A 255,470-nucleotide genomic window follows, 5' to 3' on the forward strand; every position below is an offset into this window, starting at 1 on the left:
TGTCATAATTGTCTCAAGGCTTAAAAATCCTTATTTAACCCGTCTCATCTTTCATCTACACTGATGTGGATTTAACATGTGATATCAATAAGGTATTATAGCTTTCAACTGAATTCACACGGTCAGTCTGTCATGGAAAGAGCAAGTGTTCCTGATGTTTTGGACACCCAGTGTATACCTTCTAGCTATGCCGATCTCACTTATCACCATGAGCAAATATAAGCACGACATTCATTCACAAATAATGAGTCACCGTGTGAAAATGCAGTTCATTGGACCACTTCAAATGGAAATGATAAGGGATACCTCAAATGGTCTGGAGGTATCCCGGAGACGTGAGAGAGGGGACTGCATGTGCATGTTGTCAGCTTCTGATGGCTGTTTTCTCTTGGGGATTTTGAAGGGAACTGCCATCTGAAATGAATAATTACTGTATTACGGAGGTGCCACTTAACGCTGACCTGCTTGTAGCTGACTATGTTGTAGCTCTGGTCCAGGCCGTTAGTGCGAATCCGTCCACTAACGTTACTAGACCAGAACTAGCTATTTTCCAACACCTCCTAATCGAGGTAACAACAATGCACAGGTTATGTTCAGAAAGATGTGACACAGTTAGCCAGTTATCCAGTAATATGAAAAGCCTTTGGTTAGCCAACATAGCTACTAGCTAAGTTAACTAACAAGCCAACTTACTTAACTGTCAAGGGTGCTGAATCAGACGGAAAGATGGCTAACGAACGAAAACAAGAAGCATTGTAAAGACGCCATTACGTTGTAATTTGCAACCAATTAAATGTTATCATATTGGTTAGCAAGCAAGGGATGACTGCTTCTAGTAAAATGCTACATCAATCTAGCAGCAAGAAGCTATCAACAACAGAGGCGCCTCTAGCGTTAACAGGAAATTGTTGAAAGCATGTTTACGCGCAACCTGTTTGCACTCTTAAAGCGCAGAACAGGTCTGGTCGGTTTATTACTAGACCTAAAATTGGTGTGTCATGTGTAGGCAAAGGCAATTAAGCCACAAAATCATTATTTATGGATCCGCTCTGGTGATACATAAGAAGTTGATGAATTGCAAATGTGTACAATGCACAATCAAATACAGTAGTAGTGGGACGGCGTAAAGCTGCGGTTGCGCAGTGCAAGACTTCCGTATCTAGCTATCTACTGTAAATAACGTTACAACAAATAGCTGTCTATCACATTTAGTAACTACTAGACAATTTAGCACCTAGAATGTGTTGTATACGAAAGGCTAAGAAGAAATTGATACAATTTGGATTTATTTGTGCGATCGACCGTTGGTGTTGAAATAACCACGTACCATTAGCTACCAGTTAAACAGACGCTGTTGCTAGCAGCTAACTAGCTTTGTGTTAGATCTCGGCTAGCTATCTAATTATCAAAATCATTAGGCCTGCTTTTGTTTTCATCTGATATGGACTTGAGAAACTAGCTAACTTCATCAAATTAATATTTTTTTGCATTCAAATAACTTCAAATATTATTTGGTCTGTATTTGAATATCAAAGAAAATACTTTTTTATATAAACTCTAACCTCAAGTGAAAAGTTGGTATTTTCAAATAAACTACAAATACAACTATTTCCTGCCCAGGTCTGGATGGAATGCGAGCTTCCCCTTATCCCACTTTATCCCTCTTCCTACATATGTAAATAATACCTATGGTATTTTCTTTATAGATCGTTTTTTTAATCATGGTTTACACGCTGCTGTATCATGTGCATATGACAAATAATCTTTGATTTGATTGGATTTGACACATCAACCTGTGACATGTCCCTGAAAAATACAGCAAAAGGAGCACTCTGTGTCTGCATAGATGTTTAGAAGAAGTGCAGTATCATTCCTTGAGCAATACATATGTAGCAGACATGAGTCAGGCTCAAGTTCTGGTGACGTGAGAGCCCTCCTCTTGGTCTAATGGTCAAGACGCTGGAGACCAGGGTTCAGATCCCTCCTGTGACACATACACTGTATGATAGGAATCAAGTAAGCTACAGTACATGCATGTGAAAATGGCATTGTTCCATTGTTAAAGCATTTGTTGGTGCCACACTTTTTGAACTCCCACCGTCGTTCTTTATTGTTTCATAGAAGTATTTTAAAGTATTTAGCACTAGAGCTCTGGCATTGCATTCCTTCATTCTCCATGCAACCCCACATATGGTACAAAGGTCACACCAGTGTCAGACACACACATTACAGATCTATAATCAGTGGTTAGATCATGTGGTTAGCACTTGCACAGTGTGTTCATTCAGACGTCTGAAAATCAGTTCTGTCTCAAAGATCACAGCTCTGAGGAAATTACATATTGTTGCCAGTGTGTTCTGTAAGATCGTTACTTTTTATGTGAATTGACCTGTTCATTTAACGTATTAAGTGAAGTGTTACATGGATTCTTCTGTTCTTAGGTGTCTTAAAACTGTTGGAGCTGAGGCTTTGACAGACACACTGGTGGAACTTGGACACAATGTGACTATAAATTGTACTTTTCCACCCACTAGTGCAAAAAATACATACTGGTACATACAGCGACAACCACAGCCTCCACTGGCCATATTCTGTGTGAGTTCTCGTGGTACTTATTTCCATGATACATTTTTTTTTAAACGGACATATTTATTTTCTATCCTGATGGTAGCACTCCTGTCTTCTATATTTTGCGAAGTAAACTCAATCTTTCCAAAAACTTCTGTAGGCAGATGTGTAAACATAATGTAGCATAGTCGATCCTCACCTGGAGCAGGGTAATCACACCCCATCCAATGCCCTGGTTATTTGAAGTTAGCTTTTCTTATGTCTTTTACATTCATTACCTAGGGTTTACTCTAGACGGGATACAGCTTTTGTCAAAAGTGACTTTTCGCAGAAGGTTTGGGAGAACTCACACAGCAGGTTAGAATAATGAACATAGCAGGTTAGGATACTTAGGTTAAGGTTAGAAAAGCTGTTAGGGTTAGCTAAAATGCACAAAAAAATATATATTTGACTTAAGCTCTATCCTATCCGAGACATGACCCGGGAGCATGAATTAAATGTGGTGGCAGGTGCAGTGATGACTGTGGAAAGGATGTTGAGTGTAGAGGGAAGTAGTGAGGTCAGGAACATGTGCATCAAGTGTAAAAACAGGGACGTGCTCCCGTAGTTCAGTGATGGAACTTGTTGAGAGTGAGGGTAAAGTACCTGCGCCGAGGAGGAACGCCAAGTTCGGGCATCGTTCCAAGGATGATGAGGATGATTTCAGTCCAGTAGGAATGAGATATGTAGAGATATGTTGATCCATATGTGTTGTCAGGTTGGGTGGAGGAGAGGTTGGGGACTGTTGAGTTAGTGAATGTAACTGAGTGGACTGGTGATGATTTGTCGTGTTTCCTGCGCCCAGATTGAGCGGGCGCTCTGGATTACGAGATTAGGGCCAATAATTGTGACGTGCTTTGCTCTCTGGAGCAGGGCGCCATTGAAAGGAGTGATAACGGGGGTGGCATTAAGTGTTGAGGAGGAGCAGTTGAAATGGAAGATTCCCGGTGTCTGTGATGCCCGCCGTTTGGTGAGCAGTAGATCCGGTGGGGAAACGGAGAAGACATTATCTGTCATGCTGAGTTTTGATGCAGAGTCGTTACCAGATAAGGTCAAGGACGTGTCAGTTATCCCGTGAGAGTTTATGTTCTGAAAATATTACGGTGTTTTAGGTGTGAAGGTTATGGGCATATTGCAACAGTGTGTAGAAGTGTGCAGGAGGGCATGAGATGAAGGAATGTGTAGTATCAGTGGAGAAAGTTGTTTGTGTTAGTTGTGGGGGTAATCATGAGGCTGGAGATCGGAGGTGTCCTGTGAGAGAAAGGCAGATTGAGGTTGCAAGGGTCAGAGTAGTACAGAAAGTGTTGTATGCCGTAGCAGTGAAGAGAGTGGCAGAGGAAGATGGTACTGGGTGAGGGATCCTGAGAGGATTCATGTGAGTAGGTAGAGATCAAGAGACAGTGATGGGAAGAATATGTGCTTCAGTAAAGTGGGATCTTTAGCATTTATAGCCATGGTTGTTAATTGTACTGTAGAAATGGATTGAAAGTCACAGAACATAGAGTTTGTGGTGGCAGCTGTTGGGGGTGTTGGTAGTGATATGTCCTCTAAGGCCGTTGGTCTGGAGTACGACTAGATAGGGTTGAATAGTGCAAAGGGTGGTGGATTTTTAGGGATAATAGGTGATAGGGCAATTTTCCTTTTCTCCAAGCTTCTATTATTGTATCAAAGAATATAATGTAGGTAGGCCGTGAATGGCCTCACACACACCAGTACAGTATGTTGGATGCGATCCGCCAACCAAATCCCAAAGAAGAAATTACTCTTCTCTAGTGTTAATATGAAATTGGTGAAAGCGTGTTCAGGCTCAACCTGTTTGCATTATTGGTGCGCAAAATTAAGAGGCCTACAATTGGCGTGTAGTGTAGGCAAAGCAAATTATAACATGTCGTATACGTAAGGTTAAGAAGAAATTTGATCAAATGTAGATTTATTTGTAAGATTGGTGTTGTGAACTGGCCACGTAGGTAACTAGCTAACGTTACCTACTAGTTAAACAGATGTTGCTAGATAACGTTATAACGTTGGCTACAGACAAAGACCCAAGTTAGCTTTGGAGAAGCAGAGATGGATCATAGTTAACCAAACATGAATCATTAGCTAGCTTGCCAACCCACATGTGTTGAGTGTTGTCCCTCCCACGACGTTAGTCCACTCAACAAATGTAGCTAGGTAGGCTAATGTTCAATATGTAGCAAATAGACCTATCAAGGCAGTGAGGAAAGTCCCTGTTATCTCAAACAAGTTGGATAGACCTGTACTACAGAAACCTGTTACCGTTCGTTACCTGCACTCACAGGGTAGCCTATAAAACACACTTCACTGCGTCTTTTGTTTTGGCTAGTTAATACATAGACTACATTGTTGCTTTACACATACTTTTACATATGTCTTGTCACTGTCTTCCTCCTCTTCATCTGAAGAGGAGAGGCGAGAAGGATCAGAGGACCAATATGCGGCGTGGTATGTGTTCATAGTGGATTTTAATAAAGAGAACACTGAACACTAGACAAAAGAGTAAAAAAAAAAACAATAAACCAAATACGACCGTGACGCTACAAATGAGACCTGTGCTGACACAAGCCACTAACATAGACAATCACCCACAAACAAACCCAGGCTACCTAAGTATGATTCTCAATCAGAGACAACTAATTACACCTGCCTCTGATTGAGAACCATACTAGGCCGAAACATAGAAATCCTCAAATCATAGAAAATCAAACAGACTGCCCACCCAACTCACGCACTGACCATACTAACTAAATACAAAACAAAGGAAATAAAGGTCAGAACGTGACAGTACCCCCCTAAAGGTGCGGACTCCGTCCGCAAAACCTTGACCTATAGGGGAGGGTCTGGGTGGGCGTCTGTCCGCGGTGGCGGCTCTGGCGCGGGACGCGGACCCCACTTCACCATTGTCTTAGTCCGCCTTATTGTCCGCCTCCGTGGCTTTCTCACCATGGCCACCCTTCTCAATGACCCCACGGGACAGAGGTGGGGCAGCCGCTCGGGACAGAGGTGGGGCAGCCGCTCGGGACAGAGGTGGGGCAGCCGCTCGGGACAGAGGTGGGGCAGCCGCTCGGGACAGAGGGGCGGCTCCGGCAGCCGCTCGGGACAGAGGGGCGGCTCCGGCAGCCGCTCGGGACAGAGGGGCGGCTCCGGCAGCAGCGCCGGACAGGCGGGAGGCTCCGGCAGCAGCGCCGGACAGGCGGGACCACCTGCAGGGAGGAGACAGAGAGACAGCCTGGTGCGTGGGGCTGCCACAGGAACCACCAGGCTGGGGAGACCTTCAGGAGGCTTGGTGTTAGGAGGAGGCACCTGAAGGACCGGGCTGTGGGGGAGCACTGGAGCTCTGGTGCGCAACCTTGGCACCACTTCCCCAGGCTGGACAACTACTCTAGCCAGGACCATCCAGAGTGCAGGCACAGGTTGAACCGGGCTGTGGGTAAGCACGGGAAATCTAGTGCTTACTACACGCACCTCTCCCTTAGGCTCCATTCCCACATTTGCCCGGCACGAGCGGAGCGCAAGCAGAGGACGCACTGCACCTTCCTAGCGCCCCGGAGACACAGCACGCAGAGCCGGCGCAGGATACCCTGGACCAAAACTGCGTACCGGCGACCAGACCCGCTGAGCAGGCACCATACACCCTGGCTCGATGCCCACACTTGCATGGCACTCTCGGGGGGCTGCCCTATAGCGCTATGGGCACGTACTGGCGACACCGTGCGCTTAACCGCATAACACGGTGCCTGACCAGTAATGCGCTGCTTATAATAAGCACGAGGAGTGAGCTCAGGTCTGCTACCTGGCTTAGTACCACACCTCGTCTGCCCCCCCCCCAAAAAAAAAATTGGGGGCTGCCTCCTCTCGTACCTGTCGCACTGCCGTGCTGCCTCATATCGCCGCCGCTCAGCTTTCGCTGCCTCCAGCTCTGCTTTGGGGCGGCGATATTCCCCAGCCTGTGCCCAGGGTCCCTCTCCGTTCAGTATCTCCTCCCATGTCCAGGAGTCCTGTGATGCTGGCCGCTGTTGTTGCTGCTGCTGCTGTCGTCGCTGTCTTTTACCACGCTGCTTGGTCCTTGGTTGGTGGGGGATTCTGTCACGGTCTTCCTCTTCATCTGAAGAGGCGAGAAGGATCAGAGGACCAATATGCGGCGTGGTATGTGTTCATAGTGGATTTTAATAAAGAGAACACTGAACACTAGACAAAAGAGTAACAAAAAACAATAAACCAAATACGACCGTGACGCTACAAATGAGACCTGTGCTGACACAAGCCACTAACATAGACAATCACCCACAAACAAACAATGCAACCCAGGCTACCTAAGTATGATTCTCAATCAGAGACAACTAATGACACCTGCCTCTGATTGAGAACCATACTAGGCCGAAACATAGAGATCCCCAAATCATAGAAAATCAAACAGACTGCCCACCCAACTCACGTCCTGACCATACTAACTAAATACAAAACAAAGGAAATAAAGGTCAGAACGTGACATGTCTTGTCTGAATGCATTTCAAGTACAGTAAAGTAACACTTTCTTAGGCAGATAAAAAACTAGGCCTATGTAAAATGTGCAATAGGGAGGAACGTAACATCTGTTGCAACATGTCCTTTAGGTTGATTACCCCTTTGGAATACACCCACCTCTCAGTGCCAATATGGGCCATTCACATCAGTATTATGATTGGTTGCTTCGCCTTTCTTTCATGTTCAGCCAGGCCACTGTGTTTCTAAACCTGCTAGCCTCGTTCCCAACCATAACATGCTCTAGCACTACTCCACAGGTGCTGGTTGCCGGTTTGTGTGATCTTGATGATGGAACTCAAAGGTATTACTATTGGAGGCTAATTTTGTTGTCTGTTTTGTAGTCTCCACGGGAGAGATTTAAATGTTTTACAAGAGGGGAGGTTATTTTACCATGTACATTGAGGAAAGAAAGTATTTCATCCCCTGCTGATTTTGTACATTTACCCACTGACAAAGAAATGATCAGTCTCATTTTAATGGTAGGTTTATTTGAACAGTAAGAGACAGAATAACAACAACAAAAATCCAGAAAAACGCATGTCAAAAATGCTATAAATTGATTTGCATTTTAATGAGGGAAATAAGTATTTGACCCCTCTGCAAAACATGACTTAGTACTTGGTGGCAAAACCCTTTTTGGCAATGACAGAGGTCAGACGTTTCTTGTAGTTGGCCACCAGGTTTGCACACATCTCAGGAGAGATTTTGTCCCACTCCTCTTTGCAGATCTTCTCCAAGTCATTAAGGTTTCGAGGCTGACATTTGGCAACTCGAACCTTCACCTCCCTCTACAGATTTTCTATGGGATTAAGGTCTGGAGACTGGCTAGGCCACTCCAGGACCTTAATGTGCTTCTTCTTGAGCCACTCCTTTGTTGCCTTGGCCGTGTGTTTTGGGTCATTGTCATGCTGGAATACCTATCCACGACCCATTTTCAATGCCCTGGCTGAGGGAAGGAGGTTCTCACCCAAGATTTGACGGTACATGGCCCCATCCATCGTCCCTTTGATGCTGTGAAGTTGTCCTGTCCCCTTAGCAGAAAAACACCCCCAAAGCATAATGTTTCCACCTCCATGTTTGACGGTGGGGATGGTGTTCTTGGGGTCATAGGCAGCATTCCTCCTCCTCCAAACACGGCGAGTTGAGTTGATGCCAAAGAGCTCCATTTTGGTCTCATCTGACCAAAACACTTTCATCCAGTTGTCCTCTGAATCATTCAGATGTTCATTGGCAAACTTCAGATGGGCCTGTATATGTGCTTTCTTGAGCAGGGGAACCTTGCAGGCGCTGCAGGATTTCAGTCCTTCATGGCGTAGTGTGTTACCAATTGTTTTCTTGGTGACTATGGTCCCAGCTGCCTTGAGATCATTGACAAAATCCTCCCGTGTAGTTCTGGGCTGATTCCTCGTCGTTCTCATGATCATTGCAACTCCACAAGGTGAGATCTTGCATGGGGCCCCAGGTTGAGGGAGATGGACAGTTCTTTTGTGTTTCTTCCATTTGCGAATAATCCCACCAACTGCTGTCACCTTCTCACCAAGCTGCTTGGCGACGATCTTGTAGCCCATTCCAGCCTTGTGTAGGTCTACAATCTTGTCCCTGACATCCTTGGAGAGCTCTTTGGTCTTGGCCATGGTGGAGAGTTTGTAATCTGATTGATTGATTTCTTCTGTGGACAGGTGTCTTTTATTCAGGTAACAAACTGAGATTAGGAGCACTCCCTTTAAGAGTGTGCTCCTAATCTCAGCTCGTTACCTGTATAAAAGACATCTTTCTGATTTGAGAGGGGTCAAATAATTATTTCCCTCATTAAAATGCAAATCAATTTATAACATTTGACATTCGTTTTTCTGGATTTTTTTTGTTATTCTGTCTCTCACTGTTCAAATAAACCTACCATTAAAATTATAGACTGATCATTTCTTTGTCAGTGGGCAAATGTACAAAATCAGCGGGTGATCAAATACTTTTTTCCCTCACTGTAGGTACAATGCAATGCCTGCTGAAGAGGTCACCATATTTTGGCGATACAAGGATGACCGTAATGTCTACAATACTGTCCTTGGAAAATCAGACTTGACAGACCAAGACCGTCATTTCAGAGAGAACCAGGATTTTCCCTGAGGAATGGGCAAACAGCAACTTCTCTCTCCTACTGACTGATCTCAAGGACTCTAGTGGGAGTTATTCATGTTTCATACCAACAGAGGACATTCTTTGTCAAGTGGAACTTTCTGTTCAAGGTTTGTATTACAACCAAGTGTAACAGACAATTCATAGAGAATGGTCATGATTCTGCCTTTGCTTATCTATACAGTATTGGAATTTCCATGAACAGTTTTAAGAAGTTGATACAGTATTTGTATTTATTAGGGATCCCCATTAGCTGCTGCCAAGGCACACTTCCTGGGGTCTGTCATGCCTGCTCCCTCTCTGGTGCCAGACTGTCTTCATTACGCACACCTGTCACCATCATTACATGCAGCTGAGCAATATTGGACTCACCTTTACTTTGTTGATTACCCCCTCTATATTGGTCTGCTGCTAACTTTATTCCCTTTGTCAGCATTAATGTCGTTATGTTTTCATTTCCAGACGCTTTCCTGACCTGTTCCATGTCCGTTGTTAATTAAATGTTCACTCCCTGTAGCTGCTTCTTGTCTCTACCAGCGTCTGTCCTCACAGAGTGAAAACGCATAAAAGCATTGCATAAAATCATTTAACATTATTACACCACTACTATATCTAACATAAAAAATGTCTGTACTTTGTGTGTCTCTTCACAGTTCCTGCTGTTACATGAGGTGTATTTGTATTATTTTTTTTTAAATCAAATTTTACTGCTTGCATCAGTTACCTGATGTGGAATACAGTTCCATGTAGTCATGGCTCTGTGGCTCTATGTGATACTGTGCGCCTCCCATAGTCTGTTCTGGACTTGGGGATTGTGAAGAGACCTCTGGTGGCATGTCTTGTGGGGTATGCATGGGTGTCCGAGTTGTGTGCTAGTAGTTTAAACAGACAGCTCGGTACATTCAGCTTCTCAAAACTTCTTACAAAAACAGGTAGTGATGACGTCAATTTGTCCTCCACTTTGAGCCATGAGGGATTGACATGCATATCATTAATGTTATCTCTCTGTGTACTTTTAAGGGCCAGCCGTGCTGCCCTGTTCTGAGCCAACTGCAATTTTCCTAAGTCCCTCTTTGTGGCACCTGACCACACTACTGAATAGTAGTCGAGGTGCGACAACTAGGACCTGCTTGTTGATAGTGTTGTTAAGAAGGCAGAGGAGCGCTTTATTATGGACAGACTTCTCCCCATCTCAGCTATTGTCGTTTCAATATGTTTTGACCATGACAGTTTTACAATCCAGAGTTACTCTAAGCAGTTTAATCACCTCAACTTGCTCAATTTCCACATTATTCATTGTGAGATGTAGTTGAGGTTTAGTGAATGATTTGTCCCAAATACAATGCTTTTAGTTTTGGAAATATTTAGGACTAACTCATTCCTTGCCACCTATTCTGAAACTAACTTAACTCAAAGCCGTAAAGACTGAAAAAAGTAAGGGGCCTAAACAGCTATGATAACTCTTTATTTTACAGAGAAACTGCTCCTGAGCCTGAAGGTGATTCTAAGAGGAGCAGCATCAGCATCAGAAGACAGAACCGCACCTTCCTGTTACTCCTCCTCAGTCCAACTCTCCACTTTCTATCACTTACAGCATAGAAATTGGTCATTGTACCTCTTAGGAAACTGTTGACAAGTACTGAGTGTTTAAACTGATGAAAAACTTGGTTTTTGTCTGGAATGTATTTAATAGAAGACTTCAAATATACATCTTGCTAGAACCACCTTTCAAGAGGTCGAGGAAAAAAGCTATTCCAAATTGCCTGTAGCCACGGTGTGTTTACTGATAGGACCACTTAAAGGGAAAGGGGATATCTAGTCAGTTGTACAACTGAAATATGTCTTCCGCATTTAACCCAACCCCTTAATCGACATACACATCTTAGGCGCTTGGGGAACAATGGGTTAACTGCATTGCATTCTGCGTTGCAGAATGACAGACCTTTACCTTGTCAGCTCGGGGATTCGATCCAGCAACCTTTTCGGGTACTGGCCCAACGCTCTAACCATTGCAAACTATATTTAATGCACTTTTAATATAATATTTGTTGCCGAGTCAATGCATAAACCAGGGACATCTGTAAAGTCAAAATTGGAAACGGGATTGAAATAGCTTTGAGTCAGTGTGTCCCTCCTGTCAACAAGATGCAGCTTTAGTAACTAAGATATTGAAATATTTCCAGATCAGTTATTAATATTGTACTACCAAATGACAGATGTTTTGTTGATATCTTGAGATTGAACATGTGCTGCACAGTAAAAACATTGTTATTCTAGTCAACTTTTCAATTAGAAAGTAGTTACTTTGACACTACAGTGTTATTTAAAGGAAACATATTCACTTCCTCAATGCTCTTTATTAAAGAGTGTTTAGATCATGTGGTTGCATTGTGTGTTCAGTCAGATGTCTGTTAGAAGGAGGAAGTCAGTTCAGTCTCAAAGATTTATCACAGCTCTGAGGATGACGAGGATTGTTGCCTGTCTGTTCTGTAAGACCATTTATTTTTCTTATTTATTTTACATTCATTTTACAATAAATGAAGTGTCTCATGGATTCTTCTGTTCTTAGGTGTCTTAAAACTGTGTGTTGGAGTTGAGGCTTTGACAGAGACACTGGTAGAACTTGGACACAATGCAACACTGAACTGTTCTCTTAATAATGTGATAATAACTGATGCACATTGGTACCTACATCGCCAACCACAGCCTCCACTGGCCATACTCCGCTCTTTCACTAGTAGGAGTCCTGCTGCTTTTTATTACAATAATAATTATAGACAGAAATATTCATTAGAAACGGGACATAGATTGTTAATACAGAATGTAACAGTAGATGATTGTGGAGTGTATTACTGTGCAAAGAAAGAAAACGATAGTTTCCTTTTCAGTAACGGCACCAGACTCATGACCCCTGGTAAGTGCATATTTCATTCAATCACCAACATTCTCTATTTTGTCTAAAATATACTTCTGAAAAGTGTTTTTGTTCATGTTTAACACAGCTAGGTGCAAGACCACTACAGTTACATCCACTTTGAGTACCATAACTCAAAGTGAATCTAGGCTATAAATGTTTTCCATAACCCTGCAGTTCTCGAATCAATCAACGAACCAACAAATATAAGTGTGAAGCTCCATAAGTGATTGTGTTTGTCATTTTTCAACTAATTTAATAGTGACTTTAATAGTCTCAAGTCTTTTAATGATTGTAAACATATTGTGCTTATTTAGGCTATCACATTTGGTTGAAATAAAATGCCGAAATTCTAAGTAAGTACATTTGCCAATTTCAGTTGATCCTGAAGCAACAGAGCAACCCAGAGACTTCAACACAACATGGCTAAAGGGTCTTCTCATTGGATCCGGTGTCTTGAATGCAGTGCTCATTTTATTGGTGTCGGGTGTGTTTCTACATTCTTAAAATGGGGTTTGTTAGTTAACCTAGTAACATTGTGGTGGTATGTTGTGGCTCAGTTGGTAGAACATGGCACTTGTGTTGCCAGGGTTGTGGGTTTGATGCCCCGTGCCACCCATATGTAAAGTGTATACATGCATGACTATAAATCGCTTAGGATAAAAGCGTCTGCTAAATGGCATATTGTTATAATTTTTTATCTTACTAAAACTTTTCTTTAGACTGGATACCAGGCTACCCTTTCCTGCCTTTAAAAGCAATGTTAGGACTATCTGTTACTGTACTTTTGACTGCATGGAGACCCAATACACACTGTAAGATGTTACTCAGTGAAGTGTGATCACAATAGTCTATACTAATTCCATCTGTATGGGTCATCTTAGCCATTTCAGTGCTGTGGAAGAGAGCTGCTTGCCAGAAGAACCATGACTCTCCTCCAACCCCTGAACCACCTGAAAGGACAGACAGTCTAGAGGTCAGTATCTGTAGTGAGAATATATATATACAGTATATTACAATATATTATATTTATCTTTATGAGGGATGTTTTCACTCATATCCACATTGTTTTTCAGTATGAAGTGATACAGCTGGTACCCCAAGCGAGAGGACTAAGGCCCGACCACATAGCCTCAACTATTTACTCAAGAGTCCAGTTTCCAAATCATGAACTCACAACTACTACTTAATAAGGTGCCAAATCTTGACTTTGATGGATAATGTGAACTAGAAAATGACTTTGGTAGATAAAGTGAATCTACTCTGAATATTCATATTTTTGTGTAATGTATTTAGTGGTGCTCTTCGTCTATATACCAGTCAGCAATATCTTTGAAGGAAATTATTACTTTTGTCTTGATTCATGTTTTTCATTTTTCATTGCTGGAAATAAGTTCATATTTGCCTGTCTTGAAAGTAAACTGTTACTTTTTTTGTGAAGCAGTTAGGAAGAGGTTTGTGCATTTCTGTAGAAAAAGCCCCCAAGCCTTTTGTAGTGTATTGATGCTGCAACAACCACACATATCCTGTTTGAGAGCTTAGCTACATGTCCCAATTACTGTACAATAAACAATTTTTGATGACTTGTACAAGCTTTCAATTAGTTAATTAGAAAGCCTACTTCATGTGCCCCATAACACCTTTCTCAGTAGAAGGTAGTGTCGCAACTTCTGCAGAGGTCGGTCCCTCTCCTTGTTCGGGCGGCGTTCGGTGGTTGAAGTCACCGGTCTTCTAGCCATCGTCGCTCCACCTTTCATTTTCCATTTATTTTGTCTTTTTTACCTGGTTCACATTCCCTCATCAGATTAAATGTATATTACCATCTGTTTCCCCCATGTCTGTGTGTGGAATTGTTCTTTGTGTAGGGTGTTACGCTACAGGCTGGCTTGCGCTAGGTTTGTTTCAAACCTAGGTTTGTTTGTTTTGTTTAACCCGGTTCCCGTGGTTGTGCTTTGTGCTGCCTCGCCTGTGCCTTTGGGCCAGGGTGTATATTAAAGTTCACCTGTTATGCTCTCCTGCGCCTGACTTCCCGGCAACCAGTCACTCACCCCGTTACAGGTAGTGGTTTCTATATTTTAGTTGTTTAAGTTCAGACCACTATAAGAAAGGTAATGTCAGTGTATTGCACTTTTTTCAAACATTATCTCATTGTTCACTTCATGGAAAAAATAAAGCTAGAATCATTAATTGAAACAATAACAAAGTGGCCTCAATTTTGGTAAAAAGCTGAGGGATGGGCCTGGAAATATGTAACCACTCACATTCGTAGACAGAACTATGGTCAGATCATCCAAGATATCAACATTAGAGTTTTAACCATGCTTTGAGGCTACACAGTGTTTGTTTATATTTTGTGTTCTGATGGGGTAGGACATTTGACCAAGATCATAAGGCATATATAAGTTATATTCCTCAAGAATCAATATGTATATCGTTAATTTATAATAATAGTCCCTAAATGGAAGAAACGACTAAGGATTCTAGCTTCAATACCAGGTAGAGGGGCTGTTTTCAATAGGTTTTCTTGCTCTGCATAATGAGAATGTGGCTTTTATACCGGAGATGAATTGACACTCACCACTTCCTCTTTGCACAGACTTGCGCTTCATGTGGAAACTTTAAGCAAGTTAACAATGACCCGCATCATTGTATTGTTTTTTTTCATCACTTTTTTAAGTTTGAACTTAACTTAAGTAAAGTTAATCTTGAAACTAGCAATCCCGGATCCGGGATCGTAATCATAGCCTCAAACGAATTTGCATAACGCAGCGGACATAAATACCCCTAGAAACTTTTCCTGTTCATGAAAATCGCAAATGAAATGAATTAAATATATTCAAACACAAATAAGAAAAGCAACCAAATTAAATAATTTACCTTTGAAGAACTTCAGATGCTTTCACTCAGGAGACTCCCAGTTAGATAGCAAATGTTCCTTTTTTCCAAAAATATTATTTTTGTAGGCGAAATAGCTCCCGTTTGTTCATCATGCTTGGCTGAGAAATCGACCGGAAAATGCTACCACTACAATGCCAAACCTTTTTCAAAATTTGCTCCATAATATCGACAGAAACACGGCAAACGTTGTTTAGGATCCATCCTCAAGGTGTTTTTAAGATATTCGATAATATATCCGTCAAGGCAATTGGTTTCTCATAAGAAGCGATTGGAAAAATGGCTACCTCAGTAACCACGAGCACAACCGTTCCTTGATTTTAACTGGCGGCTTTATTCTGAGATTTTCTGCGGGAGACACCATGTGACCACTTGCTATATATGGTCCCTTACGGCTATTCTTCAATGGAAATGCGTAAAAAGACGTCACAATGCTGTAGACACCTTGGGGAATACGTGGAAAACGTAAGCTCATTCGTAGCTCATTCACAGCCATATAAGGAATCATTGGCATGAGTCGGTTTCAAAAAATGCGGCACTTCCTGGTTGGATTTTTATCTGGGTTTCGCCTGTAACATCAGTTCTGTGGCACTCACAGACACTATCTTTGCAGTTTTGGAAACGTCAGAGTGTTTTCTATCCAAAGCTGTCAATTATATGCATAGTCGAGCATCTTTTCGTGACAAAATATCTTGTTTAAAACGGGAACGTTTTTCATCCAAAACTTTTAATAGCGCCCCCTAATGCTTAACTGGTATTCCACTAGTAATGAAAGCTAACTGACCATAAAGACACACCTATATGAAAGGGGGGAGGGTCAATAAAGTAAATTGCTATTCAATTCAGGACTTGAATTGAAATTCAGTTATTGGATTTAATAACTGTCGAAGGAAATAATGTGTCCCTGCAATGAGTAAGTCTATATGTGGGCATGAGTATGATACGTCTGACCTCTAGAATGTAACAGTAGGTGATTGTGGAGGTTTTTACTGTGCACAGAAATAAGACCAGGGTCTACTATTCAGCAATGGCACCAGACTCATAACCACCAGTGCAGATTCAATTAAATTACAGATATATTTCATCAAAATATACATCTTTATTTAAATATATCACATTGAGTATTTCTCCTGTCACAACATATGTTGAATGTGGGATGCAGACCACTTTAAACATCCTGTTCATTACGGTCTTCCTTGTTCTGTTACAAATGTGTGATGTCTTGTTAAACTGGTTTAGAATAACCCAGGATATATAACATTGTGTTACCCGGAGTGGAACAGCGGAATCCAAGAGCAGACTCAGACGAGGAGACTGGGATGAAATAACCAAGGTATTTATTTAAACACAGGGGGAAGATGGAGTGCAGGCCAGGGGAAGCTCAGGTGGGTTGCAGGAAATCAGGTGCGGAGGCTGAGGCTGGAGCGAGAGGGGTTGGGACAGGGTAAGCAGGTTAGGAGGGGAATCCAAGGGAGTAGTAGAGTGGAGAATCCAGGAAAAAGTAGCAGGATGACGAGACGTGGAACTGGAGACAGGGACCAGAGCGGGGGTAACTAGCGGAGAGGAAAACAGTGTCAGGCAAGGAAAGCAGGCACAACAGAATAACAGGATTTAACAGTAACAAACAGCTAGAAGTGTAGACTGACTGAGCAGAGATTACAATCTGGCAGGGAGGAAGTGGCAGGGCTGAGTATTTGTAGAGGTCTTGATTATGGAACAGGTTGCAGCTGGTGGGGATCTGCCTTGACTCCAGCACACCTGTCTCTGTGTCTCTATTTTCCACCATAATTTGCAAATAAATTCATTCAAAATCCTACAATGTGATTTTCTGGATTTCTTTCTCTCTCATTTTGCCTGTCATAGCTGAAGTGTACCTATGATGAAAATTACAGGCCTCTCTCATATTTTTAAGTGGGAGAACTTGCACAATTGGTGGCTGACTAAATACTTTTGTGCCCCACTGTAGGTGTTATGTCATTTAAATCAGTGACACAGATCACAGCACCACCAAGAGGATTAAATCCTGAACTTGAATCAATAATTACTATTGCAGTATAATGCATAGTTCCACAAGTACACGCTAACAACTCCAGCTAGTCCAAGTGTGTTATTGTATACATGAATGGTCAATCCATTAGTGCAACTATCTTCTAGTAAAATGTCATGATTACAGTAATCAGCTGCTTAACTTCCTTTTTGTTCTAAAGCTGTGACTTCTGTGGAAATGGCCAATGAAATTGCAGTGAAGATCACAGGAAGAAAAGAAAGGAATGACTCATGACCCACTCAGCAGAAGTTGTGAGAAAGATCTTGCACAGTGGAAAGTAGCACATTTCACCACCATACAAATAGCTCATGTAAATGGTCTCAGACTGGGGTTTTACAATGTTTTGTTCCCCAGTGTGTAATAATTTGTCTGTTGCAATACACTTTTGTAATGAATGCCTTCACAGGGGTTGTTACTCTACCGTAACAAAGTTGTCTTAAACAATAACAAACAAACAAAAATGCTTTGAGATAAGGCATAGCCTACACATGTCCAGGAAATCATGTATAATTATTTAGCCATAGCTTCTAGAACAATGATGCAATAATCACAAAACTCTTCAGATGGTCTGTCCTTGATGACACTTCATTTTCCCGGTTGTGGCAGGGCAAGGTGTGTGTGTGTGTTATGACAGGGTACAGGTGTTAGTTAAGGCAGGTTCCAGGGCCTGGTGCTATGGGGTCTACATATCAGGGAAATTACTCCATCTACAGGGACTCTACTGGGCTTCTAAATACCCCCTGTGACAACATCTGTAACTGACAGTTAGACTTACAGGTTATGTCGTTGTCTTTTGTTTGAATTGTTTATGTGTCCGCTGTGCGGGGGAAATGATAATACAAGCGGAACTACGTAGCTAATACTGTTGTAACAGGGATCCTTATTGTAGCAACACACTTTTGGAGGGAAGGCAATCCTGCGCTGCGTTAGCTAAGTTTTCATGTCATCGGGTGTAGTTCATAAAGGTTGAAGAGTGTTAGGATGAAGTGTGAATTCATGCCAGGAATAATAAGTGTGAAGTTTGATTTCCTCCCTTCTGTAATAAGCAGCCAATGAGGTATTTTTTCCTTTATTCATGTGTTTAATCTGAACCCGTTATAACGCCGGTTAAACTGTTATGTATGTAAGCACTTCAGAGTTATACCAAGCTAATAAGTCACTCGTAAGATAAGGTTGTAAGAGTGTGCTTAACTGTATTTTTCATTTACTTTATAGTTCTCACGGAAGGTGATAATTCTGACTAAAACTACAGAATAAAGCCGCCAGTTAAAATCAAGGAACGGTTGTGCTCGTGGTTACTGAAGGGAGCTACAACATCCTCTCAGGCTGGTTAGGTGTGCTGCAAACAAACAAACTGTAGTCAGGGATTTGAGGTGAGGCAGTGTACACAAACAAAAAATAGAAAGCACTGCATGTGTTCGCACAATGCATCCTGGTAACCCAACAAATAACCAACAGAAACCAGCCACGAGGCAAAAGCCCTAGCATAGAAAAGAGGTGGACACATTATACTCACAAGGGAGTCAAGAGGTAAATCATCGAGGAGAGATAATTGACATACTTAATCCAGCAGCACATTGTCTTTGAACACTGTACAAATAAGCTCTGGTCCAGTACGTCGCGTCACGTCACTTGCTGATCCTGTTTATGGCAGGCTGACCACACCGCTCGTTGCAAAATAAATGTCTGTACACATGTTATTCAATTCCTTGCGTTCAAACTGCTTGCGCGCGTCAACGAGCGACTGTGTAGCCAGGTGCTAACATAGAACTTGGTTCTATTTGTGAAGCTTGATACACTGCAAATCTCCTCATTGGTTTTAGGAGCATATACTCGCATCAGTGATTGAAAGACAAACTGTGGTCCACACTCCAGGCCAGTTGGTGGTGGTACTGCACCTTAAAGTTGGTTGCCTACCGCCATATAAAGTCCAAAGGAGAAGAAGCCCGAAGGAGGAGAGATTACTGGAAACAAACTATTAAATCTGTTGATTAATTGTCAGAGTAGATGCACCTTGTGCACCTTGTGCATTTCAATTGAAATAACAACCCAATGTTCATATCCCAGAACAAATTAGCAAGCAACAGGAAGCTATCTAGCTAAATTGGCATGAATGTTTGATGCTTTTCGACCTGTCCCCAAATTAATATAATTGTTCCGAGTTCGTTTTGATATTTCAACCTGCGTGTCCTGTTTGCATCTGGTGTGGATGGACATAATCAACATTCTCTAGTGTTCCATTCGGGACGCACCTTTGGAGAGTGTGTGACCGACAATGTCCAACTCAAAAGGTTTCATTAGCATGATGATGGGACATGTATAGTATTTGAGTTATAGTATATACTTGCCAGCTATATGGGTAAACCATTTGAATTCAATCTTTTTTTGACAGCACCACTTTAGATTTGAATTGTTAGGTTCAGAGTAAAAAACTCTACGGACACTATGAAAGTTTAACTGAGTTTATTCTTCCCAGAGGGCCAATACAGCTGCATTCAGACAAAGACATGTTCACACAAGCACTGATATTTAACCCTTCCTCCTAGGCTGAGTCTCCTCCTACACATCTGTACAAGCACTGATATTTAACCCTTCCTCCTGGGCTGAGTCTCCTCCTACACATCTGTACAAGCACTGATATTTAACCCTTCCTCCTGGGCTGAGTCTCCTCCTACACATCTGTACAAGCACTGATATTTAACCCTTCCTCCTGGGCTGAGTCTCCTCCTACACATCTGTACAAACACTGATATTTAACCCTTCCTTCTAGGCTGAGTCTCCTCCTACACATCTGTACAAGCACTGATATTTAACCCTTCCTCCTAGGCTGAGTCTCCTCCTACACATCTGTACAAACAGTGTATATTTACTGCTCGGCAGGAAACTAAGTAATACGGACATAAACTTTTCTTTCTCCCGTAACGTGACCTGACCTGACCTCACTTCCCTGCACTCAACACATTCCAAGATGAATTGCACACACTATATACCTTCCTCCTACAGATAACCATTAGCTTCTGGTGTCGACCCTCTAAACCTAAGCCCTCCCTAAGTGACATGAATAAGTATATTTCATACTCTCAGAACCCAACAGAATGAAACCTTGTCTTCATCACTGGAAAAGATAAACGGTTGAGATTGAAATCATTTAAAAGCTTAGAAACAGGGTTGTCAAACTCTTCTATAATTTCTGGGGGGGAAAAAATATTTTTAATACAAATTTGATCTTTTAACCTTTAATGTTAACTAACTCAGATTTGTTTCATATTTGTAGTCGCATGTGTTGTAGTTTAGACCCCATTTGACATCATCTAAGGTTTTGGTGTTGTGCCCGCCATCGGTTGAGACACAACATGCTCTTGAACACAGGGTGGGTGTCATGTTTTGGGTGATAAATGACTCAAATATAAATCAAATGGAACCTCAAAGATGGTTGGAGGTCCACACATCAAAGAATGGTGACTTGAATGGGAATATCTGTTGTTTTAAATTATACTTTCCATCCTCCATAGGAACTCTATTTAAATCATAGAAATAAAAAAAACAGAATAGAGATGACCATTTAAGTTGACCTTCAATACTGGATGGCCCGGTTGGTCATCTTTGTGGTAGTAATTAGAAGTTTCAATTAAATGTACATTTCAATGGTGACTTTTATTTCTATGATTGAAAAACAAATCAATGATGTTTTATTGTCAGTACACTGGATATGTGCAGTGAAATGTGTTGATTTACAGGTTCAGCCATAGCAGAACGGGGCTCCTTTGAGCAAGTTAGGGTTAAGTACCTTGCTCAAGAACACATCTACAGATTTATCAACTTGTTGGCTCAGGTATTCAAACAGGCTGACCTTTCTGTTACTGGCACAATGCTTTATCCGCTAGGCTACCTAACAACCAAATGAAATAGCACCCACCCTGTATTCAAGAGCATGTTGTGTCTGAACCGATGGCAGGTACAACACAAACTCAGATGATGTGGAATAGGGTCTAAGGTACAACATCTGTAAATATGTATATTTTTTTTTTAACGCGTTTCTAGATAATTGACGTTAAAGTTTAAATCTTAACTTGTTGAGAGTGAGGGTGAAGTACCTGCGGCGAGGAACGCAGAGTTTGGGCCTCCTTCCAAGGATGATGAGGATGATTTTGGCCCAGTGGGAGTGAGATTTGTAGAGAGAATAGATCCTTGATTTTTGGGTGATCCATATGTGTTGTCAGGTTGGGTGGAGGAGAGGTTGGGGACTGTTGAGTTAGTGAATGTAACTTGGAGTGGACTGGTGATGATTTGTCGTGTTTCCTGCGCCCAGATTGAGCGGGCGCTCTGGATTACGAGATTAGGGCCAATAATTGTGACGTGCTTTGCTCTCTGGAGCAGGGCGCCATTGAAAGGAGTGATAACGGGGGTGGCATTAAGTGTTGAGGAGGAGCAGTTGAAATGGAAGATTCCCGGTGTCTGTGATGCCCGCCGTTTGGTGAGCAGTAGATCCGGTGGGGAAACGGAGAAGACATTATCTGTCATGCTGAGTTTTGATGCAGAGTCGTTACCAGATAAGGTCAAGGACGTGTCAGTTATTCCGTGAGAGTTTATGTTCTGAAAATATTACGGTGTTTTAGGTGTGAAGTTTATGGGCATATTGCAACAGTGTGTAGAAGTGTGCAGGAGGGCATGAGATGAAGGAATGTGTAGTATCAGTGGAGAAAGTTGTTTGTGTTAGTTGTGAGGGTAATCATGAGGCTGGAGATCGGAGGTGTCCTGTGAGAGAAAGGCAGATTGAGGTTGCAAGGATCAGAGTAGTACAGAAAGTGTTGTATGCCGTAGCAGTGAAGAGAGTGGCAGAGGAAGATGGTACTGTGTGAGGGATCCTGAGAGGATTCACGTGAGTAGGTAGAGATCAAGAGACAGTGATGGGAAGAATATGTGCTTCAGTAAAGTGGGATCTTTAGCATTTATAACCGTGGTTGTTAATTGTACTCTAGAAATGGATTGAAAGTCACAGAACGTAGAGGTTGTGGTGGCAGCTGTAGGGGGTGTTGAGTGGTAGTGATATGTCCTCTAAGGCTATTGGTCTGGAGTAGGACTAGATATGGTGGTGGGTGGTGGATTTTTAGGGATAATAGGTGATAGGGCAATTTTCCTTTTCCCCATTGTTGTAGTATTGTAATGCCATCCTGTTAGGAGGTAAAATATTATTTTATTACAATGGTTCAAATGTATTTTCACTGTGTTCCATGGTGTTATTCGCCCCCTAGTGGAGCTTTCTGGTACTTAGAAAGACGACGCAAACAGGAAGGAGATAAGTCGTTCTGCACGCATAGAAGCAGCTAAAAACAAAGCTGAGGTGCAGGTCTTTCAGTGTAGTTATTTCTTGTCATGTTTCAAGCATTTAGCTAGTGATGCTAATCTTGTTATTGATAGAGTTGCTTACATATCAATGTTGGTTGGTTGCATTTACTCACACAAATTGCAATGCCTTTCATGTATGTCGTTAGCTGTATTACTTTGCTGGTGCATCATGCAAACGAATTGTAAAATATAAAATACTGTAGTTTTGTTACTGTTTCTAGTGTAATATGCTTTGTTATTCTACATAGATGGTTGTACATTATTTGAGTAATGAAAGGAGTTTGGCAATTACCATATGAGTAACACTTAGCCATATGGTTTGGCATCCTGCCAGATGCATGGTACCTGCATGGTAACTTAGCACGTGCTTTGTATTGATGTAACTTCAAATGTATAATGTACAGCTACAGTATGTCAGTGTGAATTAAATACTAAAGTATATTCTTTTCTATATTTTGCAGTTTCACAACATAAACGTTTTCAATATATTAATTCAAGAAAGGTCACGCCTTGGGAGTTTTATTGAAGACTTAGTTGTTAGCAGTGGTGGGCCGTCAGGGCCAGCAAGGCCTTCTCTGCTGGCCTAAACATCATCAGAATATATATTTTTTTTATATACTTTCCCACAAATATGTATTAAATTGTTCCCCAGAGTAAGAGTTATACTCTTCTTTTCATAGCTTTCCTCTTGGTTCCTCACTGTCACCACCAATAAATCTATGATAATGGATCATTTCAATAAGCATTTTTCTACGACTGGCCATGCATTCCACCTGGCTACCCCTACCCCAGTCAACAGCTCTGCACCCCCCACAGCAAGTTGCCCAAGCCTCCCCATTTCTCCTTCACCCAAATTCAGATAGCTGATGTTCTGAAAGAGCTGCAAAATCTGGACCCCTACAAATCAGCTGGGCTTGACAATCTGGACCTTCTCTTACTAAAAATATCCGCCACAATTGTTGCAACCCCTATTACTAGCCTGTTCAACCTCTCTTTTGTATAGGCTGAGATCCCTAAAGATTGGAAAGCTGCCACGGTCATCCCCCTCTTCAAAGGGGGAGACTCTTTAGACCCAAACTGTTACAGACCTATACCTGTCCTACCCTGCCTTTCTAAAGTCTTCGAAAGCCAAGGTAACAAACAGATTACGACCATTTCGAATCCCACCGTACTTCTCCGCTATGCGATCTAGTTTCCAAGCTGGTCATGAGTGCACCTCAGCCACGCTCAAGGTCCTAAACGATATCATAACCGCCATAGATAAAAGGCAATACTGTGCAGCAGTCTTCATCAACCTTGCCAAGGCCTTTGACTCTGTCAATCACCACATTGTTATTGGCAGACTCAACAGCCTTGGTTTCTCAAATGACTGCCACGCCTGGTTTACCAACTACTTCTCAGATAGAGTTCAGTGTGTCCAGACCTCTGGCAGTCTCTATGGGGGTGCCGCAGGGTTCAATTATTGGACCGACTCTTTTCTCTGTATACATCAGTGATGTCGCTCTTGCTGCTGGTGATTCTCTGATCCACCTCTACGCAGACAACACCATTCTGTATACTTCTGGCCTTTCTTTGGACACTGTTAACAAATCTCCAGACAAGCTTCAATGCCATACGACACTCTTTCCGTGGCCTCCAACTGCTCTTAAATGCAAGTAAAACTAAATGCATGCTCTTCAACCGATCAATGCCCACACCCGCCCTTCCGTCTAGCATCACTACTCTGGAAGGTTCTGACTTAGAATATGTGGTCAACCACAAATACCTTGGTATCTGGTTAGACTGTAAACTCTCCTTCCAGACTCACATTAAGCATCTCCAATCCTAAATTAAATCTTCCTATTTCACAACAAAGCATCCTTCACAGCGTCAGTCAAGGAAAACAGGCATAACAGGATCTAACAGTAACAAACAGCTAGACGCGTAGGCTGACTGAGTAGACATTACGATCTGGCAGCGTAGAAGTGGAAGGGCTGAGTATTTGAAGAGTTTATGATTATGGAACAGATTGCAGCTGGTGGGGATCTGCTCTGACTCCAGCACACCTGTCTCCGCCCACACAATCACACACACACAGAGAGATAGAGGGAGAGGGAGAGTGGTGGCATGTCAAGGAGACACAGGATGAGCAGTAGAGGGCGTGGCAGGAGCAGATGTAGCACATTGGCTGTGCAGTAAATCTGTTTTGTTTATGCTGACTATCTAAACCAGCCCTCCAACTGCAGGTCATCATGGGAGAACTGTCTTCTGTCCATTTACAGTGTTCTGAATGTTATTCTGATTGTTATAATCCTGGTTGAGTGAATAAAAATACTAGATAATTAAATAATGTGAACGTTTTAAATAGTTTAACATTTTAGTATGCTGAGAATGTAGATGTTACTTGTGTAATATTGATATAGACTTTTCCTATGATGTTGGTTTGTATTTCAGTACATATCGTGGCCTTGGCATGTCAGAACAGAAACTGTCTTTCAAAACTAAGACCACCTCAAGATGCAGACCAGAGCTAAGAGACTTGTTGTACACCACCTGAACAGTTGCAGCATTCTCCCTCACAAATTGATTAAACTTAACAGTATCAAATACTGAAAACCATACTACATATCATGACGTAACTTTGACTGTAGGTATGGTCTTTTTAAAAGATGAATTGCATTGTTGTTGTTTTTATTAAATCAGTGACACAGATCACAACACCACCAAGAGGATTACATCCTGAACTTGAATCAATAGTTACTATTGCAGTATAATGCATAGTTCCACAAGTACAAGTTAACAACTCCAGCTCGTCCCAGTGTGTTATTATATATGTATATATATACATGACTGGTCAATCCATTAGTGTAACTATCGTCTAGTAAAATGTCATGATTACAGTAATCAGCTGCTTAACTTCCTTTTTGTTCTAAAGCTGTGACTTCTGTGGAAATGGCCAATGAAATTGCAGTAAGGATCACAGAAACAAAATACTTGCATGACTCATGACCCAATCAGTTGAAGTAGAGCCTTTTAGTTACGAGAAAGCTCTTGCACAGTGGAAAATACCACACACCACAACACGCAAAAAATACCAACATGTAAATGGTTATTGTTTCCAGTATTCTAACAGTAGTTGTTTATGTGATGCTTGTGCAATAATTTGTCTGGCAGAAGGTGGTCTGTTGCAATACTACACATCATAATGAATGGTTTCACGGGAACTATTATCCTAACAAAGTTGTCTTAAACCAGAACAACATAGCTCTACCTTTTAGATATGTGAACACCATAAGATGTGTTTCCTGTGTAGAGTAAGTCATGCACAATGATTTAGCCATAGGTTTTGGACAATTAATGCAAAAAAACAACAACAAAAAAACATGGCGCCGACAGAGATGGTCACCTCGCTTCAGGTCCTTAGGAAACGATGCAGTCATTTTTTTAAATGTATTATTTCTTACATACCTTAAGGGAAGAATTCGGCAGTACCTGTATGGTTAGTGAGAAAGTCCATATTGCAAATGTACGGTCCCTTACTAGACGTCCGAAATCGTTTGTAAAATTCGCGGACGGCGTCGGGCCGAGCGGCAGGGCCGGACCTACCAGGAAGTCATCAAATGAACGTTGTCGGACATTCGGTTTCCGTTTTACAAAAATAATAAGATTTATGTCATTTTTCCCATGTCCCGGAAATTCCCACAAGAGGGCATAAGCAATCATATGGCTATTGCTACAAAACATCACGATTCACGACGGGGCCTTATCTCGAAAACTGAAAATATTTAGAAGCCGAAACTCGGTGAGCGTAGGGGCGGCATAATGGGCAGTTGGCCCCGAACAAGATGGCGTCTAGGCCTCAACGGTTTTTGAGTTATGGCCATTTATCTGGGATTAAAGGTCCAAAATGAAAATAGAGAAATTATTTTTCCACTTCACGTCAAAGTCAAGGAGCCTCCGGTGTCAATAAAAAAAAAAGAACCAGCCATTTATCTATCGTCATTTAAGAGAAATCGTACAACGACACCTTGGTGATGTTCACGGATAGGTGTTTTTTTTTCAACGGTTACAGATCCAGTTGCAGGTTGTTCTTACGAATCTTTTTAAAGTGTGCTGCGGAGCTCTGCGAGATTTCTGTGATTTTCTATGATTTTCTGAAATAACACACACTCACTAAACCCTCCGTAAATAACTCAGTTCTTAACGTAAAGACTTAAAACTCGGGATTCTGTAAAGGCATACCCCAATCATGATATGAGTTTATTTATAGCTTCCTGTGCCAACCGGAAGTGCCTTTAATGGTGTCACAGTGGCAGTTTCCATGGGTTAAAAAGGTCAGATCTTTTCAAAACTTCATATGTGTGACTAGGTAACCCTCATGAACTGTAAATCAGTCATTTCTCCCAGCAGATGTCAAAGAAAAGCTCTCACACGCACACACAGCAAGGATGGAGTGAAAAAGTGTGGTTCTTAAAGACACAGAGAGCAGGCAATGGCATAAACATAATGTCTAGGCCGTGCCGAGTTCAACGAGATATCCCGCTTGACCGTAGCTCGCTCGGTCTGAGCGCAGCGACCATTAGAAAAGTAGGCCCAAAATGAAGCCTGCCCCACAACGTCATTTGCTTTTGGGTGACAGTGAGAGAACCGTTAGGGTGAGAAGCACAATTCGACCTCAGGTATGTTCCTAAGGTCCTTCCGATCCGTGCAAGCCTAACGTTGACAGTGTGGCATTAACCCTTAATAGTTAAAAGATGGTGTTTACTTCAAAAAGTTTGCATTGATTTCTCTCCCCATAGGAATACATTGCCTTTACCCCTAAATTCAACCTGAAGTCTATATGGGTTATGAATGCCGTATGAACCTGTCTTTGGTAACAGTCCATCAGGCCAGTATGAGGTCTACCTGTGTTGATTCTAAGCTTCCTGGACCAACCGGAAGTGGTTAAAATCACCCTAAAAGTGTTTTTCCATTACCTGCCTGCAGTTTGATAGACATAGTGCATTCAACCCTGTGTAAATCAGTCAATTCTTAACGTAAGGACTTAAAACTCAGGATTCTGTAAGTTTCTATGTCAATCAAGACATGGGTTTACTTATAGCTTCCTGTGCCAACCGGAAGTGCCTTTAATGATGTCACAGTGGCAGTTTCCAAGGGTTAAAAAGGTCAGATCTTTTCAAAACTTCATATGTGTGACTAGGTAACCCTCATGAACTGTAAATCAGTCATTTCTCCCAACAGATGTCAAAGAAAAGCTCTCACACGCACACACAGCAAGGATGGAGTGAAAAAGTGCGGTTCTCAAAGACACAGAGAGCAGGCAATGGCATAAACATAATCTCTAGGCCGTGCCGAGTTCAACGAGATATCCCGCTTGACCGTAGCTCGCTCGGTCTGAGCGCAGCGACCATTAGAAAAGTAGGCCCAAAATGAAGCCTGCCCCACAACGTCATTTGCTTTTGGGTGACAGTGAGAGAACCGTTAGGGTGAGAAGCACAATTCGACCTCAGGTACGTTCCTAAGGTCCTTCCGATCCGTGCAAGCCTAACGTTGACCGTGTGGCATTAACCCTTAATAGTTAAAAGAAGGTGTTTACTTCAAATAGTTTGCATTGACTTCTCTCCCCATAGGAATACATTGCCTGCACCCCTAAATTCAACCTGAAGTCTATATGGGTTATGAATGCCGTATGAACCTGTCTTTGATAACAGTCCATCAGGCCAGTATGAGGTCTACCTGTGTTGATTCTAGGCTTCCTGGACCAACCGGAAGTGGTTAAAATCACCCTAAAAGTGTTTTTCCATTACCTGCCTGCAGTTTGATAGACATAGTGCATTCAACCCTGTGTAAATCAGTCAATTCTTAACGTAAGGACTTAAAACACAGGATTCTGTAAAAGCATAGCCCAGTGAGGATATGTGTTGACTTATAGCTTCCTGTGCCAACCGGAAGTGCCTTAATTGGTGTCTCAGGGGCTGTTTCGAGGGGTTAAAAAAGTCAGATCTGTCCAAAACTTCATATGTGTGATTAGGCAACCCCATGAACTGTAAATCAGTCATTTTTCCCATAAAATTTCAAAGGAAAACTAAATCACACAGACACACAACTTGGAAGGAGGGACGTATTGGGGGTTGTAGAGACAGACAGTGCCTCCAATAGTTAGCTTTGTTCGAGCTAAAAAGAACCGTCAGACCTAGAGTTCCGAAACTTTAGAAACCTGTTCTAGACCTCGGGTCGATAGTGCGTGGTGAGTTAGGTGGCTCTAGAAGGTTCTCGGACCGAGAAATAGCCTCGTACATTTGCAATGATTTCAATTCATTTTGACCATTACGAAAATGGCGACATTTAGAAAAGTCTCAGAGACACAAGACTAGGTGCATTGGAACCGGCTCGGCCCATAGAGACGGACCCCAACGTTTCGGTCCGATAGCTCATTCAAGGACCCCATAGCAAGGCATGGAAAAAAGTGGATTTTCAGCACCAATTAGGGTTTTACTCGGGCACCGAAGGACCTATCGAGCCGAAACTCGGGATTCGGGGTCGCCTCACATAGGCCTTCACATAATGTCTGACCTGGACCCGCAGCTAGAACGTAACTATGTGTTTTACGTTTTTATTATGTTTTAAACTAAAGGCGCTGTGAATTATGGGCCTGCTCTGACATATATGATAGTTGGCTTCTAAATGAGTTGGAAAAAGTGGGTTTGGTGTCAATTGGTATCAGTTTGGTGTCAAAATGACATCTAATTGACTGATGGACACTGACTTGCTAGTTGACTTTTGTACATTAGCAATATGTTTAAACGGAGAGGGACCATCACCAAAAGTGACATTCTGAAATCAACCCTAACGAGCCATGGAGATGAACCAGAATCACTGCCCAGCTATCCCGAGTTCATCGGGCCAGTCAATTTCACATTCCTGCAGGATTTTATAGCATGACAAATTCGTGATGGTACCTGCCCATTGAACCATATTGCAAATGCACAGTGACTTTGCAAAAGTGAGAAAACATAAACAAATGGACATGATGAAATCAACACAACGAGTGATGGAAATGTACAACTATCACTGCTCAGCCATCCTGTGTTCATCAGACCAGTCAATTTTGCATTTTTGAGCATGTCAAATTTCATATGGTAAATGCACATTGAAACATATTGCAAATGCGCGCGCACTTGCAATATGATTCTATAGTGTAAAAACATCACCTAATGGACATGATGAAATCAACACAACGAGTGATGGAAATGTACAACTATCACTGCTCGGCCATCCTGTGTTCCCATAGCGGGCATTAATATCAGAATGACCGGTAAATGCATTCACAACCATATTTTCATTTTTGGGTTACCAGGTGCCTATTTTCAATCACCAGTTGCACAACATGCATATCCATCAGAATATTTTAAACAGTCCATAAAGCACTCAGACTGCCCCCATAGATAGAGGGCCGTAGTAGGGTACTCCCATAGCGGGCATGGATAATAGGAGTCCCGGTAAATGCATTTACAACCATATTTTAATTTTTGGGTTACCAGTTGCACAACAATGCACGTGCATTTGCAATATGATTCTATAGTGAAAAACATCACCTAATGGACATGATGAAATCAACACAACAAGTGATGGAAATGTACAACTATCACTGCTCGGCCATCCTGTGTTCATCAGACCAGTCAATTTCACATTCCTGCAGGATTTTTATAGCATGACAAATTCGTGATGGTACCTGCCCATTGAACCATATTGCAAATGCACAGTGACTTTGCAAAAGTGAGAAAACATAAACAAATGGACATGATGAAATCAACACAACAGGTGATGGAAATGTACAACTATCACTGCTCAGCCATCCTGTGTTCATCAGACCAGTCAATTTTGCATTTTTGAGCATGTCAAATTTCATATGGTAAATGCACATTGAAACATATTGCAAAATGCGCGTGCACTTGCAATATGATTCTATAGTGAAAAACATCACCTAATGGACATGATGAAATCAACACAACGAGTGATGGAAATGTACAACTATCACTGCTCGTCCATCCTGTGTCCATCAGACCAGTCAATTTTGCATTTTTGAGCATGTCAAATTTCATATGGTAAATGCACATTGAAACATATTGCAAATGCGCGCGCACTTGCAATATGATTCTATAGTGTAAAAACATCACCTAATGGACATGATGAAATCAACACAACGAGTGATGGAAATGTACAACTATCACTGCCCGGCCATCCTGTGTTCCCATAGCGAGCATTAATATCAGAATGACCGGTAAATGCATTTACAACCATATTTTTATTTTTGGGTTACCAGTTGCACAACAATGCACGTGCATTTGCAATATGATTCTATAGTGTAAAAACATCACCTAACGGAGATGATGAAATCAACACAACGAGTGATGGAAATGTACAACTATCACTGCTCGGCCATCCTGTGTTCATCAGACCAGTCAATTTTGCATTTTTGAGCAAGGTCAAATTTCATATGGTAAATGCACATTGAAACATATTGCAAATGCACGTGCACTTGCAATATGATTATATAGTGAAAAAACATCACAAAATGGACATGATGAAGTCAACACAACGAGTGATGGAAAGGAACAACTATCACTGCCCGGCCATCCCGAGTTCATCAGGCCAGTCAATTTTGCATTTCTGCAGGATTTTTGAGCATGTCAAATTTCTTACGTCATTTGGCCCACAAAAAAATCCTTATGCACAATTTAAAAAAATATATAAAAAAATATGATAATAAAATTGGACAAAAGTATATTCATACAGTTCTTACACATGTGTAATTGACAAAAAATTGAAAGAATTTCAAAAACGGTCCAGAAAGCACTTTTTAAGGGTGTGTGAAGTTTTTTACAAAATTTTGACATTTTTGACTTTTGACTTTTGACTTCCTATGAAATCATATTGGAATTGGACAAAACATATTCCTTATGCGCATGTAAAAAAAAAAAAAAAAAAAAAAAAATTATGATAATAAAATTGGACAAAAGTATATTCATACAGTTCTTACACATGTGTAATTGACAAAAAATCGAAAGAATTTCGAAAAACGGTCCAGAAAGCACTTTTTTATGGGTGTGTGAAGTTTTTTACAAAATTTTGACATTTTTGACTTTTGACTTTTGACTTCCTATGAAATCATATTGGAATTGGACAAAACATATTCCTTATGCGCATATAAATTTAAAAAAAAAAAATTATGATAATAAAATTGGACAAAAGTATATTCATACAGTTCTTACACATGTGTAATTGACAAAAAATCGAAAGAATTTCGAAAAACGGTCCAGAAAGCACTTTTTTATGGGTGTGTGAAGTTTTTTACAAAATTTTGACATTTTTGACTTTTGACTTTTGACTTCCTATGAAATCATATTGGAATTGGACAAAACATATTCCTTATGCGCATATAAAAAAAATTAAAAAAATTATGATAATAAAATTGGACAAAAGTATATTCATACAGTTCTTACACATGTGTAATTGACAAAAAAATCGAAAGAATTTCGAAAAATGGTCCAGAAAGCACTTTTTAAGGGGTGATAAGTTTTTGAAAAAAAGTTCATTTTTTCAAAATTTTACTTTTGGACATTAATTTGGGTTACATCTCCAATATGAAAAACCCCGGTGGAGCGCATTTGCCCCCTGTTGAATTTTTAAAGTGTTACAACTGGCAATTACCATATGGCATTTGCAATACACTTTGGATGAATCAACGCCGAATTGGGTGGTATTGGCCAATGTGTATATGGTTTGTCCGATGCCAATGACATGCCATTCATTTTTGTCCAATACAGGGGGGTATTCCCTTACATTGTTAGCTCTGAAAATCTCAAGTGTTATTACATACATCCGGGAAGAACTATTGGATTTTAAAGCAACGTCAATTTACCAATATTACAACCAGGAATACAACTTTCCCGAAGTGGATCCATTGTTCGGACCTCCACCCTGGACATGAGATCTTATCCCAGAGGATGATCCAAAACAACGCGGTCGCCGCAGGAGAGGCAGACGGAGCGGCCTACTGGTCAGACTTAGAAGGCGAGCACACCATCCACCGCTTCCGAGCATATTACTCGCCAATGTCCAATCTCTAGATAACAAGGTGGATGAAGTTAGGGCACAAGTTGCCTTCCAGAGAGACATCAGAGATTGTAACATTGTCTGTTTCACGGAAACATGGCTCACTCGGGATATGTTGTCAGAGTCGGTACAGCCACCGGGTTTCTTCATGCATCACACCGACAGAAAAAAACAGCTATCTGGTAAGAAGAAGGGCAGGGGTGTGTGCCTTATGATTAACCACTCATGGTGTGATCATAACAACATACAGGAACTCAAGTCCTTTTGTTCACCTGACCTAGAATTCCTTACAATCAAATGCAGACAGCATTATCTACCAAGAGAATTCTCTTCGATTATAGTCACAGCCGTGTATATCCCCCCAAGCAAATACCTCGACGGCCCTGAAAGAACTTCACTGGACTCTATGTAAACTGGAAACCATATATCCTGAGGCTGCATTTATTGTAGCTAGGGATTTTAATAAAGCTAATCAGAGAACAAGGCTTCGTAAATTCTATCAGCATATTGAATGCGCAACACGGGTCGGTAGCATTCTGAACCATTGCTACTCTAACAATGCATGCAAAGCCCTCCCCCGCCCTCCCTTTGGAAATCTGACCATGACTTAATTTTGTTGCTCCCAGCATATAAACAGAAAATAAAACAGAAAACACCGATGCTCAGGTCTATCCAACGCTGGTCTGACCAATTGGATTCCACTCTTCAAGACTGCTTTGATCATGTGAACTGGGATATGTTCCGGGTAACCTCAGGCAATAACATTGACGTATACGCTGACTCTGTGAGCGAGTTTATTAGCAACTGCATCGGTGATGTTGTACCCACTGTGACTATTAAAACCTTCCCTAACCAGAAACCGTGAATTGATGGCAGCAGTCGCGCAAAACTGAAAGCGTGAACCACCGCTTTTAATCATGGAAAGGCGACTGGAAACATGACTGAATACAAACAGTGTAGCTATTCCCTACTTAAGGTGTAGGGAATAGCATAATAAGACTCATTCCAATTTTCTTACCGCCCCAATAGGTCCACAGACGACGCAATCACCATCACACTGCACACTAGCCTATCCCATCTGTACAAGAGGAATACCTATGTAAGAAGGCTGTTCATTGACTACAGCTCAGCATTTAACACCATAGTACCCTCCAAACTCGTCATTGAGCTCGAGACCCTGGGTCTCGACCCGGCCCTGTGCAAATGGGTCCTGGACTTTCTGATGGGCCGCCCCCAGGTGGTGAGGGTAGGAAACAACATCTCCACGCCGCTGATCCTCAACACTGGGGCCCCACAAGGTTGCGTTCTCAGCCCTATCCTGTACTCCCTGTTCATCCATGACTGCGTGGCCATGCACGCCTCCAACTCAATTATCAAGTTTGCAGATGACACTAGAGTCGTAGGCTTGATTACCAACAAGGACAATAACCACCCGAGCCACTGCCTGTTCACCCCGCTATCATCCAGAAGTTGAGGTCAGTACAGGTGCATCAAAACTGGGACAGAGAGACTGAAAAACACCTTCTATCTCAAGGCCATCACTAACATTGAGGCTGCTGCCAACATACAGACTCAAATTTCTTGCAACTAATAAATGGACTTAAAAGTTTTCACTAGTTACTTTAAATAATGCCACTTTAATAATGTATACATATCCTACAATACTCATCTCATATGTACAGTTGAAGTCGGAAGTTTACATACACCTTAGCCAAATACATTTAAACTCAGTTTTTCACAATTCCTGAAATGTAATCCTAGTAAAAATTCTCTGTCTTACGTCAGTTAGGATCACGACTTTATTTGAAAAATTTGAAATGTCAGAATAATAGCAGAGAGAATGATTTATTTCATCTTTTATTTCTTTCATCACATTCCCAATGGGTCAGAAGTTTACATACGCTCAATCAGTATTTAGTAGCATTGCCTTTAAATTGTTTAACTTGGGTCAAACATTTCGGGTAGCCTTCCACAAGTTTCCCACAATAAGTTGGGTGAATTTTGGCCCATTCCTCCTGACAGAGCTGGTGTAACTGAGTCCGGTTTGTAGGCCTCCTTGCTCACACACGCTTTTTCATTTCTGCCCACAAATCTTCTATGGGATTGAGGTCAGGGCTTTGAGACGGCCACTCCAATACCTTGACTTTGTTCTCCTTCAGCCATTTTGCCACAACTTTGGAAGTATGCTTAGGGTCATTGTCCATTTGGAAGACCTATTTGAGACCAAGCTTTAACTTCCTGACTGATGTCTTGAGATGTTGCTTCAATATATCTACATACATTTCCTTCCTCATGAAGCCATCTATTTTGTGAAGTGCGCCAGTCCCTCCTGCAGCAAAGCACCCCCACAACATGATGCTGCCACCCCATGCTTCACGGTTGGGATGGTGTTCTTCAGCTTGCAAGCCTCCCCCTTTTTCCTCCAAACATAACGATGGTCATTATGGCCAAACAGTTCTATTTTTGTTTCATCAGACCAGAGGACATTTCTCCAAAAAGTATGATCTTTGTCCCAATGTGCTGTTGCAAACCGTAGTCTGGCTTTTTTATGGCGGTTTTGGAGCAGTGGCTTCTTCCTTGCTGAGCGGCCTTTCAGGTTACGCTGATATAGGACTCGTTTTACTATGGATATAGATACTTTTGTACCGGTTTCCTCCAACATCTTCACAAGGTTCTTTGCTGTTGTTCTGGGATATATTAGCATTTTTCTCAGCAAAGTATGTTCATCTCTAGAACGCATCTCCTTCCTGAGCGGTATGATGGCTGCGTGGTCCCCTGGTGTTTATACTACCATACTATTGTTTGTACAAATGAACGTGGTACCTTCAGGCATTTGGAAATTGCTCCCAAGGATGAACCAACCTTGTGGAGGTCTACATTTTTTTCCTGAGGTCTTGGCTGATTTCTTTTGATTTTCCCATGGTGTCAAGCATCGAGGCACTGATTTTGAAGGTAGGCCTTGAAATGTATCTACAGGTAAACCTCCATTTGAATCAAATTATGTCAATTAGCCTATCAGAAGCTTCTAAAGCCATGACATAATTTTCTGGAATTTTCCAAGCTGTTTAAAGTCACAGTCAACTTAGTGTATGTAAACTTCTGACCCACTGGAATTGTGATACGGTGAATTATAAGTGAAATAATCTGTCTGTAAATAATTGTTGGAAAAATTACGTGTCATGCACAAAGTATATGTCCTAACCGACTTGCCAAAACGATAGTTTGTTAACAAGAAATGTGTGGAGTGGTTGAAAAATTTGTTTTAATGACTCCAACCTAAAGTGTATGTAAACCTCTGACTTCAACTGTATATACTGTATTCTATACCATCTACTGCATCTTGCCTATGCCGCACGGCCATCGCTCATCAATACTTTTACATGTACATATTCTTATTCATCCCTTTACATTTGTGTGTATATGGTAGTTGTTGTAAATGTGTTAAATTACTTGTTAAATATTACTGCACTGTCAGAACTAGAAACACAATTATTTCATTACACTCGCAATAACATCTGCTAACCGTCTGTATGTGACCAATACAATTTGATTTGATTTGATATTAACTAAACTCCTCAAATGGTCTGTCCTTGATGACACTTCAGTTACCCAGTGTTATGGCAGGGTAAGTTGTGACACTGCCTGGTGTTATGGGGTTTACATAGTCTTGAAAACTGACCCTATGCAACACAGTGACCAAGGTCTGGTTTCAACGATGGACTCTTTTGGCATAGAGGAACTACCTCACTGCCATAACTATCTTCACTGTAAGGTTGTTGTATTTGGTGCATGTGACAAATAAAATTTGATTCGATTTGACTAGGGTCTACATATCAGGGAAATGGCTCCATCTACAGGGACTCTACTGGGCTTCTAAATACCCCATGTGACATCATCCTCTCAGGCCCTTATACACAGTCTTAGAGTAGGAGTGCTGACCTTGGATCAGGTTCCCCCTGTCCATGCAATCTTGTCCATTATGATCTAAAGCTTACAACTGATCCTAGATCAGCACCCCTACTGAGATGCTTTATGAATATGGGCCCAGCTAGGGCCCTTGTACCAGTCCAGAGACTGACTCTGTTACTCCACAACAAATACATTTATAGGCTTACATTACTATGTAACAAAATGTTATTTATATAGAACATTTCTTACAAAAATGCAATTCAAAGTGCTTAAAAACAATGCTTTCAAAATGGAGTGCTTTGCTGTTTAGTAAATATAATCATGCAATGTAAACTCAGAAAGAAAGAAAACGTCCCTTTTTCAGGAGCCTGTCTTTCAAAGATAATTCGTAAAAATCAAAATAACTTCACAGATCTTCACTGTAAAGGGTTTAAACACTGTTTCCCATGCCTGTTCAAGGACCTGTTGGATCGGAGGGTGAGGGCTAGGGCCATTCCCCGCAGAAATGTTCGAGAACTTGCAGGTGCCTTGGTGGAAGAGTGGGGTAACATCTCACAGCAAGAACTGGCAAATCTGGTGCAGTCCATGAGGAGGAGATGCACTGCAGTACTTAATGCAGCTGGTGGCCACACCAGATACTGACTGTTACTTTTGATTATTTTGACCCCCCTTTGTTCAGGGACACATTATTCAATTTCGGTTAGTCTTGTTCAGTTTATGTCTCAGTTGTTGAATCTTGTTATGTTCATACAAATATTTACACATGTTAAGTTTGCTGAAAATAAACGCAGTTGACAGTGAGAGGACATTTATTTTTTGCTAAGTTTATATCATACATATACAGGTAATTGTAGTTAAACAATATGCAATATTCCTTTAATATAAGTGATAAGGGTACAATATGACACAATATGCTATTCAAAATAATATTATGGTTATCCAGCAAGAGAGTCCTCTCTTGGTTTATTAACATTCTTGAAAAGCTGTCACCCCTACGGAACCCAGACATTCCGTTTATTCTAGAACGTCTTCTAGAACCACCTCGTTCTGTTCTAGGTCCTCAAACTGAGTCAGGAGTTCCTTGTGGATGATTGGGATGGTTTTGTAGCTGAACAACGGTGGAGGATCGACATTCACTGGTTTTAGTTTGATCTTCAGGATTTCTTTAACTTCCTGCGTCGAGCCATGCCGGATCCGGTAGCGTAATCATAGCCTCAAGCTCAATACCATAACGCAACGTTAACTATTCATGAAAATCGCAAATGAAATGAAATTAATATGCTATCTCTCAAGCTTAGCCTTTTGTTAACAACACTGTCATCTCAGATTTTCAAAAATATGCTTCTCTACCATAGCAAACTAGCATTTAGCATTTAGCGTTAGCATTTAGCATTAGCATTTAGCGTTAGCTTAAGCATGCAACATTTTCACAAAAACCTGCAAAAACATTCAATAAATAATTTACCTTTGAAGAACTTCGGATGTTTTCAATGAGGAGACTCAGTTAGATAGCAAATGTTCAGTTTTTCCTGAAAGATTTTTTGTGCAGGAGAAATCCGTTTTGGTGCGTCACGTTTGGCTACCAAAAAAAAACGAAAATTCAGTTATCCAAACGCCAAACTTTTTTCCAAATTAACTCCATAATATCGACTGAAACATGGCAAACGTTGTTTAGAACCAATCCTCAAGTTGTTTTTCACATATCTCTTCAATGATGTATCATTCCTGGAAGTATGAGTCTCCTTCTGTATCGCATGGTACAAGGATTGCCACTGGGAATTACGCACCGACTTTAGACAAAGGACACCGGACGGCCCCCTGGCAAATGTAGTCTCTTATGGCCAATCTTCCAATGATATGCCTACAAATACGTCACAATGCTGCAGACATCTCGTCTCCTTATATGGCTGTGAATATGCTGTGAACGAGCTTATGCGGTCTGCCGTTCGTCCAAGATGTCTGCAGCATTGTGACGTATTTGTAGGCATATCATTGGAAGATTGGCCATAAGAGACTACATTTGCCAGGGGGCCGTCCGGAACGGCAGAGCGCATAAGCTCGTTCACAGCATATTCACAGCCATATAAGGAGACGTTAGTAGAACAGAGCATCAAAAATCCTGATAATTTCCTGTTTGAAGTTTCATCTTGGTTTCGCCTGTAAGATCAGTTCTGGGGCACTCACAGATAATATCTTTGCAGTTTTGAAAACGTCAGAGTGTTTTCTTTCTAACGCTGGCAATTATACGCATAGTCGAGCATCTTTTCGTGACAAAATATTGAGCTTAAAACGGGCATGTTTTTTTATCCAATAATGAAATAGCGCCCCCATAGCTTCAAGAGGTTCACAGGGGAGTTCTTCTTCTGATGCTTGGTATTGTTATTGAATTTGGTCATCAGGTCCTGTTGTGACCGGTAGCTGTCGTGGTCAATAAGGAAAGCAAAGGTCCTGTTGCATGATCCTTGGCAGGACCTTTGAGAGAGGTAGTTAGCAAACCAGGCCAAAGACCCCTCAGAAACACCAATACTCCTTAGCCGGCCCACAAGAGTGGAATGGTCTACCGTATCAAAAGCTTTGGCCAAGTCAATAAAAAATAGCAGCACAACATTTCTTAGAATCAAGTGCAGTGGTGACATAATTTAATTTAAGGTTGCAGTGACACATCCATAACCTGAGTGGATACCAGATTGCATACCTGAGAGAATATTATAGACATCAAGAAAGCCAGTCAGTTGATTATTGACAAGTTTTCAACACTTTTGATAAACAGGACAAAATAGAAGAAAATATTGGCCTATAACAGTTAGGATCAACTTGATCTCCCTTTTAAATAAATGATGCACCGTGGCTGCCTTCCAAGCAATGGGAACCTCGCCAGAGAGGAGAGACAGGTTAAAAAGGTCAGAGCAATGGGAACCTCCCCAGAGAGGAGACACAGGTTTAAAAGGTCAGAGCAATTGAAACCTCCCCAGAGAGGAGACACAGGTTTAAAAGGTCAGGGCATTGGGAACCTCCCCAGAGAGGAGAGACAGGTTAAAAAGGTCAGAGCAATGGGAACCTCCCCAGAGAGGAGACACAGGTTAAAAAGGTCAGGGCATTGGGAACCTCCCCAGAGAGGAGACACAGGTTTAAAAGGTCAGAGCAATTGAAACCTCCCCAGAGAGGAGACACAGGTTTAAAAGGTCAGGGCATTGGGAACCTCCCCAGAGAGGAGAGACAGGTTAAAAAGGTCAGAGCAATGGGAACCTCCCCAGACAGGAGAGACAGGATAAAAAGGTCAGAGCAATGGGAACCTCCCCAGAGAGGAGACACAGGATAAAAAGGTCAGAGCAATGGGAACCTCCCCAGAGAGGAGACACAGGTTTAAAAGGTCAGAGCAATTGAAACCTCCCCAGAGAGGAGAGACAGGTTAAAAAGGTCAGAGCAATGGGAACCTCCCCAGAGAGGAGACACAGGTTTAAAAGGTCAGAGCAATTGAAACCTCCCCAGACAGGAGAGACAGGATAAAAAGGTCAGAGCAATGGGAACCTCCCCAGAGAGGAGACACAGGTTTAAAAGGTCAGAGCAATTGAAACCTCCCCAGAGAGGAGAGACAGGTTAAAAAGGTCAGAGCAATGGGAACCTCCCCAGAGAGGAGACACAGGATAAAAAGGTCAGAGCAATGGGAACCTCCCCAGAGAGGAGACACAGGTTTAAAAGGTCAGAGCAATTGAAACCTCCCCAGAGAGGAGACACAGGTTTAAAAGGTCAGGGCATTGGGAATCTCCCCAGAGAGGAGAGACAGGTTAAAAAGGTCAGAGCAATGGGAACCTCCCCAGAGAGGAGAGACAGGTTAAAAAGGTCAGAGCAATGGGAACCTCCCCAGACAGGAGAGACAGGATAAAAAGGTCAGAGCAATGGGAACCTCCCCAGACAGGAGAGACAGGATAAAAAGGTCAGAGCAATGGGAACCTCCCCAGACAGGAGAGACAGGATAAAAAGGTCAGAGCAATGGGAACCTCCCCAGAGAGGAGACACAGGTTAAAAAGGTCAGAGCAATGGGAACCTCCCCGGACAGGAGAGACAGGATAAAAAGGTCAGAGCAATGGGAACCTCCCCAGACAGGAGAGACAGGATAAAAAGGTCAGAGCAATGGGAACCTCCCCAGAGAGGAGACGCAGGTTAAAAAGGTCAGAGCAATGGGAACCTCCCCAGAGAGGAGACACAGGTTTAAAAGGTCAGGGCATTGGGAACCTCCCCAGAGAGGAGAGACAGGTTAAAAAGGTCAGAGCAATGGGAACCTCCCACAAGCAGGAAACCAACCTAATCGACAACACACATTTGAGACGATGCTGAGAGTTGTGGGACATCTGTTGTGTAAGACAATTATTTTGTTACTACATGTACTTAATAACTTAAGAAACAAATCAAATGTGTAATGAATGACCTGATCTGTTTCTAGGTCTCTTTATATGCTGTCGGGGAGCTGGTTGCTTGACAGAGACACTGGTGGAACTTGGACAGAATACAACCATTAACTGTTCTCTTAACATAGAAAGTGCATACGGGTACATTCAGCACCAACCACAGCCTCCACAGGCCATACTCCGCTCTTTCACTAGTAGGAGTCCTGCTGCTTTTTATTACAACAAGAATTATAGACAGAAATATTCATTACTAACAGGACATAGATTGTTAATACAGAATGTAACAGTAGATGATTGTGGCGTGTTCTACTGTGCAAAAAAAGAAGAGGGTAGATTGATATTTAGCAATGCTACCAGACACATGACGGCTGGTAAGTGCACATTTAATTCAATGATGAATTCCTTTCAAAATAACATAAATCTTCATTGAAATACATCCAATTTTGAGTATGTACACTCAAGCGTATGTTGTCCCAACGCTGCATGTGTGATGCACTGTACACCAACTTAATGTACTTGAATTGTAAAGTGGCATTGTGTGGATATCACTACATGCACATTTAATATAGTGATTTTTCAATGTGCATTATTGCACAGATGTTTATGCTGACTATCCCAATCAGACATCCAGCTATCCAAACCAGACCTCCAACTACAGGTCATCATGGGAGAACTGTCTTCTGTTCATTTACAGTGTTCTGAATGTTATTCTGATGGTTATGATCCTGGGTGAGTGAATGGAAATACGAGATTTGAAATATTTTAACCTTTTTTGTTGTTTACAGAGAATTTACATATTGATTTTGTTCATCAACTTTTCCCATTTTGTTGGTTTATATTTCAGTGCTAATCTTGAACTTGCCATGTCAGAACAGGAACTCTCCTTCAAAACTAACATCAAGACGCCGAATAGACCAGAGGTAAATTACTTTTTGTAAAGATCCTAAACAGTTGCATCAGTCTCAGCTAATTTGGACCAATAATTTAGCTTAAATCTGCAATATATACTTTTAGGGCTATCCAACAAAATTCACATAGAAATATGAGTTATAGATCTGTCACTCATTAAAAACAAGTCTAAGAAGCGGTAGATCTGTTCTGAGTGTGCTATTTCTATGCATCCCATTCTTAATTTTTTTTTTGCATCTTTTACTTTCAGTTTTGTACAGCAGCTTCAAACAGCTGAAAATACAGTCTTTTTGGTTATGGAAAATATATTTCACAGCGGTTTAGATGGTACAATGTTTATCAACACTATGCTTCTTTGTTTTGTCACAGAAACTGAAATTAGGTGAACTATTAGAATTTTAGCAACCATAGTGCAACTTCAACAGTATAACGTGCTGAAAAGCATACTGATATATCATAACACTGATTGCATGCAAGTTTAAAATAATTAAATAAATGGTCACTGCATTGTTTATTACATTTACTCCTGAAGTCAGTGACACAGTGTAATGAATTTCCTCCTCCTCTTCCGAAGAGGAGAGGCGAAACGGATCAGAGGACCAATACGCGGCGTGGTAATTGTCCATGGTTCTTTTTAATGCGTTAAGGTACACATGAACAACTGACTACAAAAAAAACAAGAAGTGTGAAAACTCAAAACAGTCCTATCTGGTGCAAAGACAGAGACAGGAACAATCACCCACAAACACACAGTGAAACCCAGGCTACCTAAGTATGATTCTCAATCAGAGACAACTAATGACACCTGCCTCTGATTGAGAACCATACTAGGCCGAAACATAGAAATACACAAAACATAGAAAAACAAACATAGACTGCCCACCCAACTCACGCCCTGACCATACTAACTAAATACAAAACACAGGAAATAAAGGTCAGAACGTGACACACAGCACCAAGAGGATTAAATCCTGAACTTGTATCAATAATTAGTTTTGCAGTATAATGCATGATCCATAAGGGCAAGCTAAGAACATGCTTAGAAAATGCTGGTAGTCGTGTGACATTGTTACAGTGATGATAAGAGTCTACTGAATATGCGTCACCCCTTTTCACTGCTAGTCAGTAATTATATTGTTTGTTAACGTTCCCATACTTTGCCATGAGTTGTACTTTACTAAAATGCGATGATGTAGTGTGTCCATTTATACATGAAGGGTCAATCCAGTTGTATTGTAACTGTCTTCTATTCAGAGATCCCTCAAAGCCAACCGTTAGGAGTGCTGCAAACAAGCAATTTTTCTTCAGGGCTTTGAGGCGAGTCTGTGGTCAAAGTCTCTGCAACATCTCTTTAACATTGGTTTAGATATAAGAGTAATAACCCCTTGCTTCAGAGAGGCAGGTAGTTCTCCCTTCTTTATAGTCTCCTTAAAGGTTTCAAGTAAAAATGGTGCTATTTCTTCAGAGGTTTTGTCAAATTCAGAGGTTAATCCACCACAACCTGGAGATTTGTTATTTTTTAACTGAGCAACCTCGTACTGGATGTCCATAATGGATGATTCTTGACAACATGACCGATTAATTTCTTCACTAACCGAATTAACATTCTCTATAGAATCAAGGAGATCCTTAGAGTCACTCAAATTGTTATCTAAGGAGTAAAGATTCTCATAAAACTTAATGGTAAAGTCTGATAACAACTCTCTATCCTCAGTGGTAACCCAATTAATCTTACATTTCCGAAGTGTGTTGAGTTCCCCTCTACTCTCTTCCAAATTAAAAAAGTAGCTACTGCTCTTTTTGCCTTTTTCAAGCCATTGTTTTCTGGATCTTATGAAGGCTCCTCTAGCCTTTTCCTCATACAATGTATCTAGTTGATTCTGTAAATCGTTCAATTTAGCTTCCTCATTAAAGATCAAGATGCTCAATCTCTGTGATATCAGCAGTTGTCTTAGAGTTCAGCTACCTCACATCTCCTTCTTAAAGCAAGCTGTTTTCCATAAGTAATACAGGCTGAGCAGATTTTACATTTCAGCAGTTCACAATATTTCCCATATTCTGCATTAGATGTAGGTAAACTCCAGTAAACAGAAATTAGATTCTTATTCACATTTTTCATCATGCAATAACAATGAGTTATTTAATTTCCAATAACCACCAGAGTATTTCTTATCATCATTACTGCACATTCTTACAGTCAACCATATGACTTTATGATCCGTCAGGACTGCAGGAAGTATTTTTACCTCTACAGTGTTGGGCTCAAGACTAGAGGTTATCGCCCACAAGTCAATTCTTGATTGTAGAGAACGATCTCTATTACTCCATGTGTTGTTTCTCTCCAGGGTTTTTAACTCTCCATATGTCAATTAAGTCCAGCCTTTGGCAGAAACTCATCAACTTGTTCACACCAATGTTAGGCCTATGGGACAATCTATCAGTCTCATTAGAATAAACCATATTAAAATCTACAACTAAAATCTGACTGGATGGATATTTTCTCAGAAGACTTAAAGAATTTCTTCAATTTCCTCTAGAAGTAAGTTATTTGGAGGACTAGAACAGTATCCATATTAGAGGTCGACCGATTATGATTTGTCAACGCCGATACCGATTATTGGAGGACCAAAAAAGCCGATACCGATTAATCAGACATATTTTTTTTTGTTGGTAATAATGACAATTACAACAATGCTGAATTAACACTTATTTTAACTTAATATAATACATCAATGAAATCAATTTAGCCTCAAGTAAATAATGAAACATGTTCAATTTGGTTTAAATAATGCAAAAACAACGTGTTGGAGAAGAAAGTAAAAGTGCAATATGTGCCATGTAAGAAAGCTAACGTTTCAGTTCCTTGCTCAGAACATGAGAACATATGGTGGTTCCTTTTAACATGAGTCTTCAATATTCCCAGGTAAGAAGTTTTAGGTTGTAGTTATTATAGGAATTATAGGACTATTTCCCTCTATACCATTTGTATTTCATGAACCTTTGACTATTGGATGTTCTTATAGGCACTTTAGTATTGCCAGTGTAACAGTATAGCTTCCGTCCCTCTAGTTAACTAGCTTGCCATTTCACTTTGGTTACAAAATGCATGAAAGTGCTGTTTGAATTAATGTTTACGCTCCTGCTTCTGCCTACCACCGCTCAGTCAGATACTTGTATGCTTGTATGCTCAGTCAGATTATATGCAACGCAGAACACGCTAGATAATATCTAGTAATATCATCAACCATGTGTAGTTATTGTGATTATGAATGATTGTAGCAACTTACCTTGGCTTACTGCATTCACGTAACAGGCAGTCTCTTGTGGAGTGCAACGAGGGAGGCAGGTCGTTATTGCGTTGGACTAGTTAACTGTAAGGTTGCAAGATTGGATCCCCCGAGCTGACAAGGCGAAAATCTGTCCCTGAACAAGGCAGTTAACCCACCGTTCCTAGGCAGTCATTGAAAATAAGAATGTGTTCTTAACTGACTTGCCTAGTTAAATAAAGGTATATATTTTTTAAATCAGCGCCCAAAAATACCGATTTCCGATTGTTATGAAAACTTGAAATCGGCCCTAATTAATCGTCCATTCCAATTAATCGGTCGACCTCTAATCCATATACATTACACAACACAAATAATTTGTCCATGTGGTTGATTACCACTACTAGCCAAGGTCCATTGGTGTCCATTTGAGTAAACAAAAATGTCCCTTTGAAATTGTGTGCTAAAATTGCAACACCAGCTGAATGATTAGTCCCGTGGCCCCAAAAAATGACATTGCCCCAATAATTAGAGTCCTCTTTGCATGAATGTGTTTCTTGAACAAGATCTGCTGTTGCAGTCCTTACAAAAACAATAAAAAATCCAGACATCAGGTTGACAATGCAGCGCCTTTAATTATTGTAAACGCAAAAAAAAGAAGTTCCTGGAGTATCCTTTAAGGGGTTCTTCAAATTGAAACTGTGGGGGAACCCCTATATCTTCTTCCAACATTTTGAATAAACTTTTGGGTTTATTTTTTTAAATAATAATACACATAATTACACAATATTTTAGTTGTCAGTGTTTATAATGGTTTTAGTGGCAAAGCAGAATTAGAAGATCAAAATATGAGGTTAACTCCCAGCAGAGCCCAAAGTGTAATGGTGCGGCAGGTAGCCTAGTGGTTAGAGCGTTGGGCCAGTACCGAAGACGTGGATGTCGATCATGGCAGCCCCCGCACCTCTCTGATTCAGAGGGTGGGTTAAATGCGGATGACACATCTCAATTGAATGGATTAATTTTTTAATAGTAATTTAAAAAATAAATTAACAGTAACATGCAAAACATAACAGCCAGAGGTCTTCCACAAAGAACAACTGATTAGGTATAGGTATGCCTTGCGTGTTGATGTTCTCTGTCTCCGTAGCCAGAATGATTTTGCAGTGCATGGTGATCGAACAGGTTTCCTTTTAAACCATTATCAAAAACCACAGTCTAACATACCAATACCACTTGACATAACTTTGTATGCCTCTTCTTCTGTATACCTACAGACACAAAAGTGAGGAGATCGTTGTAGGCCTCCTCTTCTGTATACCTACAGACACAAAAGTGAGGAGATCGTTGTAGGCCTCCTCTTCTGTATACCTACAGACACAAAAGTGAGGAGATCGTTGTAGGCCTCCTCTTCTGTATACCTACAGACACAAAAGTGAGGAGATCGTTGTAGGCCTCCTCTTCTGTATACCTACAGACACAAAAGTGAGGAGATCGTTGTAGGCCTCCTCTTCTGTATACCTACAGACACAAAAGTGAGGAGATCGTTGTAGGCCTCCTCTTCTGTATACCTACAGACACAAAAGTGAGGAGATCGTTGTAGGCCTCCTCTTCTGTATACCTACAGACACAAAAGTGAGGAGATCGTTGTAGGCCTGTATACCTACAGACACAAAAGTGAGGAGATCTGTCTTCTGTATTACAGACACAAGATTAAAACCTACAGACACAAAAGTGAAGATCGTTGTAGGCCTCCTCTTCTGTATACCTACAGACACAAAAGTGAGGAGATCGTTGTAGGGTTACCTACAGACACAAAAGTGAGGAGAGTAGGCCTCCTCTTCTGTATACCTACAGACACAAAAGTGAGGAGTTCTGTTCCTCTGTCCTTTCAAATTAAAACCCCAGGTTCCTACTACATTTATTAACCCGACCTACTACATTTATTCGATTAACTTTGAGGATCTTAGAGAATAACCCTTATTGAAACCCTAATTTTAAGAGTGTAGGCCTGCATTGACAGGCACAAGCGGGCTTTCAATCATGCAGTCGATATGCGTTTTTTTTTATCAAAGCGAGCCTAGCCGTATGCACATTTGTTGATATTCATTGCTAGTTAGTGATGTTGGGTCTTCAATCAAATTCCTGGAAAATTCCTGCTGTGTGCCAGTAGGGCGTAGCCAGAGGAGAGAGAGCGAAAGAGAGACATTTGTGCAGCAGGTAAAATAATGACATACAACCAGACTAACTAGCCAATTCAAAACATATTGTGTCGTTTGCCTGGTTTTCTCGCTAGTTAACAATACATGTATGAATGTCATTGTCATGTCCTAAAATAATTTTCCACTGGCTCTCGCAAATACCCGGAACCCAGTTGATACTGGTGCACGGTTGATGTTGATGAAACCACGGCTGCATACTCAGGTTATAAAAACATATCTCAAGCCTAAAAAAATGGTTAAGATTCTCTATTCAATACTGGACATGTAATTCTGACAATGTTTTTAAAATATTCTTAGAATAGCCTAATTGACAAGTAACTCCTATGCTGTCAAGAACTCCCCTGAACACTGAATATTTTAACCTTACAAATAGATTAACATTTTATCTGGTTATCTTGCCCAGCTTGAACAGAGGTTATCCAAAGCTGTGGATTGTTTCGATGTACTTTCCTCTGTATCTGGTTTGACTTTAAATGTTTTTTAGAAAGTGTGATTTATTTGCTTTAAAGGCTATATGTAATGATTTTGTTGATATTGCCGTTATTCACATAAAAAAACTAATACATACCTGGGAATTAAGATATGTAAAAACCAAACAAAGGGCGCATTGAATTTGAATCCCACCACTGATAATGTTAAGAAGAGGTTTGTTGCTTGGTTGTTAAGGGAGTTGTCTTTAAACGGTCGTGTATTGCTGTCAAAAAAGTGGAAGGATTATCGAGACTACTATATACTGCAATGGCATTGGATGTTCCCAAAGCAATGATTAAACAGGTAGACTGGCTGGTTTAAATGCCTGGTTTAAATGTGCTTGATTTTGGTACATCCTATTATCATTAAGACTAGAAGGATCAAGAATTACATACAATTTAAGGATAGGATTTGAAATATATTCCAAATCTTGTTTTTACAAAGGTTGGTGGAATTGAATTTCTCCTAAAATATAACAGAGCTAAATATAAGACCCCTTAAATTAAACGGCGAAGTAGTACGCCATCGTTGTTGATGCAATAGCTCCATGCCTTATAAGACGTATACGGGGGAAATACATTCTTCAGAGGAATGTGGAATTCAGTTTCAGCGTCCTATTAGATGGTTTATGCGTTAAGGATAAAAAGTGCACTAATAATTATATTAGGAAGATGAGTACCGAGCCTTCTTTTCCTCCTGCAAAAGTATACTATAATTATATAATTGAAGTGCGGTATGGAATTTAAGGAGAACATATTGTGTCAATAACGAAGTCCGCGAAGTGTCTTTAAAAAATATTAATTTAATATATCCAGTAAACTAGGTACTGACAATTTAAAATTGATATCGATGAAGTGTGTTTTGTCAAATTGAGAATGAAACTACAAGTGGTGTTCTTTGAATGTATTTGCAGTAAGATCTTTTGGATGGATGTACATGTATTTATTAGATCAACTGGTGCTAGGGTTCGTCTTGATGGTAAAGGTGTTCTACTTTTGTTTCATGATTTATGATTTATATTAGATTAAAGAATATACAATGAATCTGCATGTGTCACATGTATTGACGCTGGAGAGACGAAGCAGGTAGGGAAGAGCGGTAGCAGACGTGACAGCATGGTAAATATTATTTACAGTACATGCATGCAAGTGGGCAAAAAAAAACATTCGTTTTAAAAAAATGATTGAACTCAAATTTTATTTTTAACTGGTGCATGCTTTTCAACCGTTCGCTGCCTGCACCCGCACGCCTGACAAGCATCACCACCCTGGATGGTTCCGACCTTGAATATGTGGACATCTATAAGTACCTAGGTGTCTGGCTAGACTGTAAACTCTCCTTCCAGACTCATATCAAACATCTCCAGTCTAAAATCAAATCTAGAATCGGCTTTCTATTCCACAACAAAGCCTCCTTCACTCACGCTGCCAAACTTACCCTAGTAAAACTGACTATCCTACCGATCCTCGACTTCAGGATGTCATCTACAAAATAGCTTCCAACACTCTACGTTTTGTTACTAAAGCACCTTATACCACCCACCACTGCTACCTGTATGCTCTAGTCGGCTGGCCCTCGCTACATATTCGTCGCCAGACCCACTGGCTCCAGGTCATCTACAAGTCCATGCTAGGTAAAGCGCCGCCTTATCTCAGTTCACTGGTCACAATGGCAAAACCCACCCGTAGCACGAGCTCCAGCAGGTGTATCTCACTGATCATCCCTAAAGCCAACACCTCATTTGGCCACCTTTCGTTCCAGTTCTCTGCTGCCTGTGACTGGAACGAATTGCAAAAATCGCTGAAGTTGGAGACTTTTATCTCCCTCACCAACTTCAAACATCTGCTATCTGAGCAGCTAACCGATCGCTGCAGCTGTACATAGTCTATCGGTAAATAGCCCACCCAATTTTACCTACCTCATCCCCATACTGTTTTTCTTTATTTACTTTTCTGCTCTTTTGCACACCAATATCTCTACCTGTACATGACCATCTGATCATTTATCACTCCAGTGTTAATCTGCAAAATTTTAATTATTCGCCTACCTCCTCATGCCTTTTGCACACAATGTACATAGACTCTCTTTTTTTCTACTGTGTTATTGACTTGTTAATTGTTTACTCCATGTGTAACTCTGTGTTGTCTGTTCACACTGCTATGCTTTATCTTGGCCAGGTCGCAGTTGCAAGTGAGAACTTGTTCTCAACTAGCCTACCTGGTTAAATAAAGGTGAAAATAAAAAAATAGTCAAACTGTAAAGCAAAACGAACCCTAATTGCCTGTGAAACCTTGTACATTTTTGTTTACGTATGTATACCCCATAATCCATAGTTTCGGTGTTATTTGGTAGATTTCTTTGTAAGATGTTTGTATATTGTTGTTAATAATGAAAATGTGTATTTTTTTTAATTATTAGCCATTTATTATTAGCCATTTGATCCCTGGTTCATTGAGTGAGAGAATTATTTTATAAAGACAATGTTTTTGCTTGTAATTATGTTGCAGGGATGCAAACAATCCTCCTGGTGATTCCAGGAGAGCTACTGGATGTGCAGGCTTTTGCTCCAGCCCTGCTCGAACACACCACATTGTAAAACATCAGCTGCTCAACAGGACCTTGATAAGCTGGTGTGTTCCAGCAGGGTTGGATCAAAAGCCTACACATCCAGAAGCTCTCCAGATGGAGGTTGAAAGACCACATGTGTTTTACACAGTAGCCCATCAGTGTAGTATTTTACTTTGTGGGGGCCTTGATCAAGGCCACAACAGCAGGAGATACTGTATAATAGATGGGATCAGAGACCAGCGGCCTTCCATTGTCAATACCAGTGAAAATAATGAATGTTATTTTGTGAAGTGGTTCCATGCATCATACAACACAGTTTTCAGTCACCTTTTTGGCCCATGGCTTTACAGACCTTTTTGGCCCATGGCTTTACAGACCTTTTTTGGGGGGGAGGGACAAGTGACTTGCTCCTCAATATATTTACATATTCTTAAGTCCATTCCTTTACTTAGATTTGTGTGTATTGTGTATATGTTGTGAAATTGTTAGATATTACTGCACTGTCCGGGGCTAGAAACATACGCATTTGCTACATCCGCAATAACATCTGCTAAACACGTGTATGTGACCGAAACCATTTGATTTGATATGATTTGAGCCTTCAAACAAGTAAAACATGGTTACTATATCAAGCCCTGATAACACAAAGGGTGATTGATGTCTACCTTCGGTGATAATAAAATTACTAGATGAAGGCCTTGAAAAACGTGGAGGGGAAATATATTTGTGTTGTAATTCATCATTGGACAGTAACGGAAATGTGTGTTATTAATGATTAAATCCATAATTTCATTTAAAAAACATGCTGTGTTGCCCCTCCCATTTCTGTCTACCGAACAAATGTAACTGTTCTTATGTATGTAAGAAGTGTTTTGTAAAGACGGTCCGTCCCTGTTATCTCAATGTTGATAGGCCTGTATTAGTGGTGCGTGGGTCAGTTGTTTGTTCACACGCAATTTAATAACCCATTGGCAACCGCCCGACTATATGTGATAAAGTGAAAATAAGAGGTCCTCACCCAACCCAAACCCGCTAATATAGAAAATGCGTGTATGCTATAGTCAGAGACCGCAGAACTATTTTTTGACAGGCGTTGCAGGATTTGGTTTATTGATGCCTGATATGTTTCTGCTTATCATTTCTGACATTTTGGTAGGCTATTTGTAAGTCAACTTGTCTGTAATTAGATACTTGCAGCTTCTCTTCTGTCATTCTCCACTCCTGTTCTCCAGTCAAAATGTAGCCTATGTGTGTAGGCCTATAATTTTACTGCAAGAAATTCTTCATTCTGCAGTAGGAGTTAATAATACGACTATGTGTGAGGTTATAGACCTACGGTAAATGTCCAGATATCAGTTTCCATTGAACCCATCTGAACAGTAGGCTACAGTTCCCTTGATGTGCCATAGGCTTATTTTAAATCCCTGTGTTGTGACTGTGGAATTTGTATAGCACCTCACAATCATCACACATAACATAGCCAGCACTGATAGCATCCTCTTTAGCCACTTCATCAAATCTTCCATCTCTACTATTTTTATTCTCAACTGTCCATTTCGCAGCTTTTCTGTTATTGAATTAAACATTGCCCTTTTTGCCTTCTTGGATCAACAACTGTTTGTGTCCTTTGCAAAAGCATTAGGCATGTATGTTATTTGGCATGCTTGGCACACATATAGTTATTTTAGCCTTGGACTTCGCACTAATGCCAGGTAGCCTTAAAACCTCATTGAGTATATTAAAAGTAACATAATAAAAACATCCCTATCAGAATCCCTAAATTTAAGCTACAGATAAAATAAATACATGCGTGGGCTGTGTCGCAATTGACCACTCCGCCTATGTCGCCCTTCCACAGCTGTGGTGGAAAGTGGCAGAGCTATAAGCTGTTTGTCAGACCATGAGACATCCCAAAAATCGGTCATCTCACCAAAGCTTCTGTAGCATCCGAACGGTTTGGCCTACAAACTAATATGATCACTGTATAGAAAGGGGAGACTCATGAACACTATGGAGTTCTTCGTTTTGTCATGGGACTGGTCTAAAGGTAACCCATACACATGAATGGAAGTATGGAGGTAGTTTTGTTCCAACAGAAATAAGGGGTTAAATATGTGTAAAAATATATAGCGAGATATATTTCCTGAGCTTTCTTATATCTCTTAGATATAGGACAGTGTCACGCCCTGACCATAGACCACGCCCTGTTTATTCTCTGTTGGTTGGGGTGGCAGGGTAGCCTAGTGGTTAGAGCATTGGACTAGTAACTGGAAGGTTGCAAGTTCAAACCCCGGAGGTTACAAATCTGTCATTCTAACCCACAGTTCCTAGGCCGTCATTGAAAATAAGAATTTGTTCTTAACTGACTTGCCTAGTTAAATAAAGATAAAATAAATCAAATAGTGACTAGGGTGGGTCATCTAGGTGATTAGTAATTTATGTTGGCCTGGTATGGTTCCCAATCAGAGACAACTGTTTATCGTTGTCTCTGATTGGGGATCATATTTAGGCAGTCAGTTAGCACTATTATTTAGCGTCACGTTTGGTTTGGTATTTTGTTGTGTGTACATTTAATAAAGGAAACCACGCTGCACCTTGGTCCACTCATTCAAACAATCGTGACAGACAAACACTTCAAAAATGTACAAAACACAGGTGGGAAAAGGCTACCTAAGTATGGTTCTCAATCAGAGATAACGATAGACAGCTGCCTCTGATTGAGAATCACACCCAGCCAAACACACAGAAATAGAAAACATAGAATGCCCACCCCAACTCACGCCCTGACCAAACCAAAATAGAGACATAAAAAGGATAGCACAGATAGTGGGAGTTATTCATGTTTCATACCAACAGAGGACAATCTTCGTCAAGTGGAACTTTCTGTTCAAGGTTTGTTTACAACCAAGTGTAACAGCCTCTTATCTATACAGTATTGGAATTTCCCTTAACAGTTTTAAGAAGTTGATGATACAGTATGATAACACTATAAAAATGTCCCTCTGTATTATACAGAGAAACCAACTCCTGAGCCTAAACCAACTCCTGAGCCTAAACCAACTCCTGAGCCTAAACCAACTCCCGAGCCTAAACCAACTCCCGAGCCTAAACCAACTCCCGAGCCTAAACCAACTCCTGAGCCTAAACCAACTCCCGAGCCTAAACCAACTCCCGAGCCTAAACCAACTCCCGAGCCTAAACCAACTCCTGAGCCTAAACCAACTCCTGAGCCTAAACCAACAAATATCAGCGTGAGCCTCAGAGGACAGAACCTCAGCCCCTTCCTGTTTCTCCTCCTCAGTCAAATGGTCTACCTTCTTTGACTCACAGCATAGAAATTGGTCATTGTGCCATTTTATGTGGCTTTGTTTTGCAGCTTCTCTGTGTTCAATTGTCTGAAATATATTTTCTCGTTATATGTATGAAATATGAAACTGAAAATATAGGCTACCACTTGCTAGAAGTCTTTATTGATGTGATGAGTAAATGCATAACACTTTTTTAAACATGGGTAATCTGTGAAATCAAAATAGGAAATACTCTTGAATAAAGTCTGTTGCTATTCCTTTTTGCAAACTATGGTTTGATTATGTGGTTGCACACTCCGTTCAGTCTCAAGGTCTCATCACTCACTGCTCACCGGTGGTGCCTGTCCATTCTGTAAGACCATTATTATGAATTCGCTTATTCATTTTACATTCATTTTTACAATGAATGAAGTAAGTGTGTCTTCTGTTCTAAAATGTATTTAGAAGGACTGAGAAGCTCAGCTCTGGTGACTTTTCAAAAGGACATTCTACTTCCAAATGAATGAAAATAAAATTATACTGACACCATCTGAAATATAATTTCCACCTCCAGAAATGAGCCCAACAAACGTATTGGTAACATTTTTGTTGAAATGATTTTAACATATTGGACCATGCATATAGCCTATGCATGGTCCATATTATCAGGTATCATATTCGCAATAAGTAATATCATCTGTAGCCCATCTGATGCAGCAGAGTGTTGATAAATAAATAATAATAATAATATAATATATGATAATATATGAGTGGTCCTTCTGTAGCTCAGTTGGTAGAGCATGGTGCTTGTAACACCAGGGTAGTGGGTTCAATTCCCGGGACCACCCATACGTAGAATGTATGCACACATGACTGTAAGTCACTTTGGATAAAAGCGTCTGCTAAATGGCATATATTATGATAAATAAATAGGTAAAGCATTGGGTTGCCTGTCTGCATTTAACCTATTGGGCTAATCATTAGCTCGATCCCAAATGTGAACTTTTAACCATTTAGAATCGTATTGATGTATTTTATGTCCACAAAATGTTCATAAGCACAGTGAATTTAATGTATATATAAGATTCTCTGGTCTCATGAAACCAAGATTGAGCCTGAATGCCAAGTGTCATGGTTGGAAGAAACTTGGCATCATCCCTACGGTGAAGCATGCCAGAAGAACTATAGATTTCCTCTAACCTCTGAACCACCTGAATGGGTAGATGGGCCAGAGGTCAGTGTCCGTTGTGGGAATATGAATATACACTTGAGTGTACAAAACATTATGAACACCTGCTCTTTCTATGACAGACTGACCAGGTGAATCCACGTGAAAGCTATGATCTCTTATCAATGTAACTTGTTAAACCCACTTCAGTCAGTGTAGATGAAGGGGAGTTGACAGCTTAAAGATGGATTTTTAAGTCTTGAGAAAATTGAGACATGAATTGTGTACGTGTTCTTTCAGAGGGTGAATGGGCAAGACAAAAGATTTAAGTGCCTTTGAATGGGGTATGGTAGTAGGTGACAGGCGCACCGGTTTGTGTCAAGAACTGCGACATTAAATCAAATCGATTGATTTATAAAGCCCTTCTAACGTCAGCTGATATCAAAAAGTGCTGTACAGAAACCCAGCCTAAAACCACAAAGAGCAATGCAGATGTAGAAGCACGGTGGGAAAAACTCCCTAGAAAGGCGAGAACCTAGGAAGAAACCTAGAGAGGAACCAGGCTTTGAGGGGTGGCCAGTCCTCTTCTGGCTGTGCCGGGTGGAGATTATAACAGAACATGGCCAAGATGTTCAAATGTTTATAAATGACCAGCAGGGTCAAATTACAATAATCACAGTGGTTGTCAAGGGTGCAACAGGTCAGCACTTCAGGAGTAAATGTCAGTTGGCTTTTCATAGCCGATCATTCAGAGTATCTCTACCGCTCCTGCTGTCTCTAGAGAGTTGAAAACAGCAGGTCTGGGACAGGTAGCACATCCGGTGAACAGGTCAGGGTTCCATAGCCGCAGGCAGAATAGTTGAAACTGGAGCAGCGGCACGACCAGGTGGACTGGGGACAGCAAGGAGTCATCAGGCCAGGTAATCCTGAGGCATGGTCCTAGGGCTCAGGTCCTCCATGAGAGAGAGAGAGAAAGAGAGAAAGAAAGAAAGAAAGAAAGAAAGAAAGAAAGAAAGAAAGAAAGAAAGAATTATAGAGAGCATACTTAAGAACCTCTAAGGGATCGATATGACAACAGCCAGTGAAAGTGCAGGGCGCCAAATTCAAAACAACAGAAATCCCATAATTAAAATTCCTCAAACATACAAGTATTTTACACCATTTTAAAGATACACTTCTTGTTAATTCCACCAGTGTCCGATTTCAAAAAGGCTTTACAGCGAAAGCAAACCAAACAATTATGTTAGGTCAGAGCCAAGTCACATCACAGAAAAACACAGCCATTTTTCCAGCCAAAGAGAGGAGACACAATAAGCAGAAATAGAGATAAATGAATCACTAACCTTTGATGATCTTCATCAGATAACACTCATAGGACTTCATGTTACACAATGTATATTTTGTTCGATAAAGTTCATATTTATATAAAAAAATCTCAGTTTACATTGGCGCGTTACATTCAGTAGTTCCAAAACATCTGGTGATTTTGCAGAGAGCCACATCAATTTACAGAAATACTCATAATAAACATTGATAAAAGGTACAACTATTATGCACGGAATTATAGATACACTTCTCCTCCTAATGCAACCGCTTTGTCAGATTTCAAAAGAACTTTACGGAAAAAGCACACCATGCTATAATCTGAGTACAGCGCTCAGAGACCAAAACAACCCAAACAGATATCCGCCATGTTGTGTAGTCAACAGAAGTCAGAAATAGCATTATAAATATTCACTTACCTTTGATGATCTTCATCAGAATGCACTCCCAGGAATCCCAGTTCCACAATAATTGTTTGTTTTATTCGATAATATCCAACATTTATGTCCATTTATGTTAGCGTGTTTAACAAGGGTGCGTTTTGAGCCCTCTCCTGTACTCCCTGTTCACCCACGACTGCGTGGCCATGCACGCCTCCAACTCAATCATCAAGTTTGCGGACGACACTACAGTGGTAGGCTTGATTACCAACAACGACGAGACGGACTACAGGGAGGAGGTGAGGGCACTCGGAGTGTGGTGTCAGGAAAATAACCTCACACTCAACGTCAACAAAACAAAGGAGATGATTGTGGACTTCAGGAAACAGCAGAGGGAGCACCCCCCTATCCACATCGATGGGACAGTAGTGGAGAGGGTAGTAAGTTTTAAGTTCCTCGGCATACACATCACAGACAAACTGAATTGGTCCACAGACAGCATCGTGAAGAAGGCGCAGCAGCGCCTCTTCAACCTCAGGAGGCTGAAGAAATTCGGCTTGTCACCAAAAGCACTCACACACTTCTACAGATGCACAATCGAGAGCATCCTGTCGGGCTGTATCACAGCCTGGTACGGCAACTGCTCCGCCCACAACCGTAAGGCTCTCCAGAGGGTAGTGAGGTCTGCACAACGCATCACCGGGGGCAAACTACCTGCCATCCAGGACACCTACACCACCCGATGTCACATAAAGGCCATAAAGATCATCAAGGACAACAACCACCCGAGCCACTGCCTGTTCACCCCGCTATCATCCAGAAGGCGAGGTCAGTACAGGTGCATCAAAGCAGGGACCGAGAGACTGAAAAACAGCTTCTATCTCAAGGCCATCAGACTGTTAAACAGCCACTACTAACATTGAGAGGCTGCTGCCAACACACTGACTCAACTCCAGCCACTTTAATAATGGGAATTGATGGGAATTGATGTAAAATATATCACTAGTCACTTTAATGTTTACATACCCTACATTATTAATCTCATATGTACATGTATATACTGTACTCTATATCATCTACTGCATCTTTATGTAATACATGTATCACTAGCCACTTTAATCTATGCCACTTTGTTTACATACCCTACATTACTCAACTCATATGTATATACTGTACTCGATACTATCTACTGCATCTTGCCTATGCCGCTCTGTACCATCACTCATTCATATCTTTATGTACATATCTTTATCCCTTTACACTTGTGTGTATAAGGTAGTAGTTTTGGAATTGTTAGATTAGATTACTCGCTGGTTATTACTGCATTGTTGGAACTAGAAGCACAAGCATTTCGCTACACTCGCATTAACATCTGCTAACCATGTGTATGTGACAAATACATTTGATTTGATTTGATGAGCCAGCATCCCTGTGGAATGCTTAAGACACATTGTAGAGTCCATGCCCCAACGAATTGAGGCTGTTCTGAGGGCAAAAGGGGGTGGAACTCAATATTAGGTCTTTATGATATCCACATAGTTTTTCAGTATGACGTGATACAGTTGATATCACCACCAATTACAAGGACATCAAGGTTATTATTGTTTTGTGACTTAAAATATTAGTTATTATTTATGTCATCTTTATTTTGGTTTAAATTCAGATTAGTTTGTTAGTTTTCAGACTCGATTCACTAGTTTGTATTTAGTTTGATAAAAACATTTATATTTCGTTTTTATACTATTTAGTTTCAGTGTGAGTGTTGAGGACAGAAAGTAGGCTATTTGTGGGTGGCTTGGAGACCTTTATGCATTGTAGGCTTATAGTTTTTTGTGGGGGTGTCACTTCTTGCCACTGGGGGGCAGTACTACATAAGGTGATGGACCAGGACCATAGACTTGGATAATAATAATATATGCCATTTAGCAGATGCTTTTATCCAAAGCGACTTACAGTCATGTGTGCATACATTCTACGTATGGGTGGTCCCGGGAATCGAACCCACTACCCTGGCATTACAAGCACCATGCTCTACCAACTGAGCTACAGAAGGATCACGGATAGACTTAACATCTCTGTATCTATGTAATGATGGCGTCTGTGAGAGCATGGGTAGTGCCATTGAGGACATCGCCACCTTGAAATTGTACATTTTCTCCTTCACAAGTCAAATCTATTGGCTGATCCCTCCCATCGACCTGGCTGTCACGACTCCAACCGAGTCATCAGGTCATGCCAACTGTGCCACCAGAAGGGATCAGCAAATGAAGTTGGAAGTCGCCTCAATCAAAATGGTTAGTCCTCAATGGCGCTGCCCATGCTAACGAAAGCTTTTGGCCACTAGAGGAACCCATACAACTCCTTCGACAGAACAGAGGTTTGGTTAGGTTCAAATTATAAATCAATATTAAAGGTGCACTATGCATAAATCGCTCCGCCATTTCCTGGTTTCTAAAATTCGAGTAGTTCACCTAATTTCAGTTTATGTGACGAAACAAGCATAGAGAATGTAGAGAATCATTGTACCATCTAAACCGCTGTGAAATATATTTTCAATAACCAAAAATATTGTGTTTTCAGCTGTTTGAAGCTTGTGTACAAAACAGAAAGTAAAAGACAAAAAAATTAATGAATTACTCAGGATTGGTGGGTCCCCAGCGGGACAGTTGAGCTAACGTAGGCTAATGGGATTAGCATGAGGTTGTAAGTAACAAGAACATTTCCCAGGACAGACATATCTGATATTGTCAGAAAGCTTAAATTCTTGTTAATCTAAATGCGCTGTCCAATTTACAGTAGCTATTACAGTGAAAGAATACCATGCTATTGAGGAGAGTGCATGGTTTTAAACATGAGAAGTTACAAACAAATTAGGCCCATTTTTTATGGAACCGAAATGCAATGGTTCATTGGATCAGTCTGAGAATCTAAATTGCACCTGGGTTGAAATAATAAATGATGGCCTTTCTCTTGCATTTCAAAGTTGATGGTACAAAAACAAAATACAAAAAAAGTTGTTTTTTTCTTTGTATTATCTTTTACCAGATCTAATGTGTTATATTCTCCTACATTCATTTCATATTTCCACAAACTTCAAAGTGTTTCATTTAACATTTAAGTCATTTAGCAGACGCTCTTATCCAGAGCGACTTACAAATTGGTGCATTCACCTTATGACATCCAGTGGAACAGCCACTTTACAATAGTGCATCTAAATCTTTTAAGGGGGGTGAGAAGGATTACTTTATACTATCCTAGGTATTCCTTAAAGAGGTGGGGTTTCAGATGTCTCCGGAAGGTGGTGATTGACTCCGCTGTCCTGGCGTCGTGAGGGAGTTTGTTCCACCATTGGGGGCCAGAGCAGCGAACAGTTTTGCCTGGGCTGAGCGGGAACTGTACTTCCTCAGTGGTAGGGAGGCGAGCAGGCCAGAGGTGGATGAACGCAGTGCCCTTGTTTGGGTGTAGGGCCTGATCAGAGCCTGGAGGTACTGAGGTGCCGTTCCCCTCACAGCTCCGTAGGCAAGCACCATGGTCTTGTAGCGGATGCGAGCTTCAACTGGAAGCCAGTGGAGAGAGCGGAGGAGCGGGATGACGTGAGAGAACTTGGGAAGGTTGAACACCAGACGGGCTGCGGCGTTCTGGATGAGTTGTAGGGGTTTAATGGCACAGGCAGGGAGCCCAGCCAACAGCGAGTTGCAGTAATCCAGACGGGAGATGACAAGAGCCTCTGTAGCTCAGTTGGTAGAGCATGGCGCTTGTAACGCCAGTGTAGTGGGTTCGATTCCCGGGACCACCCATACGTAGAATGTATGCACACATGACTGTAAGTCGCTTTGGATAAAAGCGTCTGCTAAATGGCATATATTATTATATTATTATTATATTATTAGGACCTGCGCCGCTTCCTGTGTGAGGCAGGGTCGTACTCTGCGGATGTTGTAGAACAAATGTTTCATTTCAAATGGTACCAAGAATATGCATATCCTTGCTTCAGGGCTTGAGTTACAGGCAGTTAGATATGGGTATGTCATTTTAGGCTACTTTTTTTTTTTAAGGGGCCAATCCTTAAGAGGATCATTGTACGAGATCTTCAGATTCTTGGCAATTTCTCGCATGGAATAGCCTTCATTTCTCAGAACAAGATTAGACTGACGAGTTTCAGAAGAAAGTGCTTTGTTTGATAGTTTTTTTATTCCTCTCATCAATTTACACACAATCCCCCTTAATGACAAAGAAAAAAAAAGCTTTTTAGAAATTGTAGCAAATCTATTTAAAAATATATATAACTGAAATTTCACTTACAGAAGTAATCAGACCTTTTATTCAGTACTTTGTTGAAGCTCCTTTGACAGCGATTACAGCCTCGAGTTGTTTTTGGTATGAAGCTACAAGCTTGGCACACCTGTATTGGGGAGTTTCTCCCATCTCCACAGAGGAACTCTGGGGCTCTATCATAGTGACCATCAGGTTCTTGGTCACCTCCCTGAACAAGGCCCTTCTCCCCCGATTGCTCAGTTTGGTTGGGCGGCCAGCTCTAGGAAGAGTCTTGGTGTTTTCAAACTTCTTCCATGTAAGAATGACAGAGGCAACTGTGTTCTTGGGGACCTTCAATGCTGCAGAAGTGTTTTGGTACCCTTCCCCAGATTTGTGCCTCGACACAATCCTGGTTCGGAGCTCTACGGACAATTCCTTCAATCTCATGACTTGGTTTTTACTCTGACATGCACTGTCAACTGCGGGATCTTATATAGACAGGTGTGTGCCTTTCCAAATCATGTCCAATTGAATTTACCACAGGTGGACTCCAATCAAGTTGTAGAAACATCTGAAGGATGATCAATGGAAACAGGATGCACCTGTCTAATTTTTTGGCAGCAGCGAATTAAACAAATACAATTCTGTTTTTTATTTGTAATACAATTGCAAAAATGTCTAACAACATTCTTGCTTTATCATTATGGGGTATTGTGTGTAGGTTGATGAGGAAAAAATATATTTAAAAAATCAATTAAATCAATTTTAGAATAAGACTATAACGTAATAAAATGTGGAAAAGGTCAAGGGGTCTGAATACTTTCAGAATGGACTGTACAAGGCATGATCAGAGAGGGAGTGAAAGAGAGGTCATAGCCTGAAAGGCCCAAGAGTCCCTCTTGTTATTATTCGACCATGCTGGTCATTTATGAACATTTGAACATCTTGGCCATGTTCTGTTATAATCTCCACCCGGCACAGCCAGAAGAGGACTGGCCACCCCACATAGCCTGGTTCCTCTCTAGGTTTCTTCCTAGGTTTTGGCCTTTCTAGGGAGTTTTTCCTAGCCACCGTGCTTCTACACCTGCAATGCTTGCTGTTTGGGGTTTTAGGCTGGGTTTCTGTACAGCACTTTGAGATATCAGCTGATGTACGAAGGGCTATATAAATACATTTTATTTGATTTGATTTGATTTGGGTGGAGAGAGACAAAAGGAGAGTCTCTCACCACAACTGGTCAGGAACAAACAGAAAGAGACAATGAATCTAAGACCCTTTTATAAGCATTTAACCATGTTTAGATTCCAAATCTGAGTCGTTGACCAATAGCATTATTATTGAGTTAACTAACAATCAGATTGGCACTCCCTTTCTGAGAGCGCATTTGGAAACTATCAGCTCTTCATTTCTCTATCCGTATAAATATTATTCAAATGCATCAGACTCTCTCATGGCTTCACGTTGAATGTAAATTACTATCCAGTCTTCTGATTTTCTTCAGGAATGTTATATATATATATACACACACACAAGTATTTTTCAGGACAGTTAGTACATAGTAGCAACATGCATAACCTCCAAACCAGACAGGCAAATTCATGACATCTAAGACAACCCAAGCCAAGCACAAATCGCCTTAAATCTACAGTTTTATATAGAGCCATAGCTGAATGGAACTCTTTACCAATCCATATTTCTCAGGCAAAATGTAAATCTACCTTCAAGGAAAATAAATAAATAGACCCCATAGACCATATGACTGGACAGGAAGTAGAAAGCATCAACTGAATGTTTAATGTGTTTCCTGTCAGGAATTTTAATTGTCTCTATTGTCTACTTCTCAAATGTTTGTAAAGTCTTAATTTGTAATTGTTTGTAATGTCTTATTAATTGGTGTTGGACCCAAGGAAGATTAGCTAACGTTACGGCGTTAGCTAATGGGCATCCTAATAAAAATTCACAAAATTCCCATCAGACCTACAGGATGTAAAAACAGAACTTCTTCTAGCCAGAGGTGTGAAAGAATGGGGGATGGTGAGATCAACAAAGAGAAGGCTGAATTCCAGAGAAGACCATGAACCCTCTTGCATACAGTTGATAAGAGGAACTTGGGGGTCAGCCTTACACCCGCCAGATTCAGAACCTCGAAAATCCCATTTGTTTTTCATTTTTGTTCAGGTTACTACAATAACCGTCTTTTTTTTCACGTGCCGAACACAATAAGTGTAAAGTCGTAGCCAATCGTTTTTTAGAATGACACAAATATTAATTTCCACAAAGTTTGCTGCTTCAGTGTCTTTAGATATTTTTGTCAGATGTTACTATGGAATACTGAAGTATAATTACAAGCATTTCATAAGTGTCAAAGGCTGTTATTGACATGAATTACATGACGTTGATGCAAAGAGTCAATATTTGCAGTGTTGATCCTTCTTTTCCAAGACCTCTGAAATCCGCCCTGGCATGCTGTCAATTAACTTCTGGGCCACATCCTGACTGATCCTGCCCATTCTTGTATAATCAATGTTTGGAGTTTGTCAGAATTTGTGTTTTTTTGTTTGTCCACCCGCCTCTTGAGGATTGACCACAAGTTCTTAATGCTATTAAGGCAGTAGTTCTTAAACCTTGTTGGAGGTACTGAACACCACCAGTTTCATATGCGCATTCACCGAACCCTTAATTGTAAAAATAAATTATGATTTTTTCAAATTCAAAACATAGGTATATATTTTACTGGTGCACAAAATGAACCGTGCGTCAACATCACTGTGTTCAAAGAACAAAATCATCAAAACATGATTTTCACACAAAAACAAAAACATAATAATGAATATTTACTGCAAATCAGTGTGACTTCTGCTGTTGCCTTTCAGAGACCAGTTCAGAAATGCGCGGCTTCACCTTGGCAAGTGCCACTCTCATGTCATTTTCGCAACAAAGTCTGTTCCTTTTCTTCGTTTTTATGTCCAGCATCCTCAAAGGATTGCTCGCAAAGATATGTTGTAACAAACGGTATGACAATCTCCAGAGCTTTCTTAGCAATAACAGGGTACGTTACCATTTGTTGACACCAAAACGTTGAAAGCGTTGTTGTTCTGAAGAGTTGCTGTTGAACCTGGCTCTGCTGAATTTCAATGATTTCATCGAGGTATTCATCATTGACATCTGTTGTCTCAACACTAAACGTGAACGGATGTCTCACCCATGCTGGATATGACTCTCTTGTAGGGAAGTATCTGTCGAGAGACTTTGGAAGCTCATCTAAGTGTGTGACAATTGCTTGCTTCAGTTCCGCAGGTACAGAAATGTCTCCGATTCCAGATACATCTTCGATCTTACTTACACAGTCGTCCAGCAGGGGAAAGTTTGTGAAGTTATCGTTCTCTGTTAGTCGTTTCCATAACGGTAGCTTTTTTTGAAAAGCCTTCAGGTTTTCCTCCGCTTCGATGATGTTGACCTCACCGCCCTGCATCTTTTGATTGAGATGATTGAGAGCTTCGAAGATATCAGCCATGTACGCTAAAATGAGAATTAACTCATTTTTGTAGCAATCTGCATGACAATGTTGGTGCTTTTGCAAAAACAGGGCTAATTCCACACGTACGGCAAAAACACGATTCAGCACCTGTCCCCGGGACACCACCGAACGTTAGAATGGTACAGAAGTACCTCGAATTCAGAGCCCATTTCTTTACACAGCTCACTGAAGATGCAGTGCCTCAGAGCACTAGTTGGCACATAGTTCACACATTCCACTACAATATTTTGGTTTTATGATTGTTTCACCAATGGTGTGTGGTTTACCTTGCTTTGCGATCAGGTAAGCAACTTCGTACGATGCTGTGGGGATCAGTTTGTTGATGGGTACAAAGCCGAGAACAGGCAGAGTAGCTTTTACATCGAATCTGGCTCTCTTCACCTGTGTTCTTGTATTTTCCATCTCCATGCAGCTTAAGGAAGTGTTCTCTTAGTTTTGCCGGTGCTAAACTAGAATTACTCAACTTGGCATTGCAAATCATGCAGTTAGGACGCTGACTTCCATCACGTTCCGTTATACATGTGAATCCATATTGTACATATTCGTCCGACCACTTTCATTTTTTGCTCGACATAGTAAGTATGAAAGGATTCAAATATTAAGAAAGAAATCACAAGACATACCATCACGATGTAACGGCGTTCTTCGTTTGTAGAAAGAGAGTCGGACCGAAATGCAGCGTGGTGGTTACTCATGACTTTAATGACAAAAGCGTCACATGAAATAACTATTACAAAATACAAAACAACAAACGGAACGTGAAATCTAATTACAGCCTATCTGGTGAAACTACACAGAGACAGGAACAATCACCCACGAAATACACAGACAAACCCCGGCTACCTAAATACGGTTCCCAATCAGAGACAACGAGAATCACCTGACTCTGATTGAGAACCGCCTCAGGCAGCCAAGCCTATACAACACCCCTACTCAGCCGCAATCCCAAATACTACACAACCCCAATATGAAACACAACATATAAACCCATGTCACACCCTGGCCTACCCAAACATATACCAAAAACACAACATACAATGACCAAGTAGACTACTGGGCACACCAAATTCCCTGCAGCACAGATAGGCCAAACGTTGTAGCGTGATCACCTGCAGCCAATGATGGCCAAGCAGGGCGTGTCATCACGAATCATATGAGTCGGATGTGTGTCTTGACCTCCGCCGAACCCCTGAGACTGACTCACCGAACCCCTGGGGTTCGATCGAACCCAGGTTAAGAACCACTGTATTAAGGTCTGGGGAGTTTCCTGGCCATGGACCCAAAATATCGATATTTTGTTCCCCGAGCCACTAAGTTATCACTTTTGCCTTATGGCAAGGTGCTCCATCGTGCTAGAAAAGGCATTGTTCGTCACCAAACTGTTCCTGGATGGTTGGGAGAAGTTGCTCTCAGAAGATGTGTTGGTACTTAATTCATGGCTGTTCTTAGGCAAAATTGTGAGTGAGCCCACTCCCTTGGCTGAGAAGCAACCCCAATGTAAATAGTCCAGGTGGCCATTTGATGAATTTCTCAGCAGTCTCATGGCTTGGGGGTAGAAGCTGTTCAGGAGCCTTTAGGACATAGACTTCTCTGCTACCGCTTGTCGTGTGGTAGCAGAGAAAACAGTCTTTGACTTTTTTGGGCCTTCCTCTGACACCGCCTAGTATATAGATCCTGGATGGTAGGAAGCTTAGCCCCAGTGATGTATTGGGCCTTCTTCTGACACCGTCTAGTATCTATGTACTGGATTGCAGGAAACTTGAACCCAGTGATATTTTGGGCCTTCCTCTGACACAGCCTAGTATATAGGTCCGGGATGGCAGGAAGCTTGGCCCCAGTGATGTTTTGAGCCTTCCTCTGACACAGCCTAGTATATAGGTCCTGGATGGCAGGAAGCTTGGCCCCAGTGATGTTTTGAGCCTTTCTCTGACACAGCCTAGTATATAGGTCCTGGATGGCAGGAAGCTTGGCCCCAGTGATGTTTTGAGCCTTCCTCTGACACAGCCTAGAATATAGGTCCTGGATGGCAGGAAGCTTGGCCCCAGTGATGTTTTGAGCCTTCCTCTGACACAGCCTAGTATATAGGTCCTGGATGGCAGGAAGCTTGGCCCCAGTGATGTTTTGAGCCTTCCTCTGACACAGCCTAGTATATAGGTCCTGAGCCTTCCTCTGACACAGCCTAGTATATAGGTCCTGGAGCTTGCTTGGCAGGAAGCTTGGCCCCAGTGATGTTTTGAGCCTTCCTCTGACACAGCCTAGTATATAGGTCCTGGATGGCAGGAAGCTTGGCCCCAGTGATGTTTTGAGCCTTCCTCTGACACAGCCTAGTATATAGGTCCTGGATGGCAGGAAGCTTGGCCCCAGTGATGGTTTGAGCCTTCCTCTGACACAGCCTAGTATATAGGTCCTGGATGGCAGGAAGCTTGGCCCCAGTGATGTTTTGAGCCTTCCTCTGACACAGCCTAGTATATAGGTCCTGGATGGCAGGAAGCTTGGCCCCAGTGATGTTTTGAGCCTTCCTCTGACACAGCCTAGTATATAGGTCCTGGATGGCAGGAAGCTTGGCCCCAGTGATGTTTTGAGCCTTCCTCTGACACAGCCTAGTATATAGGTCCTGGATGGCAGGAAGCTTGGCCCCAGTGATGTTTTGAGCCTTTCTCTGACACAGCCTAGTATATAGGTCCAGGATGGCAGGAAGCTTGGCCCCAGTGATGTTTTGAGCCTTCCTCTGACACAGCCTAGTATATAGGTCCTGGATGGCAGGAAGCTTGGCCCCAGTGATGTTTTGAACCTTCCTCTGACACAGCCTAGTATATAGGTCCTGGATGGCAGGAAGCTTGGCCCCAGTGATGTTTTGAGCCTTCCTCTGACACAGCCTAGTATATAGGTCCTGGATGGCAGGAAGCTTGGCCCCAGTGATGTTTTGAGCCTTCCTCTGACACAGCCTAGTATATAGGTCCTGGATGGCAGGAAGCTTGGCCCCAGTGATGTTTTGAGCCTTCCTCTGACACAGCCTAGTATATAGGTCCTGGATGGCAGGAAGCTTGGCCCCAGTGATGTTTTGAGCCTTTCTCTGACACAGCCTAGTATATAGGTCCTGGATGGCAGGAAGCTTGGCCCCAGTGATGTTTTGAGCCTTCCTCTGACACAGCCTAGTATATAGGTCCTGGATGGCAGGAAGCTTGGCCCCAGTGATGTTTTGAGCCTTCCTCTGACACAGCCTAGTATATAGGTCCTGGATGGCAGGAAGCTTGGCCCCAGTGATGTTTTGAGCCTTCCTCTGACACAGCCTAGTATATAGGTCCTGGATGGCAGGAAGCTTGGCCCCAGTGATGTTTTGAGCCTTCCTCTGACACAGCCTAGTATATAGGTCCTGGATGGCAGGAAGCTTGGCCCCAGTGATGTTTTGAGCCTTCCTCTGACACAGCCTAGTATATAGGTCCTGGATGGCAGGAAGCTTGGCCCCAGTGATGTTTTGAGCCTTCCTCTGACACAGCCTAGTATATAGGTCCTGGATGGCAGGAAGCTTGGCCCCAGTGATGTTTTGAGCCTTCCTCTGACACAGCCTAGTATATAGGTCCTGGATGGCAGGAAGCTTGGCCCCAGTGATGTTTTGAGCCTTCCTCTGACACAGCCTCGAATATAGGTCCTGGATGGCAGGAAGCTTGGCCCCAGTGATGTTTTGAGCCTTCCTCTGACACAGCCTAGTATATAGGTCCTGGATGGCAGGAAGCTTGGCCCCAGTGATGTTTTGAGCCTTCCTCTGACACAGCCTAGTATATAGGTCCTGGATGGCAGGAAGCTTGGCCCCAGTGATGTTTTGAACCTTCCTCTGACACAGCCTAGTATATAGGTCCTGGATGGCAGGAAGCTTGGCCCCAGTGATGCTTTGAGCCTTCCTCTGACACAGCCTAGTATATAGGTCCTGGATGGCAGGAAGCTTGGCCCCAGTGATGTTTTGAGCCTTCCTCTGACACAGCCTAGTATATAGGTCCTGGATGGCAGGAAGCTTGGCCCCAGTGATGTTTTGAGCCTTCCTCTGACACAGCCTAGTATATAGGTCCTGGATGGCAGGAAGCTTGGCCCCAGTGATGTTTTGAGCCTTCCTCTGACACAGCCTAGTATATAGGTCCTGGATGGCAGGAAGCTTGGCCCCAGTGATGCTTTGAGCCTTCCTCTGACACAGCCTAGTATATAGGTCCTGGATGGCAGGAAGCTTGGCCCCAGTGATGTTTTGAGCCTTTCTCTGACACAGCCTAGTATATAGGTCCTGGATGGCAGGAAGCTTGGCCCCAGTGATGTTTTGAGCCTTTCTCTGACACAGCCTAGTATATAGGTCCTGGATGGCAGGAAGCTTGGCCCCAGTGATGTTTTGAGCCTTCCTCTGACACAGCCTCGAATATAGGTCCTGGATGGCAGGAAGCTTGCCCCAGTGATGTTTTGAGCCTTCCTCTGACACAGCCTAGTATATAGGTCCTGGATGGCAGGAAGCTTGGCCCCAGTGATGTTTTGAACCTTCCTCTGACACAGCCTAGTATATAGGTCCTGGATGGCAGGAAGCTTGGCCCCAGTGATGTTTTGAGCCTTCCTCTGACACAGCCTAGTATATAGGTCCTGGATGGCAGGAAGCTTGGCCCCAGTGATGTTTTGAGCCTTCCTCTGACACAGCCTAGTATATAGGTCCTGGATGGCAGGAAGCTTGGCCCCAGTGATGTTTTGAGCCTTCCTCTGACACAGCCTAGTATATAGGTCCTGGATGGCAGGAAGCTTGGCCCCAGTGATGTTTTGAGCCTTCCTCTGACACAGCCTAGTATATAGGTCCTGGATGGCAGGAAGCTTGGCCCCAGTGATGTTTTGAGCCTTCCTCTGACACAGCCTAGTATATAGGTCCTGGATGGCAGGAAGCTTGGCCCCAGTGATGTTTTGAGCCTTCCTCTGACACAGCCTAGTATATAGGTCCTGGATGGCAGGAAGCTTGGCCCCAGTGATGTTTTGAGCCTTCCTCTGACACAGCCTAGTATATAGGTCCTGGATGGCAGGAAGCTTGGCCCCAGTGATGTTTTGAGCCTTCCTCTGACACAGCCTAGTATATAGGTCCTGGATGGCAGGAAGCTTGGCCCCAGTGATGTTTTGAGCCTTCCTCTGACACAGCCTAGTATATAGGTCCTGGATGGCAGGAAGCTTGGCCCCAGTGATGTTTTGAGCCTTCCTCTGACACAGCCTAGTATATAGGTCCTGGATGGCAGGAAGCGTGGCCCCAGTGATGTTTTGAGCCTTCCTCTGACACAGCCTAGTATATAGGTCCTGGATGGCAGGAAGCTTGGCCCCAGTGATGTTTTGAGCCTTCCTCTGACACAGCCTAGTATATAGGTCCTGGATGGCAGGAAGCTTGGCCCCAGTGATGTTTTGAGCCTTCCTCTGACACAGCCTAGTATATAGGTCCTGGATGGCAGGAAGCTTGGCCCCAGTGATGTTTTGAGCCTTCCTCTGACACAGCCTAGTATATAGGTCCTGGATGGCAGGAAGCTTGGCCCCAGTGATGTTTTGAGCCTTCCTCTGACACAGCCTAGTATATAGGTCCTGGATGGCAGGAAGCTTGGCCCCAGTGATGTTTTGAGCCTTCCTCTGACACAGCCTAGTATATAGGTCCTGGATGGCAGGAAGCTTGGCCCCAGTGATGTTTTGAGCCTTCCTCTGACACAGCCTAGTATATAGGTCCTGGATGGCAGGAAGCTTGGCCCCAGTGATGTTTTGAGCCTTTCTCTGACACAGCCTAGTATATAGGTCCTGGATGGCAGGAAGCTTGGCCCCAGTGATGTTTTGAGCCTTCCTCTGACACAGCCTAGTATATAGGTCCTGGATGGCAGGAAGCTTGGCCCCAGTGATGTTTTGAGCCTTCCTCTGACACAGCCTAGTATATAGGTCCTGGATGGCAGGAAGCTTGGCCCCAGTGATGTTTTGAGCCTTCCTCTGACACAGCCTAGTATATAGGTCCTGGATGGCAGGAAGCTTGGCCCCAGTGATGTTTTGAGCCTTCCTCTGACACAGCCTAGTATATAGGTCCTGGATGGCAGGAAGCTTGGCCCCAGTGATGTTTTGAGCCTTCCTCTGACACAGCCTAGTATATAGGTCCTGGATGGCAGGAAGCTTGGCCCCAGTGATGTTTTGAGCCTTCCTCTGACACAGCCTAGTATATAGGTCCTGGATGGCAGGAAGCTTGGCCCCAGTGATGTTTTGAGCCTTCCTCTGACACAGCCTAGTATATAGGTCCTGGATGGCAGGAAGCTTGGCCCCAGTGATGTTTTGAGCCTTCCTCTGACACAGCCTAGTATATAGGTCCTGGATGGCAGGAAGCTTGGCCCCAGTGATGTTTTGAGCCTTCCTCTGACACAGCCTAGTATATAGGTCCTGGATGGCAGGAAGCTTGGCCCCAGTGATGTTTTGAGCCTTCCTCTGACACAGCCTAGTATATAGGTCCTGGATGGCAGGAAGCTTGGCCCCAGTGATGTTTTGAGCCTTCCTCTGACACAGCCTAGTATATAGGTCCTGGATGGCAGGAAGCTTGGCCCCAGTGATGTTTTGAGCCTTCCTCTGACACAGCCTAGTATATAGGTCCTGGATGGCAGGAAGCTTGGCCCCAGTGATGTTTTGAGCCTTCCTCTGACACAGCCTAGTATATAGGTCCTGGATGGCAGGAAGCTTGGCCCCAGTGATGTTTTGAGCCTTCCTCTGACACAGCCTAGTATATAGGTCCTGGATGGCAGGAAGCTTGGCCCCAGTGATGTTTTGAGCCTTCCTCTGACACAGCCTAGTATATAGGTCCTGGATGGCAGGAAGCTTGGCCCCAGTGATGTTTTGAACCTTCCTCTGACACAGCCTAGTATATAGGTCCTGGATGGCAGGAAGCTTGGCCCCAGTGATGCTTTGAGCCTTCCTCTGACACAGCCTAGTATATAGGTCCTGGATGGCAGGAAGCTTGGCCCCAGTGATGTTTTGAGCCTTCCTCTGACACAGCCTAGTATATAGGTCCTGGATGGCAGGAAGCTTGGCCCCAGTGATGTTTTGAGCCTTCCTCTGACACAGCCTAGTATATAGGTCCTGGATGGCAGGATATGGCCCCAGTGATGTTTTGAGCCTTCCTCTGACACAGCCTAGTTTAGGTCCTGGATGGCAGGACTTACAGTCAGTGATGTTTTGAGCCTTCCTCTGACACAGCCTAGTATATAGGTCCTGGATGGCAGGAAGCCCACTACCCAGTGATGTTTTTGAGCCATCCTCTGACACAGCCTGAGCTATATAGGTCCTGGATGGCAGGAAGCTTGGCCCCAGTGATGTTTTGAGCCTTCCTCTGACACAGCCTAGTATATAGGTCCTGGATGGCAGGAAGCTTGGCCCCAGTGATGTTTTGAGCCTTCCTCTGACACAGCCTAGTATATAGGTCCTGGATGGCAGGAAGCTTGGCCCCAGTGATGTTTTGAGCCTTCCTCTGACACAGCCTAGTATATAGGTCCTGGATGGCAGGAAGCTTGGCCCCAGTGATGTTTTGAGCCTTCCTCTGACACAGCCTAGTATATAGGTCCTGGATGGCAGGAAGCTTGGCCCCAGTGATGTTTTGAGCCTTCCTCTGACACAGCCTAGTATATAGGTCCTGGATGGCAGGAAGCTTGGCCCCAGTGATGTTTTGAGCCTTCCTCTGACACAGCCTAGTATATAGGTCCTGGATGGCAGGAAGCTTGGCCCCAGTGATGTTTTGAGCCTTCCTCTGACACAGCCTAGTATATAGGTCCTGGATGGCAGGAAGCTTGGCCAGCCATAGGTCCTGGATGATGTTTTGAGCCTTCCTCTGACACAGCCTAGTATATAGGTCCTGGATGGCAGGAAGCTTGGCCCCAGTGATGTTTTGAGCCTTCCTCTGACACAGCCTAGTATATAGGTCCTGGATGGCAGGAAGCTTGGCCCCAGTGATGTTTTGAGCCTTCCTCTGACACAGCCTAGTATATAGGTCCTGGATGGCAGGAAGCTTGGCCCCAGTGATGTTTTGAGCCTTCCTCTGACACAGCCTAGTATATAGGTCCTGGATGGCAGGAAGCTTGGCCCCAGTGATGTTTTGAGCCTTCCTCTGACACAGCCTAGTATATAGGTCCTGGATGGCAGGAAGCTTGGCCCCAGTGATGTTTTGAGCCTTCCTCTGACACAGCCTAGTATATAGGTCCTGGATGGCAGGAAGCTTGGCCCCAGTGATGTTTTGAGCCTTCCTCTGACACAGCCTAGTATATAGGTCCTGGATGGCAGGAAGCTTGGCCCCAGTGATGTTTTGAGCCTTCCTCTGACACAGCCTAGTATATAGGTCCTGGATGGCAGGAAGCTTGGCCCCAGTGATGTTTTGAGCCTTCCTCTGACACAGCCTAGTATATAGGTCCTGGATGGCAGGAAGCTTGGCCCCAGTGATGTTTTGAGCCTTCCTCTGACACAGCCTAGTATATAGGTCCTGGATGGCAGGAAGCTTGGCCCCAGTGATGTTTTGAGCCTTCCTCTGACACAGCCTAGTATATAGGTCCTGGATGGCAGGAAGCTTGGCCCCAGTGATGTTTTGAGCCTTCCTCTGACACAGCCTAGTATATAGGTCCTGGATGGCAGGAAGCTTGGCCCCAGTGATGTTTTGAGCCTTCCTCTGACACAGCCTAGTATATAGGTCCTGGATGGCAGGAAGCTTGGCCCCAGTGATGTTTTGAGCCTTCCTCTGACACAGCCTAGTATATAGGTCCTGGATGGCAGGAAGCTTGGCCCCAGTGATGTTTTGAGCCTTCCTCTGACACAGCCTAGTATATAGGTCCTGGATGGCAGGAAGCTTGGCCCCAGTGATGTTTTGAGCCTTCCTCTGACACAGCCTAGTATATAGGTCCTGGATGGCAGGAAGCTTGGCCCCAGTGATGTTTTGAGCCTTCCTCTGACACAGCCTAGTATATAGGTCCTGGATGGCAGGAAGCTTGGCCCCAGTGATGTTTTGAGCCTTCCTCTGACACAGCCTAGTATATAGGTCCTGGATGGCAGGAAGCTTGGCCCCAGTGATGTTTTGAGCCTTCCTCTGACACAGCCTAGTATATAGGTCCTGGATGGCAGGAAGCTTGGCCCCAGTGATGTTTTGAGCCTTCCTCTGACACAGCCTAGTATATAGGTCCTGGATGGCAGGAAGCTTGGCCCCAGTGATGTTTTGAGCCTTCCTCTGACACAGCCTAGTGATGTTTTGAGGTCCTGGATGGCTGGATGGCAGGAAGCTTGGCCCCAGTGATGTTTTGAGCCTTCCTCTGACACAGCCTAGTATATAGGTCCTGGATGGCAGGAAGCTTGGCCCCAGTGATGTTTTGAGCTTTTCTCTGACACAGCCTAGTATATAGGTCCTGGATGGCAGGAAGCTTGGCCCCAGTGATGTTTTGAGCCTTCCTCTGACACAGCCTAGTATATAGGTCCTGGATGGCACGAAGCTTGGCCCCAGTGATGTTTTGAGCCTTCCTCTGACACAGCCTAGTATATAGGTCCTGGATGGCAGGAAGCTTGGCCCCAGTGATGTTTTGAGCCTTCCTCTGACATTAGTGCTGTATTGACAAGAGAAAAACAAACACCTTATTTTTGACTTTCTTCAGAATGAGAATGTGGTCATTTTACAAGTATACACCAATCACCACATCCTCTTTTGTCAGATGTTGTGTTGATTACGGCTGCAATGAAATCGGTTGAAGGATGAGAAGAAAAGTGCAGAAGAAATAATAAAACCTCCACTTTGTCCCTTACAGCCAACAGAGCCTCGTTATAACACACCCCTTCTTGCATGTGTCTCTTGAGGTCAATCTACTCCAAACATATTAAATACACATTCTCACTTGACACAGTCAATGTAAATCAAAAAAGTTAAATATTCAAAATGACACATACACTGACTCGACCTGACTCTGACGTGAGATGTCATGACGGACCAGACAGATTGAAGTGTACTATGACTACTTGTAGTGTCTTGTACGGTGATCCACTAGTAATGTAAGTTGAAGTTGAAAGTTAACTGACAATCTAGACATGGCTACTGTTTGAAGGTGGTGGTTGTGGTGGTAGTGGGGTCAATGACATATATTGCTATTCAATTCAGGACTTGAATTAAAATTATTTGATTGAATTTCAAACTTGTGATAGTAAATATTGCATGCCTACAAGGAGTATGCCTATATAAGGCAAAGTCAAGTGGACTTGCCTATGATTGGTCTGACCTCTAGCACCCTATAAAACAACTTGTGGTTTGTCTGTACAGCAGCAAAGAACGCTCAAACAGGCAACTGCTGCACAAGCAGGACAACAACCCATTCACCACCACAAATTTGAGACAATGCTGAGAGTTGTGGGACATTTGTTGTGTAAGACAATTATTTTGTTACTACAATTAATAACTTAGGAGTCAAATGTGTAATTACCTGTTTGTTTCTAGGTCTCTTTATATGCTGTCGGGGAGCTGGTTGCTTGACAGAGACACTGGTGGAACTTGGACAGAATACAACCATTAACTGTTCTCTTAACATAGAAAGTGCATACTGGTACATTCAGCACCAACCACAGCCTCCACAGGCCATACTCCGCTCTTTCACTAGTAGGAGTCCTGCTGCTTTTTATTACAACAAGAATTATAGACAGAAATATTCATTAGAAACAGGTCATAGATTGTTAATACATATTGTAACAGTAGATGATTGTGGAGTGTACTACTGTGCAAAGAAAGAAGACCAGAGTCTCCTATTTAGCAATGGTACCAGACTCATGACCGCTGGTAAGTGCACATTTCATTCAATGATGAATATGTATGGTGTACAGATATGTATGGTGTACAGATATGTATGGTGTACAGATATGTATGGTGTACAGATATGTATGGTGTACAGATATGTATGGTGTACAGATATGTATTGTCTATATATGAGCTACCTTTTGGGTATGTTCCCAATAATGGAAAGTAGTGTTTTTCAGTTTTAGATGTGGTTTATAATAACTCAGGACATTTGACATTGTCTGTGGGTTATTTATATTTTTTTCCACAGACTATCTAAACCAGACATCCAGCTGCAGGTCATCATGGGAGAACTGTCTTCTGTTCATTTACAGTGTTCTGAATGTTATTCTGATGGTTATGATCCTGGGTGTGTAAATGGAAATACTAGATAATATCAAAATGTAAAAGTTTGAAATAGTTTAACATTTAAATGTTTGCTGAGTAGCCAATGTTGCTTGTGCAATGTTGATATTGACATATCCTATGATGTTGGTTTGTATTTCAGTACATATCGTGGCCTTGGCATGTCAGAACAGAAACTGTATTATAAAACTAAGACCACCTCAAGATGCAGACCAGAGCTAAGAGACTTGTTGTACACCACCTGAACAGTTGCAGCATTCTCCCTCACAAATTGATTAAACTTAACAGTATCAAATACTGAAAACCATACAACATATCATGATAACTAACTGTAGGTATGGTCTTTTTAAAAGATGAATTGCATTGTTGTTTTGACAGAAATCAGTGACACAGATCACATCACCACCAAGAAGATTCCATCCTGAACTTGTATCAATAATTACAATTGCAGTATAGTTCATGCTTCCACAAGCGCAAACTAACAACTTCTGCAATGGGTATATTCTTAGAATCACTTCCTGTAGAATGATACAAGTCATGTGACAATGTTACAGTGAACAATGACTAAAATACTATTGTGAATATGCCTGTATCCTATCACCCCACCCCTTTCTACCGCTAGTCAGTAATGAATAAATATGTTTCTTCATTTCCCCCTACTTTGACATTTAATTGCACTAAAACACATGCATGATGTGGGTCTACTGCAGTGTTTCCCAAACTCGGTCCTCTGGACCCCAAAGGGTGCACGTTTCAGTTTTTGAATTAGCACTACACAGCTGATTCAAATAATCAACTAATTATCAATATTTGATCATTTGAATCAGCTGTGCAGTGTTAGGGCAAAAACCGAAACATGCACGCACCCCTTGGGGTCCCGAGTTTGGGAAACGCTGGACTAGTGTGTTATTGTATTCATGAATGGTCAATCCATTAGTGTAACTATCTTCTAGTAAAATGTCATGATTACAGTAATCAGCTGCTTACCTTCCTTTTTGTTCTAAAGCTGTGACTTCTGTGGAAATGTTCAAGAAAATTGCAGTGAAGATCACAGGAACAAAATAAAGGTATGACTCATGACCCACTCAGTTGAAGGTAAAGTAGAGCAGTAGTTGTCAGAAAGATATTACACAGTGGAAAGTAACACACCACACCACCACACAAACAGCTCATGTAAATGGTCACAGGCTGTGGTTTTACAACAGTATTTGTTCCAGTGATGTTTGTGAAAGAATTAGTCTGGCAAGAGGTTGTCTATTGCAATACAGTTTCATAATAAATTATTTCCTATCAACATGGTCTTAAACTCAAAGAAACACAGGCCTGCCATGTAGATATGAACACTATTGGATGTGTAGAGTAAATCATGCAGAATGATTTAGCCGTAGCTTTTGGACCATTAACACAATATTCACCAGGGTTGTAGAGTAAATCATGCAGAATGATTTAACCGTAGCTTTTGGACCATTAACACAATATTCACCAGGGTTGGGGTCAATATTCACCAGGGTTGGGGTCAATACCATTTAAATTCCAGTCAATTCAGGAAGTGCACTGAAATTCCAATTATCTTCTATGCTTTTCAATGAGGAAAATTTGGAATTGGAATTTGGTTTACTTTCTGAATTGCCTGGAATTAAAATGGAATTGACCCCCACCCTCATATTAACAAAGCTCCTCAAATGGTCTGTCCTTGATGACACTTCAGTACCCAGTGTTATGGCAGGGTAAGGTGTGACACTGCCTGGTGCTATGGGGTCTACATAGTCTTAGAAACCGACCCTCGGCAACACAGTGACTAGGGTCTGGTTTCAACGATGGACGTTTTTGGCAAAGAGGAACTACATATTTCCTCTGCCAAAAGAGTCCTTCATTGAAACCACACCATTGTGTTGCCTAGGGATAGATTTCAGACTAGTTTCTATGTATCAGGAAAATGGCTTTATCTATCTACAGGGACACTACTGGGCTTCTTCCAAATACCCCCCTGTGACATCTTCCCCTCAGTCACTGTCTTGGGTCTTTGGGGGTTCTCCCTTTCCACTGCTCTCCAGGGGCCATATTCATAAAGCATCTCGGAGCAGGAGTGCTGATCTAGGTTCAGGTCCTCCCTGTCCATGTGATCTTTTTCATTATCATCCAAAAAGCTAAAACTGATCATAGATCAGCAACAAGACACTTTATGAATAAGTGGCCAGTTAGGCCACCTGTTTCAAGTTGTATTAGACTTGTGTGCGGATACACATAGTATACACTGTCCAATGAAATGATTACTTGCAGGTTCCTTCTCGACAATGCAAAACAATAAGAAATGAGAAAATACAAGAATAGCAACATGAAGTAATGGCTCAGTTGAATAGAATAACCATCGTAGCATAAGTATAATATAGGAAGGCACACTTTATAGCCCAATATGTACACGTGTTTTGGAGAAGGGGGGATTGCGGGCAAGTGTTAATGCAATGTTGATACGGTGTAATAACAGTGCCACTACACGGGTAAAAGACTATGGTGTTGCACTCTTTTCTTCGTGTGCCAAATCTTAATGAACACAACTGTCCAGACGGTGGCAGTAATGCACCATCACAGATGGTTTGCACCATAACGGGCTCGCTTGAACCTGGTGTTGGGTTGCGACCGGTTTTCCATTGCAAGGCGTCCATCTGTCTTGAAGTGGCAACCCGCATTACCACTACCATGCGCTTGATGTTGGTCCAGTGTCATCTCAGTGTTTTAGGGAGCACCAGCTGATATAAAAGGAATATTCCATTTTGATAGCGCTCACACATGTAGGCCTACATGTAACCAGGACTAAATACATGGAGAGCCTACAGGTCATTTTTCCTTCATTAGGTGTTGACTGGAAAGAATCAACAAGCGTCTGACACAAACCATTGGGATAATGACGCACGAATCTTAATGCGTAGGCCATTACAAATGCGCAGACAAATAAGATACATAGACTCGTCTTAGTATATAAACGCAACACACCCCATTACCCCACCGTATTTCTGGCGTGATTTATAAAGCCCATAGGCCTAAGCCTACAGTACCTGAGGGGAGACAGCTTTAATGGAACTTGAGCAAGCGACCACAGGCCTGTGTGTCGAGCGCACTGACAGTGCCATATAGTTCCAGACCTGTAGCCTATGTGCCATAAAAGGTCCAGAGGGCATGTTCACAAGAAGTCGACAAATACACTCACTGTCAATAGCAAGTTTGGCTTTGATGCTGAGTATTGCTGACAAGGGCTTTGCCAACTTGTTTTCCTCGCCCCTTTTTTCGACACACCCCCTTCGCGGATCGCGCCCATCTCATCATCTGTGTGTACATTCTCAGAATAAATTAAACAATCTCCAGGTACTTCATTATTCATTATAGTCAACAATTTAATCTAATAACATTTGACACGTTTGGATTTAACTTTATAGGCAAACTAATTACAATGTTGCCTCATATTCGGTTGACAGTAATTGTTAGTTAGGCCTATGTGGCGGTAGGATAAAACGGTTTAATAGAAATCCCTTTAGAAAGGAACGGTTATCTATTCAACAACCGTTTCACCACTGCGTATCGATCGCATGTAATGCCTTTACTGTGTGTGCATTCATCGTGCTCATGTGAAATCCACCGCGGTGCAGAGCGCAATGAAGCGGCATAACCCCACGGGTTAGTTCCCATGGGACTGTAGGGGGAGAGTTGTCTGTCATTAATAACGGCAATCCAATTACGCGGACCCGGTTTGAGCTATTATGACGCTTCCTTTTGCACAGTTTTAAACGAAAGGGGTAGTTTTTCTCATGACGCAGCGCCAAGTATTGTATGTCTCTCTAGTCTGTTTCCATTATATTCCATTATATTCTAGTCCTTAGATTTAGGATTGATTTGGGGTCAGGTGATCGTAGATCTGTGGTTATAGACCTGGGCAATAGATTATGCTATATGTCTAAATATATGTTTTGCTGTCAGTGTTGGGTATGGTATATTGTCCAGTCTATGTCCCAATGATTCCGGGGATAGATAATATTATAACATTTTCTATCCCAATTATACTGTATCATTTGTGTACTTCTACTTTGAAGAAAGCAACCAACAGAATACTTCACACTCGAATTTACCCTACACTCTTAGAAAAAAAGGTTCTGGGTGAACCAAAAATGGTTATATTTCTTGTTTCATATATGGCACCCCTAAAGGTTCTATATAAAACCCTTTTGTAGGGTTCTTCTTTCTGAACCAACATTGGGTAATATAGAACCATTGGGTTTCATATACTGTTCTATATGGAACCAATTTCGGGTTCTATATAGAACCATAAGAGCAAGTACCATATATGTATGTATGGTATAGTACCATATATGAAGCAAGCATAGAACCCTTTTTGGTTCTATCCAAAACCTTTTTTTCTAAGAGTGTAGGGTAAATTCGAGGATGAAGTCTTCTGTTTGTTGCTTTCTTCAAAGTATAAGTATACAAATGATACAGTATAATTGGAATAGAAAATATTAGATATACCTGGAATGGGACATAGACTTGACAATATGTCATACACAACACTGAGAGCAAAAATAAATAAATAAATGTCGGCATATAGCATAATCTATTGCCCAGGAAGAAAAAAACGAATATGCACAGTAACCTATTTACCTTCAATATCTCCCTCGCTCGCTGGCGTTCTCTTTCGCTGTCCCTCCTCCCTCCCTTTGTTTTCGCTGTAGAGAGCGCTGGTGGAGCGAAGCGTGCTGGAGGTTTATGGTAATTGCGGTTCCCCGATTGGCCTTCTGGGTAGAGTCTGCGACTGGAACCAAGGCGCAGGCACTCATTCTCCGCTGTTCGTCTGGAGGCGGTAGTTGTGCGTGCTCCGAATGGTGCCATACGGAAGAAAACGGAACAGTAAAACTAGGACGAAATAAAAACTAATGGGAACATTGACAGAAACGCCCTAGCCTCTCACTGAAGACAATGGGCACTGTTAGCATTCTTTATTTGTTGAAAACGGAAATTCTCGCCATATTTTTGAGGTGGCGTGTGTGCTGTATGGCGATCTCAACATGGCGTTGCAATGCATAACCAGACTGAATTAGTTTATTGTTTATTGAGACCTACGACCGTTGTTGCCACCTGTGCTCCTTGAAACATTCACGACAACGATTCACTTGGTGTCTTTTTACTAATGGATATATTTACTGGGAGCACTGCGACTCCGTGGATCTGTTCGTTCATTGTCGCCGACTCGTCATTCCCGGATTTTTACCAACTGGAAATGTATAAAGACTAAGGATGTTTTCGTAGTCTAATCTTACCTACATGTCATTTAACAAGCACAACATTGTCACCCCTATTTGCTGTAAAGTTAAATTACAAAAGTGATATTAACCCCCGACGCACGAACTCTCGCTGGGTCGTTTTGACTGACTCGTGGAGCCTAGAGAACACGGCCAAAAAGTTCCAACTGGACATTTTGCGTTTTGGCCAAGAACAATAGAATTTAGAGAAATTATTCTGGAATTTCTATCAGGTAGGCTAAGATAATTTTTGTGAACGTTTGTGCCTTGGTTTTCCTTTCTATGTTTCGTTTTGTTTGCTTTTCTGTCTTGCTCCAGTCTGAAGACTCGATGTTGTTCGGCGTCGCTCTGACTATATGGAGACTTGGCCATCTGATAAGGGCTTCTACAAAGAACTGCGTATTTGCGTGGATTATTTAGTTGCTTGCCAATGTTTTGGTGTACTGCGAGATATGGGTTAACCTAGTAGAATTCATGTTTCACATAGGCTTTGTATAAACCTAGTCTAGCCCTACACCCGTTTCTATAGAAAGATTGTAGCCTAAAATGGTGTAATATTGGATGGTTTGGTCACGGAAATGTGTTGATTAAGCCGAAATGTTTGATCGTTCATCCAAACTCTTAGTAAGTCATAATGAGAGATCCAACGTTGTCACGGGAGTTTCCAGCTAACCTTTTTTTCAGCCAGTCAGCTAAATTTAAAGGAAAATGTCAAATAAAAAAATAGCGTGTAGCGCGTGTGTGATTTCGATGTAGGCTAATCTAATTCTCATGTTTCAAATGAATGGCCTGGCATACACAAATTAGTTGAGTCTCTGTGGGAATCGGCTTATATGCGTTTTTCTATATATATATATATATATATATATATATATAAAAGATTCAGTCTTAATTTAGTGCCTCGCCCATGTTTGACACCATCCCATATACGTTGTGGAACGACTTTGCAGATAAACGCTTGTGGAGGTCATCTGTGTAATTTCACTGCGCATTTCAGCGAGTGGATGATGGTGTGGTGGGCTGTATGGTTTTCCATTCATGAACGACTTCATGGATAGAATGCGGCAATCATGTTTTAAAATGAATTGTTATAACGGGCTCGGTGATCGAGCGCATTGAGACGGGTGTAGATGTCCTGCAGGATAATGTAAGCCTAAGTAAAACGTGTCTAAGGCTTCTGTCCCACATTGGACGATGCAAGGTCTTTTCTTGTACACTATATACTCTTGTCATGTTGGCAACTTGACGTGTTCTGTCGCCTTAACTTAAACGAGTCCGAACTGAAGTCCTCCCCTCGCCCCGGGGACGGGAAATGACTCTGGTCACAGGCTGCGCTACGGAATTCGACCCGTTGCATATACAGTACTAGCCACAAGCAAGCGCAGACGCAACAACTGAGTGCAGTGTTTTTGGACTCATAAAAACGCCTCAATTTGTGTTTTTAAACTTTTACTCCAAGAACAGAGCGAACACAGTGGAGAAGCAACTTACTGCGCTTTAGGCTCATAGGAAAATAATACAGGCCTAGGCTGTTTTTTTTCACAAAAGTTATCTGGAATTTGTTGGTTCCTACTTGTATTTCTTGTTTCCTGTTTCCTACTTTGGTACCATAAATGAATCCCGAATACTTGGTGGCCTAACTGAAAGCTGAATGTGGCATTAAGACCGAGGGGTTGGTTTAGTAGGCCTATTGTCACAGAGCTTATTCACAAAATATTGTCATTTATTGGCCTACTGAAGAACCAATTTCAAACTGATTGCATTTCAAGACTAGGAATGTTTTTTGTTTATATTTCAATTGAACCAACTTGGTATGGGGGCGATGAGAGCGCAATTTACTCGCATTGTTGTTTGCATTTGGCATAAATGAAGGCTATCATGCTGTTGACAACTATCTAGGCATATTTCATATGACAGTCGAATCTAATGAATGCTGTCACATACGAACAATTAGGACATCCATTACAACAGTTACGCAAGTACCTGTAGACCCGTTATGTTCAAATAACAGATTTCAGGACACAAGAACGGATTAAACAGCTTGCCTAACCAATTGGTATTGTCAAAATCATACTTTTAAAATGATTTATCTGAGAAGAGACCTCCCTACTCGCAGTCTGCATTTATTTGGTGAAGGCCTACGCCCCCCATTCTGTCAACCCGGGTTGTTTATTTTTAGCGCAGCCATCTCGGTCTGCTGGAGCCTTTGTGCACTCAACGCAGGCAGACAGACGAGTCGTGTCCAGAGAGACGGTGGTTTTGAGTATATTTTTTTCCTTCATCCACCAGCTTGTGATATGGAAATAGTAAGTCGTTGGCCAACCGCCGAGAACATTCGGTGTCAGATAAACATTTATTTCGGCTTTTTCTTTTGAACAATGGGAAGAGTAATAAGGCATCAACGATAAGCGTGATTGACTCACGGTTGTCAAGCTTTTTCTGCTGTCACAATATTAGCTGGTTGTTGTCATGTAGGCCTAAATGAGGCCTTTCTCTGACAGTAGGCCTATAGACTACTTTTAACATATGCCGAATTTATTAATAGGATATAGGTCCGCTATTTTCCGAGTTTGACATAATCAGTGGAAACCCTTGAGAAGGAAAATAAACCCACGGCACTGCAGTGAGCTGTAGAGAGAATTGCTTCGTCGACTCCCGCTGGAGATGTCACAGTTTGATTGAAGCTTTTCCTCTACAAGGCGAGTCTCCCCTGGGACTGCGGTCCCGAAACAGGAGAGCTCTTCTCTCCGCTTCAGAGCGCTTTTGTGCCGCAGCAGGAGCTCTGTGTTCACGGTTCTCTGCGCTCTCTCGTAAAAGGACGCCTCCTGACGCCCACACATTGTTTTCTTTACGCGACGTTCTCACCAGCAGCCAGAATGCACCTAAGTAGAAAGGATAACAGCCCCGAGGTACCTTGCACTAGGGGCACATATTTTATTTAAATGGAACCCGGGGCCCGTCGAATTGGAGCAGCCAAGTTTGAGGTCAAGTGAGGGACACCTTCGTGGTGTTTGGCTGGCTGTTTCTGCTCGCCACCCATTGATTTTGTGAATTTGTCACGCCGTGCTTTGAATGACACGTTTATGATTCTGTAATACAAACGGTGCAATTAGACGGCATCTCGTACAGGTCGCATGATATCTGTTGGGTGCTCGTCTTATACTAGGCCTATAGCCTACAAATATCCTAGGTCGTTGGATAAAGTCTAGCCTACATGTTTACGTTATTGATGAATTTGTTAGGCGAATCCACATTGTAAAACCACCACCATGCCCGCAGCCAGGGGTGTTTCCGTGTTTCCTAAATCCCGACTGTCATTGTCAAAACGTGTCTGTGTAGGCTGATCCCCTGATGCAATAAAAAACAATACAAACTGTAAAATGAAGTGAAACCATTTGAACTACTTTTTGGATAGGCTTAGGGCCGTATTATTTTGGATTGGTTTTATGCACCAACAAACAAAGCCGTCAACCTCCAGAAGGAGTGAGGGAGAGCGCAATGGTTTGGTTTCACATTGAATTGCCTACAGGAAACGAAATAACACGACCATTAAATGATTGCGCATACGGGGACTTGTTTTTCTGACCAGCAAGGTTTTATCCGTTCGAATAATGGCGCGCCCAACGCATCCATGGTTGTGATCTGAAGTCTGGACATGCTCGTTTCCCTGAAAATGATTAATCAATCGGAATACAACTAATCCATTTTATTTAGTAATTTTATTAATGAATTCAATTATGTTAATGGTTATGTAAATAAATATTATAATATTATATTGCCATAATGCAGAATGCCTAGACAATCACACAAATGTGTGCATTGGCCAATGTCACAAATATAAGTGTTCTATTGAAATGTAAATGAATGTAGACAGAGGGACAAATGACAGTTTAATGACGAATTGCTTGTCTCACATTGCGGTGAGTGGGACAATTCCCTTGGCTGCGAACCTCTTCACGAAAGAACATTGCACGAGAGACCTCTGTTCTATGTGACGAGATTGCACGAGAGAGTTCTGTGTGAGGAAGGGGGGGAAGTTGTTTCGTAACAGGCTTATCAAATATCTGCGGTTAAGGAGCACAGGCAGGCTGCTGCTGGGGCGAGTCGCACGAAACAAAACCAGACTACAGGCTGCTTTGTCTGGGGCGCTGCTAGGGCATCCAAGCGTCATGAGAGTTGGAGCCAAATTAGAGATAGGGGGAGGGACTCCAAATGTGAAAGATAAAGGGAAGCAAAGCCAAAGCAACAAATGGCTCAGCTGGCACTTTGCATTTTAACTGGATAAAAAAAACACGAGTTCATTTCTGGCCATTTGTGTCACACCAATAATAGGGCCCGCTTGATTTTCTGTAAAAAACACCAGTAAGACAGCTCAAGAGGTATGGTTAGATATGATATATATATATATATATATATATATATATATATATATATATATATTAGTACCCATCAAAAGTTAGGACTCACCTACTCATTCAAGGGTTTTTCTTAATTTGTACTATTTTCTACATTGTAGAATAAATGTGAAGACAACACTATGAAATAACATGTATGGTATCATGTAGTAACCAAAAAAGTGTTGAACAAATCAAAATATATTTTGTTCTTGAGATTCTTCAAAGTAGCCACCCTTTGCCTTGATGACAGCTTTTCACATTCTCTCAACCAGCTTCACCTGGAATGCTTTTTCATTTCAACAGTCTTGAAGGAGCTCCCACATATGCTGAGCTGTTGGCTTCTTTTCCTTCACTCTGCAGTCCAACTCATCCCAAATCATCTCAATTGTGTTGAGGTTGGGTGATTGTGGAGGCCAGGTCATCTGATGCAGCACTCCATCACTCTCCTTCTTGGTCAAATAGCCATTACACAGCCTGGAGGTGTGTGGGGTCATTGTCCTGTCCCACTAAGCGCAAACCCGATGGGATGGTGTATCGCTGCAGAATGCTGTAGTAAACATGCTGGTTAAGTGTGCCTTGAATTCTAAATAAATCAACGACAGTGTCACCAGCAAAGCAACCCCACACCATCACACCTCCTCCTCCATGCTTTTCGGTGGGAACTACAAATGCAGAGAGAATCTATTCACCTACTCTGTGTCTCACAAAGACACGGCGGTTGGAACCAAAAATCTCAAATTTGGACTCCAGACCAAAGGACAGATTTCCACTGGTCTAATGTCCATTGCTCGTGTTTCTTGGCCCAAACAAGTCTCTTCTTATTGGTGTCCTTTAGTAGTGGTTTATTTGCAGCAATTTGACCATGAAGTCCTGATTCACGCAATCTCCTCTGAACAGTTGATGAGATAGATGTCTGTTACTTGAACTCTGTGAAGCATTTTTTGGGGTGGCAATTTCTGAGCTGTTCTTGCCATAATATGGACTTGCGCTTTTACCAAATAGGGCTATCTTCTGTATACCACCCCTACCTTGTCACAACACAACTGATTGGTTCCAATGCATTAAGAAGGAAATAAATTCCACATATTAACTTTTAATAAGGCATACCTGTTAATTGAAATGCATTCCAGGTGACTACCTCGTGAAGCTGGTTGAGAGGATGCAAAGCTGTCATCAAGACAGATTGGCTACTTTGAAGAATCTAAAATACATTTTGATTTGTTTAACCCTTTTTTGTTTACTACATGATTCCATATGTGTTATTTAATAGTTTTGATGTGTTCACTATTATTTTACAATGTAGAAAATAGTAAAAAATAAAGAATCCCTTGAATGAGTAGCTGTCCAAACTTTTGACTGGTAGTGTGTGTGTGTGTAAAAAAAAATATTTAAAAAATGATTTTTTACATATGATTAATTCTAGGTGTTTGAAAAATGTAGAATTAACCAATTTACAGACACGGGCTAGTCCCCCTCCGTACCACCCCCCCAGCCATCCTCATGTACTTTGTTCCCCCTCAGATTTTTGGTGTACATGACACCCCTGGTCTGACGAATAGGTTTTCTCCGTAGCCTATGGAAAGCAGTTCTGTGAATCAGAACAATAAACAATAAAACACTGTTTTCACTCTAGAAATAAGCAATAAGTCTCCTTCTGCCTATTCAACAGCACATGCCGTTGATAGAGAGTGGAGTTTATCCTGGGCAAGGGGGAGGGGTGTACGAAATGGATTTATCTCTCCACTCCCTCCCGCCCTCTCCTCCTCCCTGTCGGCTGACTGAATGCTAGGGTCATGGAGGGTGTGGAGAATGAATGTGGAGAACGTGACTGAACTGTTGTTCCACTCTCTGCGCTATAGACTCCTTGAGCAGAACTGGAAATTATTTAATGGTTGCAGTGAATGTGATGTCTATAGGGAATAGGTGAGGGATTTGGTTGTAGGAGTGATGCGAGACCATTGGAATTGTCCAGGCATGGTCCTATGTTGTGTGTGATCTGAGGTCCAGAGTGTATCAATTTGATGAATGTGCTAATGGCTAATAGGACTGTTATTACACTACATTATAATATATTTTGTTCAAAAGACATGTATTCGTCTTCTATGTTCCTATGTAGCTCAGTTGGTCCAGCATGGTCCTATGTAGTTCAGTTGGTCCAGCATGGTCCTATGTAGTTCAGTTGGTTCAGCATGGTCCTATGTAGCTCAGTTGGTCCAGCATGGTCCTATGTAGTTCAGTTGGTCGAGCATGGTCCTCTGTAGCTCAGTTGGTCCAGCATGGTCCTCTGTAGCTCAGTTGGTCCAGCATGGTCCTCTGTCGCTCAGTTGGTTCAGCATGGTCCTATGTAGCTCAGTTGGTCGAGCATGGTCCTCTGTAGCTCAGTTGGTCCAGCATGGTCCTCTGTAGCTCAGTTGGTCCAGCATGGTCCTATGTAGTTCAGTTGGTCCAGCATGGTCCTATGTAGCTCAGTTGGTCCAGCATGGTCCTCTGTAGCTCAGTTGGTCCAGCATGGTCCTATGTAGTTCAGTTGGTCCAGCATGGTCCTATGTAGCTCAGTTGGTCCAGCATGGTCCTATGTAGTTCAGTTGGTTCAGCATGGTCCTATGTAGTTCAGTTGGTCCAGCATGGTCCTATGTAGTTCAGTTGGTCCAGCATGGTCCTATGTAGTTCAGTTGGACAAGCATGGTCCTATGTAGTTCAGTTGGTCCAGCATGGTCCTCTGTAGCTCAGTTGGTCCAGCATGGTCCTCTGTAGCTCAATTGGTCCAGCATGGTCCTCTGTAGCTCAGTTGGTCGACCATGGTCCTATGTAGCTCAGTTGGTCGACCATGGTCCTATGTAGCTCAGTTGGTCCAGCATGGTCCTCTGTAGCTCAGTTGGTCCAGCATGGTCCTCTGTAGCTCAGTTAGACGAGCATGGTCCTCTGTAGCTCAGTTGGTCCAGCATGGTCCTCTGTAGCTTAGTTGGTCCAGCATGGTCCTCTGTAGATCAGTTGGTCCCATAGGACGGCGTACAATTGGCCCAGCGTTGTCCGGGGTAGGCCGTCCATTGTAAATAAGAATTTGTTCTTAACTGACTTGCCTAGTTAAAGGTTAAATAAAAAAATGTTTAAGTCGCTTTGAATGAAAGCATCTGCTAAATGGCATTCACATATAATGCTACTGACTGGTACTCTGTGGGTGTATTGCTGTTGACTGGTACTCTGTGTGTGTATTGCGGTTGACTGGTACTCTGTGTGTGTATTGCTGTTGACTGGTACTCTGTGTGTGTATTGCTGTTGCCTGGTACTCTGTGTGTGTATTGCTGTTGACTGGTACTCTGTGTGTGTATTGCTGTTGACTGGTACTCTGTGTGTGTATTGCTGTTGACTGGTACTCTGTGTGTGTATTGCTGTTGACTGGTACTCTGTGTGTGTATTGCTGTTGACTGGTACTCTGTGTGTGTATTGCTGTTGACTGGTACTCTGTGTGTGTATTGCTGTTGACTGGTACTCTGTGTGTGTATTGCTGTTGACTGGTACTCTGTGTGTGTATTGCTACTGACTGGTACTCTGTGTGTGTATTGCTGTTGACTGGTACTCTGTGTGTGTATTGCTACTGACTGGTACTCTGTGTGTGTATTGCTGTTGACTGGTACTCTGTGTGTGTATTGCTGTTGACTGGTACTCTGTGTGTGTATTGCTACTGACTGGTACTCTGTGTGTGTATTGCTGTTGACTGGTACTCTGTGTGTGTATTGCTACTGACTGGTACTCTGTGTGTGTATTGCTGTTGACTGGTACTCTGTGTGTGTATTGCTGTTGACTGGTACTCTATGTGTGTATTGCTGTTGACTGGTACTCTGTGTGTGTTTTGCTGTTGACTGGTACTCTGTGTGTGTATTGCTGTTGACTGGTACTCTGTGTGTGTATTGCTGTTGACTGGTACTCTGTGTGTGTATTGCTGTTGACTGGTACTCTGTGGTCTGTGTGTGTATTGCTGTTGACTGGTACTCTGTGTGTGTATTGCTGTTGACTGGTACTCTGTGTGTGTTTTGCTGTTGACTGGTACTCTGTGTGTGTATTGCTGTTGACTGGTACTCTGTGTGTGTATTGCTGTTGACTGGTACTCTGTGTGTGTATTGCTGTTGACTGGTACTCTGTGTGTGTATTGCTGTTGACTGGTACTCTGTGTGTGTATTGCTGTTGACTGGTACTCTGTGTGTGTATTGCTGTTGACTGGTACTCTGTGTGTGTATTGCTGTTGACTGGTACTCTGTGTGTGTATTGCTGTTGACTGGTACTCTGTGTGTGTATTGCTGTTGACTGGTACTCTGTGTGTGTATTGCTACTGACTGGTACTCTGTGTGTGTATTGCTGTTGACTGGTACTCTGTGTGTGTATTGCTACTGACTGGTACTCTGTGTGTTTATTGCTACTGACTGGTACTCTGTGTGTGTATTGCTACTGACTGGTACTCTGTGTGTGTATTGCTACTGACTGGTACTCTGTGTGTGTATTGCTACTGACTGGTACTCTGTGTGTGTATTGCTGTTGACTGGTACTCTGTGTGTGTATTGCTGTTGACTGGTACTCTGTGTGTGTATTGCTGTTGACTGGTACTCTGTGTGTCTATTGCTACTGACTGGTACTCTGTGTGTGTATTGCTACTGACTGGTACTCTGTGTGTGTATTGCTACTGACTGGTACTCTGTGTGTGTATTGCTGTTGACTGGTACTCTGTGTGTGTATTGCTGTTGACTGGTACTCTGTGTGTGTATTGCTACTGACTGGTACTCTGTGTGTGTATTGCTACTGACTGGTACTCTGTGTGTGTATTGCTACTGACTGGTACTCTGTGTGTGTATTGCTACTGACTGGTACTCTGTGTGTGTATTGCTACTGACTGGTACTCTGTGTGTGTATTGCTGTTGACTGGTACTCTGTGTGTGTATTGCTGTTGACTGGTACTCTGTGTGTGTATTGCTGCTGCAGTATCTAGGTTGTGCACATACTTCCATCCTTTACATTGTTGATTGTCACCTGAAGTGATGAACTGGAACTTTCTAAGGAGACTTTTATTCCACCAGAATTTGTCTCCAATCTACAGGTGAGAATTTGCATACATCTAAAACGTTGGAAGTCCCCTCGACACGTTGTTTTTGCCCCATTTCTTTGTTCAGGTTGCTTGGCAATGGTAATGTTGCTTCGTAGCTGCAATGTTGCTATGCAAATGACGAAAGCAGCGAGCCAGAGGGGAGCATGGAGGAAGCGTGAGGTGGGGACAGTTTGATGGATGAAAATGGCCACTCTCTCCCCCCTCTCCCCCCTCCTTCAATGGCTGGAGATAAGGGCAGGCCTGCATTATTGAAATCCCACGTCTGTAAACCCATCTATGGCGGGTGACTGTGTGTGTGTGTGTGTTTGTGTATGTCATCTCCTGCCCAAGGCCCCCTCTCCTTTTTATGTCGCAGCCAAGCTGTGTGGCTGGAAAGCACAGGTGAGGCAGCAAGCTGTGTGGCTGGAAAGCCCAGGTGAGGCAGCAAGCTGTGTGGCTGGAAAGCCCCGGTGAGGCAGCAAGCTGTGTGGCTGGAAAGCCCAGGTGAGGCAGCAAGCTGTGTGGCCTGAAATCCCAGGTGAGGCAGCAAGCTGTGTGGCTGGAAAGCCCAGGTGAGGCAGCAGCAAGCTCTGTGGCCGGAAAGCCCAGGTGAGGCAACAAGGTGATTGCATCTTTGTCAGAGCGCTGAAACATTTCCCTGTGACAGATGACAGCCACTGGGGCCGTTGGATTATGAGTTATGTTCTGCCCAGGAGACGAGCTGAGAGGAGGCATTTGTTATCATTGCTCTGGCTCCGTGATCCCAAACGGAAATATCAAATTGCTATACCATAGATGCATTACATTTGCCAAGATTTGATTAGTCCAAGAAATTCTGCCCGTGGCAATGAAACCCTGATCTGTTCACCAGACGTGCTACCTTTTCCTGGACCTGCGGTTTCTTCCTCTCTCTCAGTTTCCTCCTCTCTCTCGGTTTCCTCCTCTCTCTCGGTTTCCTCCTCTCTCTCGGTTTCTTCCTCTCTCTCGGTTGCCTCCTCTCTCTCGGGTTTCTACCTCTCTCTCGGGTTTCTGCCTCTCTTTCGGGTTTCTGCCTCTCTCTCGGTTTCCTCCTCTCCCGGTTTCTTTCTCTCTCCCGCTTTCTTTCTCTCTCTCGGTGTCTTTCTCTCACTCGGTTTCTTCCTCTCTCTCGGTTTTCTCCTCTCTCTCGGTTTCCTCCTCTCTCTCGCATTTCCTCCTCTCTCTCGGTTTCCTCCTCTCTCTCGGTTTCCTCCTCTCTGTTTCTTCTCTCTCGGTTTCCTCCTCTCTCTCGCATTTCCTCCTCTCTCTCGGTTTCCTCCTCTCTCTTGGTTTCCTCCTCTCTGTTTCCTCCTCGCTCAGTTTCTTCCTCTCTCTAGGTTTCCTCCCCTCACAGTTTCTTCCCCTCTCTCAGTTTCCTCCTCTCTCTCGGTTTCCTCCTCTCTCTCGGTTTCTTCCTCTCTCTTGGTTTCTTCTGCTCTCTCGGTTTCCTCCTCACTCTCGGTTTCCTCCTCTCTCTCGGTTTCTTCCTCTCTCTCGGTTTCTTCCTCTCTCTCGGTTTCTTCCTCTCTCTCGGTTTCTTCCTTTCTCTCGGTTTCCTCCTCTCTCTCGGTTTCCTCCTCTCTCTCGGTTTCTTCCTCTCTCTCGGTTTCCTCCTCTCTCTCGGTTTCTTCCTCTCTCTCGGTTTCTTCCTCTCTCTCGGTTTCCTCCTCTCTCTCGGTTTCCTCCTCTCTCTCGGTTTCCTCCTCTCTTTCGGTTTCCTCCTCTCGCTCGGTTTCCTCCTCTTCCTCGGTTTCCTCCGCTCTCTCGGTTTCCTACTCTCTCTCGGTTTCCTCCTCTCTTTCGGTTTCCTCCTCTCTCTCGGTTTCCTCCTCTCTTTCGGTTTCCTCCTCTCTCTCGGTTTCCTCCTCTCTTTCGGTTTCCTCCTCTCTCTCGGTTTCCTCCTCTCTCTCGGTTTCCTCCTCTCTCTCGGTTTCTTCCTCTCTCTCCGTTTCCTCCTCTCTCTTGGTTTACTCCTCTCTCTCGGTTTCCTCCTCTCTCTCAGTTTACTCCTCTCTCTCGGTTTCCTCCTCTCAGTTTCTTTCTCTCCCACGGTTTCCTCCTCTCTCTGTTTCTTCCTCTCTCTCTGTTTCTTCCTCTCTCTTGGTTTCCTCCTCTCTTTCGGTTTCCTCCTCTCTCTCGGTTTCCTCTTCCTCGGTTTCCTCTTCCTCGGTTTCCTCCTCTCTCGGTTTCCTCCTCTCTCTCAGTTTCTGCCTCTCTTTCGGTTGCCTCCTCTCTCTCGGTTTCCTCCTCTCTCTCGGTTTCCTACTCTCTCTCGGTTTATTCCTCTCTCTTGGTTTCCTCCTCTCTCTCGGTTTCTTCCTCTCTCAGTTTCTTCCTCTCCCTCGGTTTCCTCCTCTCTCTCAGTTTCTTCCTCTCTCTGTTTCCTCCTCTCTCTCGGTTTTCTCCTCTGTCTCGGTTTCTTCCTCTCTCTCTGTTTCTTCCTCTCTCTCGGTTTCCTCCTCTCTCTCGGTTTCCTCCTCTCTCTCGGTTTCTTCCTCTCTCTCGGTTTCTTCCTCTCTCTCGGTTTCTTCCTCTCTCTCTCGGTTTCTTACTCTCTCTCTCGGTTTCTTCCTCTCTCTCTCGGTTTCTTCCTCTCTCAGTTTCTTCCTCTCCCTCGGTTTCCTCCTCTCTCTCAGTTTCTTCCTCTCTCTCAGTTTCCTCCTCTCTCTCGGTTTTCTCCTCTGTCTCGGTTTCTTCCTCTCTCTCGGTTTCTTCCTCTCTCTCTGTTTCTTCCTCTCTCTCGGTTTCTTCCTGTCTCTCGGTTTCTTCCTCTCTCTCTCGGTTTCTTACTCTCTCTCTCGGTTTCTTCCTCTCTCTCTCGGTTTCTTCCTCTCTCTCTTGGTTTCTTCCTCTCTCTCTCTGTTTCCTCCTCTCTCGGTTTCTTCCTCTCTCTCTGTTTCTTCCTCTCTCTCGGTTTCTTCCTCTCTCTCGGTTTCTTCCTCTCTCTCTCGGTTTCTTCCTCTCTCTCTCTGTTTCTTCCTCTCTCTCTCTGTTTCTTCCTCTCTCTCTCGGTTTCTTCCTCTCTCTCTCTGTTTCCTCCTCTCTCTGTTTCTTCCTCTCTCTTGGTTTCTTCCTCTCTCTCGGTTTCTTCCTCTCTCTCTCGGTTTCTTCCTCTCTCTCTCGGTTTCTTCCTCTCTCTCAGTTTCTTCCTCTCTCTCGGTTTCCTCCTCTCTCTCGGTTTTCTCCTCTGTCTCGGTTTCTTCCTCTCTCTCGGTTTCCTCCTCTCCCTCGGTTTCCTCCTCTCTCTCAGTTTCTTCCTCTCTCTCAGTTTCTTCCTCTCTCTCAGTTTCCTCCTCTCTCTCGGTTTTCTCCTCTGTCTCAGTTTCTTCCTCTCTCTCTGTTTCTTCCTCTCTCTCTGTTTCTTCCTCTCTCTCTGTTTCTTCCTCTCTCTCGGTTTCTTCCTCTCTCTCTCGGTTTCTTACTCTCTCTCTCGGTTTCTGCCTCTCTCAGTTCCCTCCTCTCTCAGTTTCTTCCTCTCTCTCGGTTTACTCCTCTCTCAGTTTCTTCCTCTCTCAGTTTCTTCCTCTCTCTCAGTTTCCTCCTCTCTCTCTGTTTCCTCCTCTCTCTCGGTTTCCTCCTCTCTCTCGGTTTCCTCCTCTCTCTCGGTTTCTTCCTCTCTCTCGGTTTCTTCCTCTCTCTCTGTTTCTTCCTCTCTCTCGGTTTCCTCCTCTCTCAGTTTCTTCCTCTCTCTCGGTTTCCTCCTCTCTGTTTCTTCCTCTCTCGGTTTCCTCCTCTCTCTCGGTTTCCTCCTCTCTCTCGGTTTCCTCCTCTCTCTCGGTTTCCTCCTCTCTCTCGGTTTCTTCCTCTCTCTCGGTTTCCTCCTCTCTCTCGGTTTCTTCCTCTCTCCCGGTTTCTTCCTCTCTCTCGGTTTCCTCCTCTCTCTCGGTTTCCTCCTCTCTCTCGGTTTCCTCCTCTCTCTCGGTTTCCTCCTCTCTCTCGGTTTCCTCCTCTCTCTCGGTTTCCTCCTCTTTCTCGGTTTCCTCCTCTCTCTCGGTTTCCTCCTCTCTCTCGGTTTCCTACTCTCTCTCAGTTTCCTCCTCTCTCTCAGTTTCTTCCTCTCTCTCGGTTTCCTCCTCTCTGTTTCTTCCTCTCTCTCGGTTTCTTCCTCTCTCGGTTTCCTCCTCTCTCTCGGTTTCCTCCTCTCTCTCGGTTTCCTCCTCTCTCTCGGTTTCCTCCTCTCTCTCGGTTTCTTCCTCTCTCGGTTTCCTCCTCTCTCTCGGTTTCCTACTCTCTCTTGGTTTCCTCCTCTCTCTCGGTTTCTTCCTCTCTCTCGGTTTCCTCCTCTCTGTTTCTTCCTCTCTCTCGGTTTCTTCCTCTCTCGGTTTCCTCCTCTCTCTCGGTTTCCTCCTCTCTCTCGATTTCCTCCTCTCTCTCGGTTTCTTCCTCTCTCTCGGTTCTTCCTCTCTCTCGGTTTCCTCCTCTCTCGGTTTCTTCCTCTCTCCCGGTTTCTTCCTCTCTCACGGTTTCCTCCTCTCTCTCGGTTTCCTCCTCTCTCTCGGTTTCCTCCTCTCTCTCGGTTTCCTCCTCTCTCTCGGTTTCTTCCTCTCTCCCGGTTTCTTCCTCTCTCTCGGTTTCCTCCTCTCTCTCGGTTTCCTCCTCTCTCCCGGTTTCTTCCTCTCTCTCGGTTTCCTCCACTCTCCCGGTTACAGGCTGGGATTCTTTTTTTGTTCAAATATTTTCTTTTCTTAACAATACACATACCAACATCATTTAGTTAGTTATGCTCCAACTCCCTCCATCTTGTGCCAACATCAATTATTTGTCGTCTTAGTTCTGATAGTTGTATATTTTCTTTCTAAGAGGAACCCTGACCAGTTCACCCGACGTGCTACCTTGTCACCTTGCTGTTTTGACTCAGTCTTGCGCTCTTTGTTGCGCGCTCTCGAGGTTCCTGCCTTTCTAAGCACTTTTTCCTAGCCACTGCTTTTCTGCATTGCTTGCTCTTTGGGGTTTTAGGCTGGGTTTCTCTATAAGCATTTTGTGACATCTGCTGATGTAAAAAGGGCTTTATAAATGTGATTGATTGATTGATGGTAACACACAGTTGTTCTGTCTTTGTCTTGACAGGATTGTACCAGTGAGGGATGGTGGGAGGCAGACTACCCATGTGGATCTAACCATCCAGGAACCACCACATCACACAAAGCATGGTAAGCTCCGATATGAAGCCCTCTCTGTAATGTAGTGAATGGCAGACCTGGAAGAGCCCTCCACAAGGGCTTTGGTTTTCATTTGGATGTAGGATTACTGTGGTGTAGCTACTCCTCCACTGGGCTGCCTGCTATCATTTCTAAATGAGTCCTGCAGTTGATCCAATAGGAGATGAATCAAACAGCCGCCCCCGTATCGTACCGTGGGCAGGCAGGAAACTCAATTAATCCACTTCCTGGCATCAGTACTCTACTCTGTCATGGACTCGCTCTATGCCAGGCAAAATACTTTGAGTGTTTGATTGAGCCTTGCAGTATGAGTTGGGTGAAAATGTGCACGTTTGGGACGATTTCATTGGTGCCATTGCGCCAGGCAGGCTCAAACAAGTGCAGTTGAAGTATTTGAATAAAAACCAATACTGTTTGAACCCAGGTATGGTTTGGTCTGTGGGAGTAGAACAGAGGGCTGGTCTACTGTAGTGGTACATCAGCAATCCAGGTAGACATGAATCCCCCTGCTAGTGATGATGGATCAGACTGATACATGTTGTTTGCCTGGCTGCCTCAAAGGCTTCTCTTCCCCTGTTAGGAATCAGATGCAGCTAGCGCTTCCCTCTTACAAGAGCCAGATAGAGCAAGGATTCAATCCAATGGCACCCTATACCCTATGTAGTGCACTACTTTTGACCAGAGTAGTGCTTTAAATAGGGAATAAGGTGCCATTTGCAAAGCAAGGCTCCATATTCTGCTGCTTGTGTGGCGTCTCTCCAATGACCTTGACTTTCCCTTGTTGTAGAGTGGGTCCGGAGACGTGTTCTTAAGTGTTGTGGTTACAGTATGGAGACAGGGCATTTTAAAATGGAGCTCTCTGTTAAATTAATCCCCCCGTGCTTGATTAATGGAGATGTATTGCTAATGTGCCTCTAATGGAAATTCTACAAAATATACCCACATCTCCGGCTAGTGGTCTCTTGATTTGTGTTAACTGTTTAAGAGGGTCTTACTACAGCTTTAAAAGTTGATAGTGGATCTGTTTTTATTGAGGGGAAATTCAACTTATTATATTTCCAAAAGTGAGTTAATTCACTTTAATATTCTCTAATGTAATATCACAAGAGCTTGTCTAGTAGGACTCCACAGTATGCTGAGAAACCATAAACATGTATAAATGAGAATATCATCCCTTTAGTGCTATAAGGCTCAGTCTCTCATCCCTCTCTTTGGCGTTGTGTGTTGTCTTGTTGCAGGTGGATGCGAGTGCTGCTTGCAGAATGAACCCACTAGCTGCCCTGGGCATGGACCGTAGCAGCCTGATGAGGGAGAGCCTCCGCGTCCACGGAGGGATGGTCTACCCGGGCATCCGCACCTTGTCCGCCTCCGAAAAAGCCAGGGAGGGGGTCTCCTCCTTGCCCCTGGGCTACGACCTAGTCTACAAACCCGAAGGCTTGACCTTGGATGGCAGGAAGCCTGGTAACGGTTATGTGGGTCTGTATAAGAGCTCTCCCCCTGGGTTGCAGAGGCCTGGTGGAGGAGGGGAGGGCCTGGGAATGGAGCGGCGTGTGGGGCCTGGAGATAAACCCTCTGAGCTGGGCCTCAACGGCAGCAACGGCTTCCTGCGACTTCCCTGGGCAGTAAACCCGTACGCTGACCCTGGGCTGTACCCCTTCCTGGACTCCTCCAAATACGCAGCCCTCAACATGTACAAGGCCTCGTTCCTGTCCCAGCCCTCACCCTACCTGCCCCAGCACCTGGCCTATCAGTCCCTGTGTGGAGGGGCGGGGGGTAGCGCTGCTGGGGCAGAGCGCCTCTTCTACATGCCCCCGTACCCCCCGGCCCCCATCTCCTCCCCCCTGGCCCCTCCTATGAGGATCCCCATGGCCACGGTGGTCCCCAACACCCTCTCCCCGATGCAGGGCCTGGGGCCCCGGATCCACCACGAGGCCTCCCCCTACGGTTCCCAGCTTCACCAGCAGCACCAGGCCCACCAGCAGTCCCAACCCCATCACCAGTCACATAGTGACAGGCAGCCCCAGTCCCAACCCCATCACCAGTCACATAGTGACAGACAGCCCCAGTCCCAACCCCATCACCAGTCACATAGTGAGAGGCAGCCCCAGTCCCAACCCCATCACCAGTCACATAGTGACAGGCAGCCCCAGTCCCAGTCCCAACCCCATCACCAGTCACATAGTGACAGGCAGCCCCAGTCTCAACCCCATCACCAGTCACATAGTGACAGGCAGCCCCAGTCCCAACCCCATCACCAGTCACATAGTGACAGGCAGCCCCAGTCCCAACCCCAGTCACATAGTGACAGGCAGCCCCAGTCCCAACCCCAGTCACATAGTGACAGGCAGTCCCAGTCCCAACCCCATCACCAGTCACACAGTAGAGACAGGCAGCCCCAGTCCCATAGTGACAGGCAGCACAACAACAACAGCAGCAGTAGTAAGCTCAGCCGGACTTCCTCTAGTAAGAGCTCTGGCAGCAGCAGCATTCACAACAGTAGCAGTAGTAGTGCTGGGACTGGCATTAGCAGCAGCCTACCAGTGGACTCCACCCAAGCACTTATAATGCAGTCCCCCCGCACAGCCCCCCACCCTCCCCAGACCTTAGTCCCTCCCCCCTCTCCTCTCATAGACAACAGCACTTTGGACATCCAGAAGTCACTGTTCAGAAGCCCTCCCTGCTCCTCCACCACCACCACCTCTTCCTCCCCGTCGGTGTCCCATCCTTTCTACATGAGCAGCATGTCCTCTGAGCACCGCTCCCCGGTGAGGTCCGGCAGCAACACCCACAAAGCCAAAGAGCAGGGCAGCAGCTCAGAGCACAGGAATGTGGAGAGGAATGGGGAAAGGAAGCGGAGCCAGTCCCCTTTAAAGACTTTGTCCTCTGATAGACCAGCAGTACTACAGGCTCCTGCCAAAGACCCTGCGGACAAGCCTCTGGATCTGTCAGCCAAAATCCTGGAGTTGGAAGGCTCCCCCAACGGATTCCCCCCAAAACTAGAGGCCTTGGCTAAGCTGGGCTACTCGCCCGCGGCTCGATACGGCTTACCCCCCAGCCGGGAGGTCCTGAAAGAGACCCTCTCCCCGTCAGGGGCTTCCTCCAAAACCTCTGAGAGGCCTGAGATCATTAGCACTTTACGCTCCTCCTGGGTGGTGCCCAGCTCGACCCCGGTCCACGACAGCTCCAGCTCAGACACCAACCACAAAGATCCCTCCGTCATCAAACATAAAAACCTGGAGAACTTGTCTTCGCCGCAGCAGCGAAGCTCTTCCTGTCCCAGGATAGGTGAGGTCAATGTGGCTGTCGCCCCCAGCCATGCCCCAGCTGTGGTAGCCCCTTCTGGGAGCCGACCGTCCTCTGCCTCCCCCTCTCCCAAGGTCAACGGTGATTGGCCAAGATCCTCCCCCAACTACTCTGAGACAGCCCCTTCTTCCAACAGAGTGGGCAGCCATCCCTCTTCTGGGAAACCCCTGAAGAAACCAGAGGCTCAGGAGATGCCCTTCAAACCCCAGCAGCCGCCCCATTTAGACAACAGCCATCCGTCCGGCCACCCCCCAGCCACCTCTACCTCCCCCAGAGTGACGGCTATCTGCCCCCTAGCCTAGCTTACGCTAACAGATACCTGCCCTACTCGGTCCAGGAGAGCATGTCCCTGCCCCACATGTCCATGCCAGGCAAAGGCCCACTGTACCCCCACCCTGTTCTGCTGGGCAGCAGCAGCCTGTACCCACCCCGCCTGCCCCCCAAGCATGGCCTCCCGTACGGCATCCCCCCCAGCCACGGGGACTACCTGACCTTCCATGACTCCCAGGAGATGGTCCACCCCCTCATGTCCTCCCCCCACACAAGGCCCAAGGAGAAGATTTGGCAGCACCACGAGGGCTCTGCCCCAGCCTACAAGACCCAGGCCCCAGACACTAAACACACCTGCAGGGGGGACAGAGAGACCGACAGGTCCACAGGCCTGGGCTCAAAGAGCCTCAACCACAAGCCCCTGACGGGAGCTAGAGAGGAGATAGTCTGTATCGACTTAATCCAAGACGATGGGGACAGCGACTCTCCCCTGACCAAAGCTGTCTCTCCATGTGCTAAGAGAGGAGACCCTTCCAAACCTGTGGGTAGTGGGAGTATCGGGAGAAACGAGGGGAGAGAGGCAGAGCTCCAGCACATGCTCCGTACCGGCCAGGCTGTTGAACTCAGGCCAGGCCAGGCCCACAGGCAGGCAGAGCAGCAGCAACGCAGCCAGCTGTGGCTGGGCTTCCAACCTTCCTCCCTCCGTCCTGAGCCCCCCTCCCTCTCCCCCTGCCCTTTCCCCCGACATGAGGAGGACAGCCCCAGCCCTGCAGAAAGCAGCCCCATCTCTGACCTGCCAGAGGAGCAGACCCTTCGCTGCGCAAGGACTTCTGGAGACCGCACCTCTTGGGACCGTAGAGACCAATCTTTAGAGGGCCTTAAGAGCAGGGACTGTACTTTTGAGGACCACACCTCTGTGGACCGTAGTTCTGGGGACCGCAGTTTCTGGGACCATACGCATGAGGACTGTACTTTTAAGGACCGCAGCTCTTGGGACCGTACACGTGTGGATCTTACATGTAGGGTCCGCTCTTGCGAGGACCGCACCTTCGCAGACCACTCTCCTAGGGAACGCACCTTGAACGAATCTGGGTTTAGGAATGAAAGGACCATGGACCACTACTCGGACCTGGACAAGGACATGCACACGGACACAGAGTCCCACGAGGGTGAGGAGTACGACGACCAAGGCTGCCCCAGGGCCAGGAGGTCCAGCCTGGCCAAGCGCATCGCTAACTCCTCTGGCTACGTTGGTGACCGCATCAAGTGTGTCACCACCGAGCTGTACGCCGACTCCAGCAAGCTGAGCAGAGAGCAGCGGGCACTGCAGGTAATCTCCCAGAACACATACATACCTAACCCTTTTAAAGTCTTTAAAATCATCTCCTTTCCTGGTTCCTACAGCGAAGCAGTATGTTGGCTTTTGTTCCAACCCAGGAAAAATACACCTGATTGAAAATCAAGATTTGGGATTTGATAATGACTTTCATCTGGTGTTTTAGCAGTTTGGACCATAAGGAAGACTGATAGGATGGGTCTTTCTAAGATTTCAGCCAGTCAGGTTTCACTGGGCAGATCTAAAGGAGATGGTGGTCTATAGAGAGAAGTGGAGTTGGAAGTACGAAGCTCTCTGCTCTGTATCAGCCCCCCTGCCCTGCCAAGCCCCGTCTCCACAAGCTCCAGTATAATTACTGTTGGCCGTTGCCTTGCCTGCCCTCTGTCTCCCTCCCTCCCTTCCTGCAATCCTCCCGCCTCCCTCACCCCCGCCCACGCTATGAGCCCGTGGAGCTGCCCTCCACTGCAGTGGTGTTTTAGTTCGCAGAGAGAGCGAGTGAACACAACACGCTGTGTGTGTGTGTGTTCCCGCGCTGCTCAGCCAGACATAAGCTAAGCTGCTGGCTGTGTGTGTGTGTGTGTGTGTGCCATGGCGGCCTGTCGGGCTCTTACAGCCCCGGGCTATTGTTAACCTGCAGGTGAGGCCTGGGGATGGGGGGATAGATGGTGCTGAAGGAGGAGAGGGATAGAGGTAGAGCAGCCAGCCCCCTCCCTTCTCCCAGTCCCCAAAAGGCTCCTCTGTCCTCAAATTATACTCTGATAACCTCCACTGCCCCTCTCCCCCATCCTCCTCCTAGCTCTGTTGGCTGAGCGCTGGGGTGCAGAGACAGCCTGGCTCTCTCAGCTCTGCTCTAGTGGAATCCTGGCCAAATACCCAGTCCTTCTCCGACGGTGGAGATTAGCGCCCGCTAGCAGCCCAACCTCCGTTAAACCGACTCATCAAAGCCATGCAACTAGAGCGGCTCTTGCCCCAACCCCAGCCTTATTCCTCAGCCTCATTCCCCAACCCCAGCTTTATTCCCCAGCCTCATTCCCCAACCCCAGCCTTATTCCCCAGCCTTATTCCTCAGCCTCATTCCCCAACCCCAGGCTTAATTCCCAGCCTCATTCCCCAACCCCAGGCTTAATTCCCAGCCTCATTCCCCAACCCCAGCCTTATTTTCCAGCCTCAGTCCCCAACCCCAGCCTTATTCCCCAGCCTCATTTCCCAACCCCAGCTTTATTCCCCAGCCTCATTCCCCAACCCCAGCCTTATTCCCCAGCCTTATTCCTCAGCCTCATTCCCCAACCCCAGGCTTAATTCCCAGCCTCATTCCCCAACCCCAGGCTTAATTCCCAGCCTCATTCCCCAACCCCAGCCTTATTTTCCAGCCTCAGTCCCCAACCCCAGCCTTATTCCCCAGACTCATTCCCCAAACCCAGTCTTATTCCCCAGACTCATTCCCCAAACCCAGTCTTATTCCCCCAGCCTCATTCCCCAACCCCAGCCTTATTCCCCAGCCTCATTCCCCAAACCCCTGCCTTATTCCCCAGACTCATTCCCCAACCCCAGTCTTATTCCCCAGCCTCATTCCCCAACCCCAGCCCTATTCCCCAGTCTCATTCCCCAAACACCAGACTCATTCCCCAAACGCAGCCCTATTCCCCAGCCTCATTCCCCAACCCCAGCCTTATTCCCAGTGTCATTCCCCAACCCCAGCCTTATTCCCAGTCTCATTCCCCAAACCCAGTCTTATTCCCCAGCCTCATTCCCCAACCCCAGCCTTATTCCCAGTCTCATTCCCCAACCCCAGTTTTATTCCCCAGCCTCATTCCCCAACCCCAGTCTTATTCCCAGTCTTATTCCCCAGCCTCATTCCCCAACCCCAGTCCTATTCCCAGTCTCATTCCCCAACCCCAGTTTTATTCCCAGTCTTATTCCCCAGCCTCATTCCCCAACCCCAGTCCTATTCCCAGTCTCATTCCCCAACCCCAGTTTTATTCCCAGTCTTATTCCCCAGCCTCATTACCCAACCCCAGTCCTATTCCCAGTCTCATTACCCAACCCCAGTTTTATTCCCAGTCTTATTCCCCAGCCTCAGCCTCTGCTGCCTGGTCATTGATTTACCACTGAATTAATGTTTTTTATATGGGAGCCCAACAGGGACGTTTCTATGACGCCCAAGATTGTGTGCTCCAGTGTTCATGTCTTTCTAGATTGGCATTTGGCTGCCAGAAACCCTGTATTGAATTTGATCTATAGGCTATTATAAATTGGGTGGTTTGAGCACTGAATGCTGATTGGATGACAGCCGAATACCACAGGTATGGCAAAACATGTATTTTTACTGCTCTAATTACGTTGGTAACCAGTTTATAATAGCAATAAGGCACCTCAGAGGTTTGTGGTTTATGGCCAATATACCACGGTTAAGGGCTGTGTCCAGGCACTCCGTGTTGCGTCGTGCATAAGAACAGCCCTTAGCTGTGGTATATAAACCATATACCACACCAGCGTGGGCCTTATTGCTTAATTCACACCTCTGTTTACCTTGCTACTCTGACTTGTTTATTAAATCAATTCATATGCATAACTGTGTGATGTTAATAGGATGGGTTTTAATATTAATGAATGTCAGTTGTTTTCTATATCACTGAAATGACTGGCCAAAAATATTGAGCACCCGTTTAATTCAATTACTTAGATGGAAGGCTTAACACAAGAGGACAGTAAATTAAGTCAACCTGCTGCTTACTGTGAGGTCAGTTCATTTACACTTCTTATTCCAAAATTTGACAAATTATTATTTTCATTTTGGTTTTTGCGGTTTCAGGAGCGTAGTAGAAGAATCAGGCTTTTCTGTCGTTGTTTTTGTGTGTTTCTGTTAGACAGCCAGTCAGGAGTAAAAGTGGACAAGAGGCATGGAGTTCTGTTACCAGACCATAACTGTTTTATTCATGTCAATGTTGTTAGCTGTTGTTGAGGTGACCTCACTGTAAAGCATGAACGGCTACAGAGAGAGTCAACAGAGAGTCTAAAATGGCTTCCTTTCCTTGTCCCCTCTCCTTCCTCAATCTGCACTAATCTGATCTCACAACAAGTTGACAGGTGAAGGTTAGGCTACATAACAAACAGCTCTCCAGAGGCTGGCGTTCACCCTGTCAGCTCTTGCATCCACGTCAGTGCAGATGACGGAAAGGAGACCATAACTAAAGGGAGGAAATAAGGGAAGGAGGAAGGAAGTCACTTTGGCCTTTGGGGACGCAGACCCTTAGTAGAGGAGCAGGGAAAGAGGCCTCGTGCAGAGAGAGAGAGAGAGAGAGAGAGAGAGAGAGAGAGAGAGAGAGAGAGAGAGAGAAAAAAAGAGAGCAGCGCAGGGTCGGTCTCATGACTGTGTGTGTGTGTGTGTGTGTGTGTGTGTGTGTGTGTGTGTGTGTGTGTGTGTGTGTGTGTGTGTGTGTGTGTGTGTGTGTGTGTGTGTGTGTGTGTGTGTGTGTGTGCGTCTGTAGCGTGCTATGCTGCGCTTCTCTGAGCTGGAACTGAAGGAGAAGGAGGGAGGAGGGGCAGCGGTGGACTTGGCAGACAGCCAGCGCGAGCGGAGAGAGGGGGATGGAGATGGAGGAGAGGACAGGGCGCGCTGCCAAGGCCCAGCCAGAACGGGGCCAGGGGCCTCAGCCCTCACAGACGAGGCTGAGAAGGATGGTAAGAGGAACCCGGAGCGCTCCACACACACACACACACTCCTACCTACCTCAAAGAGCTGCTGCGTACTTCCTCCCTGCCTAGGGACAGCCCCAGAGCTGTAACACGGTGCAGCAGCTCGTAACCAGCGGATACGGGGAGGTAAACACATCCGCCCGACCTGCCTAGCCTCCCCCTCTCTTTCCCTTCCTCATGAGGGCTGACAGAGGGGTTTTTCTCTCTCTATTGTAACAAAACAGCCTTCATATTTAACCCTTCCCTGTCCTTCCTCTATATAACAGGAGCTGCTTTGCATATGAAGCCACACCATTAGAATGTGTGGGAGAGGAATTTGGAGTCTATATGAGGGGAAGATATTTCAACACGCTGTGTGTTATAGCTCTTACGGCATAGTGCAGGTCATATAGCTGTTATGACATAGTGCAGGTCATATAGCTGTTATGGCATAGTGCAGGGCATATAGCTGTTATGGCATAGTGCAGGGCATATAGCTGTTATGACATAGTGCAGGGCATATAGCTGTTATGACATAGTGCAGGGCATATAGCTGTTATGACATAGTGCAGGTCATATAGCTGTTATGGCATAGTGCAGGGCATATAGCTGTTATGACATAGTGCAGGGCATATAGCTGTTACGGCATAGTGCAGGTCATATAGCTGTTATGACATAGTGCAGGGCATATAGCTGTTATGACATAGTGCAGGGCATATAGCTGTTATGACATAGTGCAGGGCATATAGCTGTTATGACATAGTGCAGGGCATATAGCTGTTATGACATAGTGCAGGTCATATAGCTGTTACGGCATAGTGCAGGTCATATAGCTGTTATGACATAGTGCAGGTCATATAGCTGTTATGACATAGTGCAGGGCATATAGCTGTTACGACATAGTGCAGGTCATATAGCTGTTATGACATAGTGCAGGTCATATAGCTGTTATGACATAGTGCAGGTCATATAGCTGTTATGACATAGTGTAGGTCATATAGCTGTTATGACATAGTGCAGGGCATATAGCTGTTATGACATAGTGCAGGGCATATAGCTGTTATGACATAGTGCAGGTCATATAGCTGTTATGGCATAGTGCAGGTCATATAGCTGTTATGACATAGTGCAGGTCATATAGCTGTTATGACATAGTGCAGGTCATATAGCTGTTATGACATAGTGCAGGTCATATAGCTGTTATGACATAGTGTAGGGCATATAGCTGTTATGACATAGTGTAGGGCATATAGCTGTTATGACATAGTGCAGGGCATATAGCTGTTATGACATAGTGTAGGTCATATAGCTGTTATGACATAGTGACATAGTGCAGGGCATATAGCTGTTATGACATAGTGCAGGGCATATAGCTGTTATGACATAGTGTAGGTCATATAGCTGTTATGACATAGTGTAGGGCATATAGCTGTTATGGCATAGTGCAGGTCATATAGCTGTTATGACATAGTGCAGGTCATATAGCTGTTATGGCATAGTGTAGGTCATATAGCTGTTATGACATAGTGCAGGTCATATAGCTGTTATGACATAGTGCAGGGCATATAGCTGTTATGACATAGTGCAGGGCATATAGCTGTTATGACATAGTGCAGGGCATATAGCTGTTATGACATAGTGCAGGGCATATAGCTGTTATGACATAGTGCAGGTCATATAGCTGTTATGACATAGTGTAGGTCATATAGCTGTTATGGCATAGTGCAGGTCATATAGCTGTTATGACATAGTGTAGGTCATATAGCTGTTATGGCATAGTGCAGGGCATATAGCTGTTATGACATAGTGCAGGGCATATAGCTGTTATGACATAGTGTAGGTCATATAGCTGTTATGACATAGTGCAGGTCATATAGCTGTTATGGCATAGTGTAGGTCATATAGCTGTTGTGACATAGTGCAGGTCATATAGCTGTTGTGACATAGTGCAGGTCATATAGCTGTTATGACATAGTGCAGGTCATATAGCTGTTATGGCATAGTGTAGGTCATATGGCTGTTATGACATAGTGTAGGTCATATAGCTGTTATGACATAGTGCAGGTCATATAGCTGTTATGGCATAGTGCAGGTCATATAGCTGTTATGGCATAGTGCAGGTCATATAGCTGTTGTGACATAGTGCAGGTCATATAGCTGTTATGGCATAGTGCAGGGCATATAGCTGTTGTGACATAGTGTAGGTCATATGGCTGTTATGGCATAGTGCAGGTCATATAGCTGTTGTGACATAGTGTAGGTCATATGGCTGTTATGGCATAGTGCAGGTCATATAGCTGTTATGACATAGTGCAGGTCATATAGCTGTTATGGCATAGTGCAGGTCATATAGCTGTTGTGACATAGTGCAGGTCATATAGCTGTTATGGCATAGTGCAGGTCATATAGCTGTTATGGCATAGTGCAGGTCATATAGCTGTTATGACATAGTGTAGGTCATATAGCTGTTATGGCATAGTGTAGGTCATATGGCTGTTATGACATAGTGTAGGTCATATAGCTGTTGTGACATAGTGTAGGTCATATAGCTGTTATGGCATAGTGCAGGTCATATAGCTGTTATGGCATAGTGCAGGTCATATAGCTGTTATGGCATAGTGTAGGTCATATAGCTGTTATGGCATAGTGTAGGTCATATAGCTGTTGTGACATAGTGTAGGTCATATGGCTGTTGTGACATAGTGCAGGTCATATAGCTGTTATGGCATAGTGTAGGTCATATAGCTGTTGTGACATAGTGTAGGTCATATAGCTGTTATGGCATAGTGTAGGTCATATAGCTGTTGTGACATAGTGTAGGTCATATGGCTGTTATGGCATAGTGCAGGTCATATAGCTGTTGTGACATAGTGTAGGTCATATAGCTGTTATGGCATAGTGCAGGTCATATAGCTGTTATGGCATAGTGCAGGTCATATAGCTGTTATGACATAGTGTAGGTCATATAGCTGTTATGGCATAGTGTAGGTCATATATGGCTGTTATGACATAGTGTAGGTCATATAGCTGTTATGACATAGTGCAGGTCATATAGCTGTTATGGCATAGTGCAGGTCATATAGCTGTTATGGCATAGTGCAGGTCATATAGCTGTTATGGCATAGTGTAGGTCATATGGCTGTTATGACATAGTGTAGGTCATATAGCTGTTATGACATAGTGCAGGTCATATAGCTGTTATGGCATAGTGCAGGTCATATAGCTGTTATGGCATAGTGCAGGTCATATAGCTGTTATGACATAGTGCAGGGCATATAGCTGTTATGACATAGTGCAGGTCATATAGCTGTTATGGCATATTGCAGGGCATATAGCTGTTATGACATAGTGTAGGTCATATAGCTGTTATGACATAGTGCAGGGCATATAGCTGTTATGACATAGTGCAGGTCATATAGCTGTTATGACATAGTGCAGGTCATATAGCTGTTATGACATAGTGTAGGGCATATAGCTGTTATGACATAGTGCAGGTCATATAGCTGTTATGGCATATTGCAGGGCATATAGCTGTTATGACATAGTGTAGGTCATATAGCTGTTATGACATAGTGCAGGGCATATAGCTGTTATGACATAGTGTAGGTCATATAGCTGTTATGACATAGTGCAGGTCATATAGCTGTTATGACATAGTGTAGGGCATATATTATATAGCTGTTATGACATAGTGCAGGTCATGTAGCTGTTATGGCATAGTGCAGGGCATATAGCTGTTATGACATAGTGCAGGGCATATAGCTGTTATGACATAGTGCAGGTCATATAGCTGTTATGACATAGTGCAGGTCATATAGCTGTTATGGCATAGTGCAGGGCATATAGCTGTTATGGCATAGTGCAGGGCATATAGCTGTTATGACATAGTGCAGGGCATATAGCTGTTATGACATAGTGCAGGTCATATAGCTGTTATGGCATAGTGCAGGTCATATAGCTGTTATGGCATAGTGCAGGGCATATAGCTGTTATGACATAGTGCAGGTCATATAGCTGTTATGACATAGTGTAGGTCATATAGCTGTTATGGCATAGTGCAGGTCATATAGCTGTTATGACATAGTGCAGGTCATATAGCTGTTATGACATAGTGCAGGTCATATAGCTGTTATGGCATAGTGTAGGTCATATAGCTGTTATGACATAGTGCAGGTCATATAGCTGATGAGAGGCTGTTATGACATAGTGCAGGTCATATAGCTGTTATGACATAGTGCAGGTCATATAGCTGTTATGACATAGTGCAGGTCATATAGCTGTTATGACATAGTGCAGGTCATATAGCTGTTATGACATAGTGCAGGTCATATAGCTGTTATGGCATAGTGTAGGTCATATAGCTGTTATGACATAGTGCAGGTCATATAGCTGTTATGACATAGTGCAGGTCATATAGCTGTTATGACATAGTGCAGGTCATATAGCTGTTATGACATAGTGCAGGTCATATAGCTGTTATGACATAGTGCAGGTCATATAGCTGTTATGGCATAGTGCAGGTCATATACAGTGGGGCAAAAAAGTATTTAGTCAGCCACCAGTTGTGCAAGTTCTCCCACTTAAAAAGATGAGAGGCCTGTAATTTTCATCATAGATACACTTCAACTATGACAGACAAAATGAGGGGGAAAAATCCAGAAAATCACATTGTAGGATTTTTAATGAATTTATTTGCAAATATAAGTATTTGGTCAATAACAATAACAATTTTATCTCAATATTTTGTTATATACCCTTTTTTGGCAATGACAGAGGTCAAACGTTTTCTGGAAGTCTTCACAAGGTTTTCACACACTGTTGCTGGTATTTTGGCCCATTCCTCCATGCAGATCTCCTCTAGAGCAGTGATGTTTTGGGGCTGTTGCTGGGCAACACGGACTTTCAACTCCCTCCAAAGATGTTCTATGGGGTTGAGATCTGGAGACTGGCTAGGCCACTCCAGGACCTTGAAATGCTTCTTACGAAGCCACTCCTTCGTTGCCCGGGCAGTGTGTTTGGGATCATTGTCATGCTGAAAGACCCAGCCACGTTTCATCTTCAATGCCCTTGCTGATGGAAGGAGGTTTTCACTCAAAATCTCACGATACATGGCCCCATTCATTCTTTCCTTTACACGGATCAGTCGTCCTGGTCCCTTTGCAGAAAAACAGCCCCAAAGCATGATGTTTCCACCCCCATGCTTCACAGTAGGTATTGTGTTCTTTGGATGCAACTCAGCATTCTTTGTCCTCCAAACACGACGAGTTGAGTTTTTACCAAAAAGCTATATTTTGGTTTCATCTGACCATATGACATTCTCCCAATCTTCTTCTGGATCATCCAAATGCTCTCGAGCAAACTTCAGACGGGCCTGGACATGTACTGGCTTAAGCAGGGGACACGTCTGGCACTGCAGGATTTGAGACCCTGGCGGCGTAGTGTGTTACTGATGGTAGGTTTTGTTACTTTGGTCCCAGCTCTCTGCAGGTCATTCACTAGGACCCTCGTGTGGTTCTGGGATTTTTGCTCACCGTTCTTGTGATCATTTTGAACCCACGGGGTGAGATCTTGTGTGGAGCCCCAGATTGAGGGAGATTACCAGTTGTCTTGTATGCCTTCCATTTTCTAATAATTGCTCCCACAGTTGATTTCTTCAAACCAAGCTGCTTACCTATTGCAAATTCAGTCTTCCCAGCCTGGTACAGGTCTACAATTTTGTTTCTGGTGTCCTTTGACAGCTCTTTGGTCTTGGCCATTTGGAGTGTGACTGTTTGAGGTTGTGGACAGGTGTCTTGTATACTGATAACAAGTTCAAACAGGTGCCATTAATACAGGTAACGAGTGGAGGACAGAGGAGCCTCTTAAAGAAGAAGTTATAGGTTTGTGAGAGCCAGAAATCTTGCTTGTTTGTAGGTGACCAAATACATATTTTCCACCATAATTTGCAAATAAATACATTTAAAATCCTACAATGTGATTTTCTGGATTTTTTCTTTTTTTTGTCTGTCATAGTTGAAGTGTACCTATGATGAAAATTACAGGCCTCTCATCTTTTTAAGTGGGAGAACTTGCACAATTGGTGGCTGACTAAATAGTTTTTTGCCCCACTGTAGCTGTTATCGCATAGTGCACGGCATGGGTGAACTTCCTCTCTGGATGTTTTGGAAACCAGTGGACATCGCACGCAGTGGCACGCGTTGACAACACGCCACCAAAGGGGGGGGGGTGTTACCATGGTGACCCCCCCCTTTGGTGGCGTGTTGCCATGGCGCAGACGCTGTCATTATGGGGTGCGCGCTGTGCCGAGCAGAGTGGCGTGAGTCATATGATGCTGTTTGCCAGATGGAGAGATATTTGGGGCGCTGGCAGGACAGGACCTGGGGGGATGGGTGTGTGTCCCAGAGCAGGGCCAGTACAACGGCAGCCCTGTGAGGCAGCACAGCATGTAGCCAGGGTCTGGGCTACAGCCAGAGAAAGAGAGAGAGAAAGCGAGTGGAAAGATAGAATTGGAAAAAGAAAGAGTGGGCGATGGAGAGCAGACACCCCCACCAGCTGCCTTTGATCCAAGCGGCTGCTTTAGAGCCTGGAGACATTCTCAAGGAGCCTTTTACAGCCCCGGACATGCAGAGGAGGGAGGGAGGTCTGGAAAAGTGAGAGAGGACAGAGGGAAAGAGAGAGGGCAGAGAGAAAGGGAGAGAGCTGGAAGCAGCAGTGGGTGGGAATAGGGGGCAGAGCTGGAAGCAGCAGTGGGTGGGAATAGGGGGCAGAGCTGGAAGCAGCAGTGGGTGGGAATAGGGGGCAGAGCTGGAAGCAGCAGTGGGTGGGAATAGGGGGCAGAGCTGGAAGCAGCAGTGGGTGGGAATAGGGGGCAGAGCTGGAAGCAGCAGTGGGTGGGAATAGGGGCAGAGCTGGAAGCAGCAGTGGGTGGGAATAGGGGGCAGAGCTGGAAGCAGCAGTGGGTGGGAATAGGGGGCAGAGCTGGAAGACAGCCCGAGCTGATGTTTGAAGCTAATTTGAGCCCAGGGAGTTGGAAAGACCCAGTCTCTCTCGCTCTCTCTGCCCCTCTCTCTCTCTGCCCCTCTCTCTCTCTCTGCCCCCTCTCTCTCTCTCTCTCTCTCTCTCTCTCTCTCTGCCTTTCTCTATCTCTGCCTTTCTCTCTCTCTGCCTTTGTCGCTCTCTGCCTCTCTATCTCGCTCTCTGCCTTTCTCTCTCTCTGCCTCTCTCTCTCTGCCTTTCTCTCTCTCTGCCTCTCTCTCTCTCTGCCCCTCTCTCTCTCTGCCCCTCTCTCTCTCTGCCTCTCTCTCTCTGCCCTCTCTCTCTCTGCCTCTCTCTCTCTGCCTTTCTCTATCTCTGCCTTTCTCTCTCTCTGCCTTTCTCTCTCTCTGCCTCTCTATCTCGCTCTCTGCCTTTCTCTCTCTCTGCCTCTCTCTCTCTCTCTCTCTGCCTTTCTCTCTCTCTGCCTTTCTCTCTCTCTGCCCCTCTCTCTCTCTCCCCCTCTCTCTCTCTGCCCCTCTCTCTCTCTGCCTCTCTCTCTCTGCCCCTCTCTCTCTGCCTCTCTCTCTCTCTGCCTTTCTCTCTCTCTGCCTTTCTCTCTCTCTGCCTCTCTCTCTGTCTCTCTATCTCGCTCTCTGCCTCTCTCTCTCTGCCTCTCTCTCTCTCTCTGCCTCTCTCTCTTTCGCTGCTCTCTCTCTCTCGCTGCCTCTCTCTCTCTCGCTGCCTCTCTTGCTGCCTCTGTGTGTGGGAAGAACATGGTGGGCCTCGGCCAAACATAGGGGTGGCTGCTGGGCTGGTTAGTGGCTGCTGTTTATGTGGGGAGTATTTTCTACCTCGTCTTGAGCCTGGACCAGCGGTCATCATTTTAAACTGATTTAGTTTGATGAGAGTGCTGTGGTTTCTCCAGTGCTGCTCAGTGTATTTGATTATCCCCCTTCTGTGTGTGTGTGTGCAGGTGTGCAGCTGACGTGCCCCAACAACAGAGTGCCTGTTCTCAAGCGATGCCCACACACCGAGGGCCTCCCTCCCAGAGAGAGGGAGCACGCTGGCCCCGACCTGGGGGAGAGGAAGAGGGGGATGATGCTGGAGAAAGAGGAGAGGGTGTGTGTGCTCCCACGGGAGCGGTCTGCCAGCCTGCCCACGGCCCCAGTGGAAAGGCTGGCCCAGAAGGATGCCAACCCTGGCATCATGCCCACCATGCCAGCCTCCATGCCCACTGCGGTGCCTGGCAGGAAACACGCATATGCCCTGGAACCGTGCCAGCCACTCCAGGCCGACAGCCAGGGGAAAGAGCGGGAGGAAAATGAGAGAGAAGAGGAGAAGGAGGAGACGATGGATGTTCCAGCCAAAAGAGCCAGGCTAACCAACGGTAAGGGCCCTCGGCATGGATCTATTTACCTCTCCATTATTCTTCCCTTCCTCTTTCTCTCCCTCCTTCCTCATCCCTCACTCGGTGACAAGAGAATCCCCCCATCCTGTCTGTCATCACTCTCTCCCCGGCCTGGATTCATCTGCTTTCATGTGGCTGGGCTCTCTCACTCCCTCTCTCACTCCTTCTCTCACTCCTTCTCTCCCTCTCTCACTCCTTCTCTAACTCCCTCTCTCACTCCTTCTCTCTCACTCCTTCTCTCACTCCTTCTCTCCCTCTCTCACTCCTTCTCTAACTCCCTCTCTCACTCCTTCTCTCTCTCACTCCTTCTCTCCCTCCATCTCTCGCCCTCTCTCTCCTTCCATCTCCTCTCTCTTCCTCAATCTCTCTCCTTCCATCTCCTCTCTCTCCCTCCATCTCTCTCCCTCTCTCTCCCTCCATCTCCTCTCTCCCTCCTTCTCTCCCTCTCTCACTCCTCTCTCTCTCTCCTTCTCTCTCTCTCTCCTTCTCTCACTCCTTCTCTCCCTCTCTCACTCCTTCTCTCCCTCTCTCACTGGTCCTTCTGTAGCTCAGTTGGTAGAGCATGGCGCTTGTAACGCCAGGGTAGTGGGTTCGATCCCTGGGACCACCCATACGTAGAATGTATGCACACATGACTGTAAGTCGCTTTGGATAAAAGCGTCTGCTAAATGGCATATTATATTATATTATTATTATATTCTCTCCCTCTCTCACTCCTTCTCTCCCTCTCTCACTCCTTCTCCCACTCCCTCTCTCTCTCACTCCTTCTCTCCCTCTCTCACTCCTTCTCTCCCTCTCTCACTCCTTCTCTCCCTCCTCCTCTCTCCCTCTCTCACTCCTCCTCTCACTCCCTCTCTCTCTCACTCCTTCTCTCCCTCTCTCACTCCTTCTCTCCCTCTCTCACTCATTCTCTCCCTCTCTCACTCCTTCTCTCACTCCCTCTCTCTCTCACTCCTTCTCTCACTCCCTCTCTCTCACTCCTTCTCTCCCTCTCTCACTCCTTCTCTCCCTCTCTCACTCCTTCTCTCCCTCTCTCACTCTTTCTCTCCCTCTCTCACTCCTTCTCTCCCTCTCTCCCTCTCTCCCTCTCTCACTCCTTCTCTCCCTCTCTCACTCCTTCTCTCCCTCTCTCACTCTTTCTCTCCCTCTCTCACTCCTCTCTCCCTCTCTCCCTCTCTCCCTCTCTCACTCCTTCTCTCCCTCTCTCACTCCTTCTCTCCCTCTCTCACTCCTTCTCTCCCTCTCTCTCCCTCTCTCACTCCTTCTCTCCCTCTCTCACTCCTTCTCTCCCTCTCTCACTCCTTCTCTCTCTCACTCCCTCTCTCTCTCACTCCTTCTCTCCCTCTCTCACTCCTTCTCTCTCTCTCACTCCTTCTCTCCCTCTCTCACTCCTTCTCTCCCTCTCTCCTTCTCTCCCTCTCTCACTCCTTCTCTCCCTCTCTCACTTCTTCTCTCCCTCTCTCACTCCTTCTCTCCCTCTCTCTCTCCCTCTCTCTCTCCTCTCTCTCTCTCACTCCTTCTCTCCCTCTCTCACTCCTTCTCTCCCTCTCTCACTCCTTCTCTCTCTCTCACTCCTTCTCTCACTCCCTCTCTCTCTCACTCCTTCTCTCCCTCTCTCACTCCTTCTCTCCCTCTCTCACTCCTTCTCTCCCTCTCTCCCTCTCTCACTCCTTCTCTCCCTCTCTCACTCCTTCTCTCCCTCTCTCCCTCTCTCACTCCCTCTCTCCCTCTCTCACTCCCTCTCTCCCTCTCTCTCTCCCTCTCTCCCTCTCTCACTCCTTCTCTCCCTCTCTCACTCCTTCTCTCACTCCCCTCTCTCTCACTCCTTCTCTCCCTCTCTCACTCCTTCTCTCCCTCTCTCACTCCTTCTCTCTCTCACTCCCTCTCTCTCTCACTCCTTCTCTCCCTCTCTCACTCCTTCTCTCCCTCTCTCACTCCTTCTCTCCCTCTCTCTCTCCTTCTCTCCCTCTGTCGTTCTCTTTTGTGGTGGTGTCTTTCTCAGTCTTTTCATGTAGTGTGATTTGTGTTCAGTTGCCTACACGAAACCAAACACACAAACACACACACACACACACTCAGCTGTGATTCGTCAAGGGGCTCTGCGGTGTCGTGCTTCACAAACAGACCAGTTTGGTTTCAACCCAAAATAACATTCTGAGAATCGCTACTTTATTTAAAACTCTGTGGAATTGCTCCCATTTGTTGTTAACAGGGGGTTGGAGGTGAGCTCTTTCACAACAGCACAGCTTTTCATTTAAAAACAAATGTTTAACTTATTTTATTAGCTGAGCTTCCAATGCAACTAAATTCATTAGATTCAAGCGCATTTCGTTACAATTCGTGCCTCTTTATATGGAAAGGATCAACTGGATTTTTCCACCCAAATGTAATTTGAGAAAGATGTGTTTTCATGTGTTTTCCGTTCATTATTATATTATTTCTATTTGAAAGTGTTGGTGGATTTGGGGAGGGACGGTGAACAGGAGAGATGGGAGAAGGTTTCCAGTGTACCATTACACAGCCTCAATGGGGTCTTTTCTCTTTCATCTCCAGTAGCTTGTTGCTCTAACTGAACTTCATCAATCATCTAACCCACAATGACTTGGTTTCCCAAACGTTGATTTAACCTCTGGTCGTCCATCTCCCCAGGCCCCACTGAGCCCGTCCCAGAGGAACTAAAGAACCTCAAGGTGTGTATCGAACTGACGGGCCTCCGACTCAGCAAGCCCCGCCTCGCCCAGGAGCTCAGCCAATGGCAGGCCGCCACCCAGAGGTCGACAGAGGTCAACGGAAGCATGGCCATGACGACGACCCTGCCCAACGGGTGCCCCGAGGTTGGCGTCACAGACAGGAAAGTTGCCTCACAGGAAGACCGGAGCCTGAAACGCAGGTCAGAGGTCAACGGCCACGCCTGGTGCCATGAAACGTTTGGTCACGGCGACATCGAGCGAGGTACGTTAAAACAAAGTTGATAAAAATGGCTTATTTTGGGTCTTCTAGAGTTTGGGTTTTCGTATAATAATCATCCATCCAACCATCCTTTCTGGCAGATGTTGACAACAGTTTTCAGTTGAGTCACGGAGGCATTGGGCTGTGTGGATGTGGAATGCATGACAATCATGTTCTTTACAACCGTCCATAAAGAACAATAACCCCACCTTTTATTGACTCAGCACCAATAAAAGCCACTCCAGCACTGTAGCGTTGAGTCACTCACTGCATTCAGCACCATGAATGTATTTCACTGCACATTTCACTGCACCTATTTCATTAGTTAAACATTTTGGGGACGAGCTTTGCTCCCATTTTCCACCTTTTCACTGTAGGCTACGGGCGTGTTGCCTTGGCTAAATGACCTTGAAGATTGGCCTGTCGCCAGCTAGCTAGCGTAGGCTACGTGTTGTATGTACCCTTCGGGGGTACAGAGGGAACAGAGGTCAGGGGAGCGGGCTGAGCAGTGAACGTGAAACACCAGGTGTTGGTGTGGTAACGAAGGCAGTAGGCAGCCGTTTTGGGGATATGTTAGTGGTTGTCTGGGTGACAGACGGCTTGTCCCTCTCTCCTTCTCTCTAGATTTCTGCCCGTCTGACTCTCTTGCTCTTTCTCACACAACGTTCTCTCTCTCTCCCACTACCTCTCTCTGGCACTTAAACGATATCACCGTGGCAACTCGTGCCTGGGCATAATGAGGCGTGAGATTCCCCTGTTAATAACACTGGTAGTTCAACCAGCAGTTCTCTCTCTGCTTTTTCCTGGGGGTTTTCTCTCCGCCAGCCAATGTATTTTTTCCCCCTCTGTCTCTCACTTTCTCATCTCAGCGTCTCCAATTTAGCATCTCTGATTTATTTCCTTCCATTCCTTCTCTCGCCTCTCTCTTTCTCCTATCTCTCTCCTTGATATCGTATCCTCCTTCGTTGTCTTCAGTAAAGAGTCTAACTGTGTGAGCACTCACGGCTCCTCTGGCGTATGGAACATGCAGAGGTGTGTGTCAGTCAAACTGCTCTTCTCTGAATCGCTTTTCAGCCGTGTTGCATTCTAATGGTTGTTTAACACACACACACACACACACACACACACACACACACACACACACACACACACACACACACACACACACACACACACACACACACACACACACACACACACACACACACACACACACACACACACACACACACACACACACACACTCAACGGTCCACAAATAGATATCCGCTTTGCAACAGACACACACACTCCTTCGCATCCCCTGTGCTACACACACCGCTCAGTCAGACACACACACACACACCCTCTGTGTAAGTGACTAGACACTACACACACACACCCCACCCTTTCCATTAGTCTCGTTTGTCAGGGCGTTTAGAGGTGTGTTCAAAGTTCTTCCACGTTGTCCCAGGGTTTGTCAGGGCGTTTAGAGGTGTGTTCAAAGCTCCTCCACGTTGTCCCAGGGTTTGTCAGGGCGTTTAGAGGTGTGTTCAAAGCTCCTCCACGTTGTCCCAGGGTTTGTCAGGGCGTTTAGAGGTGTGTTCAAAGCTCCTCCACGTTGTCCCAGGGTTTGTCAGGGCGTTTAGAGGTGTGTTCAAAGCTCCTCCACGTTGTCCCAGGGTTTGTCAGGGCGTTTAGAGGTGTGTTCAAAGCTCCTCCACGTTGTCCCAGGGTTTGTCAGGGCGTTTAGAGGTGTGTTCAAAACTCCTCCACGTTGTCCCAGGGTTTGTCGGCTCATTTGAAGATGTGCAGATAAGAGCCCTGTTAAACGTTGAGTGGTGTAAAAGGGGTTGAATAGGATGAGGGGTGACATGATGTTTAAAGTGGGTCCTCTAAGCCCTGGAGGAAACACAACAGTACAGGGTATTAATTACACCTTATTGGAGAAGGGAAGCGGTTTACACACCACACATGCTTTAGTGCGCGACACCTCTCTGGGGACTGTTCCCTGTGCTGGGAGGAGGGAGGGGGGTCAGAGGTAGCTAGGGGATAATAGGCATCGCCCTGCATACTGCGAGACAGGTTGACACACACACACACACACACACACACACACACACACACACACACACACACACACACACACACACACACACACACACAAACACACTTGTGTGTGTGTGTGTTCTCTGCAGATAGGAATTGTTTTGTGGTAAGCAGAACATGTGCCTATTGTTGTCATGGTACCCAGTCTGTCCATAGAGTCCTTGAGACACGCACACAATATAGGGTCATTTTTCCCTCACACCATTTAGCCCCTCCTCCATTTACCAGGAAAGAGCTGTGGTGTGTGACCAGGTAAGTGTGAGAACGTGTGTGTGGTGGATTGGCCTCTCCCCTCTGGATATCCTCAGAGGAGGAGAGAGGAGGAAGGCCATTTGCAGCGAGCCTCCCGCCCAGCACGATAAATCATTTACCAGATGGACGAGTTAAACCTCCCCACTGGCTCTCTGAAACCGCCTCTCTGTCTCTTCACCACGTGTGTGTGCGTGCAAATGAGTGTGTGTATCGCTGTGTATTGCAGCTGCACCCAGGGTCTGTCATTTCGTATGTTTCATGTCGCTGTTGGTGCACGCAATGGAAAACAGCTGACACACACCCTCCTCTCGCTTCCCCCCCAGTCCCTTGTGTTTTATCTCGCTCTCTCACTCTCTCCTACACTCTCTCTCGCTCTCTTTGTTCTGCTCCTTCTCCCTCCCCCGCTCGCTCTCTCTCGCTCGCGCGCTCTTTGTCTCGCAGGCTTGCTGCCCTTTTGCAATCACTCTCCATCTCTCAATCTCTCACCTCTCTGTTTTCCCTCTCTTTCTGTCATATTTCATATATCCCTCCTGTATCCCATAACCCCCTCCTCTAGATCAGATTCCCCAGATACCACGGACGTCTTCGTGAGGACGGCACTCTATAGCATTCAGTCCCAGCCCTCTGTCTCATCACGTTCTCTAACGAGACCTTGGAGAAAAGTACATGCTTGTTTTGTTTTCATCCTAGAAAAAAGAGACACTTGGGAAAGAACAGACTTTTTTTCTGGTGTTGGCTGTTGCACATGGCCTTGAAACAAACAATAGTCCGTTCTATCTTTATCAGGTCCACCAGGTGTGTTGGTGCTGGGCTGGAACAAAAGCCTCCACTCACAGTAGTGCCAGGGGATAAGTAGTATTTGTAGTGTAATTTAGCTGGTTGTATTTGCTCTGTGGGAGATGGTTCTGTTTGCCGGGACTTGATCAGCTAACCTCTCCCATCCCTCCCTCTGTCTAGTGGTGCTGCCGTCTGTTCCTCTGACCCCAGCGCATCGGGACCGCCTCTACCGGACCCCGTCCACCACCCCTGTCAGAAAACCACCCCTGCAGACCACCACACCTGCCCTCACCCCCTTTCACTCCCTGGCCCCTGCACACCCCCACATCACCCTCACCCCCAGCCCTCCACGGCTGCCAGACAAGAGACAGAGGCTAAAAGAACACCGCAGGACCAGCGCTTTAGGACTGGGACCCCCCGGCCCTCACCCCGACCATGACCCTAACCCAACGGGGGACCTGGTGGCCCCCAGACTCCGTTGGCACGGCGACCAGGACAAGCCCAAGGGCAAGCGGCAGTGCAAGACTAAACACACCACCCAGAGGGAGAGAGAGAGGCTGGGGAATGAAGAACTGATGGAAGAGAGGGAGAGAGAGAGACTGGGGAATGAAGAACTGATGGAAGAGAGGGAGAGAGAGAGGCTGGGGAATGAAGAACTGAGGGAAGAGAGGGAGAGAGAGAGACTGGGGAATGAAGAACTGAGGGAAGAGAGGGAGAATAAGGTGAGTGGAACACACACACTCCTCTTCACGCTTTTGTGCACACACTCTTGCGGAAACATTCTCTCTGTTTTTTTGTCATCCTCTCTCCCAGTGTGTGAGAGATCGAGTCCTCTGTGTTCCACTGTGTGTTCCCATTGGCTGAAATCCCCCCCCTGGGCAGAGCTCCTTAAATATGCTTCAAATCACAACCATGTTGATTATTACAATTATAGAGCTTATTGGAGCTCACTGGGAAAGCTCAGAGGGAGATGTGCTTGGGGTCACTGCGAGTGTGTGTTTGTGTGTCGCTGCTGTGACCTCCCCCTGCTCTGAGCACAATCCGCCCCAGACTGGAAGAGGAGGGATGGAAGGAGTGAGGGAGGGAGGAAGGGAAAGAGGGTGGAGGGTGAGTGTGCTCTAGAGGTCTGGACTGTGTGACGGAAGCACATTCTTCACAAAACACAGCAACCCCAGGGAGCAGGAATGGGCCTCGGCTGGTGTGTCATGTCTGTGAGAGCCTTGTCTCTGGCTATGTAGATCACAATACTGAGTATACTGCAGGAGTTGTTGTGTGTGTGTGTGTGTGTGTGTGTGTGTGTGTGTGTGTGTGTGTGTGTGTGTGTGTGTGTGTGTGTGTGTGTGTGTGTGTGTGTGTGTGTGTGTGTGTGTGTGTGTGTGTGTGTGTGTGTGTGTCCGTCCAGCCCTGAGGAATTACCCAGCGCAGCAGCTGTCAGCACGGCACCTGCAGAATCACACCACACACACACACACACACACACCCCTCCTCCCCGAGCCCCTCTGCTCCCTTTCCTCTCTTTCTCCTCCTCCTTCCGCCTGCTGCAGTATTCACACACACACACCCAGAGATCTCTCCGGGGCAGACGCGGTGGCTGTATCCTGTTTGCCGTTCACTGGCTGCTGCGAGCGCCGTCGCTGACAGACGTGTCCAAACACACACACATACACACACTGTGCAGATCTATATCATGAAAGCATCGTAACGTCTCTCATGTTACTTTCCTTTTAGAAGCGTCACATTCATTTAACGTGTCTTCAGAATGTGTCAAATCAGGATGCGGAGCCTAAATATGGAGGGGTTTTCAGATCCCATTTCAAATATAGTATTTCATCATCTCATACATGGAGGTAATATTTACATAAAACATCACACTCGGGGTAACAATCTAGATGTAGCAACCATCAACTATTGATATTAACTGGATAACCAACCATCAACTATTGATATTAACTGGATAACCAACCATCAACTATTGATATTAACTGGATAACCAACCATCAACTATTGATATTAACTGGATAACCAACCATCAACTATTGATATTAACTGGATAACCAACCATCAACTATTGATATTAACTGGATAACTAACCATCAACTATTGATAATAACTTATCTTATTAACTTTGCACGTATCCCGTTACCGGGATCATTTTCGTCAATATCAGAGCGTGCAAATTCAAATTAAATTACTAAAAATATTTAATTTTCATGAAATCACAAGTGCAATATAGCATAACAGTTTAGCTTGTTGTTAATCGACCAGGCGTGTCAGATTTCAAAAATGGTTTTCGGCGAAAGCATACCAAGCGTTTATGTAAGGACATCTCTCTCAGAAGACAAAACATTACAAACAACTAGCAGCCAAGTAGATTGGTCACGAAAGTCAGAAAAGCAATAAAATTAATTGCTTACCTTTGATGATCTTCGGATTTTTGCACTCACGAGACTCCCAGTTACACAATAAATGTTCCTTTTGTTCCATAAAGATTATTTTATATCCAAAATACCTCCATTTGGTTGGCGCATTATGTTCAGAAATCCACACGACTGAGCAGAAGAAAATTCCAAATAGCATCCGTAAAGTTCGTAGAAACATGTCAAATGTATTTTATAATCAATCCTCAGGTTGTTTTCACGAAATATAATTGATAATATTTCAACCGGGACTGTAGCTTCTTCAATAGGAGAGAGAAAATGTCTGCTCCAAGCTGTTGCGCATGCAAAACGCTGCTGGCACCTGGTCATACAATGACGCGATGTGATCTTTCGCGCTCATTTTTCAAAATAAAACCCTGAAACTAGGTCTAAAGTCTGTTCATACCATGGGGAAGCCATAGGACAAGGAATCTTGTTGATATTCCTTTAAATGGAGCGAAGGCAGGCAATGAAATGGGGAGCTTTCAGTTAAAACAGCACTTCCGGGTTGGATTTTCCTCAGGTTCTCACCTGCAATATCAGTTCTGTTATACTCACAGACAATATTTTTGACAGTTTTGGAAACTTTTGAGTGTGTTCTATCCTAATCTGACAATTATATGCATATTATAGATTATGGGCCTGAGAAATAGGCAGTTTCATTTGGGTACGTTTTTCATCCAAACATCAAAATACTGCCCCCTGCACTCAAGAGGTTTTTAACTGGATGGCCAACCATCAACTATTGATGCTAACTGGCTGGCCAACCATCAGGAATGTGTGTTGAAGTTATATGAGTAGAATTTGTAACTGCAGTGTGTTGCAATAATGGCTGTCTTTGCTTAACTTATAGTTACTTACAGTGTTACAAAGGAAGCGTATGAGAAAATCAGCTTTTTGTTAGGAGCTTTACATTTTGGAGTAACAATTGGGTGCGCGTGTATCCTGGGGCATTTCTGGCGGTGGGCAGTTAAGTCACGCTCTCGCTCCCCCCCATCTCTCTGTGACAAGCCAGAGCTCATGGTTATAAATGACTTTGCGAGGCCACGGCCAGGGCCCCTGGAGAAGCGCTGACATTTATTAGCCCCGCCACCGCGCAGCCACCGTGTGTGTGTGTGTGTGTGTGTGTGTGTGTGTGTGTGTGTGTGTGTGTGTGTGTGTGTGTGTGTGTGTGTGTGTGTGTGTGTGTGTGTGTGTGTGTGTGTGTGTGTGTGTAGGACCCGCAGTGCACACACACACAGAACCTGTGGTCGGGAATAATTAGCACTTCACCCTAGACTAGACCAGCGACCCCAATCTCCATAGAGGGAGAGGAAGGAGTAGGGAAAAAGGAGGGAGAGAGAAGAAAGGAAGTGGAGGACGGCATAAATGATAACCTCCGCAGAGAGGGTGAGGACGGAGGGGGAGGGATGGAAGAGAGCAGCCCAGACTGTAAAAATAGAGGGAAGGAGAGTCTGAAAGACGGACAGCGCTCTGATAACCTCAGTATCGTGTTTCTCTTTCAGACTCTTTCTCTCCTCTGTTCTGTTGTTCCCCCACTCCACGGCCATGTGTCAGGTGTGTCAGTATGGGACGAGCCTGTAGGGCAGCGTCTTTTCGAGCCACACACACAGGAAAGAGGATATCTCAGTATGTGTGTGGAAGATCTGACATGCAGACTCTTCCGTTCTCTCTCTCTCCCCCACACACACACACACACACACACACACACACACACACACACACACACACACACACACACACACACACACACACACACACACACACACACACACACACACACACACACACACACACACACACACACACACACACACACACACACACACACACACAGGAGAGAGGCTATCTCAGTATGTGTGTGGAAGATCTGACTCTTCCGTTCTCCCTCTCTCTCCCTCCCCCATCACACACAGCAGGTCAAGGAAAAGCGATGCAGCGAGAAGCGGAGGAGGTCTTCATCCCTGTCGGATTACTCCCCCCCTCCCCCGCCCCTCTCTCACCCTGCCCCCCAGCTCAGCCCTCTCCCCAGCCCTACAGAGACCCAGGACCGCACGCCAACCCCCTCCAACCCCCCGGTGCACACCTCTACCCCTGCCAGCCGACCCATGCCTCCTGAGGCCCGCAGGCTCATCGTCAACAAGAACGCAGGAGAGACCCTGCTCCAGAGGGCTTCCCGCCTAGGATACGAGGTAAGATGATTTGATAACATATGTGGAAGGGCTGTACGGGGTGCTAGTGTGTTGGTTTGAAGGGCTGTACAGGGTGCTAGTGTGTTGGTTTGAAGGGCTGTACAGGGTGCTAGTGTGTTGGTTTGAAGGGCTGTACGGGGTGCTAGTGTTTTGGTTTGAAGGGCTGTACAGGGTGCTAGTGTGTTGGTTTGAAAGGCTGTACGGGGTGCTAGTGTGTTGGTTTGAAGGGCTGTACAGGGTGCTAGTGTGTTGGTTTGAAGGGCTGTACGGGGTGCTAGTGTGTTGGTTTGAAGGGCTGTACGGGGTGCTAGTGTGTTGGTTTGAAGGGCTGTACGGGGTGCTAGTGTGTTGGTTTGAAGGGCTGTACGGGGTGCTAGTGTGTTGGTTTGAAGGGCTGTACAGGGTGCTAGTGTGTTGGTTTGAAGGGCTGTACGGGGTGCTAGTGTGTTGGTTTGAAGGGCTGTACGGGGTGCTAGTGTGTTGGTTTGAAGGGCTGTACGGGGTGCTAGTGTGTTGGTTTGAAGGGCTGTACGGGGTGCTAGTGTGTTGGTTTGAAGGGCTGTACGGGGTGCTAGTGTGTTGGTTTGAAGGGCTGTACGGGGTGCTAGTGTGTTGGTTTGAAGGGCTGTACGGGGTGCTAGTGTGTTGGTTTGAAGGGCTGTACGGGGTGCTAGTGTGTTGGTTTGAAGGGCTGTACGGGGTGCTAGTGTGTTGGTTTGAAGGGCTGTACGGGGTGCTAGTGTGTTGGTTTGAAGGGCTGTACGGGGTGCTAGTGTGTTGGTTTGAAGGGCTGTACGGGGTGCTAGTGTGTTGGTTTGAAGGGCTGTACGGGGTGCTAGTGTGTTGGTTTGAAGGGCTGTACAGGGTGCTAGTGTGTTGGTTTGAAGGGCTGTACAGGGTGCTAGTGTGTTGGTTTGAAGGGCTGTACGGGGTGCTAGTGTGTTGGTTTGAAGGGCTGTACAGGGTGCTAGTGTGTTGGTTTGAAGGGCTGTACGGGGTGCTAGTGTGTTGGTTTGAAGGGCTGTACGGGGTGCTAGTGTGTTGGTTTGAAGGGCTGTACGGGGTGCTAGTGTGTTGGTTTGAAGGGCTGTACAGGGTGCTAGTGTGTTGGTTGGAAGGGCTGTACAGGGTGCTAGTGTGTTGGTTTGAAGGGCTGTACAGGGTGCTAGTGTGTTGGTTTGAAGGGCTGTACGGGGTGCTAGTAGGTTGGTTTGAAGGGCTGTACGGGGTGCTAGTGTGTTGGTTTGAAGGGCTGTACGGGGTGCTAGTGTGTTGGTTTGAAGGGCTGTACGGGGTGCTAGTGTGTTGGTTTGAAGGGCTGTACGGGGTGCTAGTAGGTTGGTTTGAAGGGCTGTACGGGGTGCTAGTGTGTTGGTTTGAAGGGCTGTACGGGGTGCTAGTGTGTTGGTTTGAAGGGCTGTACGGGGTGCTAGTGTGTTGGTTTGAAGGGCTGTACGGGGTGCTAGTGTGTTGGTTTGAAGGGCTGTACGGGGTGCTAGTGTGTTGGTTTGAAGGGCTGTACGGGGTGCTAGTGTGTTGGTTTGAAGGGCTGTACGGGGTGCTAGTGTGTTGGTTTGAAGGGCTGTACGGGGTGCTAGTGTGTTGGTTTGAAGCGCTGTACGGGGTGCTAGTATGTTGGTTTGAAGGGCTGTACGGGGTGCTAGTGTGTTGGTTTGAAGGGCTGTACGGGGTGCTAGTGTGTTGGTTTGAAGGGCTGTACGGGGTGCTAGTGTGTTGGTTTGAAGGGCTGTACGGGGTGCTAGTGTGTTGGTTTGAAGGGCTGTACGGGGTGCTAGTGTGTTGGTTTGAAGGGCTGTACGGGGGTGCTAGTGTGTTGGTTTGAAGGGCTGTACAGGGTGCTAGTGTGTTGGTTTGAAGGGCTGTACGGGGTGCTAGTGTGTTGGTTTGAAGGGCTGTACGGGGTGCTAGTGTGTTGGTTTGAAGGGCTGTACGGGGTGCTAGTGTGTTGGTTTGAAGGGCTGTACGGGGTGCTAGTGTGTTGGTTTGAAGGGCTGTACGGGGTGCTAGTGTGTTGGTTTGAAGGGCTGTACAGGGTGCTAGTGTGTTGGTTTGAAGGGCTGTACGGGGTGCTAGTGTGTTGGTTTGAAGGGCTGTACAGGGTGCTAGTGTGTTGGTTTGAAGGGCTGTACGGGGTGCTAGTGGGTTGGTTTGAAGGGCTGTACGGGGTGCTAGTGTGTTGGTTTGAAGGGCTGTACGGGGTGCTAGTGTGTTGGTTTGAAGGGCTGTACGGGGTGCTAGTGTGTTGGTTTGAAGGGCTGTACAGGGTGCTAGTGTGTTGGTTTGAAGGGCTGTACGGGGTGCTAGTGTGTTGGTTTGAAGGGCTGTACGGGGTGCTAGTAGGTTGGTTTGAAGGGCTGTACGGGGTGCTAGTGTGTTGGTTTGAAGGGCTGTACGGGGTGCTAGTGTGTTGGTTTGAAGGGCTGTACGGGGTGCTAGTGTGTTGGTTTGAAGGGCTGTACGGGGTGCTAGTAGGTTGGTTTGAAGGGCTGTACGGGGTGCTAGTGTGTTGGTTTGAAGGGCTGTACGGGGTGCTAGTGTGTTGGTTTGAAGGGCTGTACGGGGTGCTAGTGTGTTGGTTTGAAGGGCTGTACGGGGTGCTAGTGTGTTGGTTTGAAGGGCTGTACGGGGTGCTAGTGTGTTGGTTTGAAGGGCTGTACGGGGTGCTAGTGTGTTGGTTTGAAGGGCTGTACGGGGTGCTAGTGTGTTGGTTTGAAGGGCTGTATGGGGTGCTAGTGTGTTGGTTTGAAGCGCTGTACGGGGTGCTAGTATGTTGGTTTGAAGGGCTGTACGGGGTGCTAGTGTGTTGGTTTGAAGGGCTGTACGGGGTGCTAGTGTGTTGGTTTGAAGGGCTGTACAGGGTGCTAGTGTGTTGGTTTGAAGGGCTGTACGGGGTGCTAGTAGGTTGGTTTGAAGGGCTGTACGGGGTGCTAGTGTGTTGGTTTGAAGGGCTGTACGGGGTGCTAGTGTGTTGGTTTGAAGGGCTGTACAGGGTGCTAGTGTGTTGGTTTGAAGGGCTGTACAGGGTGCTAGTGTGTTGGTTTGAAGGGCTGTACAGGGTGCTAGTGTGTTGGTTTGAAGGGCTGTACGGGGTGCTAGTAGGTTGGTTTGAAGGGCTGTACGGGGTGCTAGTGTGTTGGTTTGAAGGGCTGTACGGGGTGCTAGTGTGTTGGTTTGAAGGGCTGTACGGGGTGCTAGTGTGTTGGTTTGAAGGGCTGTACGGGGTGCTAGTAGGTTGGTTTGAAGGGCTGTACGGGGTGCTAGTGTGTTGGTTTGAAGGGCTGTACGGGGTGCTAGTGTGTTGGTTTGAAGGGCTGTACGGGGTGCTAGTGTGTTGGTTTGAAGGGCTGTACGGGGTGCTAGTGTGTTGGTTTGAAGGGCTGTACGGGGTGCTAGTGTGTTGGTTTGAAGGGCTGTACGGGGTGCTAGTGTGTTGGTTTGAAGGGCTGTATGGGGTGCTAGTGTGTTGGTTTGAAGCGCTGTACGGGGTGCTAGTATGTTGGTTTGAAGGGCTGTACGGGGTGCTAGTGTGTTGGTTTGAAGGGCTGTACGGGGTGCTAGTAGGTTGGTTTGAAGGGCTGTACGGGGTGCTAGTGTGTTGGTTTGAAGGGCTGTACGGGGTGCTAGTAGGTTGGTTTGAAGGGCTGTACGGGGTGCTAGTAGGTTGGTTTGAAGGGCTGTACGGGGTGCTAGTGTGTTGGTTTGAAGGGCTGTACGGGGTGCTAGTGTGTTGGTTTGAAGGGCTGTACGGGGTGCTAGTGTGTTGGTTTGAAGGGCTGTACAGGGTGCTAGTGTGTTGGTTTGAAGGGCTGTACAGGGTGCTAGTGTGTTGGTTTGAAGGGCTGTACGGGGTGCTAGTGTGTTGGTTTGAAGGGCTGTACAGGGTGCTAGTGTGTTGGTTTGAAGGGCTGTACGGGGTGCTAGTAGGTTGGTTTGAAGGGCTGTACGGGGTGCTAGTGTGTTGGTTTGAAGGGCTGTACGGGGTGCTAGTGTGTTGGTTTGAAGGGCTGTACGGGGTGCTAGTGTGTTGGTTTGAAGGGCTGTACGGGGTGCTAGTGTGTTGGTTTGAAGGGCTGTACAGGGTGCTAGTGTGTTGGTTTGAAGGGCTGTACGGGGTGCTAGTAGGTTGGTTTGAAGGGCTGTACGGGGTGCTAGTGTGTTGGTTTGAAGGGCTGTACGGGGTGCTAGTGTGTTGGTTTGAAGGGCTATACGGGGTGCTAGTGTGTTGGTTTGAAGGGCTAGTAGGTTGGTTTGAAGGGCGGGGTGCTAGTGTGTTGGTTTGAAGGGCTGTACGGGGTGCTAGTGTGTTGGTTTGAAGGGCTGTACGGGGTGCTAGTGTGTTGGTTTGAAGGGCTGTACGGGGTGCTAGTGTGTTGGTTTGAAGGGCTGTACGGGGTGCTAGTGTGTTGGTTTGAAGGGCTGTACGGGGTGCTGGTTTGAAGCGCTGTACGGGGTGCTAGTATGTTGGTTTGAAGGGCTGTACGGGGTGCTAGTGTGTTGGTTTGAAGGGCTGTACGGGGTGCTAGTGTGTTGGTTTGAAGGGCTGTACGGGGTGCTAGTGTGTTGGTTTGAAGGGCTGTACGGGGTGCTAGTGTGTTGGTTTGAAGGGCTGTACGGGGTGCTAGTGTGTTGGTTTGAAGGGCTGTACGGGGTGCTAGTGTGTTGGTTTGAAGGGCTGTACGGGGTGCTAGTGTGTTGGTTTGAAGGGCTGTACGGGGTGCTAGTGTGTTGGTTTGAAGGGCTGTACGGGGTGCTAGTGTGTTGGTTTGAAGGGCTGTACGGGGTGCTAGTGTGTTGGTTTGAAGGGCTGTACGGGGTGCTAGTGTGTTGGTTTGAAGGGCTGTACGGGGTGCTAGTGTGTTGGTTTGAAGGGCTGTACGGGGTGCTAGTGTGTTGGTTTGAAGGGCTGTACGGGGTGCTAGTGTGTTGGTTTGAAGGGCTGTACAGGGTGCTAGTGTGTTGGTTTGAAGGGCTGTACGGGGTGCTAGTGTGTTGGTTTGAAGGGCTGTACGGGGTGCTAGTGTGTTGGTTTGAAGGGCTGTACGGGGTGCTAGTAGGTTGGTTTGAAGGGCTGTACGGGGTGCTAGTGTGTTGGTTTGAAGGGCTGTACGGGGTGCTAGTGTGTTGGTTTGAAGGGCTGTACGGGGTGCTAGTGTGTTGGTTTGAAGGGCTGTACAGGGTGCTAGTGTGTTGGTTTGAAGGGCTGTACAGGGTGCTAGTGTGTTGGTTTGAAGGGCTGTACGGGGTGCTAGTAGGTTGGTTTGAAGGGCTGTACGGGGTGCTAGTGTGTTGGTTTGAAGGGCTGTACGGGGTGCTAGTGTGTTGGTTTGAAGGGCTGTACGGGGTGCTAGTGTGTTGGTTTGAAGGGCTGTACGGGGTGCTAGTAGGTTGGTTTGAAGGGCTGTACGGGGTGCTAGTGTGTTGGTTTGAAGGGCTGTACGGGGTGCTAGTGTGTTGGTTTGAAGGGCTGTACGGGGTGCTAGTGTGTTGGTTTGAAGGGCTGTACGGGGTGCTAGTGTGTTGGTTTGAAGGGCTGTACGGGGTGCTAGTGTGTTGGTTTGAAGGGCTGTACGGGGTGCTAGTGTGTTGGTTTGAAGGGCTGTACGGGGTGCTAGTGTGTTGGTTTGAAGGGCTGTACGGGGTGCTAGTGTGTTGGTTTGAAGCGCTGTACGGGGTGCTAGTATGTTGGTTTGAAGGGCTGTACGGGGTGCTAGTGTGTTGGTTTGAAGGGCTGTACGGGGTGCTAGTAGGTTGGTTTGAAGGGCTGTACGGGGTGCTAGTGTGTTGGTTTGAAGGGCTGTACGGGGTGCTAGTAGGTTGGTTTGAAGGGCTGTACGGGGTGCTAGTGTGTTGGTTTGAAGGGCTGTACGGGGTGCTAGTAGGTTGGTTTGAAGGGCTGTACGGGGTGCTAGTGTGTTGGTTTGAAGGGCTGTACGGGGTGCTAGTGTGTTGGTTTGAAGGGCTGTACGGGGTGCTAGTAGGTTGGTTTGAAGGGCTGTACGGGGTGCTAGTGTGTTGGTTTGAAGGGCTGTACGGGGTGCTAGTGTGTTGGTTTGAAGGGCTGTACGGGGTGCTAGTGTGTTGGTTTGAAGGGCTGTACGGGGTGCTAGTGTGTTGGTTTGAAGGGCTGTACGGGGTGCTAGTAGGTTGGTTTGAAGGGCTGTACGGGGTGCTAGTGTGTTGGTTTGAAGGGCTGTACGGGGTGCTAGTGTGTTGGTTTGAAGGGCTGTACGGGGTGCTAGTAGGTTGGTTTGAAGGGCTGTACGGGGTGCTAGTGTGTTGGTTTGAAGGGCTGTACGGGGTGCTAGTGTGTTGGTTTGAAGGGCTGTACGGGGTGCTAGTGTGTTGGTTTGAAGGGCTGTACGGGGTGCTAGTAGGTTGGTTTGTTCTTCTGTCTCTCTCTCCCTGTGTTGTTTGTCGTTCATTCTCTCCATCTCGTTCAGTTTACATCTGCTAGTTCTCTCTCCCTTCACTTGTCTAAGAGACGAGAGGCCATGTGAGAGCCCTTCACCAGGCACAGAGTTCAGAGCAGTCGCCTTGCTAGTATACACACTGCTTTCCCTCTCTCTCTCACACACAGACGTGCTGGAGTACGGCTCTGCTCTCTTCTCTCTCCAAATCTCCAGTAGCTCTTAACCCTTTCCTACCACATCCAACCCAGTTTCCCAAAACTATTTTAAAAAACCACAATTTGGATAAAAATTCCTCTTCTCCCTTTCCTGGTCTAAACCCTGGGAATATTGGGATTAAGGCCGTCCATGACTAATTTGTCCCTCCAGATTAATGAGCCTGTGGATTAGTTCCAGCAGGGCTGCCTGAAAGGACTGGCACCGCTCGCAGGAAACCAACCATTAATGCTGTTTGGAACGCATGACTCGTCCTCTCGCTCCCTTCCTCCTCCCTTCCTCCTCCCTTCCTCCTCCCTTCATCCCCGTCTTCTTACTCTCCAATGCAAAACATGGTCGTTTTAAAGGAGACTGCAGTAGAAAGACAACCTTTTGAGACGCGGGGAGATGAGCTGGGGGTAGAGAGGTTCTCAAACTGAATGTGGTTTTTACCTGAGGTGGACAGCAGGACAGATAGAGTTGGTGTTGGAGGGAATTGGTAGTGTGTTCTATGAAATGGGAAGATGAAACAGTTTGGAGGTGGGAGAAATGGTATCCCTCTCGATCAAAGGTAGGGCTGATTTTAGTAGACCAGTATCTGTGGCCAGGGTTTTGAGTGTGTGTGTGTGTGTGCTCTCCGTAGTGTGTGTACTGGAGGCAGTGAGGCATGCGCTCCAGACGGAGCTCTTTGATTAAAACGAGAGGAGAGGAGGAGGAGGAGGGCAGATTTAATCCTGTAGCGTCCACTCTCCTCCTCCCTTCCCTTGTTCTTCTTCTCCACCGCTAGCCCTGTCCGCCCCTGAGCCCTCTCTCCCTCCCTCGGTCCCCGCTCGGCGCCGCTAGACATGGCTGCTGTGTTTGAGCGTAAACTCAACGGCATCTTGTTTTTCTAGCCTTCGGGGTTTTTTCCTCCCCTCCCTCCCTCTGTCTCCCCCTCCCCTTCCTCTGTCTCTCTCTCCCTCCTTCGCTTCCTCTCTCCCTGGCTCCCTCCCTCCTTCAGCGGGCCCCCGACAGGAAGCTTTTCTAACTGCCTGCGTGTGATAAGCCACAAGCAGCTCCCTGGGGCCGCCCGCACTCTCTCTCTCTCTCTCTCGCTCTCTCTCTCTCACGCACACAGCGCAGCACGGAACAGCAGACAGTGAACACTGTAGAGAATGCAAGAGAGAGAGAGGAAGACAGTGAAATAGGACAGGGCCGCCGCTCCCTCCCTCTCCTCCTCCCCCTCCACTCCACACGCTGGGCTTGCCGCCTGCCTGCTTTCGTTTCACAGCCCCTCCAAAACAAGTTCCAGTCAGTGTGCAAAACTGGGAGGCTCCGTTGGATCGATCTCTCCCGCAATCTTCACACTTGTATCACTTAGCCTTAGGACTGCCTTTAATTACACACACTCACAGCACACACACGCACGCACTCACTCACAGCACAATCACACTACACACATGCAAATTCACACTCGGATTGTGGCATATCACTCCGGCAGCAGTGCAATTCCTGTGTGTGTGTGTGTGTGTGTGTGTGTGTGTGTGTGTGTGTGTGTGTGTGTGTGTGTGTGTGTGTGTGTGTGTGTGTGTGTGTGTGTGTGTGTGTGTGTGATGTATATATCTACAGTGAGTCTTGTGTATTCGTGTGTGGTTTTGGAGTGCAGTGTTTGTGAGTGGAATGAGGATCTGTGGTGAGGCATGGCGTTGGTTTGTGCTTCTTACTGTGGTTCCAAGAGACTGTTGTTTTTATCTGCTTGAATGGTTGACTTTGCAGCCCTCTATTCATTATTATAACTGGGAGAGAGCAGCTATCAGTTCACCACTAATAGTATTTAGATTTTATTCAGCTGTTTGACTTTGTCTTATTTATTCAGATGAATTGGGTGTATTTGTTAAATAGGGAATATCTAGATAATTTGTGACTTTGTTTGCCATTAAAATAAGCGATAGGATCCACCATGTTGCTTGCTTCTGTCATGTAGGTGAGGTCAATGTTCATGGATGGAAGGAGGTGAGGGAAGGAGGTGAGGGAAGGATAGAAAGTGCATAGTCCTGAGACTAGTCCTCCTGTCTTTGTGTTGTCACTCGCTTGTCACCGACCAGCTAGCAGCGCCATACAAACACACACACGACACAGTGCGTCTCCACTCAACACACACACAGCCCTGGCGGCTGTCGCTCTTACATTGCCATTTTTGTCATTTAGCAAACGCTTATCCAGAGTGACTTACATACATATAATATAATATTTTTGTATTTGAATTTTACTGGTCCCCCGTGGGAATGGAACCCACAATGCTCTACCAACTGAGCTACACGGTGACCAGCCAAAAGCCCTTTGACATGCACACACACACTCACTTCCTGCATATTTAAGAATCCTTTAGTCTTTGCAATGTGTGTCGTGACACATAAGTGGTCTCTCTCTTTCTTTTTCTTTCTTTCCCTCTCCCCCTCTCAATTCAATTCAATTCAATTCAATTCAATTCAATTCAAGGGCTTTATTGGCATGGGAAACATGTGTTAACATTGCCAAAGCAAGTGAGGTAGACAACATACAAAGTGAATCTCTCTCTCCCCTCTCTCCTCCCCCCCTCTCTCTCTCTCTCTCTCTCTCTCTCTCTCTCTCTCTCTCTCTCTCTCTCTCTCTCTCTCTCTCTCTCTCTCTCTCTCTCTCTCTCTCTCTCTCTCTCTCTCTCTCTCTCTCTCTCTCTCTCTCTCTCTCTCTCTCTCTCTCTCTCTCTCTCTCTCTCTCTCTCTCTCTCTCTCTCTCTCTCTCTCTCTCTCTCTCTCTCTCTCTCTCTTTCTTCACAATCCTGCCGTGCCGAGGATGCCAATGGGATATGTTAATGAGGCTGGGTTGAAAATGAGTCAAGGCTTTGTCCTATACCTGCCAGAACTAATAACACACACCGGGATGGGCATACCTAATTGTACTCATTTGCATGCTTATGTGTCCAAAGTAACTGATTGTCCTCACACATGCTATCCATAAAAAACACTGGAGGTTTTACTTCCTCAAGAGTTCACACGAATGACCTTTAAAAACACATGTGCAGCACATTCAATACAGACACGTATAAAGGCTAACAAACACCTATAGCTCTGCCCTCTAAAAATGCATGCTCACGCCATCTCTTTCACCCGCTCGCTCGCTATCACTCACACACACACAGGCCCTTATGTGAGAGTGCTGTAGGGTGTTATCGCAGCTCGTATCCTCCTCTCTTGTCTATCTGCCAGACCTCAGAGACACAGCCGTTCAGACACATCCCCAGTGCGTGCACACACACACACACACACACACATCCTCTCCATATCCCCAGGCCCCCCACTGCTCTCTCGACACCCTCCCCCTCCAACGCTGTACTCCCACTCACTGGCTGGATGAGTACATGAAAAAAGCCAGAGAAACGAGAGGGAGAAAGGAGAGATCACGCCCGCTCAATTAAAAGCTCCACTTAGTGTGCCCCGGCCTTTTCACGCTCCCCTCACGCTCCCTTCTCCCTGCTCCTCTGTTCTTTTCTCTCCATCAAAATACACTGTGTGGTCTCCTAGTCTTTGTCTGCTGGTGAATGCAGGGTAAAATTAGAACCAGCATCAGAGAGAGCTCTAAACCACGCTGTTGTTTTTCACTTCCTGATTATCTAAACGGCGCCGGCCTAGATGGCGCTTAGGACACAGTGAAAAATGGAGAGTATGCCTGTGTAGCGTGTGTGTATGTCCGAGTGTGTGTGTGTCCCAGTCTGTCAAGTGTTAGTAGATGAGAAATAAGGCTTCAGCATTCTCAAGGTTGGAATCTCTCTCCTCGCTCTCCTCGCTCTCCTCGCTCTCCTCGCTCTCCTCGCTCTCCTCGCTCTAACCTCCATATGCATTTCAATTCTAACACTTCTTTGTGAGACTTGTCTATCATACCGTAGGTGTGGTTTGTGAGGGAGTGTGTGTGGTTGTGTTCTCTAGGTGATAGAGTAGCTAGAGGGTTAACAGTCTGTGGGGGGTGAGCTGGAAGGCCATCCTCCCTGAGGAGGAAGAGATTAAAGAGGAACTATGAAAGGAGAGCGGGAGGTGGGTGTTTTACTGCGACGGGAAAGAAATCAACAACCCTGTGCTCTCCACTGCGCTCCTCTCCTCTGGCGGCCATTAAAGCTGTGCTTTATCATGTGTTTAATGCCCCGCTTAGCTCCACCGACCGACCAGCCGGCTGGAAAACAGACAGACCTCCACAGCTCACTACAGCCCGCTGTGCTTTTAATATGTGGAACTGTACCATGTACACGTTCATAGCAGAATTGGGCCTAGTAGCTACCACACCACAGTAGTAGACTAGTAGCTACCACACCACAGTAGTAGACTAGTAGCTACCACACCACAGTAGTAGACTAGTAGCTACCACACCACAGTAGTAGACTAGTAGCTACCACACCACAGTAGTAGACTAGTAGCTACCACACCACAGTAGTAGACTAGTAGCTACCACACCACAGTCGTAGACTAGTAGCTACCACACCACAGTAGTAGACTAGTAGCTACCACACCACAGTTGTAGACTAGTAGCTACCACACCACAGTAGTAGACTAGTAGCTACCACACCACAGTAGTAGACTAGTAGCTACCACACCACAGTCGTAGACTAGTAGCTACCACACCACAGTAGTAGACTAGTAGCTACCACACCACAGTAGTAGACTAGTAGCTACCACACCACAGTTGTAGACTAGTAGCTACCACACCACAGTAGTAGACTAGTAGCTACCACACCATAGTAGTAGACTAGTAGCTACCACACCACAGTAGTAGACTAGTAGCTACCACACCACAGTAGTAGACTAGTAGCTACCACACCACAGTAGTAGACTAGTAGCTACCACACCACAGTAGTAGACTAGTAGCTACCACACCACAGTAGTAGACTAGTAGCTACCACACCACAGTCGTAGACTTGTAGCTACCACACCACAGTAGTAGACTAGTAGCTACCACACCACCGTAGTAGACTAGTAGCTACCACACCACAGTAGTAGACTAGTAGCTACCACACCATAGTTGTAGACTAGTAGCTACCACACCACAGTAGTAGACTAGTAGCTACCACACCACAGTAGTAGACTAGTAGCTACCACACCACAGTAGTAGACTAGTAGCTACCACACCACAGTAGTAGACTAGTAGCTACCACACCACAGTAGTAGACTAGTAGCTACCACACCACAGTAGTAGACTAGTAGCTACCACACCACAGTAGTAGACTAGTAGCTACCACACCACAGTAGTAGACTAGTAGCTACCACACCACAGTAGTAGACTAGTAGCTACCACACCACAGTAGTAGACTAGTAGCTACCACACCACAGTCGTAGACTAGTAGCTACCACACCACAGTAGTAGACTAGTAGCTACCACACCACAGTTGTAGACTAGTAGCTACCACACCACAGTAGTAGACTAGTAGCTACCACACCACAGTAGTAGACTAGTAGCTACCACACCACAGTCGTAGACTAGTAGCTACCACACCACAGTAGTAGACTAGTAGCTACCACACCACAGTTGTAGACTAGTAGCTACCACACCACAGTAGTAGACTAGTAGCTACCACACCACAGTAGTAGACTAGTAGCTACCACACCATAGTTGTAGACTAGTAGCTACCACACCACAGTAGTAGACTAGTAGCTACCACACCACAGTAGTAGACTAGTAGCTACCACACCACAGTAGTAGACTAGTAGCTACCACACCACAGTAGTAGACTAGTAGCTACCACACCACAGTAGTAGACTAGTAGCTACCACACCACAGTCATAGACTTGTAGCTACCACACCACAGTAGTAGACTAGTAGCTACCACACCACCGTAGTAGACTAGTAGCTACCACACCACAGTAGTAGACTAGTAGCTACCACACCATAGTTGTAGACTAGTAGCTACCACACCACAGTAGTAGACTAGTAGCTACCACACCACAGTAGTAGACTAGTAGCTACCACACCACAGTAGTAGACTAGTAGCTACCACACCACAGTAGTAGACTAGTAGCTACCACACCACAGTAGTAGACTAGTAGCTACCACACCACAGTAGTAGACTAGTAGCTACCACACCACAGTCGTAGACTTGTAGCTACCACACCACAGTAGTAGACTAGTAGCTACCACACCACCGTAGTAGACTAGTAGCTACCACACCACAGTCGTAGACTTGTAGCTACCACACCACAGTAGTAGACTAGTAGCTACCACACCACCGTAGTACACTAGTAGCTACCACAGCACATTCGTAGACTAGTAGCTACCACACCACAGTAGTAGACTAGTAGCTACCACACCACAGTTGTAGACTAGTAGCTACCACACCACAGTAGTAGACTAACAGCTACCACACCACAGTAGTAGACTAGTAGCTACCACACCACAGTAGTAGACTAGTAGCTACCACACCACAGTAGTAGACTAGTAGCTACCACACCACCGTAGTAGACTAGTAGCTACCACACCACAGTAGTAGACTAGTAGCTACCACACCACAGTAGTAGACTAGTAGCTACCACACCACAGTAGTAGACTAGTAGCTACCACACCACAGTAGTAGACTAGTAGCTACCACACCACAGTAGTAGACTAGTAGCTACCACACCACAGTAGTAGACTAGTAGCTACCACACCACAGTAGTAGACTAGTAGCTACCACCCCACAGTAGTAGACTAGTAGCTACCACACCACAGTAGTAGACTAGTAGCTACCACACCACAGTAGTAGACTAGTAGCTACCACACCATAGTAGTAGACTAGTAGCTACCACACCACAGTAGTAGACTAGTAGCTACCACAGTAGTAGACTAGTAGCTACCACACCACAGTAGTAGACTAGTAGCTACCACACCACAGTAGTAGACTAGTAGCTACCACACCACAGTAGTAGACTAGTAGCTACCACACCACAGTTGTAGACTAGTAGCTACCACACCACAGTAGTAGACTAGTAGCGACCACACCACAGTAGTAGACTAGTAGCTACCACACCACAGTAGTAGACTAGTAGCTACCACACCACAGTAGTAGACTAGTAGCTACCACACCACAGTAGTAGACTAGTAGCTACCACACCACAGTAGTAGACTAGTAGCTACCACACCACAGTAGTAGACTAGTAGCTACCACACCACAGTCGTAAACTAGTAGCTACCACAGTAGTAGACTAGTAGCTACCACACCACAGTAGTAGACTAGTAGCTACCACACCACAGTAGTAGACTAGTAGCTACCACACCACAGTAGTAGACTAGTAGCTACCACACCACAGTCGTAGACTAGTAGCTACCACACCACAGTAGTAGACTAGTAGCTACCACACCACAGTAGTAGACTAGTAGCTACCACACCACAGTAGTAGACTAGTAGCTACCACACCACAGTAGTAGACTAGTAGCTACCACACCACAGTAGTAGACTAGTAGCTACCACACTACAGTAGTAGACTAGTAGCTACCACACCACAGTAGTAGACTAGTAGCTACCACACCACAGTAGTAGACTAGTAGCTACCACACCACAGTAGTAGACTAGTAGCTACCACACCACAGTAGTAGACTAGTAGCTACCACACCACCGTAGTAGACTAGTAGCTACCAGACCACAGTAGTAAACTAGTAGCTACCACACCACAGTAGTAGACTGGTAGCTACCACACCACAGTAGTAGATTAGCAGCTACCACACCACAGTAGTAGATTAGTAGCTACCACACCACAGTAGTAGACACCACACACAAGTAGTAGACTAGTAGCTACCACACCACAGTAGTAGACTAGTAGCTACCATACCACAGCAGTAGACCTAGTGGCTACCGCACCACAGCAAAAGACCTAGTGGCTACCGCACCACAGCAGTAGACTAGTGGCTACCGCACCACAGCAGTAGACTAGTGGCTACCGCACCACAGCAGTAGACTAGTGGCTACCGCACCACAGCAGTAGACTAGTGGCTACCGCACCACAGCAGTAGACTAGTGGCTACCGCACCACAGCAGTAGACTAGTGGCTACCGCACCACAGCAGTAGACTAGTGGCTACCGCACCACAGCAGTAGACTAGTAGCTACCGCACCACAGCAGTAGACTAGTGGCTACCGCACCACAGCAGTAGACTAGTGGCTACCGCACCACAGCAGTAGACTAGTGGCTACCGCACCACAGCAGTAGACTAGTGGCTACCGCACCACAGCAGTAGACTAGTGGCTACCGCACCACAGCAGTAGACTAGTGGCTACCGCACCACAGCAGTAGACTAGTGGTTACCGCACCACAGCAGTAGACTAGGGGCTACTGCACCATAGCAGTAGACTAGTGGCTACCGCACCACAGCAGTAGACCGGTGGCTACCACACCACGCTAGTAGACTAGTATCTGCCGCGGTAGTAGTCTGGTGGCGGCTGTGCCGCGGTACTAGACTGGTGGCTGCTGCGCAGTGGTAGTAGACTGGTGGTGGCCGCGCAGCGGTGGTTGACATCCATAAAGCAGCTCTTGATCAATGAGGCGAAGGACACATTTGCTTTCAGCGCTAGTATCTGCCGCGGTAGTAGTCTGGTGGCGGCTGCACCGTGGTAGTAGTCTGGCGGCGGCAGCCCCTCGGTAGTAGACTGGTGGCGGTAGCCCCTCGGTAGTAGACTGGTGGCGGCATCCCCTCGGTAGTAGACTGGTAGCTACCACACCTCAGTAGTAGACTGGTGGCGGCAGCCCTTCGGTAGTAGACTGGTAGCTACCACACCTCGGTAGTAGACTGGTGGCGGCAGCCCCTCGGTAGTAGACTGGTAGCGGCAGCCCCTCGGTAGTAGACTGGTGGCGGCAGCCCCTCGGTAGTAGACTGGTAGCTACCACGCCTCGGTAGTAGACTGGTGGCGGCAGCCCCTCGGTAGTAGACTGGTAGCTACCACGCCTCGGTAGTCGACTGGTGGCGGCAGCCCCTTGGTAGTAGACTGGTAGCTACTACGCCTCGGTAGTAGACTGGTGGCGGCAGCCCCTCGGTAGTAGACTGGTAGCGGCAGCCCCTCGGTAGTAGACTGGTGGCGGCAGCCCCTCGGTAGTAGACTGGTAGCTACCACGCCTCGGTAGTAGACTGGTGGCGGCAGCCCCTCGGTAGTAGACTGGTAGCTACCACGCCTCGGTAGTAGACTGGTGGCGGCAGCCCCTTGGTAGTAGACTGGTAGCCACTACGCCTCGGTAGTAGACTGGTGGCGGCAGCCCCTCGGTAGTAGACTGGTAGCGGCAGCCCCTCGGTAGTAGACTGGTGGCGGCAGCCCCTCGGTAGTAGACTGGCAGGGGCAGCCCCTCTGTAGTAGACTGGTGGCGGCAGCCCCTCGGTAGTAGACCGGTAGCGACCACGCCTCGGTAGTAGACTGGTGGCGGCAGCCCCTCGGTAGTAGACTGGTAGCGGCAGCCCCTCGGTAGTAGACTGGTGGCGGCAGCCCCTCGGTAGTAGACTGGGGGCGGCAGCCCCTCTGTAGTAGAATGGTAGCTACCACGCCTCGGCTAGTAGACTGGTGGCGGCAGCCCCTCGGTAGTAGACTGTTAGCTACCATGCCTCGGTAGTAGACTGGTGGCGGCAACCCCTCGGTAGTAGACTGGTAGCTACCACAACACGGTAGTAGCCTAGTATCTGCCGCGGTAGTAGACTGGTAGCTACCACGACACAGTAGTAGACTAGTATCTGCCACGGTAGTAGACTGGTGGCGGCTGCGCCGTGTTAGTGGACTAGTGGCGGCTGTGCCGCGGTAGTAGACTGGTGGCGGCTGTGCCGCGGCAGTAGACTGGTGGCGGCTGCGCCACGGCAGTAGACTGGTGGGGGCTGCGCTGTGTTAGTGGACTAGTGGCGGCTGCGCCGCGGTAGTAGACTGGTGGTGGCAGCCCCTCGGTCGTAGACTGGTGGCTACCACACCTCGGAAGTAGACTGGTGGCGGCCGCCCCTCGGTATTAGACTGGTAGCTACCACGACACGGTAGTAGACTAGTATCTGCTCACGGCAGTAGACTGGTGGCGGCAGCCCCTCGGTAGTAGACTGGTGGAAGCAGCCCCTCGGTAGTAGACTGACTGGTAGCTACCACGACACAGTAGTAGACTAGTATCTGCCACGGTAGTAGACTGGTGGCGGCTGTGCCGCGGTAGTAGACTGGTGGCGGCTGCGCCACGGTAGTAGACTGGGCGTGGCTGTGCCGCGGTAGTAGACTGGTGGTGGCTGCGCCGCGGTAGTAGACTGGTGGTGGCTGCGCCGCGGTAGTAGACTGGTGGCGGCAGCCCCTCGGTAGTAGACTGGTAGCTACCACGGCACAGTAGTAGACTAGTATCTGCCGCGGTAGTAGACTGGTGGCGGCTGCGCCGCGGTAGTAGACTGGTGGTGGCTGCGCCGCGGTAGTAGACTTGTGGTGGCTGCACCTCGGTAGTAGACTGGTAGCTACCACGCCTCGGAAGTAGACTGGTGGTGGCAGCTCCTCGGTATTAGACTGGTAGCTACCACGACACGGTAGTAGACTAGTATCTGCCACGGTAGTAGACTGGTGGTGGCTGCACCTCGGTAGTAGACTGGTAGCTACCACGCCTCGGTAGTAGACTGGTGGCGGCAGCCCCTCGGTAGTAGACTGGTGGCGGCAGCCCCTCGGTAGTAGACTGGTAGCTACCACGGCACAGTAGTAGACTAGTATCTGCCACGGTAGTAGACTGGTGGCGGCTGCGCCGTGTTAGTGGACTAGTGGCGGCTGCGCCGCGGTAGTAGACTGGTGGCGGCTGTGCCGCGTTAGTAGACTGGTGGCGGCTGTGCCGCGGTAGTAGACTGGTGGTGGCTGCGCCGCGGTAGTAGACTGGTGGTGGCTGCGCCATGGTAGTAGACTGGTGGTGGCTGCGCCGCGGTAGTAGACTGGTGGCGGTAGTGCCACGGTAGTAGACTGGTGGTGGCTGCGCCGCGGTAGTAGACTGGTGGTGGCTGCGCCGCGGTAGTAGACTGGTGGTGGCTGCGCCGCGGTAGTAGACTGGTGGCGGCAGCCCCTCGGTAGTAGACTGGTAGCTACCACGGCACAGTAGTAGACTAGTATCTGCCGCGGTAATAGACTGGTGGTGGCTGCGCCGCGATAGTAGACTGGTGGCGGCTGCGCCACGGTAGTAGACTGAGCGTGGCTGCACCGCGGTAGTAGACTGGTGGTGGCTGCGCCGCGGTTGTAGACTGGTGGGGGCTGCGCCGCGGTAGTAGACTGGTGGTGGCTGCACCTCGGTAGTAGACTGGTAGCTACCACGCCTCGGAAGTAGACTGGTGGTGGCAGCTCCTCGGTATTAGACTGGTAGCTACCACGACACGGTAGTAGACTAGTATCTGCCACGGTAGTAGACTGGTGGTGGCTGCACCTCGGTAGTAGACTGGTAGCTACCACGCCTCGGAAGTAGACTGGTGGCGGCAGCCCCTCGGTAGTAGACTGGTGGCGGCAGCCCCTCGGTAGTAGACTGGTAGCTACCACGGCACAGTAGTAGACTAGTATCTGCCACGGTAGTAGACTGGTGGCGGCTGCGCCGTATTAGTGGACTAGTGGCGGCTGCGCCGCGGTAGTAGACTGGTGGCGGCTGTGCCGCGGTAGTAGACTGGTGGCGGCTGTGCCGCGGTAGTAGACTGGTGGTGGCTGCGCCGCGGTAGTAGACTGGTGGTGGCTGCCCCTCGGTAGTAGACTGGTAGCTACCACGGCACAGTAGTAGACTAGTATCTGCCACGGTAGTAGACTGGTGGCGGCTGCGCCGTGTTAGTGGACTAGTGGCGGCTGCGCCGCGGTAGTAGACTGGTGGCGGCTGTGCCGCGTTAGTAGACTGGTGGCGGCTGTGCCGCGGTAGTAGACTGGTGGTGGCTGCGCCGCGGTAGTAGACTGGTGGTGGCTGCGCCATGGTAGTAGACTGGTGGTGGCTGCGCCGCGGTAGTAGACTGGTGGCGGTAGTGCCACGGTAGTAGACTGGTGGTGGCTGCGCCGCGGTAGTAGACTGGTGGTGGCTGCGCCGCGGTAGTAGACTGGTGGTGGCTGCGCCGCGGTAGTAGACTGGTGGCGGCAGCCCCTCGGTAGTAGACTGGTAGCTACCACGGCACAGTAGTAGACTAGTATCTGCCGCGGTAATAGACTGGTGGTGGCTGCGCCGCGATAGTAGACTGGTGGCGGCTGCGCCACGGTAGTAGACTGAGCGTGGCTGCACCGCGGTAGTAGACTGGTGGTGGCTGCGCCGCGGTTGTAGACTGGTGGGGGCTGCGCCGCGGTAGTAGACTGGTGGTGGCTGCACCTCGGTAGTAGACTGGTAGCTACCACGCCTCGGAAGTAGACTGGTGGTGGCAGCTCCTCGGTATTAGACTGGTAGCTACCACGACACGGTAGTAGACTAGTATCTGCCACGGTAGTAGACTGGTGGTGGCTGCACCTCGGTAGTAGACTGGTAGCTACCACGCCTCGGAAGTAGACTGGTGGCGGCAGCCTCGGTAGTAGACTGGTGGCGGCAGCCCCTCGGTAGTAGACTGGTAGCTACCACGGCACAGTAGTAGACTAGTATCTGCCACGGTAGTAGACTGGTGGCGGCTGCGCCGTATTAGTGGACTAGTGGCGGCTGCGCCGCGGTAGTAGACTGGTGGCGGCTGTGCCGCGGTAGTAGACTGGTGGCGGCTGTGCCGCGGTAGTAGACTGGTGGTGGCTGCGCCGCGGTAGTAGACTGGTGGTGGCTGCGCCATGGTAGTAGACTGGCAGTGGCTGCGCCGCGGTAGTAGACTGGTGGCGGTAGTGCCGCGGTAGTAGACTGGTGGTGGCTGAGCCGCGGTAGTAGACTGGTGGTGGTTGCACCGCGGTAGTAGACTGGTGGCGGCTGCGCCGCGGTAGTAGACTGGTGGCGGCTGCGCGCGGTAGTAGACTGGTGGCGGTAGTGCCGCGGTAGTAGACTGGTGGTGGCTGCGCTGCGGTAGTAGACTGGTGGTGGTTGCACCGCGGTAGTAGACTGGTGGCGGCTGCGCCGCGGTAGTAGACTGGTGGTGGCCGCGCAGCGGTGGTAGACATCCATAAAGCAGCTCTTGAGCAATGAGGCGAAGGACACGTTTGCTTTCAGCGCTGAAGTGTTGTTGTTGAAGTAGTGTTTTTGAGTGGAGAGGGACTGTAGGATCTATGTTTAAGCACTGTTGGTGAGCTGTTTTTTGGAGAAGAGTCCATTTAAGAAGAGTGGGGGCTTCTGGTCGTTTGAACACTGTGTACTGTGTTATGGTCTATTTTGTTGTCCACCAGGCATGCCAACCGCAATGCCAGCTCTCGCTGTTTGCGCATAAGTTGCCACGGCACTGGCAGTAGCAGGAGTTGGACTCATTTGTTGCCACGGCAGCCACACGACCACGTTGTATCTAAAGATACATACATTTTCTCTGTGTATGTGTGTGCTCAGCTCACAGCACCGCGGTGGGGAGCTGTGAATGAATTCTATGAATACGGGTCGGGAGGGAGGGCACGTCAAAGCTGCGCTACACTAGCTGAATGCTAATGTCTGTTTCTGCTCTCTGTGGAGTGCTGCTGCTAGTCTCCATCTTTCTCACTCTCTTTCTCTGGACCTCTCTCTCTTTCCACGCTTCGCTACCCTGGTTCCTTCTGTTTGTCTGGGGTTGTGTGTGTGGTTTGATGCTAGCCACACTGGGCTGACTGGAAGGGTGTGTGTGGTTTGTTAACGACGCCCGCCGCGCAGCGTTGTCTGACACGGGTAAATGAGCACATAGACAGAAGAGAGACTGCTGTCGACTTGATGCTTATTGGCTTTGTTCTGCTGTTCTCATTCTGACTGGATTCTATCATTAACAATATACTACAGGACTACATATTTCCATTATCGAGAACTTTTCAGGTACATACATTCATATGCTATGCTTTTGTAACAACCCTGGGTTTATAAACGCTGGAACACCACCCCCCCGGACCTCCGGCTAGAAGGTGGAGGGTTCGAGACCTGCTCCCTGCTGTTTGTTACATTTGTGTCAGAAGTGATCGGACCTTGCATCCACGACAGTGTGTGTGCTTGGCCGGTGAGCACGTTCCTGTAAGACGTAGAGTAGTTAGCTAGCGCGAGGACGCGCTCTTTGAAAGGAGGGAGTTGTGTAACCACCCTGGGTTTATAAGCGCGGAAATCGACCCTGCCGCACAAGCATGCTTTTGCGGCACAGTCGATAGCACGCTGGACTTCGGGCTCGAAGGTCGAGGGTACGAGACCTGCTCCCTGCCTGTTTCATGACACTATGTTGTTGTCTTAGGTCTTTATGTAATGGTGTCTCGTCGTGATGTGTGTTTTGTCCTTTATTTACATTTTTAATCCCAGCCCCCGTCCCCGCAAGTGTCCTTTAGCCTTTTGGTAGGCCGTCATTGTAAATAAGTATTTGTTCTTAGCTGACTTGCCTAGTTCAATAAAGGTTATATAAATAAAACAAATATTCTCATTGTGTTAGCCATAGTCACCTTGCTTTGGTCAGGCCTTGGAGTCAGCAAACTGTCTATAGAATTGCAATTCATTCCAATTCTTTGCCACTGTGACTCATGACATGAGTCATGTTAAAGAGATACTTCAGGATTTTGGCAATGTTTCCCAGGAGTCAGAAGAACTCGTGGATACCATGTATATGTCTCCGCATGAGGTTTGAAGGTTTGAACGAAGTTGCTAACTAGCGCAACTGTAATTGCCAACTAGAGTTATCGCAATGCCTAGAAGTGTCTACCTCTAACGTCCTTCATACTGGACTCAAACATACAACTGGTATCCACAAGTTCATCTGAGGCTGGGAAAGTAAATAAAGGGCCTCATTGCCAAAATCACGAAGTATCCTCTTAAGGCCAGGCACAGAAAGTGAAAGTAAGTGAATTGAAATTGAATCCCTCCTCAATGGAAAAATAATTGGCAGTTTTTTTTTATTCCAAACCTGAATTCAATTTGTTTTAATCCCCTTTACTGAATGGAGTTTGGTGGGGAGAAACAATTTAATGGCCCCTGCTTTCCTGCTGTTGGGTTAAAGAAGCTCTCTGCGAGGAGGCATTCCGGCTCAAACATACTCTCCAGTGGCTCAGAATCCCAGGTTTTTAGGAGCAACTGCGCAGCCATTGTGGATATGGTCCATAACTGGCCAGCCTGAGCCATCACACACAGCCATCCAAATCCATTACCCAGATGTTAGTAGAGAATATATGGGACCGTTCAGGAGGGACAGATTGACTGGGCTATTTTGAGCCGCCCAGGCAGCCGTTTGATAAGACTTATTGAAAAATGAAAGGCTCGGCGACCACTCCACAGCATTTACATAGAGATGGGAATCAGAGCGGAGGCTCCTGGAATGGCTTACCTTCCACTGCCCTGGTTGAGAGGATGAGGGATGAGAACCGCACAGATCCAGTTCTCTGGACCAGTTCCAGTTCGACCTCTCTTGGACACCATCTTCTGATATTAGAAGGACTGGCTAAGAGGGGCTAGGTAGGGTTGAGTCAGTCTGATACAGATAGTGTAGTAGGTACTTGATATTAGGACTGGCTAAGAGGGGCTAGGTAGGGTTGAGTCAGTCTGATACAGATAGTGTAGTAGGTACTATACTGAGGAATAACACGGGGTCTATGTAGGGTTGAGTCAGTCTGATACAGATAGTGTAGTAGGTACTATACTGAGGAATAACACGGGGTCTATGTAGGGTTGAGTCAGTCTGATACAGATAGTGTAGTAGGTACTATACTGAGGAATAACACGGGGTCTAGGTAGGGTTGAGTCAGTCTGATACAGATAGTGTAGTAGGTACTATACTGAGGAATAACACAGGGTCTATGTAGGGTTGAGTCAGTCTGATACAGATAGTGTAGTAGGTACTATACTGAGGAATAACACGGGGTCTAGGTAGGGTTGAGTCAGTCTGATACAGATAGTGTAGTAGGTACTATACTGAGGAATAACACGGGGTCTAGGTAGGGTTGAGTCAGTCTGATACAGATAGTGTAGTAGGTACTATACTGAGGAATAACACGGGGTCTATGTAGGGTTGAGTCAGTCTGATACAGATAGTGTAGTAGGTACTATACTGAGGAATAACACGGGGTCTATGTAGGGTTGAGTCAGTCTGATACAGATAGTGTAGTAGGTACTATACTGAGGAATAACACGGGGTCTATGTAGGGTTGAGTCAGTCTGATACAGATAGTGTAGTAGGTACTTGATATTAGGACTGGCTAAGAGGGGCTAGGTAGGGTTGAGTCAGTCTGATACAGATAGTGTAGTAGGTACTTGATATTAGGACTGGCTAAGAGGGGCTAGGTAGTGTTGAGTCAGTCTGATACAGATAGTGTAGTAGGTACTTGATATTAGGACTGGCTAAGAGGGGCTAGGTAGTGTTGAGTCAGTCTGATACAGATAGTGTAGTAGGTTCTTGATATTAGGACTGGCTAAGAGGGGCTAGGTAGGGTTGAGTCAGTCTGATACAGATAGTGTAGTAGGTACTTGATATTAGGACTGGCTAAGAGGGGCTAGGTAGGGTTGAGTCAGTCTGATACAGATAGTGTAGTAGGTACTTGATATTAGGACTGGCTAAGAGGGGCTAGGTAGTGTTGAGTCAGTCTGATACAGATAGTGTAGTAGGTACTATAATGAGGAATAACACGGGGTCTAGGTAGGGTTGAGTCAGTCTGATACAGATAGTGTAGTAGGTACTATACTCTATACTGAGGAATAACACGGGGTCTAGGTAGGGTTGAGGCAGTCTGATACAGAGGGGTTAGAGGAGACCCTAACCCCTCTGTCCCCTGTCTGTGGAGACCCTAACCCCTCGGTCTCCTGTCAGTGGAGACCCTAACCCCTCGGTCCCCTGTCTGTGGAGACGCCAACCCCTCGGTCCCCTGTCTGTGGAGACCCTAACCCCTCGGTCTCCTGTCAGTGGAGACCCTAACCCCTCGGTCTCCTGTCAGTGGAGACCCTAACCCCTCTGTCCCCTGTCTGTGGAGACCCTAACCCCTCTGTCCCCTGTCTGTGGAGACCCTAACCCCTCTGTCCCCTGTCTGTGGAGACCCTAACCCCTCTGTCCCCTGTCTGTGGAGACCCTAACCCCTCTGTCCCCTGTCTGTGGAGACCCTAACCCCTCGGTCCCCTGTCAGTGGAGACCCTAACCCCTCTGTCCCCTGTCTGTGGAGACCCTAACCCCTATGTCCCCTGTCTGTGGAGACCCTAACCCCTCTGTCCCCTGTCTGTGGAGACCCTAACCCCTCTGTCCCCTGTCTGTGGAGACCCTAACCCCTCGGTCCCCTGTCAGTGGAGACCCTAACCCCTCTGTCCCCTGTCTGTGGAGACCCTAACCCCTCTGTCTGTGGAGACCCTAACCCCTCTGTCCCCTGTCAGTGGAGACCCTAACCCCTCTGTTCCCTGTCTGTGGAGACCCTAACCCCTCTGTCCCCTGTCTGTGGAGACCCTAACCCCTCTGTCCCCTGTCTGTGGAGACCCTAACCCCTCTGTCCCCTGTCAGTGGAGACCCTAACCCCTCTGTCCCCTGTCTGTGTAGACTCTAACCCCTCTATTCTCTGTGCCCTATCTAGGATGTAGTGCTGTACTGCCTGGAGAACAGGGTGTGTGACGTCAATCACCGTGACAACGCGGGCTACTGTGCGCTGCACGAGGCATGTGCACGTGGCTGGCTTGCTATCACTCAGCACCTGCTGGAGCACGGTGCCGACGTCAATTGTAGCGCCCAGGAAGGCACCAGGTAGACACACACACACACACACACACTTAAGCATTTCTCTCTCACTAACACACAGGCCAGACATATGGACATGGACAATTGCCTTCCAAGGCTCTGTACATAACGCGAGTGTGTGTGTGGCGTGTCTGTCTCCCTCCCCCCCAGGCCCCTCCATGATGCGGTGGAGAATGACCATCTGGAAGTGGTCCGTCTGCTGCTGTCCTACGGAGCTGACCCAACCCTGGCTACGTACTCTGGCCGCAGCCTCCTCCGCATGACCCACTCCCACGGCATGGAGGGATTCCTCTCTGGTGAGACTGCTTTAGATATGGTGTGTGTGTGTTCCTCATCTGTGGGGGACACAGTATCATCCTCGGGAGTTGCCCCGCGTTACCCCACTATCAGGTTACTTAGCAACAGCTGTAGAGGGGTCATCCTCTAAGGGCTGGCCCTTGTGAGCGGTGCAGTGAGGGGGAGAGAGGTTGCCTGACGACTCAAACGGAATACTTCCACTGTTCTATGTTCACTACATACTTCAGTCTGAGACTGCCGTCAGGGAGGTCGTTGGTGGGTGCCGTCAGGGAGGTCGTTGGTGGGTGCCGTCAGGGAGGTCGTTGGTGGGTGCCGTCAGGGAGGTCGTTGGTGGGTGCCGTCAGGGAGGTCGTTGGTGGGGACGTCAGGGAGGTCGTTGGTGGGGACGTCAGGGAGGTCGTTGGTGGGTGCCGTCAGGGAGGTCGTTGGTGGGGACGTCAGGGAGGTCGTTGGTGGGGACGTCAGGGAGGTCGTTGGTGGGTGCCGTCAGGGAGGTCGTTGGTGGGTGCCGTCAGGGAGGTCGTTGGTGGGTGCCGTCAGGGAGGTCGTTGGTGGGGACGTCAGGGAGGTCGTTGATGGGTGACGTCAGGGAGGTCGTTGGTGGGGACGTCAGGGAGGTCGTTGGTGGGTGCCGTCAGGGAGGTCGTTGGTGGGGACGTCAGGGAGGTCGTTGGTGGGGACGTCAGGGAGGTCGTTGGTGGGGACGTCAGGGAGGTCGTTGGTGGGGACGTCAGGGAGGTCGTTGGTGGGTGCCGTCAGGGAGGTCGTTGGTGGGTGCCGTCAGGGAGGTCGTTGGTGGGTGCCGTCAGGGAGGTCGTTGGTGGGGACGTCAGGGAGGTCGTTGGTGGGGACGTCAGGGAGGTCGTTGGTGGGTGCCGTCAGGGAGGTCGTTGGTGGGGACGTCAGGGAGGTCGTTGGTGGGGACGTCAGGGAGGTCGTTGGTGGGGACGTCAGGGAGGTCGTTGGTGGGGACGTCAGGGAGGTCGTTGGTGGGGACGTCAAAACAAAGTCACCGGTGATTGGATCAATGACAAACTTTCAAAACACGGCTTTGCCCACGTGTGTTCTGGCTCTGGCCCAACACAGCGATTTCTGGGGGCCAGGACAGGGAACTGACGGCCTCATTACACACACACAGACACACACACACGCCCAGGCACCACGCAGTTTAAATGGATTGTGAGGAGATATACCAAGGGGAAGTAGAGGACAGCGTTCCATTGAGTGCTTGAGAGAACCGCAGTGAGCTAGCATCCTCTCTCTCTCTCTCTCTCTCTCTCTCTCTCTCTTCCTCCCTCCCTCTCTCTCTCCCTCTCTCTCTTCCTCTCTCTCTCTTCCTCCCTCCATCCGTTCTCCTCCCCAGCTATTTCAGGACATTATTAATCAGCCCTGCTCTGGCGCACACACACACACACACACACTTTTACACACTCCAGCAGCGATTGCCAAACGGTGCCTAGTTCACTCCACTCACCTAACCTGATCTGTGCTTCCCAGAGAGAGAGAGAGAAAACGCACAACAAATCCAATTCATTTAGGCAAAAGGGGGATTAGAATTTCCCCCTTCAGTTCAATTCCACGGTGGCCCACAGTGCTGCTTCAGCTCCAGCCCTCTCTGCCTCTCTCCACTCACTAATCCTCAAGTGTTGATGAGTTGATACTATTTTACATAAGCCTGCCCACTAGGAGCACCCCAGAACCCACTAGGAGCACTCCCTCCCTCCCTGTCTTCTCCTCCCTCTCTTCCCTCTAGCCTTTCTGCCCTCCTCCCTCCCTGGACTCTCCTCTCTCTCTCCCCTCTCTGGACTCTCCTCTCTCTCTGGACTCTCCTCTCTCTCTCCCCTCTCTGGACTCTCCTCTCTCTGGACTCTCCTCTCTCTCGTCCCTCCCTGGATTCTCCTCTCTCTCCCCTCTCTGGTCTCTCCTCTCTCTGGACTCTCCTCTCTCTCGTCCCTCCCTGGATTCTCCTCTCTCTCCCCTCTCTGGTCTCTCCTCTCTCTCTTCCCTCTCTGGACACTCCTCTCTCTCTTGCCTCTCTGGACACTCTTCTCTCTCTTCCCTCTCTGGACTCTCCTCTCTCTCTTCCTTCCTCTGGACTCTCCTCTCTCTCTTCCCTCTCTGGACTCTCCTCTCTCTCTTCCCTCCCTGGACTCTCCTCTCTCTCTCCCCTCTCTGGACTCTCCTCTCTCTCTTACCTCTCTGGACTCTCCTCTCTCTCTTACCTCTCTGGACTCTCCTCTCTCTCTTACCTCTCTGGACTCTCCTCTCTCTCTTACCTCTCTGGACACTCCTCTCTCTCTTGCCTCTCTGGACACTCTTCTCTCTCTTCCCTCTCTCTTTCCCCTCTCTGTACTCTCCTCTCTGGACTCTCCTCTCTCTCTTCCCTCTCTGGACTCTCCTCTCTCTCTTCCCTCTCTGGACTCTCCTCTCTCTCTTCCCTCCCTGGACTCTCCTCTCTCTCTCCCCTCTCTGGACTCTCCTCTCTCTCTTACCTCTCTGGACTCTCCTCTCTCTCTTACCTCTCTGGACTCTCCTCTCTCTCTTCCCTCTCTGGACTCTCCTCTCTCTCTTCCTTCCTCTGGACTCTCCTCTCTCTTTCCCCTCTCTGTACTCTCCTCTCTCTCTTCCCTCTCTGGACACTCCTCTCTCTCTTCCCTCTCTGTACTCTCCTCTCTCTCTTCCTTCCTCTGGACTCTCCTCTCTCTTTCCCCTCTCTGTACTCTCCTTTCTCTCTTCCCTCTCTGGACTCTCTTCTCTCTCTCCCCTCTCTGGACACTCCTCTCTCTCTTCCCTCTCTGGACTCTCCTCTCTCTCTTCCTTCCTCTGGACTCTCCTCTCTCTTTCCCCTCTCTGTACTCTCCTCTCTCTCTTCCCTCTCTGGACTCTCCTCTCTCTCTTCCCTCTCTGGACTCTCCTCTCTCTCTTCCTTCCTCTGGACTCTCCTCTCTCTCTTCCCTCTCTGGACTCTCCTCTCTCCCTTCCTTCCTCTGGACTCTCCTCTCTCTCTTCCCTCTGTGGACTCTCCTCTCGCTCTTCCTTCCTCTGGACTCTCCTCTCTCTCTTCCCTCTCTGGACTTTCCTCTCTCTTTTCCTTCCTCTGGACTCTCCTCTCTCTCTTCCCTCTCTGGACTCTCCCCTCTCTCTTCCCTCCCTAAACTCTCCTTTCTCGCTTCCCTCTCTGTACTCTCCTTTCTCTCTTCCCTCCCTGGACTCTCCCCTCTCTTTTTCCTCCTCTGGACTCTCCTCTCTCCCTTCCCTCTCTGGACTCTCCTCTCTCCCTTCCCTCTCTGGACTCTCTTCTATCTCTTCCCTCCCTGGACACTCTTCCCTCCCTGGACACTCTTCCCTCCCTGGACTCTCTTCCCTCTCTGGACTCTCCTCTCTCTCTTCCTTCCTCTGGACTCTCCTCTCTCTTTCCCCTCTCTGTACTCTCCTCTCTCTCTCCCCTCTCTGGACTCTCCTCTCTCTCTTCCCTCTCTGGACTCTCCTCTCTCTCTCCCCTCTCTGGACTCTCCTCTCTCTCTTACCTCTCTGGACTCTCCTCTCTCTCTTACCTCTCTGGACTCTCCTCTCTCTCTTCCCTCTCTGGACTCTCCTCTCTCTCTTCCTTCCTCTGGACTCTCCTCTCTCTTTCCCCTCTCTGTACTCTCCTCTCTCTCTTCCCTCTCTGGACACTCCTCTCTCTCTTCCCTCTCTGGACTCTCCTCTCTCTCTTCCTCTCTCTGGACTCTCCTCTCTCTCGTCCCTCCCTGGATTCTCCTCTCTCTCCCCTCTCTGGTCTCTCCTCTCTCTGGACTCTCCTCTCTCTCGTCCCTCCCTGGATTCTCCTCTCTCTCCCTCTCTGGTCTCTCCTCTCTCTCTTCCCTCTCTGGACACTCCTCTCTCTCTTGCCTCTCTGGACACTCTTCTCTCTCTTCCCTCTCTGGACTCTCCTCTCTCTCTTCCTTCCTCTGGACTCTCCTCTCTCTCTTCCCTCTCTGGACTCTCCTCTCTCTCTTCCCTCCCTGGACTCTCCTCTCTCTCTCCCCTCTCTGGACTCTCCTCTCTCTCTTACCTCTCTGGACTCTCCTCTCTCTCTTACCTCTCTGGACTCTCCTCTCTCTCTTCCCTCCCTGGACTCTCCTCTCTCTCTCCCCTCTCTGGACTCTCCTCTCTCTCTTACCTCTCTGGACTCTCCTCTCTCTCTTACCTCTCTGGACTCTCCTCTCTCTCTTCCCTCTCTGGACTCTCCTCTCTCTCTTCCTTCCTCTGGACTCTCCTCTCTCTTTCCCCTCTCTGTACTCTCCTCTCTCTCTTCCCTCTCTGGACACTCCTCTCTCTCTTCCCTCTCTGGACTCTCCTCTCTCTCTTCCTTCCTCTGGACTCTCCTCTCTCTTTCCCCTCTCTGTACTCTCCTTTCTCTCTTCCCTCTCTGGACTCTCCTCTCTCTCTCCCCTCTCTGGACACTCCTCTCTCTCTTGCCTCTCTGGACACTCTTCTCTCTCTTCCCTCTCTGGACTCTCCTCTCTCTCTTCCTTCCTCTGGACTCTCCTCTCTCTCTTCCCTCTCTGGACTCTCCTCTCTCTCTTCCCTCCCTGGACTCTCCTCTCTCTCTCCCCTCTCTGGACTCTCCTCTCTCTCTCTTACCTCTCTGGACTCTCCTCTCTCTCTTACCTCTCTGGACTCTCCTCTCTCTCTTCCCTCCCTGGACTCTCCTCTCTCTCTCCCCTCTCTGGACTCTCCTCTCTCTCTTACCTCTCTGGACTCTCCTCTCTCTCTTACCTCTCTGGACTCTCCTCTCTCTCTTCCCTCTCTGGACTCTCCTCTCTCTCTTCCTTCCTCTGGACTCTCCTCTCTCTTTCCCCTCTCTGTACTCTCCTCTCTCTCTTACCTCTCTGGACTCTCCTCTCTCTCTTCCCTCTCTGGACTCTCCTCTCTCTCTTCCTTCCTCTGGACTCTCCTCTCTCTTTCCCCTCTCTGTACTCTCCTCTCTCTCTTCCCTCTCTGGACACTCCTCTCTCTCTTCCCTCTCTGTACTCTCCTCTCTCTCTTCCTTCCTCTGGACTCTCCTCTCTCTTTCCCCTCTCTGTACTCTCCTTTCTCTCTTCCCTCTCTGGACTCTCCTCTCTCTCTCCCCTCTCTGGACACTCCTCTCTCTCTTCCCTCTCTGGACTCTCCTCTCTCTCTTCCTTCCTCTGGACTCTCCTCTCTCTTTCCCCTCTCTGTACTCTCCTCTCTCTCTTCCCTCTCTGGACTCTCCTCTCTCTCTTCCCTCTCTGGACTCTCCTCTCTCTCTTCCTTCCTCTGGACTCTCCTCTCTCTCTTCCCTCTCTGGACTCTCCTCTCTCCCTTCCTTCCTCTGGACTCTCCTCTCTCTCTTCCCTCTGTGGACTCTCCTCTCGCTCTTCCTTCCTCTGGACTCTCCTCTCTCTCTTCCCTCTCTGGACTTTCCTCTCTCTTTTCCTTCCTCTGGACTCTCCTCTCTCTCTTCCCTCTCTGGACTCTCCCCTCTCTCTTCCCTCCCTAAACTCTCCTTTCTCGCTTCCCTCTCTGTACTCTCCTTTCTCTCTTCCCTCCCTGGACTCTCCCTCTCTTTTTCCTCCTCTGGACTCTCCTCTCTCCCTTCCCTCTCTGGACTCTCTTCTATCTCTTCCCTCCCTGGACACTCTTCCCTCCCTGGACACTCTTCCCTCCCTGGACTCTCTTCCCTCTCTGGACTCTCCTCTCTCTCTTCCTTCCTCTGGACTCTCCTCTCTCTTTCCCCTCTCTGTACTCTCCTCTCTCTCTCCCCTCTCTGGACTCTCCTCTCTCTCTTCCCTCTCTGGACTCTCCTCTCTCTCTCCCCTCTCTGGACTCTCCTCTCTCTCTTCCCTCTCTGGACTCTCCTCTCTCTCTTACCTCTCTGGACTCTCCTCTCTCTCTTCCCTCTCTGGACTCTCCTCTCTCTCTTCCTTCCTCTGGACTCTCCTCTCTCTTTCCCCTCTCTGTACTCTCCTCTCTCTCTTCCCTCTCTGGACACTCCTCTCTCTCTTCCCTCTCTGGACTCTCCTCTCTCTCTTCCTCTCTCTGGACTCTCCTCTCTCTCGTCCCTCCCTGGATTCTCCTCTCTCTCCCCTCTCTGGTCTCTCCTCTCTCTGGACTCTCCTCTCTCTCGTCCCTCCCTGGATTCTCCTCTCTCTCCCCTCTCTGGTCTCTCCTCTCTCTCTTCCCTCTCTGGACACTCCTCTCTCTCTTGCCTCTCTGGACACTCTTCTCTCTCTTCCCTCTCTGGACTCTCCTCTCTCTCTTCCTTCCTCTGGACTCTCCTCTCTCTCTTCCCTCTCTGGACTCTCCTCTCTCTCTTCCCTCCCTGGACTCTCCTCTCTCTCTCCCCTCTCTGGACTCTCCTCTCTCTCTCTTACCTCTCTGGACTCTCCTCTCTCTCTTACCTCTCTGGACTCTCCTCTCTCTCTTCCCTCCCTGGACTCTCCTCTCTCTCTCCCCTCTCTGGACTCTCCTCTCTCTCTTACCTCTCTGGACTCTCCTCTCTCTCTTACCTCTCTGGACTCTCCTCTCTCTCTTCCCTCTCTGGACTCTCCTCTCTCTCTTCCTTCCTCTGGACTCTCCTCTCTCTTTCCCCTCTCTGTACTCTCTCTCTCTCTTCCCTCTCTGGACACTCCTCTCTCTCTTCCCTCTCTGGACTCTCCTCTCTCTCTTCCTTCCTCTGGACTCTCCTCTCTCTTTCCCCTCTCTGTACTCTCCTTTCTCTCTTCCCTCTCTGGACTCTCCTCTCTCTCTCCCCTCTCTGGACACTCCTCTCTCTCTTCCCTCTCTGGACTCTCCTCTCTCTCTTCCTTCCTCTGGACTCTCCTCTCTCTTTCCCCTCTTTGTACTCTCCTCTCTCTCTTCCCTCTCTGGACTCTCCTCTCTCTCTTCCCTCTCTGGACTCTCCTCTCTCTCTTCCTTCCTCTGGACTCTCCTCTCTCTCTTCCCTCTCTGGACTCTCCTCTCTCCCTTCCTTCCTCTGGACTCTCCTCTCTCTCTTCCCTCTGTGGACTCTCCTCTCGCTCTTCCTTCCTCTGGACTCTCCTCTCTCTCTTCCCTCTCTGGACTCTCCTCTCTCTTTTCCTTCCTCTGGACTCTCCTCTCTCTCTTCCCTCTCTGGACTCTCCTCTCTCTTTTCCTTCCTCTGGACTCTCCCCTCTCTCTTCCCTCCCTAAACTCTCCTTTCTCTCTTCCCTCTCTGTACTCTCCTTTCTCTCTTCCCTCCCTGGACTCTCTCCTTTTTCCTCCTCTGGACTCTCCTCTCTCCCTTCCCTCTCTGGACTCTCTTCTCTCCCTTCCCTCTCTGGACTCTCTTCTATCTCTTCCCTCCCTGGACACTCTTCCCTCCCTGGACACTCTTCCCTCCCTGGACTCTCTTCCCTCTCTGGACTCTCCTCTCTCTCTTCCTTCCTCTGGACTCTCCTCTCTCTTTCCCCTCTCTGTACTCTCCTCTCTCTCTCCCCTCTCTGGACTCTCCTCTCTCTCTTCCCTCTCTGGACTCTCCTCTCTCTCTTCCCTCTCTGGACTCTCCTCTCTCTCTTCCCTCCCTGGACTCTCCTCTCTCTCTCCCCTCTCTGGACTCTCCTCTCTCTCTTACCTCTCTGGACTCTCCTCTCTCTCTTACCTCTCTGGACTCTCCTCTCTCTCTTCCCTCTCTGGACTCTCCTCTCTCTCTTCCTTCCTCTGGACTCTCCTCTCTCTTTCCCCTCTCTGTACTCTCCTCTCTCTCTTCCCTCTCTGGACACTCCTCTCTCTCTTCCCTCTCTGGACTCTCCTCTCTCTCTTCCTTCCTCTGGACTCTCCTCTCTCTTCTCCTCTCTCTTTCCCCTCTCTGTACTCTCCTTTCTCTCTTCCCTCTCTGGACTCTCCTCTCTCTCTCCCCTCTCTGGACACTCCTCTCTCTCTGGACTCTCCTCTCTCTCTTCCTTCCTCTGGACTCTCCTCTCTCTTTCCCCTCTCTGTACTCTCCTCTCTCTCTTCCCTCTCTGGACTCTCCTCTCTCTCTTCCTTCCTCTGGACTCTCCTCTCTCTCTTCCCTCTCTGGACTCTCCTCTCTCCCTTCCTTCCTCTGGACTCTCCTCTCTCTCTTCCCTCTCTGGACTCTCCTCTCGCTCTTCCTTCCTCTGGACTCTCCTCTCTCTCTTCCCTCTCTGGACTCTCCTCTCTCTCTTCCCTCTCTGGACTCTCCTCTCTCTCTTCCCTCCCTGGACTCTCCTCTCTCTCTCCCCTCTCTGGACTCTCCTCTCTCTCTTACCTCTCTGGACTCTCCTCTCTCTCTTACCTCTCTGGACTCTCCTCTCTCTCTTCCCTCTCTGGACACTCCTCTCTCTCTTCCCTCTCTGGACTCTCCTCTCTCTTTTCCTTCCTCTGGACTCTCCTCTCTCCCTTCCCTCTCTGGACTCTCTTCTATCTCTTCCCTCCCTGGACACTCTTCCCTCCCTGGACACTCTTCCCTCCCTGGACTCTCTTCCCTCCCTGGACTCTCTTCCCTCCCTGGACTCTCTTCCCTCCCTGGACTCTCTCCCCTCCCTGGACACTCTTCCCTCCCTGGACTCTCTTCCCTCCCTGGACTCTCTTCCCTCCCTGGACTCTCTTCCCTCCCTGGACTCTCTTCCCTCCCTGGACACTCTTCCCTCCCTGGACTCTCTTCCCTCCCTGGACACTCTTCCCTCCCTGGACTCTCTTCCCTCCCTGGACTCTCTTGCCTCCCTGGACTTTCTCCCTCTCTGGACTTTCTCCCTCTCTGGACTCTCTTCCCTCCCTGGACACTCTTCCCTCTGTACTCTCCTCTCTCTCTTCCCTCTCTGGACACTCCTCTCTCTCTTCCCTCTCTGGACTCTCCTCTCTCTCTTCCTTCCTCTGGACTCTCCTCTCTCTTTCCCCTCTCTGTACTCTCCTCTCTCTCTTCCCTCTCTGGACTCTCCTCTCTCTCTTCCCTCTCTGGACTCTCCTCTCTCTCTTCCTTCCTCTGGACTCTCCTCTCTCTCTTCCCTCTCTGGACTCTCCTCTCTCCCTTCCTTCCTCTGGACTCTCCTCTCTCTCTTCCCTCTGTGGACTCTCCTCTCGCTCTTCCTTCCTCTGGACTCTCCTCTCTCTCTTCCCTCTCTGGACTCTCCTCTCTCTTTTCCTTCCTCTGGACTCTCCTCTCTCTCTTCCCTCGCTGGACTCTCCCCTCTCTCCTCCCTCCCTAAACTCTCCTTTCTCGCTTCCCTCTCTGTACTCTCCTTTCTCTCTTCCCTCCCTGGACTCTCCCCTCTCTTTTTCCTCCTCTGGACTCTCCTCTCTCCCTTCCCTCTCTGGACTCTCTTCTATCTCTTCCCTCCCTGGACACTCTTCCCTCCCTGGACACTCTTCCCTCCCTGGACTCTCTTCCCTCCCTGGACTCTCTTCCCTCCCTGGACTCTCTCCCTCCCTGGACACTCTTCCCTCCCTGGACACTCTTCCATCCCTGGACTCTCTTCCCTCCCTGGACTCTCTTCCCTCCCTGGACTCTCTTCCCTCCCTGGACTCTCTCCCTCCCTGGACACTCTTCCCTCCCTGGACTCTCTTCCCTCCCTGGACACTCTTCCCTCCCTGGACTCTCTTCCCTCCCTGGACTCTCTTGCCTCCCTGGACTTTCTCCCTCTCTGGACTTTCTCCCTCTCTGGACTCTCTTCCCTCCCTGGACACTCTTCCCTCCCTGGACACTCTTCCCTCCCTGGACTCTCTTCTCTCCCTGGACACTCCTCTCTCCCTGGACACTCTTCTCTCCCTGGACACTCTTCCCTCTCTGGACTCTCTTCCCTCCCTGGACTCTCTTCCCTCCCTGGACTCTCTTCCCTCCCTGGACTCTCTTCTCTCCCTGGACTCTCTTCTCTCCCTGGACTCTCTTCCCTCTCTGGACTCTCTTCCCTCCCTGGACACTCTTCCCTCCCTGGACTCTCTTCCCTCCCTGGACTCCCTTCCCTCCCTGGACTCCCTTCCCTCCCTGGACACTCTTCCCTCCCTGGACTCTCTTCCCTCCCTGGACTCTCTTCCCTCCCTGGACTCTCTTCCCTCCCTGGACTCTCTTCCCTCCCTGGACTCTCTTCTCTCCCTGGACTCTCTTCTCTCCCTGGACTCTCTTCCCTCCCTGGACTCTCTTCCCTCCCTGGACTCTCTTCCCTCCCTGGACTCTCTTCCCTCCCTGGACTCTCTTCCCTCCCTGGACTCTCTTCCCTCCCTGGACTCTCTTCCCTCCCTGGACTCTCTTCCCTCCCTGGACTCTCTTCTCTCTCTTCCCTCCCTGGACTCTCTTCCTCCCTGGACTCTCTTCCCTCCCTGGACTCTCTTCCCTCCCTGGACTCTCTTCCCTCCCTGGACTCTCTTCTCTCTCTTCCCTCCCTGGACTCTCTTCTCTCCCTGGACTCTCTTCCCTCCCTGGACTATCTTCCCTCTCTGGACTCTCTTCCCTCCCTGGACTCTCTTCCCTCCCTGGACTCTCTTCCCTCCCTTGACTCTCTTCTCTCTCTTCCCTCCCTGGACTCTCTTCTCTCTCTTCCCTCCCTGGACTCTCTTCTCTCCCTGGACTCTCTTCCCTCCCTGGACTATCTTCCCTCTCTGGACTCTCTTCCCTCCCTGGACTCTCTTCCCTCCCTGGACTCTCTTCCCTCCCTGGACTCTCTCCCTCCCTGGACTCTCTTCCCTCCCTGGACTCTCTTCCCTCCCTGGACTCTCTTCTCTCCCTGGACTCTCTTCTCTCCCTGGACTCTCTTCCCTCTCTGGACTCTCTTCCCTCCCTGGACTCTCTTCCCTTCCTGGACTCTCTTCCCTCCCTGGACTCTCTCCCTCCCTGGACTCTCTTCCCTCCCTGGACTCTCTTCCCTCCCTGGACTCTCTTCCCTCCCTGGACTCTCTTCCCTCCCTGGACTCTCTTCTCTCTCTTCCCTCCCTGGACTCTCTTCCTCCCTGGACTCTCTTCCCTCCCTGGACTCTCTTCCCTCCCTGGACTCTCTTCCCTCCCTGGACTCTCTTCCCTCCCTGGACTCTCTTCTCTCTCTTCCCTCCCTGGACTCTCTTCTCTCCCTGGACTCTCTTCCCTCCCTGGACTATCTTCCCTCTCTGGACTCTCTTCCCTCCCTGGACTCTCTTCCCTCCCTGGACTCTCTTCCCTCCCTGGACTCTCTCCCTCCCTGGACTCTCTTCCCTCCCTGGACTCTCTTCCCTCCCTGGACTCTCTTCTCTCCCTGGACTCTCTTCTCTCCCTGGACTCTCTTCCCTCCCTGGACTCTCTTCCCTCCCTGGACTCTCTTCCCTCCCTGGACTCTCTTCCCTCCCTGGACTCTCTCCCTCCCTGGACTCTCTTCCCTCCCTGGACTCTCTTCCCTCCCTGGACTCTCTTCCCTCCCTGGACTCTCTTCCCTCCCTGGACTCTCTTCCCTCCCTGGACTCTCTTCCCTCCCTGGACTCTCTTCCCTCCCTGGACTCTCTTCCCTCCCTGGACTCTCTTCTCTCTCTTCCCTCCCTGGACTCTCTTCCCTCCCTGGACTCTCTTCCCTCTCTGGACTCTCTTCCCTCCCTGGACTCTCTTCCCTCCCTGGACTCTCTTCCCTCCCTGGACTCTCTTCCCTCCCTGGACTCTCTTCCCTCCCTGGACTCTCTTCCCTCCCTGGACTCTCTCCCTCCCTGGACTCTCTTCCCTCCTGGACTCTCTTCCCTCCTGGACTCTCTTCCCTCCCTGGACTCTCTTCCCTCCTGGACTCTCTTCTCTCCCTGGACCCTCCCTGGACTCTCTTCCCTCCCTGGACTCTCTTCCCTCCCTGGACTCTCTTCCCTCCCTGGACTCTCTTCCCTCCCTGGACTCTCTTCCCTCCCTGGACTCTCTTCCCTCCCTGGACTCTCTTCCCTCCCTGCACTCTCTTCCCTCCCTGGACTCCCTTCCCTCCCTGGACTCTCTTCTCTCTCTTCCCTCCCTGGACTCTCTTCCTCCCTGGACTCTCTTCCCTCCCTGGACTCTCTTCCCTCCCTGGACTCTCTTCCCTCCCTGGACTCTCTTCCCTCCCTGGACTCTATTCTCTCTCTTCCCTCCCTGGACTCTCTTCTCTCCCTGGACTCTCTTCCCTCCCTGGACTATCTTCCCTCTCTGGACTCTCTTCCCTCCCTGGAATCTCTTCCCTCCCTGGACTCTCTTCCCTCCCTGGACTCTCTCCCTCCCTGGACTCTCTTCCCTCCCTGGACTCTCTTCCCTCCCTGGACTCTCTTCTCTCCCTGGACTCTCTTCTCTCCCTGGACTCTCTTCCCTCTTTGGACTCTCTTCCCTCCCTGGACTCTCTTCCCTTCCTGGACTCTCTTCCCTCCCTGGACTCTCTCCCTCCCTGGACTCTCTTCCCTCCCTGGACTCTCTTCCCTCCCTGGACTCTCTTCCCTCCCTGGACTCTCTTCCCTCCCTGGACTCTCTTCCCTCCCTGGACTCCCTGGACTCTCTTCCCCCTGGACTCTCTTCCCTCCCTGGACTCTCTTCCCTCCCTGGACTCTCTTCCCTCCCTGGACTCTCTTCCCTCCCTTCCCTCCCTGGACTCTCTTCCCTCCCTGGACTCTCTTCCCTCCCTGGACTCTCTTCCCTCTCTGGACTCTCTTCCCTCCCTGGACTCTCTTCCCTCCCTGGACTCTCTTCCCTCCCTGGACTCTCTTCCCTCTCTGGACTCTCTTCCCTCCCTGGACTCTCTCCCTCCCTGGACTCTCTTCCCTCCCTGGACTCTCTTCCCTCCCTGGACTCTCTTCCCTCCCTGGACTCTCTTCTCTCTCTTCCCTCCCTGGACTCTCTTCCCTCCCTGGACTCTCTTCCCTCCCTGGACTCTCTTCCCTCCCTGGACTCTCTTCCCTCCCTGGACTCTCTTCCGTCCCTGGACTCTCTTCCCTCCCTGGACTCTCTTCCCTCACTGGACTCTCTTCCCTCCCTGGACTCTCTTCTCTCTCTTCCCTCCCTGGACTCTCTTCCTCCCTGGACTCTCTTCCCTCCCTGGACTCTCTTCCCTCCCTGGACTCTCTTCCCTCCCTGGACTCTCTTCCCTCCCTGGACTCTCTTCTCTCTCTTCCCTCCCTGGACTCTCTTCCTCCCTGGACTCTCTTCCCTCCCTGGACTCTCTTCCCTCCCTGGACTCTCTTCCCTCCCTGGACACTCTTCCCTCCCTGGACACTCTTCCCACCCTGGACTCTCTTCCCTCCCTGGACTCTCTTCCCTCCCTGGACTCTCTTCCCTCCCTGGACACTCTTCCCTCTCTGGACTCTCTTCCCTCTCTGGACTCTCTTCCCTCCCTGGACTCTCTTCCCTCCCTGGACTCTCTTCCCTCCCTGGACTCTCTTCTCTCTCTTCCCTCCCTGGACTCTCTTCCTCCCTGGACTCTCTTCCCTCCCTGGACTCTCTTCCCTCCCTGGACTCTCTTCCCTCCCTGGACACTCTTCCCTCCCTGGACTCTCTTCCCTCCCTGGACTCTCTTCCCTCCCTGGACTCTCTTCCCTCCCTGGACTCTCTTCCCTCCCTGGACACTCTTCCCTCCCTGGACTCTCTTCTCTCCCTGGTGATGTAACACAGAGGCGGTGTGTGTCGGTAGAGAGACGTATCTCCATTGACACACACACACACACACACACACTGCCCTGAGCGCTGAGTGCTGCAATATCGTGACCCACATTACCCAGGGAGAGCAGAGAGCCTGGGGAGAGGAGGGGGCAGAAGGAGGGGTGGACGGGGGTAGCAATCAGAGCCAGGCACCTCTCTTTTCTTCTCTTCTCTGCTCTCTCTCTCTCCCTCCGCTCTCCTTCCCTAATCACCACTTCCCACTTAGCATTTAAAACGGCTGCTTCCCCCGCAAACCACAGAGCAGCACGACCACAGAGCAGCACGGCCACAGAGCAGCACGGCCACAGAGCAGCACGGCCTCAGAGCAGCACGGCCACAGAGCAGCACGGCCACAGAGCAGCACGGCCACAGAGCAGCACGGCCACAGAGCAGCACGGCCACAGAGCAGCACGGCCACAGAGCCAGCCTGTCATTTAGAGCTATGGGGAGCACAGTGCTCAGCTATACCCTGCTGACACACACACACACACACACACTGCAGAGAGGCATATATACAACAAGCCAGCACTAACAAATGAACACACTCAGTGGCGTTGTCATCCTTCCTTCCATGCTCTTGTTCCCTTCCTCTCTCCGTCTCAACTCCCAGGCTTTGTGTAAGACCACGTTAGAGACCGAGCGAGCGGAAGGCACGGCAAGCGCAAGGAAGCTAGAAACAGTGAGTGTGTGAAATAGAGAGAGTGAGTACGACTAAAAGACAGATGGAGGGGAGTGTGAAGGGAATTAAATATAGAGGGGGGGTAGTCTGACAGAGAGAACTGGAACGAGGCTGAGCAAGCATGAAGGAGCTAGAGAGAGAATGAAAGATGGAGCGAGAGGAAGGAGAGGGGGAGAGAGAAGGGGGGCGTGGTAAATCGTCAGGTTTGTCTTGATGTGCTGCCTGCCAGTCTGATTTCCACCTCCTCCCCCAATGTGTTCCCTCTCCCTGGGAGCTCTAATCAGCAGCTAGCACAACACACACTTTCTTACTTTCCTTTGCCTCGTTCTTTCTCTCTCCTTTCTCTCTCTTTCTCTCCTTTCTCCATCTCCCTAATTACCCCTCTCTCTCTCTCTACAACTCTCTCCTTTCCCTCTCTGCTTCTCTCTCTCCTTTCCCTCTCTGCCTCTCTCTCCTTTCCCTCTCTGCTTTCCCTCTCTGCCTCTCTCTCTCCTTTCCCTCTCTGCTTCTCTCTCTCCTTTCCCTCTCTGCCTCTCTCTGTCCTTTCCCTCTCTGCCTCTCTCTCCTTTCCCTCTCTGCCTCTCTCTCTCCTTTCCCTCTCTGCCTCTCTCTCTCCTTTCCCTCTCTGCCTCTCTCTGTCCTTTCCCTCTCTGCCTCTCTCTGTCCTTTCCCTCTCTGCCTCTCTCTCCTTTCCCTCTCTGCCTCTCTCTCTCCTTTCCCTCTCTGCCTCTCTCTCTCCTTTCCCTCTGCCTCTCTCTCTCCTTTCCTCTCTGCCTCTCTCTCTCCTTTCCCTCTCTGCCTCTCTCTCTCCTTTCCCTCTCTGCCTCTCTCTCTCCTTTCCCTCTCTGCCTCTCTCTCTCCTTTCCCTCTCTGCCTCTCTCTCCTTTCCCTCTCTGCTTCTCTCTCTCCTTTCTCTCTCTGCCTCTCTCTCCTTTCCCTCTCTGCCTCTCTCTCCTTTCCCTCTCTGCCTCTCTCTCTCCTTTCCCTCTCTGCCTCTCTCTCTCCTTTCCCTCTCTGCTTCTCTCTCTCCTTTCCCTCTCTGCTTCTCTCTCTCCTTTCCCTCTCTGCCTCTCTCTCTCCTTTCCCTCTCTGCCTCTCTCTCCTTTCCCTCTCTGCTTCTCTCTCTCCTTTCCCTCTCTGCCTCTCTCTCTCCTTTCCCTCTCTGCCTCTCTCTCTCCTTTCCTCTCTCTCTCTCTCTCTCTCCTTTCCCTCTCTGCCTCTCTCTCTCTCCTTTCCCTCTCTGCCTCTCTCTCTCCTTTCCCTCTCTGCCTCTCTCTCTCCTTTCCCTCTCTGCCTCTCTCTCTCCTTTCCCTCTCTGCTCTCTCTCTCTCCTTTCCCTCTCTGCCTCTCTCTCTCTCCTTTCCCTCTCTGCCTCTCTCTCTCCTTTCCCTCTCTGCTTCTCTCTCTCTTTTCCCTCTCTGCCTCTCTCTCTCCTTTCCCTCTCTGCCTCTCTCTCTCCTTTCCCTCTCTGCTTCTCTCTCTCCTTTCCCTCTCTGCCTCTTTCTCTCCTTTCCCTCTCTGCTTCTCTCTCTCCTTTCCCTCTCTGCTTCTCTCTCTCCTTTCCCTCTCTGCCTCTCTCTCTCCGTTCCCTCTCTGCCTCTCTCTCTCCTTTCCCTCTCTGCCTCTCTCTCTCCTTTCCCTCTCTGCCTCTCTCTCTCCTTTCCCTCTCTGCTTCTCTCTCTCCTTTCCCTCTCTGCCTCTCTCTCTCCTTTCCCTCTGCCTCTCTCTCTCCTTTCCCTCTCTGCCTCTCTCTCTCCTTTCCCTCTCTGCCTCTCTCTCTTTCCCTCTCTGCCTCGCTCTCCTTTCCCTCTCTGCTTCTCTCTCTCCTTTCCCTCTCTGCCTCTCTCTCTTTCCCTCTCTGCCTCTCTGTCCTTTCCCTCTCTGCCTCTCTCTCCTTTCCCTCTCTGCCTCTCTCTCTCCTTTCCCTCTCTGCCTCTCTCTCCTTTCCCTCTCTGCCTCTCTCTCCTTTCCCTCTCTGCCTCTCTCTCTTTCCCTCTCTGCCTCTCTCTCCTTTCCCTCTCTGCCTCTCTCTCTTTCCCTCTCTGCCTCTCTCTCCTTTCCCTCTCTGCCTCTCTCTCTTTCCCTCTCTGCCTCTCTCTCTCCTTTCCCTCTCTGCTTCTCTCTCTCCTTTCCCTCTCTGCCTCTCTCTCTCCTTTCCCTCTCTGCCTCTCTCTCTCCTTTCCCTCTCTGCCTCTCTCTCTCTCCTTTCCCTCTCTGCCTCTCTCTCTCCTTTCCCTCTCTGCTTCTCTCTCTCCTTTCCCTCTCTGCCTCTCTGTCCTTTCCCTCTCTGCCTCTCTCTCCTTTCCCTCTCTGCCTCTCTCTCTTTCCCTCTCTGCCTCTCTCTCTCCTTTCCCTCTCTGCTTCTCTCTCTCCTTTCCCTCTCTGCCTCTCTCTCTCCTTTCCCTCTCTGCCTCTCTCTCTCCTTGCCCTCTCTGCCTCTCTCTCTCCTTGCCCTCTCTGCCTCTCTCTCTCCTTTCCCTCTCTGCCTCTCTCTCCTTCCCTCTCTGCCTCTCTCTCTCCTTTCCCTCTCTGCCTCTCTCTCCTTTCCCTCTCTGCCTCTCTCTCTCCTTTCCCTCTCTGCCTCTCTCTCTCCTTTCCCTCTCTGCCTCTCTCTCCTTACCCTCTCTGCCTCTCTCTTTACCTCTCTGCCTCTCTCTCTCCTTTCCCTCTCTGCCTCTCTCTCTCCTTTCCCTCTCTGCCTCTCTTTCCCTCTCTGCCTCTCTCTCTCCTTTCCCTCTCTGCCTCTCTCTCTCCTTTCCCTCTCTGCCTCTCTCTTTCCCTCTCTGCCTCTCTCTCTCCTTTCCCTCTCTGCCTCTCTCTTTCCCTCTCTGCCTCTCTCTTTCCCTCTCTGCCTCTCTCTCTCCTTTCCCTCTCTGCCTCTCTCTCTCCTTTCCCTCTCTGCCTCTCTCTCTCCTTTCCCTCTCTGCCTCTCTCTCTCCTTTCCCTCTCTGCCTCTCTCTTTACCTCTCTCTCTTTCGCTGTCGTTCCGTGGAGTTTTTAATGAGGCTTAACTGCTGAATCCCTGAATGGCTGTAGCTGGCACAACACTCCCTTGCTGCCTCTGGCACTGCCACACTACCCACCCAACGCCAAGCCCCCGCACAGCTGCCCCCGCTCCCACACCGGCTCCCTGTGCGCAAGCACACACACACACACACACACACACACACACACACACACATAAACATACACACAGAATGCAAACATAGTGAGTGACCTGCTGTCCAAGCAGCCGGAGCCGTTTTTAAATGAACACTCGGTGGAGTGAACACCCGGTGATTTACGTGTGTGTGAGAGCGTGCATGGCTCCCTAGCGGCTTTGGAGGCTCCCGAGTGGAATCTGATTAGAGATGCATGTCTGACACACACTGCCGCGCTCCGCCTGTTTCAGCGTGAGACAGAGTGAACAGGGAGGGCGGGGGGGCAGGGTGGGGGGCGGGGGCCAAGGTGGGGGCAGGGGGGCCAGGGTGGGGGGCGGGGCTTATACGGCCTCTTTTCCTGTTTATAGCTGTACCGTGTCTCTCTCTCTGCTCTGTCCCTGTTTATAGCTGTACCGTGTCTCTCTCTCTGCTCTGTCCCTGTTTATAGCTGTACCGTGTCTCTCTCTCTCTCTCTGTCTCTGTTTATAGCTGTACCGTGTCTCTCTCTCTCTGTCCCTGTTTATAGCTGTACCGTGTCTCTCTCTGTCCCTGTTTATAGCTGTACCGTGTCCCTCTCTCTCTCTGTCCCTGTTTATAGCTGTACCGTGTCTCTCTCTCTCTGTCCCTGTTTATAGCTGTACCGTGTCCCTCTCTGCTCTGTCCCTGTTTATAGCTGTACCGTGTCCCTCTCTGCTCTGTCCCTGTTTATAGCTGTACCGTGTCTCTCTCTCTCTCTGTCCCTGTTTATACCTGTACCGTGTCTCTCTCTCTCTGTCCCTGTTTATAGCTGTACCGTGTCTCTCTCTCTCTGTCCCTGTTTATAGCTGTACCGTGTCTCTCTCTGCTCTGTCCCTGTTTATAGCTGTACCGTGTCTCTCTCTGTCCCTGTTTATAGCTGTACCGTGTCTCTCTCTGCTCTGTCCCTGTTTATAGCTGTACCGTGTCTCTCTCTCTCTGTCCCTGTTTATAGCTGTACCGTGTCTCTCTCTGTTCTGTCCCTGTTTATAGCTGTACCCTGTCTCTCTCTGTTCTGTCCCTGTTTATAGCTGTACCGTGTCTCTCTCTGTTCTGTCCCTGTTTATAGCTGTACCGTGTCTCTCTCTGCTCTGTCCCTGTTTATAGCTGTACCGTGTCTCTCTCTCTCTGTCCCTGTTTATAGCTGTACCGTGTCTCTCTCTCTCTCTCTGTCCCTGTTTATAGCTGTACCGTGTCTCTCTCTCTCTGTCCCTGTTTATAGCTGTACCGTGTCTCTCTCTCTCTGTCCCTGTTTATAGCTGTACCGTGTCTCTCTCTCTCTGTCCCTGTTTATAGCTGTACCGTGTCTCTCTCTCTCTGTCCGTGTTTATAGCTGTACCGTGTCTCTCTCTGCTCTGTCCCTGTTTATAGCTGTACCGTGTCTCTCTCTGCTCTGTCCCTGTTTATAGCTGTACCGTGTCTCTCTCTCTCTGTCCCTGTTTATAGCTGTACCGTGTCTCTCTCTGTTCTGTCCCTGTTTATAGCTGAACCGTGTCTCTCTCTCTCTGTCCCTGTTTATAGCTGTACCGTGTCTCTCTCTCTTCTCTGTCCCTGTTTATAGCTGTACCGTGTCTCTCTCTCTCTCTCTGTCCCTGTTTATAGCTGTACCGTGTCTCTCTCTCTCTGTCTCTGTTTATAGCTGTACCGTGTCTCTCTCTCTCTGTGTCTGTTTATAGCTGTACCGTGTCTCTCTCTGTTCTGTCCCTGTTTATAGCTGTACCGTGTCTCTCTCTGTTCTGTCCCTGTTTATAGCTGTACCGTGTCTCTCTCTCTCTGTCCCTGTTTATAGCTGTACCGTGTCTCTCTCTGCTCTGTCCCTGTTTATAGCTGTACCGTGTCTCTCTCTGTTCTGTCCCTGTTTATAGTTGTACCGTGTCTCTCTCTCTCTCTGTCCCTGTTTATAGCTGTACCGTGTCTCTCTCTCTCTCTGTCCCTGTTTATAGCTGTACCGTGTCTCTCTCTGCTCTGTCCCTGTTTATAGCTGTACCGTGTCTCTCTCTCTCTCTCTGTCCCTGTTTATATCTGTACCGTGTCTCTCTCTCTCTCTCTGTCCCTGTTTATAGCTGTACCGTGTCTCTCTCTCTCTCTGTCCCTGTTTATAGCTGTACCGTGTCTCTCTCTCTCTCTGTCCCTGTTTATAGCTGTACCGTGTCTCTCTCTGCTCTGTCCCTGTTTATAGCTGTACCGTGTCTCTCTCTCTCTGTCCCTGTTTATAGCTGTACCGTGTCTCTCTCTCTCTCTGTCCCTGTTTATAGCTGTACCGTGTCTCTCTCTGCTCTGTCCCTGTTTATAGCTGTACCGTGTCTCTCTCTCTCTGTCTCTGTTTATAGCTGTACCGTGTCTCTCTCTCTCTGTCCCTGTTTATAGCTGTACCGTGTCTCTCTCTCTCTGTCTCTGTTTATAGCTGTACCGTGTCTCTCTCTCTCTGTCCCTGTTTATAGTTGTACCGTGTCCCTCTCTGCTCTGTCCCTGTTTATAGCTGTACCCTGTCTCTCTCTGCTCTGTCCCTGTTTATACCTGTACGGTGTCTCTCTCTGTTCTGTCCCTGTTTATAGCTGTACCGTGTCTCTCTCTGCTCTGTCCCTGTTTATAGCTGTACGGTGTCTCTCTCTGTTCTGTCCCTGTTTATAGCTGTACCGTGTCTCTCTCTCTCTGTCTCTGTTTATAGCTGTACCGTGTCTCTCTCTCTCTCTGTCTCTGTTTATAGCTGTACCGTGTCTCTCTCTCTCTGTCTCTGTTTATAGCTGTACCGTGTCTCTCTCTCTCTGTCTCTGTTTATAGCTGTACCGTGTCTCTCTCTCTCTGTCTCTGTTTATAGCTGTACCGTGTCTCTCTCTCTGCTCTGTCCCTGTTTATAGCTGTACCGTGTCTCTCTCTCTCTGTCCCTGTTTATAGCTGTACCGTGTCTCTCTCTGCTCTGTCCCTGTTTATACCTGTACGGTGTCTCTCTCTGTTCTGTCCCTGTTTATAGCTGTACCGTGTCTCTCTCTCTCTGTCCCTGTTTATAGCTGTACCGTGTCTCTCTCTCTCTGTCCCTGTTTATAGCTGTACCGTGTCTCTCTCTCTCTGTGTCCCTGTTTATAGCTGTACCGTGTCTCTCTCTCTCTCTGTCCCTGTTTATAGCTGTACCGTGTCTCTCTCTGCTCTGTCCCTGTTTATAGCTGTACCGTATCTCTCTCTGCTCTGTCCCTGTTTATAGCTGTACCGTGTCTCTCTCTCTGCTCTGTCCCTGTTTATAGCTGTACCGTATCTCTCTCTGCTCTGTCCCTGTTTATAGCTGTACCGTGTCTCTCTCTCTCTCTCTCTCTCTGTCCCTGTTTATAGCTGTACCGTATCTCTCTCTGCTCTGTCCCTGTTTATAGCTGTACCGTCTCTCTCTCTCTCTCTGTCCCTGTTTATAGCTGTACCGTGTCTCTCTCTCTCTCTGTCCCTGTTTATAGCTGTACCGTTTCTCTCTCTGCTCTGTCCCTGTTTATAGCTGTACCGTATCTCTCTCTGCTCTGTCCCTGTTTATAGCTGTACCGTATCTCTCTCTGCTCTGTCCCTGTTTATAGCTGTACCGTGTCTCTCTCTCTCTGTCCCTGTTTATAGCTGTACCGTGTCTCTCTCTCTCTCTCTGTCCCTGTTTATAGCTGTACCGTGTCTCTCTCTGCTCTGTCCCTGTTTATAGTTGTACCGTGTCTCTCTCTCTCTGTCCCTGTTTATAGTTGTACCGTGTCTCTCTCTCTCTGTCCCTGTTTATAGCTGTACCGTGTCTCTCTCTCTCTCTCTGTCTCTGTTTATAGCTGTACCGTGTCTCTCTCTGCTCTGTCCCTGTTTATAGCTGTACCGTGTCTCTCTCTCTCTGTCCCTGTTTATAGCTGTACCATGTCTCTCTCTCTCTCTGTCCCTGTTTATAGCTGTACCGTGTCTCTCTGTCTCTGTTTATAGCTGTACCGTGTCTCTCTCTCTCTCTGTCCCTGTTTATAGCTGTACCGTGTCTCTCTCTCTCTGTCCCTGTTTATAGCTGTACCGTGTCTCTCTCTCTCTGTCCCTGTTTATAGCTGTACCGTGTCTCTCTCTCTCTGTCTCTGTTTATAGCTGTACCGTGTCTCTCTCTCTCTCTGTCCCTGTTTATAGCTGTACCGTGTCTCTCTCTCTCTGTCCCTGTTTATAGCTGTACCGTGTCTCTCTCTCTCTGTCCCTGTTTATAGCTGTACCGTGTCTCTCTCTCTCTGTCTCTGTTTATAGCTGTACCGTGTCTCTCTCTCTCTCTGTCCCTGTTTATAGCTGTACCGTGTTTCTCTCTCTCTCTGTCTCTGTTTATAGCTGTACCGTGTCTCTCTCTCTCTGTCCCTGTTCATAGCTGTACCGTGTCTCTCTCTCTCTGTCCCTGTTTATAGCTGTACCGTGTCTCTCTCTCTCTCTCTCTCTGTCCCTGTTTATAGCTGTACCGTGTCTCTCTCTCTCTCTGTCCCTGTTTATAGCTGTACCGTGTCTCTCTCTCTCTCTCTGTCCCTGTTTATAGCTGTACCGTGTCTCTCTCTCTGCTCTGTCCCTGTTTATAGCTGTACCGTGTCTCTCTCTGCTCTGTCCCTGTTTATAGCTGTACCGTGTCTCTCTCTCTCTGTCCCTGTTTATAGCTGTACCGTGTCTCTCTCTCTCTGTCCCTGTTTATAGCTGTACCGTGTCTCTCTCTCTCTGTCTCTGTTTATAGCTGTACCGTGTCTCTCTCTGTTCTGTCCCTGTTTATAGCTGTACCGTGTCTCTCTCTGTTCTGTCCCTGTTTATAGCTGTACCGTGTCTCTCTCTCTCTGTCCCTGTTTATAGCTGTACCGTGTCTCTCTGCTCTGTCTCTGTTTATAGCTGTACCGTGTCTCTCTCTCTCTGTCTCTGTTTATAGCTGTACCGTGTCTCTCTCTGTTCTGTCCCTGTTTATAGCTGTACCGTGTCTCTCTCTGTTCTGTCCCTGTTTATAGCTGTACCGTGTCTCTCTCTGTTCTGTCCCTGTTTATAGTTGTACCGTGTCTCTCTCTCTCTCTCAGTCCCTGTTTATAGCTGTACCGTGTCTCTCTCTCTCTCTGTCCCTGTTTATAGCTGTACCGTGTCTCTCTCTGCTCTGTCCCTGTTTATAGCTGTACCGTGTCTCTCTCTCTCTCTCTGTCCCTGTTTATATCTGTACCGTGTCTCTCTCTCTCTCTCTGTCCCTGTTTATAGCTGTACCGTGTCTCTCTCTCTCTCTGTCCCTGTTTATAGCTGTACCGTGTCTCTCTCTCTCTCTCTGTCCCTGTTTATAGCTGTACCGTGTCTCTCTCTGCTCTGTCCCTGTTTATAGCTGTACCGTGTCTCTCTCTCTCTCTCAGTCCCTGTTTATAGCTGTACCGTGTCTCTCTCTCTCTCTGTCCCTGTTTATAGCTGTACCGTGTCTCTCTCTGCTCTGTCCCTGTTTATAGCTGTACCGTGTCTCTCTCTCTCTGTCCCTGTTTATAGCTGTACCGTCTCTCTCTCTCTCTCTCTGTCCCTGTTTATAGCTGTACCGTGTCTCTCTCTGCTCTGTCCCTGTTTATAGCTGTACCGTGTCTCTCTCTCTCTGTCCCTGTTTATAGCTGTACCGTGTCTCTCTCTCTCTCTGTCCCTGTTTATAGCTGTACCGTCTCTCTCTCTCTCTCTCTGTCCCTATTTATAGCTGTACCGTGTCTCTCTCTGCTCTGTCCCTGTTTATAGCTGTACCGTGTCTCTCTCTCTCTGTCCCTGTTTATAGCTGTACCGTGTCTCTCTCTCTCTCTGTCCCTGTTTATAGCTGTACCGTGTCTCTCTCTGCTCTGTCCCTGTTTATAGCTGTACCGTGTCTCTCTCTCTCTGTCTCTGTTTATAGCTGTACCGTGTCTCTCTCTCTCTGTCCCTGTTTATAGCTGTACCGTGTCTCTCTCTCTCTGTCTCTGTTTATAGCTGTACCGTGTCTCTCTCTCTCTCTGTCTCTGTTTATAGCTGTACCGTGTCTCTCTCTCTCTGTCTCTGTTTATAGCTGTACCGTGTCTCTCTCTCTCTCTGTCTCTGTTTATAGCTGTACCGTGTCTCTCTCTCTCTGTCCCTGTTTATAGCTGTACCGTGTCTCTCTCTCTCTCTGTCCCTGTTTATAGCTGTACCGTGTCTCTCTCTCTCTGTCCCTGTTTATAGCTGTACCGTGTCTCTGTCTCTCTAGAGTATTTTTCTGACCTGAAGGGGCGTGAAGACACTGACGAAGGCATCTACTGGGAGTTTTACGGCAGCGCCGTGTGTGGTGAGTACACACACATAAACACACAAACACACACACACACACAGGAGAAGAGAGGGAGAGAAAGGAGCAGCAGGAAGAAGACAGAGAAAGACCCTCAGGTAAATCTCTGTGGGAGTCTTCTCGGAGGAGACCAGCATTGATTCAGAAGGACAACATCAGAAAAAGAGAACAGTGGTTTCTCTTGTATCCGATAGATTTTCCCTCCCAGCTACGGAGCGAGCTACGCTTTTGTGCCTACCTCCCTCCTGCCTCCCTACTCTCCTGCCTCCCTACTCTCCTGTCTACCTCACTCCCTCCTGCCCCCCTACTCTCCTGCCTCCCTACTCTCCTGTCTACCTCACTCCCTCCTGCCCCCCTACTCTCCTGCCTCCCTACTCTCCTGTCGACCTCACTCCCTCCTACCCCCTACTCTCCTTCCTCCCTACTCTCCTGTCGACCTCACTCCCTCCTGCCCCCCTACTCTCCTGCCTCCCTACTCTCCTGTCTACCTCACTCCCTCCTGCCCCCCCACTCTCCTGCCTCCCTACTCTCCTGTCTACCTCACTCCCTCCTGCCCCCTACTCTCCTGCCTCCCTACTCTCCTGTCTACCTCACTCCCTCCTGCCCCCCTACTCTCCTGCCTCCCTACTCTCCTGTCTACCTCACTCCCTCCTGCCCCCCTACTCTCCTGCCTCCCTACTCTCCTGTCGACCTCACTCCCTCCTGCCCCCCTACTCTCCTGCCTCCCTACTCTCCTGCCTACCTCCTCTCCTGCCTCACTACTCTCCTGCCTCCCTACTCTCCTGCCTCCCTACTCTCCTGCCTACCTCCCCTCCTGCCTCCCTACTCTCCTGCCTCCCTACTCTCCTGCCTACCTCCTCTCCTGCCTCCCTACTCTCCTGCCTCCCTACTCTCCTGTCGACCTCACTCCCTCCTGCCCCCTACTCTCCTGCCTCCCTCCTCTCCTGTCTACCTCACTCCCTCCTGCCCCCCTCCTCTCCTGCCTCCCTACTCTCCTGCCTACCTCCTCTCCTGCCTCCCTACTCTCCTGCCTCCCTACTCTCCTGTCTATAGCTCACTCCCTCCTGCCCCCCTACTCTCCTGCCTACCTCCTCTCCTGCCTCCCTACTCTCCTGCCTACCTCCTCTCCTGCCTCCCTACTCTCCTGCCTCCCTACTCCCCTGTCTATAGCTCACTCCCTCCTGCCCCCCTACTCTCCTGCCTCCCTACTCTCCTGCCTACCTCCTCTCCTGCCCCCTACTCTCCTGCCTCCCTACTCTCCTGCCTACCTCCTCTCCTGCCTCCCTACTCTCCTGCCTCCCTACTCTCCTGCCTCCCTACTCTCCTGTCGACCTCACTCCCTCCTGCCTCCCTACTCTCCTACCTCCCTACTCTCCTGCCTCCCTACTCTCCTGCCTCCCTACTCTCCTGCCTCCCTACTCTCCTGCCTCCCTACTCTCCTGCCTCCCTACTCTCCTGCCTCCCTACTCTCCTGCCTCCCTACTCTCCTGCCTACCTCCCCTCCTGCCTACCTTCCTCCTACCTCCCTCCCCTCCTGCCTCCCTACACTCCTGCCTACCTCCCCTCCTGCCTACATCCCCTCCTGCCTCCCTACTCTCCTGCCTCCCTACTCTCCTGCCTACCTACTCTCCTGCCTCCCTCCCCTCCTGCCTCCCTTCCTGCCTCCCTACACTCCTGCCTACCTCCCCTCCTGCCTACATCCCCTCCTGCCTCCCTACTCTCCTGCCTCCCTACTCTCCTGCCTCCCTACTCTCCTGCCTACCTACTCTCCTGCCTACCTCCCCTCCTGCCTCCCTACTCTCCTGCCTCCAAACCACAAGTTTCTCCCATGTATTGCTTACAATCAATATTGATGGCCCATGTTGAAATCCAACTTGCAACCTTTGCATTGCAAACACCCACCGCGCTCCAACCAACTGAGATCTGTGGATTTCAATGCCATGCAGAAAGGTCTCCGGTTTTAACTAGTGATGCTATGGAGGTTTGAGCTCCCTCCTCTCCCACTCCCTCTATCCTCCTCTCTCCACTCCCTCTATCCTCCTCTCTCCACTCCCTCTATCCTCCTCTCTCCACTCCCTCTATCCTCCTCTCTCCACTCCCTCTATCCTCCTCTCTCCACTCCCTCTATCCTCCTCTCTCCACTCCCTCTATCCTCCTCTCTCCACTCCCGCTATCCTCCTCTCTCCACTCCCGCTATCCTCCTCTCTCCACTCCCTCTATCCTCCTCTCTCCACTCCCGCTATCCTCCTCTCTCCACTCCCGCTATCCTCCTCTCTCCACTCCCTCTATCCTCCTCTCTCCACTCCCTCTATCCTCCTCTCTCCACTCCCTCTATCCTCCTCTCTCCACTCCCGCTATCCTCCTCTCTCCACTCTCTCTATCCTCCTCTCTCCACTCCCTCTATCCTCTCCAGTCCTGGAATCACAGGAATGTGAGGCATGAGGGTCTATTAGAGACCCACGACAAACTACCAATTAATCCCCCTCTCCCTCCTCCTCTGCTCACTCCCTCCTTTCCTCCCCTCATCCCCTCCCTTTCTCTGAATTGTCCCTCAGACCACAGCCGCCCCCCTTCCCCCCCCGTGTTAGAACAGCAGGGAGAGGTTGGACTTCCAGCTGGAGAGGACAGAGAACTGTATTACATTCCTGCATCATATTACAAATGGAAGTTGAAGGTCATAATTCACCGGTGACAACTTTGTGGAAATTCTTCAAGGTTGTTTCAAATGTTGCCTAATGGACAACGCTAATATTTCATCCCCTCTTCCTGCAAGAAAACAGCTAGATATTACATGCTAATACCACCCCTAGTCCTGTGAAGGCAGAAGTGGATGAAGTGGGGGTGGACGGCTGCTAGGATCTCTCCACACCTGCATTATTCAACACACTGATACACACACACCCTGCGGTTGGTTCGGTGGGCTGAGTGGAGCTGGGCGCCCCAGGGCAACACCTGGCTGCTTCATGCTGTCATTGGAGGGAGGGGGGGGGGGCGGCAGCCAGCCAGCAGTACAATGCTCTGACTGTGCCTGTTTGACGAGGCTGACCTTATCTGCCACAGGCATTTATCTCCAGCTCAACCCTGGCTGTGTGTGTTGTGGGGGGTGATGCAGGTGTAGACAGTCATGTGCGTTTCATTTGGAATGTTTGTATGTGCCCACCTGTTTGAGTTCTGTCACCTGACCTGTGTAGTACTCACCTGTCATCACCACTGATGCAGAATAGTGTTGTAACTGTGTGTGTGTGTGCGTGTGCGTGTGTGTGTGTGTGCAGAGTCAGGTGAGGACCCAGCAGCCCATGACATCCTGGCTAACCCCCCAGGCCCAGGAGAGGAGGAGGAGGAGGACACGAGGCAGGGCTTTGAGTTTGAGTTCTCTGACCGACCCCTCCTGCCCTGCTACAACATTCAGCTCTCCCTCTCACAGGGGTAAGTGTCTGTGTGTCATTATAGGCCCCAGAAATAAACATTTTTCCTTCCAGTTCTGACTATAGTTTTGAATCGGTTTCTGTCCTGCAGTAAGCAAAATAATGAGCTTTAGTCTGTCCACCTGTGACCACCATTTACATTACAGTATTGTCACGGTTACCCAGCCACATTATAGCAGTGTTGTTGTTCTCACCAGTAACCCTACACTTCACTGCATGTTGGGTTCCCTCCATCCATCCGTCCCTCCTCTCCCCGTTCCAGTGTGTTATTAAGCAGACGAGAGGAGGGATCATTATGATCAGGGTATCGATAAAGTCATTAGTCACACCGACCTGGGGGAGGGAGGGGGAGGGTCATTAGTCACGCCGACCTGGGGGGAGGGAGGGGGGAGGGTCATTAGTCACACCGACCTGGCGGAGGGAGGAGGAGGGGGGTGTCATTAACCAGGGGGCTCGCCACAGGAGGAAATGATTTATGTGGAGGGAAGAAGGTAAACTAGTAGAAGCAGAGCTCTTTAATACTGTGGGTTGCTCTGATATGAGGGAGGAGAAACATTAGGGGGTTGGAGAGGAACAGAGAGGGTGGGTAAAGAGACAGAGAGGAGGTTGGATAGAGGATTTTAGAGAGAACAATTGGAGGATTGATAGGATGGTAGAGAGAGAGAGAGGAGATTTGATAGGATGGTAGAGAGAGAGAGGAGATTTGATAGGATGGTATAGAGAGAGAGGAGATTTGATAGGATGGTATAGAGAGAGAGGAGATTTGATAGGATGGTAGAGAGAGAGATGAGATTTGATAGGATGGTAGAGAGAGAGATGAGATTTGATAGGATGGTAGAGAGAGAGATGAGATTTGATAGGATGGTAGAGAGAGAGGAGAGATTTGATAGGATGGTAGAGAAAGAGATGAGATTTGATAGGATGGTAGAGAAAGAGATGAGATTTGATAGGATGGTAGAGAGAGAGGAGAGATTTGATAGGGTGGTAAAGAAAGAGATGAGATTTGATAGGATGGTAGAGAGAGAGATGAGATTTGATAGGATGGTAGAGAAAGAGAGAGAGGAGAGATTTGATAGGATGGTAGAGAAAGAGATGAGATTTGATAGGATGGTAGAGAGAGAGATGAGATTTGATAGGATGGTAGAGAAAGAGAGAGAGGAGAGATTTGATAGGATGGTAGAGAGGAGATTTGAGAGGATGGTAGAGAGAGAGAGAATATTTGATAGGATGGTAGAGAGAGCGAGGAGATTTGATAGAATGGTAGAGAGGAGATTTGATAGGATGGTAGAGAGAAATATAGAGAAGATGGAGATTGACGCTACGCAGCACGGCAGGCTGCCGTTAGCCGGAGACGTGTGTGAATGCAGACAGCGCTAATTGCCTCCCACACCGTTTTCCTCCCGGCCTCGTCACTCACCCTCTCTTCCTCCCCTCCCTCTCATTCTCTCCCTCTTGGCTGCAGCGCACTGTTCTGTGTAATCTTCAGTCTGAGCACCGCTCTCCCTCTCTCTCTCTCCATCTCTCAGTGGAGCTCCCCTCCCCCACTCTTTCTTTCTCTCTCGCTCTGCTCTCGTTCTCTCTCTCCTCGTCTCTCTTGCTCTGCTCTCGTTCTCTCTCTCCTCTTGTCTCTCTCTCTCTCCATCTCTCAGCGGAGCTCCCCTCCCCCACTCTTTCTTTCTCTCTCGCTCTGCTCTCGTTCTCTCTCTCCTCGTCTCTCTTGCTCTGCTCTCGTTCTCTCTCTCCTCTTGTCTCTCTCGCTCTGCTCTCATTCTCTCTCTCCTCTTGTCTCTCTCTCTGCTCTCGTTCTCTCTCTCCTCTTGTCTCTCTCTCTCTGCTCTCGTTCTCTCTCTCCTCTTGTCTCTCTCTCTCTGCTCTCGTTCTCTCTCTCCTCTTGTCTCTCTCTCTCTGCTCTCGTTCTCTCTCTCCTCTTGTCTCTCTCTCTCTCCTCTTGTCTCTCTCCTCTGCTCTCTGCTCTCGTTCTCTCTCTCTGCTCTCGTTCTCTCTCTCTGCTCTCGTTCTCTCTCTCTGCTCTCGTTCTCTCTCTCCTCTTGTCTCTCTCTCTCTGCTCTCGTTTTCTCTCTCCTCTTGTCTCTCTCTCTCTCTGCTCTCGTTCTCTCTCTCCTCTTGTCTCTCTCTCTCTCTGCTCTCGTTCTCTCTCTCCTCTTATCTCTCTCTCTCTGCTCTCGTTCTCTCTCTCCTCTTGTCTCTCTCTCTCTGCTCTCGTTCTCTCTCTCCTCTTGTCTCTCTCTCTCTCTCTGCTCTCGTTCTCTCTACTCTTGTCTCTCTCTCTCTGCTCTCATTCTCTCTCTCCTCTTGTCTCTCTCTCTCTGCTCTCGTTCGCTCTCTCCTCTTGTCTCTCTCTCTGCTCTCGTTCTCTCTCTCCTCTTATCTCTCTCTCTGCTCTCGTTCTCTCTCTCCTCTTGTTTCTCTCTCTCTGCTCTCGTTCTCTCTCTCCTCTTGTCTCTCTCTCTCTGCTCTCGTTCTCTCTCTCCTCTTGTCTCTATCTCTCTGCTCTCGTTCTCTCTCTCCTCTTGTCTCTCTCTCTGCTCTCGTTCTCTCTCTCCTCTTGTCTCTCTCTCTCTGCTCTCGTTCTCTCTCTCCTCTTGTCTCTCTCTCTCTGCTCTCGTTCTCTCTCTCCTCTTGTCTCTCTCTCTGCTCTCATTCTCTCTCTCCTCTTGTCTCTCTCTCTCTGCTCTCGTTCTCTCTCTCCTCTTGTCTCTCTCTCTCTGCTCTCGTTCTCTCTCTCCTCTTGTCTCTCTCTCTCTGCTCTCGTTCTCTTTCTCCTCTTGTCTCTCTCTCTCTGCTCTCGTTCTCTCTCTCCTCTTGTCTCTCTCTCTCTGCTCTCGTTCTCTCTCTCCTCTTGTCTCTCTCTCTCTCCATCTCTCAGCGGAGCTCCCCTCCCCCACTCTTTCTTTCTCTCTCGCTCTGCTCTCGTTCTCTCTCTCCTCTTGTCTCTCTTGCTCTGCTCTCGTTCTCTCTCTCCTCTTGTCTCTCTCGCTCTGCTCTCATTCTCTCTCTCCTCTTGTCTCTCTCTCTCTCTGCTCTCGTTCTCTCTCTCCTCTTGTCTCTCTCTCTCTGCTCTCGTTCTCTCTCTCCTCTTGTCTCTCTCTCTCTGCTCTCGTTCTCTCTCTCCTCTTGTCTCTCTCTCTCTGCTCTCGTTCTCTCTCTCCTCTTGTCTCTCTCTCTCTCCTCTTGTCTCTCTCTCTCTGCTCTTGTTCTCTCTCTCCACTTGTTTCTCTCTCTCTGCTCTCGTTCTCTCTCTCCTCTTGTCTCTCTCTCTCTGCTCTCGTTCTCTCTCTCCTCTTGTCTCTCTCTCTCTGCTCTCGTTCTCTCTCTCCTCTTGTCTCTCTCTCTCTGCTCTCGTTCTCTCTCTCCTCTTGTCTCTCTCTCTGCTCTCGTTCTCTCTCTCCTCTTGTCTCTCTCTCTGCTCTCGTTCTCTCTCTCTGCTCTCGTTCTCTCTCTCCTCTTGTCTCTCTCTCTCTGCTCTCGTTTTCTCTCTCCTCTTGTCTCTCTCTCTCTCTCTGCTCTCGTTCTCTCTCTCCTCTTGTCTCTCTCTCTCTCTGCTCTCGTTCTCTCTCTCTTGTCTCTCTCTCTCTGCTCTCGTTCTCTCTCTCCTCTTGTCTCTCTCTCTCTGCTCTCGTTCTCTCTCTCCTCTTGTCTCTCTCTCTCTGCTCTCGTTCTCTCTCTCCTCTTGTCTCTCTCTCTCTCTCTGCTCTCGTTCTCTCTACTCTTGTCTCTCTCTCTCTGCTCTCATTCTCTCTCTCCTCTTGTCTCTCTCTCTCTGCTCTCGTTCGCTCTCTCCTCTTGTCTCTCTCTCTGCTCTCGTTCTCTCTCTCCTCTTATCTCTCTCTCTGCTCTCGTTCTCTCTCTCCTCTTGTTTCTCTCTCTCTGCTCTCGTTCTCTCTCTCCTCTTGTCTCTCTCTCTCTGCTCTCGTTCTCTCTCTCCTCTTGTCTCTATCTCTCTGCTCTCGTTCTCTCTCTCCTCTTGTCTCTCTCTCTGCTCTCGTTCTCTCTCTCCTCTTGTCTCTCTCTCTCTGCTCTCATTCTCTCTCTCCTCTTGTCTCTCTCTCTCTGCTCTCGTTCTCTCTCTCCTCTTGTCTCTCTCTCTCTGCTCTCGTTCTCTTTCTCCTCTTGTCTCTCTCTCTCTGCTCTTGTTCTCTCTCTCCTCTTGTCTCTCTCTCTCTCTGCTCTCGTTCTCTCTCTCCTCTTGTCTCTCTCTCTCTGCTCTCGTTCTCTCTCTCCTCTTGTCTCTCTCTCTCTCTGCTCTCGTTCTCTCTCTCCTCTTGTCTCTCTCTCTCTCTGCTCTCGTTCTCTCTCTCCTCTTGTCTCTCTCTCTGCTCTCGTTCTCTCTCTCCTCTTGTCTCTCTCTCTGCTCTCGTTCTCTCTCTCCTCCTGTCTCTCTCTCTCTGCTCTCGTTCTCTCTCCTCTTGTCTCTCTCTCTCTGCTCTCGTTCTCTCTCTCCTCTTGTCTCTCTCTCTCTGCTCTCGTTCTCTCTCTCCTCTTGTCTCTCTCGGCTCGCTCTGCTCTTCTGGCTGATGCAGTATTAATGGATCTCCTGGGCTGTGAGGCCGGCCTGCGCTCTCTCTCTCTCTCTCACACACACACACACGGAGGCTCGGCAGCGCTTGCATGGACACTCCTCTCCCCATTCAGCTGCTCCCCAGCCGCAGCGCTACACAGCTAACCATTTCAAGTGCTATCGATTGAACAGCGCCTGTTGTTCGTCACCTACCCGTGTGTGTGTGTGTGTGTGTGTGTGTGTGTGTGTGTGTGTGTGTGTGTGTGTGTGTGTGTGTGTGTGTGTGTGTGTGTGTGTGTGTGTGTGTGTGTGTGTGTGTGTGTGTGTGTGTGTGTGTGTGTGTGTGTGTGTGAGGGGGACGGGGGTTACACACATCCATTCTCACATAAGGATTATTCACACACCAACTGAATTCACAGAGCGCCCCAGAAAAGCCTTTGTGTTTGTATGTGTGTGACAGATGTTGAAAACCCCAACCACGGTGCTACAGCCCATAATTACAGCTCGTGTTGAAAAGCTGGAGCCACTGGTGTCACATCACAAGTGTAGAGCCGTGCTAACCCGTTCCCTCTCTCCCTCTCCTTCTCTCTCTTTAACCATCTCAGTCCCAGAAACTGGCTGCTCCTATCAGACGTCCTGAAGAGACTCAGAATGTCCTCCAGGGCGTTCAGGGCAGCCTTCGCCCATCTGGAGGTAGCAACCATCGCCGAGGCAGAGTTCTACAAGCAGGCGTCACTGTCGCAGCTCTTCTCGTGCCCCGACGAGCTCGCCGCCTTCCTCCCCGACAGCAAGGAGCTGCTGGACCTGGTTGAGACCAGCTCAGAGCTGGCTGCGCTGCTGGGCTCCTCGCTAGAGTGTTTGGACAGCCGATGGGAGCCCAAAGGGGCCCGGGTCAAAGCTAAAGCCCACACGTGACCCTGAGATACACACACAGAGGGTGACTCTCAATAAGATCTACTTTCTCCTGAAGTGGACACTCCTTCACTAGTTCCCACAAATCTGGTGCAGTTATTTGGCTAGTGGTAGTTTTCCACCATGTTTCTTATACCAGTCCTTTCCTTTCAAATCGGTGAAGGGAAGTGAACACTTTGGGAGGAAGGAGAGAGTATTGGCACGTAGCCAACACACACACATGCTCCATGTGTACGTTCCCAGGCCCTGTGAGGACTGGACGTTGAATACTGGACAGTATCCCTTCAAAGACGAAACAGACCCCAGCGCCACACAAAATGCATTTTTTAAATAAATATATTATGTGTACATTAACAGACGATTTTATTTGTTCTATATATATATATGTATGTATGTATATCCATACTGTATATCTGCTGCTTTGGTTGTCATGTTGTGGTCAGGTTGTGGGTTTTGACACTGTTTGGGTTGACTAGACTAGTGAACAGGTCAGGAGCAATGTGAGTCGAATGTGGACCTCTGAGGTAAAGGTTATTGTTTTACTTTGGATCGTCGCAGTGCACTTGATTTGGACTTTGATAGATATATATATATATATAGAGGTGAACTGTGACAAAAACATTTTAGCACTCATGGCTCATCCCAAAGATTTGGGGATTTTTATTTTCAACATTGTCTAAAAACCTAGCTTTATTTGTCTCTTATTTATGACAATGAGGAATTAAGATATTTGATGTTTTTTTTGTCAAATATAAATGTAAAATACTACAAGACATTTCAATTGAAGAGTGAGATTCATGCTTGAACTTGTAAATAAGATGACCATTTCAGTAACTGTTTTTCTGACTGGGGTGTTTGATTTGTTTGTTTTGGCAATGTAAGTGTTTAAACTTTGTAATTAAATACACTTATTTGTATTTATATTTTACAAAAAGGTTCATTTAAATAAATCGCAATAAAAGTGAACCTTTATCGTATTTTATTAATCTAGATCATTGCCATTTTTAGGTTTGTGAAATTCTGAAATTTTCCCAAAATTCCCAGTTTTTCCAGAAATTCTGGTTGTCCGGGACTTTTCCAACCAGGACTATGGAAAAACACCGTTTGTCACCTATTTAATTTGGTCTGAAAAATATTTAACTATTCACATTTGCCACTATGAATAACCTACCTCTCAATTTTGTATAATCTAGTCTAGAAATACAGTGCTCCCACACAGCTTTCACCGTTTTTTCTCTTGCAGTCTGGTGGTTTGTGTGCGTATTGAATCCTGGTTTTAACTTGCCACGCTGGCCCTCGCGTTCCGCTCCGCTCTCAGGGCACTATACTTTCCATCCTTGTTGATCTTGTTTTAGAAAGAGGAAGAGGATGTGATTTGTTGCCAGCAGGAATAGTTTGGTTCGAGTCAAAAGTAGGCTGACCCTTGTCCCAGGATCCCAAACGCTTCCATTTCCACTACGCCCTTCCCTTCACACACACAGTTCTCCGTAGTTAAGTATAAAAGTCCGTCAGATTGTGGGGGGCAAATAGGACCTATTTTATTATTCCGTGGTTGTTGTTTGCCTTGAAATAGCGAAATATGAATTATCTGTGTGGTGTGCTGCTTGTTAAATCTGCTGGTTTGTGTTCGTGTAATATCCAGACAAATTGACACAATCTACCCCTGCATAGCAGCGCTCGACTATCCGCCTGTTTGCGCCAGATGCATGTTGTTTAATCTGTTGTCCTTTTCTAGCTCATCAAAATGAACCTCTTGTCGGTCTTGTTGATTTACCTCGGGTGTTTTATGTCCTAAGTATAAGGATATGAAAGTATCCCCGAGGCAACACACGTTTCCCCCGTCATATTTGATTTGATTTCCAAAAATAATGACTTTCCTATGTATAGCCCCTTTATTCGTGTGCTATTCATGGTCCGATAAAGTCAACTATTTGAAATGTAGGCTAGCGCCTATATCCAAAATCAGCCATCAATATTAGAAATAATCCAACCGTTGTTTGTGTGTAGGTTAACCTGATCAATTAAGCAAACCGGTAACGTTTTCTCTTCTGCCACACCAATTAGCGAGGTTTGGCTAGATTTTCCCTCTCCTTGTCTTTTTTTTTGGGGTGAAACGTGTGTAGGCTACTTAATTAAAAAACTATAAATTACATTAGTGGAGTAATTATTTCCTTCCCGTCCTCAGATTGGTGCTACCACGTGGGTTAATCCCCCGTTTATCTATTCGCTGTGACATTGGAGGCTCTGGAGCGCGGAGGGGCGTGTGGAGAGGGGGAGAGAGATAAAGGAAGGCTTGGCGGCAGTACCCGGGCGCATCTGTTGAGAGGCGGAGGGAGGGGGACCTGCACGCTCTCTACATACATTTTTTTACTGCTGTCATAAAGACGTGCGCGCGCACACATTCTCGAACCTAGGCGTGTATACAGTATTTATGTGCATGTGTCTGCCAAGGGGGAGGTCGGGCTGTGTGAGTAAAGTGCTTGTAGCGGAGACGCACAGATTCTAGTTTGGGCAGGAAGAGGGGGAAAAAACTTTCAAGTGGATTAAATAACCTCGAAACTAATCAATTCAGCGGAGGCCTTTCAGGACGCTACGCAATGCGGTGCCGAAACACCAGGCCTTCTGAGACAGAGGGAGTACGAAGCGGGGCTAAGGTGTTTGCAATCAATCTCAGACTAAAGCGGGGGAGGGAGCCTCACTGAAGGGATCGCATTATTCTGCTCTACAAAGGAAATCGGAGAGTGCCGTCTCTAGGGGCCCTTGGCTGCATATTATAAGAGAGAGAGAAGCAGAAAGAGAGGGATTCTGAGGTGTATTGTGAATTGTGTGTGTGTGGGGGGGTGTCTTGTCTCACACCCCTAGTGTGCATCTCCATGATTTAGCTGCCAGATACTAAACTGACATTAATACCATACATGGCTTAACCTATAGAATGATATCCAATCCACAAATTGACCTCTGGAAGTCTAGAATCTTTATGACTTACCAATTGATATTCACACCCTTTCACACACATTGTCGAACATAGAGGGTAGGCTAGGGTGTGAGACAGAAGGCTTTACGTATGGCTACGTACACATACACACACACACACACACACACACACACACACACACACACACACACACACACACATCGCTGCTCTCTCTGGTAGCTAACAGCTACCATCTGCTCCCCCTAACAGATATGAGAACGGGAGAGGACTGGATGGGAGAGGTCTAGAGGAGTGGGCAGGAGAGGACAGGATGGGAGAGGACAGGATGGGAGAGGTCTAGAGGAGTGGGCAGGAGAGGAGAGGACTGGATGGGAGAGGTCTGTTGGAGTGGAGAGGAGAGGACGGGATGGGAGAGGTCTAGAGGAGTGGGCAGGAGAGGAGAGGTCTAGAGGAGTGGACAGGAGAGGAGAGGACTGGATGGGAGAGGTCTAGAGGAGTGGACAGGAGAGGAGAGGACTGGATGGGAGAGGTCTAGAGGAGAGGAGAGGACGGGATGGGAGATGTCTAGAGGAGTGGACAGGAGAGGACGGGATGGGAGAGGTCTAGAGGAGTGGACAGGAGAGGACGGGATGGGAGAGGTCTAAAGGAGTGGACAGGAGAGGAGAGGACGGGATGGGAGAGGTCTAGAGGAGTGGACAGGAGGGGACGGTATGGGAGAGGTCTAAAGGAGTGGACAGGAGAGGAGAGGACGGGATGGGAGAGGTCTAGAGGAGTGGACAGGAGAGGACGGGATGGGAGAGGTCTAGAGGAGTGGACAGGAGAGGACGGGATGGGAGAGGTCTAGAGGAGTGGACAGGAGGGGACGGTATGGGAGAGGTCTGAAGGAGTGGACAGGAGAGGAGAGGATGGGATGGGAGAGGTCTAGAGGAGTGGACAGGAGAGGACGGGATGGGAGAGGTCTAGAGGAGTGGACAGGAGAGGACGGGATGGGAGAGGTCTAGAGGAGTGGACAGGAGAGGACGGGATGGGAGAGGTCTAAAGGAGTGGACAGGAGAGGAGAGGACGGGATGGGAGAGGTCTAGAGGAGTGGACAGGAGAGGACGGGATGGGAGAGGTCTAAAGGAGTGGACAGGAGAGGAGAGGACGGGATGGGAGAGGTCTAGAGGAGTGGACAGGAGAGGACGGGATGGGAGAGGTCTAGAGGAGTGGACAGGAGAGGACGGGATGGGAGAGGTCTAGAGGAGTGGACAGGAGGGGACGGTAGAGAGGACTGGATGGGAGAGGTCTAGAGGAGTGGGCAGGAGAGGACAGGAGAGGAGAGGACGGGATGGGAGAGGTCTAGAGGAGTGGACAGAAGAGGAGAGGACTGGATGGGAGAGGTCGAGAGGAGTGGACAGGAGAGGAGAGGACTGGATGGGAGAGGTCGAGAGGAGTGGACAGGAGAGGAGAGGACGGGATGGGAGAGGTCTAGAGGAGTGGACAGGAGAGGAGAGGACTGGATGGGAGAGGTCGAGAGGAGTGGACAGGAGAGGAGAGGACTGGATGGGAGAGGTCGAGAGGAGTGGACAGGAGAGGAGAGGACGGGATGGGAGAGGTCGAGAGGAGTGGACAGGAGAGGAGAGGACGGGATGGGAGAGGTCTAGAGGAGTGGACAGGAGAGGAGAGGACGGGATGGGAGAGGTCTAGAGGAGTGGACAGGAGAGGACGGGATGGGAGAGGTCTAAAGGAGTGGACAGGAGATGAGAGGACGGGATGGGAGAGGTCTAGAGGAGTGGACAGAAGAGGAGAGGACTGGATGGGAGAGGTCGAGAGGAGTGGACAGGAGAGGAGAGAATGGGATGGGAGAGGTCTAGAGGAGTGGACAGGAGAGGACGGGATGGGAGAGGTCTAGAGGAGTGGACAGGAGAGGAGAGAATGGGATGGGAGAGGTCTAGAGGAGTGGACAGAAGAGGAGAGGACTGGATGGGAGAGGTCGAGAGGAGTGGACAGGAGAGGAGAGGACTGGATGGGAGAGGTCTAGAGGAGTGGACAGGAGAGGACGGGATGGGAGAGGTCTAGAGGAGTGGACAGGAGAGGACGGGATGGGAGAGGTCTAGAGGAGTGGACAGGAGAGGACAGGATAGGAGAGGTCTAGAGGAGTGGACAGGAGGGGACGGTATGGGAGAGGTCTAAAGGAGTGGACAGGAGAGGAGAGGACGGGATGGGAGAGGTCTAGAGGAGTGGACAGGAGAGGACGGGATGGGAGAGGTCTAGAGGAGTGGACAGGAGAGGACAGGATGGGAGAGGTCTAGAGGAGTGGACAGGAGAGGACAGGATAGGAGAGGTCTAGAGGAGTGGACAGGAGAGGACAGGATAGGAGAGGTCTAGAGGAGTGGACAGGAGAGGAGAGGACGGGATGGGAGAGGTCTAGAGGAGTGGACAGGAGAGGACGGGATGGGAGAGGTCTAGAGGAGTGGAGAGGAGAGGAGAGAACAGGATGAGAGAGGTCTAGAGGAGTGGACAGGAGGGGACAGGAGGGGACGGTATGGGAGAGGTCTAGGGGAGTGGAGAGGAGAGGAGAGAACGGGATGAGAGAGGTCTAGAGGAGTGGACAGGAGGGGACGGTATTGGAGAGGTCTAGAGTGGAGAGGAGAGGACTGGATGGGAGAGGTCTAGAGGAGTGGAGAGGTGAGGACGGGATGGGAGAGGTCTAGAGGAGTGGACAGGAGAGGAGAGGACGGGATGGGAGAGGTCTAGAGGAGTGGACAGGAGAGGTGAGGACGGGATGGGAGAGGTCTAAAGGAGTGGACAGGAGAGGAGAGGACGGGATGGGAGAGGTCTAGAGGAGTGGACAGGAGAGGACGGGATGGGAGAGGTCTAGAGGAGTGGAGAGGAGAGGACGGGATGGGAGAGGTCTAGAGGAGAGGAGAGAACGTAATGGGAGAGGTCTAGAGGAGTGGACAGGAGAGGACGGGATGGGAGAGGTCTAGAGGAGTGGACAGGAGAGGAGCGAATGGGATGGGAGAGGTCTATAGGAGTGGAGAGGACTGGATGGGAGAGGTCTAGAGAAGTGGAGAGGAGAGGACTGGATGGGAGAGTTCTAGAGGAGTGGACAGGAGAGGAGAGGACTGGATGGGAGAGGTCTAGAGGAGTGGACAGGAGAGGAGAGGACTGGGTGGGAGAGGTCTAGAGGAGTGGACAGGAGAGGAGAGGACTGGATGGGAGAGGTCTAGAGGAGTGGACAGGAGAGGAGAGGACTGGATGGGAGAGGTCTAGAGGAGTGGACAGGAGAGGAGAGGACTGGATGGGAGAGGTCTAGAGGAGTGGACAGGAGAGGAGAGGACTGGATGGGAGAGGTCTAGAGGAGTGGACAGGAGAGGAGAGGATGGGATGGGAGAGGTCTAGAGGAGAGGAGAGGAGAGGACGGGATGGGAGAGGTCTAGAGGAGTGGACAGGAGAGGAGAGGACTGGATGGGAGAGGTCTAGAGGAGTGGACAGGAGAGGAGAGGACGGGATGGGAGAGGTCTAGAGGAGTGGAGAGGAGAGGACGGGATGGGAGAGGTCTAGAGGAGTGGAGAGGAGAGGACGGGATGGGAGAGGTCTAGAGGAGTGGACAGGAGAGGAGAGGACGGGATGGGAGATGTCTGGAGGAGAGAACGGGATGGGAGAGGTCTGGAGGAGAGAACGGGATGGGAGAGGTCTAGAGGAGAGAACGGGATGGGAGAGGTCTAGAGGAGAGAACGGGATGGGAGAGGTCTAGAGGAGAGAACGGGATGGGAGAGGTCTAGAGGACAGAACGGGATGGGAGAGGTCTAGAGGAGAGAACAGGATGGGAGAGGTCTAGAGGAGAGAACGGGATGGGAGAGGTCTAGAGGAGAGAACAGGATGGGAGAGGTCTAGAGGAGAGAACAGGATGGGAGAGGTCTAGAGGAGAGAACAGGATGGGAGAGGTCTAGAGGAGAGAACAGGATGGGAGAGGTCTAGAGGAGAGAACGGGATGGGAGAGGTCTAGAGGAGAGAACGGGATGGGAGAGGTCTAGAGGAGAGAACGGGATGGGAGAGGTCTAGAGGAGAGGACGGGATGGGAGATGTCTGGAGGAGTGGACAGGAGAACACGGGATGGGAGAGGTCTAGAGGAGAGAACGGGATGGGAGAGGTCTAGAGGAGAGGACGGGATGGGAGAGGTCTAGAGGAGAGAACGGGATGGGAGAGGTCTAGAGGAGAGAACAGGATGGGAGAGGTCTAGAGGAGAGGACGGGATGGGAGATGTCTGGAGGAGAGAACGGGATGGGAGATGTCTGGAGGAGAGAACGGGATGGGAGATGTCTAGAGGAGAGAACGGGATGGGAGAGGTCTGGAGGAGAGAACGGGATGGGAGAGGTCTAGAGGAGAGAACGGGATGGGAGAGGTCTAGAGGAGAGAACGGGATGGGAGAGGTCTAGAGGAGAGAACGGGATGGGAGAGGTCTAGAGGAGAGAACGAAGGAAACTTTAGGATCTGTGTCTGTTCTGTTGAAGCCTCCAAAGACTAGGCCAATGCAGATTCAACAGGGGCAGTGTGTGATTAAAAGCCTGCCTTAATTAAACGTGTTGGTGGCAGTAGTCATTTGGATTGATTTGAATTAATTTGACAGGTATTTTTAATTAAGGAAAGGCTTAAGGCTTTAGTGATGACTCATCCTACCCTGCACCAGTCAGCCCCATCAATAGGCCACACTAGGCTCTGTGTTTATTCGCTATTATAACATTGTAATAATGTTATTATCAATGGACCATTACCCTAATCCCAGTGACCTTCTGACCTCTGTCAGTCATCACGAGCCCCTTAATGCATTCAGGACCAGTCTTCCTCCTCTACATCCCTATCTTTAATTTACTCAATTCAAATTAGTGGACTTTATTGTCATGGCAAGTTAAATGACTTACATGGTCAACTTTGTTTACTTTGTACACACTCATCTCATATGTATATAACAACCATCACTGTATGTGGGACTGTGTATAAGACAGTAGTTTTAGTAATAGTAGTTATCAGTGGTGGTGGCATTTAACAGCATGTGTATGTGACAAATAAAATTTGATTTGATTTGATTTGATTTAACAGTAGTAATAGTAGCAGTGGTGGTGGTAGCAGTAGGTGTAATGATATGCGAGTAAGGGTTCTCTCTCACACACTCGTGATCTCTAACTCATTCTGTCTTTCTCTCCCGCTCCCTCTTCCATCTCTTTAGCTCCCTCTTTGCCCCCTTTCTTTCACTGCCCCCCCATCATCTCTCCTTACCTCTCTCTTCACAGGCTGTGTTCTAACCAAGGCTATCTTATCTTAATCTACTTGATCGTCTACCATCAGGGTGTTCTATGTGAATAGGACAAGGTCAGTAAAGGTCTTTTTTTGAGAGCTGCGTTGGTCAACCTTACTGATATGGATGACTGTACAGCAGCAGCGATTTACAGGCAGTAAAGTTACAGTTAGCGCATCTCTTTCTGTCTTCAAGATAACGCTGGCTCGGCTTCCTCTGTGCTCAAAAACAATCAGAAACGCGGCAGATCGAGGGGGAAATGGAAAGAGGGCCGGAGGGGGAGTTGTGATAATGCGAGTACCAGCACTGAATACACAGCACCAACACCCGCTCTCTCCTCTTCGCTTGCTCCGACTGTGTGTGTGTGTGTGTGTGTGTGTGTGTGTGTGTGTGTGTGTGTGTGTGTGTGTGTGTGTGTGTGTGTGTGTGTGTGTGTGTGTGTGTGTGTGTGTGTGTGTGTGTGTGTGTGTGCTTGCATTTACATTCGTTTGAGCGAATAAAAGCAGAGCCTTGGACTGATTCAACTGCTGCAGAATGGAACAAAGATCGGCTACAGCAACTTGAAAGTAGTTGCAAAAGATGGTCGCTTCACTTTAACTCCTGCCTAAAGCTAAGCAATAATGGGTTTGGTCATTTGAAAAGGTTCCTTTTGTTTGCTGAAAAAGTTTTCTTCAGCATGATTGTGATATGATTTATTGGAAGGCCAATGAATGTACACCTGGGTCCTCTGCACACCTACATGTACAGTGGCTTGAAGAAGTATTCACCTCCTTGGTATTTTTCCTATTTCCTACAACCTGGAATTAAAATAGATTTTTGGGGAGTTTATCATTTGATTTACACAACATGCCACTTTGAAGATGCAAAATATTTATTGTGAAACAAACAAGAAATAAGACAAAAAAAATGAACTTGAGCGCGTGCATAACTATTCACCCCCCAAAGTCAATACTTTGTAGAGCCACCTTTTGCAGTCCCTTGGCGTATGTGTCTATAAGCTTGGCACATCTAGCCACTGGGATTGTTGCTCATTCTTCAAGGCAATACTGCTTCAGCTCCTTCAAGTTGGATGGGTTCTGCTGGTGAAGAGCAGTCTTTAAGTCATACCACAGATTCTCAATTGGATTCAGGTCTGGGCTTTGACTAGACCATTCCAAGACATTAAAATGCTTCCCCTTATACCACTCAAGTGTTGCTTTAGCAGTATGCTTAGGGTCATTGTCCTGCTTTGGGGATGGTATTCTCAGGGTGATGAGAGGTGTTGGGTTTGCACCATTCATAGTGTTTTTCTTGATGGCCAAAAAGCTCAATTTTAGTCTCATCTGACCAGAGTACCTTATTCCATATGTTTGGGGAGTCTCCCACGTGCGTTTTGGCGAACACCAAACGTGTTTGATTCATTTTAACTTTAAGCAATAGCTTTATTCTGGCCACTCTTCCGTAAAGCCCAGCTCTGTGGAGTGTACGGCTTAAAGTGGTCCTATGGACCGATACTCCAATCTCTGCTGTGGAGCTTTGCAGCTCCTTCAGGGTTATCTTTGGTCTCTTTGTTGCCTCTCTGATTAATGCCCTCCTTGCCTGGTCTGAGTTTTGGTGGGCGGCCCTCTCTTGGCAGGTTTGTTATGGTGACATATTCCATCCATTTTTTAATAATGTATTTAATGGTGCTCCGTGGGATGTTCAAAGTTTCAGATATTTCTTTAGAACCCAACCCTGTTCTGTACTTCTCCACAGCTTTGTCCCTGACCTGTTTGGAGAAATCCTTTGTCTTCATGGTGCCGCTTAATTGGTGGTGTTGCAGACTCTGGGGCCTTTCAAAACAGGTGTTTATATACTGAGATCATGTGACACTTAGATTGCACACAGGTGGACTTTATTTAGCTAATTGTGTGACTTTTGAAGGTAATTGGTTGCACCAGATCTTATTTAGGGGCTTCATAACAAAGAGGGTGAATACATATGCACATACCACTTTTCAGTTTTTTATTTTGTAGTAACAATTTGTAGTAATAAGTAATTTTTTCACTTCACCAATTTGGACTATTTTGTGTATGTCCATTACATGAAATTCCAGGTTGTAATGCAACAAAATAGGAAAAATGCCAAGGGGGATGAATAGTTTTGCAATGCACTGTAGTATTAGCCCACTGAGCTAAAGCCTAGGTCTGGGAGCTAACACAATTATTTAGTTCTCACGCAAGGTTGGGCGACTCATCACTCGAGTATAGTACACCGAACAACCTCCACTTCTCACTCACACACACACACACACACACACACCCTCCAGCTCTGACCTCTCTTTGGAAGAGAAAGTGGTTACAAATTACTAAACACTGCATTTCTCAGAGGTCATATGACAGCAGAGGGGTCATATGCTGAGAAGGAAAACAGTCCTCCTCCACCTCCTGTCCCAGCTAGCACATAACGTTCTGAGAACCATATGTTTCTTAGAGCTTGGTGAGAGCGTGGTTGTCCCATGGTTATTTTGCATACAACCTTCCCATAACTTTCTGGGAATGTTATAGAATAGTTGCTTGGCTTTGGAACATCCTCAGCACATTTAAAGAACTTGACAAAATAATGTATTTTGTTGGTATGTCATTACATTAACAGACTGTTTCCTAAAAATGTAAACCTGGTTAAATGTAATACATTTTTTGGTTATGTTCAAAGCGTCTGCTAAATGGCATATATAAGGAACTTTCTCCAACTGGTTTGATATTGGGAATAGTTCAGAGAACGTTAAGAAACAAGGTTCTTCTGTGGGATTTTCCTCATTGTTCTACTTAACGTCGTGTTCTTAGAACATTATGAAAACATTCCATATAACCACACGAAAAAAGTAACGTTCAAAGAATGTTATTTAAAAATGTATACTTTTGGTTCTCAGTGTCAACAAAACTCTATCCTCTACCTTGTTAATTGTGTTCAGGTGTGTTGGCCAATATTTGGCCACACCTGGTCTTAATGAGTGCTTGTTTCCTTTAAAATGGAGTCTGTTTGAATAGACTCAAATTAACAGCTTGTATGAGTAAAAAACATGGCATGCTAGCTGCCTCCTGGTGGCGTAGTGAACTAATTCCATCGTTAGAGAACAGAAGATCATAGGTTTGAATCTCACTGATGTCGTGCAACAATAAAAAAATAAATGCGTTTGCATGGTTAATGCCTGGGGGCCATAGTTAAACATTCCCAGAACAGGCTAAATGTTCAGGGGACCATAGTTAAACATTCCCAGAACAGGCTAAATGTTCAGGGGACCATAGTTAAACATTCCCAGAACAAGCTAAATGTTCAGGGGACCATAGTAAAACATTCCCAGAATAGGTTAAATGTTCAGGGGACCATAGTAAAACATTCCCAGAACAGGCTAAATGTTCAGGGGACCATAGTAAAACATTCCCAGAATAGGCTAAATGTTCAGGGGACCATAGTAAAACATTCCCAGAATAGGTTAAATGTTCAGGGGACCATAGTAAAACATTCCCAGAATGGCTAAATGTTCAGGGGACCATAGTAAAACATTCCCAGAATAGGTTAAATGTTCAGGGGACCATATTAAAACATTCCCAGAATAGGCTAAATGTTCAGGGGACCATAGTAAAACATTCCCAGAACAGGCTAAATGTTCAGGGGACCATAGTAAAACATTCCCAGAATAGGTTAAATGTTCAGGGGACCATAGTAAAACATTCCCAGAACAGGCTAAATGTTCAGGGGACCATAGTAAAACATTCCCAGAATAGGTTAAATGTTCAGGGGACCATAGTAAAACATTCCCAGAAAAAAGGCTAAATGTTCAGGGGACCATAGTAAAACATTCCCAGAACAGGCTAAATGTTCAGGGGACCATAGTAAAACATTCCCAGAACAGGCTAAATGTTCAGGGGACCATAGTAAAACATTCCCAGAATAGGCTAAATGTTCAGGGGACGATAGTAAAACATTCCCAGAACAGGCTAAATGTTCAGGGGACCATAGTAAAACATTCCCAGAATAGGCTAAATGTTCAGGGGACGATAGTAAAACATTCCCAGAACAGGCTAAATGTTCAGGGGACGATAGTAAAACATTCCCAGAATAGGCTAAATGTTCAGGGGACGATAGTAAAACATTCCCAGAATAGGCTAAATGTTCAGGGGACCATAGTAAAACATTCCCAGAATAGGCTAAATGTTCAGGGGACGATAGTAAAACATTCCCAGAACAGGCTAAATGTTCAGGGGACCATAGTAAAACATTCCCAGAACAGGCTAAATGTTCAGGGGACCATAGTAAAACATTCCCAGAACAGGCTAAATGTTCAGGGGACCATAGTAAAACATTCCCAGAACAAGCTAAATGTTCAGGGGACCATAGTAAAACATTCCCAGAATAGGCTAAATGTTCAGGGGACCATCGTAAAACATTCCCAGAATAGGCTAAATGTTCAGGGGACCATAGTAAAACATTCCCAGAATAGGCTAAATGTTCAGGGGACCATAGTAAAACATTCCCAGAACAGGCTAAATGTTCAGGGGACCATAGTAAAACATTCCCAGAATAGGCTCAATGTTCAGGGGACCATAGTAAAACATTCCCAGAATAGGCTCAATGTTCCGGGGACCATAGTAAAACATTCCCAGAATAGGCTCAATGTTCAGGGGACCATAGTAAAACATTCCCAGAACAGGCTAAATCTTCAGGGGACCATAGTAAAACATTCCCAGAACAGGTTAAATGTTCAGGGGACCATAGTAAAACATTCCCCGAATAGGCTCAATGTTCAGGGGACCATAGTAAAACATTCCCAGAACAGGCTAAATGTTCAGGGGACCATAGTAAAACATTCCCAGAATAGGCTCAATGTTCAGGGGACCATAGTAAAACATTCCCAGAATAGGCTCAATGTTCAGGGGACCATAGTAAAACATTCCCAGAACAGGCTCAATGTTCAGGGGACCATAGTAAAACATTCCCAGAACAGGCTAAATGTTCAGGGCACCATAGTAAAACATTCCCAGAACAGGCTCAATGTTCAGGGGACCATAGTAAAACATTCCCAGAATAGGCTCAATGTTCAGGGGACCATAGTAAAACATTCCCAGAACAAGCTAAATGTTCAGAGGACCATAGTAAAACATTCACAGAACAGGCTAAATGTACACTTCCATTCTCAGAATGTTTAAAACTTTCCATTTTACTGGTTTCATACCCAGAACCAACTGGTAACCAAAAACGTATGTTCTCACAACTTCCAAGGAACCAAATGTGCTATCTGGAGTGTCATCAACTCAAAGAAGATATGGGAAGATGGCACAGCTTAGTCTCCTGAAGAGCTTCTATACAACTTAGTTTTTTCCCTGGCGGCATGTCTTGCCGGGAGTGGAATTCTTTGGGGGAGGAGTGTAATTCCGGAGCTTTAGACTCGGATACGGACCATTCTCTCCGCACAGACTTACATGTCAGTCATTTAGCAGCTGCTCTTATCCAGAGCGACTTAAGTGTGTTCAACTAAGGTAAGGGAGCTACCTAGTAAAAGCGTGCGCGACAGGGGAGCCTAAAAAACGATTTAATGCTTCCTATAATTCAGCATCAGTGCAAAGTACATAGAGTCTGTGGTGTGTGTGCTTGCGTGCGTGTGTGTGCAGACAGGCGCATTGCCGCGAATGTTCAATTGTATCCAATTACAGCACATGCAGCGATACGGAAGGAATAACTCTTTCTTTGTGACAGCTAGATGTGATTATTCCATACGCAACGCCTCGCTAATTCTGAGGAAAAAAACATCGTTCCTTGTAGGAAAATCTCTCCAATGAGGGATATCTGAGGATGTATCTCTCAATAAGGGCTTAGCCTCTATCTCTCTCTCGCGCTTTCTTTCTGTCCCTCCCCTCCTCCTACCTCCTGTCTTACCCCCATCCCCCTCTCTCTCTCTCTCTCTAACAGCCTGTCAGTCAGCAGCAGCTGTAGGGTCTGTCAAGGTGTCCGCTGACGGCCCTGTGTCTAAGGCAGTCGCAGCCTCTGCATCAAAAAGACAGCCGTGTGTGTGCCAAAGGTGAATAGGCTTCTACTGGATCATCCCATCTTTCTCTTGCTCTCTTTCTGGGTGTGATGGTGATGTGTCCTCTATGTCTGATGGTGGAGTGTGTGTGATGGCTGTGCGGTAGCGTGGGGAGCTGCAGTTTGATGATATTAAATATTAAAAGGCTCCATGAATAATGGAGTCTGACAGCTCGTCCCCAGTGTCTGCCTGGCTCTGCTGCCGCACACACACACGGATGAGTGTGCGCTGTTCTACAAAGGCCACTCCCTGGTCTTTCTCTTCCTCTCCCTTTGTCCTGCTCTCTCTTCCTCTCTCTGTTATTGCTCCTGTCTTTTCTCCATCCATTCTCTGTTCCCTCCCCTCTCCAGAGACCATCCGTCCCTCTCAACCCCCTGTTCCCCCAGGGGCTCCCTGTCCTCCTGAGTCTAGTCAGGGTAGGGTGAGCAGCCCGTCTGTGTCAACCTCTCACACACCATCTCTCTCTCTCTCTCTCTGACTCACACACACACATACACACACACACACACACACTCTTGCCTTATCTGTTCACTGTCAACCGTTGTCTGCACCATGTGAGAAAACATACACACAAACATTTAGAAACACACAGGTAGTCTCATAACACATTCTCTCTGCTTTCAGTCCTCATCTATTGGTTGAGCTCTGCTGTCAGTCCTCATCTATTGGTTGAGCTCTGCTGTCAGTCCTCATCTATTGGTTGAGCTCTGCTGTCAGTCCTCATCTATTGGTTGAGCTCTGCTGTCAGTCCTCATCTGTTGGTTGAGCTCTGCTGTCAGTCCTCATCTATTGGTTGAGCTCTGCTGTCAGTCCTCATCTGTTGGTTGAGCTCTGCTGTCAGTCCTCATCTGTTGGTTGAGCTCTGCTGTCAGTCCTCATCTATTGGTTGAGCTCTGCTGTCAGTCCTCATCTATTGGTTGAGCTCTGCTGTCAGTCCTCATCTATTGGTTGAGCTCTGCTATCAGTCCTCATCTGTTGGTTGAGCTCTGCTGTCAGTCCTCATCTATTGGTTGAGCTCTGCTGTCAGTCCTCATCTATTGGTTGAGCTCTGCTGTCAGTCCTCATCTATTGGTTGAGCTCTGCTGTCAGTCCTCATCTGTTGGTTGAGCTCTGCTGTCAGTCCTCATCTATTGGTTGAGCTCTGCTGTCAGTCCTCATCTATTGGTTGAGCTCTGCTGTCAGTCCTCATCTATTGGTTGAGCTCTGCTGTCAGTCCTCATCTGTTGGTTGAGCTCTGCTGTCAGTCCTCATCTATTGGTTGAGCTCTGCTGTCAGTCCTCATCTATTGGTTGAGCTCTGATATCAGTCCTCATCTGTTGGTTGAGCTCTGCTGTCAGTCCTCATCTGTTGGTTGAGCTCTGCTATCAGTCCTCATCTATTGGTTGAGCTCTGCTATCAGTCCTCATCTATTGGTTGAGCTCTGCTATCAGTCCTCATCTATTGGTTGAGCTCTGCTATCAGTCCTCATCTATTGGTTGAGCTCTGCTATCAGTCCTCATCTATTGGTTGAGCTCTGCTATCAGTCCTCATCTATTGGTTGAGCTCTGCTATCAGTCCTCATCTATTGGTTGAGCTCTGCTGTCAGTCCTCATCTATTGGTTGAGCTCTGCTGTCAGTCCTCATCTGTTGGTTGAGCTCTGCTGTCAGTCCTCATCTATTGGTTGAGCTCTGCTGTCAGTCCTCATCTGTTGGTTGAGCTCTGCTGTCAGTCCTCATCTATTGGTTGAGCTCTGCTGTCAGTCCTCATCTGTTGGTTGAGCTCTGCTGTCAGTCCTCATCTATTGGTTGAGCTCTGCTGTCAGTCCTCATCTGTTGGTTGAGCTCTGCTGTCAGTCCTCATCTGTTGGTTGAGCTCTGCTATCAGTCCTCATCTATTGGTTGAGCTCTGCTATCAGTCCTCATCTATTGGTTGAGCTCTTCTATCAGTCCTCATCTATTGGTTGAGCTCTGCTATCAGTCTTCATTACTCTGTCAACATCTTAACAAGAACCAAAGTGTTATGCGCTCAAGTATGACAGGTCGTGAACAATGTGAGAAAAATGAAAGCTTTTCTATTTACAACAAATATACAGTCCAATTCTAAATGTTCCTTTATGCACTGCTCAAAAAAATAAAGGAAACACTAAAATAACACATCCTAGATCTGAATTAATGAAATATTCTTATTAAATACTTTTTTCTTTACATAGTTGAATGTGCTGACAACAAAATCACACAAAAATGATCAATGGAAATCAAATTTATCAACCCATCGAGGTCTGGATATGGAGTCACACTCAAAATTAAAGTTGAAAACCACACTACAGGCTGATCCAACTTTGATGTAATGTCCTTAAAACAAGTCAAAATGAGGCTCAGTAGTGTGTGTGGCCTCCACGTGCCTGTATGACCTCCCCACAAGGTCTCCTGAGGGATCTCTTCCCAGACCTGGACTAAAGCATCCGCCAACTCCTGGACAGTCTGTGGTGCAACGTGGCGTTGGTGGATGGAACGAGACATGATGTCCCAGATGTGCTCAATTGGATTCAGGTCTGGGGAACGGCCAGTTCATAGCATCAATGCCTTCCTCTTGCAGGAACTGCTGACACACTCCAGCCACATGAGGTCTAGCATTGTCTTGCATTAGGAGGAACCCAGGGCCAACCTCACCAGCATATGGTCTCACAAGGGGTCTGAGGATCTCATCTCGGTACCTAATGGCAGTCAGGCTACCTCTGGCGAGCACATGGAGGGCTGTGCGGCCCCCCAAAGAAATGCCACCCCACACCATGACTGACCCACCGACAAACCGGTCATGCTGGAGGATGTTGCAGAACGTTCTCCACGACGTCTCCACAGACTGTCACGTCTGTCACATGTGCTCAGTGTGAACCTGCTTTCATCTGTGAAGAGCACAGGGCGCCAGTGGCGAATTTGCCAATCTTGGTGTTCTCTGGCAAATGCCAAACGTCCTGCACGGTGTTGGGCTGTAAGCACAACCCCCACCTGTGGACGTCGGGCCCTCATACTACCCTCATGGAGTCTGTTTCTGACCGTTTGAGCAGACACATGCACATTTGTGGCCTGCTGGAGGTCATTTTGCAGGGCTCTGGCAGTGCTCCTCCTGCTCCTCCTTGCACAAAGGCGGAGGTAGCGGTCCTGCTGCTGGGTTGTTGCCCTCCTACGGCCTCCTCCACGTCTCCTGATGTACTGGCCTGTCTCCTGGTAGCGCCTCCATGCTCTGGACACTACGCTGACAGACACAGCAAACCTTCTTGCCACAGCTCGCATTGATGTGTCATCCTGGATGAGCTGCACTACCTGAGCCACTTGTGTGGGTTGTAGACTCCGTCTCATGCAACCACTATAGTGAAAGCACCACCAGCATTCAAAAGTGACCAAAACATCAGCCAGGAAGCATAGGAATTGAGAAGTGGTCTGTGGTTATCACCTGCAGACCCACTCCTTTATTGGGGGTGTCTTGCTAATTGCCTATAATATCCACCTGTTGTCTATTCGATTTGCACAACAGCATGTGAAATTTATTGTCAATCAGTGTTGCTTCCTAAGTGGACAGTTTGATTTCACAGAAGTGTGATTGACTTGGAGTTACATTGTGTTGTTTAAGTGTTCCCTTTATTTTTTTGAGCAGTGTATAAACCTTGGTCTAACTAGCATAATGTGAGGGATGGGTCTCTGTTAGAGGTGTAGATGGTTGGCAGTAACTACTTTTGCCAGTTTGAGATGTAGGTTACGGATGTTAAACATGGACGGTGAATAGAGAAAGAGAGCGAGTTGAAGAGAGGGAGGTAAAGAAAGAGACAGTTAAATTAGGCAGATTCATATGTTGCTGAGGAGGAATGGACGAGTATTAGACCTTCCAGATTCACAAACTTCAGCTCTCTCTCTCTCCCTCTCTCCTCTTCTTCTTCTCCGCATAATCTGATTCCACAGCCACACCGCCGGGGTAATCTCTCAGAGACAATTTCCCAGCAGCCCCCCTCTCCTCTCCTCTCCCTCCCCTCCCCCCACCACCCCTCTCTTTTGTCAGAGAAAGAGAGAGCCAGGCTGCATAACAAAGTGCTGTGTTTACCAGGCTGCCTGCTTATCGGAGGATCTCTGGGCAGAAACACACCATGATATTAGACTGGCTGCATAACAAAGTGCTGTGTTTACCAGGCTGCCTGCTTATCAGCGGATCTCTGGGCAGAAAGACACCATGATATTAGACTGGCTGCATAACAAAGTGCTGTGTTTACCAGGCTGCCTGCTTATCAGCGGATCTCTGGGCAGAAAGACACCATGATATTAGACTGGCTGCACAACAAAGTGCTGTGTTTACCAGGCTGCCTGCTTATCAGCGGATATCTGGGCAGAAAGACACCATGATATTAGACTGGCTGCACACGGAGAGGGTGCTCCTGTCCCACTGATGAGTGGCAAGGGGTGTGTGTGTGTGTGTGTGTGTGTGTGTGTGTGTGTGTGTGTGTGTGTGTGTGAGAGAGAGAGATGGAACAGCGACCTGACGCCAGCCAGCGCCTGTCCTCATTATCCTCTGGAGGCATAGCAACCGCCAGCGCCATGTTAATGCAAGTCACGCCCGACACACACACACACACACACACACACACACACACACACCACAACCCCAGAATACGTAAACATGCACATTGACACACACATACACGCTCCCTCTCCAGGACCCCAGAGTAAGCTATGCACGCATGCATACGCACAGGTGTTTGGTCTGGGCTTGATGAGCCCCCTGAGGATATGCAGCGGAGGGGGGGTTGTGAAACCTCAGTCCAGCGGCAGAGCCCTTTGATCCCCTCTTACCTCTGTCCTCTCTCAGCCCATGTTAACCCCTACACTGCTCATTGGGTTCTGCACATGCTGCTGACCTCTGTCCTCTCTCAGCCCATGTTAACACCTACACTGCTCATTGGGTACTGCACATGCTGCTGACCTCTGTCCTCTCTCAGCCCATGTTAACACCTACACTGCTCATTGGGTACTGCACATGCTGCTGACCTCTGTCCTCTCTCAGCCCATGTTAACACCTACACTGCTCATTGGGTTCTGCACATGCTGCTGACCTCTGTCCTCTCTCAGCCCATGTTAACACCTACACTGCTCATTGGGTACTGCACATGCTGCTGACCTCTGTCCTCTCTCAGCCCATGTTAACCCCTACACTGCTCATTGGGTTCTGCACATGCTGCTGACCTCTGTCCTCTCTCAGCCCATGTTAACACCTACACTGCTTATTGGGTTCTGCACATGCTGCTGACCTCTGTCCTCTCTCAGCCCATGTTAACCCCTACACTGCTCATTGGGTTCTGCACATGCTGCTGACCTCATTCCTCTCTCAGCCCATGTTAACCCCTACACTGCTCATTGGGTACTGCACATGCTGCTGACCTCATTCCTCTCTCAGCCCATGTTAACCCCTACACTGCTCATTGGGTTCTGCACATGCTGCTGACCTCTGTCCTCTCTCAGCCCATGTTAACCCCTACACTGCTCATTGGGTTCTGCACATGCTGCTGACCTCATTCCTCTCTCAGCCCATGTTAACCCCTACACTGCTTATTGGGTTCTGCACATGCTGCTGACCTCTGTCCTCTCTCAGCCCATGTTAAACCCTACACTGCCTCATTGTCCCTCTCTCAACTCATGCTGCTGACCTCTGTCCTCTCTCAGCCCATGTTAACCCTACACTGCTCATTGGTTCTGCACATGCTGCTGACCTCATTCCTCTCTCAGCCCATGTTAACCCCTACACTGCTCATTGGGTTCTGCACATGCTGCTGACCTCATTCCTCTCTCAGCCCATGTTGTGTCCCCCTACACTGCTCATTGGGTTCTCTCAACATGCTGCTGACCTCATTCCTCTCTCAGCCCATGTTAACCCCTACACTGCTCATTGGGTTCTGCACATGCTGCTGACCTCTGTCCTCTCTCAGCCCATGTTAACACGTTCTCCTCTCTCCTACACTGCTCATTGGGTTCTGCACATGCTGCTGACCTCTGTCCTCTCTCAGCCCATGTTCCTCCCTACACTGCTCATTGGGTTCTGCACATGCTGCTGACCTCTGTCCTCTCTCAGCCCATGTTAACCCCTACACTGCTCATTGGGTTCTGCACATGCTGCTGACCTCATTCCTCTCTCAGCCCATGTTAACCCCTACACTGCTTATTGGGTTCTGCACATGCTGCTGACCTCATTCCTCTCTCAGCCCATGTTAACCCCTACACTGCTCATTGGGTTCTGCACATGCTGCTGACCTCATTCCTCTCTCAGCCCATGTTAACCCCTACACTGCTCATTGGGTTCTGCACATGCTGCTGACCTCATTCCTCTCTCAGCCCATGTTAACCCCTACACTGCTCATTGGGTTCTGCACATGCTGCTGACCTCTGTCCTCTCTCAGCCCATGTTAACCCCTACACTGCTCATTGGGTTCTGCACTGCAGCTGACCTCTGCTCCAGCCTCTCCAACCTATTGTGTGTGTGTTTGTGTATCGGGGGAGATGGATAAAAGCAGAAGACATTTCCATCTCGTGTGAAAGAGTAAAGTATATCTTAAAACCCACCTGACCTCATGTGTCCTCTCTCTCAACTCAACCCACCTGACCTCATGTCTCCTCTCTCTCAACTCAACCCACCTGACCTCATGTCTCCTCTCTCTCAACTCAACCCACCTGACCTCATGTGTCCTCTCTCTCAACTCTATACACCTGACCTCATGTCTCCTCTCTCTCAACTCTATACACCTGACCTCATGTCTCCTCTCTCTCAACTCTATACACCTGACCTCATGTGTCCTCTCTCTCAACTCAACCCACCTGACCTCATGTGTCCTCTCTCTCAACTCTACCCACCTGACCTCATGTCTCCTCTCTCTCAACTCTATACACCTGACCTCATGTCTCCTCTCTCTCAACTCTATACACCTGACCTCACGTTTCCTCTCTCTCAACTCAACCCACCTGACCTCATGTCTCCTCACTCTCCTCTCTATACACCTGACCTCACGTCTCCTCTCTCTCAACTCTATACACCTGACCTCTCTATACACCTGACCTAATGTGTCCTCTCTCTCAACTCAACCCACCTGACCTAATGTGTCCTCTCTCTCAACTCAACCCACCTGACCTCATGTCTCCTCTCTCTCAACTCTATACACCTGAACTCATGTCTCCTCTCTCTCAACTCAACCCACCTGACCTCATGTGTCCTCTCTCTCAACTCAACCCACCTGACCTCATGTGTCCTCTCTCTCAACTCAACCCACCTGACCTCATGTGTCCTCTCTCTCAACTCAACCCACCTGACCTCATGTGTCCTCTCTCTCAACTCTATACACCTGACCTCATGTCTCCTCTCTCTCAACTCTATACACCTGACCTCATGTGTCCTCTCTCTCAACTCTATACACCTGACCTCATGTCTCCTCTCTCTCAACTTTATACACCTGACCTCATGTGTCCTCTTTCTCAACTCAACCCACCTGACCTCATGTCTCCTCTCTCTCAACTCTATACACCTGACCTCATGTCTCCTCTCTCTCAACTCAACCCACCTGACCTCATGTGTCCTCTCTCTCAACTCTATACACCTGACCTCATGTCTCCTCTCTCTCAACTCTATACACCTGACCTCATGTCTCCTCTCTCTCAACTCAACCCACCTGACCTCATGTCTCCTCTCTCTCAACTCAACCCACCTGACCTCATGTCTCCTCTCTCTCAACTCTATACACCTGACCTCATGTCTCCTCTCTCTCAACTCTATCCACCTGACCTCACGTCTCCTCCTAGCCAGCTCACACCCTCCTGACCTCACGTCTCCTCCTAGCCAGCTCACACCCTACCTCTCCTCCAAGCCAGCTCACACCCTACCTCTCCTCCTAGCCAGCTCACACCCTACCTCTCCTCCTAGCCAGCTCACACCCTACCTCTCCTCCTAGCCAGCTCACACCCTACCTCTCCTCCTAGCCAGCTCACACCCTACCTCTCCTCCTAGCCAGCTCACACCCTACCTCTCCTCCTAGCCAGCTCACACCCTACCTCTCCTCCTAGCCAGCTCACACCCTACCTCCCACTCCTTCGCCCCTAAACCTCCACCCTCCTTTTACGAGCTGTTATGACTTGGAAATGCATTCCCCCCCTCTTTCCCCCCGGGGAAACAAGCCAGCGCACTGCGCTGCCATGAGCACAGCAAAAGAAAACAATCAATATGACTGTCAGACAAGAGTGATGTGGAGGAAGGGAAGGAGAGAAGAAGGGGGGTCCTGCCTGCCTGCCTCCCTAGCTGTCTTCCTGTCTCCCTGCCTGCCCCCTAGCTGACTCCCTGCCTGCCTGACTTCCTGCCTCCCTCCCTGCCTGCCAGCACTCATAGCCTCTCCCTGGGCTGTCCGCCAGCCTGCCTGGCGCGTCGCTGTGTGAGCCGTTAGCGCCGGGTGCTATCGGGGGCTCAAGCCGGGCCGCCACTCAAGAAGGCAGCGCAGCACTGCCAGGGGTTTATGGCCGTGGGCCGCGGGCCAAACCGAAGCGCCTGGAAAACTTTACCGCTGAGGTACCTCTGTGTGGAGACACGTTCTCTCATTACTCCCATCAGAGTGGTGTTTCTCCTCTCTCCTGATTCTTAGCTCCACGTTCAACCTAGAAGAATTTCTCATGACTGTAGCTTTTAATGTGTCCATTTTTTTGGAATAGTAAGGTACTGTCTGTATTGTCATGGTAACACAGACTTTCACTGAAATCCAGCAATGGTCTCAATGGGAGATTTGACTGACGAACATTCGAGCTATGTGTGTTAATATTCGGAGTTTGTGTGTTTGTAAAGTCTTGTCATAACGCATCACCACAGTCCCCTGTTGATAGATGTCGAGCCTCGGAGAGCCTCCTATGTTTTCCCATCCTCCATTTAGAGGCTGTGCACACACACACACACACACACACACACACACACACACACACACACACACACACACACACACACACACACACTGACCACCCATCCTGTTATGTTCTGATCCACACACACTTCCCCTGTGATTACGTGTGGTTTGATTTAACAGCAACAACAGACGGTCGGATCAGCCCTCTGCAGAGCCGTGAAAACACTGCTGCTGCCTGTTTCTCGCTTCCTTCCCTCTCTCGGTCTCTCTCTTCCTTTCTCCTTCCTTCCCTCTCTCGGTCTCTCTCTTCCTTTCTCCTTCCTTCCCTCTCTCGGTCTCTCTCTTCCTTTCTCCTTCCTTCCCTCTCTCGGTCTCTCTCTTCCTTTCTCCTTCCTTCCCTCTCTCGGTCTCTCTCTTCCTTTCTCCTTCCTTCCCTCTCTCGGTCTCTCTCTTCCTTTCTCCTTCCTTCCCTCTCTCGGTCTCTCTCTTCCTTTCTCCTTCCTTCCCTCTCTCGGTCTCTCTCTTCCTTTCTCCTTCCTTCCCTCTCTCGGTCTCTCTCTTCCTTTCTCCTTCCTTCCCTCTCTCGGTCTCTCTCTTCCTTTCTCCTTCCTTCCCTCTCTCGGTCTCTCTCTTCCTTTCTCCTTCCTTCCCTCTCGGTCTCTCTCTTCCTTTCTCCTTCCTTCCCTCTCTCGGTCTCTCTCTTCCTTTCTCCCTCCATCTCTCCTCTCTCTTTTGTTCTCTATCACTCTCTCTCCTTCTCTCTCTAGTTCTGTCACTCTCTCCCTCTCTCTCTCCCTCTCTCTCTCTCTGTCTCTCTCTCTTCCCCTCCGCCTCCGCAGCCTTGGAAAATAAATATAGAGAGATGTTATTTATTTGTTGACACAAAGAGCTGTTTCCACACTGCACATAGACAGACAGGCAGGCAGACTCACAGGCAGACAGACATACCCACAAACAGACTCACAGGCAGACAGGCAGAGAGACAGACAGAGTGGGCTGACTGGCTGGGCTGCCTGGCTAGCGTGCCTATCCTGTGACTCAGCCACCAGAGAAACAAGTGTGTGCGTGTTGGGGAGGGGCAGAGAGGCCAGCCAAACCCCTATGTCTTGCAGCCCAAGGAGAGAGAGAGAAGGGAAGAGGACAGAAGTTGCAAGGCCCAAGCAGAGAGAGAGACGGGAAGAGGACAGAAGTTGCAAGGCCCAAGCAGAGAGAGAGACGGGAGGAGGACGGAAGTTGCAAGGCCCAAGCAGAGAGAGAGAAGGGAGGAGGACGGACGTTGCAGCCCAAGTAGAGAGAGAGAAGGGAGGAGGACGGTAGTTGCAAGGCCCAAGCAGAGAGAGAGAGAAGGGAGGAGGATGGTAGTTGCAAGGCCCAAGCAGAGAGAGAGAGAAGGGAGGAGGACGGTAGTTGCAGCCCAAGCAGAGAGAGAGAAGGGAGGAGGATGGTAGTTGCAGCCCAAGCAGAGAGAGAGAAGGGAGGAGGATGGTAGTTGCAAGGCCCAAGCAGAGAGAGAGAAGGGAGGAGGACAGACGTTGCAAGACCCAAGTAGAGAGAGAGAAGGGAGGAGGACGGTAGTTGCAAGGCCCAAGCAGAGAGAGAAAAGGGAGGACGGAAGTTGCAAGACCCAAGCAGAGAGAGAGAAGGGAGGACAGAAGTTGCAAGACCCAAGCAGAGAGAGAAGGGAGGAGGACGGAAGTTGCAAGACCCAAGCAGAGAGAGAGAAGGGAGGAGGATGGCAGTTGCAGCCCAAGCAGAGAGAGAGAAGGGAGGAGGATGGTAGTTGCAAGGCCCAAGCAGAGAGAGAGAAGGGAGGAGGACGGAAGTTGCAAGGCCCAAACAGAAAGAGAGAAGGGAGGAGGACGGAAGTTGCAAGACCCAAGCAGAGAGAGAGAAGGGAGGAGGACGGAAGTTGCAAGACCCAAGCAGCGAGAGAGGAGGACGGAAGTTGCAAGACCCAAGCAGAGAGAGAGAAGGGAGGAGGATGGTAGTTGCAAGGCCCAAGCAGAGAGAGAAGGGAGGAGGACGGAAGTTGCAAGACCCAAGCAGAGAGAGAGAAGGGAGGACGGAAGTTGCAAGACCCAAGCAGAGAGAGAGAAGGGAGGACAGAAGTTGCAAGACCCAAGCAGAGAGAGAAGGGAGGAGGACGGAAGTTGCAAGACCCAAGCAGAGAGAGAGAAGGGAGGAGGATGGCAGTTGCAGCCCAAGCAGAGAGAGAGAAGGGAGGAGGATGGTAGTTGCAAGGCCCAAGCAGAGAGAGAGAAGGGAGGAGGACGGAAGTTGCAAGGCCCAAACAGAAAGAGAGAAGGGAGGAGGACGGAAGTTGCAAGACCCAAGCAGAGAGAGAGAAGGGAGGAGGACGGAAGTTGCAAGACCCAAGCAGCGAGAGAGGAGGACGGAAGTTGCAAGACCCAAGCAGAGAGAGAGAAGGGAGGAGGATGGTAGTTGCAATGCCCAAGCAGAGAGAGAGAAGGGAGTTGGACAGAAGTTGCAGCCCAAGCAGAGAGAGAGAAGGGAGGAGGACGGAAGTTGCAAGACCCAAGCAGAGAGAGAGAAGGGAGGAGGACGGAAGTTGCAAGACCCAAGCAGAGAGAGAGAAGGGAGGAGGATGGTAGTTGCAGCCCAAGCAGAGAGAGAGAAGGGAGGAGGATGGTAGTTCCAGCCCAAGCAGAGAGAGAAGGGAGGAGGACGGAAGTTGCAAGACCCAAGCAGAGAGAGAGAAGGGAAGAGGACGGAAGTTGCAAGACCCAAGTAGAGAGAGAGAAGGGAGGATGATGGTAGTTGCAGCCCAAGCAGAGGGAGAGAAGGGAGGAGGACGGAAGTTGCAAGGCCCAAGCAGAGAGAGAGAAGGGAGGAGGACGGAAGTTGCAAGGCCCAAGCAGAGAGAGAGAAGGGAGGAGGACGGAAGTTGCAAGGCCCAAGCAGAGAGAGAGAAGGGAGGACGGAAGTTGCAAGGCCCAAGCAGAGAGAGAAAAGGGAGGAGGATGGTAGTTCCAGCCCAAGCAGAGAGAGAGAAGGGAGGAGGATGGTAGTTGCAAGGACCAAGCAGAGAGAGAGAAGGGAGGAGGACGGAAGTTGCAAGACCCAAGCAGAGAGAGAGAAGGGAGGAGGACTGTAGTTGCAGCCCAAGCAGAGAGAGAGAAGGGAGGAGGACGGTAGTTGCAAGGCCCAAGCAGAGAGAGAGAAGGGAGGAGGACGGTAAGTTGCAAGGCCCAAGCAGAGAGAGAAGGGAGGACGGAAGTTGCAAGACCCAAGCAGAGAGAGAAGGGAGGAGGACGGAAGTTGCAAGACCCAAGCAGAGAGAGAGAAGGGAGGAGGACGGTAGTTGCAAGGCCCAAGCAGAGAGAGAGAAGGGAGGAGGACAGAAGTTGCAGCCAAGCAGAGAGAGAGAAGGGAGGAGGACGGAAGTTGCAGCCAAGCAGAGAGAGAGAAGGGAGGAGGACGGAAGTTGCAAGCTTTGTGCCCCTGTGTGCAGTACAGCACAGAAGAGGAAAACCACCACAAATGAGTCGCGAAAGACCTGGAAAATCTGTCTTCCTCTCTCGTCTGGCTGCCTCTTTGTTTTCCTTTTATCTGCCCTCTCTCTCTTCTTTGCCTTCTCTCTGTCTGCTCTCTCTCTCTCCTTCTTTCTCTGTGCTGCTCTGTCCTTGGCTAGTGAGCGTGTGTGTGTGTGTGTGTGTGTGTGTGTGTGTGTGTGTGTGTGTGTGTGTGTGTGTGTGTGTGTGTGTGTGTGTGTGTGTGTGTGTATTAGTGTGATGGTCACAGGGCGGTGTTCCGCTCCTTGCCTCTCTCTCTCTCTCTCTCTCTCTCTCTCTCTTTTCTCTCTCTCTCTCTCTCTCTCTCTCTCTCTCTCTCTCTCTCTCTCTCTCTCTCTCTCTCTCTCTCTCTCTCTCTCTCTCTCTCTCTCTCTCTCTCTCTCTCTCTCTCTCTTCGCTGCTCCTCCATTTTGTCACGGAGCTCCACTCCTCTCAGTGAAAATCGCTGCTTCACAGCAACATTTTAGAGGCGGTAGTTGCTCCCTCACCCGCCCGTCCCAACTGACACATTCTTGGCTCAGCGTTTGGCAGTGTGTGAATTGTGTTTATAAGGACACGATGTGTGTAGCGGTGATGGTGGTGGGTTCATCTCCTCCCCTCTTTCTCCCTCTCCGCCTTCTCCTCCCCCCGTTCACTCCTTTTCCCCCTTACTATGTGAAGGTCTGTGGGACAAAGTGAGGGAGCGCGGAGGCAGCGGTCAGCTTTGCGTAGGACAGCAGTGTTTGTCTCCAGAGAGACACGCCTGCTATTTTCTAACCTCTATGTACTCTCCATTTATATGGCCTACAGAGGATTCTGTCTGATATGTACGCTGGCGCGCGCACAAACTCACACACACACACACACACAAACGCAGATCAATGAGTCATCAGGACTGTATTCAGGCCAAGGCTGTCTCGTTGTATTCTGCTCAGACAGATGGAAGATGAGATGGAAGGAGGATGATTTGAAAAGTTTGCCAGGATATTCCCTTTGTGGACACCTGCGTCGATTGAAGAACAGTTGAACACGACCATAGTATCCACCATTTTGGTTCAGTCTCTCACCGGCTTCTGCTTCGTTTCTGAATGGCTGTTGATGGATGATAAAGGGATGTTTTGATTTATCTGAGGGATGTGACCTCATCTTCTAACTTTATGATACCATCCTCTCTGTATTCAATACAAGCTAGATGTCCACTCTGTTCTTGTCAATTACAACATCTATTTATTTCGAAAATCTTAAACACCTGCATGTCTCAACTTGTGTAACAGGGTGCATTGCCCTGAAACAGGAATATAGCATACTATTACCATGTTATTGCCACTTCCTTCCATGCTGTAAAGTAAAGTGCTACCACATATAGCTATTTGTCAGCTTAGAAAACAGCAACAACAATAACTACCTCCCACATCTCATTTCATCAGGTTCTACCCTGGCTCTATCCAAACCCCTCAGTTAGTCCTACCCTGGCTCTATCCAAACCCCTCAGTTAGTCCTACCCTGGCTCTATCCAAACTCCTCTGTTAGTCCTACCCTGGCTCTATCCAAACCCCTCTGTTAGTCCTACCCTGACTCTATCCAAACCCCTCAGTTAGTCCTACCCTGACTCTATCCAAACTCCTCTGTTAGTCCTACCCTGGCTCTATCCAAACCCCTCTGTTAGTCCTACCCTGACTCTATCCAAACCCCTCAGTTAGTCCTACCCTGGCTCTATCCAAACTCCTCTGTTAGTCCTACCCTGGCTCTATCCAAACTCCTCTGTTAGTCCTACCCTGGCTCTATCCAAACCAATCTGTTAGTCCTACCCTGACTATCCAAACCAATCTGTTAGTCCTACCCTGGCTCTATCCAAACCTCTCTGTTAGTCCTACCCTGACTCTATCCAAACTCCTCTGTTAGTCCTACCCTGGCTCTATCCAAACTCCTCTGTTAGTCCTACACTGGCTCTATCCAAACCCCTCTGTTAGTCCTACCCTGACTCTATCCAAACCCCTCTGTTAGTCCTACCCTGACTCTATCCAAACCTCTCTGTTAGTCCTACCCTGACTCTATCCAAACCCCTCTGTTAGTCCTACCCTGGCTCTATCCAAACCTCTCTGTTAGTCCTACCCTGGTTCTATCCATATCCTCAATCATAGAATCCTACTGCTGGCCAGAAAAACAGATCGATACAGCCCACTGTGGACTTTGCAAAAGAGAGGAGCGTCTATGTGTGTGCAGCAGATGCCTCCTGAGCTTGTACTTACTCCGCTAAAGAGCAGCATGTGTGTGCGTGCCTGCATGTTTACGTGCCTGCCTGCGCAGACCATAGCGGAGTGGCTCAGTGCAGAGCAGCACGGCTCCAAGGCGTTTGCAAACTAACAGACGATTAGCACTACGAAGCAACACAAAGAGACCTTGCTCATTATTCTGTTCGGACTGCTACATCACCGCCTCCGGGTAGCAAGCAGCACACACACACACACACACACACACACACACACACACTCACACACACACACACACACACACACACACACACACACACACACACACACACACACACACACACACACACACACACACACACACACACACACACACACACACACACACACACACACTTTTACTGCTGCCTCGCCCCAGGTAGAGATCGGAGCACTCCACAAAATGATCATAATCACCTACCTCACTCCCCCCACACACCCGCATGCAGTAACACGAGCAGGAACCAGGTGGTTCGTGCCTTGAATGCTGATTTGTTGACAGCCGTGGTATATCCGACACCCGTATACCACGGGTATGACAAAACATGTATTTTTACTGCTCTAATTATGTTGGTAACCAGTTTATAATAGCAATAAGGCACCTCAGAGGTTTGTGGTTTATGGCCAATATACCACGGTTAAGGGCTGTGTCCAGGCACTCTGCTTTGTATACAGCCTTTAGACGTTGTATATTGGCCATATACCACACCCCCCTGGGCATTATTGCTTAAATATATCACCACACAACGCAACACATGTCTGCAACCAATTCGAGACAAGGAATCAGTCGTCGCTGAAAGCCTCGTTTTCTGCACATCTCAAAAAACATTGATGACTAAAAGGGGAAACAGAGAGTAACGCTTTTACCCAGACACATTCACAAACATCACTCTCTCCCTCTCCCTCGCTCTCCTTCTCTCTCCCCACCTCTCTCTCGCTCTCTCTCTCTCTCTGATTGCAGTTCTCTCCCGTGGAGACAAAACGAGGGCTGATTGCTAGGGGCGCTGAATAGAAGGAAGACCCATTTACGCAGCGCAAACAGCATCTATAATGGATGTGGAAGGGAAGGGGAGAGAGAGAACGCCTTCAGAGCCAAGGTTTGTGAACGCACCCCAAAAAATGGAAGCAGAGAGAGAGAGAGAGAGAGAAAGAAAGAGATCAATCAAATTGTATTTGTCACATGAGCGGGATACGAAGGGGGTAAACTTTACTGGGAAATGCTTACTTACAAGTCCTTCCCAATGATGCAGAGTAAAAAATACAATAACAAAAATAACAAATAATAACACAAGAGGAATAAAATACACAACAATGGATCAATGTGGAGCTGTATACGGATAGTACCAGTACCAGATCAATGTGGAGCTGTATACAGGGAGTACCAGTACCAGATTAATGTGGAGCTGTATACAGGGAGTACCAGTACCAGATCAATGTGGAGCTGAATACAGGGAGTACCAGTACCAGATCAATGTGGAGCTATATACAGGGAGTACCAGTACCAGATCAATGTGGAGCTATATACAGATAGTACCAGTACCAGATCAATGTGGAGCTGTATACAGGGAGTACCAGTACCAGATCAATGTGGAGCTATATACAGATAGTACCAGTACCAGATCAATGTGGAGCTATATACAGATAGTACCAGTACCAGATCAATGTGGAGCTATATACAGATAGTACCAGTACCAAATCAATGTGGAGCTATATACAGATAGTACCAGTACCAGATCAATGTGGAGCTGTATACAGATAGTACCAGTACCAGATCAATGTGGAGCTATATACAGGGAGTACCAGTACCAGATCAATGTGGAGCTATATACAGGGAGTACCAGTACCAGATCAATGTGGAGCTATATACAGGGAGTACCAGTACCAGATCAATGTGGAGCTATATACAGGGAGTACCAGTACCAGATCAATGTGGAGCTATATACAGGGAGTACCAGTACCAGATCAATGTGGAGCTGTATAAAGGGAGTACCAGTACCAGATCAATGTGGAGCTATAAACAGGTCAGGGACAAAGCTGTGGAGAAGTACAGAACAGGGTTGGGTTCTAAAAAAATATACAAAACTTTGATCATCCCACAGAGCACCATTTAAAAATGGAAAGAATATGCCACCACAACAAACCTGCCAAGAGAGGGCCGCCCACCAAAACTCACAGACCAGGCAAGGAGGGCATTAATCAGAGAGGCAACAAAGAGACCAAAGACAACCCTGAAGGAGCTGCAAAGCTCCACAGCAGAGATTGTAGTATCTATCCATCGGACCACTTTAAGCAGTACACTCCACAGAGCTGGGCTTTATGGAAGAGTGGCCAGAAAAAAACCATTGCTTAAAGTAAAAAATAAGCAAACACGTTTGGTGTTCGCCAAAAGGCATGGAAGAAAGAACTCTGGTCAGATGAGACTAAAATTGAGCTTTTTAGCCATCAAGGAAAACGCTATGTCTGGCGCAAACCCAACACCTCTCATCACCCTGAGAATACCATACCCACAGTGAAGCATGGTGGTGGCAGCATCATGCTGCGGGGATGTTATTCATCGGCAGGGACTGGAAACTGGTCAGAATTGAAGGAATGATGGATGGCGCTAAATACAGGGACAATCTGGAGGGAGACCTGTTTCAGTCTTCCAGAGATTTGAGACTGGAACGGAGGTTCACCTTCCAGCAGGACAATGACCCTAAGCATACTGCTAAAGTAACACTCAAGTGGTTTAAGGGGAAACATATAAATGTCTTGGAATGGTCTAGTCAAAGCCCAGATCTCAATCCAATTGAGAATCTGTGGTATGACTTAAAGAATGCTGTACACCAGCGGAACCCATCCAACTTGAAGGAGCTGGAGCAGTTTTGCCTTGAAGAATGGGCAAAGATCCCAGTGGCTAGATGTGCCAAGCTGATAGAGACACACCCCAAGAGACTTGCAGCTGTAATTGCTGCAAAAGTTGACTCTAAAAAGTATTGACTTTGGGGGGTGAATAGTTATGCATGCTCAAGTTTTCCGTTTTTTTGTCTTATTTCTTGTTTGTTTCAAAATAAAAAACATTTTGCATCTTCAAAGTGGTAGGCATGTTGTGTAAATCAAATGATACAAACCCACAAAAATCTATTTTAATTCCAGGTCGTAAGGCAACAAAATAGGAGCAATGCCAAGGGGGTGAATACTTTCGCAATCCACTGTACGTACATGAAGGCAGGGTAAAGTAGCAGCAGCATATGATGCATGTAAAAGTCTATGTGTGTTTGTGTTAGTATACATGTGTGTATGTAAATGTATTTGGGTTTTTGTGTGAGATATTTTGTGCATACATGTTGTGTATAGTCATGTGATTGTGCATAGAGTCAATGCTGATAGTCCAGAGAGAGAGAGAGAGAGAGAGAGGGAGAGAGAGAGAGAGAGAAGAGAGAGAGAGAGAGGGAGAGAGAGAGAGAGAAGAGAGAGAGAGAGGGAGAGAGAGAGGGAGAGAGGGAGAGAGAGAGAGAAGCGAGAGAGAGAGAGAGAGAAGCGAGAGAGAGAGAGAGAAGCGAGAGAGAGAGAGAGAGAGAGAGGGAGAGCAATTTTCATCATAGGTACACTTCAACTATGACAGACAAAATGAGAAAACAAAATCCAGAAAATCACATTGCAGGATTTTTTATGAATTTATTTGCAAATTATGGTGGAAATAAGTATTTGGTCAATAACAAAAGTGTATCTCGATACTTTGTTATATACCCTTTGTTGGCAATGACAGAGGTCAAATGTTTTCTGTAAGTCTTCACAAGGTTTTCACACACTATTGCTGGTATTTTGGCCCATTCCACCATGCAGATCTCCTCTAGAGCAGTGATGTTTTGGGACTGTTGCTGGGGAACACGGACTTTCAACTCCCTCCAAAGATTTTCTATGGGGTTGAGATCTGGAGACTGGCTAGGCCACTCCAGGACCTTGATATGCTTCTTACGAAGCCACTCCTTCGTTGCCCAGGCGGTGTGTTTGGGATCATTGTCATGCTGAAAGACCCAGCCACGTTTCATCTTCAATGCCCTTGCTGATGGAAGGAGGTTTTCACTCAAAATCTCACGATACATGGCCCCATTCATTCTTTCCTTTACACGGATCAGTCGCCCTGGTCCCTTTGCAGAAAAACAGCACCAAACCATGATGTTTCCACCCCCATGCTTCACAGTAGGTATGGTGTTCTTTGGATGCAACTCATTATTCTTTGTCCTCCAAACACGACGAGTTGAGTTTTTACCAAAAAGTTATATTTTGGTTTCATCTGACCATATGACATTCTCCCAATCTTCTTCTGGATCATCCAAATGCTCTCTAGCAAACTTCAGACGGGCCTGGACATGCACTGGCGTAAGCAGGGGGACACGTCTGGCACTGCACTTATTGATGAAGCCAGTGACTGATGGTTTGTTTGAGGGCATAGCGGGATTTCATATAAGCGATTAGTGTCCTGCTCCTTGAAAGTATCAGCTCTAGCCTTTAGCTCAGTGCGGATGTTGCCATGGCTTCTCGTTGGGATATGTACGTACAGTCATTGTGGGGACAATGTCGACAATGCACTTATTGATGAAGCCGGTGACTGAGGAGGTGTACTCCTCAATGCCATTGGATGAATCCTGGAACATATTCCAGTCTGTGCTGGAAAACAGTCCTGTAGCGTAGCATCCGCATCATCTGACCACTTCGTATTGAACGAGTCACTGGTAATTCCTGCTTTAGTTTTAGCTTGTAAGCAGGATTCAGGAGGATATAATTATGGTCAGATTTGCCAAATGGAGGGCGAGGGAGAGCGTTGTATGCATCTCTCTATGTGGAGTAAAGGTGGTCTAGAGTTTTTTTTCCTCTGGTTGCACATGTGACATGCTGGTTTAAATGAGGTAAAATGGATTTAAGTTTGCCTGCAATAAATTCCCCATCCACTAGGAGTGCTGCTTCTGGATGAGCAGCATTTTCTTGTTTGCTTAAGGCCTTATACAGCTGTTCGAGTGTGGTCTTAGTGCCAGCATCGGTTTATGGTGGTAAATAGATAGAGTGGTCTACAGCTTATCATGAGGTATTCTACCTCAGGCAAGCAATACCTTGAGTTTTCTTTAATATTAGACATTGCTCATCAGCAGTTATTGACAAATGGACACAAACCCTCGTCTTACCAGACTTATCTGCTCTGTCCTGCCGATGCACGGAGAAGCCAGTCAGCTCTATATTATCCATGTCATCGTTTAGCCACGTCACATGAAACATAAGATATTACAGTTTTTAATGCCCCGTAGATAGGATAGTCTTAATCTTAGATCGTCCGGTTTGTTTTCAAATGATCGCACGTTGGCCAATAATACGTAGACTAGTGGTGATTCACCTACTCATCGGCAAATTCTTACAAGGCACCCCGCCCTCCTCCCCCTTTTTTTCAGTTTTCACACGGATGATGGGGATTTGGGCTTTGTCTCAACAAACAAGTATATCCTTCGCGTCAGACTCATTAAAGAAAAATCTTTGTCCGGTTCAAAGTGAGTAATCGCTGTCCTGGAAGCTCTTTTCGGTCATAAGAGACCGGAACAGCAACATTATGTACAAAATTAGTTACAATCATTGCGAAAAAAAAAGAAGCACAGTTGGTTCGGAGTCTCCTCCGGCGCCATTTAGAGCTTTTCTGCTACATTTACATACATTTTACGTATACATTTTACATACACATTTTGCATTCACAATTTACATACATGGTACTTTTTTTTACAGCAATCACATAACATTAATACATTACTGAACATAATAATAATAATCCCACCCCTCACCTACTCTCAGCCCATCCCACCTTTCACCGTAGACCTCAGCTCTTTAATCACACCCCTCACCTACTCTCAGCCCATCCCACCTTTCACCGTAGACCTCAGCTCTTTAATCACACCCCTCACCTACTCTCAGCCCATCCCACCTTTCACCGTAGACATCAGCTCTTTAATCCCACCCCTCACCTACTCTCAGCCCATCCCACCTTTCACCGTAGACCTCAGCTCTTTAATCCCACCCCTCACCTACTCTCAGCCCATCCCACCTTTCACCGTAGACATCAGCTCTTTAATCCCACCCCTCACCTTTCAGCCCATCCCACCTTTCCCGTAGACCTCAGCCTTTAATCACCCTCACCTACTCTCAGCCCATCCCACCTTTCACCGTAGACCTCAGCTCTTTAATCCCACCCCTCACCTACTCTCAGCCCATCCCACCTTTCACCGTAGACCTCAGCTCTTTAATCACACCCCTCACCTACTCTCAGCCCATCCCACCTTTCACCGTAGACCTCAGCTCTTTAATCCCACCCCTCACCTACTCTCAGCCCATCCCACCTTTCACCGTAGACCTCAGCTCTTTAATCACACCCCTCACCTACTCTCAGCCCATCCCACCTTTCACCGTAGACCTCAGCTCTTTAATCCCACCCCTCACCTACTCTCAGCCCATCCCACCTTTCACCGTAGACCTCAGCTCTTTAATCCCACCCTCACCTTTCAGCCCATCCCACCTTTCACCGTAGACCTCAGCTCTTTAATCCCACCCTCACCTACTCTCAGCCCATCCCACCTTTCACCGTAGACCTCAGCTCTTTAATCCCACCCCTCACCTACTCTCAGCCCATCCCACCTTTCACCGTAGACCTCAGCTCTTTAATCCCACCCCTCACCTACTCTCAGCCCATCCCACCTTTCACCGTAGACCTCAGCTCTTTAATCCCACCCTCACCTACTCTCAGCCCATCCCACCTTTCACCGTAGACCTCAGCTCTTTAATCCCACCCCTCACCTACTCTCAGCCCATCCCACCTTTCACCGTAGACCTCAGCTCTTTAATCCCACCCCTCACCTACTCTCAGCCCATCCCACCTTTCACCGTAGACCTCAGCTCTTTAATCCCACCCCTCACCTACTCTCAGCCCATCCCACCTTTCACCGTAGACCTCAGCTCTTTAATCCCACCCCTCACCTACTCTCAGCCCATCCCACCTTTCACCGTAGACCTCAGCTCTTTAACCCCACCCCTCACCTACTCTCAGCCCATCCCACCTTTCACCGTAGACCTCAGCTCTTTAACCCCACCCCTCACCTACTCTCAGCCCATCCCACCTTTCACCGTAGACCACCCTCGTTTGGTTTCCATGTGTCATATATTTTTCAATTGTTCTGTGATGTTTAACATACATTTTGAACCTTTCTATTCGTATAGTATCCACAGATTGTGAGCTAAAGATGGAAACCTTTCCTACCAGTATTATTATATTATTTATTGACTGCCTATGTCTTTCCAGATCACCCAACACTGCTGTTTGTAATGTTCATTTTAAGTGAATGTTGTGATTTTTAACCATTCCTGAACCTCTGACCAGAAACAAGCTACGTAGGGGCAATACCAGAATAAATGATCTAGTGATTCTGTTGCTTCACAGCTAAATCTACAGAGCTGAGATTGTTGTATGCCCCATATACGTGGCAAGAATTTAGAAGTTTTGAATCAAGTGTTTTTTGTATCAGTTTATAAACCATGTGCCATGGAATTGGTACATCGAAAATATCTTCCCATTTATTTTGCAACCTGTCAACATTTTTGTCCTCAAATGAAATTGATATATTTTTCCATTTATGCCAATTATTTTCATCCAATTTGTATCTTTAATTTATGGCTAAATGAGGCTAAATTAGATCTTAACTTGTTGTAGGCCTGTGGGCTATTTTGCGAGTATGAAACTATCAGTCAGAAAAGGTGAGGAATTTATTCCGCAATGATCTGGAAATGAAATAAATCATTTTAAGTAGATTCCTATTTCTATTTCTAATTCTAATTATTAATTATTATTTCTAATTATCTTAGAATGCATAGTGAGACTGACAGACAGACAAAGAGAGGGAGAAACAGACAAACAGACACAGACAGAAAGACAGACAGGCAGACATACGTTGGAGGCCAGCAGACCAGTCTCAGTAGATGACATCACTGGGCCAGTTTGGCAGAGCGGAGGAGACACTGATGGAGATGATTAGTGGGCAAAAGAGAACTAGACCAAAGGAACAAACTGTTGGGTTGAAAAGGAGGGACAGCACACTGCAACACACTGTGAAAAAGAAAGGTTCTTCGGTGGCCGTGAGGTTCTTGATAGAACCTATTCCTCAGTAAAACGTCCAATTATTACAACTGCTGAGAGGGTGACTTAAAGGGGGCATTCAGCAGTTTATACACATATTTTTGGACTGATAAATGAATTATATGTAACACCACCTGGTTACTCAACCCTGCTGCCCTATGTACATAGACATAGAATCACTGGTCACTTTAATAATGTTTATATACTGCTTTACTCATCTCATATTTATATACTGTACTCTATTCTACTGTATTTTAGTCTATGCCGCTCAGACATTGCTCATCCAAATCTTTATATATTCTTAATTCCATTCTTTAACTTCTAGATTTGTGTGCATTGTTGTGAATTGTTAGATAATTGTGCACTGTTGAAGCTAGAAACACAAGCATTTCGCTACACACACAATAACATCTGCTGAATATTTATTTTCTACCTTTATTTAAGAAGGTAAATCAGTTTTAAGAACAAATTCTAATTTTCAATGATGGCCTAGGAACAGTGGGTTAACTGCCTTGTTCAGGGGCAGAACAACAGATTTTTACCTTGTCAGCTTGGGGATTCAATCTTGCAACCTTTCGGTTACTAGTCCAATGCTCTAACCACTAGGCTACCTGCTGTGCCTGACCAATAAAATTTGATTTGATTTATGTACAAATTCATTCTTGAAAAATATACAGTCAGGTTCTAAATGATTGGCACCCTTACTAAAGACGAGCAAGATGAACAGCATGTATGTGGTTGTTTTCTGCATTTGCATACTTCTTTCAATGTAAAAACATAAATAAACACCACTAGTGTGCATGGCCAGAGGACTCTGTTTTCATGTCACCTGACCATAGCACTGGTTCCAAAACAAGTGCCAATGCCATTTAGTCAATTCCAGGAGTTTACATTGGTTGGATGACATGAAAATAGAGCTCTTTGGCCATTCACACCAGTGGTGGGTTTTGTGTGGAACCAAAGATCCACATGAATAAGAGAACCCTGTACCTACTGTACAATATAGTGGTGCATCTTTGATGTTATGGAGCTATTTTTCTTCCACTGGTCTTGGGGCCCTTGTTAAGGTCAATGAACTTTACCCAGTACCAGGACATTTTAGTCAAAAACCTGGTCGCCTCTGCCAGGAGGCTGAAACTTGTCCGATAGTGGATCTTACAGCAAGACAATAACCCCAAGCACACATCTAAATCCACAAAGAACTTAATTGAACACAAAATCAACATTTTGCAAAAGCCATCTCAGTCTCTGGACTTAAACCCCATTGAATCCCTGTGGTTTGAATTGAAGAGGGCCGTCCATAAGTACAGACAAAGGATATCAAGGATCTGGAAAGATTCTGCATGGAGGAATGGACTAAGATCCCTCCCAATGTGTTCTCTAATCTCATAAAACGTTTAAGGAAAAGGCTCAGTGCCTTTATCCTCGCAATGTGAGGTATTGAAAACAGCAGTGCCAATAATAATACTCGTTAAACTAAATCTATTTCTCTGAGCAATTGTATTAGTATAAACGCAGACAATACAGCTCAGTATTTGTATAATTTGTTTGTTAGTCTTTATGGAGGGTGCCAATCATTTCGGACCTGACCAACTTATGAATGCCTCATTAGCTTCATTCAACTGCCGTACCCCATCAGAACCCAAAATATAAGCTTGCTTTATTCCTTTGTTTGTAAACAAAGTAAACGTAAATTAACCCTGTAAAACCTCAACATGGTTAAAACTAATATTTTGATATGATATACAGTATGGTCAGTCCTTGCATCCATAGCTCTGAGAGTGGTTGTATTTCTCCAGCCCCGTCCCTGAGATTTATACCAAAAAACAGTGGTGGAGGGAAATGTTTTATTGTTTCAACTGCTGATTGTCCCTTTAAGAAGCAATCATTCCTGTTCTATCTATTTATTTAACTGTATGTTTTTGGCCAGATAGGTTGACTGAGAACCCCTTCCTGTTTACAGCAACGACCGGTGAGAGAGTTCCATGGCAGAGGAGAAAGTTTTCTATGTGAGGATCAGAGGGTATGTGAAACAACCATTTGACACCTATCCGTGGAAGGCCGAACCCAGCCCTCCCCACTGACGCAGCCCTGCATGGTGTATCTGGGCAGAGACAGGGAAACGCTGACATCCCCCATTCAACCAACATAAATCACCCAGCAGTGACATCACAGTAATAATGGCCCGAAGACCGAAGTGCCGTTTAATTATTTTTTTTAAATGTATTTTTATTTAACCAGGTAGGCTAGTTGAGAACAGGTTCTCATTTGCAACTGTGACCTGGCCAAGATAAAGCGTAGCAATTTGACACATACAACAACACAGAGTTACACATGGAATAAACAAAATAAAATAAAAAGTCTATATACAGTGAGTGCAAATGAGGTAAGTTAAGGAAATAAATAGGCCATGGTGGCAAAGTAATTACAATATAGCAATTAAACACTGGAATGGTAGATCGGCAGAAGATGAATGTGCAGGTAGAAATATTGGGGTGCAAAGGAGCAAAATAAAGAAAATAAATACCAGTATGGGGATGAGGTAGCTAGATGGGCTGTTTACAGATGGGCTATGTACAGGAGCAGTGATCTGTAAGCTGTTCTGACAGCTGGTGCTTATAGCTAGTGAGGGAGATGTGAATCTCCAGCTTCAGAGATTTTTGCAATTGGTTCCAGTCGTGGGCAGCAGAGAACTGGAAGGAAAGACGACCAAAGGAGGAATTGGCTTTGGGGGTGACCAGTGAGATATACCTGCTGGAGCGCGTGCTACGAGTGGGTGCCGCTATGGTGACCAGTGAGATATACCTGCTGGAGCGCGTGCTACGAGTGGGTGCTGCTATGGTGACCAGTGACCTGAGATAAGGCGGGGCTTTACCTAGCAGAGACTTGTAGATAACCTGTAGCCAGTGGGTTTGGCAACGAGTATGAAGCGAGGGCCAACCAACGAGAGCGTACAGGTCGCAATGGTGGGTAGTGTATGGGGCTTTGGTGACAAAACGGATGGCACTGTGATAGACTGCATCCAGTTTTTTGAGTAGAGTGTTGAATTATGTCTGTTATCTGTCCACAGATCGATCTACACATATAAGACATGAGGACACAATGCATGTCTGACTACCTCTGGAGGTGGGAAGGATAATCTGATCACAATCAGATCACAATGTGTCTTTTGATTGTCTACACTTGTCTAAAAACGTGGGCACAGTCAGAATGTGGACAACATCAGGACAAAGGACGCAAGTTAGAACCAGATATAAACAGCCAGACACACCATCAGGAAACCAGAGAGAGCGGTGAGCAATCGTCAGCCTCCGTCGCCGTAGCGGCTGGTAGCTCACTGCTAGGGACAGCGAACAGGGAGGGGAAGCGAGTGGCCGTCCGTCCCCGACGCACCATGGCAACGGAACAGCTTTAATTAGAGGAGAGAGAGAGAGAGAGAGAGAGAGAGAGAGAGAGAGAGAGAGAGAGAGAGAGAGAGAGAGAGAGAGAGAGAGAGAGAGAGAGAACACTGTGGGGATTCTGGACAGAGACTACGAGAGAGAGGCTATGCTTTGTAACCGGAGCGAGAAGCAAGGCAGTGGGCAGACAGTGTTGTTCCTGTGTTAGTGCTGGGCTAATGAAAAATGAATGAGCCCTGCGGGGGCTGGGGACCTGGCGCTGTGCTGCGGGGGGGCTGCTGCTGCTGCTGGCCGACTGGCTGCTCAGGTTACTGGGTAGGAGGCTCGGTGGGCTCTTGGCGGCCGGGTTAAGCTGCAGTAAACAGGCGTTGAAGGGTGTCGGATTACTGTTGCTGCCGGGACCACTGTTTTGAGATATGCCGCTCTGCTTCAGAGAGCCTCAGAGAGTGTAGTAGGGTCAGGCTCGGGAGGGAACACACTCGAGCACACACACACATGCTGTCACACACAAACACATGCATATGCAGACACACGCTGACAGACACACACACTTTAAAGATCCTTGCCGCGACTGCTGCTCTCCCGTAGAAGCAGCGAGTGGCGCACAACGACTTTCACCCTTCCTCCTCTCTCTGCTCTGTCACTCTCCCTCTCTCTCTCTTTCCCTGTCTCTCTTGCATCCGCTCCCTCTTGTCTCGACTCATTGCCCTTTGACAATAAGCGGGGAAGGTCCATGCGTTGGTTCACAGCCAGAGCACCTCCTCTTCTCTTTCTCCCCTCCCTCTCCGTCTCTCTCCCCCACTCCTCTCTTCGTCTCTCAGAGGAGAGCGAGCAGAGGGTTTAAGCACCGGGCCGTGCCCCCATCTGTCTCCATCAGCCTCCGCCTGCCTCCCTCCTCACAGCTGCGGCCTGACGGGAGACACTCAATCACACCACGTGTGAAAGCCCCTGTCCATCAGCGCTCCTCCTCTCTCTCTCTCTCTCTCTCTCTCTCTCTCTCTCTCTCTCTCTCTCTCTCTCTCTCTCTCTCTCTCTCTCTCTCTCTCTCTCTCTCTCTCTCTCTCTCTCTCTCTCCTCTCTCTCTCTCTCTCTCTCTCTCTCTCTCTCTCTCTCTCTCTCTCTCTCTCACACACACTTTCTCTCATCCTCTCTCTTTCCCTCTCCATCTTTTATATCTTTGATCTACGTATCTCTCTCTCTCACACACACACACACACACACACACACACACACACACACACACACACACACTTTCTCTCATCCTCTCTCTTTCCCTCTCCATCTTTTATATCTTTGATCTACGTATCTCTCTCTCTCCCTCTCTTCCTCTCTTTCTTACTCTCTCTCCCCAATTCTGGCTTGCACTCTCTCTCTCCTCATCTTAATGCTTCTAAGTCCCTTGCTGAGATTTCTCTAGCTTGTGAAAATCGGCTGCAAACTCTCCTTGCAGCCAGCCAGTACGACTCTATATCTCTAGCCCCAGTCCCGGTCACGTCACGGATCCAAGCCTTAGCCTTGTCCCCAGCCTTACGCTCAGCCAAATCCCTCACCAAAGCATTAAGGCCTATCCACATCCACAGATCATAGACCCTACCCAAAGCCCAAGCCTTGTTCCCTGCCCCAACTCTATCCTCTTCCCTTATACTCCATCCCCCAACTCCAGTCCTTACCCGTCCCCAAAGCCCAATGCTTATCCTCTGCCCCCTATCCCCAACCCTATTGTACCCCAACATTCCACCCTATCCCCAGCATTCTACCCCAGCCCCAGCATTCTATCCTATCCCCAGCATTTTACCCTATCCCCAGCATTCTACCCTATCCTCAGCATGCATTCTACCCAAGCCCCAGCATTCTATCCTATCCCCAGCATTTTACCCAATCCCCAGCATTCTACCCTATCCCCAGAATTCTACAGTATGCCCAACATTCTACCCTATCCCAAGCATTCTACTCCAGTCCCAGCATTCTACCCTATCCCAAGCATTCTATCCCCAATATTCTACCCTATCCCAAGCATTCAACCCTATCCGCAGCATTCTACCCTATCCCCAGCATTCTACCCTATCCCAAGCATTCTACCCTATCCCAAGCATTCTACCCTATCCCAAGCATTCTACCCTATCCCAAGCGTTCTACCCTATCCCAAGCATTCTACCCTATCCCCAGCATTCTACCCTATCCTCCAGCATTCTACCCTATCCCCAGCATTCTACCCTATCCCACGCATTCTACCCTATCCCCAGCATTCTACCCTATCCCCAGCATTCTACCCTATCCCAAGCATTCTACCCCAGCCCCAGCCTGCTTCCAACCCCAGCCTGCACCCAGCTCTCCCTGTGATTGGTACCCTAGTCTGAGCTGTATCCTGGAAGCCACCTCATCTCGGCTCAGCTTTACACGTCTCTGCATTGCTCTGCGATCCGAGCCGACAGACAGACAGGAAAGTTTACAGTCGAGGACATTTTTCACCTCATGCAAATAACGGAGCTAGCTAGCAGAGCAGGCAGCTGGAGCTAAATCAGCCGGAAGGAAGGCTCCGTCGGAGCACGCAGAGCTCTTGGCAGGTCATTTGGAGATAATGCTCGACACGCCTTTATTCCTGACTCAAGAGAGGGAGAGGAAGAGGGAGAGAGGGAGAGAGAGAGAGAGTCTGTCTACATCCATAACCCTAATCGTTTAACCACAGTGCAAACTCTACATGTGTACAACGTATGTTGCAAACCAAATGGATGATATGTATTCTATTCCGTTCCGTATAATTCTGTGTTAGAGATGCTGTGTTATTTCTCTCTGATGTGTCAATCCTTTTGTATTGTGTAGTCCCACACTCCTGGCCTAGTTACCAGTGGGATATAAAAAGCTAGCTGGACTCCAAAAAACAGCAACCGACTATTTCTCTCGCTCTCTCTCGCTCTCTCAACAGACCCCACCATCTCTCACTAATCTCTGCCTCTCTACTGGTGCCCACGATCCTACTCCTGATTGTGGAAATCAATTTTGTGGGAGTGGAGCTCTCTCTCTCTCTCTCTCTCTCTCTCTCTCTCTCGCTTCTCTCTCTCTCTCTCGCTTCTCTCTCTCTCTCCCTCTCTCCCTCTCTCTCTCCCTCTCTCTCTCTCGCTTCTCTCTCTCTCTCTCTCTCTCTCTCTCTCTCTCTCTCTCTCTCTCCCTCTCTCTCCCTCTCTCTCTCTCGCTTCTCTCTCTCTCTCCCTCTCTCCCTCTCTCTCCCTCTCTCTCTCTCTCGCTTCTCCCTCTCTCCCTCTCTCTCCCTCTCTCGCCCATGGTTCACTCCACTGCAGTATGGGTTCATTTAGAAGCAGGTGGTTGGGACAGACAGACGGACAGACAGACAGGCAGGCAGAGAGAGGGGGAAGAGGAGAGGTGTGCATAGTAGTTCAGTGTTGAGCAGCTCTTTCTCTCACTCACTCTTTCTCCCTCCCTGCCTCTCAGCCTCCCCGTGTCTCTTCCAGCTAATCCCAAGGTTCTTGTCACCACTCCCCCAGGCACACCGACGCCGCTACGCTGCTTATCTCTGCACACACACACACACACACCGCAGTGGAAGCACAGAGCAGAGAAAGTATGTGTGTGTACTTCTCCTACTCTAACCTCTCTTACCCAGCCAGCACAACTGGAGTGAACTAACAGCGAACCAGCAGTCCAGGCCAGTTAGTCAGTTCTCCAGCCGCCCATTCAACACTATCCCACAAGCCCCTTTGATCAGGGAGAGTTCAGGTCACTCCCGGGTCATCGCTGACAGACGGTCGCCCAAACGAGGATGAACGGACGAGGGGGAAATCTATTACACCCTTCCTATTTCATCTGTCCATCCCTGCTTTTTTCCTTTCGCTACGCATGCACTCCCCCATCTCCCCCCTTCGCTTCCTGCAGACTCTTTTTCCCCGGGAACATCTGTGTGTGATTGGATCAGAGCATATATAACTGGGAAGGCTGCTAGAAAGGCTGCTCGGAGCGCCACGTCCTTCCCTCTTCAGGCTCAGCTGATTCAGAGCAGATTCCCATTCAGCGCTGTACTGATCGCTCACGGAACACACAGGCAGGCAAAGGCATGAGGGGACTTGCTTTCAAACACACATCCCCAGATGAACTACAGGTCAATGTGTGAGCTGCACAAGTATGTGTTCACTTAGATGCCGCTGATCACTCAGTCGTGTGCATTCTGGAATGCATGGATGAACGTCCACACAAGCACACACACGTTCTCATAGGGGAACCTGCTCTTATTTGGTTTCATAGTGGTGAGTCCCTGGACCGCTGGCTGCCTGCCTCTCACCAACACAAACAAAGACTCTTCCTGTTTCCAGCCTTTTATGTTTCCTCCCACACACACACACACCCACTCTCGCTCTCTAGGTTAACCCCTCGCACCCTCCGATATCAGCAGCACGGAGCACTCTCACTTCTACCACCCGCAGCGATTTCACACACACACATACGTTAACCTCTCGTACTCACACTCAACACACCGACACACAAACACACTCAACACACACAATTAGTTGATGTGTGGTAATGTGTCTCCACAATGTCAGTATAAATGATTCTCATTAGCCAAAGCAAAACAAACAGACTCATGCATCCCACACTGCTACAGAGTGTTCTGCATGGCTGCCTCTGTGTGTGTGTGCGTGTGTGTGTGTGTGTGCGCGCGCGCGCGAGCGTGTGTGTGAAGACAGGGTTTTGCATTGCTAATGTGCTAAATAACGACTGAGCCAACGTTTAGTGGGTGCCCTGCGTGGCCTAGGTCTAGTGGTGCAGCACCGTGCTGGTGATGAATATTCAAACACTGGGAGGAGGGAGGCAGTGTGTGTGTGTGTGTGTGTGTGTGTGTGTGTGTGTGTGTGTGTGTGTGTGTGTGTGTGTGTGTGTGTGTGTGTGTGTGTGTGTGTGTGTGTGTGTGTGTGTGTGTGTGTGTGTGTGTGTGTGTGTGTGTGTGTAAGGCAGTGTGTGTAAGGCAGTGTGTGCAGAAGGCTGCCTGCCTGCATGCCATCATTTATTAATGCTAGCGGAGGGAGAGATGAATAGATTGCCTGTGTACACAGCCCAGCACCGGAGAGGTGAATGGAGAGGGGGTGGGGAAGGGGCTGGGTGGCTCTATATTTTAGAGAGAGAGAGAGAGAGAGAGAACAGCCTCTATGACCAGGTCCACCTCTACAAGGCAGCAGTGCCCACCTTTGCCAGGACCCTAAAGGACATCGCTCTCAAACGTATCCCCAACACTTCACACAGGAGCAACAGATCAATAGACTCTCCACCCAGACCAGCGAGACACCCTCCCAGACCTGCAGGACCCCCCCCTGGACCTACACATAGAGGACCCACGCCAAGAGGAATTACATCCAGACCACAGTACACCCAGACACATCCACACCCCCACCCCAACCAATCAACACCCCCCCACGTCAACCATGCCCACACCCCATTTAGGCCCCCTCAGATCAGACCTATGCCACTCCTGCCCACCCCATGCACCCCACCCCGCAAAGAGGGCCTCAACATGGAAGCCACACATACGCCCAGGTAGTGAGCGGGCAAACAGTCCCAACCCCCACTCTCACACTCGCCCAAGCCAATAGCATGTACCAGATGCTCAGCAGGCTCTGCTCACACTTACTGGCCTGAGGCCAAACCACACGACCAACAACATTGGACATTCTATGGAACAAAAGCCTTCACTATATCATCCTGGAATATCCAAGGCCTGAGGTCATCTGCCTTTGGCCTAAAGAGCAGAAACCCGGACTTCACCAAAGAAATCGGTAACACAGACATTGTCATCCTGCAAGAAACCTGGTATAGAGGAGACGGACCCACTGGTTGCCCTCTAGGTTACAGAGAGCTGGTAGTCCCATCCACCAAACTACCAGGTGTGAAACAGGGAAGGGACTCAGGGGTATGCTAATTTGGTATAGAGCAGACCTAACTCACTCCATTAAATTAATCAAAACAGGAACATTCTACATTTGGCTAGAAATTCAAAAGGAAATTATCCTAACAGAGAAAAATGTCCTCCTGTGTGCTACCTATATCCCCCCCACTAGAATCCCCATATTTTAATGAAGACAGCTTCTCCATCCTGGGGCGAAATCAATCATTTCCAGGCCCAGGGACATGTACTAGTCTGTGGCGACCTAAATGCCAGAACCGGACAAGAACCTGACACCCTCAGCACACAGGGGGACAAACATCTGCCTGGAGGTGACAGCATCCCCTCCCACATATGCCCCCTAGGCACAACTATGACAACATAACCAACAAAAACGGGTCACAACTCCTGCAGCTCTGTCGCACGCTGGGTATGTACATAGTCAACGGTAGGCTTCGAGGGGACTCCTATGGTAGATACACCTATAGCTCATCTCTTGGCAGTAGTACTGTAGACTACTTTATCACTGACCTCAACCCAGAATCTCTCAGAGCGTTCACAGTCAGTCCACTAACACCCCTATCAGACCACAGCAAAATCACAGTCTACTTAAACAGAGCAATACTCAACCACGAGGCATCAAAGCCAAAGGAACTGAGTAACATTAAGAAATGCTATAGGTGGAAGGAATGCAGTTTGGAAACCTACCAAAAAACAATTAGGCAACAACAAATTCAATCCCTTTTAGACAATTTCCTGGGTAAAACGTTCCACTGTAATAGTGAAGGTGTAAACTTGGCAGTAGAAAATCTTAACAGTATATTTGACCTCTCAGCTTCCCTATCAAATCTAAAAATCTCAAATAGAAAACCGAAGAAAATTAACAATAATGACAAATGGTTTGATGAGGAATGCAAAAATCTAAGAAAGAAATTGAGAAACCTGTCCAACCAAAAACATAGAGACCCGGAAAACCTGAGTCTACGCCTTCACTATGGTGAATCACTAAAACAATACAGAAACACACTACGGAAAAAGAAGGAACAGCATGTCAGCTCAATGCAATTGAAGAATCCATAGACTCTAACCACTTCTGGGAAAATTGGAAAACACTAAACAAACAACAACACGAAGAATTATCTATCCAAAATGGAGATGTCTGGGTAAACCACTTCTCCAATCTTTTTGGTTCTATAACAAAGAACAAAGAGCAAAAACATATACATGATCAACTACAGATCTTAGAATCAACTATTAAAGACTACCAGAACCCACTGGATTCTCCAATTACATTGAATGAGTTACAGGACAAAATAAAAACCCTCCAACCCAAAAAGGCCTGTGGTGTCGATGGTATCCTCAATGAAATGATCAAATATACAGACAACAAATTCCAACTGGCTATACTAAAACTCTTTAACATCATACTTAGCTCTGGCATCTTCCCCAATATTTGGAACCAAGGACTGATCACCCCAATCCACAAAAGTGGAGACAAATTTGACCCCAATAACTACCGTGGAATATGTGTCAACAGTAACCTTGGGAAAATCCTCTGCATTATTATTAACAGCAGACTCGTACATTTCCTCAATGAAAATAATGTACTGAGCAAATGTCAAATTGGCTTTTTACCAAATTACCGTACAACAGACCATGTATTCACCCTGCACACCTTAATTGACAACCAAACAAACCAAAACAAAGGCAAAGTCTTCTCATGCTTTGTTGATTTCAAAAAAGCCTTCGACTCAATTTGGCATGAGGGTCTGCTATACAAACTGATGGAAAGTGGTGTTGGGGGTAAAACATATGACATTATAAAATCCATGTACACAAACAACAAGTGTGCGGTTAAAATTGGCAAAAAACACACACATTTCTTCACACAGGGTCGTGGGGTGAGACAGGGATGCAGCTTAAGCCCCACCCTCTTCAACATATATATCAACGAACTGGCGCGGGCACTAGAAAAGTCTGCAGCACCCGGCCTCCCCCTGCTAGAATCCGAAGTCAAATGTCTGCTGTTTGCTGATGATCTGGTGCTTCTGTCACCAACCAAGGAGGGCCTACAGCAGCACCTAGATCTTATGCACCGATTCTGTCAGACCTGGGCCCTGACAGTAAATCTCAGTAAGACCAAAATAATGGTGTTCCAAAAAGGTCGAGTCACCAGGACCACAAATACAAATTCCATCTCGACACTGTTGCCCTAGAGCACACAAAAACTATACATACCTTGGCCTAAACATCAGCGCCACAGGTAACTTCCACAAAGGTGTGAACGATCTGAGAGACAAGGCAAGAAGGGCATTCTATGCCATCAAAAGAAACATAAATTTCAACATACCAATTAGGATTTGGCTAAAAATACTTGAATCAGTCATAGAGCCCATTGCCCTTTATGGTTGTGAGGTCTGGGGTCCGCTCACCAACCAAGACTTCACAAAATGGGACAAACACCAAATTGAGACTCTGCACGCAGAATTCTGCAAAAATATCCTCCGTGTACAACGTAAAACACCAAATAATGCATGCAGAGCAGAATTAGGCCGATACCCACTAATTATCAAAATCCAGAAAAGAGCCATTAAATTCTACAACCACCTAAAAGGAAGCGATTCACAAACCTTCCATAACAAAGCCATCACAAACAGAGAGATGAACCTGGAGAAGAGTCCCCTAAGCAAACTGGTCCTGGGGCTCTGTTCACAAACACAAACACACCCTACAGAGCCCCAGGACAACAGCACAATTAGACCCAACCAAATCATGAGAAAACAAAAAGATAATTACTTAACACATTGGAAAGAATTAACAAAAAAACAGAGCAAACTAGAATGCTATTTGGCCCTACACAGAGAGTACACAGCGGCAGAATACCTGACCACTGTGACTGACCCAAAATTAAGGAAAGCTTTGACTATGTACAGACTCAGTGAGCATAGCCTTGCTATTGAGAAAGGCCGCCGTAGGCAGACATGGCTCTCAAGAGAAGACAGGCTATGTGCTCACTGCCCACAAAATGAGGTGGAAACTGAGCTGCACTTCCTAACCTCCTGCCCAATGTATGACCATATTAGAGAGACATATTTCCCCCAGATCACACAGATCCACAAAGAATTCGAAAACATATCCAATTTTGAAAAACTCCCATACCTACTGGGTGAAATTCCACAGTGTGCCATCACAGCAGCAAGATTTGTGACCTGTTGCCACGAGAAAAGGGCAACCAGTGAAGAACAAACACCATTGTAAATACAACCCATATTTATGCTTATTTATTTTATCTTGTGTCCTTTAATTATTTGTACGTTGTGTATATATGTATGTATATATATGTGTATGTATGTATATATGTATATATATATATATATATATATATGTATGTATGTATGTATGTATGTATATATATATATATATATGTATATATATATATATATATATATATATATAATATGACATTTGTAATGTCTTTACTGTTTTGAAACTGTTGTATGTGTAATGTTTACTGTTAATTTTTGTTGTTTTTCACTTTATATATTCATTTTGTATGTTGTCTACCTCACTTGCTTTGGCAATGTTAACACATGTTTCCCATGCCAATAAAGCCCTTGAATTGAATTGAATTGAGAGACTGTGGGTATTCTGGACATCTCTCCACAGAGAAAAAAACAGCAGGAGATGCTGATTGGCTAATGTTTCGATTGTGACATTTTATTGGCTGTCGGTCAGGATGTTGCATCACCGTCGGCTGTGTGGACACAAACTGGTTTTTATTTATGTCGCTGTTTCCAACTCGTCCTAATCAGAATCCCAAATGGCACCAATTCCCTTCTTTTGGCCAGAGACCCTATATAAAGTAGTGCAAACTTTTGGCCAGAGACCCTATATAGTGCACTACTTTTGGCCAGATTCCTATGGGCTGTATAGGGAATGGGGTGCCATTTGAGACTCACACATGATAATGTCATATTCAGCCGCAGGTCTGACTCACACTCTCTCCTTCCATCCCCCCTCTCACACACTCTCTCTCATCCCGTCGTCTCTCTCCCTCCCATCCTTTCTCTCCCTTCTCACATTGTCACAGCAGGGCAGAGTTGAGGCTAAGGTAGAGTTGAGACAGAGCTGAGGTAGAGTTGGGACAGTGCTGAGGTAGAGTTGGGACAGAGCTGAGGTAGAGTTGAGACTGGGCTGAGGTAGAGTTGAGACTGGGCTGAGGTAGAGTTGAGACAGAGCTGAGGTAGAGTTGAGACAGAGCTGAGGTAGAGTTGAGACAGAGCTGAGGTAGAGTTGAGACAGAGCTGAGGTGGAGTTGAGACAGAGCTGAGGTAGAGTTGAGACAGAGCTGAGGTACAGTTGAGACAGAGCTGAGGTACAGTTGAGACAGAGCTGAGGTACAGTTGAGACAGAGCTGAGGTAGAGTTGAGACAGAGTTGAGACAGAGCTGAGGTAGAGTTGAGACAGAGCTGAGGTAGAGTTGAGACAGACCTGAGGTAGAGTTGAGACAGAGCTGAGGTAGAGTTGAGACAGAGCTGAGGTAGAGTTGAGACAGAGCTGAGACAGAGCTGAGGTAGAGTTGAGACAGAGCTGAGGTACAGTTGAGACAGAGCTGAGGTACAGTTGAGACAGAGCTGAGGTACAGTTGAGACAGAGCTGAGGTAGAGTTGAGACAGAGCTGAGGTAGAGTTGAGACAGAGCTGAGGTACGGTTGAGACAGAGCTGAGGTACAGTTGAGACAGAGCTGAGGTACGGTTGAGACAGAGCTGAGGTACGGTTGAGACAGAGCTGAGGTACAGTTGAGACAGAGCTGAGGTACAGTTGAGACAGAGCTGAGGTAGAGTTGATGTAGGGCTGTGGCGATCATGAAATTGTCAGCCAGTGATTGTTATTCAAATAACTGCTGATAATTGACCTGCTGGTAATTGACTGTAAATTAAAATGAACACATTTAGCATCTCCAGCTTCCACACATAGCCTACAGACCTTTGGAAAATCTACATGTTAAAGTCTAATAAATCAATTTAATATAGCCCATATTTTTTTAGGACTAAAGAAACATTTTGCTATGAAGAAGCCTGTTTCAGAACAGAATAGCATATTCTGAGTGGTTCTTATGTTAGGCCCTGATCTGGATATGTCATATGGCTGTGGTCTACACTAGGTCATTTTGCAGGTAATATTCCTAATTCCTGTTGCGTTTATATTTTATTTTATAGTAAGAACAATACAATTGAACATAGCTGAATAAATGCTAAAGGATATTTTTTCCCCCGAAACAATTTTATTGGGAGTGCGCACATGCAGCTATTCTGTGTTAAGCGGTTATCGAAGAAACAGGTCCTCCTAAATGCTTCATTTAGAGTTATTTACTCAACGTTATGATACAAACATTAGCCTGGCTATATGTTTTCATTTCTAATACGTTATTTCTTTTCACCTTTATTTAACCAGCTAGGCTAGTGGAGAACAAGTTCTCATTTACAACTGTGACCTGGCCAAGATAAAGCAAAGCAGTGCGACACAAACAACAACACAGAGTTACACATGGAATAAACAAACGTACAGTAAATAACACAATAGATAAGGTCTATATAGTGTGTGCAGATGAGGTAGGATAAGGGAGGTAAGGCAATAAATAGGCCGTAGTGGCAAAATTATTACAGTATGGCAAATTAAACAGTGGGGTGATAGATGTGCAGAAGATGAGTGTGCAAGTAGCGGTACAGGGGTGCAAAGGAGCAAAATAAATAACAACATGGGGATGAGGTAGTTGGATGGGCTATTTACAGATGGGTTATGTACAGGTGCAGTGATCTGTGAGCTGCTCTGACAGCTGGTGCTTAAAGCTAATGAAGGAGATATGAGTCTCCAGCTTCAGTGATTTTTGCAGCTCATTCCAATCATTGGTAGCAGAGAACTGGAAGGAAAGGCGGCCGAAGGAGGAATTGGAAATAGCCTTCATTTCTCAGAACAAGAATAGACTGACAAGTTTCAGAAGAAGGTTATTTGTTTCTGGCCATTTTGCGTGTGTAATCAAACCCACAAATGCTGATGCTCCAGATACTCATCTAGTCTAAAGACGGACAGTTGTATTGCTTCTTTAATCAGAACAACAATTTCCAGCTGTGCTAACATAATTGCAAAATGGTTTTCTAATGATCAATTAGCCTTTTAAAATGATAAACTTAGCTAACACAAAGTGCCATTGGAACACAGGAGTGATGGTTGCTGATAATGGGCCTCTGTACAGCTGTGTAGATATTCCATAAGAAATCAGCCATTTCCAGCTGCAGCTAATCTCGTGAGGTGTTTGATTTGATTTTAGATTGCATTTGCATTAAGGTCAGAGTCATTTACAACATTAACAATGTCTACACTGTATCGATTTTATGTTATTTTAATGGACAGAAAATGTGCTTTTCTTTAAAAAACAAGGACATTTCTAAGTGACCCCAAACTTTTGAACGGTGGTGTATGTGTGAAAATATATATATATTTTTTGAATGGCCCACATACAAAATGGCATCCGTAGCCCGCACTCAGTTACTTTTGTAATATGCCAGGTAGGCTACACTGGTTGTAAAGCGGATGAATGTGCTTCATTTTTAAGAATTGAGCAATAAATATAGCAGCATGAGAAAGCTGGGATTCTCTTTTATCATACTGATCAGAAATATACAACGCAACATGTAACCATTTCAACGGTTTAACTTAGTTACAGTTCATAAATCAGGAAATCAGTCAATTGAAATAAATAAATTAGGACCTAATCTATGGATTTCATTTGGCCCACCCACAGGGGAGCCAGGCCCAGACAATCAGAATATGGTTTTCCCCACAACAGGGCATTATTACAGACAGAAATATTCAGTTTCATCAGCTGTCCAGGTGGCTGGTCTCAGACGATCTGCAGGTGAAGAAGCCAGATGTGGAGGTCCTGGGCTGGCGTGGTTACACGTGGTCTGTGGTTGTGAGGCCGGTTGGACGTACTGCCAAATTTTCTAAAACGACATTGGAGGCAGCTTATGGTAGAGAAATGACAACAACTGGCAACAACTCTGGGGGACATTCCTGTAGTCAGTACACCAATTGCACACTCCCTCAAAACTTGAGTCATCTGTGGCAGTGTGCTGTGTTTTTTACATAACAGGAATGTAAAAGAAAATCTGCACAAGCTTTTTGTGGTTTAGGAATATTTCTGGGATCTTTTATTTCAGTTCATTAAACATGCGACCAAACCTTTACCTGTTGCATTTATATTTTTGTTCAGTATATACCCTGATGGCCGATGCATTCGTGCCAAAAGCCTCTCTCTCGCTTGTTTTACTTTGTATAATAATATTTGGAAGTTGATCAAATATTTTGGTAGCTTACAGCTGACAGACTGGATTTCTCTTTTCAGAAGGAGCCATTTGCTTTCCAACCTGTGTTTTCTCGAGATTGTAGACTGTTAGAAATATTGGGAAAGGTCCGTTTTGTCTACATGCTGTTTGTTCACTGACAGATTTGCTGTGCGTTCCGACTGTTGGCTATGCCTTGTTATTGGGCTATACTCCACATCCAGGCTATTTGTTCAAATAAGCTATTGATCTGTGGATAAATTATAGGCCTTCTCATGGTGTAGTTGGCTATTGTGAATTATTTCATTTCTTTCTTAACAGACAGCAGTAATTCTATAACTTTGGAAAAAGTATTATTCCAATTTGTAAGTCGCTCTGGATAAGAGCGTCTGCTAAATGACTTAAATGTAAATGTATTTACAATTATATGACCAGTCATTGCGCAATCACATGTGAAGACAGAGTTTTGACTGGCTGCTATACATCATCATTGGGTGAGTCAGTGAAACTTGAAAGCATTTTTAGGACTACAATTTCCTCCTCATATTGTAGCCTACAATGTGCCTCCACACACCTAGGTCAAGGCTATTGATAAATTCAAGACAAGATGGTTTTTATTGATCTCAGATTGTTTTTGTCAGTGTCAAAGTAGCCTGTCATTTCAATCATTTGTAGAGGTATTTAAAACAATTATGCTGGTCTCCAGTCATGTAAAATGACTTAGAATTGCATGAAATGCGTTTATAAAAGGACACATTTTCCTGGATCTTAGGCTACTGAAGATGTTCCCCATGTGTGCAACTCTTTGTCATGCGTTCCGGTACCCCCCAATTTACAAATTAAGCACTGGTCTTTACATATACTAGATAATATATGTGAAATGAGTTTTGATTTAGAATGGGCCATTATCATACACCTGTCGGATCAGGAGTGAAAACATATATATGTGCCTCATATGCACTTGAATAGATAATGAGGGCTGCTTTTCCCGTGGCTCATTTTCATGCCAGCCAGGTGGGCTACTCCAATTGTAAAAGGAAGCAATGTGCTTAATATATGGAAAGTTGAGAAATAAATAGAATAAGCCTATAGAAAGACGGGAACCTCCTCTTTTTAATAGAGGCCATCAAAACTATGCTTTCTCGTGCAATTGCATAGCATAGCCTATATAAATGTTGTTTAATAATATAATAATAATTGTTTAGCCTATAGAATGGTTACAGGAACAAATGTTATTCTCGCTGTGCAACAGGTAATCCTAAATCCTATTCCGCTCAAACTCTAAAGGCAGAGGCTCTCGTGAAGTGTTCGATTTGATTTTAAATAGCATTTGCATTAAGGTCAGAGTGAATAGAGCACTGAGTACCGGCCATTAGTGACCGGCCATTAGCCAGTTTAGTAGGCTACTAATGACCATCAGAGGCACCAGAGCCCAGTTCCGGAGCTTAGTTGCCGTGATTCAACGGTCACATGGAATTTGTCTGTGGTCATGACTCCTGACTGCCGGTGAGGCTTAATCCGGTCACCGTGACAACCCTAGGCAAGGCTGAGGTAGGGTGGTAGCAGCACAGCATCTATATATAGCCCCAGCATCCATTATTAATCAGAGCATGATGAAAGAGCTGTGGCGTGTTACTGGAGCTCTGGAGCCAGAGGCCCGTCTCTCTCCCTCTCTCTCCCCCTAACCGTTGAGCCCAGGATTAAAGCCCCTGGCTGGGCACGGCAAACCTGCCAAGACGGGCCACAGCTAGGAGCCCCTGGGTCACACATGGTCAATGACACACACACGCACACACACCTTACATGTACTAATAGATGCACCACACACACTCCCTCTCTCTGACAGGCACACCAACAAAAAAGGAGTCATATATTTACCCTTCTCTGCCATCAAGCAAACTGTTGTTGAATGAGAATGGTCTGGCACTTTCCGGCTGGCATAATAGCAGCAATTTAAGCTACGTACGCTGAAAGTGCGAAAGCATTACGCATGAACAACTATAAATTCACTCATGTTTTAGCACCTTACCGAAGAGAGAACTGGGGCAGTTTTTACAGCACGGTATGGTAAACACTATTTTGCTGTTGTCACCACAACTGTGATTGATACGGAGTAAGTTCATGTTGTCTTGAGGCAGGTATGTGGCTCTACAGTAGGGGTCTCAACCTCTGTTACTACAGACTGTAAAGCAACAGGCAGTAATAATCAGTCTGGACCATGATTGGTTAAATAAAGTCTGTTGCTCACAACCAGAGATTCAAATTAGAAAGAAAGTGAGAGGAGGAAAGAGAGAGAGGGAGTAGAGGAGTGGCAGCTTAGACTAGCTATTCAGAGAGAGAGAGAGAGAGAGTTAATAGAACCCCCTCCCCCACTGCCAACCTGTTTGCGAGGAGCCGCGCTCACTTTGCCAGATGAATAATTGCTGGCACTCAGAACTCTCTCCCTCCTCATTTTTCAAAGACGTGCCGAGAGATGATTTTCTGAGAGGCATGAGATCCGCCTCGCTCGCTCGCCCCGTCCCCCGTTTCCAGGGCGAGAGAGAGAGGAAGAAGGGAAATGAATTCTTCATGGGAAGGAGGGAGGGAGAGAGGGAGATTAGACTGCCCAGAGGAGTGGTGTTTGAGTTATAGGTCGCAATTTCCATACCACACAAACTAGTTATTCTGCATCTATGAAATCATTACGTTATCATATTGAACTCTGCCACACATTACCCTATCCTGCCCTTAAATCTGGTGGGGCGTGATCGTAGATGCCATGTCCTGCCAATGTGCTCTTCAGCAAGGCACTTAGCCCCTATATCTTACCTCTCCTTACCCTGGCCCTGAGAACCAAAAGACAAGAGCAGAGTGAAGAGACTGTGTTCATCTCACATACAGAAACAATGGAGACAACAGCTGTCCGAGGGCGTGGGGATGTGCGGGGGGCTTCAAGCTATTTGTGTCTGTGTGTTTATGTACGTGTTATACGCTCATCTCTCTAGCATCGAGTCTGTCGGGGCAGGTGTCTTCAATATTAGTGTGTGTGTGTGTGTGTGTGTGTGTGTGTGTGTGTGTGTGTGTGTGTGTGTGTGTGTGTGTGTGTGTGTGTGTGTGTGTGTGTGTGTGTGTGTGTGTGATGTCTGCCTGCCTGCGTGTGAGTGAGAGAATCTCAGAATAAGCGTGTGCATAAGCTGCTGTTTAGGATGGCTCTCGGCATCTAAATGGCTGTGAAAATAATCCCCCAGCCGCGCTGTTGACGAGGGCTGACCTGTAGGGCACCCTCACGGCGCATAAACAAGGCCGCAGGGCCGTGACAAGAGCGTTACACACTCCATCGCTCCAGCCACGGGGAAGAGAGAGAGAGAGAGAGAGAGAAAGAGAGGGTGGAGGGGGAAGAGGGAGGGGAAGAGCGGGGACTAGTGAATGAGACAGACAAAGGATCGGGCGGTAGAGAGAAAGCAATACATTTAATTTGTGTGTTTTTTCCCCTTTCACTGCTGGATTACTGAGAGAAGAGAGAGAGGACAGAGAGAGAATGGAGGGAGGGAGAAAGAGAGAGAGGACAGAGAATGGAGAGAGGGAGAAAAAGAAAGAGGACAGAAACAGAATGGAGGAAGGGAGAAAGAGAGGACAGACACAGAATGGAGGGAGGGAGGGGACAGAGAGAGAAGAGAGAATGGAGGGAGGGAGAAAGAGAGAGAAGAGAGATAATTCAGGGAGGGAGAAAGAGCGACAGAGGACAGAAACAGAATGGAGGTAGGGAGAAAGAGAGCAAGGACAGAGAGAGAATGGAGGGAGGGAGAAAGAGAGCAAGGACAGGGAGAGAATGGAGGGAGGGAGAAAGAGAGTGAGGACAGGAACAGAATGGAGGGAGGGAGAAAGAGAGTGAGGACAGGAGCAGAATGGAGGGAGGGAGAAAGAGCAAGGACATAGACAGAATAGACAGAATGGAGGGAGGGGGAAGGAGAAAGAGGACAGAGAGAGAATGGAGGGGGGAGAAAGAGAGAGAGGACAGAGACAGAAGAGAGAGAATGGTTAGGGAGAAAGGCATAGGATAGATATCACCTGTCATGACATTGGCCTGGGGGGAGGTTTATGACAGTCATAAATACCTCTTCCCCCTTTTTCCTCTCTCTACCCTACTGAGGTGACATTTGCAAACCCCTTGGTTAACATAGAGATTCTGGGAACATCAGAAGGTGGGGGGAAATGAACTATATTCTGGTAATCCGACCAATGGAACATATGCGGTGGTACTTAATGAATATGATGTCAGTTCGGTTGTCATCTGAGACATTCTCATCAATGATAAGATGACATAAACTCTACAGTGGAAAGTCTACAGATCAGAGTTATCGGATTCACATGGAATTTTTGTTCAGTTTAAATGTTTGAATATGAAATTATTTGTGATGGGAGTAAATGTGATTTTAGCTTCTAAAATGTGAGATGTGGGTTTTCATAAGATAGGGTTGGTCAATCAGTGGCCCGCCCTGTGAAGGGACATGGGCTATAAAAAATGTCAAAAATGCCCTCCATTCCTATATAAGCCCTTGACGACAATAGAACTGTGTATATATAGACTGGTGCAGGGGTCTCCAACAGGTCAATCACGAGCTGATTTCACAGGCCACCTAGGAGTAGCTCGCCAAACAATTCTGAAAGTACGTGCAACTTTCACGTGTTCCACCATAAACAAATCTCACGTATCAGACACCGCAAGCTCCCACCTTAAAAAGCCAAACCTAACACAATATCTGCCAATACATTTCCAGCAATATTGCCAGTCTGTCTGTGTGGAGCGCGTTTGTCTATCACTCAGTGTGTAACCAGTTGATATGATAACAGTCTTGTTGGTTGACAGAAATAATCTCAATTAAATTTCAACCAAAGTAGTCTTCGCTGGCATAAGTGTATCATGAGGAAGTATATTATTTGTATTATTTGTTATTTGCAAACTTTGCCATGGAATGAGCAGCAGCAGTACAGAACCATCACTAGACCAGAACATTAGATGGCACATCCCTCACTCTCTACATGCACAATTAAAGGGCCAGATGCACAATTAAAGGGGAATTACAGTGAAAAATACAAATAAATCTATTCTGCTGTGATTTAAGCATTGACATGGACTCAGAACATCACATTTCGTAGTTTCTCTATGAACAATTGTAATTTTGAGAGTGAAAAACCAAAATAAATCTAAAACCAGGAAAATTAAAACTGATAAAACATTATTTGTGAAAAAATAAACATAATATGGAGAAAGAATCTCAGATTTTATATGACCCCCCTTGAGTTGTTTATCAACCATTATTTTACCAGGTATATTGACAGAACACAGTGCACTATTTTCTCATGTACACTAAGGACCTGGGGAAGAGTTACAGGGGAGTGGAGATGAGAATAATGTTCCTATTTGAAAGCTAGAACAAAATGAGTATCTCGGGACAGGTTTTTTTTAAGTAGCTCTCATGCTAGAAAAGGTTGGAAACCCCTGGTCTAGTGAGCATGCGTAGGGTCAGTGCAGATATTTTGGGTACCATTAACTTCTTATGGCTGGGGGCAGTATTGAGTAGCTTGGATGAATAAGGTACCCAGAGGTTCCCAGAGTAAACTGCCTGCTACTCAGTCCCAGAAGCTAAAATATGCATATTATCTGTGATCTGATGTCTGTGAGTAGAACAGAACTCATATGGCAGGCAAAAATCCGAGAAAACATCCAACCAGGAAGTGGGAAATCTGAGATTTGTAGTTTTTCAACTCTTGGCCTATCGAATATACAGTGGGATATTGGTCATGCTGCAATTCCTACGGCTTCCACTAGATGTCAACAGTCTTTAGAACCTTGTTTGATGCATCTACTGTGAGGTGGGGACGAATGAGAGGGGAATGAGTCAGGGCTCTGGCAGAGTGCCATGAGCTGGCCACACTCGTTCACGCGAGAGCAAGCTCTGTTCCATTACATTTCTACAGACAAAGGAATTCTCCGGTTGGAACATTATTGAAGATTTATGTTAAAAAAACATCCTAAAGATTGATTCTATACTTCGTTTGACATGTTTATACGACCTGTAATATAACTTTTTGGACTTTTCGTCCGTACTTTCCGCTGGACTTGAACGTGTGTCGCGAGTTTGGATTTGTTTACCAAATGCGCAAACAAAAGGAGGTATTTGGACATAAATGATGGACATTATCGAACAAAACAAACATTTATTGTGGAACTGGGATTCTTGGGAGTGCATTCTTATGAAGATCATCAAAGGTAAGTGAATATTTATAATGCTATTTCTGACTTCTATTGACTACACAACATGGCTGATATCTGTTTGGGTTGTTTTGGTCTCTGAGCGCCGTACTCAGATTATAGCATGGTGTGCTTTTTACGTAAAGTTCTTTTGAAATCTGACAAAGTGGTTGCATTAAGGAGGAGAAGTGTATCTATAATTCCGTGCATAATAGTTGTACCTTTTATCAATGTTTATTATGAGTATTTCTGTAAATTGATGTGGCTCTCTGCAAAATCACCAGATGTTTTGGAACTACTGAATGTAACGCGCCAATGTAAACTGAGATTTTTTTATATAAATATGAACTTTATCGAACAAAACATACATGTATTGTGTAACATGAAGTCCTATGAGTGTCATCTGATGAAGATCTTGAAAGGTTAGTGATTAATTTGAGCTATATTTCTGCTTATTGTGTCTCCTCTCTTTGGCTGGAAAAATGGCTGTGTTTTTCTGTGATGTGACTTGGCTCTGACCTAACACAATCGTTTGGTTTGCTTTCGCTGTAAAGCCTTTTTGAAATTGGACACTGTGGTGGGATTAACAAGAAGTGTGTCTTTAAAATGGTGTAAAAATACTTGTATGTTTGAGGAATTTTAATTATGGGATTTCTCTTGTTTTGAATTTGGCTCCTTGCACTTTCACTGGCTGTTGTCATATCGATCCCGTTAGCGGGATCTCAGCCCAAAGAGGTTTTAAACAGCCAGACCCAAGAATGTTTAGCTTCAGTTTGAAGATGGAGATTCAAGACCAGGTAAACTGAGCACAGAATATATGATCCTGTAGCTAGCTAATGTTAGCATTGGTGAACTGGTTAACATTAGTTGGCTAGATAGTTTGTTTACATGTATACAGCTAGCTAGCTAGCTAACTGTTGGGGTTTCGGCACTCGTCATTGTCGGTTTGAAGGACTTGTTTTGAAGTTACTCAAAGTTGACTTTGGCATCTAGTGTAAGTATTATATATCTAACATTTATTAAACACCTTTATTGAGAGCAACCAACACATGTAAAATTGCCTGGAGTTTCCTAAACGGCATTGGCACTAGGATTGGAACTGGGTGCTATGGTCAGATGAGACGAAAATAGAGCTCTTTGGCCACGCGCACCAGTCGTGTATGCTAACCATGTACTGTAGTGTAGCCGATATGTGGTGTGTATTTGTGTGTGAGTGCGCTTATCCACCATAACTTAGGAGAGAGTGGATGAAAAGCAGGCGACCCAGGTGCTCTGCAAACTCTAATATCTAAACTCTCATATCTACTGTAAACTCTCAGGTCTAAACTCTCAGGTCTAAACTCTCACATCTACTGTAAACTCTCAGGTCTAAACTCTCATATCTAAACTCTCATATCTACTGTAAACTCTCAGGTCTAAACTCTCATATCTTCTGTAAACTCTCAGGTCTAAACTCCCAGGTCTAAACTCTCAGGTCTAAACTCCCAGGTCTAAACTCTCAGGTCTAAACTCTCATATCTTCTGTAAACTCCCAGGTCTAAACTCTCAGGTCTAAAGTCTCATATCTTCTGTAAACTCTCAGGTCTAAACTCCCAGGTCTAAACTCCCAGGTCTAAACTCCCAGGTCTAAACTCTCAGGTCTAAACTCTCAGGTCTAAACTCTCAGGTCTAAACTCCCAGGTCTAAACTCCCAGGTCTAAACTCTCAGGTCTAAAGTCTCAGGTCTGAAGGAAAAGCTAACAAAGCGATGGCTTCCACATGCAGCCAAGCAGGACGTTAGTTCACCCCCAAGCCCAGTTTTCACTGCACTCACGAAAACATCAATAATTCATGGGCTTTTTCTTCTTCTGTATAACGGGAAAGACAGAGCGAGAGAAAGGGCTATTGGACTTGGCATCTATATTGAAACCATTGTGAAATAGATCTTGTGTTCCAAATAGTACACTATTACCTTCATAGTGCACTACATTTAACCAGAGCACTATGGGTCCCAGTCATAGGTAGGGCACTACATTTAACCAGAGCACTATGGGCCCCAGTCATAGGTAGGGCACTACTTTTAACCAAAGCACTATGGGCACTAGTCATAAGTAGTGCACCACTTTTAACCAGAGCACTATGGGCCCCAGTCATAAGTAGTGCACTATAAATGGTATGGGGTGCCGTTTGTGATGTAGACAGAGATGGAACGAGAGCAGGGGTTTACGATTGGTTGCCTGAGGTACTGCGTGGGTCAAAGGTCACAAAGGTTGCCCTTTGGGACAAGTTGACCCCTTCTATTGAACTGTGTCTCCGCCTACAGCTAACAACATGGTGTGAGCCGCCACAGCTAATTGCTTAGCGACCACTCTGCCTGTCACTCACTCTCCCCTGGGTGTGTGTGTGCATATGTGTGTGCGTGTTTGTGTTTGTGTGCAATCTATGCATACGTGTGTGTGCATTTCTGTTTGTGCCAGCAGACTGTCCACTGCGTATCTACAGCAATTAATATTCCACAACTAGCCGTCCCTAACCCCCTCCATCCCTCCTCTCCCCTCCCCAGTGGAGCTGTGCTGTGGGACTCCAGGGCTGCATCAGTGGGACAGGGAGAGAGAGAGCCCAGCCCTGCGGGAGCCCTTCTCAGCCTGCCATTAGTCTCCACATGACAGGCAGCATCCAGCAGCAGAAACCATCCACCCGCCCAGCATGGAGAAGACACACGCAGGCAGTCCCGTCTGGGAGAGACCGGAGCAGACGCACACACACCGACAGGAACACACACACCGACAGGAACACACACACCGACAGGAACACACACACCGACAGGAACACACACACAGACAGGAACACACACACAGACAGGAACACACACACAGACAGGAACACACACACTGACAGGAACACACACACCGACAGGAACACACACACCGACAGGAACACACACACCGACAGGAACACGCACACAGACAGGAACACACACACAGACAGGAACACACACACAGACAGGAACACACACACTGACAGGAACACACACACCGACAGGAACACGCACACAGACAGGAACACGCACACCGACAGGAACACACACACAGACAGGAACACACACACAGACAAGAACACACACACCGACAGGAACACACACACCGACAGGAACACACACACCGACAAGAACACACACCGACAGGAACACACACACTGACAGGAACACACACACCGACAGGAACACACACACAGACAGGAACACACACACAGACAGGAACACACACACAGACAGGAACACACACACAGACAGGAACACACACACAGACAGGAACACACACACACAGACAGGAACACACACACAGACAGGAACACACACACAGACAGGAACACACACACAGACAGGAACACACACACCGACAGGAACACACACACAGACAGGAACACACACACAGACAGGAACACACACACCGACAGGAACACACACACCGACAGGAACACACACACAGACAGGAACACACACACAGACAGGAACACACACACAGACAGGAACACACACACCGACAGGAACACACACACAGACAGGAACACACACACAGACAGGAACACACACACAGACAGGAACACACACACAGACAGGAACACACACACAGACAGGAACACACACACAGACAGGAACACACACACAGACAGGAACACACACACAGACAGGAACACACACACAGACAGGAACACACACACAGACAGGAACACACACACAGACAGGAACACACACACAGACAGGAACACACACACCGACAGGAACACACACACCGACAGGAACACACACACCGACAGGAACACACACACAGACAGGAACACACACACAGACAGGAACACACACACAGACAGGAACACACACACAGACAGGAACACACACACCGACAGGAACACACACAGGCAGATGAGAAGACGCACACGGCATATGGCTGTGCCCCCATGGGGGAACACGGGAAACTGTGACATCAGTTGATTGGCGGGCGGTTGGCTTGGTAGAGCACAGCTCTGTGTGAGTGAAGTCCATAGGACTACTGTGTGCTAACTTTAAATGTATCGAACTGTACACCCACTATGGCTGATGGCTCATATAATACTGTGATGTGGGTCACAGTGCCATTAGATGGCACCCTACATCTAATAGCATTAGATGTAGGGCCTCCCGGGTGGCGCAGTGGTTAAGGGCGCTGTACTGCAGCGCCAGCTGCGCCACCAGAGACTCTGGGTTTGCGCCCAGGCTCTGTCGTAACTGGCCGCGACCGGGAAGTTAAATAAAACATGGTTAAATAAAGGATAAATAAACCATATACATCTCTGTACACTCTTCAAAATGTGCCTGTGTTATATTTCAAACATAATCTTACAGGGAATGTACAGTAGAGGGTTGTCCTCAAGTAGAGGGTTGTCCTCAAGGGATTTGGGGATTACACTAACTGTCGGAAAAATCCCTAAATCTCTACAAGGATTATCAATTGGTCAATGGAGCTCTTGCTAAAAGTCCCTGGATGAGATACAACTACAGGACTGGGGAGCACTGTAAAACACATGCTAGCTTACCTTTCACTCTGTCAGACATTTGGAGAGAAACAAATACTCCATTACATTTGGTCACCTGTGGGATGTGAAAGGAGCAGATACATTTTGCTTTGATAGGCTGGCTTTCACACATTTAACCCCTAGAATCCTTCAGAGCTGCAAGTGCAGAGAAAAACATTTTTAGTTACAAAAATGGATGAAAATGTGACTGTCAACGGGTATCAACCCAATCATACAGAGGCTTTCAATGGCTGCTGAGATATTATCATTTTCCACTTTATAACGCAAATAAACAAACATTCATCATTATTTCCATTCCACTGGACCAAAGTACAGAAATACCTAGAGCTGGAAACACTAGAGTTACTGTGTTTGTTTACATGAGCAGCATCAAAGCTGTGTGTCCCAGCTGCTGATGACATATCCCCTGGGGAGCGCTGCTCTGAGAGCAAGGGGGATCAGCTGAGAGAGAGAGAGAGAGACACACACACACACACACCCCTCCTCCCCCCGATTGACAGCGCTGATAAGCGATGTGGCAGGCTGTGAACACTGGCGACGTGCGTCACAGCTCCTGTGAGCCTCGCCTTGTCTCGCCTGCACTCAATAAGGGAGCTGGGGGAGGGGTGGAGGGATAGGGACATTTTATTGTTTATTTCACTTGCTTTGTCAATGTAAACATATGTTTCCCATGCCAATAAAGCCCCTTAAATTGAAATTGAATTGAGAGAGAGAGAGAGAGAGAGAGAGAGAGTCGGACGAGTCCCTCCAAGTAGCAGAATCCAGGCAGAGCGGCTGAGAGTGCATATGAGAAACAGAGAACAGAGGAGTGAAAGACAGAGGGAGAGTTGAACCTCTGAGGTAGCAGGAGACTGCAGGGAGACAGAGAGAGACGAGGAGAGTTGAACCTCTGAGGTAGCAGGAGACTGCAGGGAGAGAGAGAGGGACGAGGAGAGTTGAACCTCTGAGGTAGGAGGAGACTGCAGGGAGAGAGAGAGAGACGAGGAGAGTTGAACCTCTGAGGCAGGAGGAGACTGCAGGGAGACAGAGAGAGACGAGGAGAGTTGAACCTCTGAGGTAGCAGGAGACTGCAGGGAGAGAGAGAGACGAGGAGAGTTGAACCTCTGAGGTAGCAGGAGACTGCAGGGAGACAGAGAGAGACGAGGAGAGTTGAACCTCTGAGGTAGCAGGAGACTGCAGGGAGAGAGAGAGGGACGAGGAGAGTTGAACCTCTGAGGTAGGAGGAGACTGCAGGGAGAGAGAGAGAGACGAGGAGAGTTGAACCTGCAGGAGGCAGGAGAGAGACTGAACCTCTGAGGCAGGAGGAGACTGCAGGGAGACAGAGAGAGACGAGGAGAGTTGAACCTCTGAGGTAGCAGGAGACTGCAGGGAGAGAGAGAGACGAGGAGAGTTGAACCTCTGAGGTAGCAGGAGACTGCAGGGAGAGAGAGAGACGAGGAGAGTTGGAAAAGGAGGGTTGGAAAAAAGAGAAGTTGGAAGGGATTGTGAGCCGGCAATATATGTGTTTCTGTGTGTGTGAGCATGCTTGCGTGCTGTGTGTGTGTGAGCATGCTTGCGTGCTGTGTGTGTGTGAGCATGCTTGCGTGCTGTGTGTGTGTGAGTTTAACAGTATAATTTTAAACCGTCCCCTCGCCCATACCCGGGCGCGAACCAGGGACCCTCTGCACACATCGACAACAGTCACCCTCGAAGCATCGTTACCCATCGCTCCACAAAAGCCGCGGCCCTTGCAGAGCAAGGGGAACTACTACTTCAAGGTCTCAGAGCAAGTGACGTAACCGATTGAAACGCTATTTAGCGCACACCGCTAACTAAGCTAGCCGTTTCACATCCGTTACATGAGCATGCTTGCGTGCTGTGTGTGTGTGAGCATGCTTGCGTGCTGTGTGTGTGTGAATATGTGTGCGTGCTGTGTGTGTGTGAGACGTGATTACGTGTGATGTGAGAGGAGTTCACAGCAGGGGTAGTTTCCTCATTTCCACCTGTTGGTAGAAACAGACAAACTGACGATGTTCACCCAGAGCACAACCAGACCTGGCTAGTTGCTATTCACCAGTCTGCTTCCTCACCCACACCACACAGCAAGGCTTATTGGCTCGCAAACACATACACTTTTCACAAACAGATAAATGGAATTCCATCCTCCTGACAAATATTTATTGTGTTCATTATTGTGAACAATATTCATTGCCAATCTCTTCCTCCCTCAGTAATACGGCCAGCCTCACTGTCTCCTCTCTCTGCTGGCCACACACATCCCGCGCCCCTCCGCTGTCGCCTATATTTCAAGGTCTCGGCTCGGCTGCGCTGTGCTCTCCCTTCAGGGGGAAAATGAGATAATCAATTAGGGCCCCCTCTCTCCTCCACCCGCCCGCCTGCCGCTCTTTAATAACTGGCCTCGTAAAGGGAGGCATTAGATACCAATCTATCAAAGCTGTCCGTCCCTTTGGCTTTAAGACTAGCCCCCGCACTGCCTGTCTTCCCCATGCACCGGGCTGCCTGCCTGCGCTCGCTTAATGGCACGATTTGCGGAGCTCCGGTCGAGACAGAGAAGGAAGATGGAGAAAGAAAAGGAGGGGGATGGAGAGAAAGAGAGAGAAGCGGCTCTGCTCAACGTCTTATCTCTCCTCGTTTGCTCTCCAAGCGGCTGAGTCGTTTAATTCCTCCTAATCTGTCCGCTGGAGAGAAGACAGGCTGTGCGGCGAGGCGGGGGGGGGGCTGGTGGTGTGTGCGTGCGCTCGCTTGACGGATCAACCTCTTCTCTAAGCACTTTTTGTCGCCTGTCGTTGTATTTGTCATGCCTGTTCGCTATATAAATGGGGTTATTGTTCAGGATAAAAATGGAGCTGAAAAATAGTATCTTTCCTACAGCTTTAGATTTTCAGACTGCCTCACGAAATCATCATTGGAACATGTATCAGGAGAATTAGTGACGCTTATGTCATGTAAACTGGAAGAAGAAACCTGGTTGGCATGGTAATTAATGCTTTATTAAAAGGCTATACGTCTTGCTTGTAATGGTCAATTAGCCTGTCAACGGCTATAGCCATTTCCTGTGTACTTCCTGTATACTTTTTATTTAACCAGGCAACAAATTATTATTTACAATGACGGCATATCGGGGAACAGTGGGTTAACTGTCTTGTTCAGTGGCAGTACGAGAGATTTTTTACCTTGTCAGCTCAGGGATTCGCTCCAGCAACCTTTCGGTTACTAGTCCAACGCTCTAATCACTAGGCTACCTGCCTGTTAGCCTATGGGTGCTCATTTTGTGTCAGTCAGAAGCGTGATTACTCTGGTTGACACCTAACTCCAAGTCTTCCTGACTTCAGAGTCTGGTAAGACTCCTTTATGTTGTAGGGAAGATGCGTCGATAATGACAGGAGTCCGTTTGTTTGTGCAATATTCGCGCAGAAATAAAGAAAGCTTTGATTGGGGATGCGTTCGTAAATTCACTCTCGCTATCGACTCCGACCTCAGAGCACTCTGGTCTGTGTGCCAAAGCGCAGAATAATTGATTAATTTACGAACGCTCTACACCGGTTGAATATGCCCGGTGTCAGTAAACATCGGCAAACAGGCTTAACTAAATTGTTGCCAGCAGCACAGTTACAGTCACCAACGCATGAAAACAGCCTAACCAGCTCTGCTAGGGTGAGTAAAATGGTCAGAGTGAGGTGTTCTCTCATTTATGTCTGGAAGTAGCTAACCAGCTAGCTAACTTTAGCCAGTTAGCCTGAGGTCAGAACGCTCGGATCAACCCTAGTCCTCGGTCAGAGCTTTCCAATGTGAGAGAGCGAAACGCCGGACAATCTGACTAGGCTCTGAATTTAAGAACGCCAGAGCGCACTCTGAGGAGTGTGAATTTACGAACGCAGCTTGGTTCTCTTAAACTTTTTTTCCTGGTGGCTTGAGACCTGTATTTGAAACCCAACAGTTGTATTGGGAGGGGCACACGCTGGTCATGTAAGAGACAGAGAATAACAAATAAGCTCCTTGTCCAGACCAGCGTGTCACAGTTCTCCCTCCCTGTGTATCACATGTCATCAGACAGGCTAACGCGTGGTTGGTTGCCTAGGAGGTCCAGACCATGGTGAGTGTTTTGGGTTTTCAAACCACTCCGATAAACCCCGTTTACCACGAACGCTGTATCTGCAGACGAAAGCAAATTACATTCTCTCTCTCTCAATCTCTCTCCGGATGAATACATCATCCACATCAGTGCCTGGCAACCAAATCCCAATTAAGATTCAGTGGCTGCAATCTGGCCCTTCTGTAGATAACACAAGCAGGGACAGCCCAGTGGCTACGCTCAACCACCTGTGTCCCGTATGCGCAAACACACACTCACAAACGCACATAACAGGCACGGACAGACACACACACATACGGAATAACGCATATGGACACGCAGGCACACACACAGACGCACGGATTTGCGGACACACACATACACCGATGCACATACACAATGCACATTATTCTATACCAGCCTTTCATACTGCACCTCCACCCAGTAAACCAAGCACAGTCTGCTTTAGGGAATGTCTCTGTGTACCCTAGCATTCTGTGTGTCCTCTCCCTGAACAGACACACCAATTACACGGTAGCCATTTGACCTTTACTATGCAGATCATCTGCTGAAATAGTGCCTGCCATGTGTGAGGGGGAGAGAGGGGGAGGGAGAGAGAGAGACAAATGGCAGATGAGATGTGCTAGAGGAGGGAGAGAAGGAGGGAGGAAGGAAAGGGAGGTGTGTGTGAATCATTAATGGTTTGTCAGTTTCCAAACCTGAATTCATTACCAGTCTTTGTGTGTGAAATAAAATGTGCGTAAACATAGGTGGACTAAAGACGAGGAGAGGAGAGATAGAAGAGAGGCGAGGAGAGGAGAGGAGAGAGGAGAGAGGAGAGCAGCAAGCTATCAGTATTCAGCAGACATTGTCAGGACGGAGGATAATTCCTCTCGTTCCTTTGATTTTGATGTATGCACCGTGTGAGTCAGCCAGTCCTCTATGGACACTGCTTTCATTGCCTTTTCCCTTTTTCCCCTTTCTCTCTCTCTCTCTCTCTCTCTCTCTCTCTCTCTCTCTCTCTCTCTCTCTCTCTCTCTCTCTCTCTCTCTCTGTCTCTCTCTCTCTCTCTCTCTCTCTGTCTCTGTCTCTGTCTCTCTCTCTCTCCCTCTCTCTCTCTCTCTCTCTCTGTCTCTCTCTCTCTCTCTCTCTCTCTCTCTCTCTCTCTCTCTGTCTCTGTCTCTGTCTCTCTCTCTCTCTCTCTCTCTCTCTCTCTCTCTCTCTCTCTCTCTCTCTCTCTCTCTCTCTCTCTCTCTCTGTCTCTCTCTCTGTCTCTGTCTCTCTCTGTCTCTATCTCTCTCTCTCTCTCTCTCTCTCTCTCTCTCTGTCTCTGTCTCTGTCTCTCTCTCTCTCTCTCTCTCTCTCTCTCTCTCTCTCTCTCTCTCTCTCTCTCTCTGTCTCTGTCTCTCTCTCTCTCTCTCTCTCTCTCTCTCTGTCTCTCTCTCTCTCTCTCTGTCTCTGTCTCTCTCTCTCTCTCTCTCTCTCTCTCTCTCTCTCTGTCTCTCTCTCTCTCTCTCTCTCTCTCTCTCTCTCTCTCTCTCTCTCTCTCTCTCTCTCTCTCTCTCTCTCTCTCTCTCTGTCTCTGTCTCTGTCTCTGTCTCTGTCTCTCTCTCTCGCTCTCTCTCCGGTCAGGGAGCAGCAAGACCCGAGCAGACGCTGTATTATTCATCCTGCTGCACTGTGTGTGTGTGTGTGCGTCCAACCAAAGAAATTACTGTGTGGGTTTGTATGCGTGTGTGCGAGTGAGTGAGAGCGTGTGTATATGATTCCTGGTACTGTCGGAAGGAAAGGGGGGTGAAGGAGGGTGGAGTCAGTGTTGGCTCCTGGTGATTAAAGACCTCCGTCAGATCTCTCCCCCGGTTGCTGCCTAATTAATTGATCGATACAGCACACACCTTACAAGTACACACACACACACACACACACACACACACACACACACACACACACACACACACACACACACACACACACACACACACACACACACACACACACACACACACACACACACACACACACACCACACACAGTGGCTGGCCTGGAGTTTATTCCCATTCATTTCATTACTGACCATTGGTTCTTTCAGTAAGGTAGCATGGTTTTTCAGGTATTCAAGGTAGCCTGGTGTTTCAGGTATTCAAGGTAGGCTGGTGTTTCAGGTATTCAAGGTAGCCTGGTGTTTCAGGTATTTAAGGTAGCATGCATGGTGTTTCAGGTATTCAAGGTAGCATGGTTTTTCAGGTATTCAAGGTAGCCTGGTGTTTCAGGTATTCAAGGTAGGCTGGTGTTTCAGGTATTCAAGGTAGCCTGGTGTTTCAGGTATTCAAGGTAGCCTGCATGGTGTTTCAGGTATTCAAGGTAGCCTGCATGGTGTTTCAGGTATTCAAGGTAGCCTGGTGTTTCAGGTATTCAAGTTAGCCTGCATGGTGTTTCAGGTATTCAAGGTAGCCTGGTGTTTCAGGTATTCAAGATAGCCTGCATGGTGTTTCAGGTATTCAAGGTAGCCTGGTGTTTCAGGTATTCAAGTTAGCCTGCATGGTGTTTCAGGTATTCAAGGTAGCCTGGTGTTTCAGGTATTCAAGGTAGCCTGCATGGTGATTCAGGTATTCAAGGTAGCCTGCATGGTGTTTCAGGTATTCAAGGTAGCATGGTTTTCAGGTATTCAAGGTAGCCTGGTGTTTCAGGTATTCAAGGTAGGCTGGTGTTTCAGGTATTCAAGGTAGCCTGGTGTTTCAGGTATTCAAGGTAGCCTGCATGGTGTTTCAGGTATTCAAGGTAGCCTGCATGGTGTTTCAGGTATTCAAGGTAGCCTGGTGTTTCAGGTATTCAAGTTAGCCTGCATGGTGTTTCAGGTATTCAAGGTAGCCTGGTGTTTCAGGTATTCAAGATAGCCTGCATGGTGTTTCAGGTATTCAAGGTAGCCTGGTGTTTCAGGTATTCAAGTTAGCCTGCATGGTGTTTCAGGTATTCAAGGTAGCCTGGTGTTTCAGGTATTCAAGGTAGCCTGCATGGTGATTCAGGTATTCAAGGTAGCCTGCATGGTGTTTCAGGTATTTAAGGTAGCCTGCATGGTGTTTCAGGTATTCAAGGTAGCCTGGTGTTTCAGGTATTCAAGATAGCCTGCATGGTGTTTCAGGTATTCAAGGTAGCCTGGTGTTTCAGGTATTCAAGTTAGCCTGCATGGTGTTTCAGGTATTCAAGGTAGCCTGGTGTTTCAGGTATTCAAGGTAGCCTGCATGGTGTTTCAGGTATTCAAGGTAGCCTGCATGGTGATTCAGGTATTCAAGGTAGCCTGCATGGTGTTTCAGGTATTTAAGGTAGCCTGCATGGTGTTTCAGGTATTCAAGGTAGCCTGCATGGTGTTTCAGGTATTCAAGGTAGCCTGCATGGTGTTTCAGGTATTCAAGGTAGCCTGCATGGTATTTCAGGTATTCAAGATAGCCTGCATGGTGTTTCAGGTATTCAAGGTAGCCTGCATGGTGTTTCAGGTATTCAAGATAGCCTGCATGGTGTTTCAGGTATTCAAGATAGCCTGCATGGTGTTTCAGGTATTCAAGATAGCCTGCATGGTGTTTCAGGTATTCAAGGTAGCCTGGTGTTTCAGGTATTTAAGGTAGCCTGCATGGTGTTTCAGGTATTCAAGATAGCCTGCATGGCGTTTCAGGTATTCAAGATAGCCTGCATGGTGTTTCAGGTATTCAAGATAGCCTGCATGGTGTTTCAGGTATTCAAGGTAGCCTGGTGTTTCAGGTATTTAAGGTAGCCTGCATGGTGTTTCAGGTATTCAAGATAGCCTGCATGGTGTTTCAATTAAATAAATAGGTCTATTTCCCTCAACTCAACTCACAAATCCTGTTCCACTGCGTTTTTTAATTGTTCCCCTCTAATCAGGGACTGATTTTGACCTGGGACACCAGGTGGGCACAATTAATTGTCAGGTAGGGAAAACAGAAAACCAACAGGCTTCGGCCCTCATAGGGTAAGAGTTTAATACCCCTGGTCTGTCTGTAGGTCTATCTGTAGGCCTATCTGTATGTCTATATGTAGGTCTGTCTGTAGGTCTATCTGTATGCCTATCTGTAGGTCTATCTGTAGGCCTATCTGTAGGTCTATATGTAGGTCTGTCTGTAGGTCTGTCTGTAGGTCTATCTGTATGCCTATCTGTAGGTCTATCTGTAGGCCTATCTGTAGGTCTATATGTAGGTCTGTCTGTAGGTCTATCTGTAGGCCTATCTGTAGGTCTATCTGTAGGCCTATCTGTAGGTCTATATGTAGGTCTGTCTGTAGGTCTATCTGTAGGCCTGTCTGTAGGTCTATCTGTATGCCTATCTGTAGGTCTATATGTAGGTCTGTCTGTAGGTCTATCTGTAGGCCTATCTGTAGGTCTATCTGTAGGCCTATCTGTAGGTCTATATGTAGGTCTGTCTGTAGGTCTATCTGTAGGCCTATCTGTAGGTCTATATGTAGGTCTGTCTGTAGGTCTATCTGTAGGTCTGTCTGTAGGTCTGTCTGTAGGTCTGTCTGTAGGTCTGTCTGTAGGCCTGTCTGTAGGTCTGTCTGTAGGTCTGTCTGTAGGCCTGTCTGTAGGCCTGTCTGTAGGTCTGTCTGTAGGTCTGTCTGTAGGCCTGTCTGTAGGCCTGTCTGTAGGTCTGTCTGTAGGTCTGTCTGTAGGCCTGTCTGTAGGCCTGTCTGTAGGTCTGTCTGTAGGTCTGTCTGTAGGTCTATCTGTAGGCCTGTCTGTAGGCCTGTCTGTAGGTCTGTCTGTAGGCCTGTCTGTAGGTCTATCTGTAGGCCTGTCTGTAGGTCTGTCTGTAGGTCTGTAGGTCTATATGTAGGTCTGTCTGTAGGTCTGTCTGTAGGTCTGTCTGTAGGTCTATCTGTAGGTCTGTCTGTAGGTCTATCTGTAGGCCTATCTGTAGTCTGTCTATAGGTCTGTCTGTAGGTCTGTCTGTAGGTCTGTCTATCTGTAGGCCTATCTGTAGGTCTGTCTAGGCCTGTCTGTAGGCCTGTCTGTCTGTAGTCTGTCTAGGCCTGTCTGTAGGCCTGTCTGTAGGTCTGTCTGTAGGTCTGTCTGTAGGTCTGTCTGTAGGCCTGTCTGTAGGTCTGTCTGTAGGTCTATCTGTAGGCCTGTCTGTAGGTCTATCTGTAGGCCTATCTGTAGGTCTATATGTAGGTCTGTCTGTAGGTCTATCTGTAGGCCTATCTGTAGGTCTATATGTAGGTCTGTCTGTAGGTCTATCTGTAGGCCTATCTGTAGGTCTATATGTAGGTCTGTCTGTAGGTCTGTCTGTAGGTCTGTCTGTAGGTCTATCTGTAGGCCTGTCTGTAGGTCTATCTGTCTGTAGGTCTGTCTGTAGGCCTGTCTGTAGGTCTATCTGTAGGTCTGTCTGTCTGTAGGTCTATCTGTAGGGTCTAGGTCTGTCTGTAGGTCTGTCTAGGCCTATCTCTGTCTGTAGGGTCTGTCTAGGTCTGTCTGTAGGTCTGTCTGTAGGCCTGTCTGTAGGTCTAGGTCTGTAGGTCTATCTGTCTATCTGTAGGCTATCTGTAGGTCTGTCTGTAGGTCTGTCTGTAGGTCTATCTGTAGGCCTGTCTGTAGGTCTGTCTGTAGGTCTGTCTGTAGGCCTATCTGTAGGCCTATCTGTAGGTCTATATGTAGGTCTGTCTGTAGGTCTGTCTGTAGGTCTATCTGTAGGCCTGTCTGTAGGTCTGTCTGTAGGTCTATCTGTAGGCCTGTCTGTAGGTCTGTCTGTAGGTCTGTCTGTAGGTCTGTCTGTAGGCCTGTCTGTAGGTCTGTCTGTAGGTCTGATGTATGAACGTGCATAAGAGAGGAGTCCCAGAAGGGCAGCATTAATGTGCTCTACCTTTCAGTCTGTCTGAACACTTAAGTGCTGGAGTCTGTGGATGGCAGAGTGCTCTGTGTGTGTGACATACTGCACATTGTGTGTGTATGAGCACAGGTGTGTGTGTGTCTGCTAGCCCGTGTGCGTCAGACCGCTGTGTGTGTGGGTTGGAGCTCCGCTCTGTTCTTCCCCTCCCCCACTCTCTCTGCAGCAGCCTCCCTCCCTCCTCCCCCCTCCTCTCCTCCAATCAGTGGGGGAATCCATCAGCGCTCCCTCTCCAGTGTTCTGTGTGGTGTTCCGAGAGGCGCTCCACAGCGGGATAAAAGCCTGAGGAATTACGAAGGGCTGCTGCGCTGAGCTGGCGCGCAGGTCTCAAATCAGTTTTCAAAGCCCAGGCTGCACCGCCCCGCCACAGAGGCTGCCAATCAAAGGCAGGTCCCAGAGCAGTCCTAATCCCCATAGAGTTGACCCGGGTTGACTGGGGAGTGAGCGGTTACGTTCATTAAACGGACTGATTACTAGCAACAACAGATGAAGAGAGAGAGAGACAGAGATCAGTGTGTGTGTGTGTGTGTGTGTGTGTGTGTTGTGTGTGTGTCACGTGTGCGTGAGTGTGTGTGTAATTCCCAGTGTGTAATCTGCCCCTGCATTGTAGCCACTGGTTGTGAGGCTCTTTGTCATTAATCAGCCCATTTATTTTACGTACCTTTGTGTAAAGGATCACAACGGCAACAGGAGAGGGGGGTTTCATTCACTGCCGCTAATGCTAATGGTTTTGCGTTGACAGCGGCTGTGTGAGTGAGAGACTGTGCCTGTGTGAGAGTGAGAGAGCGAGGCTGTGCCTGTGTGAGAGTGAGAGAGTGAGGCTGGGCCTGCTCTTGTGTGAGTCAGTGTATGTCCTTCTCTGTAAGT

At 47.2% G+C, this 255,470-nt stretch overlaps 1 protein-coding gene, 6 long non-coding RNA genes and 1 pseudogene across 11 annotated transcripts; 7 read left to right on the forward strand and 1 right to left on the reverse strand.

Moving 5' to 3' along the window:
- Positions 1 to 10,590: 10,590 nt before the first annotated feature.
- On the forward strand, positions 10,591 to 15,916 carry LOC118370306 (uncharacterized). Its single transcript, XR_004822777.2, has 5 exons — positions 10,591 to 11,771; positions 11,852 to 12,196; positions 12,576 to 12,683; positions 13,081 to 13,172; positions 13,273 to 15,916. It is a non-coding gene; the product is annotated as an uncharacterized LOC118370306 (long non-coding RNA).
- Positions 15,917 to 40,816: 24,900 nt separating this feature from the next.
- On the forward strand, positions 40,817 to 53,650 carry LOC118370023 (uncharacterized). The gene is made up of 7 exons (XM_035754777.2): positions 40,817 to 40,844; positions 40,930 to 41,265; positions 41,492 to 41,623; positions 41,739 to 41,814; positions 46,344 to 46,401; positions 53,129 to 53,216; positions 53,502 to 53,650. Exons 1-7 carry the CDS (start codon positions 40,817 to 40,819, stop codon positions 53,648 to 53,650), a joined length of 867 nt encoding a protein of 288 aa, XP_035610670.2.
- A 20,929-nt stretch (positions 53,651 to 74,579) lies between these two features.
- On the forward strand, positions 74,580 to 76,607 carry LOC118370307 (uncharacterized). Its single transcript, XR_004822778.2, has 3 exons — positions 74,580 to 74,677; positions 74,749 to 75,084; positions 75,353 to 76,607. It is a non-coding gene; the product is annotated as an uncharacterized LOC118370307 (long non-coding RNA).
- Positions 76,608 to 80,163: 3,556 nt separating this feature from the next.
- On the forward strand, positions 80,164 to 181,156 carry LOC118380855 (BCL-6 corepressor-like; annotated as a pseudogene).
- Positions 103,991 to 107,888, forward strand: LOC127920175 (uncharacterized). 3 transcript variants are annotated; one of them, XR_008105335.1, is made up of 4 exons: positions 103,991 to 104,536; positions 104,649 to 104,760; positions 105,525 to 105,636; positions 107,830 to 107,888. It is a non-coding gene; the product is annotated as an uncharacterized LOC127920175 (long non-coding RNA). The 3 variants fall into 3 exon arrangements; XR_008105334.1 differs by lacking the exon at positions 107,830 to 107,888 and adding an exon at positions 107,690 to 107,748; XR_008105336.1 differs by lacking the exons at positions 103,991 to 104,536; positions 107,830 to 107,888 and adding an exon at positions 104,985 to 105,040 and having other exon boundaries at positions 104,617 to 104,760; positions 105,525 to 105,713.
- LOC127920174 (uncharacterized) lies at positions 144,495 to 146,326 on the forward strand. Its single transcript, XR_008105332.1, has 4 exons — positions 144,495 to 145,219; positions 145,832 to 145,936; positions 146,079 to 146,220; positions 146,289 to 146,326. It is a non-coding gene; the product is annotated as an uncharacterized LOC127920174 (long non-coding RNA).
- LOC127920176 (uncharacterized) lies at positions 171,880 to 174,247 on the reverse strand. 3 transcript variants are annotated; one of them, XR_008105338.1, is made up of 3 exons: positions 173,097 to 174,247; positions 172,893 to 172,956; positions 171,880 to 172,188 (listed from the first exon to the last, which is right to left on the reverse strand). It is a non-coding gene; the product is annotated as an uncharacterized LOC127920176 (long non-coding RNA). The 3 variants fall into 3 exon arrangements; XR_008105337.1 differs by lacking the exon at positions 172,893 to 172,956 and adding an exon at positions 172,698 to 172,845 and having other exon boundaries at positions 171,880 to 172,152; positions 173,017 to 174,247; XR_008105339.1 differs by having other exon boundaries at positions 173,017 to 174,247.
- Positions 181,157 to 193,759: 12,603 nt separating the features above from the next.
- Positions 193,760 to 219,243, forward strand: LOC127920177 (uncharacterized). The gene is made up of 3 exons (XR_008105340.1): positions 193,760 to 193,901; positions 210,054 to 210,189; positions 219,199 to 219,243. It is a non-coding gene; the product is annotated as an uncharacterized LOC127920177 (long non-coding RNA).
- Positions 219,244 to 255,470: the final 36,227 nt, after the last annotated feature.

The sequence above is a fragment of the Oncorhynchus keta genome, unplaced genomic scaffold (genome assembly GCF_023373465.1).
Source record: "Oncorhynchus keta strain PuntledgeMale-10-30-2019 unplaced genomic scaffold, Oket_V2 Un_contig_1853_pilon_pilon, whole genome shotgun sequence".
Classification (NCBI taxonomy): Eukaryota; Metazoa; Chordata; class Actinopteri; order Salmoniformes; family Salmonidae; genus Oncorhynchus; species Oncorhynchus keta.

Bases quoted from the DNA above. Each gene is read 5' to 3' on its own strand.
- LOC118370023 (XM_035754777.2), top strand. From the start codon at position 40,817: ATGCTGAGAGTTGTGGGACATCTGTTGT. The intron at 46,402-53,128 runs GTGAGGAGATCG...AAACCAAAATAG, and splicing joins GTATACCTACAGACACAAAA to AGACATAAAAAGGATAGCAC. The intron at 53,217-53,501 runs AAGGTTTGTTTA...AACCAACTCCCG, and splicing joins TCAAGTGGAACTTTCTGTTC to AGCCTAAACCAACTCCCGAG.